This window comes from Hemitrygon akajei, chromosome 13 (assembly GCF_048418815.1).
Source record: "Hemitrygon akajei chromosome 13, sHemAka1.3, whole genome shotgun sequence".
Lineage (NCBI taxonomy): Eukaryota > Metazoa > Chordata > Chondrichthyes > Myliobatiformes > Dasyatidae > Hemitrygon > Hemitrygon akajei.
Window position 1 is genome coordinate 83,156,679 of NC_133136.1, and position 288,358 is coordinate 83,445,036.

Consider the following 288,358-nt stretch of genomic DNA (forward strand, 5'->3'; position numbering starts at 1 on the left):
AGCTGCCGAATTCCAGGATCACTCAATCCTTACTGCCCCTGGGAGATGAAACAAAACATTCCATATGCTTTCTTCACCACCCTATTTAGCTGTGTTGTCACTTTCAGGATACCATGTACTTGCACCCCAGGATGTTCACTTTCAGGATACTATCTACCTAAATGAGAGCAGTACATCTACAGTGAGTGAAGGTCCCCAGGGTTCTCCACTCACTGTGAATGCCCTGCCCTGGTTTAACTTCCCTAAATGCATTGCTTTGCAATTGTCTGAGATAAATACCATCCACCATTCCTTTGCCATTTTTTTTGCTATTGTAAGCTAAGACACAAGAGGTGCTGCAGATGCTGGAAATCTAGAGCGATATATACACAATGTGTTGGAGGAGCTTAGCTAATCAGGCAGCATCTATGGATGGGAATAAGGCCAAGACCCTTCATCAGGAAGCATAGACAACCTTCCTCATGATCTGCTGTACCTCCAACGATGCTTCATCTGTAAGGACTTCTAATGTTGGTGTCATCTGTAAGGACTTTGACAAGTTCCACATGGCAGGCTGATCTGGAAGATTGGGCCGCATTGAATTCAGGGAGAGCTAGCAAGGTAGATTCAGAACTCAACGGTAGGAAGCAGAAGGTAACGGTTGAAGTTGCACCAATCGCTATAACACACCACCTGCCACAGGTCTAAATCTAAAGAACAACCCTCCACTAACATCCTTCCACCTGGTCAATTTCATCTTCAGTTGGGTACCTCATCCTGAATCCCATGTGATCTAACCTTCTGGATTCACATACCATGAAGGATCTTGTCAAAGGCCTTGTTCAATCCAGTTAGACAAGATTAACACCCTGTGTTTATCAATCCCCTTGATCATCTCTTCAAAAAACTCAAATTCCTGAGATTCCTACACATAATGCCATGCTGACCACCCTAGATCAGTCCTTGTGTTTCCAAATTCACATACGGTATATCCTATCCCTCAGGATTCCCTTAGGTGACTTACCCACCACTGATATTGGGCTCACTGGCTTATGCAGCACTTATAAATAAATGCACAATATTAACAAGCCTCTGGTCTTCCGATAATCATGGCTACTGATGACACAATTATCTTTGCTAGGACCATATCAATTTCTTCCCCATATTCCCATAACACCCGAGCATGCACATGGTCTGGCCCTGGGGTTTTACCACTTTTATATGTTTCAAAACCGGCAACACCTTTTCGTTCATAATGTCGATATACTTTGTTCCCTGAATTCACAAGTATACTTGACTTTCTCACAGTAACTGCAGATGAGAAGTATTCATTAAGAACTGATCCTTATTCTCTCCTTAGTAACCCTTTGTTTCTTAATATATTTACAGGATCTTTTAGGATTCTCCTTCACCTTATCTGTCAATGATATCTCATTTCTCCTTTTTGCATTTCTTCTTAAGTGTAAGTTCCTTGAACCCAGCTGCCTATATCTGACATATCTTCCTTCTTTCTTCCTGACCAGAACTTCAATATCCCTACTCCAGCCAGCCTAGCCCTTCACTCTAATATGTTGGCCCTGAACTCTCTGTATCTTAATTTTCAAAACCTCCTACTTACCAGATGCCCCTTCAACCACAAGCAGCCTATCCCATTCAATCTTTACAAGTTCCTGTCTTGTGTTAGCACAGTTAGCCTTACAACAATTTAGCACTTCAACACTAGATTTAACACATCGATTTCAATACAGCTAAGTGAACGGTGATGCATTTTAGAAAGTCGAATATTATTAACTTATATTATTAATGATATCTTCAAGAAGGGAGAGACAGAAGAAAGGAAATTATAGGCCAGTTAGTCTGACCTCAGTTGTTGAGAAAATGTTGGAGTCGATTGTTAAAGATGTGGTTTCAGGGCAATTGGAGGCACGTGATAAAATAGGCCATAGTCAGCATGGATTCCTCAAGGGAAAATCTTGCCTGACAAATCTGTTGGAATTCTTCAAGGAAATAACAAACAGGATAGACAAAGGAGAATCAGTCGATGTTTCGTACTTGGATTTTCAGAAGGCCTTTGATAAGGTGCCACAAACGAGGCTGCTTAACAAGCCATGAGCCCTTGATATTACAGGAAAGATTCTAGCATGGACAAAACAGTAGGTGATTGGCAGGAGGCAAAGAGTGAGAATAAAGGGAGCCTTTTCTGTTTGGCTGCTGGTGACCAGTGGTGTTCCACAAGGTGTCTATATTGGGACTGATTCTTTTTACATTAAATGTCAATGATTTAGATGATGGAATTGTTGGCTGTTTTGCAAAGTTTGCAGACGAAACAAAGATAGGTGGAGTGGCAGTTAGTTTTGAGGAATTAGGGAGGCTCCAGAAAGACAGATTAGAAGAATGGGCAAAGAAGTGGCAGATGGAATACAGTGTCGGGAAGTGAACGCTCATGCATTTTGGTAGGAGAAATAAAAGGGTTAACTATTTTCTAAATGGAGAGAAAATACAAAACACTGAGGCACAAAGGGATTTGGGAGTCCTTGTGCAGGATTCCCTACAGATTAATTTGCAGGTTGCATCAGTGGGGAGGAAGGCAAATGTGATGTTAGCATTCATTTCAAGTTAAAGGCCTCACTTGGAGTATTGAGATCAGTTTAGGGTCCCTTACCATAGAAAGGATGTGCTGAAACTGAAGAGGGTTCAAAGAAGGTTCATGAAAATGATTCCAGGATTAAATGGCTTGTCATATGAAGAATGTTTGATGGCTCTGGGCCTGCATTCACTGGAATTTAGAAAAATAATCAAAACCTATCAAATGGTGAAAAGCCTTGATAGAGTGCATGTGAAGACAATGTTTGCTAAGGTGACAGACAGACAGACATACTTTATTGATCCCGAGGGAAATTGGGTTTTGTTACAGTTGCACCAACCAAGAATAGTGTAGAAAGATAGCATATAGAACCATAAATAATTAAATAATAATAAGTAAATTATGCCAAGTGGAAATAAGTCCAGGACCAGCCTATTGGCTCAGGGTGTCTGACTCTTCGAGGGAGGAGTTGTAAAGTTTGATGGCCACAGGCAGGAATGAGTTCCTATGACGCTCAGTATTGCGTCTTGGTGGAATGATCTCTGGCTGAATGTACTCCTGTGCCTAACCAGTACATTATGGAGTGGATGGGAGACATTGTCCAAGATGGCATGCAACTTGGACAGCATCCTCTTTTCAGACACCACCGTCAGAGAGTCCAGTTCCACCCCCACAACATCACTGGCCTTACGAATGAGTTTGTTGATTCTGTTGGTGTCTGCTACCCTCAGCCTGCTGCCCCAGCACACAACAGCAAACTGGATAGCACTGGCCACCACAGACTCGTAGAACATCCTCAAAATCATCCGGCAGATGTTAAAGGAGCTCAGTCTCCTCAGGAAATAGAGACGGCTCTGACCCTTCTTGTAGACAGCCTCAGTGTTCTTTGACCAGTCCAGTTTATTGTCAATTCGTATCCCCAGGTATTTGTGATCCTCCATCATGTCCACACTGACCCCTTGGATGGAAACAGGGGTCACTGGTGCCTTAGCCCTCCTCAGGTCCACCACCAGCTCCTTACTCTTTTTCACATTAGGCTGCAGATGATTCTGATCACACCATGTGACAAAGGTGGGAGGGTCTAAGACCAAAAGACACAGCTTCAAAATAGAAGGCATCCTTTTAGAAAGGAGATGAAGAGGACTTTCTTTGGAGAGTTGTGAATCTGTGGAATTCTTTACCATAGGCAACTGTGGAGGCCACATTTTTATGTACATTTAAAGCAGAGAATGATAGATTCTTGATTGGTCAGGGCATGAAGGGATATGGGGGGGGGGTTGGGGTGGAGAAGGCAGGAGATTGGAGCTGAGAAGACAAATGGATCAGCCATGATGAAATGGTGTTGCAGGCTCAATGGGCCAAATGGCCTAATTTTGCTCCTATATCTGAGGGTCGTAGGGTAGGACACAAGGTAGTACAATGGAACAGAGGAACACAGAAATACAAGTGTACAGTTCATTGAAAGAATCATAGATAGGCAGTGTGGTGAAACAAATGTTAAACACATTGGCCTTCCCCAGGCAGGGCAATGGTAACATTGAAACATTACATAGCAGTTTTATCAGTTGCTGGTGAGCTGTATTTGGAATGTTGTGTCAGGAAAGGTGCAGTTAAACTGGAAAGAGTATGGAAAAGATTTAGAAGGATGTTGCCAGGACTAGAGAGCCTGAGTTATTGGGAGAAGTTGGACAGGCTACCTCTTTATTCCTTGGAATGTAGGAGAACGATGGAGGGCCATACAGAAATGTTTTTAAGATGATGAGAGGCAGTGATAAGGTGAATGGTAATTCTTTTCCCTAGGATAGGGGAGTCCAAACCTAGGGGCCATAGAGTCAGAAGGGAAAAATTTATAAGGGTCCTGAGAGGCAACCTTTTCACGTGGAGGATCATAAGTGTATAGAATGAGTTGCCAGAGAACGTATTTGAGCCAGGTATTATTTAAGAAGCACTTGGATCGGTAGAGGTTTAAAGAGATATGAGGTGACATCAGGAATTGGAACCAGCTGAGTGAGCACTGTGGTTAGCACGTACTCATTGGACCAAATGACCTGTATCTGTGCTCTATTGCCCTATGACTCTACCGCTTCAATAGGTTTCAATGGGTACACTTAATGTGCAAGAAATTTATACAATATACATCTTGAAATTATTCTTCTTCGCAAACATCCATGAAAGCAGAGGAGTGCCCCAAAGAATGAACGACAGTTAAACATTAGAACCCCAAAGTCCCTCCCCCAGCTTTGACCAACTTTTTTCTGCCCAACTATTTTAATCAATGAGAATTATGGTCACTGGTCCAAAAGTGCTCCCCCCTCCACGTCCCCTATGACAGTGCAGTTTCTTGCACAGCCTCATTCTCTGAGAGGAGTTAATGTAGCTCACTATCTAGTAGGCCATTTACATATTGCTTTAGAAAATCTTCCTGTACATACTAAAGAACCTGCCTCTTTTAGCCCCTTAGCAGTATGTCATCCCCAGTCATTGTTTGAGGAGGTTTGGTATGTCACCAAAAAGCTATGGCAAATTTCTACCGAGGTACCATGGAGAGCATTTTGAATAGTTGCATCACCACCTTCTGTGGAGGCTCCAATATGCAAGATTGAAAGAAACTGCAGAGTTTTGTAGACTCAGCCAGCTCTATCACAGGCAAGAGCCTCCCAAACACCTTCAAAAGGTAGGCCCTCAAGAATATGGCAACCATTATTAAGGACTTTCACCATCCCAGACATGCCCTCTTCATGTTACTACCATCAAGGAGGAGATAAAGAGCCTGAAGGTGCTCACTCCACTGTTTGGAGCTTTTTCTCCTCTGCCATCAGATTTCCGAATGGTTCATGAACTCATGAACATTACTTCACTATTCCTCTTTTTGACTACTTACTTTTTTATTATAACATAATATTTTTACATCTTGCACTGGGTTGCACTACAAAACAACGAAGTTCACAACATATGTCAATGATAATCCTCAAGAAGAAAACAACCTTGTCATAGGGTTTGGGGGCTTTTGTGCCTCAGTGTCCCAGAGAGCTATGTTGGCTGGAGTCAGGGCTTTATGCTTTGGCTCTTGGTAGGGTCACCCATGCCAAACAGGTCAAAGGGTAGAGGCCACACTAAGAGTGGTCCATAAGTCATCCAGGTTTGGGGGTTCAGCTCAGGGCTATCAACCTTGACTGATCATTAAAAAAAATTGTTACAGAAATGGCAATGAAGAATCTTTCTATAATTGTGTGCGAACAAGGACAGACAGAGATGGAGGACCTTCATTGCTGCCCTAAACTCCAGCAGCATATCAGGTAAGTAAGCAAGTCGATGATAATAAACCTGATTCTGATTCTGCCAGTGAGTGAAGTTAAAATCACCAACTATTACAACCCTACAATACCTACACCAATCTGTGATGCAAATTATATTTGCACATAATTCCCACTGACTATTGGAGGACCAATCGTATAATCCCATCAAAGTGATCCTGGCTTCCTGTTTCTACATTCTACCCATAGAGCTTCACTGAACATTCCTCTATGAATATTCTCCTTACATTCCACTGTGATGTTCTTCCTGATCAATAGCCAAATTCCCATTTCCTACACCAGTCCTACAGATGGAGCATCTACACCCTGGAACATTGAGCTCTAAGTCCTGCCTATCAATCAAGCCTGAAGAAAATCTATGAAATGAAATGATGCTGAGGGAAGTAGCAAGTTTTTCCATAGGTCAATTTGTCTTGTGATATTTTGGGTATCAGCACATCTTGATGAGAATGAGTTCCAGACGGCAGAGTTACAAAGCAAAGAGGTTGCAATCTATGTACTTGCAGACAAGAGAACTCCATGAGATGGAGAGAGAGCTGCAGAGTGCGGTTACAAATTGAAGCATTTGTGTCAAGTTAAGAGTTTGCAATATTGATATTGTCATTTGCTTTTTCTGCATTTTCTGGTCTTATCAGCTCTGCGTTGTACTGGGAATCTCATCAAGAATACACCTTTAGCGAGTCCAGTGACAAATGAACGTGGATGCCCAATTTTTTCTTGTAAAATATACATAACACTTAATAATTGCCCTGTATTAATAATTGCCCTGTACAGAATCAAAATTTGTAACCTTTATCCCCATGTCTCAGAAACTTGAATGTGTTGAGTGTGTCAGCACCTCCACAAGATCCCTTTAAATTGTCTACTCTTACTGCATTTATACATCTTCAAGGGCAACCCTGGTTTGCATGAATTGTTCTAAGGTGATCATCAAATCATTCAAAATTAGTGCTGCGGAATTATGAACTATTAGCTGTCTGCTTCAAAAAGCTAGTTTAACAATATAATCCAAGAAATGGTAATATTTGTTAGACCAATTCTACTGTCCTAAATTGGTCAGCAATTCCCTACTGTGTCCACTTCTCATGAAAATACTTTACATTTGAAGGAGCAATCTTGCATCAAAATTTCAATATTTTTCATAACCATCAAGCAGTATGTCCAGGTGAATTGTACAAAGGAAAGTGTTAATACTTAAATATATTTGATTAAATAAAATGAATGGACTAAAGAATGCTTCATTACTGACAAATGTAAGATAACGTATATTGAAACAAGGAACAGCCGATGGATGGGAGGAGTGGACATTACAAAGGATAAAAAATTAACTTCTGTCTGTAACATTGGGAATTGAGGGGTAGATGCAGAGTCTGACCAACAGTTAAAAATTGTTATAATGCCAGTTTATTTGTAACAATCTCAAATGTATTAATTTTAACCGCCTGTGATTTTCTTTGCCTGACAGGTAACTGTTACGGAGTGATGTGTTTCTGCAGTACTAAGTTAACTGCCAAAAATCACATACCTTGTACTTACTAATGAAAATTATTTGCTCAATGGCTATTGAATCAGAGAGCCATACAGCATGCAAACAAGCCCTTTAGACCAACTTATCTGTGAAAATCAAGTTGCCTAACTGAGCTAGTCCCATTTGCCTGCACTTACCTCATATCCCTCTAGACTATCCATGTCTTTCATCTATCCAGATGAAGATTCTTGATCCAAAACATTGACTATCCATTTCCCTGCACAGATGCTGCCAGGCCCACTGAGTTCCCCATAATTCCACTGGTTTTTTTACTTGATACTTTCAGTTACATTTGACTTCTACAAGCAGCTTGTAATATTCATCCAAAAATGTAATTATATTTAGGAGTTGGTAAACTAGCTGTACTCAAATTTACACATAGATATACCAGCATATATAATAGTCATATATATGTATTGCATCAATAATAGCAACATGTACAGTAAACATTTCATGGCAAGTTTCTACAAGTATGTAATATATAATACATAGATTTTAGTACAAATTACAGTAATTGGAATTATAACTGTAAATGCAAAATAATATTATGTTTTTATGAATTTGTAATTATATATTTCAATGAAGAAATACTCCTTTCTACATAACGGAGAAAATATTCTATGGTGCAGTGGTGTGTTTACTTTCAATTTGATCCATAATAGTTTGACATTTGCCTTAATACATAAAAATATGACTGACAAGTTAAAACAGAAAGAATTAGAAAACACACAGCAAATTATGAAGTAACAGAGAAGTGATATCCCTTACTAGTCTTTATGATCTAAAAGAGATCTAATATTCTTGCCTGAGAATTTCCCAGAATATAAATATTTAATTTAATTGAATGTGGTTGAAATATGATTATGAAAAGGAGCATTACATTATTTGTTTTTCTCTGTGAACTGTGTTCTAAAATTACATTCTAGACTCTGCAAGGATTCAAAACAAGTAGTTGTTAAAAACAAACTAGCCACATGATGGCAATATATCCATCAGAACTGAGGAATTTAACCAACATTTTCTTTGCTTGCCTTTAGTTTTAATCCACATTTATATTTATGACATTATGCAAATGTTGCTCATACTTTCTTTTAGAAAAAAGTACCGCATGTGCAATAATGAAGTTAATATGATTAAATACAGTCAAATAAATCAGCAGCTAACCTTACATTATTGATTACCCACTAAAGTTCTTTGGCATGCGTGTGGATATATTGCCGAGAAAAGCAAATTTCTTTTCAAGAAAAGCCACTGAACCTACTGAGGAAAGGTCCTTTGGTTAAATGGGATGTTTATTCTTTATTGCTCTGCATTAATGTGAATGTAAAGATACTATGTTGCCAAGGGCTGAAATATTCTACTATTGGTTTAAATTGTTCAGATTTAGTTCCAACTTAAAATTAAATTACAATATTTCAAAACTACCAATTAAATCCTGCTTGTGTAATGCAAACTTTGTTGCCTTCAAAACTTTTAAGTTTAATCATTTTTAGATTCAATGACAATTTATACACCGTATCTGTTTATGGAGTTCATGAAACTAAATTATTAGGATTTTGTGAAGTCACACACCAATAATATTCCCATTTGTTGGCCTCTGTGCAACAGTATCTGCACTGAACAATTGGAAAAGTCTTATATTACCAGCACAGTGATTGATCAAGTGAGTACAATGATAGCACTTTCAAAGTACTTGATGTCACTGATCTGCTGAAATGATATATTGTAAACTGTACAGGTCCAAATTACAACATGAGGTGATTTATCTTTCAATACTGTACATCCATCAGACACCAAATAGTCTACAGAACATGATAAATTCTACATACTGTATATATTATTCATCAACATTCATGACTTTAAAATAGCATGTGGTTTTCCAGTATAGAAATTGCTTTTATAAATAGAAAAGTGTGTTGATGCACCTCTATTTAATATGACTTCTACAGCATTTGTCTTCCAACTGATGCAAATTATTTGTTGCTATCTCTGCCTATGCACCCACAATAAAATACAATTTAGAAATTTAAGTAGTTTCCTCAATATTCATTTAAGTGTTTGGAGCACATCGAGCTTTCATCCAATCTAAACTTCATTTCAATCCCAACACATTCAAAATAAAAGAAGGGCAGGTTATAAATCATGTTCCTTTTCTCTTAGATTTCCTCCAGCACCACTGATGTTGTATTTCAATTGACCACTGTTCATGTGGGTAAGTGGACATGAAACTGATCCTGTTCGCTGATTTAGCAAGTTAATGGTAAAAATTAGGATAATGATCATGAAGGGAAGCCCCTAGACAATTTTTCTAACATAATTTAAGTATTTTCTCTCAAAATGCAGTGCTGATACTCACCTGATAGAGGACTAATAAATAAAAGCTCCTAAGAGCAGAATGGGAACAGATCTCTGTTTTTTTGCATGTTAGAAGGAGAAGCCTGACTATATCAAATGATAAAACAGAAATCACATAAGTTCTGCATTTATAAGCATAATTTAATTAGCATTTTTAAGTTTAAATGACTAAGTTTCTATGTCTGGATGAGGCTTTTGTATCTCAGTTTTTAATATGAACTAATTCTCTGGGCAAGTACTTAATGCTAGGCTCCAGAATAGATATGGTTAACTTGTACAGAGTAATGGAGGTTAGTATAAATTATGTATACATAATATACATAATAAAAATTCATCAAATTGTCCATTGTCAATATGAAAATATTTGTTTTTGGACTTAATTCTGTGGAGACAACTGCCAATTTTGGTCTTATTTTTCTACAACTGTAGATTAGAATATAACACTCAGTATTTATATCAAAACATAGAACATAGGAAAGATTGTGTAGCACAGGAAAAGACTCATTGGCCCATGGTATCTGAGCCAAAATATATAACAATAAACATAAAGTTTTAAAACAATAATTCTAGTTGAGTGATTCATGCATAAATGAAACTTAGTTTGCAACTAGTTTGGCATTATTTCAAGCAGAATACTGAAGAATGAGATTTTCTTGTAAGAAGTAAGACACCAATAAAGTAGTGTAATGCAATGAATGCAGAGTGTGGGTCAAGTTTTCTTGAACATTCTTATGGGCATCCTGTCCATCAGGGGAAATCTATCATTGTACCTTTACTAGATGTTATCTGTGTAGTTGGTGCTACATTTTGAAGATTATCAAAGACACCCCTGCACATTTGAGTCATGCATAATGATTTTCTAAAGATATTGTATGAGCTTATATATTTTCCTCATATTTTCATCTAATATATTCATTTAAACATTTCTAATGTCTTGAACCTTCATCTCATCTTGGAATTCTTGAAAATGCATATACTAAGTTAACTTTCTATCTAGTTCCAAATTACCTTAATTATCAAGGCAACTTTCTCATAGTTAAGAGATGTTTTACTTAATCTTCTTAAGATTTACTTGCTTGTTTTTGATTTTTTTTCAATTAATATGTATCCGCTCTCTCAGTTTCAATTACCCTATCTATTGCCAAGTTTCAACAACAGACCTAGCCATGGCCTTGGTCTGGCTGCACTTCATGGAATCATACAGCCGTTGAATTGTTACACTGGGGAAGAAGGTCATTTGTCATATCAAATCTAAACCAGCTGTCCCACAAATAAGGGTATGTGTTCTTTGGAATTTCATCCCTTTTCTTCTGAATTAAGAGAAGATTTTTTGTAGCAGTTAATGTGAGCCCCCTCAAGCTTGTGCACATATCATGTTGAGTTAGCCGCAGGGCATCCATCCATATTAATGATAGTTTATAACTGAAGTGATTTCTATATTTCCTTCATTTACTTCGAGCTGGAACTTTCCCTCTTCCATTTTTATATCTTTGATTTCCAAGAATTAGAAGTTCCAGTAGCAGACCTCAACACTTCAGCCTTACAGCATACACCTTACCATCACAGAATAAAATATCTGTATGTCAGCAAAGAATTTAGAAGATTTCAATCAAGTTAACTTTGTTCATCCTTAGAACTCGTATTAATGGCATCTTCTGAACCCCTGAGGACTGACTCCCTTGGATGTATTACTGCCTTGTGCATCATCCTATGCGTCTTTTAGATAAACGGTCTGGAATCCAGCACATTTTCTTATGCAAGTTATCGATTTCACTTGACAAACTAAACAGAATCATTGAAGAGCGCAGCACATTCAGCCCATCCTATTTGTGCTAGATGCTTTGTAAGAGCTCTTCAATTAGATTCATGGTCTTACTCTTCTACATAACTTACAAAACATTTCCTATTAAATTATATACTAGATCTTCTGAAAGTCATATATTGATTTGCACCCATTTTCATGTAATTTATTCCAGATTAAAACAAGTTATTAAAAAGCTAAATCTCCTCAATGACCTTCTGGGGTAGTTTTGTCACAGTCTAGCAATGTCAACCGCGATTATGCCTAGTGACGTAAATAATATTTCCCCACCTATCCAACACAACCCATCATTACTTTGAACATCCCTACTACATTTCCCTTTGATGTCCTCTATATAAGATTGTATAAGAGATACAACCTCAGTTTCATTATCTCTTTGCATAATGGAAGTTCCCCTTTCCCCAATTCTTCACTTTTACGAGGTGTGATTGATAAGTTTGTGGCCTAAGGCAGAAGGAGATGAGTTATTAACTTCAAACTTTCTGCATAATCACTCAAAGAGTTGAACTGTACGTACATGCGATGAGAAGTGTATAACTCATCGCCTTCTATCTTAGGCCACGAACTTATCAATCACCCCTGCTGTTGACCACTTCTGGAGGTCCAAGATGCCGACTTCTACAAAGAAGGATCCGTATGCTCCATGACCGCTGGACTAAGTGTGTAAATGTAGCAGGGGACTATGTTGAAAAATAAATGTGCTAGATATTTTTTAAATTGACTCCCGTAGACCACAAACTTATAAATCACCCTTCATAAAGTAAAATCTGCTCCAAAGATCATGCAATGATTTTGTTAATAAGTAAACATTCCCATTATATTTTCAGTGAATATGGCAATACACAAATTGAGTATTTTTCTAAGTTCAAATTTCAAAGTAAGTTTTATTACCAAAGTACATACCTGCGCATGTCACTGTATACAACCCTGAGATTCATTTTCCTGTGGGCATACTTAAAAAACCTAGAGAATAATAACTATAACAGAATCAATGAAATACCATCCAACTAAGGCATTCAACCAGAGTGCAGAAGGCAAAAACTGTGCAAATGCTAAAGAAGATTCAATAATAATAATAAAAAATAAATAGGCAATAAATATCCAGATGTTACAGGGTTGAATGAAGAGCCAATGAGATGGCACCTGCTGTGGACCTGGTGCTCCAGTAGGGAAATTGGAGCAGATCTCATTCATTTCTCAGGCTAGAATTGACATGAGTGAAAAAGGATCAAGTGCTTTTCCAGTGTACATGACAAATAAACCCTTCTCAGGCTTCATCTGGGTATAGGTATCAATTTGGTATACCTGGAAATGGCTGGAAGCCTGTGAAGAGTGTGCAGTATTCATAAAGTTGATATATTTCATTACCAACCTCTCAAAACACTGTAAGTGCTACTGGAGGATAGTCATTGAGGCAGCTGACGATGCTCTTCTTGGGCATCAGTATAATTGAAACCTGCTTGAAGCAGATGGGTACCTCAGACTGCCGAAGTGAGAGGTTAAAGATCTCAGTGAACTCATCGACCAGATGATCAGCACAGGTCTTTCGTGCATGGCCAGGTACCCCATCTGGGCTGGAGAGTTTTTGTGGGTTCACCCTCCTGAAGGCAGCTTCGGAGACTGTAATCATAGGATCATCGGGGGACGTGGGAGTAGGTGTTGGTTTTTGCATGTTTTGACAGTCAAAGTGAGCTTAGAAGGCATTGAGCCTATCTGGAAATGAAGCCCTGCTATCTCCTAATTTGCTTGATTTAACTTTATAAGGTAGGATAAGAGGTGATACTCTCTACTATCTTTGAAAGAACAACAGAATGGATCTTTCAGAAGGCCAAAGCTTGGTGTTGCAACCTTTGAATTTAAATACCATCACAGATATTATGATAAATTGAGAACACAAGATAGTATCCTTAATATAATGGATATTTAATGTCTGTTCTCTGACCTCAAAGAAAGACAGTAAAATATATGGAAAAGGTATCAGCCCCATCAGCCCTTTTCATTACTAGGTTGTTTGCAGTGAATGCTTTTTAAACAGCATCTGTTTCCTGAATAAACAGTTTGTCTTCTGTGAGGATGCCTATAAGGGTTGCTGTGATTCCTGTCATATCCTAAAACCCACCGTCAACTCACTGAGTGAAACTGCGTTACTATGTGGGTGACTGTGCAACTCTGCTTCTTTTACCTTGCTGCTCATAAGACCAGAGCGATAGGAGACAGAGCAGGTCATTCAGCCTCACATATGCTCACAATGTATTGATGCTGATCATTTACCTCAGCACCACTTTCTGAAATTAACTCCATATTTCCCTGATATCTAGACATTAAGAGGGGCAATAACAGAGTTTCCACCCCAACACCCATCTCAATAGTTCATTATAACAGGGTGAAATACTGGTTACTTCATTCTTTGTTATTTCTCAGCAGTTCCACCAGACATGGTGGACCAATTCTACTCTTGGCATTTATGTAATCCGTTTAACCTCCAGCCACGTTAGAGCACTGTAGCAGTGCTTTGTCGCCTTTTGGTGCTATCTAGTCAAACTGGTGACTGATAAGCCTTTTGTGACATGAAGGTTATGAACAGAGAGATCCAATGGGGTTCAGTAGCACCTCTCCCCACTCCCCCCCCACCCCACAATGCCTTGTTTTCTTGTAATATTTGAATGAATTAGATCTAAATATAGGAACATGAAAAATAAATTTGCAGCAAGTGGCTGTGGGGTTAACAGCGACGAGAAAAGCCTTTGATTGTGGAAGAGATAGATGGTCATCTTAAGAAATGGGTCAATAGAATTAATCCAGAGAAGGAACGCAACTGGGAAGGTGCACAAGGCAAGAAAACATAGGAGAAGTTTTGAGTGGTATTGAGGAACAAAGGGACCTTAGAGTGCATGCCTAAGGACTAATTAATATCATGGTTCAAGGCCATACTGGATGTTTTCTTATGTAACGAAAGACATGGTGGTTGTGTTGGAACTATTTGGCCACAGTCTGAGTGCAGTCTACATTGCTGGTCACCACATTAAAGTGTTCCACAGGTACAGTGGCGATGTACAAAGATGTTACAAGGAATGAAAAACTGTAGGCGTGAGGAGAGCTCAGAAAAAATAAGGAAATTTGTGTTGGAACAGAAGAGGTTGAGTTAAGATTTTAAATGCTACACTAAGAGGGGTCTAGTTAAAGTAATTGGAATGTCATGGTCCGGTCTGTGAATTCCGCGTTCCGGCTCACAGTCCGGTCCGTGGACTCCAGACTCCGGGGCTTCCGGCATTCCCTTGTCTCATTGGGATTTAATCGTAGGTACCTGATTCTCATCTTGGAGCCCAGAATATAAGTGGCCCTGGGTTCAAGGGTGGTTGTGGGTTTGTCTTGTCAGTATCATGTCCTTGTCTCTGTAGGGTAAGTCAGGCTGTCATTGCTGTTACTCTGAGGCTAGACTGTTCCCTTCCTTCCCTCTGGAGCCCTGCCCTGCAATCTGTGCCTGGAGCCCTGCCCTGTTTGGAACTGCCTGTCTGTGTCCATGCCTTTGCTAGGTAGGTCTGGCTGTTTTGCTGCTACCTACCGTTGGAAACAGTCTTGTTGTGTTCAGAGTTCTGTGCAATGAGTCCCGGCCCTATGTCCTGTACCCAAGGAGGGGTCCTGGCTCGGTGTTCCATGTTCCTGTCTCTCCCTCGACCCGGGCTCTGTGTTCTGCGTTCCTGTTCTCCCTCAACCCGGGCTCTGTGTTCTGCGTTCCTGTTCTCCCTCAACCCAGGCTCTGTGTTCTGCGTTCCCCTTCTCCCTCAACCCGGGCTCTGTGTTCTGCGTTCCTGTTCTCCCTCGACACGGGCTCTGTGTTCTGCGTTCCTGTTCTCCCTCAACCCGGGCTCTGTGTTCTGCGTTCCTGTTCTCCCTCAACCCAGGCTCTGTGTTCTGCGTTCCCCTTCTCCCTCAACCCGGGCTCTGTGTTCTGCGTTCCTGTTCTCCCTCGACACGGGCTCTGTGTTCTGCGTTCCTGTTCTCCCTCAACCCGGGCTCTGTGTTCTGCGTTCCTGTTCTCCCTCAACCCAGGCTCTGTGTTCTGCGTTCCCCTTCTCCCTCAACCCGGGCTCTGTGTTCTGCGTTCCTGTTCACCCTCGACACGGGCTCTGTGTTCTGCGTTCCTGTACTCCCTCAACCCGGGCTCTGTGTTCTGCGTTCCTGTTCTCCCTCAACCCAGGCTCTGTGTTCTGCGTTCCCCTTCTCCCTCAACCCGGGCTCTGTGTTCTGTGTTCCCGTTCTCCCTCGACCCAGGCTCTGTGTTCTGCGTTCCTGTTCTCCCTCAACCCGGGCTCTGTGTTCTGCGTTCCTGTTCTCCCTCAACCCGGGCTCTGTGTTCTGCGTTCCTGTTCTCCCTCAACCCGGGCTCTGTGTTCTGCGTTCCTGTTCTACCTCAACCCGGGCTCTGTGTTCTGCGTTCCTGTTCTCCCTCAACCCGGGCTCTGTGTTCTGCGTTCCTGTTCTCCCTCAACCCGGGCTCTGTGTTCTGCGTTCCTGTTCTCCCTCGACCCGGGCTCTGTGTTCTGCGTTCCTGTTCTCCCTCGACCCGGGTTCTGTGTTCTGCGTTCCTGTTCTCCCTCGACCCGGGCTCTGTGTTCTGCGTTCCTGTTCTCCCTCGACCCGGGCTCTGTGTTCTGCGTTCCTGTTCTCCCTCGACCCGGGCTCTGTGTTCTGCGTTCCTGTTCTCCCTCGACCCGGGCTCTGTGTTCTGCGTTCCTGTTCTCCCTCGACCCGGGCTCTGTGTTCTGCGTTCCTGTTCTCCCTCGACCCGGGCTCTGTGTTCTGCGTTCCTGTTCTCCCTCGACCCGGGCTCTGTGTTCTGCGTTCCTGTTCTCCCTCGACCCGGGCTCTGTGTTCTGCGTTCCTGTTCTCCCTCGACCCGGGCTCTGTGTTCTGCGTTCCTGTTCTCCCTCGACCCGGGCTCTGTGTTCTGCGTTCCTGTTCTCCCTCGACCCGGGCTCTGTGTTCTGCGTTCCTGTTCTCCCTCAACCCGGGCTCTGTGTTCTGCGTTCCTGTTCTCCCTCAACCCGGGCTCTGTGTTCTGCGTTCCTGTTCTACCTCTACCCGGGCTCTGTGTTCTGTGTTCCTGTCTCTCCCTTGACCCGGGCTCTGTGTTCTGCGTTCCTGTTCTCCCTCAACCCGGGCTCTGTGTTCTGTGTTCCTGTTCTACCTCTACCCGGGCTCTGTGTTCTGTGTTCCTGTCTCTCCCTCGACCAAAGCTCTGTGTTCTGTGTTCCCCTTCTCCCTCGACCCGGGCTCTGTGTTCTGCGTTCCCCTTCTCCCTCGACCCGGGCTCTGTGTTCTTGTCTTGACGATGTGCCTCGCCCAGCCCAGGAGTACCTTGCCCAGCCCAGGAGTACCTTGCCCAGCCCGGTGCTGGGATTCCCTCGTCCTGTGCTGGGATTCCCTCGTCCTGTGCTGGGATTCCCTCGTCCTGTGCTGGGATTCCCTCGTCCTGTGCTGGGATTCCCTCGTCCTGTGTTGAGGTTCCCTTGTCCTGTCCAGGAGTCTCACGTCCAGGCCTCTCCTCATCCTGTAGCCATGTCTTGTCCTCGCCTGGTTCTGGAGTCCGAGCCCGAGTCAAGACCCAGGTTCTGGGTCCTTGTCCAGTCTCTGGCTCGGAGTCCAAGCCCAGGCTCCTAGTCCCCAGTTCCATGTCCTGGTTCCACTATCCTTGTCAAGTCCTAGCCCAGGCCCGGAGTCCTTATCTCGTCCAGGGCCTGTGTCATGACCAGCATCCTTTCTTCCTCACTTCCCTTGTTTCCTTCTCACACTTAGTCCTGTTCCTAGTAGTTCAGTAGTTCAGTAGTTCAGGTCCGCTCCCAATGCCCCCCCATTATGACAGAACCAACCAGCCATACATGGACCCAGCAACGCAGACATTGTTGTCTAACTCTCATCATCCTGGGTTCCCTCCTGATTGAATACTCGCCCAGGTCATTCTTAATCCTGGAGAGCCCGTTAGGTCACCCAGAGGCTCCAATAGAAGGGGGAGGGGGGGGGTACTGTCATGGTCCGTTCCGTGAAGTCCATGTTCCGGCTCACTGTCCGGTCCGTGGACTCAAGACTCCAAGTCTTCTGGTGTTCCCTTGTCTCATTTGGGGCTTAATCGTTGGCACCTGATTCTCATCTTGGGGCCGGGAATATAAGTGGCCCTGGGTTCAAGGGTGGTTGCGGGTTCGTCTTGTCAGTATCCTGTCCTTGTCTCTGTGGGGTTAGTCTCATCAGTATCATGTCCTTGCCACTGTGTGGGTTTGTCCCATTGGTATCCTGTCCTCACCTCCGTGGGGTAAGTCAGGCCGTCCTTGCCGTTACCCTACGGTGGGATCTGGCCCTCCTGGTCCTTGCCTCCATTGGGTAAGTCAGGCCGTCATTGCCGTTACCCTGAGGCTGGACTGTTCCCTTCCTTCCCTCCGAAGCCCTACTGTGCAACTTATGCCTGGAGCCCTGCCCTGCCTCACCTTGCCTCTGCCTGGAGCCTCGCCCTGTTTGGAACTGTCTGTCTGTGTCCACACCTTCCCTAGGTAGGTCTGGCCGTTTTGCTGCTACCTAGCGTTGGGAACTGTCTCATTGTGTTCAGCGTTCTGTGTAATGAGTCCCGGCCCTACGTCCTGTACCCAAGGAGGGGTCCCGGCTCGGTGTTCCATGTTCCTCTCTCTCCCTCAACCAGGGCTCTGTATTCTGCATTCTTGTTTTCCCTCAACCAGGACTCTGTGTTCTCGTCTGGTCCATGTGCCTCGCCCAGCCCAGGAGTACCTTGCCCAGCCCGGTACTGGGATTCCCTCGTCCTGTGTTGAGGTTCCCTTGTCCTGTCCAGGAGTCTCACATCCAGTCCTGTGCCTCTCCTCATCCTGTAGCCACATCTTGTCCTCACCTGGTTCTGGAGTCTGAGCTCAAGTCAAGACCCAGGTTCTGGGTCCTTGTCCAGTCTCTGGCTCGGAGTCCAAGCCCAGGCTCTTAGCCCCAGTTCCATGTCCTGGTTCCGCTATCCTTGTCAAGTCATAGCCCATTCCTGGAATCCTTGTCTCGTCCGGGGCCTTTGGCATGTCCAGCGTCTTTTCTTCCTCACTTCCCTTGCTTGATACTCCTAGTCCTCTCCCTAGTACTTCAGTGTCTGTGTCTTGCTTTTGTGTCCACTCCCTTTGCCCACCTTATGACATGGAAAGGACCTACTTCTTTTGGTGGAGAGGTCATAGGATGAAAATAAAGTTCAAATTTCAAAGTAAATTTTATTATTAAAGTATGTATATGTCGCCATGTTCAACCCTAAGACTCATTTTCTTGTGGGCATGCTCAACAGATCTATAGAATGGGAACTATAACAGAATCAATGAAAGAGCATCCAACTAGAGTGTTCAACCAGAGTGCAGATGACAAATCTGTGCAAATGCAAAAAGAAGAAACAATAATAATAAATAAATACATGAGATGGAGATTTCTTGAAAGTCAGTCCTTTGGTTGTGGCACCATTTCAATGATTGGGCAGGTGAAGTTGAATGAAGTTATCCCCTTTGTTCAAGACACTGATGGTTGAAGGGTAGTAACTATTCCTGAGCATGGTTGTGTGGGTCCTGATGGCAGCAGCAAGAAGAGAACATGTCCTGCATGGTGGATGTCCCTGCTTTCCTGCAACAAAGATTCATGTAGATGTGCTCAATGGTTCAGAGAGTTTTTCCAATTGGAACAAGGATGAGACTGGAAAGGAAGAATTTTTTTCACCCAGGGATGCTGGGGCTCTGGAACTCACTACTGATAAAGAGTACTGTAGGATTGCAGACCAAACGCTGGTAGGTAGGGTCAAGAATCCAGTTGTGTAGCTCGTTTCCAGCTGGCATGAACACAATAGGCTGAGTGGCCTTTTTTGTCATAGCCCTTATATGTCTATATGAATAGACAGAGATTTGCTTGTTCCATGGGGAATTTCAGACATTTTGATCTAGATGCACTCTTGAGTTTTTATCTGATTATTTTTCAATAGTATTAGCTAGCAGTACTAATTGTTTTCGTTGTTAGTCATGTGTGCCTGCCATTCTGGAGATTATGAGCCAGGAAATCTTTTCAAGTTTTGTTTGAGACTTCTTAATATGCATTCACTAAAGTTCAATGATTAGGCTTTAAATAACTTTATTATACTTACTTCAATTGTGGGTTTAAGTCTTCTGAAGATCTGGTAAGTTGGTCTCTTTTCAAATAGCTATCCTGCAATGAAAGTCAGATGAGACAATAACCACACCCACATAGTCATTGTCCACTTAAAAAATGTTAGCATTTATTTAAAGCGTAGTTCACCACGCTGTAACATTAGCCGAAAATGTTGCATATAATGTAAAACAAGAACCCTTTGTTCTCTTTACATCTGCTGGTTCGAGGCAGCCTGGATGTGGGTATTCTTTACAAAAATTCTCCCTTTTGTAAGCAATATGAAACTTCGCTACACTCTTAGCTCGACTAGTGAGTGCAGTCACTGTCCTTATTTGCTCATCTTCATGATATTTCAGCCGAATAAAGTAGACTGTGAAAGGTCATCAACCCGAATCGTTAACTCTATTTCTCTCTAATGTTACAGATGTTGACTGGCCTGCTAAGTGTATTTAATATTATCCGTTTTGTCTTCGGATTCCCAGCATCTGCAATTACTTTAATGATTTTCGATTGGATATAAAATGCATGTTTCCCAGTTTGGCATTACACAGGATAAGTGAAAGTGAATTGACAGGCTCCCGCAATGAGTATCCACTCAAAAGTTTATTTTATGGAAGTTAGAAATCATGTATTCATGATTCTGTATTCATGTTGTCTTTCAGCCAAGAACCATTCAGCGGTTTCAAAATGCTACGGAGCACTAGATTAGATAATAAGCTTTAAGCACTGGAAAAGCGTTTATCAAAGTAAACTCTATTTTAAAAATGACTTTTGAATGATATGTTAAGATTACATTTAAAAATATTGATGTGCAGCTTTCTCGAGAGCATGCCAATACATGATACTGACTCTAGATGGCGCGCGAAAGCCAACAAAGTCAACCCAAGGGCCTCTCAGGAGGGGGATCAGGAGGGGCTAGGATCTTTTAACTGGCGTGTGCTTACCCGCACTTCAATCGCTTCCCCGAAAATAAATTGTTTATGTGACTGCTGGGGGTTATGCCTTATTGTGTTCAAAATAAGTTAGATGTAGGAGAGCGCATGATTTGGAGGCAGCGGGTGGTGCTGCTTGGAACTTGGAAATCGACCGTGTATTTATCAAGCTCTTGTTGACCTTGCACCTCTCCCCGGGCTGGAAGAGCCTTGTCAATGTCACGCTGAGGTATGCGGGCTGCGCGAGTTAGGAGACGATGAGCAAAAAGCATTGGCTGCATTCGGACAATTTTAAGAGGCGCCGGTCAAAGGAAACTCCGAATTGCGGTTGAAACTCAACCCACTGAAATAACTTCACTGATAATCCCGCAGGCTAGTTACAGTTCGCATTTAACATGTCGAGCAGTGCGCTTAAACGCAATGACCCTGCTTGCACAGAGAAAAAATATTTTTTTCAGTTCTTGTACTTTAGTTCCAGTGTTTCGGCTGTTGCTCAGTACGGGTCGTTTCTGTTTGTCTTCGCAGAGTAAAACGCGGTTTGCTCAGACGTTTCACGTTTTGCAATAATACTGGGTTGGTTATAGTGGTGTGGGACATTCACTACCATCCGCCTATCCTATTACAAGTACCAGCCCCTCACAGAGGGAGAAACTTCTCGCATTGTACCTACCCACCTACAGCCAGTGGGGCTCTTTGATTCGCAACAATGGGAGATTCTGACCGTGGCGGAGACACACAATCCATTCACTCAAGGAGGACTTCTGTCACGGCTTTTGACTTTTGCATGTCGGAAACCGGAGCACGCAGCACTTAAGCAGCCTGTGAGTTTCCGTCTATCGTTTCATCTTCGGACTTGCTTTTTATGCCTAATCAGTCTGGTTGTTTGTAAATTTAACAGGGTGACGAGAGGCCACCCGACAAAGATTGCTCGCCACTCTTTCTTTTCACTCAGTCGTAATTTACATGTGATGTAAATGTTTCGTTTAAACTGAGTCTTTCTCGCTCATCCATTCGTTTTAAGCCTCTGTATATTCTGGCCATATTCCTAATGTTGGAAAATTGTTTTATACTCGGGGAAGAATTTAAAATGCTCGCTGTATCAAATGTTTCTGGATAGGCAGTGCAGGCGCGCGCATGTTTTGGGTAAGAGACAGATTGCTTTGAAATGGTTAAAGGATATCGGGATGGGTTTAGGGTAACACTATGGCGGAGCTGGGGACACCCCGCCATTTGACACTGTGTTGCCTATAAATTAGCGGCATGATTGCTGTGCAAACAAACGAACACGGTATAATTTATATTGTTTCTCAGGCCGCCCACTCCCAATTGGTTAACAGCTATGAGCCGCACCACAGGAAGGCATTTGGTAAGCTGCTGAAATGAACACGGACCACCCAGTTCGACTTCCAAAACGCAGGAAGCAAAAGCTGTGCTCAAAACGGGTTATCTTTAAGTTTTTAATGTGTACGCTGTTCTGTTTTTACCCCCTCTTCTGAAATAACATAAATTATTGGTAACTCCCAATGCTGAAGCCTTCTGTGGATAGTTCGATATGTTTATATAGACATAGAAACGAAGATATATGTACACTTATACACGTTGCTCAGTAAACAGCAACATCATTTATTAGGTGCTTTTAGAACTAAATCTTAAAGCGCCAAAGACTTTGCATCAGCGTATCCTCCAACAAATCCTACCATATTTGTGATTAACCACCTGTTAGTCTGTGTATGCACTGTACAGTATGTGCTTGTCTATATATTGCCCAATTATATGTCTTAGCATACCTGATTACCAGCAGATGTCTATCCGAGTCGTTTACCTAATGAGTGTATCTAATATATATGTCTAATATGTTAATCAATTTAGTACGTGTGTTTTTCTCTGTGTGTGTGTGTGTGTGTGTGTGTGTGTGTGTGTGTGTGTGTGTGTGGTGGGGGGGGGGGGGTGTTGCGTATAAAACATATACCCTATATATTATTGTAGCACAAGAAAATATCAGACAATAATTTTTCATCATTGTCGAATGCGATATAGGTGCTTGTTACTAGGTGCCAAATCTTGCAAGTTCTCCGTTTGTATGTTGTGATATTGGAAGTATTTTTCTTGAAACTGACGATAATTCAATACATGGATAAGGAAGTAACGGAGAGATCTCCCTATTACAGATACTAACACAATCGCTATTTTTTTTATTAGATGCGGTCTCCCAGAGTTTTGTCTAAACTCTAAACGGCAACCCAAGGTGCAGCGGTTCCTTCAAACCTTTCTGTAAACCACGGTGCGCCGCTCTTAGGGATAAAAACAAGCAACCAATGAAGAAACGCCGAAACTATGAGCCTCTTTGTGGTGGTCCAATAGGATTTCAGATGTTGGTGGCACGGCTGTCAATCATCGGGGAAGCAATGACATGAAAGACGAGAGAAAGAGCGGAGTGAGAGCGCGAGTGTTAACCTTCTACGGCACTCACAGGCAACCCTAAGGAGGAGCGATGCCTATCGGGCTCACCTCGCCAGGAAAGGACGGATATCGCCGATAAATAAAAACAAAACTTTTTACAAGTTAAGTATTTATTGAAAATGGCTCTTCGTGGTAATACCTTGAACCCATTCTCCATCCAGGCTATTTTAACGAGAAAGGAAGAGAATCGACACACGAAGAATTTGGGCGTGTCCTGCTTTTCGTCTGCTACCTGTTGGAAGATGTTGGACAATTTGAATTCCTGTCCAAAGATGAATCCCTCCTCCGGGAGAATCGAGACAAACGGCGATCTGCCGAGTGAACAGCTCTGTTGTGACTCGGATTCGGGCGTCAGCGATGAAAATGACAGTAAAAACCTGTCTATTTGCAACTCGGAAAGGGAGTTAGATATTCCTGCAGCCAGTTCGTTACAGGCGAAGCCAACGAAGGAAGTGCGATCTAGTCTCAGTGAAGAGACCGAGAAACGCGACAGTAAGGACCATCTGTGTAACCGGGGGAGAGCAGAAAGTTTATCAGGTAGCATTCAGTTTATATTTTCCATTGAATGATCTATCCATTAACTCGGAGTATACAATACTTGTTTTTCCACCACATGTTTATATTTAAATCTTTCCTAGATCGCAAAGTGCTTCCAGAAAATGTCACAATAAGATGTAATTTAATTCGGCATATTTAAAACTCCATATTTTTCATTTATCCCCAAGCGTATTAAGAAACTTTCCAGAGAAAGGTGCGGAAAAAAATTAAAATCTTTGGGGGGTTATAGCCAGCTAGCCAGCAGCCTGCGAAAAAGATAGATAGATAGAGGGACAGGCAGATAAATAGATAGGCAGCTAGATAAATAGATAAGATTTATTTCTGTATAGAGAGAGAGAGAGAGAGAGAGAGAGAGAGAGAGAGAGAGAGAGAGAGAGAGAGAGAGAGAGAGAGAGAGAGAGAGAGAGAGAGAGAGAGAGAGAGACTAGCCAAGTTAGACAGTCGCTATTTATTTAAGATATTATTCTTCACTCCGTAGCTCCAAGTCCAGTTGACGAAGAGTTGAAATCGGGCCAAACCCCGGACCAACCCAAACAGAGGAAGAAACGCTCCCGAGCCGCCTTCTCCCACGCTCAGGTATTCGAGCTCGAACGCCGCTTCAATCACCAAAGATACCTCTCGGGTCCCGAGCGCGCGGATCTGGCTGCCTCTCTTAAACTCACGGAAACTCAGGTCAAAATCTGGTTTCAGAACCGCAGGTACAAAACCAAACGCCGCCAGCTTGCTGCTGACCTGATGGCCTCGGCCCCAGCAGCAAAGAAAGTGGCGGTGAAAGTGTTAATCCGAGACGATCAAAGACAGTATAACCCGGGAGAATTGCTAAGACCTTCACTGCTTTCTCTTCAGCCATCTTACCAGTACTATCCATTCACCTATTGCCTGCCTGCGTGGACAGTGGCTGCTTGTTCAGGAACTCAATAGCTGTTCATCTTTTACGAACAAAGTTTCAGATCCACGCTCTTAGAACTACAGTATTTATTTGCGTTGTTTTTTTTTAGTATAAGCTGCAGACTGGACTCGGCAGAGAGAGTTTCCATGGTATCCATGTCCTTGATATTTAATTCAAATCTAGCTTCAAATATCTAAAGACTGTCCGCGAGGAGCAAACAGGGAGAAGCTGCTTCTCTGGTTTTCACTGAAAGGATTCTCGATGTTTTGCATTGGCTGGACATTATTTCTTCATTCCCTTCATTCGAAGTAATGTGTGCTGAATGCAAGAAACGTAGAGAAACCGCGAGTTTGTCTCATAAGTGCAAATATCCATACAGATATATATTTTATTATACTTCCTGGTTAAGAACAGCAGAGGGAAGAGCAAAACATTTTAACATTTTCTCGCAGCTTGCTTTGTGTTGATGTTGTGAAGATATTTGCCCCAACTCCAAAACATTTCGATCCGTGATTATATTCGAGCAGTATAGGGGTAAGAACCTAGCACTTTCCATGTAAAAATACTTAGTAGTGCTTAGTGTGGGCGATCATATTGCAGGCTTTTCTTTAATAGTAGCGTGTGAAACTTTACCTGGTTGATGGTTTCTCCTGAATAGATCCAGGATTGAAAGAATATGAATGAATGTTTAAATAATTGCAGCACAGCGACAAAGGATAGCTCGTTTCAGGGTAGTGCATTTGGAGTTGTGTATCTCTTATAAAATCGTGCACTCTGCATAACTTCCGGTCTTAAAATAAAATTATTATGATTGAAAATACGTGCTTTTTGTTCTGTGTAAATATCTAAATTCGATTATTGAATAGCAATTACGACATCTCATTAAAGACAAGGCTTCGGTTCTATACTAAACACGTCATTGACCCTACTATATAAATAGTCGTAGGTTTTGGGCTTGATAGCCATGGAATATCGAGTCAGCTGGATTTTATAATGCTTTACTTGGTTCCGTGGGTCTACATTACAATTAAAAAGAATAAAAACTAGATTTTTAAAGATTATTCGAAGAGTTGAGCTATTTTTAAAGTTGAGTATAGCAGTTCTTAATATTCGATCGGCTCACGGGGGAGTAGGTGCCTAATACCTTCAGCATTATATCTGCTTTGATTTTTTTTTAATGTTTCGGGTTTACGGTTACGCGTGCAGTGAAAATGAAGTACACTTCATTGGTACCATTAATTAATGAGGTTTCCCCGTTAAAATAATTAAAATATATACCGCATAAAGTATTCACTATAACCAATGGAATGAGGTGATCAATGTTTGCTTAATATCTGATAGCATCAATGGCGAATTGCCAACATTTTGTAAACTATTTTTATTGCAGTAAATACATCTCCACAAAACGAAGGTCCCTAAAATTCACTGAATATTGTTTCCCCTACGATAAGCTAATGAAAATGAGGTATTATGTTAGGGAGCTGATTTAAAATTACAGAACACTTTTTTTTCAATTACTGGGTGGGGCGTATGATGTTAGAATATATCTTCAGGGACTTCCCCATAACGGGGAGCATTGCGAATCACAATGATCTTACAGGACTATTTACAGAACTAGCAGCCTATTCTGCAGATGCACAGATACAATTAGAACTATTACTCTGAAGCAGGTTTTCTCTTTTTGAAGTTTAACTTTAACTTGCCGCCCAACAAGTCAATCGTTGCAGAATAAAATAGGCTAGAAATGTCATGATCGATATTCTTACTCGTTAACGCAATAGTTATTGATGTCGGTGACACTATACGACCCAAAGTCCAAGAACTGATTTTTTTAAAAACCTAATACATTGTTTTAAATAAAAATCGCAAACTCTTATCAGAAGTTTTTCAAAATAATGAACATGAAATTGTAATTTCATATTTCACAAATCGAGCAGTCATTCTAATATGTATCATTCAAGTATCGTCGTGCTTCATTTCCGCAAGATTCCTTTATTTGGGATCTCCTTTAAGTTCGCCACTGTAGATGTAATTCAATATTCTGTTAATTCCGTCTTTTCTCAGAAACAGCCCTGTTTCGCGTGCAGCAGTTGTTGTTTTTCTTGGATTTTGGTGTTCACGAAGATTTAAGGATTCTGTGAATTTTGCCGTATACCACCAGCGTGTTAATCCGGCCCGTTTACCGTTCGAGGTTCTTTAGGTATCATGTGGAGGGTGGAGGGTCGCTGAATGCACAGGAAGCTTGGGAAAGAACGCGCCATGAGCGAGCACGTATTCTCCCTGACTCTAGCGATGAATTTGCAAAACAAAAATAAAATCATGCGAATTATTTATTGCCACAAGACAACTGAGTTCCATTTTGATATATAAATAATACCTTTTGTCGGCACGTTTATACAAAATTTCAATTTTCAATTATTAAGAAATTTGGCTCTCCACAAGAAACAATTTACATCTTTCCCCCAAGAAACGAGTAACTAATTTGATACAGTACTGGCGAACTGCAGAAAGTGCGAACATATGATGACAGATATAGATGTTCCTTCGGACAATCGGACGCGGGCCTCTATTCCAGGGCTTGTACCTCCCCCCATCCCCCAGTTATATTTCCGAAATGAATGACGACTTGTTTCCAATGGGCTGTTTTCAGAGATAACATAGCTGTGATCCCTGTTTGATTAATGCCCAGAGAATGGGAAACACACATCTCTTGTGAATAAATAAAATGTCATTGGTGCACTGGGAAGAAAATGGTCAGAGTATATTTCCAGAAGCAAATAAATTGTTGTAAACAGCCGAAGAATAACTATTAATGGCAGGCAATAGTTTGTATGATAGGTTGTTCGTTATAATAAGAGGACTGCGATGCTTGCAAAGTCCTCAATGCCTAATATTATAGTTTATGTAACTATATGCAAGATTTTGTCTTTCAGAAAACACGCATAATAACGTTTTTATAAAAATATATTATTTTACTAAACCAAGAACTTGTACTGCTATCGGTATAGCAGGATGATATCCAGTACTAAATGAATTTGAGGAAACTGGTTGTCGGGAATCAAAATAAAACGCTTGCCCGATTCGACAACATCTGTGGAGAGGAGGGTTCGCGGCAGCCTCTCTTTTCTCCGCATTTAACGCCGGTTCTGTTGAAACATTTCACTTAAGTTTTCTTATAATTCATTTAATCTGATGTGACCTCTGAGCATAGCGCGATATAGCAAGCTTGCTTTTTAAAAAATATTTTTGATTCACGATTGTTTATTTGTATTCTCTAGTCTATATCCATTGAGTTTTACCTTACTGATCTTCTATAAATAGCGATGTTTATATTTTAAACGGTGGCTATTTTTTAATCAGATATATTGCAAGAGCACCGGCGACATCCCCATTCTGTTAATGTCGGGGAGGGGGAGGCGGCGTCCCTAGAAAGAGGGGTATATCGCGATGTTTTCCATAATACGAAGCTCGGTGCTCTGCGCATGCATGACACGAGTTAAACTCGAGTTAAAACGTGTTTGATTTTTTTTTCACGTAAATTCTGTGAGAGAAAATTATATTCTGTATTTCACTTACTTTTGGAGGGGTGTAACTATTTGTGAGTCCTATAAGGGTAATATTTCCTTAATCCGCATGGCCGTAATGCGTATGAGCTGTGCCAACAATAGAATCAGAATCAGGTTGTTATTAGCGGCATGTGGCGTGACATTTGTTAACTCAGTAGCAGCAGTAATTCAATAGTGATTATATTTTGAAGGTTTTCATATACAGTGTATCATGTAAGAGTACAGTATTTCTTTTTATACAAGAACATTTCAAAGATTAATTCTTAATTCGTATACTGTGTAGTATTTAGCAACTCCAATATCATTTTATAATCCCATTTAAACTGTTTAATACCGAGACAGTTTTTAATCTGATGAATACAACACCAACTCAGTTTCTGTAATTGCAGATACTTTAAACCGTTTCTACAATAATCGGTGCTTCTATAACGAAACATTGCATGTTATAAACGGAGTAGCTTCAAAACAGTGAAACACAGAAGTTCGATAACAGCGTTCTGAATTCACTAATACCGATCACAAAGAAGCATCGTTTGAGACGTTCGGTTGTAATATTATAATTAGGATATTCCTCTGATTGATCGGCACCCTGACATCTCAAAACATCCGGCTAATTTCTAATTCGGTTACAGCAGTCTTGTGAACTAGATTGGGAAGATGTAGTTACTGCGCTTCACCAGCGACAGCACGAGGGAGCGTATTAGTGAGCAATGATTTCACATATTGCGTGTAAAACCGGTGGCCCTGCGTCGACAGCACTTAACTTGGTGCTGAGAGATGCTGATTATCAGTATGCCGAGAGGGGTTCCCTTTGCATGAGCAAATAGTAAGAGCTGAACACCTGCGGTTTTCACCCCTTCAGATATTGCTTGGTCTGCTGGTAACTTGCAACATCCCAACATTACTCGCGTATACAAGCAATTTTACTGCGCTAGCCCCATCCCTGAAGAAAGTAGGGCCAAGAACGATGTTATTGTTCACGATAATTGAGTTATTCAGTTTGAAATTTGCAAACTGATTTCATAAAAAGTGAAAACACCAAATGCACCCTTGACAAAGATAAAATTTCAATTTAAAATATATTTTGCACTTTAGTGGAGTTATTAACTACATTGAGAATGGTCAAGTTGATAATTGTGCCATAGTAATCATTTAATGTGCAATGTTATTAAAAACATAGGTGCATACCCCGGGGTAAATGCACGAAATATAATTACTGAAACAATCTTTTTCGCGAGTTATTTTGCTTCTACATTAACTAACAAAATCAACGACGATTTCCAGGTTTGTTTATTTAGCAATTAATCCAGTGCGGATTGAGGCTATCATCAGCAAGTTGCTATAAATACATTTGTTTGGGCAGACACTTCTGTTTCTTAAAGAAAACTTCAGCAATACCACACCTCCCATTACAAAATATCTCGAGAGCTTTCATGAATAATAATCTACAGCAAATTTTAATCATACGCGCAATCGACTCTGGCATTCCAGTGCAGAGATAAGGGAGGTTGGTCTGTTGGGGGTACTCTGTTTTGGACGAGATATAAAATTGAGCCCCCAACTGTTCTCTCAGATCGAAATAAACGATCTTAAAACGACACTTTGAAGAACCGTTGGATTAAGGATATTTATCCCTGCAGATAGAAAACGAGCGATTTTGTTGTTGTTTGGCATCTTGGTACGCGCAGAATTCTTCATAACAACAATAATTTGTTTACGGAAAGACGCAATTGCTGTAAAATGATTTGGAATCCGGCAAAGTCGTAAAAGATATAATATAAATGCAAGTATTTCCTTCACATGGTAGGTTGCTGGATTTAATAGCGAGCAAACAAAATACTATTTAGATAATGATATCTCAAAATGTGGATGTGGACTTTTGTCTGCCAACCTTGGTTCTATTTCTGATATAATCAGACTTGCTTATTTCGTTTTTTTAAAATGATGCATTGATCTAAATTATTTATCCACTCACGTTGCGTTGATTTGTTTTTTTGCATCTTTTATCGAAGCCTTCTCGCTTCAGAGTACAGAATTTTATTGTCATTATCATTGCCAGTTTAGCGCTAATGTGTTTAGGATTCTCCCCTAAAACACAAAACATGACGCACATTGTAATGTACACAAGTAGGAAGTGCTGTCGATAACCAAAGAAGCAACAGTTCTTATTCTTTCTTTTCCGGAAACGTGCCTCTCTTCCACTTTCTGTATCCTTTTTTAAAAGTTGCGGTCAACCAGAACGCACTGATAGGTTCTGAGTTTGCTTTGAGAATCTACACGGACAAGGAGTCGATTGTGAGAAGACTGAGGGTTTATAGTCTGACTGTATCAGCGGATATCTCGAGTTATTCGTTGCTGACTTGTTGTTTTGCTTTGCGGAGTAATACATCAATATTTGATTCCGATCTCCGATCAGGAGCTGGCGAGGAATCCGTTTTCTACCTCACTGACTGTAATTTATGAAGATAATTATGTACTTGGGCGAAACATGTACGTGACCATCTGAAACGTTCCAAACAACGCAAATGCACAAAACGTAGCAGAAATCAACAAAATAATTATTTCACTTCCATAATTCTAACATCATATCAATTTCAGACTTTGAGCCGATATACACGCATGCACAGGATACTAAACAGACGCAGCGTTTGTATTTATCACAGGCTTAGCAATGTAACGCCACGATCCATGTAAAATGGATGAAACTGTTACTAAAGCCGATCAGGTTGCAGATATTTGGATGTAGGTATAAAATATTAAGTAACACAAGGGTTTTGCAATAAACATCGTTCCTATTTCAGGGTCAAAGCATAGGTACCCAGTAATACAAAGGTGCGATTTGAAACACAAGCAAAATTCTGAAAGACATTCAAATGTTCACAGTTATTTAGTTTTTATTATTTTGCTCATTGGCAACATTTAACAGAACGAAACAATATTTATTTATTTAAAGTTTGCACAAATCGCAATCTCAATATAATTCCTGGTATCACCAGTTCCTAGGCAAAATGCATGCACATTTATTAAACTTTATTATACGAATGCATCTCAGTTGAACCAAAACAGGCCGACATAGGGCTAGATTTTAAAATGTTTTACTTTAAAAGACTTATATGGAAGCAATCAGTTAAGTCTTATATCGAATTGCTTGACTCTCTGGTAGAGTATATATAAGTTCGTCGATATAACATCTCATCTCTCCCTCTCTTTCTCATGTTTATGCAGCTTCTCCCTAAACGCATCTATGCTAGTCCCTGCTATAGTGCATTCCACAATCTTTTATCCTCAATTAGCAAATGGATTTATGAGTAACTTCCAAATATTAATTATCCCGATTTCTGGATTCATCCACAAATGGATATATTTCTCTGACCAACTCCACTGTGTTGTAATAAGGACCATCTCAATCGCCCTTTTAAGATAAAAGTAGGCATCCTTTTCGGTACAGACCTACCCAGAAGGTTCCTGTATCACTTTCATCTTTTTGCACCTTCTCCGCTGCCTCGATTTCCTTTGCGTAGTCAGAGCAGATTTTTTTAAATGCGTACGGCTCAACTAAGATGAGATGCGTTTAACTTAACACACACCCAAGAAATAAACCTCAGTGCTCAAAATTTAACTTCTTTATGAAATTCTCATGCAACTTTCGCTAAATAAAACATGAAATACTGGCAGGTCAAGGGGCATCTATGAAGAGAGAGAAAAAACAAAGATTTCATATCGATGACCTTCCGTCATTTCTGAATATTCCCTCCATTTTCTCTTTTATGTAATATTTTCAACATCCGACGTTTTCTTTGCTTTTATTTGATATTATTTTCAGTATTGTGTCGAATCTGGTGTACTGGCCTTCTTACTCACCAACTATTAGATCATATTGTCTAAACTCTATTTGCTCTTATTTTTCTTAGGAAAATCGATTCATCTTGCATTCATTGCTATTTGAAAGTAATTTTTATTTCACTGCCTATTTATAATATTATGCATACAATATAATGAATTGGTCAAGTGAATAGAAATGTTGTTCAGTGATATTCCACGTCATGCGGTGTAGAGACGGCCAAGTGGATGGGAACTATAAGTGCTGCTTGCGAATACAAGGACCATTACTGTTTTGAGTGGCGTTGGGGACGGACAGCGCCCCCTGGAGAAAGCGGCCTCAACTCTTCAGCTAAATTGCCGAGGCTTGTAGATTGTTTCTATTTGCTTGCCATCATGCAAACCTAAAACGGACTTTGAGAATCCATCGATATTCAGAAAAAAAATACTTGCAACTTTTTTTTAATTCCTTATGCTTGTTTATTATAATAAAACATTAGTGTTACAGATGCATTTGCGAAAGATCAGATTTCGACCATCTAAAGACTTGGAGCACGATTGTACATTAATATGTTGCAGGAATATCCGTGTGGGTGAGTTTACCTGCGCATTTTCTGATTCAGTTTACACCAACCACTTGCAATGCAAATGCAAAAATACAACAAACTGTAAATGCTTAGCCATTTTCTTAGATAGATGAAGATAAATACAACTAATATTTCAACGAATCATTGGACCTCATTGAAGAAATCTGCAGTTAATAAAGCATTCTAAATATTTCAACCACAAAGAAAGTGTAAGTTTTGGGCTCTGTTAATCCATTGGCAAACCTATATAATAGTGGAAGGCAGAGTTTCATTGAGTTTATACTGAATTTCATAATATATTGACTTATACTGAGTTTCATTTGGTGAGACCATTACAATATCTGTGCTTTGCCAGTAGCAGATGTAAACAGGTGCGCATAATAGAACAGAAATAAACGTACTTATGTCTAAAAGGCAACTAAAAAGCAACGTGATTCATCAAAGACCAAATTAACCGAATATTACATTCCAAATAATATCACGAGGGTTCATACAGCTTTCTTTTTACGCGTTATTGTTTCTTACATTAAAAACAGAAATGAAATAGGCTTTCTTAGAACCTCTTTTAAGTTTGAAAGAAATTGAGAAGTATCAATTGCTAATTTAACTAAATTTATCTCCGAAGCCCTTAAGTGCAAACTGGAAAGAAAGTAACATCCACTCTTGAGTTTTATAAATTGTTCTATGTATACAGTAGCCCAGATAATTATGATAGCTATCCTCTTTTTCTACGGGTGCAGTCCCAAAAGAGCCACTCAAAACCTACTTCTTTATACGATCCTGGACAGGATCCAATTGAACAAATACTGCAAACGCATGACAGAAAATATACTGAAGAAGAGCACGACCGTCGACATGGACTAGAAATCTGTATTTAACATGCCAATAGAACTAAATGTTATTTACTGTTCCACTTGACTTTATTTTTCAGGACTTTAAGTTTTGTCATTCCGGTCAATGGAAATCTAACGCTTCCTTTCAGGAATAATTGTTTTAATCTCAGAAAATAAAATGGCCGGAGGCGTGGGGCGAACGTTATCTATAACAATGACATAATTGAATCCTTAAAACCAAAACCATAGTATTTGACATAATATCAACATATGACCATTCTCAACTACAGTGTATTTAAGCTAAAATACTGCAATGTTTATGGTGAACCTAGTGAGACCACTGCTCACTAGTGAATGAACAGCCCTGTCTCAACCAGAAACTATCCTCCTGTGTGTGCTACGGGAGGCTACGTTTTGGGGGTTGACTTATTTTTAAAAACGAGCGTACAATATAAGCACCTTCTATTTCATATGTAAGAGCGATAGTAAACAGCGCTGCCACGTTCTCCATTTAAAAGCTGCACTGTAGGATCAATAACGATGTTTGTTTTCCGCGTTCTGCATTCACCCCAAAGATTACACTCTCATTATGTTTTGCTGCAGTTTCAAGCTGCTTTTAAAAGCTCTTACGGTTAAATAAAAATAATTATATTACTAGAATGAAATTAAAAGCAACCCTTCCCCCCGTGCTTAATATTAATATCTAAGGTTTGAAATTAGTGCAACGTAGTAACTTCATGATTTGAATTATTAGGTTGTAATTCTACGATAGTATGTTTGTACAACCGTGTTCTACAATTTGTTTCTTTTTACAATGGCATAAATTACTTGATGTGTTATTTAAATTTTTCGAACACACGATGTTTGACATAACACAGTCCAGCATTGGGCATACAGCGCTAACAAACAGTTGCATTGTAGCACCATTCAGCTCTATCTGCTCACTACATTTAACAAAACACTAAATTCTTTATTCAGTTACCTTTCAAACCCAATTTTCTATTGTTTGAACAATCTTTTAGAGGTAAGTGTTTATCACCATTTGGTTATTGTTTTGAACAGTTACTTTACAAACTGGGCATTATTACGGTAACTTCGCTGTAAATTTGTGGACATCCGTCAATATTTACAGAAAATATCTCTTAGGGGGCACACGGTAGTGTAGTGGTCAGTATTACACTGTTACAGCGCCAGCGACCCGGGTTCGATTCCCGCCGCTGTCTGTCGGGAGCCGGTGCGTTGTCCCCGTGTCTGCGTTGGGTGCTCCGGTTTCCGTACGGGTTAGCAGGCTAATTGATCACATGGGTGTACTTGGGCGGCGCGGACTCGTTGGGCTGTTACTGCGGTGTATCTGTAAATAAGATAAAATCTAAATAAGTAAAATAAACTGTTATTTCCCTTTCAGGACACGAAATGAAACCAAGTTTAAATAATTATCAGTAATTTCAACTAGGATCACCGAAATAATATTGATTCCAATTAATTCACAAATTACAGTGCAATTTCGTATGCATATTCCCATATCTACGCATTTCTATATTCTTCAGGAAATGCCACATGGCAGTTATAAAGTGATTAATAATTGTGTTTAATAAAATGTGCTTAGTTTCCCAATCTACGCGAACACGGTTTCAATTGACAGGCACTTCACAATGTGTCAGAAGCAATACGAAGAATTAGTTGTTTATCACAACATATAGTGGTGGATGTAGTCGCTGTTAAAATGGTCGATGTCAAACGTGCATTCAGAACAGCTCATTTTTCACGTTTTATAATCACGTTGGATAACACTTCTCAACATCATGAGCACAAAGAGGTCTCAGAAATGACAATCTAGAGAAACGTTTGCAATATTATCAGTCTGCAGATATTTTTTCTCTATATATTCAGATGCTGACCGAGCAGTCGCTTACTCTAGCGTATCATCCTTCCACTTCAGATGCTCATTTCATCCGATCCAAATATTTTGCTTAAATCAACTTTATATTTACATATACCGCGGCTTTCAAAAGCAGCTCTAGTTTCCACACAACCGTTAATCGAAATGGAATAGATTTCGAAAACTCTTATTTCTTATTTCTCTTATTCCGGTATCGATGTGTTAATGTACATGATTAATCAAATTTTGCAAGAAGACTAGGAGACAGCCATGAGAAACAAAGACTTTGAGAGTGAATGCACACTCAGCTTAGACGGAATACTCGTTTCCGTTAGAGTGCGTCGCCGAAGGTAATTAATGTTTGTGATTTTTTCCCCCTCGCTCTATTTAGATTAATCTACTAAAGGCGGGATACTTGGCCTAGTTTGAAACTAATGCTGCGTGGAACTAGTCCTGGTTGATGTCTGTTGAAATGAAAGAGTATTGATTGCGGTCAGTGCCCTGTTGGTGTCATTAATCATGGGAAACAATCAAGCAGGCTGCCAGTCTGAAAGCTGCAGACAGTCCATCGACGGAACCGAAGCCAACAGGTGGTACTAAAACCTTCTTTAATGCGAACAATAGCAGGATGTGGATATAATCCATCGCATCTTCGCGAAAAATGCATTGTTTCTTCAACTCCGTAGGAAACGGCTGTGCTTAATTTTATTTGGCGTCACGTTTAAACGCTCACCATCAGCAGTAACCCAAATGACCAGAAAGTTAATTATCTTGTCCCTGTTGCTTATTAATTTCCACCATTCGATAAATGATTCTTATCTGATGGGAGTCTTCGAATGACCAACCTTTCTATTTGGTATAAATGGAGTATATTCATAAAACCAAAGTTACAGTATTTCTTTATTTCACGTCTTTTCAAGGCCTATAAAATATATTTACTGGGAGAAATAAAAGCACTATATACATTTTAAATTTCCTAACTGTTTTGTCTCGGTAACTCTTCTGATTTCGAAGTTAATTAAATCATATGACAGCAATCCGGATGTTGTTAACCGGCGAGTTTCATTGTCCATAATTATTTAAAACATTTGAGATCGACAAGGAAATTGTTGGTTATCCAGATCTTGGGTTCAGCCAGAAACATTCATGTAATTTTCTATAGCTTTGTTTCTGTACTTGTGTATACTTTTAATCTTTTGCACATTCCGCAATGATTCTTAATAATTTTATAGTGTAAGTTTTTGTAAGACTTGGGAAAGCTTCTTAAATGTTTTAAATAGAATACTATACAACTAAACCGAATGTACTTGACAGCCATAATAGCACTTAATCATTAAAATTATTCTCAATTGCGCAGACATGTTCCATTTGCTGTTCCATATCCAGTTTCACACTTAATGAACTCAAATTACCAACATACCAACGCTATCATTTTGACATCTATCGCATATCAATGTTACTTATTTAATCAATCATTATATTTTGACTTAACAGTTTATTGTTTTGTAAACGTGACTCAAAAAGAAACGTATTAGATGGCCTTTCAATTCTTTTGAAATATTATCATGAACAGTGCTCAAGAAAAAAAAACTATTCAAACTTTAAATAACTTGCAGGCTATTTATGCATGGGTATTTCCTCTCCGTTCAGTCACATCACAACCTAAATAATTCTTTTACTTTTTTTTTGCCATTCGAGGAGAGCATTTTGAGACCCCCCCCCCACCCCACCACCCGCCAGCCCCCCAAATAAAATAATCAATCTGCACTTAAACGGACGCATTTCTCTGTATTTGTAGAAAACACTTTGCTGCGGTTGCTTTCTGCAGAACCATCAAGTACTGTTATCCCGGTTTTGGGCCAATTTCGGATTTAAAATGCCTTGCTTGCTCCACAAAATAGTTAGTTTGTTTTTTTTAAAAAAGGGGACAAGACGCCCATTTGAATGATCCCGGTATAATTTGATATTGATAGAACTGCACATAACTAAATAAATGCGGTATGCACTGTATTCGGCGAAAAAATCTGAAATTTGCCCATTTGTCCAGAAGAATATGAGTTGCATATTATCTACAGCCCAGTGGCATCAATGTATATATCTGTCAACAAGTTCAAAAGCAGAGGTCTGATTCATCATCATCAAATGTGTGTGATAATATTCTGCAATTGCGCAGAAATAAATTAGGGCATTTCGGTTCTTTTCCGTTAGCAATTGAAAGTGTCGGTTTTCTTGGATTAAAAAGAATCAGTACAATTGACAGTTTTATTAACTAAATAAACCACGCTTTTACTGAAACATCTGGTATTTTGAACTGATCACTTTTACAATTCCTTCATCAGTCGACCTTTGCCGGTGCATTGCACTTTCATTCCAAGTAGCGTTTAAATATCGGAGTGCTTCGGTGATATTTGACTTTAGAGACATGTATTGGACAAATTTTAAGACATCAAGTCATTGAATAGATTGGATGGAGAGACTTGTTGAACAGGAACCTAGGTATCAACAGTGTTGCATTGAGGTGTCCTTCAAACTACGTACGTTGTGCGTTCGCACACCATCTTAAATTGGTTTAAGTTCCAATCAGTTTAGTACTGCGTAAACACAAGTCTGTTTTCAACATTTTCCTCCGACTTTCTCCAATCAGAGATTTGAAAGAGTTCTTTTGTAATTAGTATTGAACTTTAGAAAACACGGTAATATTTGACATGTACCGTTTCTTTGAAAGGTATCGCCAACTAACGATGAAGGATTGCTTTTCAACATTCGCGACCTCGCTAACATTTCACAAATTTTAATCATTTGGCCCGCATGAGATTATTTACGATTAGAAACCAGCAATGTTAGTCATTTTATCTAGCTCCAGTCACGCCAACAGATGGCAATGTATCGGCTTTTCATAAAACCCATCATGTTAGTCATTTTTCTAAAGCTCTCCAATTCAATAAATTAGGTAACTGAAGTACAAGGTTTCTCAAACGTTAAGGAAACTATAGACAAGCATTTAATTTCTTAATTAATCATGATTGTTAATTAGCAAATCACAACCACTTTGCCTACACAAATGATCTCAATGGGTGAAATTTGATTAATCCATTACTGGTGATAAAAATTAAATTAATTTTGGCAAACATTCAAATTATCCCAAAACACCAAATGGGGAGGAAAATTTTTATTAACAATGATAGGAAAAGCAGCAGTTCAAGTCATTAAGGTAGAACACACAGCTTTCATGGCACATATCCACCAGATTTTTCAATAAATATGAGATATTTATGTGTATACATCCCAAAATAATCCAGATTGTTAAATGACAAGTGTAAAAGCACAGGTGTGCATTCTACCACAATTTCAAACATTGTGATGAGACATTTATCACAGAAGGGGACACGGAATCAAAATAAATGTCTCTACTCCTTTTCACAATTACTTAAAATAATTTATTGATTAAAGCTTCAATTTTAGTCTAAATTATATTAGAACTGGATTATCCTGTAGCTAGGGGTATAAATTTGTGCTTCTCTTTGTTTCTCTGGTGTTCTTTAATACTTTTGCATCAATGTTAAGGTAGCATCAATTATATTAAATGTTTAAACATAACTTAAAACTATATTAATAACATTATCTGTCAAATTTGGTTAAAGATCAAAATGCATAGTCATTAAACAGGGTGCCAGGCAAGAATATATAGATTTACTAAGGCATCTGTGATCACTCATCTATTAATGTGACTACAGAATAATCATCATGAATTCTTTTATTGGACATCTACAAAGATTATGCCTTAATTGCAAGCATTAGTCCATTACTAACATTTAAACAGATTCTTAGATAAGTAAGACACATTCTGAAGGAAGAGAAGTTCATTCAGGTCCTCAATAAAATGGAACTGATCATGCTTGATCAACTAAATTCATAAATATAGCTTTTGACTGTTAACATTTTAATATGTGTAAACATAAATGCACTAAAGAAAGTACAGCTTATCTAAAATGAGTCATTTTTCATTTATGATTACATCCTTAATATGTACAAAACTACTAAGTCACTTACTATAGGCAAGCTTGCATAATAAGTATATATTATGTACACACCCTTACAGTTAACTATTTTGTTTTATCAAATAATTCAACAATTGCATTTAGAAATAATTATCCAACCAAGGTGTCCAGTAAACAGGGACAGTGTATTTTTTCCTTTTAAGTTGCAGACCTCAGTAAAATGGTCCCAACTAAGAGGTATGCGGTTTAGAATCGGAATCAGAATCAGGTTTAACGTAACTGACATATGTTGTGAAATTTCTTGTTTTGTGGCAGCAATACAGTGAAATACACAAAAACTATAAATTACAAATTATGACTTACAGATTACAATAAGAAATGTATAATACAAAGTATAATATTATATATATATATAGTATATTTATATTATACACTGAGTAAAATATACATGTACACAGTGGCTTCTTTATTAGGTACACCTGTACAGCTGCTCATGAATACAACTATCTAATCAACCAATCATGTGGCAGCATCTCAATGCATAAAAACATGCAGACATGGTCAAGAGGTTCATTTGCTCTTCAGACCAAACATCAAAATTGAGAAGAAATGTGATCTAAGTGACAATTACAGTGGAATGATCGCTGATGTCAGAGGAGATGATTGCAGGATCTCCGAACAGCTGATCTCCTGGGATTTTCATCCACAACAGTCTCTAGAGTTTACAGACAATCACGCAAAAAGCAAATGATTTACTCTGTGAGTTTTAACCAGGCAAGGGATTTCTTTGCAACTTGGTGTATATGACAGTAAACTGATCTAACCTAAACTAATCTAATCTGATGTTTTGTATAATGACTTCAAAAAGGAAGTCCCAAAGACATGGTCAATCTTACTATTTCAGGAACTCATTTGTGTGAGACATTTGTTATAATCTATGAATGGGAACATGTGGAACTGAACTTACTTACTTGAAGATATTGCAATATTTGCATTCTCACAATAAAAAAGCACACCAAAGATTCAGGTGAATACAAACAACCACAGTGTGTCACCTAAATGATGCTTGATGCATTACAATATTACATCTCAGGGACTTAAAATATGGCAAAGGAATTGTATGTTCACAGTTGTATGTTAACAGGGTTAATGATAAAATATCTTGTATATTTTCCATAGTTTTCATTAAGCTGCATTAGGGTTAAGATTCTACAGTTCACATATAAGTACAGTCAAAAATAACTTTGAAAAAATTCAGTTTTTGTTCATACATGTTTATATATGGCATACAAAAACATTAAAGACTCTCTGATCAGCAGAGTTTTATCTACACCGCTGAGGAGTGACTTTCTTATCATTTGTACCTGTTCGATTCACTCTCTATGGAGTAGCAAGACAAGGTTACCAATAACTATCATAATGGATTAACAGTTACACTATTAAAACTAAATTGTTACCAGATATGGGAATTTCTTGGTATCATTTGTCTATAGATACATGTTAAGTCAAATGAACATAGTTCATTGTTTTAGTTGTGGAAAATATTTAATATGGGATATTAATTTTTTGTCATAATGATGTACAGAATATGTTATCCTTTCTAATGATTCCTTGTCAAATAGACTGTGAAATATTTTAAAAGGCTTCTATTCTTTTTTTATCGCTATAATTTTGAGTAGAGATGGGTGACTATGCTTTCCTGTGATGCGATTTTGGTAGTTTTGTAAACTTAGTATCGTGTAAGTTCAGTTTTCTGTTAGAAGCTGCAATGTTTTTTAAGAGACTAACTTTGATAAAAGGAAAACAAGGAAAATACAAAAAAGAACGCAAACACATATAAATAAATATTTGCAGGCTATGCATTCTACATTAATAATTTGTTGCAAATAATCATACAGCATGGAAACAGGCCCTTTGGTCAAACTCATTCATGGTGACCTGGGTGTCTTCCTGACCTAGTCCCACTTGCCTGAATTTGGCTGACTTTCCTATGAACTGTTCATTTTCATATAGCTGTCTAAAGGTCTTTATAAAACTGTAATTGTACCTGTCTTTACCACTTATTCTGGCAGTTTCTCATTTGGGAAACCCAGCATCCTCTATGTGAAAAACTTGCTTCCAGTCCCCTTTACATATTTCCCCTCTCGCCCTTAACTGATTCCCTTTGGCTTTGGAGTCTCTTACCTTGGGAAAAAGACTGCGACAATCCATCTTATCCATGCCCCTCGTGATTCTATGAACTGCTACAAGGTCACCCCTCAGCTTCATTCACTCCAGTAAAAACAGCCCTAGCCTATTCACTCTCTCTATAACTCAAGCCCTTCAATCCTGACAATGTATTTGTGAATCTTCCCTGCACTCTCCGTTTTAACACATATTTCTTAACAAGTGACAAATGTGTAAGTATTAGTGGCTAGTGCACAGAATATCAACATTGAAGATATACTGAAAGAAAGTAATTGCAAGGAATAGAATCTCAATTTTCTGCCACTGAGCCATTGATCGTGAGACAAAGATAAATCACAATATCAGAACAAAGCTGAAAATGATGGAATTAACTGAAGAATTCCATTTGAGATCCGTGAACACACAATAACACCCATTAGTTTTAAAAGTGATTATATACCAACTAGGAATGAGCATCAATAACATAAGAAGAAAAAAAATTATAGTGAGAGAAAACAAAAATATGAGGGAGTTACAAGAAAAAGCATGAGGATAAGTGTAGTAAAGTTTAAAAAAGGTAAACAGGATTTAAAATAAAAGAAAAGCAACAGTTGTGGGAAGTGAGTTAGGTCTTACAGTGAATATGGATATATGAATGTCTGTATATGATATATGAATATAGCTATACATTTCATCGTGTGATTTATTTTAACGATTGCCTTATTAGAGCATCACTGTAGAGGAAGGAAATCACGTTTGAGCTGGTTGAGCCCAAAGAGTGTCTAAGCCCAAAAAAGTTGGTGCCTGTCTAGCTTCTGCAGAGAATCCAAGTTAAAATAAGAGACATCAGAGGGAAGTGCAGGTCTCTAGCTATTGCTTTTGTGTTTATATCATTATGAATTATTTACTTTGCTAGATTTGACTCAAGTACCGGTATCAAACAGTTTTACTGCAGTAGAAAAAGCAGTAAAGTATAATGTGCTAGTCTGTTAGCAGAGGATAAAATTTTCTGCTGAGATCCTACATCAAATCAGGAAGTCAGCCTTGTTTTTAGGATTAGTCAAAGCTAAGAAGAGAGAGAAAAACACTTCTATTAACTTATGATTTATGGAGAATATTCTTAAGAGGTTATCATGCATTACAAAATCAGCAGTTGAGGTCAAAACAAATATACCTCCCACCCTGATATAAATTGAACTGAAGCTTAATAGTTAAAAATGTCTTATTAAGGTGTATTAACAAAAAATTATGTTAAAGGAAGAGGTTAAAATGAGACCAGTGTCAAACTGCTTCATTTGAGAACTTTATGTAAAAGAATATAAAGAGCAAAAAAATCAATATGTCACAGGGAATCTTCAGCCCACCATATCTGCGCCAACCATTATTCAATAAGAAAGTAAAAACGAATGACATTGGAGCAGAATTAGACCATTCAGCCCATCAAGTCTGCTCCACCATTTCATCATGGCTCTCTCAGCCTCACTCTCCTGCTTTCTCCCATAACTTTTGATGACTTTACTAATCAAAAGCTTTTCAACCTCTGTTTTGAATATACCCAGTGATTTGGCCTCTACAACCATCTGTGGCAATGCATTCTGCAGATTCACCACCCTCTGGCTAAAGAAATTCCTCCTCATCTCTGTTCAAAAAGGACGTCCCTCTGTTCTGAGGCTATATCCTCTGCTCCTAGACTCCTCCATCATAGGATGTATTGTCTTCACATCCACTCTCTCTAGACATTTCAATATTCGATTAGTTTCAATGAGTTCATCAACATTCAATGAAACCAGTAAGATGTCACCATTAGTGGCAGCTCCTTGTGTGCAGCTCTGATGGGAATCATCAAGTATTCCTGTTTAGGATTACTCCAGCTGTAATCCACAGTCTCAGCCATAGGTACTTCAGTGAGCAAAATCGTTTTAAGACATTAAAAAAAAATCTATCAATACTCAAAATGGACAATTCTCAGATGGCAGACTTAGTCCCCCTTTAAGAAAATGGAAGTGGGGATGCCAAGCCAGTCTACAGGTACAATTGAAATGCAGAGGCTTCAGACCTCCACTCTGACAATCCAGCAGGCAAAGGTTAAGTTTCTGGAAAATAAACTTCAAGAATCAGAGCAAGATTGCTGTACCAGACAGACATGAGGGACTGCTGTGTAACCTGCTTACAGAAACATGGCTCACTGGTGTCATTTTGGATGCAGCGCTGCAGCTCGATGGCTTCACCATTCTCTGCAAAGTCACGGCAGCTCAGTCCTTTAAAAGTAGAGGAAATGAAGTACATTTTATGATTAACTCATCATGGTGCACAAATGTGCCAGTTCTGTCTCAGTTCCACTCACTTGACCTGGAATACCTTGCATTCAAATGTTGCTCATTTTATCTGCCAAGGCAGTTTTCCACCGTCATCCCGGTAGTGTTGTTCATTCCACCTCAGGCCAACATCAGGCAGGCACTGGAGGAGCTGAGCTCCAAAATCAGCAGCAAAATACTCCGCACTCAGGTGCCTTCCCTATCATTATGGAGGTTTCAACCAGGCCAGCTTGAAGAAGTCTCTGAACAACTACCACCAATATAGCACTTGTAGAACCAGAGGAGCCAATGCACTTGGCCACTGTTATACCACCATCAGGAACGCTTACTGTGTCATCCCGTGCTCATACTTTAGATAGTCCAATCTGATGATTGTACTTCTACACCCAGTGTATGCTTGGTTAGCATCTGTCTGTCTCGAAGGACAATATGTGATGTTCACAAGAGGTCCAGGTACAACCTACTGAAGGCTATTTTATGGGTGAAGAAAGAATTCTGATTAAGGTTAGAGTCAGAATCAGATGCATGTCAGCTTTGGCAGGGTTTGCAGGCCATTACTTCTAACAAAGTGAAACTTAACATAATGAATGGCTATGATGCTTCACTCCAAGATGAGCTCAAAGTCTTTTATGCAGGCTATAAAATGGAGAATAATACTCTTGTGCAAATCCCTGCAGCACTTGATGACCCTGTGATCTCTCTCTCAGAGGCCGATGTCAGAGAACCTTTTAGGAAGGTGAACCCTCGCAAGGTATCAAGCTGTGATGGTGTTCATGGTAGGGCTCTGAAAACTGGCCATCCGACTGGCGAGAGTGTTCAAGGACATTGTCAATCTCTCACTGCTCCAGTCAGAGGTTCCCACCTGCTTCAAAAGGGCGAGAATCATACCAGTACCCAAGAAGACCAGGGTGAGCTGCCTCAATGATTATTGCCCAGTGGTGTTCACATCTACTGTGATGAAGTGCTTTGAGAGGTTGGTCAGGTCTAGAAACAACTCCTGCCTAAGAGAGGACCTGGACCCACTACAATTTGCCTATCACAGCAATAGATCTACAGCGGATGCAAACTCATTGATTCTCGTCTTGGCTTGGACAGTAACACCTGGACAGTAGCAATACCTACATCAGGCTGCTGTTTATTGACTATAACTCAGTGCTCAACACAATCATATCCTCAGTTCTACTCAACAAGCTCCAAAACCTGGGTCTCTGAACCTTCCTTTGCAACTGGATCCTCAACTTCCTTGTCGGGAGACCACAGTCAGTCTGCACAGATTGGAAGTAACATAGAAACATAGAAAACAGGTGCAGGAGTGGGCCATTTGGCCCTTCGAGCCTGCACCGCCATTCAGTATGATCATGGCTGATCATCCAACTCAGAACCCTGTACCTGCTTTCTCTCCATACCCCCTGATCCCTTTAGCCACAAGAGATCTCCTCCTCACTGACAGTCAGCACAGGGACACCTCACGGATGCTCAAGTATGATACAGCTAATGTTGGCAGAATTTCAGATGATGATGAGGAGGCATACAGAAGCGAGATAGAGTAGCTGGTTGAGTGGTGCTGCAGCAACAACCTTGTACCTGTCAGTAAGACCATTAATTGTGGACTTCAGGAAGGGGAAGTCAAGGGAGCACACTCATTGAGAGAGCAGAAGTGAAAAGGCTGAATAGTTTCAAGTTCCTGAGTGCCAACATCTCTGAAGATCTATTGTGGGCCTGACATACTGATGCAATTAGAGAAAAGGTAAAACAACAGCTACACTTCATTAGAAGTTTGAGGAGAATTGGTATGTCACCAACGACACTCACAAATTTCTACAGATGTACCGTGCAGAGCATTCTAACTGGTTGCATCACCACCTGGCATGGACGGGCCTCTTCACAGGATTGGGGAAAGCTCAGAAAGTTGTGAACTCAGACAGCTACAACATGGGCAGTAGTCTCCCCAACATCAAGGACACCTTCAAAAGGCAATGTCTCAAAAAGGCAGCATTCATCACCCCATCATTCAGGACATGCCCTCTTCCCATTGCTGCCATCAAGAAGGAGATACAGGAGCCTGAAGACACACCCTCAATATTGCAGGAACAGCTTCACCACCTCTGCCATCAGATTTCTGAATGGACAATGGACCCATAAGCACTACTTCAATTATTTTATCCTCTCTTTTTGCACTACTTCTTTAATTTAATGTTTATACATATATACTTGTTATTGTAATTTATAGTTTTTATTATGCATTGCAATATACAGCAGCAGTAAAACAACATATTTCATGATGTATGCCAGTGATATTAAACCTGATTTTGATTTTGATTCTGATTCACTTCTGAATTCCAGTGAGTACAGGGCCAGAGCCATCAAATGCTCCCCATATGTTAACCTTTTCATTCCCAGAATAATTCTAGAGAAGCTCCCCTAGACCATCTCTAATGCAGCACATATTTTCTTAGATGAGGCGCCCAAAACTGCTCACAATACTCCAAGAGCAGTCTGACCAATGCCTTATAAAATCTTAGCATTACATCCTTGCTTTTGTATTCTAGTTGTCCCAATATCAATGCGAACATGGCATTTGACTTCCTTACTACTGACTCAAACTGCAAGTTAACCTATAGGAAATCCTGCATGAAGATTCCCAAGTCCCTTTGCTCCTCTGATTTCTGCATTTTCTCCACTTTAGTTAACAGACTATGCCTTTATGTCATACCTGCTTCCATCCACCTTCCCTGGAAGTGCAACTATTATGATATGATTTTTTGATCTGACCAGGATCAAAACCTTGGACGACCAGGAGAAGACATTGGAGTATTCAACTTGTGGTTTAAGTTGTGTGCATCTGGGCAAAATGCCTAAGCTGCTGTTAATCTGTTTTTAGCATTCATTCCAAAATCCAAAGGAAAATGCTTTCTCACACAGTGGAAGAAAATAATTTTAATGTTGGAACATTATTCCTCACTCCTAGGAGCTCTGAATGCTTGCCTGGTTTCTTTTGGAATCATCATGCGATTACTGAATTTTTCAAGCTTTTTTAAAAAGCTTTTAGGAAATGCATGGCATCTATGTGGTAGACCCATTACTTCTCCAAAGAGTAAAGAAGCTTTCTTGAGTATATATGTGCTTTACAAAAAGTTTTTGGTTGCAGTGGGAAGGTTGGAGGCATAAACTTGAAATTTACATTAAATAAATTCCAATGATAATATTTGTGAACTAATTATATAAAGAAAAATCATTCTTTTCTTCTTTAATTTTGTTCCAACTATGTGGCAGTTATATTAGCTTTAATTTATTAACTTCTGATTTAGTGGATTTAATGTCTTCCATTTGCAGGGCATCAAGCTATGCAATGAAAAGAATATTTTTGAGTAGCACTTTTATCATGTTTAACTAAATTAAATATGCAATTTATGAAGCTGGGCAAAATCTTTGCACCAAGTGGGTTGAAAAATCTAAGAATTACCCAGGAAATTAAGCAAGCGAATAGAATGATACAAACAGAATGCTGGAGGAACTCAGTAGGTCAGGCAACATCTATGGAGAGGATAAGGAGTCAGCGTTTACTGCAGAGACTCTGCATCAGGACTGGTTTAGAATGGTTTGCTGGATTGATGGATAATCCCTCTCTTTGAGGTTATGAATTAATCCAACACACCAGTGTTTAATACAGAACTGTCTGAATAAAATGTGGCTGAACAGTAAGGGACAGTGTTCTTGACACATTTTAACATTCACACTTAATGCTGTGCTTAGCACATGCATGCTCTTGCTCTCTCTTTAGCAGTACCTAATCTTTCTCAAAGCTGTCCCTATCCACAATCTTTCTTCATTATTCACTGCATTGAGTGATTCAACCCTTAACATCCCCTTCAGGTATTAAAAATTCAGATCTTCAATGATTTCTGAATTTAAATATTTTGGAGATAGATCTTCCTTTTCTTATCCTTTCCTTTCTTCTTCCAATCTCATCCTTGTCATGTCTTCATTATCCCTTCTGACTCTCCCCATTTTTGAATTTGAAGGACTAGTCGACAGCAGAGTCTTCATGTTTTTCTATCTTATCCTTTGTAAATTAATTCTGAACCAGACGTAGTATTGACCTCTTCTTCCAGCTTCTTGCATATCATTGACCACTGATGTCTGACCTCATTTTCTCTGTATATCTTCCCACCACAGTCTTCATCCTTGTCATCTGCTGCCATCATAATAATCCCAGTGGTTAATTTTCCTGTCTATCTCATATCAGGAGAGCTTGATGGTTCTTTGTATAAAGGCACAGTCGGCCCCCTTCCACTACCATCCTCCTTCACATGACTGAACTTGTTCTCATTTAATAACTTCGCTTTTAGCATCTCTCATTTATTCCGAGTAACAGATGCTGTCAGGAAACATGTTCAAGTTGAAGTAATACCTCTTTTTGTGGGATATACAGAATATTCCATTTTAAAGTTATACCTGGGGCTTCCAACCTTACTGCTTTTTTGTCTGGCAGGTGACTCTGTTAGTGTAACTTTCTGCTCATACACACAATTCAAAGGTTTCATCATCTTTATGTTCATATAGTTCATCCACTCTCTCTCTCTCACTTGAAGGGATAAGTTAGCATCCAATACTCATTGAAATATCACGGATTCCCACACTTATTTCCATCCTATTTTCCATAAGATCTTTATTTTCTTGTTCCAATGTCTTCAGTTTCCACACCAAAGCTTCTATAAAGTCCCCCATTTCCTTTAGTCATAGTTTCCCCAGCAGCATTGTTGATAGGGTTCCCAACTGTACTTATTACTGCACCCACTCTCCCTCTCTCCTGAACAAAGTTAATGGTTCCTTCATCCTAACCTTCCACCCCTTCAGTTTTCTCATTCATACGGTAGATTATCCTCCATATTTTCTGCCACCTTCAGTGTAATTTTACCACCAGATATATTTTCCTTTTCACTTTATAAAGGGACCATTGCTCCTGGGTTATCCTGATTTAACCTTCCATCTTCACAATACTACTCCCTTTCTCACATAATTCAGGAATTCCTGCTCTCTTATATCTTTGCCATTGTCCAGAGATCCAAACACTCTTTCATGTTAATTTATTTGCATTTGTTCTAATTAACAGATGGTATTTAGTGCCCACGATGTGATCTGGGGAAAGAGATATGCAGATTGGTGATCACTTTGCAGGATACCTCTTTTCATTCAGTAAGGGTGACTGCTAGCTCCTGGTTTCAAGCTCAGTCAAATTCACTCTAATTTCTCTATCTTTGGCCTCTCACACACTATTATAACCAAGTTTAACATTAGCTGGAAGAATAACATATTACTTCTTAAATCTACTCATATTATGACTTTGATAAGCTTAACTCTGAAACAGATTATTGCTTATTCTAGCCTTGTTTCTAATATTTGCCACATTCTTTTCTTCCCTGGTCATTTGGCATTTTAAGATGTCATTTGTCACCCTCCTAGACATATCTATTATTATTCATTGGGATTTACCATTCCCTTTCAATGGATATCATTCCTATTCACGCCGTTCGATCTATCCTGGTTTCTATCCCGTTACTTGTGTTCCTTTTTGCTCTTCACTTTCCCTGTAACCTTCTTAAACACTTCCTTTTCAGTTCTGATGAAAGATCTGAAATGTTAACTCTTTCTCTCTCAATAGATGCTGTTTGATTTGCTATGAATTTTCCACATTTTTCCATTTTTATTTAATACAAAATTTTATTGCTTGCAATAACTACAAGAAGTCAGTGATTCTGAAAATGATTCAGACATGTCCAACAATTTTGCTTCAGCATTGAGTTTTGAAGAGGGTCAGAAGAGCACTTTGTTTCTCTGTGAGATCCAATTTGTCTGCAGGAGGCAACAAGCAACACTGAAATTGGTATCTTCAAGAACTCTTTTAAACTGGTGTTTGTTCAGTTCATATTTCAGGAAACTGGTGTCTGTGACTCAATTCTCTAAGTGAGTCAGCTCACCATGTTTACCCTGCTAAATCTGACTCTTTCCAGCTGCAGAATCTCCAAGTTGCAAAAACATGGGCCTGTAATACTGTTGCTAGGATAAGCTGTTGGATTTAAAGGAATAACCAGGGTATCCCAAGGTATTAGACCTTCTGTAATGCGGAAAGGGGAAGGGATGGAAAGATACTTCTAGTGGTGACTTCATATTGGGTCTGTCAGAAATTATACATTTTTACAGTCTTTCAAAAGGTTTGGAATTTCCAAAATGTTTTACTGTCAAAGAATTAAATGACTTCTGCCATGGACAGAAACGTCTGTCGATTTTCCACACTGCAACTTTATATAAACTGTGAAAAATGTGAGGCTAATGAACTGCTTTTGCTGTTGTTGGTTGGGAAACGAGTAATGGTGAGGACACTGCAACTCTTCAAAGATAACCTTAGATGCACTTGAAGGGTCAGGGTGGGCCTCAGTGTAATATTTAATCCAAAATACACTAAGTAACCCAGCACTCCCCATGCATCCCAATGAATTGTTTGGCGAGTTTCAGTGCTCAAATCCTACAATGAACTTTTTATCAAGAATATTTTTAGCAATGCAAACCTAACTATTCACCTCAATCATGTCAGTTTTCCAGAATACATAATACCGATTAGCATCCATTTAAACTGATGGTCAGCATTTTAAATCATCTATCAGACAGCATGTATTGCACAAAAAAGTCTTCCTTTTTAAAAGGAGTTTGATTGTTGCCAACAGTCAGAGGCGGCAGAAGTCAGACCTGAGCAAAAACTACCAGTTCTTGATATTACTTTCTCTTATTGGTTGTACGAAAATTCCAGCAAGAAAATGCTAACATGACCTAATGGATTTCATGTCTACTTACTAGATAAAAGATTTAGATATCATATACAATAACCTGCTAAATCATACTTTTTAAGAACATCTTCGTGGGTGTGCATTTCCTTTTCTTTTCTCAGCATTCACATTCTCTGTGTTTAACATTTCTCCTGCAAATACATCTGCTCTTATTCTTTTTGCCACACTAGCTGTTTACTAAATTTTGAAAATAAATGGGCATTGGATTTAAGTCATGATGAATTTTGCACACATTTCATATTTATGAGTACACACACAACGTGCTGGAGGAACTCAGCAGGCCAGGCAGCACCTAAGGAAAAAGTACAGTTGATGTTGATAAAGAAGAGTGGATTTAAAAGGTGGGGGGAGGGGAGAGAGAAACAAAAGGTGATAGCTGAGACCGGAAGGGGGAGGGATGAAGTAAAGAGCTGGGAAGTTGGTGAAAGAGATACAGGCCTGGAGAAGGCTTTTTGCAGAGATCGCTCCCTAAGCGACTCGCTTGTCCATTCGTCCCTCCCCGCTGATCTCCCTCCTGACACCTTTCCTTGCAAGCAGAACAAGTGCTACACCTATCCCTACACCTTCCCCCTCACTACCACTCAAGGCCCTGAACAAATCTTTCCAGGTGAGATGACACTTCTCCTGTGAGTCAATTGGAGTCATATACTGTGTCAGGTGCTCCTGGTGTGGCCGCCTGTATACCGGTGAGACCCGACGTAGATTGGGAGACCACTTTGCCAAGCAACTATGCTCCGTCCACCAGAGGAAGCAGGATCTCCCAGTGGCCATCCACTTTAATTCCACTTCCCATTCCCATTCCGATACGCCAATCCAAGGCCTCCTCCACTGTTGCAATGAGGCCACACTCAGGTTGGAGGAACAACACCTTATAGTCCGTCTGGGTAGCCTCCAACTTGATGGCATGAACATCGATTTTTTGAATTTCTAGTTATTTCCCCCCAAGCACCTTCACCACTCCCCTTCCCCTTTTCCCTCTCTCACCTTTTCTCCTTGCCTGTCCATTACTCCTCCTCCCTTTTCTTTCTTCCATGGCCCTCTGTCCTCTCCTATTAGATTTTTCCTTCTCCAGTCCTGGATCTCTTTCACCAAACAACTTCCCACCTTTTTACTTCAATCCTCCCCTTCCTGGTTTTACCCATCACCTTGTGTTTCTCTCTCCCCTCCCCCCCCCCCCCCCCCCACCTTTTAAATCTACTCCTCATCTTTTTTTCTCTAGTCCTGCCAAAAGGTCTCAGCCTGAAACATCAACTGTACTTTTTTCCATAGATGCTGCCTGGTCTGCTGAGTTCCTTTAGCACTTTGTGTGTGTTGCTTCGATTTCCAACATCTGCAGATTTTGTCTAGTTTCATATTTATGATTTATATTGGTATGTTATATGATTATCAGTCAGCTTTTGTGGAAGCTATTAGGTTGGATTTTTCAGTTTAAGGGCCCACCGGGTTAGTGTTGCCAGTTAATGTGAAGAATATTTGCATCCTAAAATAGATAACGGACCCAGTAAAGTCTGCGTAGTGATTGCAAAAGTGAGACAGTCATGTGAAACAGGTGCAGTTGAGCATACACCATTTATTTCTTCATAAGTATATGAATAACTTTCAGTCCCATTCAATCTGCTTAACCATGAGAGAAATAAGGTTTAGCAATTATATAGTGCCTTTGTTTCTCCTAGGTCTTCCTCATATAATTAAGATTCAAAGTATGTTTGAAATGTGTTCAATATGACATTTTGGAATTCATTTTCATAACTATTACTTGTACTTGAGCTGCAGTTTCATGCCTATGCTCTGTACCTCTTTTTAACTTTACTTTTCTCTCCAGTCTCTTTCCTCTCTTAGGCAGTTCTTCAGGATCAAGGATGACTTACTTCCACTTCAGTACTGTGGGATCTAAGGTGGCTGATGAGGTCAACGAGGGGACCACAAACTCTACCACCGATCAAGTGCATGAGAAATTTTGGAAATGGTACACCCCTGCCATCTACATGAAGCTTCAGTGCAATCAATGCAGGAACTCTGCATTCTCAACACCATCCTTAATGCTCATTCTATATTCTAACTGTGACAAACACTACTAATGTATTGGTAGGAATATAACATTCTTTCAAGGAGCTCTTGAGAACATCAAGCCTTATACCAATTCCTTTAATCATTTGTTAATTTCTGCCCATGACAGAGTATGCAGTGGTATCTGCTTCAAGAGCCTGGTGTTGGTCGTGCAAACAACTAAACTTGGGCATTGGAGTCACCTAGGGAATCAGTGCTGGAGATATAGGCAGTGTCAAGAATGACAGGAATGTTTAGTTAATCCATCTTGTGAATTTGAAGAATCTTACGGGAATAGCATTGGGAATGGTTTGAGGTACCTTCTGTTGGTATTTCATGCTGCAGAAACATATAGGAAGATAATGATCACTGCTAAGAAAGCCTACTATCGGGTGCTTTGACAGCTCCAGTAATTCTAGAATTCACGGCTCTGTAGTGGAGAGTGTTCCAGATCTACCAAAGTACTTAATGATGTCTCTTGAATGGTCCAATTTTAATTTTAAAATTACATTGCCATATTTATTTTTTTTCTCATGTTGGGGGATAAAAGCTTACCTATTGCTACCCTATGAAAACATTGAAAATGTTTAACATTACATTCAAATACAATTTAATCTTCTCAAGGGAGTACCCATTTTTGTTTGCAGAGCAGTTTAATTTATTAATAAATGTAATATGTAATAATCAATAAACTTTTTTAATATGTCCAAACATATGACAAAGCTAAAGCCTAATACCCTGTTAAGGGACTCCTCTGTGCAATGTTACATTGGACTGTCTAATTTTAATGAATTATTGCCCGAGCTAAAATACAGAAGGTTATTTGAATAGTTAAGGGTTTGAAAGGAAAAAGAAAAAGTACCAAGACATTGTGGAGGAATGCTGCAGCAAGGGGTGGTGGACACACTGTATGCCCACAGAAGTGGGCTGCAGAGGATTTGCTGGTCAATCCCTCTGCCGAGCCTACGGCTGAATGGGCATCTCAGGAGCCCAGGAGAGGAAAGCCATCAGGAATACAACAGAGGCAATGGAGCGAGCCTCAAGATGGTTGTGGATCAGGAGGAGTGATCTGTGGCAGAATGCTACTCAGTCACAAGTCGGGACTTGATCTACAATGGCAGGGTTGCCTGGGGGAGAGTGTCTGATGCTGAAAGACCCGAGTTACATCACTGATGATGTGTCTGAGTGCATCTCAAGATGTATCATTCTATATATTTATTAGTACAAAATCAGTAGCTGTGTTTAAAGAAAGGAAGAACATGCTTATGTATAGTATCTTTCAGATCACTTCAAAGAAAATTACTGTCAAGTAAATGGTTCTTAAAATGTAGTTAACATTGAAGGCTTTAAAATGCACATTGGTTGACTGCCACATAAAATGGACACATTCATCTTTAAATTCTGGACCATCATCATAACTGCTAGAAAATTTATTTAAAATAGTTATTTTAATTAGTTAAATACAATGCAAAAAAAATCTATGGCCATTTCTGCTGTGTCATGAAGCATAAACACAATGGGATTAATAGCATAATGAGATAACTTTGTTTTATAAGTGATAGATTAGATTATTGTGGATGTAAAATGGTTCAATTTATTGAGCAATATGATTGTCTGGATTCAAATCACAAAGTAAAAGGAACTGAATCCCGTGAAGTTATACAGAAAGTTCTATAACTAGTTTTATTTTCATATTTAAAATATCCTTCAGAATTATTCTTGGCTTGAGTTACAGTGGGCTTCAAAATGCTCAAAATTAACCAAATATAGTGTCAAAAAATCAATATTTTCAGTGCTGGGGATGACCCAAACCTTGTGAGAAAATAAACCTTGTGCTTTCACATCTCACAACCACTTTCAATCATTTCTAAATACACTGGCGCTTCAAAGTAGCAACTATAGACTTCTGGTTAATTCCCCCCCAACAGTAAAAATGACTGAGGTTTAAACACTCCTGCAACTTAAGTTATGACAAGTCTATACTTGACTGCACTTACAATCTAATTCCTTGTCTTCAGCTGTGAGTAGGAACATATTAGGCGGCTGTTTTTAAGCTGTCTGTTTCTTTGGTGCCTTGCCAATTTTAGCAAAGGATTTCAAAGCAAGGGTCTTATTTTCTCTCATTCTGATTCTGGGTTAAGTGAAAATACTTTTTACTTCATTTATTTTTGTGTGTGGTATAGGGTGGTACAATTGCACTGGAACTATTACACATTTGCTAACTGGAACAAACATAGAGAAATGATGAAGAAGAATTTCCAAACTTGTAAATAAACTAGTAGTCACCATAAATAAAAGTGCATTAATATACATATGAGATGCACAATCTGGAAGGATAAAGAGGGAATAAAGCCAATCTGAAGATGAACTTACCTAATTAATTGGTGAATAGCATGAGATTAATGGAATATATCTGTAATCCAAAAACTGCTACCTTGGCAAAATTAAAGGCCTACAAACATAGGAGACAAATTCATAGGAGTTGATTTTAATTTATTCTGCCTAAATTACATTTGTCTAATTGGAATTATTTTATATGGTTCCTTTGCTGCGAGTGTCATGATAGTCAGTCTTGTCTACTTTATTAAACTGAAGTTCCTATGCAGTCCTATGCCCACAGAGTGAGGAAACAATGCCCTTCCTGGCAGTAGAGTAAAAATTACATAACAAAGTTATTTGTTTATAACCTGTTTATAAGGCCATGATTGAAACATTGTTTGAAGAAAAATCCGGAACAAGGAAAACAGAAACGTTTAGATGCACTGGATATTTGCTTTGCTTTCACTGGAAACAAGATTATTAAATGATTCAGAATGTGGATACACAAAATAATACGCTAAAATGAGTACACAATAATACACTTGATGTAAAGGTGTTTACAAAGTCAGAGTTAGCTTAACTGGAACTGAAACTTTTTTTATTAAACAGGCTAGACGTCTACACTAGAACTCAAGAGAATTTTTGAAGGCTGAAAAAACGTAGCAATGTAGCTATGGAAAATTGAACTCTTTGTAAGTAAGGTTGTCAAATTTAATGAAGGGAGTGATGGTAAATTTAATACAGTAGTTAAGTGTTTTTTTTCATTAAACTATGCACTTCTTATTACTTTACCTCAGAATATACTGAAGCATGCTTTAAACAGACTTGGCTTCCAATGTTAAATTGAGATCAAATGACACCACCAAAAATATCTTTCATGAAGTAGGAACTCTGAAAGCAATAAGACCTAAACACAGGAACACAACATAAGGTTTGGATGGATAGCTATGGAATTTTTACTGGAAAAGTGAGCAACACTTACAAAATTCCCTAGTCAAAAGAGTGTGGATAGAGGTGGTTTTGGAAATCATTCAAATCCATTCCTAATGTAATGGAAAAATAGAATGCAAATATTTAAACATTATTTAAATTTGTAAATAAAGAGTCTTTATTTATGTTGTAAGCTTCAACTACCACAGGGTTTTCCACATTACTGTCTGTGGAATTAATAAAAATAAATACAGTTACTTTAGTGACAGAATTTTATATGCCTATTTTCTGCTGAAGTGAAATATTTAACAATACTGAAAGCTTGATAAAACTTTTCTTTTGTTTTATAAAGAGTATTTGAAGTTTGGAGAGTCCAACGAAAAAAAATCTGATCAAAGTAGGTCAAATGGTATAATTTGTCATATTTCATTAATCACATTTGTTAAACTAATTGAATAAGTTGTTCTTCACAGTTTAAGAACTCAGAAAAGTAAACAAGGTTTCTTACAACATACCATAAGGACAAAAGATATAGGAGCAGAATTAGTCAATTTGGCCCATGGAGTCTGCTCCCCCATTTCATCATGGCTGATCCAATATTTCTCTCAGCCCCAATCTCCTGCTTTCTCCCCGTATTCCTTCATGCCTTGACCAATCAAGAATTTATCAACTTTTGCCTTAAATATACATAGAGACTTGGCCTCCACAGCTCCCTGCACCAAAGAATTCCACAGATCCACCACTCTCTGGCTAAAGAAATGCTTCCTCATGTTTATTCTAAAAAGACAACTCTCTATACTGAAGCTACCACAGGGTAGCTCTGGTCTTACACTGTCCCACCATAGGAAACATCCACTCCATCAAGGCCTTTCACCATTTGATAGGTTTCAATGAAGTAACCTCTCATTCCAGTGAATACAGGCCCAGAGCCATCCAATGCTCTTCATATCACAAGCCATTCAATCCTGGAATGATTTTCGTGAACCTCCTTTGAACCCTCTCCAGTTTCAGCACATCCCTTCTAAGATAAGGCGCCCAAACCTGCTCACAATATTCCAAGTGAGGTCTCACCAGTCATTTATAAACGTTTCGACTTTACATCCTTGCTTTTATATTCTAGTCCTCTTGAAATGAATGCTAATGTTGCATTTGCCTTTCTCACCACAGACTCAACCTGCAAATTAACCTTCAGGGAATCCTGCACAAGGACTCCCAAGTCCCCTTGCATCTCAGTTTTTTTTGTATTTTCTCTCCATTTAGAAGAGTTAACCTTTTCATTTCTTCTATCAAAGTGCATGACCATATATTTTCCAACACTGTATTCCATCTGCCATCTCTTTGCCCATTCTCCTAATCTGTCTAAGTCCTTCTATAGCCTCTCTACTTCCTCAAAACTACCTGCCCCTCCACCAATCTTCATATCATCTGAAAATGTTGCAACAAAGACAGCAATTCCATCATCCAACTCATTGACTTATAACATAAAAAGAATTGATCCCAACACAGACCCCCTGTGGATCACCACTAGTCACCAGCAGCCAGCCAGAAAAGGCTTCCTTTATTCCCATTCAGCCTCTGCTTTATCCATGCTAGAATTTTTCCTGTAATACCATGGGTTCATAGCATGTTAAGAAGCCTCATGTGTGGCGCCTTGTCAAAGGCCTTGGATCCTAAAAAGCCAAAAGGTAAACTTGCTCATAATTGGCACTATACACTTAATGACCACTTTATTAGGTACATTAATGACCTGTCATTAAAAAGACAATTTCACCCACTGATCTGCCACTCACTGGATGTTTTTTTGATTTTTGAACTTTTCTAAAGACTGTTGTGAGTGAAAATCCCAGAAGACTGGCAGTTTTTGAGATACCCAAACCACCTTCTCTGTCAAAAATAATCATTCGATGGTCAAAGTAACTTATATCATATTTGGTTTGAACAACTGAATTGATTGAACATGCCTGCATGCTTTTATCCTTTGAGATAACTGGACAGATATCCCAGCAGAAAAGACAGTGGAACAGCAATGGCAGGTATTCTTGGGAATAATGCACAAGGTGCAAAATCAGTTCATCCCCCAGAGAAGGAAGGATTCAAAGGGGGGAAAGGGGCCACAGTGGTTGACAAAGGAAGTCAGAGATTGCATAGCATTTAAAAAAAAGTATGACAGAGCTAAGGTGAGTGGGAAGACAGATGATTGGGAAATTTTTAAGGAACAACAGAACTTAACTAAAAAGGCAATACGGGGAGAAAAAATGAGGTACGAACACAAGCTAGCCAGGAATATAAAGGAGGATAGCAAAAGCTTTTTTAGGTATGTGAAGAGAAAGAAGATAGTTAAGAACAATGTTGGGCCCTTGAAGAAGGAATTGGGTGAAATTGTTATGGGAAACAGAGAAATGGCAGAAGAATTTAATAAGTACTTTAGATCTGTCTTCACTAGAGAAGACGCAAGCAATCTCCCAGCTGTATGGATGGGCCAAGGACATAGGGTAACAGAGGAAATGAAACAGATTGACATTAGGAAGGAAATGGTGATGAGTAGACTGATGGGACTAAAGGCTGACAAATCCCCAGGTCCAGATGGTCTGCATCCTAGGGTACTAAAGGAGGTGGCCCTGGAAATTGCGGATGGATTGATAATCATTTTCCAATGTTCTTTAGATTCAGGATCAGTTCCTGAGTTAATGGCTAATGTTATCCCACTTTTTAAGAAAGGAGGGAGGGAGAAAACAGAGAACTATCATCCTGTCAGCCTAACATCAGTAGTGGGGAAGATGCTAGAGTCCATTATTAAAGATGAAATAGTGGCATATCTAGATAGCAGTGATAGGATTGGGCCGAGCCAGCATGGATTTACCAAGGGCAAATCATGCTAGACTAATCTATTGGAGTTTTTCGAGGATGTAACCAGGAAGTTAGACAAGGGAGATCCAGTGGATGTAGTGTACCTCGATTTTCAGAAGGCATTTGATAAGGTTCCACATAGGAGATTGGTGGGTAAAATCAGAGCTCATGACATTGGGAGGAAGATATTGACATGGATAGAAAACTGGTTGGCAGATAGAAAGCAAAGGGTAGCAGTGAATGGGTGTTTCTCGGAATGGCAGGTGGTGACTAGTGGGGTGCCACAGGGCTCGGTATTGGGACAACAACTGTTTACGATTTACATCAACGATTTAGATGAAGGCAGTGAGAATAACATCAGCAAGTTTGCTGATGATACTAAGCTGGGAGGCAGTGTGACATGTGATAAGGATGTTAGGAGAATTCAGGGTGGCTTGGATAGGCTGGGTGAGTGGGCAGATACTTGGCAGATGACGTTTATTGTGAATAAGTGTGAGGTTATCCACTTTGGGAGTAAGAACAGGAAGGCAGATTATTAGCTGATCGGTGTAGAGTTAGGTAAGGGAGAAATACAAAGAGATCTAGGAGTCCTTGTTCATCAGTCACTGAAGGTGAATGAGCAAGTGCAGCAGGCAGTGAAGAAGGCTAATGGAATGTTGGCCTTTATTACAAAGGGAATTGAGTACAAGAGCAAGGAAATCCTTTTGCATTTTTACAGGGCCCTGGTGAGACTACACCTGGAATATTGTGTACAGTTTTGGTCTCCAGGGTTAAGGAAGGACATCCTGGCTGTAGAGGAAGTGCAGCATAGATTCACGAGGTTAATTCCTGGGATGTCCGGACTGTCTTACGCAGAGAGGTTAGAGAGACTGGGCTTGTACACGCTGGAATTAAGGAGATTGAGAGGGGATCTAATTGCAACATATAAGATTATTAAGGGATTGGACAAGATAGAGGCAGGAAATATGTTCCAGATGCTGGGAGAGTCCAGTACCAGAGGGCATGGTTTGAGAATAAGGGGTAGGTCATTTAGGACAGAGTTAAGGAAAAACTTCTTCTCCCAGAGAGTTGTTGGGGTCTGGAATGCACTGCCTCGGAAGGCAGTGGAGGCCAATTCTCTGGATGCTTTCAATAAGGAGCTAGATAGGTATCTTATGGATAGGGGAATCAAGGGATATGGGGACAAGGCAGGAACCGGGTATTGATAGTAGATGATCAGCCATGATCTCAGAATGGCGGAGCAGGCTCGAAGGGCCGAATGGTCTACTTCTGCACCTATTGTCTATTGAGATGCTGCCACACAATTGGCTGATTAGACATTTGTGTTAACGAGCATGTGCGTGTTTGCTTCCAAATCCGAACATATATAACAACACGATCCATTTTTGGGAAGAATTCATATGAAACTCTTAGGGCTTGATGCCTAGAAATTATTTATTGCATATGTGATAAAAGGTTCAGATGAGAAAATAACTGTTAAATAAATGATTGGTATATGGATATGCTGTGAGAGATATTGTTCATTTGTCGACTTGGTAAAGGTTCCAGTAAAGAACTCTAGGGTCTGCAAGTAAAGCAGATGCCAGAGTTCTGTACAGGAGCTTAGTCCTTGTTTGAGGATTATTTAGTCCTTGATGGAGGAAATTGAGATATTTAGTGCATAACCAGCATCAAGCTAAATGAACTGAAGATTATTTTGTGAACATGTAATTGTTGAAACATGAACTGCTTGACAGTCCTACTCTATTGGTTCTATTAGTGGTTGCCAACAAACAATTGTTTATTCTTAAACCGTCAGGCAAACTTGAAGTGAGCAACTTCAAGCAAGATATTTTCAGTCTGATGGTAATCTTTAAGTTTATTGCTGACTTCCATTCAGCATTTTTTATCAAATAATCTTTCCTTAACCATCAACTTAATCTTGATCTCCACCTCCTCTCCCAGGACCTGCGTTTGGACTACTGTGTGGAAGCAGACAGACATTAACTTCATCCTTACGATACTGGTTGAGTTACAACAGGATGTCCATCCTGAGCAAAGTGCCAATGAGACAAAAGTTGCAAATACTGAGGCAAACCTTCCATTTCAGTCTGCAGTGTGCTTCTGAAATCAGAGTTTACCACACTTTCTAAGATTTTAAAATGATAATATTTTCCATACTTTTCTGCAGTTTATAAATTGTTCAAAAGTAGCTATGATTGTTCCACACAAACTCTGCTGGACTGAAACTATTCAGCAAATTTAGAGTTGGTATAAAGCATTTTTAGCAATGTACTGATGATGAACTGGCAGTCTGAATGCGAGTTCAGAGTTTGAGCTAAGTGTAAGAGTATCAAGAAGATGTAGCCTTATCCCATTTCAGTTTGATACCGATTTGACATTGAATGAAAAAGATTGAAAAGGTTCATTTATTATCAAAGCATGGACGCAGTATACAATTCTGAGACTTGTCTTTTCCAGATATCCAGGAAACCAAGAAAACCATGGAAGAGAAACAGCAACCCCCCCATACAAAAAAAAAGAACAGCAACCCCCAAACCACCCTCCTCCATACAAAACACAAGAAGAAAACTTAACCCCAAACCCTCCCCACACAAAAAACTAACAAAATGCAACAAGAACATCAACATAAAAGAAGTGAAATAGCAGTTTCGTGGACTATCTGGAAGATGTTGACCAAGGGAGCGTTAACTCTCCAAGTTGTGTATGAAATCTTGAGCATGTCCAACAGCCTCTTTAGACATTGTGTAAGTCTATTCCTCTTCAATACAATTAGTTAGGAAGCAGAGATTCTTCCCTTGTACTCTCGTATTGATAAATTTCCTATCTTTTGGGTGATTGCTCTGTGCTTGCTTTAAGAACGTGTAAATAGCTATTGCCTGAACCATGGTTACAAACCTTAGCATCACTTTAAATACATTCTAGATATGTCAAATTTGAAATTTGAACATAATTTATAACAATTATAAGTGACAATTTAGCAATTAAAGTTGAGCTATATTAATTATTATTCAGAAACGAAGATCAAGCCCCTAGGATTCTGATCAGTAAATACAAAGAAAATACCACAAGATGGTCTTGCTGAGTTCACATTAAGTTAGAAAGAAATTCCAGCATGGTGAATCCAATTGGCAGAAGTGAAAGTCACAGTTGTGAAGAAGATAGGGGTGGGGAACCTGGAGGTTGGAATCAAGAAACTAAAGAGGCTGAATTGGATTACTGTAAAAAAATACACAGTGTTCAAAATTTTGGATGACTCCTAATAATCTGTTGCCAAGAGGTGGAGAAGAGCAAACAAACCTAGAAATGCAAGTTCTCAGAAGCTCATAGGGGCGAGTATAAGCTGTTTATGACAATTCACTTTCCTTTGAACTAAATAGAACAGTGCTTAGATGACAGCAAAAGTATCATGTGGAATTCTAGTCACCACATTACAGCAAAAACTGTGATAATACTGGAAACTGTTCAGAGGAGATTCACAAGAATATAGTTAGGTATAGGGGAGTTTAGTAGAGGACACATTAGCCAAGCTGATTTTATTTCTTTAGAACAAATGAGGCCATGATACATAAAATTACACTGGACAACAAATTTTTTCAAATGTGCTGCTTCCTCAGAATTTTTTTTTGTTTATGATAAGACTGCTTGAAGATGAACACAAATATAATTTCAGACTACTTGTATCATGTAGGAATTTGGAGAAACAACAAATTAACTTTTACTGAATATAATGTGTTTAATTGCATAATGGTGCTGATGCTTTGCAATAGTTCAACTAAGTTAAAAAATTAATGATTAATGTTAATGATTTTCATTTGTACTCAGTGTCAGAGGCTTCTCGCTTAAGTGTCCAACAATAATTCACCAGCATTAATGGATTCCAGTTGCCCTGGTATCTTTTCTCCATGACCATAATGTCCTGGTGAAACCTTTCACCATGCTCGTCACTAACAGCACCAAGATTTTCAGGGAAGAAGTCTAAATGGGAATGCAGAAAATGAATATTTAGTGACATGTTGCATTTCATGGTTTTATATGCTTGAAGCATGCTTTCAAATCAGCTGCATGTAGTTTGGCTATCTGTAGATGCCGAGAAAAATTTCAACAATTTCCTTGAATGCCTTCCATGTGATTTTCTCCGGTCCCACTAGAAATTCTTCAAATTGCCTGTCATTGATGACCTGTTTGATTTGTGGACCAACAAAAATGCTTTCCTTAATCTTGGCATCCGTTATTCTGGGAAGCATCTGTCTCAAGTATCAAAATCCTTCGTAGAAATTTTTTGTGCCTGGTGATAGCAAATTCCATCCTTACAGTCCTGAACCCAATAATTATTACTAATACCTGTCCTGCCATGCAGCAGCCGTGCTGCCTAAGCATGCCGAAGCATGCCTGGACAAGATAGGAAACCTTCCAGCTTATATTGTAGGCAACATTTTAATTGATTTGAATTATGAATTGAAATAATGAGCATAAGTTTATTTAAAAATGGTGTGCGATAGGGAAATTTTATGGTGATTTTCATGATTAGTAGCCCAAAATTCATAAGATACACCTAAAGGTATTCAGGAAGCAAAATCTTTGTTGTCCAGTGAGAGACCTAAGTAGGGTGAAAATAAATATTGTCTACTCTGGAATGGTCAGTATCTTGGGGACATGCATTTAAAATAAAAGGTAGATGAATTAGATAGATAGTGAGGAAACAATTTTCATTCAAAGAGTCATGGGGCTTGTCATTCATAGCCTAACAGGGCAGGAAAGCAAAAGTCCTCATTATTTACATATTAAAAAATCTGCTTGGCTTAATGTGGGGGATCCTACAGATTTACAGGCTGAGAATTGAAGTTTGTGAGTAGTCTGAGTAGCTCTTTCTTATACGACATGATGAAAAGTGAATACATCTGTGAATACGGTAAATAGCTATGATTCTATAACCCATGGAGTCACATCACAGAAATTAGCTTCCCCATGGATTCCTACATTGCCTGACCCCCTCCCACTACAAGCATTTTCTCTTCAGCAGACATAAATATAGATGCCTGAAAGCACATCCCACTGTGCTCAATACCTATTGAATAGACCATTAATATGATAAGGTGGAGTCTTGACCTTACAATCAACTTTGTTATGGCCTTGCACCTTATTGTCTGCCTGCATTGCACTTTCTCTATAACTGTAACACTTAAGTCTGTGTTCTGTTATTGTCTTCCCTTGTACTGCCTCAATGCCACTGTTGTAATGAAGTGATACTTAAGACCGTGAGGCTAAGTACAGCTCCAATGCCATAGTTAAGTTATATCACTGTTGTTGGCTGGATCAAAGGTGGTGATGAATTGGCAATTCAGAAGGAGATTGAAAAGTGCCTCAAGAACAACCTCTTGCTCAATGTCAGCAAAACCAAAGAGCTGATAACTGACTACAGGGGGTAAAAATGGAGTTCCATGAGCTGGCCCTCATCCGGGAGTTGGAGGCAGAGAGGATCAATAACCTTATATTCCTACATGTTATCTTTTCAGAAGATCTGTCCTGGGTCCAGCCATTACAAAGAAGGCACAGAGCGCATCTACTTTCTTTGAGGTTTCTGTAAATTTGGCAAGTCATCTAAACCCTTGACAAACTTCTATAGATGCATGGCAACAAACTGAACTTGCAGGGCAAAAATCTGAACCTCTACTGCAATATTCAGATGCTGGTTACTTTGGCATTCCAGCAGAGTCTTTGATAGCAGAAATCAGGTGAGTTCAAAGTGTTGAAATGGAGTTGATTGTTACATTGTTTTCTGCGCTAAGGTCAAAACACAAAAATACAACTGCAGATGCCGTGGATCAAAGAATACGTACACAACGCTGGAAGAACTCAGCAGGTCAGGCAGCATCCGTGAGAAAAGAGTAGGGTGAAACTGGAACTAATGTCCATCATCTTTAGCCAAAGTCACCAACATCTGAACACTGCAGCAGAGGTTCAAGTTCAGTTTGCTGCCGTACAGGGTTGAACTGTTGCCACCTTGACTATGAATAGCTGCAGGCAATGAGTTTTCAAGGTTTGTAACAGTATAACATTTCAAGCTGCCTTTTCTGCCACCAATCTGGACTGCTGTCAATCATGACAAAAAAGTCTAAGTCTTAAGCTACACTTCTGGGCTAGAGATGCTTAAAGCTGTTGTGCAAAAATGGCAAAAATATACACACAGCAATTAATCACTCAAAACTTTCCCTTGGGATGTATCTCACTGGGAGATACAGAACATGAGCCCTGGCAGCAGCTTGACTCTCAGAATATACCACATTAAGGTGGAAGGGGCTGCTGATAGGCTTGAAAAAGGACCTGTAGGAAAATGACATTTGTCAATTTAAAATTTTTGAACAATCACGATGTTAATTATTCCAATATTACAATCTATTATTTCTGATCAGATCCTAAAATTCTCTCTGTAATATTTGCCACCTTCAAATTTCTCTAGTTCCTTAAAACCTACCTATGTCTTTGATCAGATAAATATCTCTAGTGCAATTGATGTCAAATTTTATTGCTAGTTTGGTGGCATGCCTTGGGACATGACTCTCTGCTAAAACTCTGGAGGAAAAGGGATACCTTAATAGTTTAGTATTGAAGAAAGATTTTTGCATCACCATTGCCTAATCCTCCCACCACCTTTACCTTGAAAGTCACAATTAATGCAAAGATCAGTTGGATCAGGCACAACAATTCATTACGTAAGTACAAAATATCCTTAAGATGACCTCTTGATATATAAAAATCTTTTCAACTCTTGCAATCCATAAATGAGAGTATTATGAAATACTCTCTATTTGGTTGGGTAAGTGCAGCTTCAAATTCACTGAAGAAGCCCAAGACCATTTAAAACAAAGCATCTTGCTTGATTGACACTTCATTTACTGCACTAAATCTTCATTCTTCCCAACACCCACACAGTGTCAATAAAGTATAGCACTGATAAATTGTAAACCTCTTCATTAGAGGTTGTTGGGGAAGTCCAGAACGAGGGGTCACAGTTTAAGGATAAAGGGGAAGCCTTTTAGGACCGAGATGAGGAAATAATTCTTCACACAGAGTGGTGAATCTGTGGAATTCTCTGCCCCAGGAAACAGTTGAGGCCGGTTCATTGGCTATATTTAAGAGGAAGTTAGATATGGCCCTTGTGGCTAAAGGGATCAGGGAGTATGGAGAGAAAGCAGGTACAGGGTTCTGAGTTGGATGATCAGCCATGAACATACTGAATGGCGGTGCAGGCTCGAAGGGCCGAATGGCCTACTCCTGCATCTATTTTCTATGTTTCTATTAGCTAGGCTACTTTGACAGCATTTTCCAAAGTTGCAAACTTTGCCACCTAGGTAAAAGGTTTAAAGGATGACTAACAGTGGCAAGGTCCTCTCCTCTGTAATTCAAATACCATCCTGACTTGGAACAATTTGCTATTTCCTTCACTGTCACTTGGTCCAAATCTTGGAAGTTCTACCCAACACCATTGACGAGTATCTTCATGAAAAGATCTTCAGCAGTTCAAAGGAGCAATAAAGAATGGGCAGCAAATGATGGCCTTGTCATCCTGAACAATGAATTAAAATATGAATAAAATTTAAAGTAACATTGGTGTGTATTTATTGCTAATCTATGGAGTCAGATCTTATGTTTTGCGTTTACTCCAGGCACAGAGCTACTTTTCTCTCCATACATTCCAGGAGACAACTTTAATGATTAGCTCTTCTGTTAAGCTACTGTATTTCCAGGTTTTGTTGATCCTTTGTGATTTGAGTGAGAGCAAACTTAAGGAAAGATTTTTGAGAAATCAGAACTTCCGCAAAGATGCTGAGACCTTGGGCAATGCAAAATGGACCTGGACCTGGGAGGAATTAGGATTTATAATGAGCCTTTCGGTACTTACAACAATCTAGGAGATATTTAAATCCCTGCCAACTTTCTTATTCAAAATCGACACTGGCAATCTTTCTGTAACATTTTCTGAATCCATAAAACTCATAATTAATTTGGCAAATGCACATATCTGAAAAATCCAATTTGATCCCACAGTGTTAGTTGATCTCTACCAAGGTTGGGGGAGCAGGCAGCATTTGCAGGCTTGATACAACTTGCTGCCAAATCACTGGATTCAAGAATTACCCACACTTTTATTCCTGATACTGATCTCTTTTCACCAATCATTGCATGATGTGTGGAATTTATGGATGAGGTAAGGACTCAGTTGCAGTGTCTCTTAAGTCAAATAACCTGCTTATTATCTTTGCCAGCACAGAAACCAAATATGATGGCCAATTGTGTGAGGTTTCGAAGTTAACTGGTGCTTATGGAACTGTATCCTAGGAAAAGCTCAAGTGACTGCAGTAGAGGAAAGGAGGTGAGAAAATTGGCAACATTATGTCTCCTAAATAAACAAAATTTGTTCATGAAGTTCTGGAGAGGAAATTAGACTTATGGGTGACAGCCAAGAGCATGAAGGATACAATAACGCTGTGAAAGTAGTGTGTGAGAAAGTAATCCCTTTGGGGGAAGTTCGGTCTGCAAGCTTTCTTCTGGCTGACAAGAGAAGCATTGAGATACAGTAACAGAAGAGTCCTCTGGCTCAAGCTACTCCAAATTAAATTGAGCAAAGCATTTCTAGTTGACTATTAAGAGTCATAGAATTATAGAACACTACGGAACAGAAGCAAGCCCATCTAGCCCATGCTGAACAATTAATCTGCTTCATCCTCTCAACCCGAATATCCCTCCCACAGCTCTCCATACCCCTCCCATCCAAATTTCTCTTAACTGTTGAAATTGAACATGCATCCACCTTGTCCACTGGCAGCTTGTTCCACATTCTCCCCACTCTCTGAGAGAAGGAGCTCCCCTCATATTCCCCTTAAACATTTCACCTTTCATCCTTAACCCATGACCTCTAGTTCAAGTCTCACCCAAACTCAGTGGAAAAAAGCTTGCCTGTCTACATATATCCCTCATAATTTTCTAATTTTATGGTGGGTTGTCGGAGCTCCACTAACATGCTGCCATCTTGCCCAGCCCCCACATGACCCCTCATTCTATTATGCTCTAGGGAATAAAGTCCTAACCTATTCAACCTTTCCATATAACTCAGGTCCTCAAGTCCTGGTAACATTCTTATAAATTTGCTCTGCACCCTTCCAATCTTATTGACATCCTTCCTGTAGGTAGGTGACCAAAACTGAGCAAAATACTCCAAATTAGGCCTCACCCACATCTTCTAGAATTTCATTACAACATCCCAATTCCAGTACTCAGTACTTTGATTGATGAATGCCAAAGTGCCAAAAGCTTTCTTTATGACCTTATCTACCTGTGGTGGCACTTTCAAGGAACTATGGATCTGTATTCTCACAACCCTCTGTTCTATCATACTCCTCAGTGCTTTACCGCTCACTATTTAAGTCCTATCCTGATTTGTTATACCTCCCACTTGTCTGCTTCAAATTCCTCTACCATTTTTCAGCCCATTTTTCCAGCTGGTCCAGAACTCACTGCAAACTTTGAAAGTCTTCCTCACCATGTACTATGCTTCCTTGATATCATCCACAAATTTGCTGATCCAATTGACTATATTATCACATAGATCATTGATATAGATGACAGACAACAACATATCCAGCACCAATCCCTGCAGTACACTAGTCACAGGCCTCCATTCAGAGAGGCAACCATCTACTGCCACTCTCTGGCTTTTCCCATAAAGCTAGTGTCTAATCCAATTTAGTATTTCTTCTTGAATGCCAAGCAACTGAACCCTGAACCTCTTGACAAACCTCCTATGTGGGACCTTGTCAAAGGCCTTGCTCAAGTCCATGTAGACAATATCCATTGCCTTGGCTTCATCAACTTTCCTGGTAACTTCTTGGAAAAACTCTGTAATATTGTTCAGACATGACCCACCAATCCTCCAATCCTCTGGCACCTCACCTGTGGCTAAGGACATTTTAAATATCTCTGCTCGGGCTCCTGCAATTTCTGCACTAGTCTCTCACAAGGTCTGAAGTAATATCTTGTCAGTCGCTAGGGATTTATTCAGCCTAATTTGCCTCAAGACAGCAAACACCTTCTCTTCTGTAAACTGTACAGGGTCCATGAACTCACTGATGTTTTGCCTCACTTCTATAGACTCCATGTCCATCTCCCATGTTCCATTCAAAAATGATTTCATTTTTACTCAATAATTCCCCTCTTTTCTCTATCTCTAAATCAGTGCAATCTGAATCTCTTTTTAGGTCATTTTGAAGATCTTATACTCTTTGATGGAACTTTTGTGAAAGACTTGATAATGGGGAAGGAGGGAGCTATGGTAGAGTGGGGAGGTGGATACTCCCAAAAATGTTACTGTTATAAAGAAGGTAATCTGATATCAATTTCAGAAGGACAGGAGAGTGCAGTTAGGAACAGAAATCCCAAAGATGTTGTCAACAATGCCCCACTCTCCCAGATTTTTCTGTTTCTATCAATGAAAATAGCACTGAGAATGAAATTACTGCTTGCAGTGAATGCAAGGGGACTTCCCCACTAGAGGATTCTGAAAAAGCTCAATGGGTTTCAGGAATAAATTACATTTTAATGGAATGAAAAGTTATAGTCATTGCCAAACCACCTCTTTGGTCCTGAAAATGTAATAAGCATACAATCTTATTTCTTCGTCAATCAAATCGTGTTAAGGATTATTTATGAGTAATCTTACTTTTTCTGTCTATTGCTTTTTCTTTCCCAGTCTCAAGTATCTGATTCATTATTTCTGTTTCTAAAGTGACTTAAAAATAATATATATTTCCTTGTTCATGGATTAAAACTTGATGATTCTTAGAAGCATAGAAGCATATAACACTACAGCACAGTACAGGCCCTTCAGCCCTCCATGTTGTGCCAACCCATATAATCCTTAAAAAAAGAGTACTATACCCGCACTACCCCTTAACCCTCCATTTTTCTTTCATCCATGTGCCAGTCCAAGAGGCTCTTAAATACCCCTAATGTTTTAGCCTCCACCTCTATCCTTGGCAAGTCATTCCAGGTACTCAAAACCCTCTGTGTAAAAAACTTACCCCTGATGTCTCCTCTAAACTTCCCTCCCTTAATTTTGTACATATGCCCTCTGCTGTTTGCTATTGGTTCCCTAGGAAACAGGTACTGACTATCCATCCTATCTATGCCTCTCATAATCTTGTAGACCTCCATCAAGCCCTCTCTCATTCTTCTACACGCTAAAGAGAAAAGTCCCAGCTCTGCTAACCTTGCTTCATATGACTTGTTCTCCAAACCAGGCAATATCCTGGTAAATCTCCTCTGCACCCTCTCCATAGTTTCCACATCCTTCCTATAATGAGGTGACCAGAATTGAACACAATACTCTAAGTGCAGTCTCACCAGAGATTTGTAGAGTTGCAACATGACCTCTCTACGCTTGAACTCAATCCCCCTGTTAACGAAGCCTAGCATCCCATAGGCTTTCTTAACTACCCTATCAGCCTGTGCAGCGACCTTAAGGGATGTATGCATTTGAACCCCAAGGTCCCTTTGTTCATCCACACTCTTAAGTAACTGACCATTAATCCTGTACTCAGTATTCTGGTTTGTCCTTCCAAAACGCATCACCTCACACATGTCCGGATTGAACTTCATCTGCCATTTTTCTGCCCAACTCTGCAACCTGTCTGTATCCTCTTGTAACCTTTGACAACCTACAGCTCCATCCACAACTCCTCCAATCTTCATGTCATCCGCAAACTTACTCACCCATCCTTCCGCCTCTACATCCAGGTCATTTATAAAAATCACAAATAGCAGGGGTCCCAGGACAGATCCCTGCGGCACATCACTAGTCACCGACATCCAGGCAGAATACTTTCCTTCCACAACTACCCTCTGCTTTCTTCCTTTAAGCCAATTTTTTATCCAAACGGCCAAGGTTCCACTTATCCCATGCCTCATGACTTTCTGGATGAGTCTCTCATGAGGGACCTTGTAAAATGCTTTACTAAAGTCCATGTAGACCACATCCACTGCCCTACCCTCATCAATTTCTTTTGTTACCTCTTCAAAAAACTCAATCAGTCTCATGAGGCATGATCTTCCCTTCACAAAGCCATGTTGACTTTCCATGAGTAGACTCACCGGTCTATAGTTCCCAGGTTTCTCCCTATTACCTTTTTTAAACAAGGGAACTACATTTGCCAATCTCCAGTCCTCTGGCACTTCCCCTGCAGCCAAAGACGATTCAAATATCTTAGCTAATGCTCCTGCGATCTTTTCTCTCAATTCTCACAACAACCTGGGGTGTGTCATATCCGGCCCTGGGGATTTATCAATCTTAATGTTTTTAAGAAGATCCAGCATTTCTTCTTCCTTAATCTCCACATTGTCCAGCACACAGACCGGCTCTACTTCAACCTCATCCTGATCAAGATCCTTTTCACTTGTGAATACTGAAGCAAAGTATTCATTTAGGACCTCCCCAACCTCCTCTGCTTCCAGGCACATGACGTTCTCGTCATCCTCCTATTCTTCACATACACATAGAACGTCTTGGGATTCTCCCTAATTCTACATGCCAAGGCCTTCTCATGTCCCCTTCAAGCTCTCCTAAGTCCTTTCTTTAGCTCCTTCCTGGCTACCCTATATTTCTCATAAGCCCCTCCTACTTCCTGCTTCTTATATCTAACATATGCTTCCTTTTTCCTCTTGACGAGTTGCCTCACATGTTTCGTCAGCCACGGTTCACTTTTCCTACCATTTTTTCCTTGCCTCAGTGTGACAAACCTATACTGAACCCAGCTCAAGTTGTCCCTAAACTTCTCCCACATTACTTCTGTGCTTTCCCCTTTGAACATCTGTTTCCAATTTACTCTTGCTAGTTCCTGCCTCATCCCTTCAAAGTTAGCCCTTCCCCAGTTAAGCACTTTACCATTTCGTCTGATTTTATCCCTTTCCATAGCTATGCTGAAGCCAAGGGAGTTGTGGTCACTCTCACCAAATTGCTCCCCCACCAAGAGGTCTGTCACCTGACCAGGTTCATTACCCAGAACTAGATCCAGTATAGCTTCTCCTCTCGTTGGCCAGTCCACATACTGTGTCAGGAATCCTTCTTGAACACACCTGACAAATTCTGCCCCATCTATCCCCCTTGCACTCAGGAGGTGCCAGTCAATATGAGGGAAGTTGAAATCACCCATAACTACTACCCTGTATTTCCTGCTCCATTCTAAAATCTGCCTGCTTATCTGCTCCTCGGTGTCCCGAGGGCTATTTGGGGGCCTATAGACTATTCCCAGCACAGTGATTGATCCCTTCCTATTTCTGACTTCCACCCAGACTGACTTCGTGGACACTCCTTCTGCAGCGTCCTCCCTTTCTATAGCCGTGATACTATCCCTGACCAGCAATGCCACTCCCCCAACTCTTCTACATCCCATCCTATGCCTTTTAAAACACCTGAACCCTGGGACCTGCATCATCCAATCCTGCCCTTCCTCCAACCAAGTTTCAGTAATGGCCACAACATTGTAGTTCCATGTACTAATCCATGCTCTAAGTTCATCCTCCTTGTTCCTAATACTCCTAGCATTGAAATAGACACACTTCAACCCCTTTAACTGGCTACAATTATCTTTTGTCCGCTGCCTATCCTTCCTCATCAACTCAGAACTCTTAGCATCATGCCCTTGTCCTTCTACCTTAATCCCTGCACTCACATTCTGATTCCTACCCCCCTGCCAAACTAGTTTAAACCCTCCCCAACAGCTCTATCAAATCTGCCCCCCAGGATATTGGTCCCCCTTGGATTCAAGTGCAACCTGTCCTTTTTGTACAGGTCACACCCGCCCCAAAAGAGGTCCCACTGATCCAGAAATCTGAATCCCTGCCCCCTGCTCCAATCCCTCAGCCTGATTGGTTGAAAAGCCTCATAGTACCTTTCCAACATGCAGTGCTGCTTCAAATTTCTGATCAGTTATGCTGAGAAACTCACAAAATCTGTTGATATTTAGGAGTCTTCAACCTAAATATTAACTCTGATCTCTTCCTTCAGATGCAGCCTTCTTGGTGAGTATATCCAGCATTTACTGTTTTTAATTTTCCAGCATCTGGACTTTTTATTTTGAGCTTCATCCTTAAAGAGAAGGTGCTTCATGATACGAACTGGTGGTGCCGTTTGGAGGAAGTCAAATTGAGCAAGTGAAAAGGCAGGAATCCTACTTTTCTGATGCCCGATTGGAAGGAATTGTAAATAAGGAGGCAAAAGACTACAACTCCTCAACTAACAGGGTCAGATTAAAAAAAACTACTAAAGTAGTAACGGGGGAAGACAGCTGTCAGGTCAGAGCCAAGAATGCTGCCCTAAGGGGTTGGATGCAAAATATGTTAACAGTAGGAATTGAAGCAGAATTTCAAATCTAGTGCCTTGCTAGCCTTACATACTGCTCAATGTATCACATCCTGTCACTCGTGTTCTTACAAGTGCAGTCAATTAGAACTGAGACCCAGCAGTCTCATGCACCGCAATACTGCAACTACAAGCCTACACACCAAGCTACTATTCAACCATGACAGGCACATCAACTGAAGAAATAGTGAAAGACACTAATCCATACATTAATTGCTTCCCTTACACAAAATGTGATACACAATAATTATTTTTATTAAAATGGTTTAAGCTTGTATCTGTCTTTCTCCTCTTATTCAACCTTAGCCTCATGTCTTTCTTCCAAGAATACCAATAATTAAGAGGCATTTTGGCAGCAGAAATAATCATTCAATATAATACTTCAAATTCAAAATACAAGTTCAAATACCAGTATATACATTAGAAGTCAGTTTAAGGTGAAACGAGAAGAAAAGTAGGCTAAGTGCCAGTTCCTTGATGGGAAAGGTTTATAAGTTTTCCTGCATTCTACTAATAGTTCCAAATTCTATATAAATTTATCAAAGTAAATTTAATCAAAATACATATATGCCTCCATATACAACCCTGAGATTCATTTTCTTGTGGGCATTCACAGTAAATACAAAGAAGTACAATAGATACGATGAAAAATGTGTTTGTCTTGGGGAAAACAACTTCTGGCCCCACCAAAATGAGAAATCTCGTTTGTGTGGATGCAGCTTGATGTGTTGCCCGGTTACAAATCTGCACCGCAAAATATCAGACAGTATACCATATGTAATTAAATGATTAAGCTTTATAAATCTTAATCTGGATAGAGGGTTAGTAAAGAAATAAAAAGTAAAAGGGCCCATTTTAAGGAAAAAGTCTATTGCATATTGTTGGAGCTCACTGTTCATTTGTTCCCGTCGACCTCCAAGCGTAGCCGGCCCTCGGACCCTTGCTCCTCGGTCCACTTCATCCGGTGGTCTTCTGACTCTCTCCATTGTGCCCTCTCTCTCCATCGCTCCCCAACGAAAGGACCGTAAAAAAAAACGGCTTCCAGACACACAAGAAAGAACAACATTTCTCCTATTGGATATCATACATTCCAACGCCACGTTATCTCTAGCCATAACCCAAACATTGCTGCTACAGACAAACCATTACCTTAACAGTGGAACATTACATAGAAACCATTACATTAACCTTAGCAGTGAAACCTTACAGTGTGTTATACAAAATAATAATAATAAATAAATAATATTGAGAACATGAGTTGTAGAGTCCTTGAAAATAAGTTCATAGGTTGTGGAATCAGTTCATTGTTGGGGTGGTGAAGTTATCCACTCTAGTTAGGAGTCTGATGGTTGAGGGATAATAACTTTCTGAACTTGGTAGTGTGGGTCTTAAGGTTCCAGTACCTCCTTCTTAATGACAGAAGTGAGAAAAGAACCTGGATGGTGGGGGTCATTGATGATGGAAGCTGCTTTCCTGTGACAGCAATCTTTGTAGATGTACTCAGTGGTGGGAAGGGATGTGATGGACTGGGCTGTATCTACTAATTTTACTTGCAACGGCATTGGCATTTCCATACCAGGCTGAGATGCAACAAGTTAGTAAACTCTCCACCATGCATCTATAGAAGTTTGTCAAAGTTTTAGATGACTTGCCAAATCTTCACAAACTTCTAAGAAAATAGAATGCCGCCGTGCCTTTATATTGGCAAATCCTCTGAAATGATAATGTCGAGGAACTTGAAGTGATTCACCCTTGCCACCTCTCATCCCAATGAGGACTGGCTCATGGACCTCTGGTCTCCTTCTCCTGTAGTCAATAATCGGCTCTTAGACTTTGCTGATGTTGAGTGAGAGGTTGTTGTTGTGGCACCATTCTGCCCGATTTTCAATCTCCCTCCTATATGCTGACACGTCACCACCTTTGATTTGGTCTATGACAGTGGTGTTGTCAGCAAACTTAAATATGGCATCGCAGCTATTTTTAGCCTCACAGTCATACGTATAAAAGGAGTAGAGCAGGGATCTAACCACACAGCCTTGTGGGGTACCTGTGCTGATGGTGATTGTGGAGATGTTGCAAATCTGAACTGTTTGGAGTCCGTAAGTGAGAAAATCGTGTACCTTGTTCCACAAGGAGGTATTGAGGCCTAGGTTTTGGAGCTTATTGCTTAGTTTTCAGGGGATGATAGTGCTGAATGCAGTGTTAATAGTCAATGAAGAGCATTCTGATGTATGCATCTTTACTGTTCAGATGTTCCAGAATTGATCAAGGAGGCAATAAAATGACATCTGCTGTGGAACCGTTGCTCCGGTATACAAATTGGAGCAGATCCAAGTCACGCCTCAGGCATGAGTTGATGTATTATCACCAACTTCTCAAAGCATTTCATCACAGTTGATGTAAGTGCAACTGGATGAGTGTCATTGAGGTAGGTTCCCATGTTCTTCTTGGGCATCAGTGTGATTGGAACCTGCCTGAAGCAGATGGGTACCTTAGACTGCCGGTGAGAGGTTAACTATATCAGTAAACCCTCCAGCCAGTTAATTAGCACAGGTCTTCAGTACTCAGCCAGGTACACTGTTTGGGCCGGATGTTTTCAGTGGGTTCACCTTCCTGAAGGATGTTCTCATATCAGTCTGAGAGACTGAAATTGTCAGGTCGTTGGGGACTGTGGTAGTTTGTGAAGGTGCCTCAACGTTCTGTCAGTCAAAAGACAATGAATGACTCATCTGGGAGCGAAACCTTGTTGTTACTATTCCTTGGCTTTACTTTGTAGGAGATAATAGCACTCAAACCCTGCCACAGCTGTTGTGGATTGTGACAGAGTGGTTCTGCCACAAGTAACTTATTTCCAGTAGCCCCGTAGTTCTCATTACCCTGTCTGGCAGTGCTGACATTATGCTTATTGGGTGAACATGTTGGGCTAATGCACAGCATGAACCATTTTGTTTGTATTTGCACACTCCAGGACAGTGGCATTCTTTGGCAAATCTTGTTTGCTGTTTGTTGCTTCCATTTTCAGGGAGAGAACCCAACTGATGGATGGGATGTTTGTGGTGCTCAATGCTGGCTCAGTGGAAGTGTTCATTCTGGGGGATGGGGGTAAGTGCTAGCTCCTGGAAAATGGCTGGTTATTGAATTGTTGTGCAATGTCAGTGTGATCTTATTGTGATGAATGCATTTCTGGACATTTGTGATTGTGAAGAAGGATGTGAATTCCTGTGTTATGTTTTTGTGTAATTGTGCAGGCTCATGGTAACAACTCCCCTGCATTCCTTTTCTCCTACTGTAAGGAGATCCTTACTGAAAGGTTCATTGTGGTGTAAGTGGGGAAGGGAGAAAGGGGTAAGTTGAGGGATATTACTTCAGACTGATGTTTTGGAGCTGTAGTTCTAAAGGTCTGATGGTATAAATCTGCATTTTCTGTTTTGCCATTTTTCTTATTTTGCCATTTTTTCACTGTAAGCATTTTTGTACTTTCTCTGAAAGTTTTCTTTACATCTGGCACACAATAAACACCTTTGCACTGAATATGCTACTGCAGCCTGCCATCTAATTTTAAAGTCCACTCCTTTATAATAGCACACGACACTCACCAGAACCCACAGTGGAACAAACAACCTTCTGTGATTCACGTTTGGTGCTGAACTGCTACTTCACATGTGAGGTGGCTTTCTGGAGGTTGTGCCTGGACCTCATTTACTTTGCTGGGTTACCTGTCCTGAATGCCACCGTTCTAACCCCCAGCAGATTGCGAATTTCTTGGTTTATCCAGAGCTTCTGGTTGGGGAGGATTCTGAATGATTTTGTGGGGAAACATTCATCCCCAAGTGTCTTTATAAAGTCCATGACAACCATAGAGTATTCACACAGGTCCTCTGAGGAGTCCTTGAATATGGCCCAGTCTACTGACTCAAAGTACTCCTGTAGCTGTTCCTCTACCTCCCATCGTCACCTCTTTATTGCCCTCACAGCTGGTGCCTTGCTCAAATGAAAATTGTTGATGCAGACTACACAAGAATAGGTGCAGAGGTAGATAGTGCTGAGGAAGCAATGTGATTGCAGCAGGACTTAGACAAATTGGAAGAATGGGCAAAAAAATGGCAGATGTAATAGTGTTGGGAAATGTATGATAACGCATTTTGGTAAAAGGAACAATAGTGCGGACTATTATCTAAATAGAGAGAAGGTTCAAACATCAGAGGTGCAGAGGAACTTAGGAGTCATTGTGTAAGACCCCCAAAATGTTAATTTACAGGTTGAGTCTATGGTAAAGAAGGCTAATGCAATGTTAGCAGCTGTTTCAAGGGTAATACAATATAAAAGCAAGGAGATAATACTGAGCCTTTATAAGACACTGGTCAGGCTGCACTTGGAGTATTGTCAACAGTTTGGGCCCCATATCTCAGAAATGATGTGTCGTCATTGGAGAGAGTCCAGAGAAGGTTCACAAGGGTGATTCCGGGAATGAAAGGAGGAGTGTTAGACAGCTTTGGGCCTGTACTCAGTGGAATTTAGAAGAATATGGGGGTGGATCTCATTGAAAGCTACCGAATGTTGAAAGGACTATATGGGGTGGATGTGGAGAGGATATTTCCTGTAGTGGGGATATCCAGAGCTAGAGGGCACAGCCTCAAAATTGAGGGGCAACCCTTTAGAACAGACGTAAGGAGGATTTTTATTTAGCCAGAGAGTAGTATATCTGTGGAATGCTCTGCCACAAACTGCAGTGGAGGCTGTGTCTGTCTGTATATTTAAGGCGGAAGTTGATCATTTCCTGATCGGTCAGGGCATCAAAGGATATAGTGAGAAGATAGGTGTATGGAGTTGAGTGGGTTTTGGAATCAGCCATGATGGAATGGTGGAGCAGACTCGATGGGCTGAATGGCCTAATTCTGCTCCAATGTCTTATGGTCTAAAAAAATTGATAGAATTTTACAATAAAACGTTTTGTTCAATTACCATGGTGGAAGACAATATGCAAGTTAATTCTAAGATGGGGTACAGACTTGCCATGCTCTTCAATTTGAAGGTTAAGTTCCAGTTTAACATTTGTGGTACCATCAAGAACTTTTGGATAGGAAGGCTCTTTCAATATAAAATAAAGAGTATGCAGTTTAAGATGATTACTATCTAACTTCGTTTCCTCTCATATGAACTCAGGCCATGGCCACTAAGCTCAAAAAGCTACCACCATTGCTACAGTCAAATTTTCTAATGCATTCCTGATAAACTACCCTGATTTTAACTTCTACAAGTGAGGTGAATTGAAAGCAACACTGTATAAACTTGTAGTTCTATTCATCCATCCATTTATGATGCATATTGGCTTTCAATTATGCAACAGCTTAGTGTTAAAATTTTTAACCCTATTTTCAGATCACTCCATTCTTTACAACTGTAATTTCATCATTTCCTAGTTTTTTCAGATCACCTCCTCCAATTTTAGCATTGAGACCATGTACTGTTCTGCAAACTATGGCCCTAACCTCACACTCTCTCTTCCTTTCAAATAATCTTTAAATCCACCTGGATGATCAAGAGTTCAGTAAATGCTCTTATTATTTCCCATGTTTCATAGCAGAATATGTTTTAAAGTACTCATGGGAAGCATCTTGGAAATTTAAGTAAAATGTTTCATAAATACAATTGCTGTTCTCTTGAAAGATCGTTTCAGTTACAGATGTGTTGATGGTCTTGGGCAACATTACAGAAATGGAAAAGTTTTATTGGTGACATAGATAATTGTTCAAATTCAACAGCAAGATTATGAAGAGCCTGATCATCTGCATGCAATGGTTTGATAGAGGCAGTGTATTTATCAGTGGGGAATGATATGTTTCATGGTTTCTGATGATATCCTTGTGCGTTGACTCAGTGATGTCTGTCACTGTGTGGCAAATTTGTGTAACCCTCTTACCATAGGTTCGTAATGAGTTAGCTATTACTGAGAATACAAGCTAACAGCAACAAAACTTGACTACTCTGCCATCATCCCTGCCAGTGTTCTTTTCCAATCAATTCTGGACAACTCCTCTTTCACACCTCTGTAATTCCCTTTACTCTTTCTCAAATTTCAGGGTGAATTCGATCATATTATGATCACTTACCCCTAAAGGTTCTTTTGTCTTAAGCTCTCTAATCAATTCTGGTTCATTGCACAAAACCCAATCCAGAATAGCTGATCCACTAGTATTAGAGTAACCCCGAGCTGCTCTAAAAAGCCAACTTGTAGGCATTCTAGAAATTCCCCTCTTGGAATCCAGCACCAACCCAATTTTCCCCAATCTACTTGCATGTTGAATTCCCCCATGATTATTGCAACATTGCCCTTTTGGCATGCATTTTCTACCTCCCATTGTAATTTGTAAAGTACATCCTTACTCCTGTTTGGGTGTCTGTATATAAATCCCAACATGGTGCAGTTCCTTAGCTCTATCCACAATAATTCAGCAACTTCTGACCCTATGGTACCTCTTTCTAATAATTTAGTTTAATTTTTTTCACTAACAGAGCAACACAGTCCCCTCTAACTTCCTGCCTGTCATTTCAATACAATGTGTATCCTTGGACATTAAGGTCCCAGCTATAACCTTCTTTCGACCATGATTCAGTGATGCCTACAATTAGGGCATCACTGCTCGTCTGCGTGAGCACTTCCTGACAGCGGTATCTGTCCTAAATGGGTTCTGTGAGTTGTTGTTCTGCTATGTTTGTTGTCTGTATCCGTTTTCCTTCTTTCTCCAACTTTGATTCCTGCTCTCTCTAGGATATGGTAGCCCGTTCTTTTTCCCACACTCTCTAAAATGTTCACAAGACAAATCCTATTGGTTAATTCAACAAGGCTAACTTAACCAATTGAATTTTTATTTTAAACAGCAAAAATGAAATAGTCAATTCAACAATGTAATTAAAGGAACACCTAGTGCATTTTGAGAAAATCTGCAAATAAAAATAAAATACCCAACAACATAACTGTACTAATAAAATAGTGCATGGTCTTAAGCCAGGGTATTACATTCATTAACAAAATTTAAAGCATAATTTTGTCCAAATCTTTCTACATACAAATAGAATACATAGTTTACTTCTACTGAAATTATCAATATGATTGTTCACTGTGCAATCATTATCAAACGTTTCTCACTTTTGGCCCTACAATGGAAGGAAACTCTGAAGCATGAAAATAATTCACCTGGGATACTGCCTGAAGGAACACTTGCAACAATACTTTGAGACTGAGATGATTGACTTCCCTAACCATCTTCCTTTCTGTGAGGTATGTCTCCAGCCAGTGGATTCCTACTCAACCCTTATCCCAAGTTCTGAATGACTTCAGTTTTGCAGAGGTTTCTTAACATCGCATTCAGTTATGCTTTCACTTGATGGCAAGGGCTGGCATACTCTCCTAGCTTCTCTGCTGTATGATTTAGTAACCTGTAGATTGCAAATGCATAACTCATGTCAGATGCTTGAAGTCAGCTCTGAAACTTTGCCTAATTTATTTCAATGGAGTTCCTGGGCTGGAAACAGCTTTTATTTTTCCATTAACACGAGAAAGTCTGCACATGCTGGAAATCCAAAGCAACACACACAAAATGCTGGAAGAACTCAGCAGGTCAGATAGCATCTAGGGAAATGAATGAACAGTTGACGTTTCGGGCCGAGACCCTTGTTCAGAACTGGAAAGGAAGGGGGAAGATGCCTGAATGAAAAGGTGGGGAGGGGAAGGAAGCTAGCTGGAAGGCGATAGGTGAAGCCAGGTGGGTGGAAAGAGTCAAGGGCTGGAGATAAAGGAATCTGATAGGAGAGGAGAGTGGACCATAGGAGAAAGAGAACGAGAAAGGGATCCAGGGGGAAGCGATAGGTAGGTGAGAAGAGGTGAAAGGCTGGAGTGGGGAATAGAAGATGAAGGGAAAGGGACTAAGATTATTTTTACCTGAAGGAGAAATCAATATTCATGCCATCAGGTCACAGGCTACTAAGATGGAATATAAAGTGTTGCTCTTCCACACTGAAATTGGCCTCATCTTGGCACAAGAGAAGGCCATGGACTGATATGTTGGAATGAGAATCGGAGTTGGAATTAAAATTCTTGGCCACTGGGAAGTTTGGCTTTTGGCGGATGGAGTGGAGGTACTTGATGAAGCTGTTCCCCAATTTACGATGGGTCTCACTGATATAGTGAAGACTGTGTCAGGAGGAAGTTTTGCAGGTGAAGTGTTGCCTTACCTGGAAGGACTGTTTGAAGCCCTGAATGGAGGTGAGGGAGGAGCTGAATGGGTAGGTGTAGCATTTAGGCCACTTGCAGGTATAAGATGCTGGAGGGAGATTAGTTGAGAAGGACAAATAGACAAGGGAATCACGGAGTGAGCGATTCCTGTGGAATACTGGGGGGGGGGGGGGGGGAGGGGAAGGTAAAGATATGTTTATTATTTAGCTTCTCTTTAATTTTGTTCAGAATTAATTTTCCTCAATTACTTATGTACATAAGTTCATTTACACCTACTTAAAGTTATGAAATTGAAAATCATTTCAATCTGCTTTAACTGATTCTAAACTGCTAACAGAGACATTAAAAGAAATATTTTAATTATCATAGGACTAACTACTTGAGCCAAAATTAATCACTCTGCTTGTGAATTCTCCATAGTAAGCCCTAAAGCAGGGGTGGCTGATTGATGATACTTGTGTCCAAAACGGAATGTGCAAAAACTTTGGCACATGGCATGCAGTGCCATCCCTTGATTCTTTAAATCCCCATCTATAATAAAAATGTAATAATCATCTTTATTGCTAAATGAAAAGCAAATGATTTTTTACAATCTGAGAGCAGTGAGATGTTTTCACAGGAAACATCTCACGCCTGCGTGGAGGCCAGCTAGATGGTCATGTGAACAAGTGATGTTGGATGATATATTTTGAAATCCTCGCAGAACTGGTGGACAAATCAGTGTTTGGATAGTAAGCGGACATGTTGGCATTGGCTTTGTTTTGTGTACATTTTTTCTTTTGTCATTTGTGAGCATCCATTTATATTAGTACGACTACATTACTTAAGTTTATTGGTGAGATATTTTTAAATTCTGTTTACATTTTTCAGCTTGGTCAGAATGCCAGACACACCAGCTTAGAAACAAAGCAATTCAAATGATGGGAGAAGCAGCAGAGATTTTCGAGAGCTGGAGTGAAAGGTTTAATATGATTAAAATAGTTAGAAACATAGAAAACCTATAGCACAATACAGGCCCTTCGGCCCACAAATCTGTGTCGAACACGTCACTACCTTAGAACTACCTAGGCTTTACCCATAGCCCTCTATTTTTCTAAGCTCCATGTAGCCATCCAGGAGTCTCTTAAAAGACCCTATTGTTTCCGCCTCCACCACCGCCGCTGGCAGCCCATTCCACGCACTCACCACTCTCTGCGTAAGAAACTTATCCCTGACATCTCCTCTGTACCTGCTTCCAAGCACCTTAAAACTATACCCTCTTGTGCTAGCCATTTCAGCCCTGGGGAAAAGCCTCTGACTCCACATGATCAATACCTCTCATTATCTTGTCACCTCTCATCCTCCGTCGCTCCAAGAGGAAAAGGCAGAGTTCACTCAACCTATTCTCATAAGGCATGCTCCCCAATCCAGGCAACATCCTTGTAAATCTCCTCTGCACCCTTTCTATGGCTTCCACGTCCTTCCTATCGTGAGGCGACGAGAACTGAGAACAGTACTCCAAGTGGGGTCTGACCAGGGTCCTATATAGCTGCAACATTACCTCTTGGCTCTTAAACTCAATCCCACAATTGATGAAGACCAATGCACCATATGCCTTCTTAACCACAGAGTCAACCTGCATGGCAGCTTTGAGTGTCCTACGGACTCGGACCCCAAGATCCCTCTGATCCTCCACACTGCCAAGAGTCTTACCGTTAATGCTACATTCTGCCAACATATTTGACCTACCAAAATGAATCAGCTCACACTTATCTGGGTTGAACTCGATCTGCCACTTGTCAGCCCAGTTTTGCATCCTATCAATATCCTGCTATAACCTCTGACAGCCCTCCACACTATCCACAACACCCCCAACCTTTCTGTCATCAGCAAATTTACTAACCCATCCCTCCACTTCCTCATCCAGGTCATTTATAAAAATTAAAAAGAGTAGGGGCCCCAGAACAGATCCCTGAGGCACACCACTGGTCACCAGTCTCCATGCAGAATATGACCAGTCTACAACCACTCTTTGCCTTCTGCGGGCAAGCCAGTTCTGGATCCACAAAGTAATGTCCCCTTGGATCCCATGCCTCCTTACTTTCTTAATAAGTCTTGCATGGGGTACCTTATCAAATGCATTGCTGAAATCCATATACATCTACAGCCCTACCTTCATCAAGTATCTGGGAGTACAGATAGACGAGAAGCTAGACTGGACTGCCAACACAGATGCCTTGTGCAGGAAGGCACAGAGTCGACTGTACTTCCTTAGAAGGTTGGCGTCATTCAATGTCTGTAGTGAGATGCTGAAGATGTTCTATAGGTCAGTTGTGGAGAGCGCCCTCTTCTTTGTGGTGGCGTGTTGGGGAGGAAGCATTAAGAAGAGGGACGCCTCACGTCTTAATAAGCTGGTAAGGAAGGCGGGCTCTGTCGTGGGCAAAGTACTGGAGAGTTTAACATCGGTAACTGAGCGAATGGTGCTGAGTAGGCTACGGTCAATTATGGAAAACTCTGAACATCCTCTACATAGCACCATCCAGAGACAGAGAAGCAGTTTCAGCGACAGGTTACTATCGATGCAATGCTCCTCTGACAGGATGAAGAGGTCAATACTCCCCAATGCCATTAGGCTTTACAATTCAACCGCCAGGACTTAAGAACTTTTTAAAAGCTATTATTAATGCTGTTTGAGATAGTGATTAGATGCATATCATATTTTTTTACTGATTTAAGTATTGTATGTTATTAGTTTTGCTACAACAAGTGTATGGGACATTGGAAAAAAAGTTGAATTTCCCCATGGGGATGAATAAAGTATCTATCTATCTATCTATCAATGTGCTTAGTCACATCCTCAAAAAATTCAATCAGGCTCGTAAGGCACAACCAGCCTTTCACAAAGCTATGCTGACTATTCCTTCATCATATTATGCCTCTCCAAATGTTCATAAACCCTGCCTCTCAGGATCTTCTCCATCAACTTACCAACCACTGAAATAAGACTCACTGGTCTATAATTTCTTGGGCTATCCCTACTCCCTTTCTTGAATAAGGGAACAACATCCACAACCCTCCAATCCTCCGGAACCTCTCCCGTCCTCATTGATGATGCAAAGATCATTGCCAGGGGCTCAGAAATCACTTTCCTCGCTTCCCACAGTAGCCTGGAGTACATCCCGTGCAGTCCTGGTGACTTATCCAACTTGATGCTTTCCAAAAGCTCTTGCACATCCTCTTTCTTAATATCTGTATTCTCAAGCTTTTCAGTCCACTGCAAGTCATCCCTACAATTGCCAAGATCCTTTTCCGTAGTGAATACTGAAGCAAAGTATTCATTAAGTACTTTTGCTATTTTGTCCAGTTCCATACACACTTCTCCATCGTCAAACTTGACAGGTCCTATTCTCTCACATCTTATCCTCTTGCTCGTCACATGCTTGTCGAATGCCTTGGGGTTTTCCTTAATCCTGCCCACCAAGGCCTTCTCGTGGCCCCTTCTGACTCTCCTAATTTCATTCTTAAGCTCCTTCCTGCTAGCCTTATAATCTTCTAGATTCATATCATTACTTATTTTTTTAACCTTTCATAAGCTGTTCTTTCCTTCTTGACTAGATTTACAACAGCCTTTGTACACCACGGATCTTGAATCCTACCATCCTTTCCATGTCTCATTGGAACGTACCTATTCAGAATCCCACGCAAATATCCCCTAAACATTTGACACATTTCTTCCCTACGTTTCCCTGAAAACATGTTTCCAATTTACACTTCCAAGTTCCTGCCTGATAGCCTCATATTTCCCCTTACTCCAATTAAATGTTTCCCTAACTTGACTGTTCCTATCCCTTTCCAATGCTATGGTAAAGGAGATGGAATTGTGATCACTATCTCCAAAACGCTCTCGCACTGAGAGACCTGACACCTGACCAGGTTCATTTCCCAATACCAGATCAAGTACAGCCTCTCCTCTTGTAGGCTTATCTACATATTGTGTCAAGAAACCTTCCTAAACACACCTAACAAACTCTACCCCATCTAAACCCCTCACTCCAGAGAGATGCTAATCAATATTTGGGAAATTAAAATCTCCCACGACAACCCTGTTATTATTACTCCTTTCCAGAATCTGCCTCTATCTGCTCCTCGATGTCCCTGTTACTATTGGGTGGTCTATAAAAAAACACCCAGTAGAGTTATTGACCCCTTCCTATTCCTAACCTCCACCCATAGAGACTCCGTAGACAACTCCCTATGACTTCCTCCTTTTCTGCAGCCGTGACACTATCTCTGATCAACAGTGCCACTCCCCCACCTCTTTTGTCTCCCTCCCTATCCTTTCTGAAACATCTAAAACCCGGCATTTGAAGTAGCCATTCCTGCCCCTGCACCATCCAAGTCTCTGTAATGGCCACAACATCATAGCTCCAAGTGCTGATTCACGCTCTAAGCTCATCCACTTTATTCATGATACTCTTTGCATTAAAACTGACACATCTCAAACAATCGGACTGAGCGCATCCCTTCTATATCACCTGCCTATCCTCCCTTTTGCACTGTCTCCAAACTTTCTCTATTTGTGAGCCAACCTTCCTTTCCTCCGTCACTTCAGTTCGGTTCCCACCCCCCAGCAATTCTAGTTTAAACTCTCCGCAATAGCCTTAGCAAACCTCCCCGCCAGTATATTGGTCCCCCTCAGGTTGATAAAGCATTATGCTTCTTAAGTTCTGAAACAGTGGTGTGCAGGACTTCCTCAATAAAGAAGCATTATGAAACTTTTCATAAATGGGTTTGTGATAAAAGTGAGCAAGAATAAAAAAAAATCATTTCTAAAAAAATGCAGTCAAGTATTTTTATGACATTTATTTCAGGTAGTTCCAACTTGATTGTTGCTAATTTTGAATTTTCAAGGATTATTGCTCAACATGGTAAACTACTATGTGATGGGAAATACATTGAAGAATCATGGCTGCAGTGTGCTCCTTTCCATTCTGAGTTTTCCAGAAAAAGGAAAAAATACCCAGCACTTGTAATGATTTGCCATTGAGCAGAAACACAGTAAAAGATAGCATATTGCGAACAAACATAGCAGAACAACTAACAAAAGATATCAGTTCATGTAAATTTCTTTCCATTAGTCTTGATGAGGGCACTGATATTACATCATCAGCTGGGGAAGCTATTATTGCTTGATTTTGTAGGGGTGATGAAATATACAAAGAACTGGTTAAGTTGATAACATCACTTGAAAAAGTAACAGGTGTTGAAATATGTAAGGGATGTAGCAGAAGTTAACATTTCAAAAATAGTTTCTGTGACATCTGATAGTGCACCCAGCATGATTAACAAAGATAAACACAAGACATTCCGCACATGTTGGAAATCCAGATTAATACATACAAAATGCTGGAGGAACTCAGCAAGTTTTAGGGCAGCATGGTAGCATGGTGGCTAGCACAACACTTTACAGTATAAGCGACCCACATTCAATTCCTGCCACTCCCTGTAAGAAGATTGTATGTTCTCCCCACAACTACCTGAGTTTCCTCTGAGTGCTCCAGTTTTCTCTAATTGATCATTGTAAATTGTCCTGATTGGATGAGGATTTAAGTCAGGGGGCACAGCTCGAAGGACTGCACAATATCTCAATAAATAAATGTAATAAAGGGCCACACAGTATCTCAATAAATAAATAAAAAAACAGGCAGTCTCTAATGTTTCAGGCCCAAAACAGGACTCATAATGAACGGTCTCGGCCCGAAACGTTGACTGTTTATTTTGCTCCATAGATGTTGCCTGACAAGCCGAGTTTCTCCACTAGCACTGGTAGCTCATTCCACACTCTCATGACCCTCTGTGTGAAGAATTCCCCTCATGTTCCCTTAAACTTTTCACCTTTCACCCTTAACCCTTAATCTCCAGCTGCAGTCACACCTAACCTCAGTGTGGAAAAAGCCTGCTCACATTTACCCTGTCAATACCTCTCATCATTTTGTGTACATACCTCTATCAAATCTCCTCTCAATCTTCTACATTCCAAAGGATAACCTAACCTATTGAACCTTTCCTTATAACTCAGGTCTTCCAGTTCTGGCAACATCCTTGTAAGTTTTCTCTGTACCCTTTCAGCCTTATTTAGTTTTCCTGTAGGCAGGTGACTAAAGCTGCACACAATACTCCAAATTAGCCCTCACCAACATCTTCTACAACTTCAACATCCCATCTCTTGCCAATATGCTAGAACCTTTCATTACGGCCCTGTCCACCAATGACACCACTGGCAATGAATTATGAACCTGTATTCCCTGATTCCTTTGTTCCACTGCACTCCCCAGTGCCCTACCATTCACTGTGTAAGACCTACCCTTACTGGTCCCACTGAAGTGCAACACCTCACCCTTGTCTGCATTAAATTCCATCACCATACAATGTTTTTTGGCTGAGTAGTGGTCTCATCTTTAAATGATTTGTTGATTGTTTGGATCATCTGCTTATGACAAATGATTTTGTCAAGGATTATACGATGCCATGTGGATTTGCAGATTGATGTTTTTTTTGCACCTCAATTTGGGAACAAAAATTTGTCTACTTAAAAGAGCTGAATTAGAAAATACTGAAAGATCTGTTAGTGACGGAATCAAAGCATAAAAAACCAATGAGATTGTGAAATTCTGAAATTCCAGTCCTGAAACTTTTAACTGTCTGAAAAATCTTGTAATGGCAGTTAGTAACAGTATTCTCATCGACGTATTCATGTAAGTCATTCTTTTCAGCAATGAACTTGCTCGTCTAATTATAACAATAACCTGAATGATGTAACTAGTGGTATATGCAAAACTCTCAAAACAACCAAATATAAGCCAGATATAAAATATTTGTCATAATTGGTAAATGAACTAAAGACTTACTTTTGTGGAGGCATTAGTAAAGGATTCTTCATCTCATGTTCTCTATTTATTTATTATTATTCTTTTTTTTTGTTTGTGGTTTGTTGTGTTTTTTGCAAGTGTTGTCCATCCTGTTGGGTGCGATCTTTTATTGATTCTATGGTGTTTGTTGTATATAATGTAATTGCCCGTAAGAAAATGAATCTCAGGGTTGTATATGGTGACATATCTGTACTTTGATAACAAATTTACTTTGAACTTTGAAAGTGTGCTCTAACCAGAGTTTTGAAGAGTACCATTACCGAGTGTTATAAGGATTTACCCCATAATAATAATAATCAGAGAGAATATGTATTTACTGACAAGTAACCTTTATTGTATCAACTAAAGGACTGAAGGTGTTATATTTGAATGCACGCAGTATATGGAATAAGGTAGCACAAAGATCGGCAGGTATGATGCTGTGGGCATCACTGAGTCGTGGCTGAACGATCATAGTTGGGAGCCTAACATCCAAGGATACACCTTGTATCAAAAGGATAGCTAGGTAGGCAGAGGGGATAGGGGTTCTTTTGGTTAAAAATGCAAAGAAATCCTCAGAATGAGGAATAAGGAAAGGCTGGGTGTGGTGTAATGCACCAGATTTGATTAGGGAGGTTAAAATAAGGAACCCTAGGAGGCAGTGATCATAATTAACCCTGCAGTTTGAAGGGCAGAGGCTAATGTCAGATGCATTAGTATTACAGTAAAGAAGAATGGGGAAATATTGCAGTGTCCAAATGTGCAAAGCCCAGAGACCTATACACTTACACTCAAGGCTGTAATTGCTGCCAAAGGTGCATCTTTTAAATATGGACTTGAAGGGGGTGAATACTTATGCAATCAATTATCTTGTGTTTTATATTTGTAACTAATTTAGATCACTTTGTAGAGATCCATTTTCACTTTGACACAAAAGAGTCTCTTTTCTGTTGATTGGTGTTAAAAAAAAGCCAGACTGTGACTTAATGTTGTAAAACAATAGAATATGAAAACTTCTGGGGATTGGTGGGGGAGACACATTTTGTATAAAAAGAGAAACGAGAGTGGATATCAGACAGCTGGAGAGGTAGTATTGGGGAAACAAAGACTTCAGTCTTCACTCCAGAAGACACTGGGAATATGCCAAAAACTTGTGAGTACCAGGTAGAAGTGAGTGCAGTTGCTATAACTAAGAAGGTGCTTAGAATACTTAAAGTTCTGAAGGTAAATAAGTCCCATGGACCAGACAGACTACACCCCAGGGTTCTGAAAAAGGTAGCTGAAGGGATTGTGGAGGCATTAGTAATTATCTTTCAAGAATGATTAGCTTCTGGAATGGTTCTGAAGGCCTGGAAAATTGCAAATATCACTCCACTCTTTATTAAGGGAGGATGGCAGAAGAAAGGAAATTATAGGCCAGTTAGTCAGACTTCAGCATTTGGGCAGATATTGGAGTCCGTTATTAACAATGTGGTTTCAGGGTACTTAGAGGCCCACGATGAAGTACAGTAGACCAAAGTCAGAATGGTTTCCTTGAAGCAAACTCTTGCCTGACAAATCTGTTGGAATTCTTCGAGGAAATAGCAGGCAGGATAATCAAAGAAGTCGGTGGATGTTGATTACTTGGAGGTGGCCTTTGACAAGGTGCTACACACGAGACTGCTTTACAAGAGTCCATGGTATTACAGGAAAGATACTGGCATACATAGAAGATTGGCTGACAGGCAGGGGGCAAAGAGTCAGAATAAAGGAGGCCTATTCTGATTAGCTGCCGGTGACTAGTGATGTTCCACTGGGACCAATATATTTCCTATTTTATGTCACCGATTTGGATGATGGAATTGATCGCTTTGTCACCATGTTTAAGAATGATATGAAGACAAGTAGAGGGGCAGGTAGTGCTGATGAAGCAAGGAGTCTGCAAAGGTCTTAGATTGGAAGAATGGGAAAGCAGTTGCAGATTGAATATAATGCAGGGGACTGTATGATCACACACTTTGGTAGAAGGAAAAAAGACTATTTTCTAATTGGGGAGAAAATTTTAAAAATCAGAAGTGCAAAGAGGCTTGGGAGTTCTTGTGCAGGATTCCCTAAAGATTTACTTGCAGATTGAGTTGGTGTTAAAGAATTTAAAGGCAATGTTACTTTTCATTTCAAAAGGACCAGAATATAAGAGCAAGGATGTGATGCTGAGGCTTTATAAGGCATCAGTCACACCACACTCAAGGGTACTTTGAGCAGTTTTGAACCCCTATCTATGAAACGATGTGCTGGCATTGGAAAGGGTCCAGACAAAGTTCACGAGAATAATTTCTGTAATGAAAGCATTAATGCATGAGGAACGTTTGATGGCTTTGGGCTCTACCACTTCGTTTGTAAGAATGAGAAACTCATGGTGGGAATCTCATTTAAATCTATCTGACAGACCTAAATAAAAAGTAAGTTTCCTATCGTGGGTGAGTCTTGGACCAGAGGACACAGCTTCAAAATAGAGGGGTGTCTATTTATAAGAGATAAGGAGGCATTCATTTAGCTAGAGGTAGTGAATCTGTAGAATTCATTGCTACAGATGGCTGTGGAGCCCAAGTCATTAAGTATATTTAATGCACAAGTTGATATGTTCTTAGTACGGGTGGGAAAGGTTACAGTGAGAAGGCAGGAGAATGAGTTTCAGAGAAATAATACACCAGCCCATTCTATGATGGAATGGCGGAGCAGAATCCATGAGCCGTATAGCCTGCTCCTATGTCTTACGGTCTAACTAGCGTATCAGTAAACCAACATCACGAAGATGCCACCAGATTTCTCGTATTCTAACCATAGAAAATGTAACTGACTATCTTTACACGAAAGGGGGTATAGCCATAATTACTATTCTGCCGCACACTTCCAATCTTCATCCACGTGAGATCCGTGTAATTTCAACCCATAAACGGCTGTGATTCCCATCCCCTCGTTTCAATGGAAATAAACGGAAGATTAACTCGGACGGAAGGTCATCGACCTTCAGCCTATGTTCTCGCCCCACAGGCGCTGGCGGGGCAGCAGCAATTTCGGACATTACCAATGGAAACGACCACATTCCGCTCGCACGTAAGCAGCGCCTGCGTGAACTTTCACCCCTTCATCCCTTAGCGACCAATTGCGTCAGACTGGAAGAGCCCATCCTTCACAGAGGGAAGAGTGTAGTATTGCACATCATTGTAGAGCGAAGGCGCTGAAACAATACATGCGACTATATGGTTACCATAGAACAATTCTGAAATACTTCCAATCACTGTTATGCTAGCTGTATTCCCTCCATCGCGCCCGTGACCGAACGATGTGAATTCGGAGTGAGACTCCCCACGTCTTGAAACGTTTCTGAAAATGGACCCTGGCAACGGCGAGCTCCAGCTGTGAACGCGACGGGATCCGGAGCAGAACCCGGAGCAGCAGACCAACAGGATACGGACCAGGACCCGGAGCAGCCCACCACCAGGATCCGGACCAGGACCCGGAGCAGCCCACCACCAGGATCCGGAGCGGAACCCGGACCAGCAGAGCGCCAGTATCCGGAGCAGAACTCGGAGCAGCAGACCACCAGGATCCGGAGCGGAACCCGGACCAGCAGAGCGCCAGTATCCGGAGCAGAACTCGGAGCAGCAGACCAACAGGATCCGGAGCGGAACCCGGACCAGCACTCCAAAAGCATCCAGATCTGAAGGATCTGAAGCAAAACCGGACCATCACTCCAACGGGATCCGGAGCAGCACACCAATAGGATCTGGAGCAGATTCCGGACCAGCTCACCAGTAGGTTACGGAGCAGAACCTGGACCAGCTCACCAACGGGATCTGGAGTGGAACCCGGACTGGACACCACGTGGCTTGCTGACAGTGGCACACAGGTGCCAACGTCATGTCCGACTCTGAGGACGAAATTCAGGACCGTCAGCTGAAGATAGTCATCCTCGGGGATGGCGCGTCAGGAAAGGTGAATGGTGGTGATTGGCAGCCTGGCAAATATGGGGCCCGTCTCCCGATCTGATCGCCTTCACTCTGCCTGTCTCATTCTTGGTCAGCCGCTGGTCTGTAACTACCTACCCCTTTCAGTCACCATAATTATGCCATTGGGCCCCCAAGCACCTTGACCTCTGCTTCACATCTCTACTTCTCCCTGCCCTCTTGCTTCTGCCCTCCCACCCTCCCTCCCCACCTTATTCGTCCTCCCTAACCTTCTTACTTGCCCCCTCACACCTTATTTTCCCCTCTCCGTTTCCCACTCTTCCACCCTCTATTTCCATCTTTCTCTTTCCACTACCTATTTTCTCACCTTCCCCCTTTCCTCTGACTATAACCCCCTCCCCCTCTATACCATCATTCCTCCTCCCACTTCACATAATCATCACCATTCCCCCCACGCACTCCCCCTCCCACCAATCCTCCCAGACTAACCCCCTCCCACCAATCCCCCCAGACTAACCCCCTCCCACCATTCCCCCCAGACTAACCCCACCCTCCATCCCCCACGCACTCCCCTTCCTACCATTCCCTCCACGCTCTCCCCCTCCCGCTATTCCCCTTGTTCCCCTCCCACATTCCCCCTGTCCTCTTCCCACTAAACCCCCTCCCCCTCATCATTCACCTCACGTTGTCCCCCTCCTACCATTCCCCGTCCCCCTCCCACCATTCCCCGTCCCCCTCCCACCATTCCCCCGTCCCCCTCCCACCACTCCCCCACGCTGTCCCCCTCCCACCATTCCCCCAACTAACCCCACCCACCATTCCCCCCTTGTCCCCTTCCCATAATTCCCCCCATGTTGTCCCCCTCCCATCATTCCCCCTGGACTAACCCCCCCACCATTCCCCGACTAACCCCACCCACCATTCCCCCCTTGTCCCCTTCCCATAATTCCCCCCATGTTGTTCCCCCTCCCACCATTTCCCCCGGACTAACCCCCCCACCATTCCCCGACTAACCCCACCCACCGTTCTCCCCTTGTCCTCCTCCCATAATTCCCCCCACGCTGTCGCCCTCCCACCATTTCCCCCACGCTGTCCCCCCACACCATTCACCCCCAGACTAACCCCACCCATGCTATTCCCCTCCCAGACTATCCCCCTCCTACCAGAATTCCACCCATGCTATCTATCCCTCCACCATCCCACTCACTATCACACTCCACTTTTTCACACTCTTTTTGCACTGTTCCGACATGAAATATTACAGCCCCATTACTTCCCCAAAGTATTGCTGCCTTGCACTATTTCCCAACTCCCAATATTCTCCCCACCCCAGATTTTCCAACCACTTGGTTATGATTACTGCCCCTACAATTTCCACCCTCTTTCAGTATTCTCAACTATTATGTTCTCCCACTGTTTTTCCTCTTTCTCACCCACAGTTCCATCCCACTGTGTTACTCCCCACTCGGCTACTCCCCCCGCTCATCACTGTAATCCCCCTTACGCTATTCCCCATGCATTATTGGTATTAGAATTTGCTTATTATTGTCACGTGGACCAAGCTAGAGTGAAAAGCTTGTCTTGCACACTGTTCATGCAGATCAAACCATACCCAGTGCATTGAGGTAGAATAAGGTAAAAATGTAGGATAAAGTGCAAAGTTACTGGAAAAATGCAGTGCAGGTAAATAATAAAGTGCAAGATCACAATGTGGTCGATTGTCTGGTGGTCCATCTTATACAAGGCGTCCATTCAAAAGTCTGAGAACATTGGAATAGAAGATGTTGAGTCTGATGGTATGTGCTTTCAGGCATTTGTACCTTCTGCCTGATTGGAGAATGGAGAAGAGAGAATGTCCTTGGTGGATGGGGTCTTTGATTCAGCTGGCTGCATTACTGAGACAACCAGCAGTGTAGACAGAGCCCCAGAGAGGGGGCTGGATCCCATGATGTGCTGAGGTGTGTCCATTACTCTGCACTCTCCTGCAGTCAGGTGCAGAACAATTGCCATACCAAGCCGTTATGTATCGGAAAGAATGCTGTCTGTGCTGCATCAACAAAAGTTGATAAGGGTCGATGGGGACATGCCGAATATCTTTAGCATTCGAGGAAGCAGAGGCATTTCTTGGCGATGACAACGGTGTTGTTAGACCAGACAGGTTATTGGTGATGTTCACATCGAGCAACTTGAAACTCTCAACCTCAACACTTGATATTTACAGGAGCATGTGCACCGCCACTTTTCTGAAATCATTGATCAGCTTGTGTCGACATTGATGGCAAGGTAATCATGGTGTCATGTTACGAAGGTCTCTAACTCCGTCCTGTACTCAGACTCATTGCTATTTGAGATGTGGACCATTACAATGGTAATACAACTTGTAGATGGAGTTAGGGCAGAATCTGTCCGCAGTTATGAGTGTACTGGAAGTAGCATCTGAGGGTGTAACCTTGTAGAGAGCTTCAGTGTTTCGAATCATCATGGAGGTGCTGCTGCCTTGCCTTACTGGTTGCAGTCTATTGGACAGGAAGTCAAGGGTTCCCCTCCCCCACAATTCCTTCTGCATTAATACCCCTCTCCACTATTCCCTCAGCACTAATCCACTTTCTCTTACTATTTCCCCATCACTATTCCCTCTACACTAATCTATTTCCTCACTGTTGGCCCCCTCCAACACTTCCGGCTCACAATGATACCCCACTGTTCCCTCTTCCTACTATTTCCTGCACCAGTCTCCCTCTGTTCCCCCATCCCCTCTGCTTCCCATCCCACTCTTCCCTTCATTCTGTCTCATTCTACCCTCTCACACTGTTTTCTCCAGCTCCATATTATTCCCATCCCCCATCACATACTCCTTCCCACTATGTCCCCCACTAATCCACTATTAACCTACTCGCACTATTCCCACTTGCAAATAATACCCCACTGTTTCCCTCACTATTTTTTCATTACTATTCTCACTCTCACTTTCACCCTGCAAATCTCTACCTCTATTCCCAAATTCTCAGTATTCCTCATTTACACTGTTCCCTGCATTTTCTCAACATTCCCCCACGCACTAACCCTCCTACCGCTAACCCTACACCTTCTCATTCCTTCTCCCTTCCCCTCCTCTCATTTCTCTCGCTTCCATCCACCACCTTTCAGTTCCCCACTCCCCCTTTCCGCTTCTCATTACACCTGGTTAGGACCATGTTCTTTGAAGCTCAACTTTCTCCTCTCATTTCTCCTGTTTGCCCTGCCCCTTCACTGACCCCTGTCTTCACCACCTTCTCCCACTTCATTTCCTGTCCTGTCCCACTCCATCCGATTTACCCTCCCCTTAGTCCAACACTCTCCTTCCACTTCCAGTCTCAACTTCTCTTTCCCTCCCATTTGCTTCGGTGCTGCTGCTCCTCCCTGTTCCTTCATATTGCTTTCTTTTTCAACTCTACTTTCAATTTTCTGCTCCTGATATCTTTGCACTGAGATCCCGTCGTCTGCCCTCCTCTCATGTTTTATTACTTTGTAACCGTCCTTGGTAATTTTATTAGGAATGCATTTTAAGATGAATGCTTTACTGTTACAGACCTCTTTGGCAATGCGTTTTGCGCAGGAAGCTTTTGGAAAACAATATAAACAAACAATTGGGCTGGATTTTTTCCTGAAACGAATATCTCTACCAGGTATGAATATTCAAAAATGTTGCCTGTCATTTTCAGTGTAATCAGTATTCAATGGAATGTTATTTAGAAGTTTTGGAGAACAGACTGGTGTCTGGGAGAGATTGGTGAAGAATTTGCCAAGATCTCATGTGACCTAAATTGGCAATGTGGTCAGACAGGCCTCCAGTAAACCTTTGACAGAAGTCAAAACCCACTCTCCCTACTGTTCAGAAACACTGAAAATAAAAATAAAATAATGCCAGTAAATTAAGACAAAGTATTTTTAGAACTTTAACAACTTTGAACAGCCCTTTAACTTCTTTAAAATATTCCTTTAGAACAAAAATAATTAAAAATCAATGTAACATACTACTTACTTTACATTTTTATTTGCAGCCGCACAAATGAGTTTATGGATCCTGGCACAGGATTACAATTTTAAATTCCCATTTTAAGTGTTGGGAATTTCTCAAATATGCGGTCTGCCTCTGAACTCCGTGTAATGTAGTTTCTGATTTCTATTAAGTGCCTCTTTTGTGCATTCTCATTCTATGAAAACCTGATTTTATGTTTACCAATCTGCAATATGTAATAAAAATGTACATGATATTTGTTTATATTCTTGTAAACTACCCTATGACAAATAGAAAATATATTGTTATTTTACCTATGAATGATTTTCCTCCCTTTATTGGGGCTGAGATAAGTTTGCTTTTATTGGGCAGAGTTTGCTCTGTCTGGAAATGAAAAAGGTTACCCTCTTGGTTTTGTACTTTGTAGTCATGCCCAGTGGAAGCATGCATTGAACTTAAGGTACAAATCCATGTAGTTTCCCCATATGAATCAATGAGAATGACCTTCTTCATGTCTAATGCTCAGAAACACATTTGCTCATTAGTTCTCTAACATTTTCTCTGTTAAGTCCATTGGAATATTTCTTCTCAGCTTGGTCTTATTACAATCACTTAGCTTCCAGGACATTAATGACACAGTAAACACTCCATTTGAAGATTGTTCATTCCTGTTAGTTTTAGAGTAGGATATGGATAATGAGGAAAATATTCTCCAGCACATTGTATTTTGAATATTATTTGTGAAATTTAAATATTAAATACAGAAATAAGAAACGTAAAAATAACTGACAAAAAAGAGAAAAATTATGCACTGAATGTACTTGTCATTTCCAATGTTGTTTCATTATCAAAGTATGGTCTCAAAAGTTGTTCTTTAACTCTTTCATTTTTTTGGTGATTATTATGTGAATTTATTTAATTTATACTTGGTTTGTCTCATCATCTATTTCAACAGTGGGAAGGTTTGAGTTAGGAAATTGGAATTTTCAATTTCCTTAGTGAAATTTTCAAATGCTGTTGAAGACAATTGAGGCAGAAGCATAGTGCATTTTACATCATTCTCATGCTTCATTTCTCCGAAAGCAGTATTTATTTGTAATCACTTATTAGTTGCCATGGCATCGCAGGAATCTTGCGAGGATACTTTAACTCTAGTTTTCTGGTTATTAATTGTAAATGGGTAAGAATTTAGCCTTGATCTTACTAGAATTTGGAATTTGGTATACAAATTGACAGGTTTGTTTCAGGCAACTTTAAATACCTAATTTTAGTTATTCATTCCTCAATTAATTTTAACTGAATATTCTGTTTGAATAAAAAAAGAGATTAGCAAACTTTCATGTATTTCCATTTTGGCTTAATTAGTTTGTTTATCTCCAATATGGAAGACACTGTTTCCAAAATAATTATTAAGAAAATTAATGGCACAGAGTAGAGAGGTTATTAAGACCAGTTTCTATGGAGTTCAGGTTCCTGTTTGTGCCATGCAGCTAATAGTGGAGATATTAAACATAACTTGCTAAAACAAAAGTATGTTTTCCTAATAATGGGTTTGACAAATATTTTGCATTTATTCAACAGTTTGGTGGGAGGACAGCTACTGGATGAAAATATATGGTGCATTGTAGCTAACTGCCAGAGGTTTTAGAAGCCTAGTGATTTCAAAGGTTTATTAAATGTTTCTTTTCTTTTTCCTTTGATTTTGCTCACTTCTGCTAGCTAAAAAAATCATTGTCAATAGAGTCTTTATGGCCCTATGTTATGTCTTTTTCTCATGGGATATGGTATCCAAGATGGCACTGGCGATATATGGTGATGTCTTGCAGTCGGCTCACAAAGCTACTAGTTGTACATCTTTTTGTTTGTAATTTATTTTTTTATTGAAGTTCATCATCAAACAAACATTTCCATGAGATGTATTTCAGACATTGTACCTATATATTATATAATCATATATATCACAAATCTCCACAAAGTATTTATCTGAGGTACACACTTATAGAAAAGAGTGGAAAGAAAAAAACAAGCAAGAGGAAAGAACTATGTACAAGTAGGGAGTGATTTTTTTTTACAACAGGTTCATTGAATTGTGAGAATAAAATCAGGCCTATGAGGCATTATGTAGTTAAACCATTTTTCCCAGTATAAATCTAATTGTTCCAAATTGGATAAAATTCTCTTACGTTTGATTGGATTTAATAGCCCATTGACATTAAAAGAAATGAATTTTACCTTGTCCTTAGCCATCTGTATTTATCTGTCAATGTATCATTGAAATTAGAATAAAACTTAATCGGTCTACTCCCTGAACAAATAAGAACCAAGAAATGCAAATAATAACAAAAATGGCAACGAACGTGTGATTCCAAGCCTGAGGTCTGTAGTAGATGACCCTGCGTTGAGCTAGAGGAAATGTCTAGCTGTGGGGGATTACCCCTCCTACTTGTGAGTTGAGGGCCCCCATTGCAGTATTCATAAAAGCCAGTGAACAAATCCATTACACAGAAAAGATTTCCCTGTGTACTCCTATATATACATGCACACACACAAATATATATATATATATATAGACACACACACACACACATCACATTTTGGTGGGGAAAAAGGAGTAAGTGAGTGAATAAAGAATAATAACTAAGTAATATAAAATCCACATTATAATAAGTATTTCTCGAGTTAGTTATATCACCATGTACTTTTGCTTCCGTTTAGCTTCTCAACATTTTTAAAGTTCCAAACCTTATGGCTCTTCTGAAGGGGATGAGGACTGTCTTTAGGAAACTCCCGATCTCTTACTGATATATTTCTCTCAGCCTCCTCCCATCTCCTGCTTTCTCGATTCTCGCACTATTTCCCAAGCGGAGCGGGATAACTCCTCAGTCAGGATTTCCTTCGTTTTGGTCACGCTGACGGGCAGCCCTCTGGCCTTCATGTCTGTAGTCGCCTCTTCCACTGTCTGATACAACCGTGTCCTGTTGTCATAAAACACTTGAAGTTTAGCAGGGTACGGAGTTTGAAATTTAATCTTTTTTTGTTTTAGTACTCGCTTTACTTCAGAGTATTCTTTGTGTTTCTGCAGGACCGCGGGCGGGGGGGGGGTAATCTTGGTCGAAATATATTAATTTATCGTCGAAAAACACTCTCTTCTTACCCCAAGCCCTTCGTAGAATCTCCGCCTTGGTGCTGTACCGAAGGAATTTAATTATTATTGAGCGTGGCTTTCTATCCTAGGTAGGTTTTGGGACTAACACGCGGTGGGCTCTATCGACTTCCAGCTCCATAGCCGAGGGAATATCCAGCGCATCCCGCAGTAACTTTCCGACAAACTCCGTCATAGACGAGCCCTCCGCTCCTTCGGGAACGTTGTAGATTCTGATATTTTTCCGCCGTGATCTTCCCTCCAGGTCAAGCAGTTTACCTTCTTGGTGATGTAATATTTTTATTGTCTTACTCAGTATCTGTTCCACGTTTTGAACGCGATCTTCCACCTTCTCAATTTGAGTCTCTGCCACTGCTATTTTTTGATTGACGCTGGCGAGCTCTGACTTAATATCACGGAGCTGCTGCTTTATTTCTTTCTGGACCTCCATTATTTCTTTCAGGATTTCAAAGATATTCGCCCTTCGCCTGAGCGAGGCCCAGCAGCTGCCTCGCTAGCTCACGGTCGGGTAGGAGAGCCGCTTGCTGCACTCCTCTCGGACGCAGGCTCCGCAGTGTTGCTTTTTTTATTTCCATTCCTTTTCCCCATTCTTGCCCCTCTTTTCAGTTCAAATATTTTTGGAAAGATATTATATTTGATGGGATAACGGGGCTTAATATGCTTTTTTCCAGAGGAGCTAGTGACTTAAGCTGCCATTCTCGACGATGATGTCATCGGAACTCCAGTTGTACATCTTTTGAACTGTTATCACTGGTAGCTGCAGTCTGTAATTTTCCTTTAAGAAATACACTTTTGAAACATCTAAATGCAATTGCGATCTTATGATCTGCTGAGGAACCTGAAGAATTTGGGAAACTTGGCTCTCAGGAATGCAGGTATGACACCTAAAGTTGACTGGTTATCCACCGTAGACTGTGAGGGTGGATTTCAGACCAGGCTGAAGTAACGAGGAACAGGTCTACCTCTCCCTAGCATATACAGTCACTGGAGAACACGACAGAGGACCTAAGGGAAAGACTGTTGTATAGGAGGGAAATGAAGCTGTTTCACTGAGACATATCCCCTGCTGCTCCCCCCCCCCACCCCCCGGCACTGTGCTTCGATCTGATGGTTTCCCAGTTCACTGGATAACCAGTCAGCAGCATCAGGGAAGGGCAGAGGATCTGCTTCATGATAAACTTATTGTGGTGTTGGGACGTAGTGGTCTAGTCTCACCCCTCTTCTTCGGACCTGAAACATTTAATGATTAACTGACAACCATTCTACTTACCGAGAGAGCTCTCTGTTGTGATTCTGTGTGCAGTTTACATATCACCAAAGGCAGATGTCAAGTTACTGTGTGATATGTTGAGTGTCATGTTTAACAAACAAGAAATGGCCTACCCTGACGCCTTTCACTTCCTTCCTGGGAACTTCAATCAGGCTGGCTTGAAGAAATCTCTGCCCAGCTACCATAAGCATATCAGACGCAGCACCAGAGGGCCCAACACTCTCGATCACTGCTGTACTACCATGAAACTCCCTCGACTGCATTTTGGCAAATCTGATGAATGCTGTTCCCCTTCTATCTGCATATAGTTGGAGATTAAAGAGCAAGACACCAAAAGCAAGGATAACAAAGAGGTGGCCATCAGAGGTCAAGGAGCAGCTAGGGGACAGCTTTCAGTCAGTGGACTGGCTGTGTTCAAGGACTCATCAGAGGACCTGAGTGAATGGTTGTCATGGACTTTATAAAGACACTTGTGGAGATATGTATCCCTCTGAAATTATTCAGCTTCTTCTCCAACCCGAAATCCTGGATGAACCAAAAGATGAGGGTCAGGTTGGTGGCATTCAGGACTGGTAACCTGGAAAGTACAAGAGGGCCAGTTCTGACCTCCAGAAAGTCATCTTGTATGCAAAGTGTCAATTCTAGACCAAACTTGAATCACAAAAGGATGTGCAACAGCTGTGGCAGGGTTTTAATTTCATTACCTTCTACAAAATAAAACCAAGGAACATAAAAAAATAACAAGGTTTCACTCCCAGATGAGATCAGTGCCTTTTATGCTCACTTTGAACAACTGAACATGGAGGCACCTTCATGACCCCCACAGCCCTTGACCGCTACATGATTTCACTCTCTGAGGCTGATATGAAAGCGTCCTTCAGGAGGGTGAATTCACAGAAAGCATCTGGCCTAGATGGCATACTGAAGTCCTGGGCTAATTAACTGGCAGGTATGTTTATGGACATCTTCAACCTCTCGCTTCACAGTCCAAGTTACCCAACCGTTTCAAACAGGCTTCAGTCATACTGGTGCTCAAGAAGAATGTGGTAACCTGCCTCAGTGACTCTTGTCCAGTAGCATTTACATCCACCGTGATGAAGTGCTTGGTCACCAAGAACAGCAACTTATGCCCGAGGAGTAACTTGGGTCCACTCCAATTTGCCTACTGTCACGAGAAGTCAATAGCATATGCTATTTCATTGGCCCTTCACTCAGCTCTGGAACACCCTGAACACATACATCCGGGTGCTCCCCATTGACATCTGCTCAGCTTTCAACACTATCATGCCCTCGAAACTAATCAATAAGCTCCAAGATCTTGGCCGTGATACCTCCCTATGTAATTGGATCTTCAATCTTATCACTTGGTCTGTACAGACAGGCACAACATTTTCTCCACAATCACCATCAGTACAGGTACACCACAAGGCTGCGTGGTTAGCATCCTGCTCTACTTACTTTGTATCTATGATTGTGTGGCTAAGTACAGCTCCATTACCATATTTAAGTTTGATACCACCGTTGTTATTGGCCAAATCAAAAGTGGTGACGAATAGGTGTATGGGGGTTGATTGAAAATCTGGTTGAATCGTGCCATAACAGCAACCTCTCACTCAATGTCACCCAAACTAAAAAATTGATTATTGAAGCGGAAGGTCCATGAGCCAGTCCTCATTAGGCGATCGGAGGTGGAGAGGGTCAGCAACTGGAAACTCTTTGGTGTTATCCAGGAACAGCACATAAGAGCCATCATAATGAAGGCATGACAGTAACTCTACTTTCTTAGGTTTGACGAACTTTGCTTAGACTTGCATAGATTTGACGAACTTCTATAGATGCACAGTGCAGAGAATCCTGACTGGTTGCATTATGATCTGGTGTGGAAACACCAATGCCCAGGAACTGAAAAGCCTACAGAAATTGGTGGATACAGCCAGTCCATCACAGGCAAAACCAGCCCCACTGTTGAGCACATTGACAAAGAGTGCTAACAAAATCCATCATCAAGGATCCCCACCATCTACGCCGTGCTCTCTTCTTACTATTACCACTGAGCAGGAGGTACAGGAGCGTTAGGTCCTACACCACCAGATTCGGAAAAGCTTATTACCCTGAACTGGTGTGGATAACTTCACTCACCTTAACTCTCAACTGATTCCACAACCTGCAGACTCACTTTCAAGGATGCTGTAACTCATGCTCTCAGTATTAGAGTTAGTTAGTTTATTTATTTATTTTTCATAACTTGTCTTTTGCACATTGGTTCTTTGTCAGTCTTTACTCATGTATAGTTTTTCATAAATTTTATTGTTTCTTTGTTTTCCCATAAATGCCTGTAAGAAAATGAATCTCAATGTAGTATATGGTAACATGTATGTACTTTGAGAAAACAATTGCTTTGACTTTGAATGTTCTTTTCTGCTCAGATCTCTCTCACCTCCTTGTTGGCATATTGATGTTTTATTGATGTCTCATTGTGCACTGGGGAAAAATCATAATTTTTTATTGTTAATGCTGTTCTTCATTATCACTATTTTTGTCTCCAACTTTTCACTTCTCCATACCTCTATATATGTTTTTGAATATTTACTAATATACAGCATATATCCTTAGACACTAACTGACATCCAGTTTAAGTCTCTCCTTTCTTGGTTATTTGGTGCCTTCTGGTATCAATTTTGAACCCTTTAACATTAGACAACTTGCTTTCTCTGTCTGTAGCAGAATGGGCCAGGTCATCTTAACTTTTCTCTCTCCATGAACATAGCCTGATCTGCCAGGTTACAAAAGTTACATGCTTGTGTTCTCACTTTCCAACTACTCTCTTCTCATAGCTGTTGTGAATAAAAGAACATGTTCTGTCTCCTTAAGCCATCAACCCGATTATCTCACTTAACGTTGGCCTGAAGGTAAACTTATCAGAGATAGTCCCATTATTTTAAACATTCCATTCCCACCCTCCTGTGGTTTGATATTAACTGACTTGTTTTCTTCCCAGTTCTGACCAAGTTCTTTGCACCTGAAACATTAACTCTGTTTGTCTTTCAGAAGATGCTACCTAATATACTGCATATTTCCAATATTTTACATTTTTATTTCAAATTTCCAAAACGTGCATTAAAAAGAAAATTCTTTCATGCTCATCTGTTGTGCTGTCGAGAGTGCAGAGGAACTTGACCTGGATTGGAGGATTTAGCTAGTTACGGGGAGAAATTGGACAAGTTGTGTCTGTTTTAGGAGGTAGAGGATTAAAGAGTATATACATAGATAGGGTAGATGGTCAGAGTTTTTACCAGTGGTTAGGTTTATCAAAAACAAGAAGGCATAGGTGTAAGATTAGCGAAAAGAGTTTTGAAGGAGATTTCAGGAGTAAGATTTACTTACACAAAACATTGGATGATACCTGGAAAGTGATGGCAAAGGAGGTGGTGGAATCAGATACAGTCACTGCTTTTTAAGAGGCATTTAGATAGACCATTATAAAGGCAAGGGATTAAAGGATATGAACAATGCAGGCAAATGGGGTTAGTGTAGATGGCCAAAAGGTCATCATGGACATGTTGGGTGGAAGGGCCTGATTCTGTATTGTACAAATCTTTGACTCCATCGCTCTATGATCACTCTACATTATTTCCAACAACTTTATTAATCTCACATTGCAATTTTGTTTTCTTGATAGGATGAAATGAATTTAGCACAATATTTGTCTGAAATTAGTACAACAATTGTATCAGTTTTATTCATCCCAAAGTAGTCATTGCATGATTTGTAATGAGGCCATAGTGGTTTAACACAATAGTTTCTATGTACCTCTCCTATAATTTGCTAACATTAACACCCCTGAACTTACTTTTCATTGATATCTTGCAATGATAATTAGCTGATTGCAACTGAAACACATATTGCGATGAGGTATCAAAGCATGTTATACGCTGTGCTTTCTCTCTGTTCACAGTGAGCCCATTGAAATGTGGATCAAGAATGATGATCAATTTCGGCCTTGATACATGATCAATTAATGTCAATAACAGGGCTACATAGTTAGTTTGGCTTCTGTGCTGTAACTCTGCTATGAGCTCACCAATAATTCAGTTAATTCATTCTGAGATTGATTTCATGTCCCTTTCTCTGAATGGACATAGCAGACTGTACAGGGTCTTGACATGAAATGTTGACTTATCTCTTTTCCTTCCACAGATGCTGCAGACCCACTGAGATCCTCTAGCAATTTTTTTTCACTGCAGACATGATTGTTGCTCCCAACCATATGATTTGTGAGAGTGTTAGTGCTGTTACAGACAATCAAAACTATTAGTCTATTTCAGTTTGATAATTCCCAATACCACGGGGTGAGGGTTATGATGGCTGGATCCCAAATATGGGGGAGAGGCCCTCTAGCCAAAACAGAGTCTTTGTGAAGTGCTCAGCCTTTCCATCACAAAAGCAGCATGAATTCTTGGAAGCTGTAAAGACATGAGACAAACTTCTTGAAAAATAAATCAGTACATAGCCAGTGAGTAACTATATATAAGAATTTGCAAGGATTGCGGTGGAAGTAATTGTTGACTTCATAAATGGAACTAGGTTAGGCAACTCGCTATGCAATTCTTAATTAATCAAAGCTTGCACTTTATTGTCTCTGCACAAACAACAACATTAACTATGTGGACCCCAGGCCAACAGCTTAAAACATGAATTCTACTGTTTCCTAGTACCAGTACTCACTCAGACCTGTTCTCCAATTTATAACACTGGTAGAGAGATCTCTCATTGGCCAGATGATGGATCCTTTTTCTCTCAGCCCCGCCATGGGGACTTTTCCTTATGATAGTTAGTTCTAGAGTTCTTTGCTGCTCTGCATTTGAAGCTCCTTACTTTTAAACACTTATCAGTTCAAATGTTGCATTTCAATCTTGTTGGCATGATGTCATCTGACTGACCTATGTTGGTTTTCCATTGGATGTAGTCTAAGAGCTATACAACGTTGTGCTTTAGGTGACTTCTTTGTTCTGTTTTACTGTGGTTCAAACCAGGTCACGCAGACAATGGGAGATAATGAGAATATTTCTGCAAGCCTGCTATAGTACACAATTCACAGCTTATTTGAGATTGGTCTCAGGTTTATCAAATCAATAGCAGAAACTCCTCGTGTCCACATTCAAATGCTCTGATCAGGTCATCCCAGAACAAGAATCAGTTCATCAGACATTTCCGAGATGGAGGCTACCGAACAGCTTTGCAAAATGGCAGCCTCCATTCCTTAAAGCATGTGGCAAGAACAAAGGCAATTGGTTTTTCTGTTTCCACTGTGCTTGACTTATTCGAGTGTGATGTTTTCTTCCATATTTTAATTCCTTCATGGCCAACATAATTACTGAACAGTAGATCGTAGTTTATTTATTTTAGCAATATACTTATATGTGCTAAATATTGGTATTATTGCTAAAGAAAGAACATTCAATAATTGTTCATACTTTAATGTGCCTTTAATATGTTGAATCCTGTAATGAGCTATCCTGCATTTTTCCCCAATATTCCCAATTACACAGCTATGATTTACTCATATAATTCACATTATTAGCTCTGTGCACAGAAACAATTTACATTATTTAATTAAACTTGTTAGTCAATTAATCCAAATTGGTTGAAACAGAAAACATCATCAGTGTACAAAAAAAGAAAATAGCAGTTGATATGATAATTAACTTTCAGGATTAGCAGCAAATTTTCACACATTTCTACATGCTTTTTGAGAATGAATCAAGCATCTGCTTTTTATGTTTTGTGGAAAATGCTGAAAGCACATATAAACTAACCGTGGGCTGCTTATTTTTTTCCTAATTACTTCATTAGATATCCTTAAGAAACACTTTGAAATTTTGTCTGCCATGTATACCTTGAAATGAAATTTTCTAACATTAAATCTGCACTCTTCTGCAAAATCTTCAAAAACAGTATCAGCCTATTGACAGCAATGGACCTGTCCAATTCCATTAGCATTTTACCTATGTATGGTTGTTTCAAGATCTGCCTCTGAATGAATTTCACTGCCTCTTGGTATTTACTTTGCAGTGGTGAGGATGTAGATTAGATTGGTTTCAAAGATCCTCAGGTTTTTAATTGAGGAATTTCAACCGCATTGTAGTTGATCACAAAGAATGTCTGTTTTTAAAAATACTTAATTCTTATCTTTCTTAATTACACAGATATGTTGAGATATCTGCAAGTATTATTTACTCATGCCTCTCCTGGAGTCCTGCTTCAAATCTCACATGGGCCTTATAAGTCAATTACTTAGCTTTGCAATCCATGTTTACACACTCTGGTGTATCATTCCTATTGTGAGCAAATATCATACCTACAACATGAAGTAGAATGAAATGACTGGTAAGATTTTCCCATTGTCACCAATAGTAAGTATGTGAAATAACTTGCCTTTCGATATACACTATTATGCAAACTATTGCCATTGACTCAGCAGTATAGCAAACATTATTCTTTACTCAAAACAAAAGCATGAAGGAAGTTTTGAAAACTGATCTCAGTGCTAGAAAGAAAATATGTAACCTGGGGAGAGATTGTGAATACAAATGATTTTAAGTTATTACTTATTTAGAATAAAGTCCTTAAAAATAATATGTTTGTGATGCATATCAAAATTCAAGTTGCCTTTCCCTTCCTTCTGACTTTTGAAGAAATAACGATTCCTTGCTGGAGTTGGCATTATCCTTTACATTCTTACTCCACTGGCCATTTTAAAACAAAATGCAACAACAATACCGTAGATGTCGGATTATAAGCCGCTACTTTTTTCCCACATTTTGAACAGCTTTGAACACTGCGGCCTTTACTACGGTGCGGCTAATGCATGATTTTTTTCATGCCGCCAAAAACATTTTGCCTCGTAACAGTAGACCAATAAAATTGATGAGTAGTTCACAGAGGTCCAATGAAATTGTACGATAAATCAAGCGCACTTTCACAATTAAATTATTGTAAATCAGTCATTTGTACTCACCCTCATCAACATGGAAAACACTCGAAGAAAAGCATTGTGCTGCCTTTATGGCAGTTATTTAGTTTATAATATTTTCGCTTAGTAATTCATTTTCTAGTTAAAGTTAGAAGTGTTTTAACTATATTTGTTTTCTGTACTACATCGCGGGATGCTATGACGTCACACCCGGTTTCGCCGCGTCTTGTGGGATACCGGTTTGCGATAAACGGGAAGGCGGGGGCGAGGGGTGGAGCGGCATTAGATCTGAGCGAACGCTGCTTTTAAGTTAAAGGCGATCAAAAACTTTTCCTGGTAGGCTGCAGTATATATATTTTTTACCAGTCGTTAGGAGATATTGGAATGTTGTTCAGTAAAAAAGTATACGCAACGTATATTTAAAAGTAGCCGCGTTACAGGCACGGTTCGAAAAAAAGCATTTGCAATATGTATTTGTTTATGTTACCATATGGATTTAATTAAAAGTTAAAAAATCCTCACGTGTAATATCTTTCTGTGTAAATATCTCATATTACGACGTGGGACACCTGCGGCCGAAAATCCGGTGCGGCCGAAAATCCGGTGCGGCCTAAAATCCGGTGCGGCCTGTACAAGTACAAAATTGATTTTATTTCTAAAATTAGAGCCAGTGGCTTTTAATCAGGTGCGCTCTGTAGTGCGAAATCTACGGTAATTGTTGATGAGCTATAGAATCACAGGACATCAAAGCTGGGCTGAATGTTTCTTTTCCCAAATGCATGCTTTGAATTGATGTTGGTGATGCAACCTAGGCAGAGAAATTTTGACTGCCATCTTTGCACACACGTAGAATAGCAAATAATTTTATTTTGTGAAATTTGAGGCCACTTTCAGTGCAGTAACTGCATAAAATAGGATTAAGTATGAATTTCTTGTAATGCTTTTCTTGATGAGCAGCCTCTACAGAGCCAACCAAAGGTGGTATTGCCTTTTTTAATTGTCTACACAATTACAAGACACTGCTGGATATTAAGAACTTTAACTACTGCAGATCTACCCCTTCAGCAAATTTCAGAGGAGCTGGACTCGATGTGGACCATGTTGCTGCCTAATACCGAGAGGTGCCAGCATCGGTGTGTGAAGGCGGTGCACAGTCTAACAGCAAGTGATTGTCTTAGTCAATTTTTTAAAAAAAAAATTATTTTAATTTTTTTGTGAACAAAAGAAGTAAAAAAATAAACCCCAAAAAAAGAGGGAAAAAAACTAACCAACATGGGCCATTGCATTATGTCAAATATATACAGTAGTGCCAATAACTCCGAACCTCCATCCAAATAATTAAGGATAATAAAAGTGAGGTTTAGGAAAAGACAATTTAACTCATATGAAAATGTTGAATAAATGGTCTCCCAAGTCTCTTCAAATTTAACTGAAGGATCAAAGACAACACTTCTAATTTTTTCTAAGCTCAAACAAGAGATAGTTTGAGAAAACCACTGAAATATAGTTGGAGGATTAATTTCTTTCCAATTCAATAAAATAGATCTTCTAGCCATTAATGTAACAAATGCAATCATCCGTCGAGATGAGGGGGATAAACGACTATTATCCGCCATCGGTAAACCGAAAATTGCAGTAATAGGATGCGGTTGGATATTGATATTCAGAACTGTTGAAATAATACTGAAAATATCTTTCCAGTAATTTTGCAAACAAGGGCAAGACCAAAACATGGGTCAATGAAGCAACATCAGAATGACATCTGTCACAGGTTGGATTAACATAAGAATAAAATCGAGCAAGTTTATCCTTAGACATATGAGCTCTATGTACAACCTTAAATTGTATTAGGGCATGTTTAGCACAAATAGAAGAAGAATTGACTAATTGTAAAATTTTCTCCCACTGCTCGGTGGGTATAAGACAATGAAGTTCTTTTACCCATTCCTTCTTAATTTTTTCTGATACTTCTGGCTGTATTTTCATGATCATATTATAAATGACAGCTACTAAACCCTTCTGACAAGGATTCAGAGCTAAAAATTTTTCCATAATGTCCGATGGACATAGTTTTAGAAAAGACTGTAACTCATTATTCAAAAAATTTCTAACTTGCAAATATCTAAAAAAATGAGTTTTAGGTAAATTATATTTATTAGATAGCTGTTCAAAGGACATAAAGCTATCATCTAAAAATAGATCACGAGAACATGTTATACCTTTTGTTTTCCATAAAACAAAGGCTTGATCCATAAAAGAGGGCCGAAAAAGAAAGTTAGATATTATAGGGCTTGATAAGATGAACTTAATCAAGCCAAAAAATTTATGAAATTGAAACCAAATTTGCAATGTATGTTTAACTATAGGATTAGTTATTTGTTTATTCAATTTAGATAAAGAAAAAGGAAGTGAAAATCCTAAAATTGAAAACAATGAAAAGTCTTGTACAGATTTACATTCCAAATTTACCCATTGTGGGCAAGCTGCTATAGTCGATTCTTGTGTCCAAAATATTAAATATCGTATATTAACTGCCCAATAGTAAAATCTCAAGTTTGGCAAAGCCAAACCACCCTCCTTCTTAGGCTTCTGTAAATATTTTTTGCTTAGTCTAAGATTTTTATTCTGCCACAGATAGGAAGATATTTTGGAGTCAATAATATCAAAAAAAGATTTAGGAATAAAAATTGGTAATGCTTGAAAGAAATATAAGAATTTGGGTAATACCATCATCTTAATAGTATTAATTCGACCAACCAATGACAAAGATAATGGAGACCACCTGGTAACAAGTTGCTTAATTTGGTCAATTAAAGATAAGAAATTAACTTTAAATAAATTTTTGTTTTTTGGTAATTTTAATACCCAAATAAGTAAAATAATCTGTGACAACTTTAAATGGTAAATGTTTATAAATTGGAACTTGCATATTCAATAGAAATAATTCGCTCTTATTAAAATTCAATTTATAACCAGAAAAGTTACTAAACTGAGCAAGCAAGGAAGAAATAGCAGGAATAGATCTCTCAGGGTCGGATATTTATAGTAACAAATCATCAGCATATAATGATAACTTATACGTCACTTCCCCACGAGTAATACCCAAAATATTAGGTGATTCACGAATAGTTATAGCTAAAGGTTCCAAAACAATGTCAAATAGTAAAGGACTTAAAGGATAGCCTTGCCTTGTACCACGGAATAACTAAAAAAAATATCTTTGATTATTGGTAAAGACCGAAGCCAAGGGTTTATAGTATATTAATTTAATCCATGATATAAATTGCGAACTAAAATTAAAATGCTGCAACGTATTAAATAAATATGGCCATTCAACTCTATCAAATGCTTTTTCAGCATCTAAGGAAATGACACATTCTGGTATTTTGGGCGAAGGAGTATAAATAATATTAATTAATTTTCTAATGTTAAAAGATGAGTAGCGGTTTTTAATAAATCCAGTCTGATCTTCAGAAATAATTCGAGGTAATATATTTTCTAATCTAGTGGCCAACATTTTACTAAAAATCTTAAAATCTGTATTCAGCAAGGATAAAGGCCGATAGGATGCACATTCAGTGGGGTCTTTATCTTTTTTAAGAATTAGAGGCTTCATAAAAAGATTGTGGCAAATTACCTATAGTTAACACATCTTTAAAAATTTTACAAAGCCAAGGAGAAAGTATAGAGGAAAAAGATTTTAAAAATTCTACAGTATAACCATCCGGACCAGGAGCTTTACCGGAATTCATTGAAAAAGTAGCCTTTTTTATTTCAGTTTCCGTAATAGGTGCATCTAGGAATACACTATCCTCTGTTGTTAATTTTGGGATATTCAATTTTCTTAAAAATTCATCTATTATAGAAGAATCCTCAACAAGTTCTGATTGATATAAAGAATTATAAAAATCTTGAAAGGCTTTATTTATCTCTTTATGGTCGATCGTCAGAGTGCCATCTTGTTTACGAATCCTAGTAATTTGTTGTTTAACCGAAGCAGTTTTCAATTGATTAGCCAATAATTTGCCAGACTTATCTCCATGTACATAAAACTGGGTTCTGGATTTAATTAACTGATTTTCAATCAAAGAGGAGAATAACAAACTGTGCTCCATTTGAAGTTCCACTCTTTCTTTATAAAGTTCTTTGCTGGGGGGGGGGTCACTGAATAAATCTTATCAATTGCTTTGATTTTATCAACCAATGTTAATATTTTAGAATTAGTTTGTTTCCTAACTCCAGCAGAGTATGAAATAATCTGTCCACGAATAAATGCTTTAAAAGTGTCCCATAAAATTCCACTAGAGATCTCTGCTGTAGAATTTGTTGAGAAAAACAAATCAATTTGTTGTTTAATAAAATTAAGAAAGTCTAAGTCCTGCAATAAAATAGAGTTGAACCTCCAAGATTTAGCATTAGTGGATGAGTCCATTATCTTAATAGGTAGCTTCAAAGGTGCATGGTCAGAAATGATAATGGAGTCATATTTACAATCGATAACATCTGTAAGTAAATGGTGATCAATAAAAAAGTAATCAATTCTTGAATAATTATGATAAACATGAGAAAAGTATGAAAACTCTTTGTCATTGGGGTGTAAAAAATGCCAAATTTCGGAAATTCCAGAATCAATCATAAAGGAAGTAATAAGAGAGGCTGATTTATTCGGAAGAGCTTGGGTGGGCTTAGATCTATCCATCGAAGGGTTTAAACAACAGTTAAAATCCCCACCCATTATCAGCATGCTTCAAATTAGGAAAGGATGTAAATAGACACTTAAAAAATTCAGGACAGTCAGTGTTTGGAGCATAAACATTAACTAAAACAACTTTTTGATTAAAAAGTAGACCAGTAATAAGCAAAAGTCTACCTTGTGGGTCTGAAACTGTTTCATAGTGTATAAAGGAGGTTGAAGAATCTATAAAAATGGAAACGCCTCTTACTTTGGCTTGGGAATTCGAGTGATACTGTTTTTCTTTCCAAAACCTAAAAAAGCATTGACTATCCACCTTCCTCACATGAGTCTCTTGTACAAAGATAATATTAGCATTCATTCTATGGAATACTTTGAATATTTTTTTCCGTTTGATCGGATGATTTAAACCATTAGTATTCCAAGAAACAAAATTAATAATCTTATCCATATTGCCAATATTTATTACAATTAACACACAAGGTAAAAAAAAAAGATGAACTCATGAATCCGGAAGAGGGAAGTAAGTTCAAGGAGGAACCAGAAGTCATGACACTGCAACCATTTTTGTAGTTTCGAATCAGCCCATGAAGTAAAACTAAGCGTGAAGCAAGCAAAAAGAAAAGAAAAAAGAAAAATCCCCCTCCCTCCACCCTCAAAACCCCAGGAAAAAAGCCAAAAAGAGGCAAGCAAGCGATCTAATACTAAATTTATCCCCATGTCTCAAGACGGCAACTCAAACAAAAAAAAGTTAAATAAAAGATGCAAACAACCCATATTATAAGAAAGGGTTAGTATAACAAAAATTAAAATATAAAATTAGTATTATATATATAAAACAAAAGGATTAAAAAAATTAAAATGATAAAACCCATAAATGGGTAATATTTTATTAATGTTTTAAAAGAAAGTCCTTAAACTTATTCAGACACATCAAAACGGATGTGACGTTCCAAGCACTAAGGTCTTTCAGGAAGAAGAAACAACATTTTTTTAAAAGTCTTAATATTTTAACGTTAAAAATATAAAAAGTGTATATGAACTTAAAAGAAAACCCTAATGAATTACTTTCAAAACTAACAGATTAATAATATAAAAAGAACAAATTCAGAATAAACCAAAAACGGACTTTTACCGTGTATAAGAAATACGTGTAAGCCATCACATTAAAAAAATCATCATTTTATAAAAGATCCAAATCTATAAACTAATTATTACATTAGTCAACCCGTAGAAACAATAAAGTGTTATTCTTCAAGGAATCTTTGAGCATCCGCTGGAGATTTGAACAGCCGATAAGTTCCATCATTGAGAGTAACTCTCAAATGTGCTGGAAATAACAGCGCTTGCTTGTAGCCTTCCTGATGAATTTCCGACATAACCGATTTAAAAGCCATTCTTGCCCTTAAAACTTCGGGACTATAGTCTTCCAGAATAGGGAATTTAAAATCTTGAAAGCTGATCATACCCTTTTTCCGGGCAGCCCGAATCAAACGCTCTTTGGTATGAGGATAATAGATCCGGAGCATTACTTGTCGTGGTTTCAAACCTGAATCTGATTGAAAACGAGAAATGCGATGTGCACGGTCGATTATTGGAGGGGTATCCAGTACTTCTGAGCCGAAGACATCCATTAAAAATTTGGAGAAAAATACAGTGAGATCGCCGTACTCAAATTTTTCCGGAATCCCAATTATCCGGAGATTTTGTCTTCGAGAGCGGTTTTCAAGATCAGTGATTTTAGATTTATAACGATCCAGCTGTTGAGAAGTTGAAGCTTGTTGTTGCAGAGTTTCAATTATGTGATCTTTCTGGCGAGCGGCATCTTCAAGAACTAAAATACTTGCTTGTTGTTTTTGTGAATCCAGTGTAAGTGATTGAAGTTTTGCGTCAAGTGTCTTTAAAATTTCATCAAACGTAGAAAGCTTTGAGGATAATTTATTCTCCAGTTTTTCAAGTCTGTTGTCCATAAGCTTCGCAATTGCTTCTAAAGTTAACAGTTCTTTCATCTGTTAAGATTCCTTTGCTTTAGACATTTCAACGAGTTGAAAATGATTCAAACAATTGAAAAAAATTTAATACGTCTGAACCCCTTTAGAATAGGTATAAAAAGATCAATTAGGGGGTGTTTGTAGGTTAAAAAAAGTAAAAGGATTAGAGCGAAGCCTAAAACCGCTTCACTCCATAAATGCCATCTTGAGACTCTTGTCTTAGTCAATTTTCTTGTGATTGCAAGACACTTTTGGATATTGGTAATATGGAATGCTGCAATGTGTGGTTTATTGGTTTATTGACACTATTGACGGTAGTAGAGCTGCATGGCCTCAGTTGGAGCACGGACTAGGCCTCAGGCCATGGTGTCATCTGTTGCAGCCACCCAGGAGAGCTGACAACAGAGGCTGTGTGGCATGGCGTCCATACTGGTGTTGATACTGCCCTCCAGTGTTTGCTCAGTGGAAGACAAGCTTGATTGTGCTCGTTTGCAGACTGCTGTGGCCTTGTTCTTGCCGACAACGTCCATGGACTCGGGGTCTTGGGCTATATTATATATTATTTGTGTGACTGTCTGTTTACTATCATCTCCTCTGCTATATGTGCTTTGTGCTGCGTGTGACTATTGGTACTGTGTTCGCACCTGTTAAGTTTAGCTATTTCTGGGGGTATTTGTGAATGGGTGAATGACAATTAAACTTGAACGTCAACTCGAGTTCAAGATGATGGCACCAGTGAAGAATGTGACCAAGGGAGACATCCTCAAGAAGGTTCATAAAACTACTTATTTTACTTCTTTTTCTTTCCAATGTGGTTCTGCCACTGTTGGACCAACATGTAATCCGCAGTTTGGTGATGTCTTTTTGGGCTGATTGGGCGATCTGGCTTTTTGCTGTCTCAGAGAGGATTCCATGAGGTTTCAAGGAAAATGTGCAGCCTCGAGGCCAGGAAGCCTGGAGATGAGCTCATGACCTATTCCATTTCAGATTCAGATTCAGTTTATTGTCATTTAGAAACCACAAATGCAATGCAGTTAAAAATGAGACAACGTTCCTCCAGAATGATATCACAAAAGCATATGACAAAACAGACTACACTAGAAAATCCACATAACGTTTGGCAATCCCCAATCCAGAGTCTGCTGCATATTAATATCGCGCTACCGTCTGATCCCGCCAATTAAAGCATCGAGGAAGACTGAAATCATCAAGGAGTGAGCAGAAGCTGAGCAGGTGTTCAGTGCTATCTATCAGTCACTGCAGCCAGAGGACGGTGTCTGCGTGTGACAGTCTCTCTCTCCATCTTGTCCGCTGCTCCCAGAGGATGGACCTTGTGTTCAAATGGTCCCTCTCACTCGATGCCGCCAAAGGTTTGTGCTGGAGTCCTGGGTCTTGGGTAAGGTTTAATTGATGCGGTTTGTGGATCGGACTCTATAGCTCACATTATGATGCGTTTCTGGTTCCTGGTCGCTCCTTTTTTTGTTGCTATTTTGAGCGATTTTGATCGGAACAGCTTTCGCTAGATTGAACTGAGCTGAACTGAATATGCCTGGACTCTTATGATTTTGTGTTCTATATTCTGTGCTTTTTGCTCATTTTTTTGCTGCATGCGTGATTTGTTTTTCTTTTGCACATGGGTTGGGGGGGGGCGGAGATTGGGGTAATGTTTTTCTTCTTTAAACCGGATCCAAGGTTTTCTTTGTTTCATGGTTATCTGTGGGAAGGTGAACCTCAGGATTGTACACTACATATATACTTCGATAATAAATGTACTTTGAATCTTTGTACGTGGGCCAGTTACTTTGCAGATGGCAAAGCATGTTTAGCAGAGCCTACAAGATGATACCTTCATATTAACATAACTTTGCAATTCCTTCAATGAATGATCTTGATCACCAAGAAGTTCAAAATTTTGTAGTTTCTTATTGAACACCGTCATACCATTATCCACTTTTGTAGTGGTTTAGAACAAATCTATGCTATTAAGACTGGAAATGCAGGAAGCATTGTAGATGGAGCAGCATCAGATGGAAAAACAGAATTGACAAACCAGGTCAAAGGTCTACTGCAATGTCTTAGAACCGAAATATTAACTCTGCTGACTTGCTGAATGCTTTGAGCTTTTTCCATGTGAAACCCCTTTTTTACCAGTTGTCCCTAGAGATGCGGCTCCTTAGCCCCCCCAGATAACAGCCATTGGACTCAGTGGTGAGAAAACCACCTGTCTCAAACTCTGTACGTCTAGGGTCGGTATAGCTTGGGTCCCACCAAAATCAGGAAGCTGGGATGTCTTGACCACCCAAATCCTGATCTGTGTGAATATTGTGTAAATACTGTCCCCTGCAATTATCCATTAGCAAGAAATAACAGATCATTCACTGCATAGAGATAGTATATTTACAAATGTCAGCTTCATCGAACAGTTAGTAGGAAAAAGAAAAGGAAAAAAAATAAAAAGGGCCCATTACAGTTAATCCAGTCCAAATGTGCACGCAAGTTGGAGCTCATCTTGAAGTTGTCTGTAACTCACACACTGGACCCTTGGTCTGCGTGGAAGCACACACCACATTCCAATCTTCCCTCGAAATCCATCTCAAACGAGCGAGCTCACCCACGGGAACATTGGTCCTTCTTCCTTGAAGCCATTCACCTGCACAAAGCATCTTGTGCAACAGGGACGGCATCCTTAGCCATCTTCCCTCCTGTCCTCTCCCAGCTCCCACTAAAAAGACCTTAACCCACACTGGTATCTGTCACCAAAACCACTCCGCCCTGCGTTCTCTAGGACCTTCTCCCAATTCCACCATCCTGATTGGCTGACATAACATTCCTAAGCTGGACAGCATAGCCCCTTACCTTTAGCTCAAATCCAAACATCCTGAAAGCAGAACAGACTGCTCTTACAGAATAGCTAAAATGAAATACCAACAATGTAGCAGTAAGAATCTTAAATAGGGTGTTATATGTGCTGTTTCTGAGTTCCAGCATCTGCAGTAATTTTGATGTTGTCATCTGTGTAATATTGTCTAAATCTGCCCTATCCTTGCCTAAACTCCCTTGATTGCCATTTCCATAAGCTTGTAACCTTTAGACTTTGCAATTCTGATGCCCCCCCCCTATCTCTCTTTACTTTCCATAAATGTGAGCTTTTCTGAAGCCAGCTGCCCATGTCCTATTTTGTAACACACCCTTCCTCGTACCATTCACATTCACTCATCACCCCAAGTAATGTTGGGCCCCAGAGAAATGACACATTAATTTAAAATTCTCCTCACTTTCACTTGTCTTGTTCTTACTCATCTCTATACCAAAACTTCCCGATAACTTTGTAACCTTACACGATACTTGTGCTCCTTCAATTTTTACCTCTTGAGCATTTCTAAGTTTAGTTGTCAATATCTAAGATCAGAAATTCCTATCTTAAACCTCCTTTTCTCTGTCACTGTTACTCCAATTGACTTCTTAAGATGTCACGGAAAACCTGTATCTTTGTACAGGATTTTCATCATCTGTCCGAAGCTTTTTATCATCTATCCATGGCTTTCTGTTGTTTCATGTAATGTTTTTTTGATCATCCTTGTGTGAAGTACTTTGGGATACTTTACTGCATTAGAAGTGCTGTATAAATGGAAATAATTGGTGTTTTTAAGAAGGCCCTTATTCAAAATGGAAATTAGAAGTGGATTTACTAGATTTGTGAAAATTTTGTTTAAAGCTTAAAGCCACATTGGTGTTACTGTGTACTATCACAGGCAAGTTAATTTTAATTCAAACATGTAACATTGAAAAATCAGATTTTGTACATTTTTTCTGAAGACAAGACCAATATTCCTTTGGCTCCAATATCACTGTGAGATGTGCTTTCACTCTGTGATTGATATTTTATGGAAATATAAAATTCAAGCTAAGATTTTGTATGACATTGTGTAGTTCTATAAGGAATTTGTGGCTATCAGATGCTGGTATGTTTTGGTCTATGGTATGTTTTGGTATCAAAGTCTTGGTCTATGTTTTACTGTGCATGTACAGTCCAAAGTGTCTTGGTTAGATGCTGGAGCATACAACTATCCATTATGGCACCAGTGTTCAGCAATGGAACAATGACTTCCAGAAGAGCAGGTCCAGCCATCAACTTTATGCCACTGGTGTAAAGATTGTGACTCCTTTTCCATGATGTTTTTTTTCTGTGAGGGGCTTAATGAACCAGTGGTACCAGTATTAGAGAAAGAGATCAGCCATTCAGACAGAGATGAGAAAAAAAAAGAAAAAGAGGATATTGATTTCTCTATCCAAGAGGACTGGAAGGCTCTTTAAAATTATTTGGTAGTGTTTTCAAATGGTTTCAATTAAATTTATTTATTAATGGTAAAAGTATTTTAATTAATTATTTAAGTCTATTTGATTACATTTAATATGTTCCTAACTGTCTGATACATTTTAAAAGTTGCTAAAAGCCATCAAAGACTTGGTGTTTCAGAGCCAGGACTTTCATGTACAATGCTCTGGGGCCCACTTGCAATATGTAGTAATGAGTTTGTTCACCCTTTGCTTCTTGAAGAAGTATGTGCAGGAGAGCATGGAACACAGGCAGAGAGCTCGGTAGCAAGCTGCTCAATAACAAAGTATTCCAACCTTTTTAATTCTGAGGATGCGGAATATTTTTATAGTTAACACTTTAAAAAAAAAAACTAACACATTGTAGATTGACTTGCTGCTGTTTATCAAGACATGCATTAAACTGCTTAAATGGTTCATGGTATTGAAGAGTATATTTTTATCGAAACACCAAAATGGTGGTTGAAGAGTGCTCAGTACAAGAGGTAAGCTTGAAAGAAGTGTGTGGTTGTCCATCATTGCATCTCACATTTGATTCATATACAGTAAACCTTTTCTTAAAGGATCTACTGTAAAATATGTTTTAACAGTTATTTGGGTAGCATCCAGTAAATAGGACTGTCCCACTGAATGGATTATTTCAGCGTTTTAATGAAAAATAGCCAAAGTAATGTTTTTAATTCAATCCTTGGCTTTTGACACTTAAAGTAAGGTTAAAAGCTACGCCAAAAATGTTTTACAATGTTAATACTGAATCCCAATGTGGGTTTTAAATTCAGGCCAGTATGGACTGGTCAGTGTGAAGCCTGTATTTTTTTAAAAAATGTAGTGCAAATTTGTTTGGTTCATTTATATCTTCCATTGCTATAAATGCAGTTTTTTCCCCATAGCTTTGGCGATGGAGAGGAGAAGAGGAGCAATTCTTGAAGCTCTTAGAGGAAGACCTCTTTTGTATGATAGATACAGTAAATGCTTGCTTTCTAATCTGTTCACCATATCTGCCAAATGTAAACTGCTGCAAAATATATGGCAATAAACTTCTAAATATTGATTTTGGTTAACTTCAACATTAAAAAAACTAAACTGCTATGAAAAAATATTACCTCTTTGCTCATTATACACTTAATGTTTTTCTAATGATAAACACAAGTGTTTGCTTCGGCCCAAGTTTAATTTGTGACCCATAATTAGGCACTTAGGGACTACTTGCAAAGTCTGAAGATGAAACTCTTCTATGTATGAAGGCAAAGTGAACCTAAATCCAAAGATTACCCACATGTTATTTTGCGTCTTAACTTGTTAGGCCATATTTTGTATGAAGATATAAACTGTACAATAATTAAGCAATCAAGAAAACCACTGATTGATGTCTTTGCCTACAAAGATCATGCCTTTTTCACTACTATTTAGGCCCTTTACATCATAAGGAAACCAAAGAAAATAATTCGCATGGATTTTCTGGAATTTTTATTTCTGCCATTTCATGTCTAATTGGACGTGTTTCTGCTATGCAGGTAATTTAAATGTTACACTACAAGTCTGGGATATTGGAGGACAAACCATAGGAGGAAAGATGTTGGACAAATACATCTATGGAGCTCAGGTGAGAACTTTTTGATTTTTAATCTCCCTGTGAGCTAAAATTTATAATATTTATCTAAATAGATATTTAGATTGTAAAGCGTTAGAGATGTTTTTAATGATTTGACTATGATTATGGATTGGAAGGTTTTAGAGGGATAGCGGACAAAGGTGGGAAAATGGGACTAGTTTGGGACAAGCAAAATATTGCAAAAACATGGCTAATAGTAAAATTGACAATATTTGTGGAAGAATTTTTAAATTGATCGGTTTCAATGGTATATCCTACAGAAAGTAGGATGTGATGTAATACTGAGATCCACACAAAGCCACTGCCTTTTATTCACAAAAGTTGCAATAGGTACCATATTACATCTGAAATTTTGTATGCTTGCAGTCCTAGTTGCAATTGCATTTTAGCTATTTATGGTTCTGGTATTTTCTTTAAAATTCTCATTGGACCAGGATTGACCTGTCTAATGAATTTTATAGTTGAGTTTAGAATAGTTTGTGTTTTGATAGCATCACTCATGCCCACTTTTGAGCTGGAAGATCCATCCCATTTAGAACAATGTTAATACAAGATGGAGTGTCTCATCAGAATAAAAATGTGACTTTGTCTCTAAAATAGATCCCCATCAAAGGTTCACTTATTATCGAAACATACAACTCTGAAATTCTTCTTCTGTGGGCAGCTATGAAACTGAGAAAGAAAAGAAAGACAGTATGATCACCAACCTTCAAATCCCCCCTCCCTGCACAAAAAAACAAACAAAAACAGAGCGGGTACATCAACCCCCCAAATCCCCCCCCACACAAAAAATCAAACAAAGATGGAATGGGCACATTGACCCTGAAATTTCCTTCCTTTCACAAAAAATGAGAAAGTTTGGGTGAAAATCACAGGACATTAAAAAAACTATAAAAGTATAGCACTGACAAAAAGTCTATAATCCAAGTTCAAATGTAGAAAACCTGGGCAACACTCTCCGGGCACATTGGCGGACTCTCCCCTCTGTTACAGAGTGATCAAAAGACAGGCAGCTAGCACTCACCCTGTGCACTCGCCTTAATGTTTCAATCTCCTTCATTGCTTTAATTGGTGAAAAGGAGTCAAACATCAGCTTGTGTCCAAGTCTGCAGCCTACTGGCTACAAGGTTTGCCCATGCTGCCTCTGCCTCCCGGAATCCTCTCAAGAGAATGCAGCGCACTGTAACACCCAAATGATCTCGGGCTCTAACAGTTCCAGAATCACATTCAAGATGAAAAACAAATGTAAAAGACATAACAGAAGTGAATTGTATAGTTTCATGATCTATCCGGAAGATGTAGACCGAAGGAGTGTTGTACGCAGGCGTTATATTGATGAGAAAACAACATCCTGTTGGTACTTTTATTGCAGGTGCATCTGCAACAGGTGGGTTGATGGGGAATAGGTTAAAGTAGTCGCTCATGCCGGAAGAGTACATGCATACAGTCTTGGAATTTGCAGTGGAAATACTAGCTAAACTAACAAATTGAGTCATTTCAACTATCAGTAACTTGCTATCTCAGAAATCTTCAATCGATTGGCTCTTCAGTGAGCTTGATGGTATCAGGTTTTGGATCCAGTAGCACAGGTCACATTCAAAACATCAATATTGTTGACTGTAAAACTGCACAGACTTCTGAAGTTCAAGTTTAATTGTCATTCAACCATACAAGAATACCCATGAATGAATACAGTCAAATGAAAGTGTTACTAAGGTCAAGGTGCAAAACACAGTACCAACAATCACACACAACACAAAACGCATATAAGATAGCAAAGTCATATTAGATTTTGGTAAAATACAGTCACACAAAGTACAGTCCAAGACCCTGAGTCTATGAATGTTGCAGCATTCTGAAGTCGAAGACAGTACAGATTGTTTTCTGCTGAGTGAACACTGAGAGGCACTGGCATATATTGTTCTCTTACTGTTGTAAGGAAAATTCAGATAATTCATTCAAAAAAATAAAAGCTATACTGTGGCGACCCACTTCCTAGTGCACTCAAACCAGCTCACAAATAGCCAGCGCGCAGGCACAAAGGCCAGGTCCGCAACAAAGGGAAAAAGCCTGCGGGTGTTTGTGAGTACGTGTCCCTTACAGCATCCGCGCCCGGGGAGGGCGGGATGAGGGAGGCTTTAAAGAAAGGCTGTGAAGTTCGAACAAAATCATCTTTAATTGCAGTTTAACGACTCCGTGTCGTTATTTTAACGCTGTGTGTAGCACACCGCTACAATTGGTGACCCCGACGGTCCAAACGATTTTTGGACCGGAGATGACTGACGCCGCATCTGTTCATGTGGTTTCGTTGAAACTGCCAAGCTTCTGGACGCTGCGACCTCACCTATGGTTCCAGCAAGCAGAAGCCCAATTCCACGTTTGGCAGATAACCTCAGAGGACACACGTTACTACTGCGTGGTGAACTCCCTCGACCTGGACACAGCGGCCCAGGTTGCGGAGTTCGTACAGTCTCCCCTGGCAGACGGCAAGTACACAGAATTCAAAGCCCTGCTCCTAAGGACTTTCGGACTCTCACAGCGCGAGCGGGCTGCCCGCTTACTGCACCTGGATGGCTTGGGAGACAGACCTCCATCGGCTTTAATGAATGGGATGTTGTCTTTGGCCGGCGGACACACACCCTGCCTCATGTTTGAGCAGGCATTCCTGGAGCAGCTGCCTGAGGACATACGCCTGCTGCTGTCCAACGCGGATTTCAGCGACCCCCGGAAGGTGGCAACCCGGGCGGACTTGCTGTGGAACGCCAAGAAGGTGAGTGGGGCGTCCATCGCACAGATCAACAGGCCACGCTCCCAGCAACAAACCAGTCCAGGCCCGGCCGCAGAGCCCGCTAGCCCAGAGGCAGGGGTGGGGAGCCCAACGAACACCTGTGTTTCTACCACCAGAGGTGGGGCGCAGAAGCCCGCCGTTGTAGCCCGCCCTGCCAGTTCCCGGGAAACGCCAGGGCCAGCTGCCGCTGATGGCTACGGCGGCTGGCCGTTGGGATAGCCTCCTGTATGTGTGGGACAAGAGGTCGGGATGCCGTTTTTTGGTCGACACCGGTGCCAAGATCAGCGTCTTACCTCCGACGAGTTACGACACCCGCAACAGGGCACCGGGTCCCCCCCGAGGGCCGTGAACGGCAACACAGTAAGGACCTACGGCACCCGTACGGTGCAGCTACAGTTCGGCTCCAGCCGGTTCACGTGGGACTTCACACTGGCCGCCGTAGCCCAACCGCTTCTGGGCGCGGATTTTTTGCGGGCTCACAGCCTGCTGGTCGACTTGCCGAGGCAGAGGCTGGTCCACGCCGAGACCTTTCAGACGTTCTCCCTGGGAGAAGCCCAGTTGCCCACACCTCGGCTCCATCACGCTGTCCGACAACGACTTCACCAGAGTCCGGGTGGATTTCCCATCGGTTCTGGCACCGCAGTTCACGGCAGCCATGCCCCAACACGGCGTACAGCACCACATCCCGGCCCAGGGACACCCCTCCATGCCCGCGCTCGGCGGCTTCCCCCGGACAAGCTCCGACTGGCGGAGGAGTTCAAGAGGATGGAGGAATTGGGGATCATCCGGCGGTCCGACAGCCCATGGGCCTCCCCCCTGCACAAGGTGCCCAAAGCGACAGGGGCTGGAGACCGTGCGGCGACTACCGCAGGCTGAACGAGGCTACCACACCGGACCGCTACCCTGTGCCGCACATTCAGGACTTTGCAGCAAACCTGCACAGCGCACGAATCTTCTCCAAGGTAGACCTCGTCCGAGGATACCATCAAATCCCGATGCATCCGGACGACGTCCCCAAAACGGCTCTCATCACCCCGTTCGGCCTTTTCAAGTTCCTCCGCATGCCGTTCGGCCTGAAGAATGCCGCACAGACGTTCCAGTGGTTAATGGACGCGGTGGGACGCGACCTGGACTTCGCATTCATCTATTTGGACGACATCCTCATAGCCAGCAGCAGTCGTCAGGAGCATCTGTCCCACCTCCGTCAACTCTACGCCCGACTGAGTGAATACGGTCTAACAATCAACCCGGCCAAATGCCAGTTCGGGCTCGACACCATTGACTTCCTGGGCCACAGGATTACTAAAGACGGGGCAACCCCTCTGCCCGCTAAGGTAGATGCGGTCCGCCATTTCCCCCGACCCACCACGATCAAAGGCCTTCAGGAGCTCGTAGGTATGGTCAATTTCTACCACCGATTCCTCCCTTCAGCTGCCCGAATCATGCGCCCCCTGTTCGCCCTGCTGTCGGGTCCGGGCAAGGACATTGCCTGGGACGAGGAATCCGCCGCCGCTTTCATTCAAATGAAGGAAGCCTTGGCGAACGCCGCGAAGCTAGTGCACCCCAGAATGGACGTCCCTACCGCCCTCACAGTGGACACATCTAACACGGCAGTCGGTGGAGTGCTGGAACAACTCATCGAGCGGAGCTGGCAACCCCTGGCGTTTTTCAGCAAACACCTGTGGCCACCCGAGCTCAGATACAGTGCTTTCGACCGGGAACTGTTGGCGCTATACCTGGCAATCCGGCATTTCAGGTACTTCTTAGAAGGTAGGCCCTTCACCGCGTTCACGGACCACAAGCCGCTTACCTTTATGTTCACGAAAGTGTCCGATCCCTGGTCGTCCCGCCAGCAACGCCATCTGTCCTACATCTCTGAATACACGACGGATGTCCGGCACGTCTCGGGTAAGGACAATGTCGTGGCGGACGCGCTCTCTCGCCCTAACATTCATGCCCTTTCCCAAGGGGTAGACTTTGAGGCGCTGGCAGAGGCGCAGCAGGCAGACGAGGAGATCCCGAGTTACAGAACCGCAGTCTCCGGCTTGCAGCTCCAGGACCTCCCCGTAGGCCCAGGTGAGAGGACCCTACTCTGTGACGTCGCCACCGGCCAACCCCGCCCCATCGCCCCGGCAGCCTGGCGGTGCCGTGTTTTCGACTCCATTCATAACTTAGCGCACCCCTCCATCAGGACAACTGTCCGGCTGGTAGCCAACCGGTTCGTTTGGCACGGACTCTACAAGCAGGTCAGTGCATGGGCCAGAACGTGCATGCACTGCCAGACGGCCAAGGTGCAGCGGCACACCAAAGCTCTGCCGCAGCAGTTCCACCCCACCCACTGGCGTTTTGACCACATTCATGTGGATATCGTGGGCCCCCTGCCAGTGTCGTGCGGAGCGCGGCACCTCCTGACTATCGTGGACCGGTTCACAAGATGGCCAGAGGCGATCCTGCTCACGGACACCACCTCCGAATCTTGCACCCGGGCACTGATCGCCAGCTGGATGTCCTGCTTTGGTGTACCGGCCCACATTACCTCCGACAGAGGCACCCAGTTCACCTCCAGCCTGTGGTCAGCTATGGCCAGCCTTTTGGGGACACAGCTGCACCACACCACTGCCTACCACCCACAGTCGAACGGACTAGTGGAGCGTTTCCACCGTCACCTAAAGTCGGCTCTCATGGCCCATCTACGAGGAGCTAACTGGGCGGACGAGCTTCCCTGGGTCCTACTCGGCATCCGCACGGCGCCCAAAGAGGATCTGCACGCCTCGTCGGCCGAGTTGGTGTACGGCACACCCCTGGTCGTCCCCGGGGAGTTCATACCAGCCCCAAGGGGGCAAGAGGAAGAACCCGCAGCAGTCCTGGGCAGACTACGCGAGAGGCTCTGTGCCCTGGCCCCCATACCCACTTTGCAGCATGGGCAGAACCCGACCTGCGTACCCAAAGACCTGCAGAACTGTAAGTTTGTGTTTGTACGACGGGGCGGGCATCGGCCACCGCTGCAACGGCCCTACGAGGGGCCGTTCACGGTGCTCAGGAACAACGGGTCCACGTTCGTGCTGGACGTTGGGGGGAAAGAGGAGGTTTTCACGGTGGACCGACTCAAACCGGCCCATGTGGACATGGCACAACCGGTCGAGTTCCCGGCACCGCGGTGCAGAGGCCGACCTCCCAAACAGGGTCCGGCCCAGTCTGTGGACATTGGGGGGTGTATTGCCGGTTCTGGGGGGGGGGTGGTTATGTGGCGACCCACTTCCTAGTGCACTCGAACCGGCTCACAAATAGCCAGCGCGCAGGCACAAAGGCCAGGTCCGCAACAAAGGGAAAAAGCCTGCGGGGGTTTGTGAGTACGTGTCCCTTAGAGTATCCGCGCCCGGGGAGGGCGGGATGAGGGAGGCTTTAAAGAAAGGCTGTGAAGTTCGAACAAAATCATCTTTAATTGCAGTTTACCGACTCCGTGTCGTTATTTTAGCGCTGCGTGTAGCACACCACTACAATACCTACTTATACTGATGGATGTCACTAAAACCACCAAGTGGCTGTATTGTATGTCTTATGCCATTTTCAGTTACAAAATCAGGTTAGTCACAGATTATGAATTCAAAAAGTTGCCTTTCACAGCTACTTAGTGTTTTCATCATTACAATCTGATCCTTCAGGTTTGCCTGAATCTCACAGGTCTAAAAAAAATGGAAATTTACTGTTGCAAATTGTGGGTAAAATTGTTTCCAAAGCCTCCTGGGAGGAAACAATTCTATGATTGAAATATCATTAACCTAATGAAAGGTGTATTTCCATTAATACTCTGTTTTTGTTCTCAGTCCACTTTACAGTATCTGTAATCAGTATTAGATGATTTCTTAGATTAGGTTAAGAAGAAATAATCTCCGATAACAATTAATTAGTATAATTTTCTAAATCTGATAAAATAATTTTGGCATCTAGACCCTAGCTCTAAGGGAATTACAGTTAATATTGCAAAGTTGCAGTTATTCACTGACGGCTTCCCAAACCTGAGGTCCAAGGATCCTTTGCCTAATAGTATTCATCTGTGGCATAAAAATGGTTGGGAACCTTTGCACTACAATAACCCTTTTGATTCTACATCTTTCCATGTTTTGCCAGCTTGTCAGTTATAATATGGTAAGTTTGTATCTGCAATTTGAGAAGGATAAGGGCAGATCGGAGGTGTCAGTGTTGCAGTTGAACAAAGGAGACTATGGAACCATGAGGGAGGAGCTGGCCAAAGTTAAATGGACAGATATCCTAGCAGAAAAGACAGTGGAACAGCAATGGCAGGTATTCTTGGGAATAATACACAAGGTGAAAAATCAGTTCATCCCCCGGAGAAGGAAGGATTCAAAGGGGGGAAAGGGGCCACAGTGGTTGACAAAGGAAGTCAGAGATTGCATAGCATTAAAAAAAAAGTATGACAGAGCTAAGGTGAGTGGGAAGACAGATGATTGGGAAATTTTCAAGGAACAACAGAACTTAACTAAAAAGGCAATACGGGGAGAAAAAATGAGGTACGAACGCAAGCTAGCCAGGAATATAAAGGAGGATAGCAAAAGTTTTTTTAGGTATGTGAAGAGAAAGAAGATAGTTAAGAACAATGTTGGGCCCTTGAAGAAGGAATTGGGTGAAATTGTTATGGGAAACAGAGAAATGGCAGAAGAATTTAATAAGTACTTTAGATCTGTCTTCACTAGGGAAGACACAAGCAATCTCCCAGATGTATGGATGGGCCAAGGACATAGGGTAACAGAGGAAATGAAACAGATTGACATTAGGAAGGAAACGGTGATGAGTAGACTGATGGGACTGAAGGCTAACAAATCCCCAGGTCCAGATGGTCTGCATCCTAGGGTACTAAAGGAGGTGGCTATGGAAATTGCGGATGCATTGGTAATTTTCCAATGTTCCTTAGATTCAGGATCAGTTCCTGAGGATTGGAGAATGGCTAATGTTATCCCACTTTTTAAGAAAGGAGGGAGAGAGAAAACAGAGAACTATTGTCCTGTCAGCCTAACATCAGTAGTGGGGAAGATGCTAGAGTCCATTATTAAAGATGAAATAGTGGCATATCTAGATAGCAGTGATAGGATTGGGCCGAGCCAGCATGGATTTACCAAGGGCAAATCATGCTTGACTAATCTATTGGAGTTTTTCGAGGATGTAACCAGGAAGTTAGACAGGGGAGATCCAGTGGATATAGTGTACCTCAATTTTCAGAAGGCATTTGATAAGGTCCCACATAGGAGATTGGTGGGTTAAATCAGAGCTCATGGCATTGGGGGGAAGATATTGACATGGATAGAAAACTGGTTGGCAAATAGAAAGCAAAGGGTAGCGGTGAATGGGTGTTTCTCGGAATGGCAGGTGGTGACTAGTGGGGTCCCACAGGGCTTGGTATTGGGACCACAGCTGTTTACGATTTACATCAACGATTTAGATGAAGGCATTGAGAATAACATCAGCAAGTTTGCTGATGATACTAAGCTGGGTGGCAGTGTGACATGTGATGAGGATGTTAGGAGAATTCAGGGTGACTTGGATAGGCTGGGTGAGTGGGCAGATACTTGGCAGATGACGTTTATTGTGAGTAAGTGTGAGGATATCCACTTTGGGAGTAAGAACAGGAAGGTAGATTATTATCTGAACGGTGTAGAGTTAGGTAAGGGAGAAATACAAAGAGATCTAGGAGTCCTTGTTCATCAGTCACTGAAGGTGAATGAGCAAGTGCAGCAGGCAGTGAAGAAGGCTAATGGAATGTTGGCCTTTATTACAAAGGGAATTGAGTACAAGAGCAAGGAAATCCTTTTGCATTTGTACAGGGCCCTGGTGAGACCACACCTGGAGTATTGTGTACAGTTTTGGTCTCCAGGGTTAAGGAAGGACATCCTGACTGTAGAGGAAGTGCAGCGTAGATTCACAAGGTTAATTCCTGGGATGTCCGGACTGTCTTACGCAGAGAGGTTAGAGAGACTGGGCTTGTACACGCTGGAATTAAGAAGATTGAGAGGGGATCTGATTGCAACATATAAGATTATTAAGGGATTGGACAAGATAGAGGCAGGAAATATGTTCCAGATGCTGGGAGAGTCCAGTACCAGAGGGCATGGTTTAAGAATAAGGGGTAGGTCATTTAGGACAGAGTTAAGGAAAAACTTCTTCTCCCAGAGAGTTGTGGGGGTGTGGAATGCACTGCCTCGTAAGGCAGTGGAGGCCAATTCTCTGGATGCTTTCAAGAAGGAGCTAGATAGGTATCTTATGGATAGGGGAATCAAGGGATATGGGGACAAGGCAGGAACCGGGTATTGATAGTAGATGATCAGCCATGATCTCAGAATGGCGGTGCAGGCTCGAAGGGCCGAATGGTCTACTTCTGCACCTATTGTCTATTGTCTATTATCTATTGTCTATTGTTCCCCTAGCTCCCATTAGCTATTGGGAGGCCTGTAGTATAGCTCAATCATTAGTGATTGCACCTTTCTTATCTTATGTTCCACCTATGCGGCTTTGCTAGCTGAACCCTCCAAGTTAACCTCTCTTGACAATTTCCTGACTTTCTCCATAATTAGGAATACAACTCTCCCACCTTTTAACATTTTACAATTTACACCATTTTATATATTTTTTCATTCCTTATTGTAAAGTCTGAAGCATCTACACTCTGTTTGAGCTGCCAGTCCTGCATCTCTCTCAAGCAATTCTGTGCAATGAACACAGTATTATTGTTCTGCATACTAATCCGGACATTAAGCTCATCAGCCTTACTTGCAGTACTCCTTGTATTAAAATAAATACACATCAGATCATAGCCAGGGAAGTCAGTCTGTTTGTCTCTGTTAGTCTGTTTGTGGTAACTTATTTTTTATTCTTTCTACTTCTCTCTGTGCACTTGTAATGCTACAGTGACACTGTATCAATAAAGTATCTATCTATCTACCTATCTATCTATCTATCATCATCATCATTTTTAATGCATTTATCCTGGGCCTGCTTGCTTTTCTCATAAGACCTTTAACTTATTCTGCTGACCTACAGCTCTGGTTCCCAACTTCCGAACACACTTATTGAACCCCTACCGAGTAGCATTAACAAACCTCCCTGCAAGAATATTGGTGACCTTCTTTATGGTCCCACCTTTCTTGAAAGAGATATCAGCGATTCAGCTTTCCTATATAACTCATTAGCCTTATGTTCAAACATACTGTTTTCCTATTTCTGAACTCGCTAATATTTGGCATAGGGAGTCATCAAGTGATTACAATGCAGCGGTTCTACTTTTGCTTTATGAATTTATGACCTAACTCCCGAAATTCTCTATGTAAGGTCGCTCATCTCTCTTACTATGTCATTGGTACCAAAATGGACCCCAGCCTCTGACTGCTCACCCAGCCACATCAGGAAGGCAACACACTATCCTGAAGTCTCGCTCACAACTACAGTAATGCCTGTCCATGCTACAGCCACGGAATTCTCAGTACTATCAGTTGCTGTGACTTTGACCTTCCCTGCTGTATGACAGAGCCGATTGTGGTGTCACTGCTCTGGCTACTGCTGTTGCTCTCCCCTGAGAAGCCATCCCCTAAGCGGATCCAAAGTGGTATGCTTGTTGGAAAGGGGAGTAGCCACAGAGTCCTCCTGCACTACCTTCCTGCTGCTCATGGTGTTCACCCATCTACCTGGCTGATCTGACCACTACGTTGAAATTCTGTCTCCTTCCTGCTCTTCAGTGAGTCCACTTTACACTCCATAGAATCGATGACATGTGAAAGGAGTAGATGCGCTTATTGCTAATGTAGTATTTAGGTTCACTTGACATTTCACAGCATGATGAGAAAACCACTCCGGTGACTGCCATTTCTGCCCCTCAGGTTACTCAATGATGTTTTGAAAAGTAAAGACTTTATCTTGACTCACCTTTTCAATCTTAGTCTCCTCGTCAATGTGTCTGCACTTTGACATCAAGCAGAGTATTTTGACTTAAAAACAGTCCTTCTCAAGAGCTAGAGGAACAGATATGTGAGCAGATCATGCTGTGATGTTAAACCAAATCAACCGAGATGTTTTGTTGTTGAAATGAATAATAAACTATTTATTTGTCTTCACTCTCTTGTAGGGTATCTTACTGGTATATGATATCACAAATTACCAGAGTTTCGAAAACCTTGAAGATTGGTATGCCATAGTGAAGAAAGTAAATGATGAGTGTGAGCAACAACCTATGGTTGCACTGGTTGGAAATAAAAGTGAGTAACTTGTCAATTTTGTGGCATATCTTAATTGTATATAAATATATATTTCAAGAAAGAAATTTCAGTTTGGGATCACATGGGTAATTTTTAATGTCTTTATTTAAATAAAATTAACAGTTTGAAAAGGTAAACTCATTTTGCATGCTCATTCAAGAGAGGAAACTATCATCAGCTTTCCTTCCAACGCAAGTTGCCTTATTTCCCATTAAAGCAAAGGAAGCAGGCAGTATTCTTTCTTAATATTGTCACTGTCCTAGATCAATATTGTTCTGTGGCTTACAACTGTAAGCCGAATCTGATACTGTGTTTTGGTGCTTGGTCTACATATTAATGGTCCAGTTAATGAAATAGTCAACAAAGGGATTATTTTGTTTACTTCCACTTTCTAGCTCTTGATCTTAAACCTTTTGCTTATGGCTCTTCAAGTGCTCAATCCATGTACTTTGAAATTAGTGTAGGTTTGTGCTTTGAGTAGTGATTTTTGGGCATCCACTTCTTATTGGTGAAGACATTTTTCATTGACTCACTTGGATACTTCTACCCATTATCTCACATCTGTTTACATTTACTGTCCTCTTGTTATGGCAAATGCATTTTACTTGTTCGCACTGTCATAAATTTTATCACAGTAAGATCGTACCTCAGCCTACTTTAATCCAAGTAGTAACCTTCAATGTAGTTCGTCTCCTTTGAAATACAACTTATCAGCTGTGGCAACATAATTGTAAAGTACTTCTGCATTGTCTCTCGTATATGATGATCAGAATTATTCACAATACTCAGTTGTTATGCACTTCTTCAGCATGACCTGCTTGCATTTGTATCCTTTGCCTCTGTTAATATGTTTGCCACACTACAAGATGCCTTTGTTCTTCTCCAATTCCTACAATTTTTCTCATATTTCCTTGCCTGAATTAACTTACAGTTCTAAGTTTGGATTCCATTTCCCACTTTTTTTATTGCTAGCCATTCCAGCAATCTGGAACATGTTTTTTGCATTATCAGTCTCATTGCTTGTCACTTTTGTTATCCTTGACAAACTAATCAATTCTGACTCCTGTATATAAATTGGAATCACTTATATTTGTCACAAAGGAACAAGAGGCCTCTACTGATCTACTTTAAGCTCTTTACATATAAATCTCCAATGACAAAACTGTCAGTGACCAGTATCCTCTATTTTCTCCGTATGAGCAAAATTTTAACCCAGCTGCTACTTTCCCTTGGATCCACTGGCATTTTTCAGTTTTGATTAATCTGCCATGTGGGATATTGTCAAAGACTTTTCTCAAATCCACATACACTACCAAAGGAAGACTATAATATGCCTCTTCAAATTATTTTGCTTTACCCAAATGTATTTAATCATCTTTAAATGTTTCTAAGTGTTTTATTTTTTAAAAATGTCTTTTACTAATTCATCATTTTCAAAATATTTACATTAACATTTATATGTTTTAAATGATTCTTAATGCCGGAGGCATTTAAAATCTATTAAACCTAGTATGACTTTTGGCATCAGCAGAACCTCCTACCAGATTGTACAGCTTTGGAAGCCTGTCTGGTGTATTTTTGGGGGGGAGGTGTCCTCGCTGTACAGCTCAAAGCTTTGTTACTAATCATTTCATTGTGCTGGACTGCATAGTGCTGGTGAGATAGGCATTCTGCATCTGAATAAGGTTGGAGTGGACAAGGGATGGCCACAGGTGCCAGCAGCAGCAAGGGGGATATGGCCAGCCTAATTGGGTATTTGATGTTGAGACTATCATGAGGAGATCCAACCAATTCAAATCGTATTTTTACTCCACAATGTTTTCTAACAGAGGTCTTAGATTGCTATGAAGAGCAAGAATCCTAGGCATTTTAGCACACCCTGTTCTTTGAATTTGAATTGGTCCCTTAACAACATTATTTTATTTTTTTAAAAATCGTATTTAAACTTCATTTTTGTGGCTATTTGTTTTGACATATCATTGATTCTTATGGTTTGTGTGCAAACTTTAATTCAACATTCCAATAATTTGCATGCACCTCAAGCTCTGGACCTTGCTGCTTTGCTTGAAGGCTTACTTGCCAGCTGGATAACAGCAGAAAAGGCAGGTCTTTACACATCCAAGAATATAGCAAGAATGTATAAATTCAATTGGAACTAAGCTTCCCAAGCAACATTGACTGGATTGCAATAATATATAGAATGGTTATGGCTTTGGCACTCCAGGTAAATGTGCTTGTTTTATGATTCCTGAATTTTTGAAAGGAAGTAAACAAATAGTAATCAGATTTATCTCCTTAGTAAAAAGGAAAGCATTAAGTGGAGAAACGCAATCTTCAAACTGTCTGTTTTTGGTGTATGTTTACAAAGAAAGCAGGAATTGCAATATAACTGCTAAGTAGATCAAATCTGCAGATAAAATTAGTTGGAGTGATGTGACTTGAATAAAGGGAACTTGCACCTTGGAGAGCTTTACAAATCATCTAGGTTGATTGACGTCTTAGATGTGTAGTAGATAAACAAGATGTGGTGTAAGTTAATTGAGCTCAATTTATCAGAGACTGCAAATACTGCACTTTGATTTAGTCAAGCTGCAATTGTAACTTTCAGTCATTATGACATGAAGAAAGCCTTTATGAACAGGCAACAGTACAGACGAAGAACAAATGTTTCACTTTGCTGCACTTAAGCAATATTGTATCAGATGTCGATCCTGTAAAATCTAAGGAAAGTGTCATATAAGCCAGAAAATGAGGGAAACACATTGGTGGAGCTACGACTTGTTTCTCATTAAACTTCCAAATGTGTTTTGGATTGCTCTGTAGGATCTGAGGCAGGCAGAATGCAGGTCATTTTGTTTTGCCATAAACCATATGTGAACTAACTTTAAGCTTAATTTAAAGATTATTTAAAGATTCCCACATCAAACAAATTTCGGATTTAAAATAACAATAATGTTTGGATCCCTTAACTAAAAAACTTGTATTTGAATACATTTTGTCGGAAGGGAAGGAACACTCCTGTTTTCTTGTTCTCTTCAATCACTTAACAAGAGTACCTCCAGTAAATTAATTGAAGGAAATTATTAACACCAGAGAACTTTTTTCCATATTGCAATGGAAGCATTTGCAGGTGTTTAGAACTACTGCCATTGTGCTACTTGTAAAACATTCACACCTTATGTTTGTAATTTAAGTGAAACTGTCATTTTGCATTTCAAAGTTGTGGGATGAAGGTGTGAGTAATAAATCAGTGAATACAAAATAAGGAACCTTTTCACTGGGACCTTATTTTGTCTCAGTTGAGCAGGTCTCATCTTGGGCTGCTTTAAGGATGGAGAGAAATATCCTTATTCCTCCATCCCTAAGCTGAGACATGTAAAAAGGACCTTCTGTTGTGGATATTCCTCTCCAACCCTAAGCTGAGACTACCCCCCAACCCCCCACAATTATATAACAAAAATTAGATTGAATCTACAGCACTGAAGCAAGGCACTTGGTATATGCTAGCTTTATGTTTCACTCAAGCATTCTTCTGTCCTTGTACATCAGAATTAGAATAACTCTCTATTCCTTTCTCCATCACCTTAAAAAAAAATAACCATGGGAAAGATATGAAGGTAAGCCAGACAATCATATCAAAAATCAAAAATGATGCCAAACGTTTTTATAGATATATAGAGAGTAAAAGAGAGCCAAGAGTAGATATTGGACCACTAGAAAGTAATGCTGGAGAGGTAGTAATGGGGGACTTAGGAAATGGCAAATGAACTGAATCAGTAATTTGCATCGGTCTTCACTGTGGAAGACACAAGTAGTATGCCAGAAGTTTGAGAGTAGTCAAGGGGGCAGAGGGGTTAATACAGTTGCTATTACTAAGGAGATGGTGCTTGGGAAACTGCAGGGTCCGAAGGTAGATAAGTCACCTGGACCTGATTGACTATACCCCTGGTTCTAAAAGAGGTAGCTGAAGTGATTGTGAAGGCATTAGTAATGATCTTTCAAGAATCAATAGAGTCATGGTTCTGGAGGAATAAAAAATTGCAACTGTCACTCTACTCTTTAAGAAGGGAGGAAGGCAGAAGAAAGGAAATTATAGGCCAGTTAGCCTGACTTCAGTGGTTGGAACGATGTTGTAGTCCATTATTAAGAATGAGGTTTGGTGATACTTGGAGGCACATGACAAAATAGGCTAAAATCAAACACGAGGAAATCTGCAGATGCTAGAAATTCAAACAACACACACAAAATGCTGGTGGAACAGAGCAGGCCAGGCAGCATCTATAAGGAGAAGCACTGTCGACGTCTCGGCCCGAAACGTCGACAGTGCTTCTCCTTATAGATGCTGCCTGGCCTGCTGTGTTCCAGCAGCATTTTGTGTGCGTAGGCTAAAGTCAGCATGGTTTCCTTAAAGAAAATCTTGCCTGGCAAATCTGTTGGAATTCTTTGAAGAAATAATAAGCAGGATCGACAATGGAGAATGGTGGATGTTGTGTAGTTGGATTTTTTAGAAAGAATTTGACAAGGTGCCACATCTGAGGCTGCTAAACAAGGTAAAAGCCCAAATTATTACAGGAAAAATATTAGCATGGATAAAATATTGGCTAATTGGCAGGAAGCGAAGAGTGGAAATAAAGGTATCCTTTTCGAATTGGCTGCCGGTGATTAGTGTTGTTCCACTGGTGTCTATGTTGGGACCGCTTCTTCTTATGTTGTTTGTTAATGATTTGGATGAAGTAGTGTTGAGGAAGCAGAGAGGCTGCAGAAGGACTTAGACAGATTAGGAGAATGGGAAAGAGGTGGCAGATGGAATACAGTGTTGGGAAGTGTGTGGTCATGCACTTTGGTAGAAGGAATAAAAACGTAGACTATGTTCTCAATGGGGAGAAAATCTGAGGTACAAATAGATTTGGGAGTCGTCATCCAGGATTCTCCAAAAGTTGATTTGCAGGTTGAATCCGTGGTGAGATGGCAATTGCAATGTTAGCATTAATTTCAAGAGGATGTGCTGAAAATGGAGAGGGTTCAGAGGATGATCACAAGAATGGTTCTGGGAACAAAAGGGTTATCATATGAGCAGTGATTGAAGGCTCTGGGCCGGTACTCGCTGGAATTTAGAAGAATGATGGGGGGGGCGCGGGGGGGTGGAATCTCATTGAAACCTATTGAATGTCGAAAGGCCTAGAATTAGTGGATGTGAATTGGAGGTTTCCTTTGGTGGAGTCTAGGACCAGAGGGCACAGCCTCAAAATAGAGGGGTATCTATTTAGAGCAGAAATGAGGAGGCATTTCTTTGAACCTGTGGAATTTGTTGCCACAGGCGATGGTGAAGGTCAGGTCACTGGTTGCATTTAAGGTGGAGGTTGATAGGTTCTTGATTAGTCAGGACATGAAAGGTTATAGGGATAAGGCAAGAGAATAGAATTGAGCGGGAAATGATCAGTCATGATGAAATGGCAGAACAGACTTGATGGGCCAAGTGGCCTAATTCTGCTCCTATGTCTTATGGTCTTATGTAGTTAACTGCGCTTCTCACCCTCCCCCACCCCCCACACCACGAGTATATCTGTACTTAGGTTTAACTAATCCCTGTGGTACTGAGTTCCATGTATTCATCACTGTAAAATTAAAAGCTTTATCTGATTTCTTTGGATGCCTATCATGTATTAATAGTCATTGAATTTATTATTTCATATAAACAGAAACACCTTTTCTATTTGCTCCATTAAAATCTTTCATTATTTTAACAACTGATAATTCATAATAATGAATCAACCCTTGATTAAAGCAAAATGGAGACCCAACCTGTTTATTCTGTTGTGAAGGATATTTTATTAGATTTGTATTATTACCCAAATTTTCTTTCTTTTTGTACTCTCTCCAGTGTCCTTTGTAATGATATGACAAGCACCACTGTATGCTTTACAGCTAAGAATAGTTTTACCAGTACCTAAAACGTTAAGCATAACCCTTCCAGTTTTGAATTGGTTCACTTTAGAAATAAACCCAAATTTGCAGAATGCATTTTCCAAACTTGGGTAAATACAGTTTTACATATTTTCCATTTGTACTCTACATCATTTACTGTCACTTTATTTTCCAGGTTGCACTCTGAATTTGTCAAACTTGGCTCTCCTCTGAGATCAACTTCCCAGCTTTTATTTCACTCCTCCCCTTGTCCTGGTTTCACGTATCACCTACAACCTTGTACTACTTCCTACCCTCACTATACCTTCTTACTCTGACTTTTCAGCTCTTTTTTTCCCAGTCCTGATGAAGGGCCTCAACCTGAAATATTCACTGTTTACTCTTTTCCCTCGATGCTGCCAGGCCTGCTGAGTTTCTCCAGCAATTTATATGTATTATCTTTAATTTTGCATCATTTGAATTCAATAATTTGGGCAGCTGGAGTGTCCAAGGTATAGGGCATCATCAGCTCTAAAAGCAAATCACAAGCAATCAGAAAGGACTTGTACTACGTTGAGCCGTGATGTTCAGCTGGAAGCTGGTTTCCCAATAGAAGAGTGTATCCACGGGCTCACTTCAGCTATGGTTAGTCTTAGAGGACATAGCACTGGTGAGAATTGTGCACATAGTTCATAGTTCACAAAATTGGGGTGGCATGTCAGTATATTGGTTAGCACAATGCTTTTCAGTACTAGCAACCTGTTCTTGCTGCTGTCTGTAAGGAGTTTGTACATTATCCCCGTGACTGTGGTTTTCCTCTCACCGTTCAAGGACGTACCAGTTGGTAGGTTAATTGGTCATTGTAAATTGTTCCAGAAAGGCCTATTCTGTGCAGTATCTCCATAAATAAAAATAAAAACTTACAACATTGGAACAAATTGTTTAGCCCAATCAATCTACACCAGCCATTGCTCTCAGTTTAACCCTCCTCTTGTGTTTCCCCAAGTAAGTCGATTAACATAGTCTTCTCTTCCCTTCATCACATGATTATCCAGCCTCTCCTTGTATCTGTTTATATTATTGGCCTATGAATTCCCCAAATTATTTTGTCACTTTGGATAAAGAAGTTTTATCTGAATCCCCTTTTGAATTTCTTGCTGGTTTTGTTACAGTGACTGTCTCCAGTCTTTCTTTACTAATGGAGATATTTTCTCTATAAATGATCTATCAGAATCTTACTTTAAAGACCTTTATTATTTCATAATTAGCTTTCTTTTCTCATCATAATACAGACTTATTCATTTCCTCTTTCCTAATATGCCCTCACATTTCTGGTAGATCTTTGTTAACCTCTGTCCTCTTTTAATATCTCTATATTCTTATTATGAATAGGTTAACATAACTGAGCTGTTTATCACAAGTATTACCTCTGTGCCTATTTTGGTGATGCTGACAAGTGGGAGCCTTTTAGGATTTCTAAGCACTTAGTCTCAGATCAGGTACAAAAGAAGTAGATACAGAGTAAGACTGATCTTCTGCTCCAGCAATGTATTTTAATTTTAATTGCACCGATTTGTAGACAAAGGAGACTGTACATACTGGATTATGGAATAACTCCTCCCCCTTCCCATTCCAATATTCTATATACCGTGAATTCCAGTGTATAAGCCGAGAATTTGGCCCTAAATTTTGGTCCTAAAATATACAGAGGGTGCCAACTTTGGAAAAACAAATACATGGAAGACAGGTCGCATTTATTGGCTGTTTTTGAGTCAAATTTGTTCCACTGTTGATGCATGAATTCTTTGAATGATTTGTTTAAACTCACATCTAGTGGCTGGAGCATGGAGATTAAACCACCGGGGATGACTGCAATATCCGTATTTTCAGCTTTTAATGCTGCTTGTATCTCACCTGACAAGTGCGCTTTGAACACGTCCCAGACAAATAGTGACTTTTCTTTCCCGAAACCTTCGGGGCATCAACGCTACGCCTCTTTAACCCACTTCAAGCAACCGGCTTCATCCATCCAGCAGTGTTCTTGAATGTAAACAACAACACCCCACAGGAATTTTCTGAGCAATCTTTGGTTTTTGTCTCAATACAAGATCACGTCTATTCATAAATCGGGTGCACCAACTTCGCGTAGCTTTGAAATTTTTGCTGATCTCAGGGTGTTTCTCGGCCCATTTCAACGCTTGAACTCGAATCATTTCTCTGGTAACAATGTATCCGGACGATCACTGGTGATTCACCCAGTTCTGGCCACCGGCATGTTTTCCTGCGGTTTGCACATTTCATCTTTGGCGTTTCCCTCAGCGTGTCCTCCGCCTTTCTCTACTCTCTCACTTGTTTCTTGTTTTCACTAAACTTCTTAGCAGCTGCAGAATTATTCGTTCCTTTAGCAAAATCAACAACCTTCAGCTTGAAGCCAGCATCATGTCACATTCATTTTAATCTTTTGTACGTGGAGGTCGCAAACTCAATACTGAGTACACGTACTGATCTCGCCACCCCGTGTTATGTTTTAATGAGATTACGGTTTCACGGGGGTTACATTTCGGAGGATTCTTTACCATTGGAGACCTAATCCAAAATTTCCCTCCCTGATTTATTTATTAAGAATTTGCTTATAATGCTCTACAATGTGTAGGCCTGTTTTCTTAGCAGGTACTGGTTCACAAAATTTCCCGGTTCCGGATCTGGCAAAGCTGAGTACCGGCATGTGAGATTTTGTGATCTTTTCTGGTTAAATCAAAAACCTCTACAAAAGAAGTCAGCTTATACAAAGATAACATGAAAAAGGCACTTTTTTAACCTTGAAAATGGGGGGGTCAGCTTATACTCCGGAATATACAGTACTGAGAATCTTTCCTCTTCCCTCTCATCCTTGAAATGTCAACTTGCATCTTTTGTCTCCACAGATGCTGTTTGACCTGCTGGATTTTTTCAGCATTCTGTTGCTTGCACCAATTTATATTGTCTATTTCAAACAGCAGTTAATTTTAGAACCTCAAAGTAACCTGTTGAGTTGCACATAAATGCAAAGTGGTGAACTGCAGGTAAACTCATAGAGTCATACAGCATGGGAACTGGCCCTTTGGCCTGTCTTCACCATTAGTCTCATTTGTCTGCATTTGCCCCATAGTCCTCTAAACCAGAGTTCCTAACCTGGGGTCAGTGGATAGATTCCAGCTATCTGTGAACTTGGATGGGAAAAAAAATTACATCTTTATTTTTCCTAACCTCTAACTGAAAATTTTTTTCAAACAAGAATGTAGGCAGCAAATCACAATAGTGTTGTCAGTACCTGTGACTTCATCACCAACAGAAATCACACATATTTTCATATCACTTTGCAGCTATATAATATTCCAAAATATCATTCACAGCATGCTCATCACTGCTTCAAAATTATGGTAATTATTAGACCTGCCACTAGATTGAACATGATTGCAGTCTTTCCTGTCTGCAGATGCTCGTGCAATGTAGAGGCTTGCACCATTTTGGACAGCCCTGCACCTAGTAGTTGTTCAGTTACTGAGCGGTAAAGTCATGTGATCTCACATATTTGACCTAGACATATGGAGTTCTCTCCATTATTCCTTATCTACAGTTGCTTGTTGATCAATGCATAGAAGGAGGTCAGCTATTTTTATTGTTTGTTAAAGTTTTGCAAAACTGGACAGTTCAAATGAGAATTTTTAACTCTCTATAAGGCTGTGTGGCCTTTTGTAATACCATGTGACTCCGTATGCAGCAATAGCCAAATTCCAGGAAGGACACAACACCTGAGCTACTACCGTAATCCTTCTGCCTATCTAGCTATCTAAAAGCCATCAAAAATGTTAAAACTTTGGATAAATTGTAAAACCTACTTTAGTTTACTTACTTGGTATACAAATTTCTTGAATGTTGTGTACTTCATCAAAGAACAGATAACTTATTTTTTTACAGATGTATTAAATTACTGTTAAACCATACAAAAATATTGAGTTTCAAAAACTATCAATAGAATCAAGTGCTTTATTTTAGTTTCATTTATTTTATAGTGTTTACAAAACCAATTTAAGTTGAAATGTCGATGAAAAGTATGGATTACATGGTTACACTTACATTAATAGACGTGCCGGACACAAAAGTCAGTGCTTTTTGTGTGTGAAAATTCTTGTGAACGGAAGTATGAAGCCAGCAAAACTAAAAAAGCACCTTGCATCTGTCTGTCCTGAAACTGCATCTGAAGATGCAGGTTTTTTCCTCATACGAAGAAGGTCCAATTTGAAAAAGTTGGGACACTTCCAAAATTTGGATTTGCCTTTTTTTCAAATACCTTTCCTTGAAGCAAAAGAAGCCCCGCACTATTAGAGAGACCTTAGTAAAGCCCTGTGCACTGAAAATGGTCAAGCCGGTTTGTGGACTAGAACAGAGGGTAACACTGGAAGCAGTTCCGTTATCAAATAATGAGATATGTCCTAGAGAGTTGTTATTTCTTTTAACATTTTGAAGCAGGTCATTGAGGAATTGGCAGCCTCACAATTCCCATTCAGTATGCAACTGCATCCACCTACAGACACCTCTCACTGTAGTCAACTCCTTGTTTTTGTTTGTTATGTGTATGCTGTTGCCATCAAAGAATTCTTATTTTATGAGTCCCTTTTGGAAACCATAGAGACTGTCAACAATTTGGAAATGGTAAAACTTTTTTTTACCAATCAAAAGTTCGACTGGAAAGAAAAACTTCATACTCTTTGCACAGATGGAGCTCCTACGATGCTTGGTAATTCTTCTGGTTTAGCTACTTTAATGAAAAAGGAAGTTCCTCATGTATCACCACTTATCGTTTTTTTGGACAGATGTGCACTGGCAACAAAAACTCTTCCAACAACCCTGAAAGAAGTTTTATGAACAGACATAAAAGTCCTCAATTTTAGTAGAAGCAGATCTCTGAATAATTGCATTTTAAAGGACTTTGTCAAGAAATGGGTGCAGAGTATGAAGTGCTTCTCTACCACACAGAAGTTCATTAGCTTTCAGGAGGACAAATCTTGAAGAACTTGATCGAAGTAAGGACAGAAAAAGAAAACCCACTCTTGGAACAGTTTGTAAAAAAGGATTGTATCTTTGGATTGGTTTACCTGGTAAATATTTTTAACCATATGAATGAAACACATTTTTCAATTCAAGGTCCTGAAGTCACCGCTATGGATGTTGCTGAAAAATTACATGCATTTGTGGCTATGTTGCTGATTTAGAAGAAGAGAGTAGAGGCCAACATCTTTACAAACTTTCAAATGCTGGAGGAAGTGCTTTAGCAAGATGGAGTTGAGATACAAAATCCTCCGTCAATTTCTTTGAAGAGAGACATCTGCAAACACTTGGAAACACTTCAGAACTCTTTCAAAAGTTATTTCCATTTTAATGGTATTAAAGTTGAACCATGGTTCCCCAGTCCTTTCCTTTCAAATACAAACTTTCTCGAAGATATTGAGCCAGCCAAAGATGAACTCATTGATCTTAGGACAAAAAGCTTACTACATTTGTAGTTGAACTCAAAAAGCCTTGGAGAATGCTGGTATTCTTTGTGAGAAACCTGTCTTTGCTTTGTAAAGCGAACTATGGAAGCTTCAATTCGATTTGCAACAACATATCTTTGCAAATCAGTATTTTTAACACTTGTAACCGTTAAAACAAAAAATCAAAATTGATTGGATGTTCAACATGACATGCATGTTGCTTTGTTCAAAGAGAGCCCCACAATTTAATGTGTTTTATTCAAACTAAGCAATGATAGCCTTGACACTCAAATATTTTAAAAAAATAATATTTAATTTTAATGTGCCTATATTTAAAGTCTTGTTATTTAATGCTTTACTAAAGAAGCACATACATTACTATAACACAAATTTGTTTTTAAATATTTTGATAATTGTATTTCAATATGATTGATTTCTTCTGTAATCCTATATATTATATTTTATATATTTAAATACATTATTCCGAGAGAGTTCCGTAGGCTTCGCCGGACTGCTAAAGGCGTCTATGGCATAAAAAGATTAAGAACCCCTACTTTAAACCCTTACCTACTGATCTACTTATTGTCATTACTTTTAAGTTTTGTTATCTTTTAAATGTCTTTCAAATGTTGTTATTCTTTTAGATTTTAAATGTCTTTTAGATGCTTGAAATTTGAAACAGAAACATTTTGAAATTGTCAGCTTCTGATGAAATGCTAACTCTTTTACTCTCTCCACCTCTAGATTACTTCCAGAATTTTCTGTTTTATTTCATAATTTTGTGCGATTATTTTGTTCTCCTTTACTGTACTGGAAATGATATTAAGCAATCTTGAATCTTGTGCTATAAGCCTTTTCCCCCAATAGAAATGTACCAGAAAATTCTCCAACTCATCTAATGCAGTAATCAAAAGTAAAATACTGCAGATTGGGCAGAAACCAAATTAATGTATTAAGTCAATGTCCTTTCATCACATCATCATCTTGAAATATCAAATGCGTTTTTGTACACACAGATGCTGCCTGACTTGACTATTACTAGCATTTTGTATTATGATTTCATTTGATAGAGGACGTTTACATCTCATGGTGAGATCCAATTTTACTTTGTGAATTTAGATTGGGTTTAATCTTGGATCATTATGCTTTCAGGATATGTTAGCCAGTAAACCCCACTTTATCCAGGAAGGTTATTTTTTTTACCTGTGGCTGATAGAGTAGCCATTGCACAAGAGGTTGCAGATGCTTTAATCTAGACTAAGCATAAACTACTAGAGGAGCACAGTAGGTTAGGCAACATCTGTGTTGATGTCGCTTAACCTGCAAATTTCCTCCAGTCGTTCATTTTTAGCTTTTAGTGGTATCTGAATTACCTTAATTAATTCTACTTTTCACAGAAGACTGAAACCAGGAAGAAGTAAGGAAGGGCTGAGGTACTGTACAGTCAAGGATTATTATATAATAATTTGAATAAGTTTTTAAAAATGTCTTTGAAATTTTACTTTGAGGCAGAATATTGATAATTAGTGATAGCTGTTTCAGTAATTCCTGCTTTCCCAATATCACTTTCTTGTCTGCGACAAAAGCATTATCCAGTCAAAAGCATGTATAGTTTACAATGGACAATAGCTTGTAATTTAAGTAACACAGCAATCATACTTCAGAGAAAGATGAGTAATAGTTTGTTCTGGATTCCAATTTTCTGTGTGAAGTATATAACCATCACCAAACTGAGATGCCTTACTTAATTTGTGGCCTTTGACCCTTTAGTAATAGAATAACATATTTTCTGTATAGTGCACCATATTGTACAACAATCCACTCCATGTGTATGAAGTCCATCATTCTATTTACCATGAGCACTGCAACATAAAATCCATCAGCTGTTACATATTGAATATCAGCATCGGAATCAGATTCAATATCACCGGCATATGTCGTGAAATTTGTAAACATTATGGCAGCTGTACAATGAAATACATGATAAATAAATAAAGAGAACAAAAACCTGAGTTACATTAAGTATATATATGTTTCAAATGGTTAGATAAAATAAGTAGTGCAAAATAACAGAAATAAAAAAATTAATGAGGTAGTGTTCAATGTCCATTTAGAAAACAGATGGCAGAGGGGAAGAAGCTGTTCCTGAATCGCTGACTGTGTGCCTTCAGGCTTCTGTATCTTTTTCCCAACAGTAACAGTGTGAAGAGGGCATGTCCTGGGTGATGGGGGTCCTTAATGATGCCTTTCTAAGGCACTGCTCCTTGGATACTACAGAGGCTGGTATCCATGACAGAGCTGATCAATGTTAAAAGTTTCGGCAACTTATTTCTATCTTGTGCAGTAGACCCTCCCCCCCCCCCCCCATCCCCATACCAGATGTTGATCCAGCCAGTCAGAATGCTCTCCATGCTACATTTGTAGAAGCTTTCGAGTGTTTTAATTGACTAACTAAATCTCCTCTAACTCATAATGAAATATAGCTGCTGTTTTGCGTTCTTTATAGCTGCATCAATATGTTGGGTCCAGGTTAGGTCTTCAGAGATATTGACACCCTAAAACTTGAATTTGCTGTCTTTCCACTTCTGATCCCTCTGTGAGGATTGGTTTGTGTTCCCTGGTCTTGCCCTTCCTGAAGTCCACTATCAGCTCTTTGGTCTTGCTGACATTGAGTGCAAGGTTGTTGCTACGACACCACTCTGCTAACTGTTATCTCTCGCTCCTTGTTACCCTTTCGTCACCATCTGAAATTCTGCCAGCAATGGCTGTATCATCAGCAAATTTATAGATGCTGTTTGAACTACACCTAGCCACACAGTCATATCTTACAACTGTTTCAGATGTAAGTTTCTGTGGCCACATTTACGACAGAACTCTGTGAATATACTTTGAGTATTATGGGGATAAAGTGTAAAAAGATGGAAGAGACATATGTGCAAAAAAGACTTAAAATTAAACTAAATAGATCTATTACAGTATTTTACATTTAATACACACACACACACACACACACACACACACACACACACACACACATATACATATATATATATATATATATATATATACATACACACACTATGTTCTCAATATTTCTATGTCACAATGTATTGTTCAAATCTACATTGTAATGGAGACCTGAAAAGCAAATATTTTGTGGCAATTAGTTCAATCAATTGACATCCTGAAAAGGCTATTAGAACAGTTTATTGCATCATTTATTATATGAATAGAAAGAGCTATTTCATATCATGAAAAAGGAATTCTGCACAACTGTTTTACTTCACCAGATGCAAAACATTATTAATGCTTTCCAAAAGACTTTTGGATGAACTTGCATTTAGCTTCCTTATTTAGATTATAAGTATGATCAAGTGCATATTGCTTGTTTCCTTGTTTATATATGTTCACTGGTGCCTCGTGAAATAAGATCACATTGTTTAAATAATAAATGGGCTTACCATGTTTTTATAAAAAAGTAACAAGAAATAGTTTTATGTTAGGAAGAACCTCTTTATTATGTTTGACCAATTTAGCTTCTAAAGTTGAATTGATGGTGTTTTTATATTGTATAATTATGTTTCTGGCCAAGCCTGCTGTGTTCAATTGTTTTCAGATGTGAATTATTATTTGTATTGTAATTCTTTACATTTGTCAAAGGTTATGTGGAATTATATGGTTTGTTTTAGTTATTCATGTTATCTTGAGGATTTGGCAAAGCTGGTAAGGCCAGCATTTATCTTTCATCCCTATTTTACCTTGATTAGGTTGTCGTAGACTCTTCTTCAACCCCTACTCACCTTCTGGGTATGGTATATTCACATTGTTGTTGGTAGGGAGTTCCAGGATTTAGACCCAGCAATGATGTAGTAATGACAGTACTGACCCAAATTAGCATTATGTATGATTTGGAGGTGATCCTTAATGCAGTGGTGTTCCCAAGCACCTGCCGACCTTGGTGCAGAGGTTGTGGGTTTGAGAGGTGTTGTTGGAGTAGCCTGGATGAGTAATTGCAATGTATTTTGTAGCTGGCAACAACTGAAGCCCCTGTGTGCTGGTAGGGAATGAATATCAGAGTGGTGGATGGGATACAAATTAACTGGGCTGCTATAACACTGGACTGTGTTGCTGCACCCACTGAGATAAATGGAAAATATTCCATCATGCTGCTGACTTGTACCTTGATGGTAGAAAGGCTTTAGGGTATTAGGAGCCTCATAAAATCAGTCTCTATCCTATTTTTTATCTGCTTAGTCCTGTTGAATTTCTGGTTAGTGGTTTTGTCAGTTTGTTTCCGGCAAGGCATTCAGTGATGGTGATATTCAATATTAAAGGTATGATTGAGACTCGTGATGGAGATTGTCATTGTCACTTCTGTGTGCAAATATTAGTTGTCATTACTTGCTCATGCCTGAACGTTTTCTCGATCTTGTTGGATGTAGGTATAGGGTGGTTCATTTACTGTTGTTCTGAAAAGAGGATCTGCAACTGTCAGAGAACCTCCCACAGGGTCTGATGAAACAACTGAAAATGCTTGGGTCCAGGCCATTGTCCTGAAAAATTCTTGCAATGAGGGATGGTTGACCTGCAAGTATCTTCAGTTGTCTGAGGTATGGTCCTAAATATTGATACCCATTGACATCAGTCTTACCAGTGCTCAATGATGCCGCACTTGATCAAATTCAGCTCTTTGCTCCAGTTTTGACAAAAGCTCTGGTTAGATCTTGAGCAGAGTAATTCTGGTGGTCCAAACTGGGCTTCAGAGAGCAGGTTATTGGATAAGTCTGGCCATAGTGTTACATTTTGGGCAGAGTACAGTGCTGATGCTGATAGTCCATCATTGCCTAGTTTTGACCTGTCAGATCTGTTCTATACTACACAGCAGCAAAGAGGATGTCTTAGTGTACTGGCAAAACTTCTTCTCCACTAAGACGGTGTAGTGATCACTTCCAGCTTTTGTAAAAAGCTACATCAATCTTGAGGTCAGGTTAGTTTATCTGTTGTGTTGGTTCATTCGTGAAGTATACAGACCTGGACTAACAGTTCTGATCTGCAGGGCAATGCTGGTGATATCAATCAGAATTGATGGTGGACATTGAAATCCATTACCCATAGTGCATTCTGCACCATTTCTATTCTAGAGTTTCTTACAAGTGTTGTTCAACATGGGAAAGCATTGATTCATCACTTGAGGAAGGGGATATAGGAAGTAATCAGGATGAGTTTTCTTTGCTCATGTTTAAACTGATGCCATAATCCTTCATAAAACTGGAGTCGATGTGAAGGACACCTTTCACTTTGCCTCCACCTCTAATAGATTTCTGCTGCTAGTAGGATGGAATGTACCCAGGTATTGTAATGTGGGAGGCTAGATCACTGTGCTATATGGTGCTGTGAATTTAACTATATGAGGGAAAACTCTCCCCTCTGCTATTTGTGAGGTGGAATTTCCAAGATGTTGCTGTGTTTGCTGCCAATAGGTTTATCTAATTTCTCCTTGAATATGATAGAAATGGTGCAACTGAGTGGGTTGTATGACAGTTTTAAAGGGGCCTTAATAACTGACCGAGATGGCTGTATAGTTGCTTATTGGCCAGATCAGGAAAAGATGATTTCTTGAAGAACATTAGTCAATCTGATCAGTTTACAGGCAATTTGACAGTTTTTATGGTCATAATTACTAAAGTTGGTTGTTCAAATCCCAGATTATTAACTGATTTTTAATTGCAAAAGAGTTCAGGTGTCTAGTTTGTTAAACCAAGCCTCTGTATTACTGGTGTGTAACTTCATCTCCGGAAAATTCAAAACAACTTAATAATCTAAAAATAAGAGCTTTGATACAGCAATATGATTTTTGATCTTTGTGATTCTCTTTTCTGAAATAATTATACATAAGTAGCTATAGATGAAGTTCAATTTATCTGTTGCTATAAATATTGGAAAGGGCTGAGAAATTAATATAATGTACTTTTCAGTTTTTAACAATTATAGCCAATGCTTTAAATTTAGTCATGATCTGATTAAAGGGTTGATATTATTTTTGATGCATCCTTTAGGATTGAAGTATGACATTCATTATTACTATGTTTACCTGTGCAGTATATTACTCAGGACATTCTGTTTTCCCATTCAGTTAACCCTCTTTTAAAACTGTGTCAATTTCTGCTAATGTCACCCCAGTATGCACAGATCCCTAAGGCAAAACACTTAGCTTGGTTGGAGTTGTGTCAGATTTCTTTGCTTTTCCCACCATCTGATCTGAAACCAGACTCCTTAAGTGTCAAACCAACTTTCTCAACAGATTTATTGTAAACAGAAATTAACCCAGGTTGCATGGGAGCCATGTACTTTGTGATTTATGACTCTCAAGTGGGTTTTGGCTCTGGTTATCTGCTGCTTCTATGCAGGAGTATGAATTATCAGGCACCAGTGTACTTCAGATGGATGAATGATTTCTGCTGTTGAGACATGGAGATGTTAACCAGATCTACTCCCAAATAAAGACTAATAACACTGATTTTTAAACATTGTTCATGACAGATGGGAGTGAGGAGGAGAGTGGATAGACTCTAATTAAGAATGTTGACTGTATGTTCTCTTTAGCCATGATTGATTAGTACAGGAGTGCTATCTCTACACAGGAAATGATGCAGTGATACATTGCTAGGTGAAAGGTTAAATCTTAAAGTATGTTTTAATTTGTGTGCCCTGCTGTTGGTAGTAATGCATTAGTTTCAGAATTTACAGTGACACTGTTTGGTAAAGCTGTTCCTATAGGGTTCAATTTATAAGCTTAATATAGTTAAATACAGTTAATTTCTGCAATGATAAAATGTGATAACAGTAAGCACATTTATAGTCATGCATTTATGTATTCAGTAACAAACAGTATGCCTTAATATGCCAGGGTAGTAAGTATACCACTTTCAACTTTTGTTCATTATATAAGATTAAAAACAAATTATTTCAGATGTGAACAATGACATGATTTTACTTACTTTAAATTTTGTAACTTTGAAGAATGCTTCTGATATTTTCTGAGTGCTTTTAGCTTAGTTTCCTAACATTTTCTGTGCTAAATTTCCTTGAAACAGATTTCAAAATTTTGCGAATGGGGACAGTAACATTATGTTGCTTTTTCCAGTGGTACTTTATGTGCTTATATCTGATTTTACGAAGCAAAATGTCCATTGGATATTCAGAGTTTAAACTGGCATCCATTGAAATTTTCCAGTTATAGTATCAGCTAAAAGCTGTTCTTCACTATTTCCACGAATCACTAAAACAGACTTTACCATTTTCAGACATCTTTGATACAAGCAACAATTGTTGTTGACCTAACCCCTGGGATTCTTGCTGCTATCAATTGGATAATATTCCTCCTGCAAAGAGAGTCAGAATCAGGTTTAATATCACTGACATACAGTATGTCGTGAAATTTATTGTTTTGCAGTTAGTAAGTAGTGCAAAAAGAGAGGAAAAGAAAAGTGAGGAAGTGTTTATGGGTTCACCGATGGTGGAGGGGAAGAAGTTGTTTCCTCAGTGTTGAGTGTGTGTCTTCCTCCTTGATGGTAGCAATGAAAAAATAGGGCATCTTTTGGGTGTTGGGATTCCTTAATGATGAATGCCGCCTTTTTGAGGCGTCATCTTTTGAAGGTGCCTGGATGCTGGGGAGGCTAATGCCAAGATGGAGCTGACTAAGATTATAACTTACTATAGCTTTTTCTAATCCTGTGTAGTGGCCACTCCATACCAGATGATGATGCAACCAGGTAGAATGCTCTCCACGGTATATCTGTAGAAATTTGCAAGCATCTTTGGTGACATACCAAGTCACCTCAAACTCCAAATAAAATATAGCTGCTGTCGTGCCTTCATTTGGTATCAATATGTTGGAGCCAGGATAGATCTTCAGAGATGTTCGCATCCAGGAAATTGAAACTGCTCAGCCTTTCCACTGCTGATTTCTCAATGAGGACTGGTGTGTTTTACCTTGACTTACCCTTCCACAATCAGCTCCTTGATCTTACTGATGTTGAGTGCTAGGTTGGAGTTGCAACACCACTCAACCAGTGGATTGGTCTTGCTCCTGTATGCCTCCACGTCACTATCTGAAATTCTGCAAACAATAGTTGTGTCATCAGCAAGTTTACAGATGGTGTTTGAGCTGCACCTAGCCATCTCTGTTTGTGCAGAGACAATTGAGCAGTGGGCTAAACATGCATCCTTGAGGTGCGCCAGTGTTGATTGTCAGCAATTTCCAATCCCCACTAACTGACGTCTCCCAAAGAGGATGTCAGGAATCCAGTAGCTCAATTCTGATGGAAGATCAGGATGGTTGAAGTATATTCAAAACTAGCATTATTCATGACATCTAGGTTGAGAAAGCATGGAAGGCAAAGGACAGAAATTGAATCGAAAATACTTATTTCATACTTTGATAATTGCATTGTTAACGTCAAAAAGGTTAAGATCTATGAACTGATATGGTAAACTGTAATGCAATGCTATGCTGAGTATTTCTGAATGCTTTTGCATCATGTTTAAGGATATTTTGTGTTCTGTTTGTCCACCATGATATAAAATGAGAAGCAAGAATGAGACCACCATGTGGCCAGAAATAGCTGGCTTCCTTAACAAACACCATATTATTAGAACATTAACTTGATAAATATACTGTTTTTTTTTTAAAGACATGTTTATGCATTAAGAAGCCAAAAACCTCAGTGTTTGGATTCATGTTGTGTAATTAATGTGGCAAATTAAAAATCTTTCAAAAATGAGGCCTAAATACAGATAGATTTACTTAATCTTTCTGTACAATGGGACTTATCCCTAATCATTGTTATATAGCTTGTTTTGGGAAAGTTAAGATCATCGTTTGAGAAAAGAGCATGATCTGACATGTAAGTCACTTTCTGTCAGTGGTTTGCTGATGGTGGTGTTCTTGGTCCTGTCTTGCATATCCAATGGTTATATTAATAAACTAAGCAGCAATTTAGTACACCATTGAGAATAGTTATGCTAAAATAGACACATGATGAATAAAAAATATGATGTAGTGCATTAAGTTAAGCATAAACAGGTATAGTTCAATGTGCTTTAGTGTTTGGCATAGTGAAGACACGTCAAAGTTCAAAATTCAAAGTACATTTATTATCAAAGTATGTATACTTTATACAACCTTGAGATTTGTCGTCTTGCAGGCAACTACAAAACAAAGAAACCCAAAAGAATCATGAAAACAAAAGATCATCAAACTCCCAACATGCAGAGAAAAAGAAACGTGTAAGCAATAAAAGAGGTTCACAAAAGTGAGTTTGCACTGTGATTGTTGCAGGCCACAGCCATAGTTCGGTGCAGAGATGAGTAAACCTCGCAGAGCAGCAAACTGAAGTTCAGTGCAGAGTTGAGTAAAATGTGTAGTGCAGCAATTGAACTGGCCCATCCCTTGTCTCTGGCCCCGACACCCTGACCTTTTCAATCTGGCCCAGTGCTTAAATCATTCAAACCTCAGGTCATTCCTTGCTCTCGGATTCGGGCCCTGACGCTGTTGAGATGCTCTTGGGTGGGTGCCCCACCACCTCCATTTGGCCTGTATCCAACTTATCCAATTTGGCTTGGCGCTAAAATCGATTAAGCTTCAGGCCTTTATTCGATCTCGGGCCTGGTTGGTCTAATTATTAACTCCAGTTTTTTAAAAACAATGATATAAAGGAAAATATGGTGACAAATCAAACATATCAACAGAGACATACTGTCATGCAGTTAATACTGGTGGCTTTATTTTCCTAGAATATGGAGTTAATTTAATTTTCCTGTAAAAGAAATTGAAGCCAGAGAATTTTCTTCATAAGCACATGTAGCAAGTTCCCCCACTGGATTTAAATATATCCAGAAAGTGTCTAAGTTTCATCCCAAATTTCTGCTGAGTCAGGTCTTAGTATCTCTTGCTCAGAGAAGCAAAACTAGGCAATATTACAGTTCCAGAAATGTATTAAATATAAAATAATTCATTGTGCGTAGTACAGTGGAAGAATAAAAAAGGGCCATTGAAACTATTCATTGGCACTTTTCCTAAGAATTTTGTTTACATTATTAAAAGTATCACAAATACTGTAATCTAAAGTGTAAAAGACATCATTGCATGTATTTTCTGACATGCTTCATTTGAAATTTGCAGCAGCTAATGTCATTTCAAATAGAACTTCCAGAGAGATAAGAATAAGGCATTAATCTTATATTTCAATATTCAGGTAAGGGCATGGACAGAATGATTATAATAGATTTACAAAGTGATCTACTGTTTGCAGATTGTTGCTGATTACTGATATTATTTATCAGGATTTACTCTGTAGTACATGCACTGCTTAAAATTACAATTTTATGTTTGAACTAATTGCTGTGGAAGAATATTGTTAGTGCACTGCATAGAATTTGTACCCACGGTCAAATTCTGCATGCTGTAACATTTGTACCCTCCATTTTATTATTGTAGGTTTCTGCTGTTTACCACTCCAGCGTTCCAAATGCTATTATTTACAATCTGAGAGTCTGTATAATTAACTTGATTTCCAATGTACACCTTTCACATTTTCAATGACTTGTTGTTGTATAAGTTGTGCTCTACTTTCTGAAATAGCAAAACAACATGACCATCTAATCATCTAATGGAGGATACATTTTTAGGTCTGTTTTTGTACACATTTTGACGATATTGATTAAATCCTTTGGTATAGCCTGTTACTGGAATGCAATGTGCACAAAGAGTGCTTGCATTAATAATGCTATATATTGTTTATATCTGCAGCAAACTTGAGTATATTGCCTTTATTTTGCTGATTGTCATTGAGGCAGTAAACGTCAGTCATCCCCTTCCGTATAAACCCTTCCATTGACTTCCTTGCAAAAACACCATCAGAGTTTTTTTTGAAATTCTCTCTAGATAAAATATTTTAATTATGCAAATTTTTGATTTCCTTCTGTGCAAAGCTAAGTAAACAATATTATCATCATATTCTGATCACTTTGTAAATTTCGTACTTTTAACTTACATGAAAATATCCCTATAGCTTCTTACATCGCATAGAAGTATGAAACAACAACTTGGTCAAAACCATGGAACTCATTGGTCATTTAAGGAAATTTTAATACACGGTCCTGATTAATTACTTCAATTTAATTATTACTCTTTCATTAGCTTTTGGTATAAGACATTTAATCTACCTAGAATCATGACATCTGACTTAATGTGGTGCATTTAGGTTTCAGATAATTTTTCAATTTGGCACCATTCTAAACATGTTTCTATTTTTCCATTTAATGTGAAATAACTGTTTTATAAGATTTTACATAGAATTGCATAGAAGTAACACAAATTACAACAATTATGACACATTTTAGATTACAAAAAAGGATACAGTTCATTATTTTATCATTTGATCAGATCTCCAGGAACATTCTGCCAAATTAATTGTGGTGCTCTTTATGGTCACTGTCTTACACAAAAGGTTAAGTATAAATGGAAAATATTGATATTTGATTTACTCAAAGAAAACGTTTGTTGTAAAGTTTCTTTTGATTTCATATTTACAATTGCATTCAATGTCTTCATTTATTTAGTGATCCAGAAAGCAAATATTGTTGCACGTGCTATGCATAAGAAGCCTTTCTGTAAAAACTTGCGTGGTATGTCATAGATCATTAACTTTGAGTAACCACCTGATTTGGGGCTGTCTGGCTGTATCCTTGTAGTTAAATAGGCTTTTCTTTAAACAACATGACATGGTAATTTGAAGTAATGCATCTGTTAACTTCTATGGAATCTCTTCATTTCATGGTATAAGTTCAATTGGGATAGGATGCAATATACTACAATTATCTTAATGAAATTGCAAAAGCAGACAGAACTGGTGCTGATTTCAAGTACAATAGATAAGCTGTATTGAGTAGTAGGTGCTACACTGGGAATTAAAAATTTTAAAAAGAATCTAGATCATGAATCACATTGTTAAGATAAATATTGAAGTTGTGTGTCATTAAATGTAAGTTGTACGTCATTAAATGTATGCTCTATAATCTTGGCCAGGGACCTGCATTCATTTGTGCCTAAGAGTCAAGATGTTTACCTTCACACACTGTAGAAAAATATGCTGTTAGGCCCTGCTAATTGTGCCTTGAGGAGCTATTTTTGGGTTGGAATGTGTCCACCAAGGTTGGAAAACTTATTCAGGGCTTGGCTTGGGGATGGGTATGGATGATCATTGCCTTCAAGTTGTGGTGCGTATAGTGCTGATATTGGCCGTAATTTAAAGCCGGAAGGATGTGGAGTTGGTTGGTTGGCTATTTAGAGCAATCTATGCTCCAAACCTACATCTGCACCACTCTCTGCTACCGTGATTATTGCATTGATGCTGCTTCCTGCATGAATTTCAACAACTTTGTTTTCAAATTCCATTATCATCATCATCAAAATCTCTCACCCCTTTCTTGATTTCTCTTCTGCATCTCAGAACACAGATTATCCACCAATGTCTACTACAAGCCCACTAACTCTCACAGTGACCTCAACTACATTTTCTTGTCACTTGTATGGATGCCATTCCTTTTCCTCTGTCCCTTTGTCTCTGGCACATCTGTTTCTTGGATGATGCATTACACTTCAGGACATCTGAGATGTTCAATGTCCTCCATTTTGAAAAGATGGGGCTCCCTTCCTGCTATTGCTGAAGCCCTCATCTGCACTTTATTTCCTGCACTTCTTCCCTTACTGCATTTTGCCATCCCCAGGCATAATGTGGATAGTTTCCCTAGTCCTTGCCTACAATCCAATCAGTCTACATTATCCAACGTTTTATTAGAGTCATAAAGTCTAGAAGATGGTACATGTAATCCCTCCTGAATTGTTAATCTGCCTAGTTGCACTGAACTGCACCCGGACTATAGTCCTCCATTCCCCTCCCATTCATGTACCTATCCAAATTTCTCCTATGTATTGAAATTGAACCTGCAGCCACCATTTCCACTGGCAGCTCATTTCACACTTCCACCACCCTCTTGAGTGAAGAAGTTCTGCCTCGTGTTCCCCTTCAGCATTTCACCTTTCACTCTTAACCCATGATCTCTAGTTCTTGTCTATCTTTACTCCTCATAATTTTGTATTCCTTTATTAAATCTCCCCTCATTCTTTTATGCTTAGTGACTAAAGTCTTAACCTATTCATAGACTATCAGCTCCAATTCCATAACACAGTCTGTATGAAGCTGCAGCTGGATGCACTTCTTACAGGTGTAGTCAACAGGGTCACTAGAAATCTCGGCCTCTTCCCACCTCCCACAAGTGAAGCACTCCATTGTCCTGACTGCCAGGTAATGGGTGGAATTGACAAAGGGCTGAAGAAGATGGAATCTGATAGGAGAGGAAGGTGAAGTATAGATAAAGGACGGGTGGTGGAAAGATAACCAATGTGTTGTTGGTAGGCAACTCAATAACTCAAGTCCTTAAGTCCTGGCAACATTCTTGTAAATGTTCTCTGCATTTTTCAGTCTTATTTACATCTTTCCTGGTAGGTACGTGACCAAAACTGTACACAATGCTCCAAATTAAGCCTCACAAAGGTCTTCTACAAATCCAACATAAAATCCTAATTCCTGTACTCAATACTTTCATTTATGAAGCCAATATGGTAAAAGCTTTCATTACGACTCCATCTACCTGAGGTGGCACTTTCAAGGAGTTATGGGTCTGTATTCCTAGTTCCTTCTGTTTTATTGCATTCCTCAGTGCCCTACAGTTCACTGTATAAGTCCTACCCTGGTTTGTCCTCCCAAAATGTAACACCTCACACTTGTTTGCATTAAATTTCATCTTTCATTTTTTCACCCCATTTTTCCAGCTAGTCCAGTTCCTGTTGCAAGCTTTGATAGTCTAGCATTAGTTTCTTTGCAGCTTCCATGGTCTCTCATCTCCGCTTTGCACAGCGATTACGTTTTTTGTGACTGACCCTCCCCTTGGCATTTTCCTCTGTAAACACACTAAGTCCTACAGCTCCTCCCACATCATCATCCAGGACCCTAAACAAGCCGTCCAGGTGAGGCAGTCTATCACATGTGAATCCCACAGTGTTAGTTATTGCATTTGGTTCTTCAGTTGCAGCCTCCTCTAGTTCAGTAAGACCAAGTGCAGACTTGCCAGCCAGGATCTTCTGGTGGTCAGCCATTTTATTTCTGTTTCCCATTCCCACACCGACCATATTTCTCCATGGCTTCCTTCACAGCCATATTGAGGCTATATACAAATTAGAGTAAGACCACCTCATTTGGACTGTCTCAAGCCTGGTGGCATAAGCATCAAATTTTCTATCTTCCTGTAAATACTTCCCCTCTGTAACTTCCCTCTTTTTTAACTTTTCTCCTGATTCATCTGGACCCATCGTATCTCTTCCCCCCCCCCCCCCCCAACCCTTTGCTTCTGCCTATCAACAACACACTGGTTCTCTTTCCCACCACCCTTACTTTGTCTATCACCTTCTTCTCCTATCCCATTCCATCTTCTTCAGCCTTTGTCAATTCCACCTATTACCTGGCAGTCAGGACAGTGGAGTGCTTCTCTTGTTTGATGCTGGAAGACAAGGAGACCTTAGTGTCCCTGTTGACTACATCTGTAAGAAGTCCATCCATCTGCAGCTTCTTACAGACTGTGCTAATGAATTGGGGCTGGAGCTGTATGAATTCCAGATCATTTGGGAGGCTGAGGGATTGATTGATAGGAGGTACAAGGAGGTCGTTAAACCTAAGATCAGAGCACAGGTAACTGGGTGACTATCAGGAGTGGGTAAGGGGGAGATAACCTAATGGAGGAACACAACAGCACTTTAGCACTGAGTCTTTCTGTGTGACTCAGAATAGAAGTGGGGGGAGGGTGAAGAATAGGTGAGCAGTAGTGATAGGAGATTACCAACAAGAGAAAATGTGCAGATGCTGGAAATCCTAACAACACACACAAAACGTTGGAGGAACTCAGCAGGTAGGCAGCATCTATGGAAAAGAGTAAACAGACCACATTTTGGGTCAAGACTGTTCATCAGGACTGGAGAAAAAAATGAGAAGTCAGAGTAAGAAGGCGGCGTGAGGGAGGAATAGGTACAAGGTAGTAGGTGATAGGTGAAACCAGGAGAGGGAGAGATGTGTGTAAAGAGCTGGGAAGGTAATTGGTGAAAGAGATAGAGCTGGAGAAGGGGAAATCTGATGAGAGAGGACAGAGGCCATGGAAGAAAGGGAAGGGGGAAGAGCACCAGGGAGGTGATGGGCAGGTAAGGAGATAAGGTGAGAGGGAAATGGGAATGAGGAATAGAGAAGGGGGTGAGGGGCCAATTACTGGAAGTTTGAGAAATCGATGTTCCTACCAACAGGTTGGAGGCTACCCAGAATGAATATAAGGTGTTGTTCCTCCAACTTGAGTGTAGCATTATCGTGGCAGTAAAGGAGGCCGTGGACTGACATGTCGGGATGAGAATAGGGAGTAGAAATAAAATGGGTGACCACTGTGAAATCCCGCTTTTTCTGGCGGATGGAGTGTAAGTGAAGTGTAACTGTAGGCGACACTTCACCTGTGAGTCTGTTGGGGTCATCTACTGTGACTAGAGGCATGTGATTAGTGGGATGCCACAGGGATCAGTGCGGGGTCCATTGATACTTGTCATGTATATTAAAGATTTTGGATGATAATGTGGTAAACTGGATCCGCAAATTTGCGGATAATACCAAGAATGAGGGTGTAGTGCACAGCAAGGTAGGCTATCAAAGCTTGGAGCGGGATCTTGACCAGTTGAAAAATAGTAGAGAAAATTCAATGCAGACAAGTGTGAGGTGTTGAACTTTGATAGGGTAACCAGGGTAGGGCATACATAGTGAATGGTAAGGCACTGAAGCAATATGTTATCACGTCAGTGGAGATGCAAATGAGAAGCTGTATTGGTAAGCTATATTAGCCAAAATATTGAAAAACTTAACTGAAAAATGTTACTGTTTATTGGTGTTTGAAAACATTTAAAGTTGCATACGGAAGGCTGCTATGAAACTGAACACTACTTAAAGGTCTTGCTAAAGTCCATGCAGATGATATCCACTGTCTTTCTTTCATCAACCTTTCTGGTAACCTCCTTGAAAAACTGTACTTAGAATAAATCTGTTTTGTTAATTTTATGTTCAGTTCACCATCAAACAGTTTTACTGTAATTTTCTATTCTTGCAAAATAGTTACAGTAATGTGGTTAAGAAATAGTTTACACAATTTGCTGTATGATTAATTAATGTTTTGGTTTGTGGCTGGTTGAAGGGGAGGGTGGAGACTATAGAAAAGACTCTTGGATAACAATGCAGTAACTGAGAAGGATTCCCAAGTGACAAGGGCTTACCAGATAACTGTGTAGTAAAATATTGTCCAAATGATGGAGCCCTTAGTGCTTTGTTACCTCTTCTGGACAGTAATTTCTTATCAGGTAACTGGTTTGAGAGACAATGTAAAGAAAAGATTTACAAACTTGCTCCCTCAACCATCAGATTCTGAGCTAGAGTGGATAACTTCACTCACCCAACACTGAACTGATTCCACAATCTATGGACTCACTTTCAAGGGCTCTGCAACTCATGTTCTTAATATTATTTATTTATTATGTATTTATTATTTTGTTTTACTTAATTTTGTACTTTGTCTTGAGTAAAGAGTAGTGATTAACGGGTCCCTTTCGGAATGGCAGGCTGTGACCAGTGGGGTACTGCAAGGTTCGGTGCTGGGACTGCAGCTGTTTACAATATACATTAATGATTTAGATGAAGGGATTAAAAGTAACATTAGCAAATTTGCTGATGACACAAAGCTGGGTGGCAGTGTGAAATGTCAGGAGGATGTTATGAGAATGCAGGGTGGCTTGGACAGGTTGGGTGAGTGAGCAAATGTATGGCAGATGCAGCTTAATGTGGATAAATGTGAGGTTATCCACTTTGGTGGCAAGAACAGGAAGGCAGATTACTATCTAAATGGAGTCAAGTTAGGAAAAGGGGAAGTACAACGAGATCTAGGTGTTCTTGTACATCAGTCAATGAAAGCAAGCATGCAGGTACAGCAGGCAGTGAAGAAAGCTAATGGCATGCTGGCTTTTATAACAAGAGGAATTGAGTATAGGAGTAAAGAGGTCCTTCTGCAGCTGTACAGGGCCCTGGTGAGACCCCACCTGGAGTATTGTGTGCAGTTTTGGTCTCCAAATTTGAGGAAGGACATTCTTGCTATTGAGGGAGTGCAGCGTAGGTTCACAAGGTTAATTCCCAGAATGGCGGGACTGTCATATGTTGAAAGATTGGAGCGACTGGGCTTGTATACACTGGAATTTAGAAGGATGAGAGGGGATCTGATTGAAACATATAAGATTATTAAGGGATTGGACACGCTGGAGGCAGGAAGCATGTTCCTGCTGATGGGTGAGTCCAGAACTAGAGGCCACAGTTTAAGAATAAGGGGTAGGCCATTTAGAACAGAGAAGCGGAAAAACTTTTTCACCCAGAGAGTGGTGGATATGTGGAATGCTCTACCCCAGAAGGCAGTGGAGGCCAAGTCTCTGGATGCATTCAAGAGAGAGTTAGATAGAGCTCTTATAGATAACGGGGTCAAGGGATATGGGGAGAGGGCAGGAACAGGGTACTGATTGTGTATGATCAGCCATGATCACAGTGAATGGCGGTGCTGGCTAGAAGGGCCGAAAGGCCTACTCCTGCACCTACTGTCTATTGTCTATTGTAATTCAGCATGATAACAGGCCCTTCTGGCCACGTACTACCCATGTGACCAATGAACCTACTAACCCATACGTCTTTGTAATGTGGGAGGAAACTGAAGCTAGCTCATGGAGAAAGTATAAACATCCGAAACTGAAGCACATGGTCACAGGGAGAAAGTACAAACACCTTTCAGATAGAAGTGGGAATTGAACCTGGGATGCTGGCGCTGTAAAGTGTTATTCCAACCACTACACTACTGCACCACCCCCTCCCCAACTTTCATATTTGCACAGTTTGTCATCTTTTGCACATTGGTTGTCTGTCCATCTTTGTATGTAATGTTTTATTGATTTCCCTGTGTTTCTTTATATCTAGTGTGAATGCCCACAAGAAACTGAGTCTCAGGGTAGTATATAGTGACATATACAGTACTGAGCAAAAGTCTTAGGCACATGTATGTAGCTAGGGTGCCTAAGACTTTTGCTCAGTACTTTACATATTACACTATATTGCTGCCGCAAAAAAAAAATTATGACATATGAGGGGTGATTGATAAGTTTGTGGCCTAAGGTAGAAGGAGTCAATTTTAGAAAACCTAGCACATTTATTTTTCAACATAGTCCTCTCCTACATTTACACACTTAGTCCAGTGGTCGTGGAGCATACCGATCTCGTACCCCCAGAAAGTGTCCCCAGTGGGGTGATTGATAAGTACGTGGCCTAAGGTAGAAGGAGATGAGTTATTAACTTCAAACTTTCTGCATAATCACTCAAAGAGTTGACCTGCATGTGCATGTAACGAGAACTGTATAACTCATCTCCTTCTACTGTAGGCCACAAACTTATCAATCACCCATCTGTGGACACTTTCCAGAGGTCCAAGATCTGTATGCTCCACGACTGCTGGACTAAGTTTGTAAATGTAGAAGGGACTATGTTGAAAAATAAATGTGCTAGGTTTTCTAAAATTGACTCTTTCTACTTTAGGCAATGAACTTATCAATCACCCCTCGTATGTGAGTGATAATAAACCCGATTCTGATATGGGTCTCTATTGTGAACTGAGAGTGGAAAGCTGTCAGGGAGTAGGGAATCATGGTTGGGAAAAGGGGAAGGCAGTGGGGAGGGTGTGGGAAGTGCCAGAGAAACATTCTGTAATGATCAATAAACCATTTGTTTGGAATCAAATGATCTTGCCTGATGTCTCAGGGCTGGGTCTGTCTGTACCTGCACCACTCCCCGCCCCTGGCACTCCATCCTTGCCATTCCCGACATCCTTTGTTCCCACCAGATTAACAAAACAAGTACAGAATTGTGTAGGTACCTAGCTCGAGATAAGTGCCCAAGACTTTTGCACAGTATTGTATGTCCTTTGATAATAAATTTATTTTGAACTTTGAGCTAGTTATATATGATTATTAAGCAGTTTGCTCTTTGCTGACATCACAACAGGCATTATTTATAAAGTGTCATGTTGTAAGACATTTTTTTGAAATCTAGAAATCTTATGTCCACTGCACTTTGTTTTTGTGTACTTTGTGTTTAAAATTGAGACAATGGACTGTATTTTGTGGATAAATTTTGGTGCCAAACTTGTTGACATATTTATTGATCATTTCCTGACTCCATCTTGATTGGGACCAATAATAGTCCATTAATGGTAAGGAATGTGTTGCAATTTTGCTGAAAAGTCTGCCTAAAAGTATGTTGATTTGAATGGAGTAAGGTGGCTGGTGCAAAGAAAGGTTTTAGACAACTTAACTTTTTATTGAGTTAATTGTGTTTAAAGATTTAATTGTTTTAAAGCAATCATCTTTAAATAACTTAATAGGAGCATGAGTAAGTTATTAAACCTCCTGTGCTCCACCATTCAGTAAGATCTTTTATTTCATTGTCACTTTTCTGTACTAACTCCTATCTCTTTCTTCTAATATTCAAAAATCTATTGATATCTATCTTCAATATACCTTGGGACTGAGGCTCAACACCACTTTCAGACAGAGAAAAACTCCATCCCAGGAAATGATCTGTTCAATTTTTTTGTACTTGCTCCATCAAAAGTATAGCCTTTTCACACAGAGAATAAACCTGTACACAGTATTGCGGGTTCAGTCTCACCTCTGCCCTATACAATTTACAAAAGTAATGATGGCTTGCTTTATTACCCATATTATCTTGAAATAAATGCCAACATACTGTTTAGTTTCCTTATTACATGCTGCGTGTGCATATTATCCATCAGTTGATACATTTATATTTGTGGATTATGAGGTCCCTTTGAAAATGAACATCTGTTAATTACTCACCATTTAAAACAATTTTCCATTTATTAATTTTTTTCTACAATGCAAATGGCCTTAACATTTTGTGCATTATATTCCAATCTTCATGATCACACTCATTGACTCTCTCTATTTCCTTGAAATCTTAGGCACATTCTGTTTAATTTCTCCTCATATGACAAACCCCATCAAGCTGGTGAACTTCTGTTGCTCTCTTCCTCTCTCTATCACAAATACATCTTTGGATAAAGACATCAACCCCTTAGCTATATGACAGAAAAGCTATTATTACCAGCTTTTATAGTTAGAATAAGGCATCTTGTACTCTTTCCTTTTTCAATAAAGGCTAACATACAGTTTACCTTTCTAATTGCTTCTTACACCTGATTCTGTGATTCATTGCAAGTACTGCCAGGTCCCTCTGGACACCAGTAGCTGTCAGTCTTCCACAATTTAAAAAAAATACTTTCCTCTTTTATTTTTCTATTAAATTGCAAGACCTCACATTTTTCCTCATTATATTTAATCTGCCATGTTCTGAATCATTTCTTTAGCCTGGCTTTTTCACCTTGAATCCTCCCTGCATTACTTTATAGCTCACAGTTTGTACTAATATCATATTTGAATATATTCCTTCTCCAAGAAATTGTACTTCTCAAATTTCATTTCTTATTTGTAGGACCATGCCTTATGCAAGTCAGCCAACCTGTGAGACACTATAACACAAATTTATGTAAAGCCATTCATTCAAGACAATTTGAAAATATGAATGGCATATTCTTTAAATATGTTTTTTTCCAAATTAGTACTTTCTTAAACTTCTGATGATGTTAATGTGCAAGTGTTATGTGAACCATTGTATTTGTGGTTTCCCTCTTAATTCCACGGAATTTTGGTGCTCATCTTTTCATGCATGTGTTGTTACTTGTGCTAACTTGCATGATGCTGGCGTTTGCTTCAAGCAGGGGTTCCCAACCTGGAGTCCATGGACCCCTTGTTTAATGGTACTGGTCCGTGGCATAAAAGAGTTTGGGAATCTTTTGGTTTCAAGGTTTCATGTTGGGAAGTATCATGTATCAATTTATGCAAATCTGTAATGATTTCTTTTCATATTTTATTGTGTATCTGCAGTAGAGCATATTTATGTTGTTGATGGGATTTAATTACTTGACCCTGTAATACGTTGAGGTCCTCAGTGGACCTCTAATGTTTTATTTCTTTATTTAGTGATATAGCACTGAGTAGGCCCTTTCAGCGATGTTAATTTAACCCTAACCTAATCACAGGACAATTTACAATGACCAGTTAACCTACTGCCATGCCTTTGGGCTGTGGGAAGAAATCAGGGCACCTGCAGAAAACCCATGTACTTTACAGAGAGGATGTACAGAGACTCCTTATGGACAACACTGGAGTGGAATTCTCAACTCTGATGCCTCGAGCTGTAATAGCCTCTTCCCACATAGGCATTTAAAAATGTGTATTTCCCAATGTCTGATGTTTGCAACTATCACTTGAATCTCACTGTAGTGATCATCGAATGTACCACCTGAGAAACAATAATAGACCATAATATTTATAAATTTTCAGAGATACTACTCAGGTATTTAATCTGAGGTTGTCAGAATAATTAAGACATTTGATGATTTTGTGTTGTCACTGACTGCATTGATTGGATTCCACTGTCTGATATGTCACCCATCTGATTCCTGGAAGTTTGTGCCTACAGCAGCAGAACTATAACTGGTAAACAGTCCTCCAGAAGAAGCAATAACTTTTTCCTATATACTGTCAATTCCTTATTTGGAATGGATTAGATAGTTCCATATAGTGAATTGCACAGCAAAATTAGCAGGACATGGAGCTAAAGAAAAGCAGGTGATAATATAAAATTGTCTATTGAAGAGCAGAGAAAGTTACAGTAAAAAGGAAAGGGTTCCTGGAGGATTGTAGTCCCTTTCCACTCTGACAGAGACCTGCTGAAGGGTCTCAGTCTGAAACGTTGGCTGTACTCTTTTCCATAGATGCTGCCTGGCCTGCTGATTTCCTCCAGTATGTTGTGTGTGTTGCTTGCATTTCCAGCATCTGCAGATTTTCTCCTCTTTGTGACAGAGACCTCTGTAGCTTTCAATGGGAAATTTAGTAAATATTTGAAATAGTAGTGTGAAAGAATAGGTGAAGTTGGGTCTAGATATCAGTGTATAAATGGATTACAGGGTTGCATTAAAATGAAATATCCATTAAAATCTTGTTTAGTATCTCTGAAAATTACTACTGCAGTATAAAGAATTGCTATGCCTGCCAGTTACTTATTTGTGATTATGGTTCCTGTACATAGATTACTATTACAAGTGCACTTTTCTTCCAATTTCTTAAATTGATGGTGTAGTTCATAATTACTGAATAAGACATTTTAGTTTTTAATATAGATTTTCCTACATGCTCTCACAGCAGATCCTTTCAATATTTCTGTTTATAAGGAACAGTTATGGTACTGTAACATATGGGGTTCCAACAGTGCAGTTTTTGTCCTTTAAAAAATTTGTTTAGAAATGCATCTAAAACCAGATCCAGTATTCCACTCAGACTGATCTGCTCAGTGTACCTTCAAAGGCAATCAAATAGCTTCCTGTACATGCATACACATATCTGATTTTCAGCTGTTTCATAATCATCTACCACAAATGTTTATTACAGATTTTGATGAGGATTTTGTTGGCAATGCAGAAATGTGAAATAATATTAATCTAGTTAAGACATTCATTCTGATCAGTCACGAATTTTGACATTTATATATATTTTAAACTTTTATCTTATTCAAGTCCAGAGATTCCCCCCCCCCCCCCCCCACCATAGCATGTAGCAAATGTGAAATTTGTACTGGCTAATCATTGTTATAACACTAGTAAATAGTACTTACAATTTATCACATTTTACAAAACAGTATTTGCATTATTTTGCGATTGAGCAAAAGAATCTGGAACAAAATTTGAAGTAATATTTAACTGTTAGCACAATAACTAGAGTGAAGAGATAAGAGATGAATAAAATACCTGTAACATTCTCTTCCTATATTGCTTACCTTTTATCCTAAACACTGAAGCTTACTTCCTCAGGTCGAGCTTCACTAATCCGACTACCTGTAATCCAGTTCCTTCGATAATCCGGCACTGATTTCAAATTTTCTGTGCAACTGTAATTTCAAATTTCCTGGGCCACCGTACCAATCTGCTGCACATTGTTTTGGTTGTGCTAGATCTGTTCACTTGTTGGCACGCTCTTGTAAGCACAGGCAGGCGATTCCTGCTTGTTTTCCTGCATTTATTAATATCATTTGCGCGGCGCGCTGCCGCCCGACACCCACCTTCTCGCACACTGCCCTCCGGCGTTGCCCGGCCAGTGCTCCGTTCTCTTTTGCCTACAACCTCAGGTCAGACGTGGCGACCCGCTGAGTTTAAGCATATTACTAAGCGGAGGAAAAGAAACTAACGAGGATTCTGTCAGTAACTGGGAGTGAAGAGGGAAGAGCCCAGCGCCGAATCCCTGGCCACCTGCCGGTCGCGTGAACTGTGGCGTATAGAAGATCTCCTTTCTCCAACTTCTGCGTCTGCTTACCCAGATGTGCTGCAACCATCATCAACAGTTTTTGAAGAAACTGTTGTGGCAGTTTCAATACCAGTTCTTGATGCTTCACTCATTTTTCAAGATGAAGATGTTGATGATCCTGACAACCCCACACTTGCAGACATGTAACTTTGCCTGAAGGTAGATTAAACGTCTCACTTTAGAAGTGGTAGTGCTCAACTGTTCTGTATAAGTTAATTCCTGGTCATTTACCCGTACCCTTTATTTTATCTGTGTCTGTACAGTATATTACTTTATTAAAATTTCACTTGCCGCTCATTTAATATTTCTGTTTCATTATTATCTAACTTGTACTGATTTACATGATATTTTAAAGATATGATGAGGCGGTTAGCTATTGCTTAATGTGATCCTTCTGTAATTTGGCCTTTTCACTAATCCATCACTCCTCAGGTTCCAGTGGTGTCGGATTATAGAAGGTCAACCTGTAGCGATTTTCATGTTTACCTGTCAAGTTGAATGAAGAAATATTAAGACATATTATGGCATTTGTAGGAAGAAATTGGATTGTACATTAAGATCTTTTATGGTATATGGCATCTTGAATCAATACAATATTTTAAATGACTTGTTAGATAACCAATTTTGTTGCTTCATTAATAATTAAAGCAACAAATAATCATTTATCACCATTAATATGTTAGAAACTAATCTATAAAAAATCAGGCCTCTCACCTTCTAACCTCAATAATCATGGATAGAATGAGTAATACTGTACGTGTTACTGTACTTAATTATATGACAGGGATTTGATTCTTCAATTTATGTGAATAAATTCAGTAGTAATATTAGATTAGATTCTACTAATACATGTCAGATGTTGCATGTCATAAATCCCACAGGCAGAATTGTTCAGAGTGACCTATACTGTATAGTGAGTAAAGAATCAGAGAATGTAATAATTGGGCAACAGATTCTCAAAAACCTTTCCTACATACATAAGTAAGATATTGAGTCTAGAAGCTAGTACGAACCATTTCTGAATCAATTGCTGCTCAAAAATCAATTCAATGCTTGCTGCTGAAGGACAACAGGAAAATAATAGCTCTGCGGTAAAGAACAATACCTAATTTCACTACTGTGAACAGGTACTCTTCCACCGTTTTGTTAATTTTGGTCTCTGCATTCAACACTCCACTCTTCAAAACAGATGTAGATCAGACCAGAACTCATCATCACAACTATGTGTGGCAATGGAAGCAGTAGGAGTTTCTCACAATAATTCCTGCAAAACCAATCAGCATCTGAAATTCCATTAAGATAAACAAGTATTACATTTTTTGTCACAGGTGATGGGTGGAGCACATGTATACCTCTTTTTTTCCTCAGATAGTTTAATGATCAATGTATTTTATCCAGCTATGTAGGAACTAAATAGAAGGGTTGAATCTGCTTGGAACAATGACTCAGATCAAATCCATCCTCTTAGATGATCTAGGCTAAATGTAATGGGCTTATCCTGCTGGCTTTACAAACACTGGCAAGCACATGCAAAGTCTGTGCACAGCATTTGGGCATCAGGTGGAAAGTAAAAAAGCACTCCTCCACCCCCTCCCCAACCCTTCCCACTGCACCAAAATTTCCTACAGCCTTACACTGCACTAAAGCTTCAAAGTGGTGAAACTCTTAAAGCTGGGTGTGATTTTTAAAAGATTATAAATATCTCCAATATTAGGGATGTATAAACTAGTAACATTGTAAATAATTTTTTAAAAAATTAAAACTAAGATGAACACAAAACTGAAAACAGAAATTAATAACTAAAATAAAAGAAGTAAAATGATTTTGAAAATATTAACCCTCCTCTTTATCTCCTTAATATTTACCCTGCAATCCCCCCTGAAATAAGTGGTCTCTTCGATCCTCTTTTGTATGTCATTGAATTCCACATTTGAGTCCAGTTCCAAAGTGAACTGACAGATTTCACCCTCCATGTCTGACAATAAGACCTCACACATCCTTGTTTAATGAGCTAAGTATTCCACCAGAAAGAAAAAGGGAAGAAAATTTAATTACATTTTGTTGAAAAGTTGGAATGCATCATAATTGGATAAAAATTGGACTGTACAGTTCTATTATTACAGTAAATATTTTATATCACCTTTTTCTACTTCTTCCCACTTTTCTCTCTACGGTGTCAGTGTACTGTAATGTTAGTATATGGCTTACTGAAATGGACTACTTGCATTTTATTGTAATGAAGTTGGAAACTGCAATTGAAGCAGGATATCCAAGGAGAGCTTTACAAAACTCTGAGATACAAACAGAAAACATGGAAAATGCATGTCAAATTAGACAGCATTCGTGGAGAAGAAAAAATGTTAACAGTTTATGTTAATACTATTTAATTAGAATTGAAAACATTTAGAGATAAAGATGGGTTTAAGATGCAGAGAAATGATGAATTGGAGGAGGGGATAAAGGGAAAGCTGTATTTACTATTATAACATTTGTTATTTAATCAGTACTACCTTCCTCCTATCATATCCCGTACCTTATTAGTTCTCTTCTTCTCTGCACAAAAGCTATGCTTATCTTTAACTTTTCTTAGTTTTTTCTTTCTTTCTCTAACTCTTTCTCTCCCTCTCTCTCATGCACTGTCACTCACACACAAACTGTCTCTCACTCTCTCACTTGTATATACAAAGACACACATCTAGCAAAAAAAGGATATTTCCCCTACTTCATTTCTGCATTCTCTCTTCCTTTCTCAGTTGCTCTTCTCTCCCTTTCCTTCTTTCAGTCTTTACACTTTTCTCTCTCCTCTCTGATTGCTATCTCTTCCTGTCTTCACTTTCATTTGTATTTGATAAAGAAACAGATACAAGAAATATGTAGTAAAGAATAATTTAATAGTGATAAAGTGAGGTAAGCTAAATGCTTTCAGTTATAACCGCTGAGCCCAGTCTCCAAGCACTGGGCTTCCCCGCAGTGTGTGTATATATAATAGTGTATTCAGTCACTTAACTGTTCCTGGCATTGCCTTCATTCTATTTCTGGTGCAACTGCTTCTCTTGCTGCTATTGACAGCATTAATTTTGAAAGCTAACTGGAATGCAGAGGTGGATTCAATAAAAACATTAAAAAGGAAACTTAATTAACATCTGAAGTTTAAATATTTACAGGGCTATAGGGAAATAGATTAGATCAATTTTGATAGCTCTCTTTTAGAGATAGTCAAAAGACCTCTTTTTGTGCTATTATCACCAAACAGACCACAGAATCCTATAACTAATTATGCAGGACGTAACAGTAGTAATATATAGAATAGAAACAAGGTTGCACCTTTATGATTGAAATTTGCTGAATTGACTTCTAATCTGATTTTGGTCTATCTAAATTGAGCAACCTTTACCAAGTAACTTTAACTCTGCAGTAAAATATTGATATTTGTGAATAAGTCTCTTTTGCCTTTAATGTATCTATGAATAAGTTTTTACCAGCACAATTTAAAAATCAATATGAATGAATACTAAATACTATAGTGGTTCTTTTATAAACAGTTTGCACTACCTCGAGTCGAGGTTTAGGGTCACATTCACTGCACAATATTGTATGTAAATACAAGATAAACAAATACTAGGAATTAAATGAACCTACTTTAACTGTTTGTAGCTAATAACAATCTGTCATAGGCATCTGAACAAAGGTATAAACAGTTTATTTTGTGTTTGGAATTACTTCCTGAGGGAGGTTAATGTAACACATAGTTTGTCAGAAATGAGCAAAACCAGATCAGTGAACAAGATTTTTGCCTGATAAAGCATAATGCAAAGGGTTGTATCAATGCATTAACTAATTGTATTTTGTATTTAAAAGGACTGAGCGTAGTCAACTCAACTTGTGATTCATTAAGAATTAATGTTTGTAATTTCATTGCAGATCTTGCATTTTTTCTGGAAGCAAAGTTTATGAGCAATGTGATCAGCAGAAATATATACAGATGTAAACACTTTGTAGAGAATGTCCAGCATTTTAAAGTCAGTTGTAGCACCACATATTGGTATGGTTTTCATCATATTAATATCCATCAATCTTGCTGAACTGTTGTTTGTAAGCAATGACAGAACTCCTAATAATGACTACCAAGTGTCCTCCATAAAACATTACATTAATTCTTTATTTTCTCCTTTCTTATTAGTTCATTGAGTTCAATACTGTTGGTTCATTGAGACACATCATAGCTAACAGCAGACTTTAAGTCATGCATGATCAGAAATTACTCTCTATCTAGAATATGGATGTATTTTTTTTACAAAAGATAACCAATGAAATGTAACTCATTTCTTCTGCTACTTGTTCTCCGCTAGAACCTTCCACCTGAAGGATTACTATCCTGTTATGATAAAAGTGAAACATATATGAAGAATGTAACAGTATTTGTTGCAAGATGATTGTATGATAACGAAGAACAAGATGTTGTTAGTGTTCATGAGGTGTTAGTAAGTAATACTCTGACCTATGAGGTGGTAGGTTGAGAATTTAAGTCCTACCTTAGGAACTTGAGCAGAAAATCCAAGCTGGCACTGTAGTTCAGCACAGAGGGACCACCTCAGGTTTTGAGGTGAGATACTAAACTGAAGTATGTCTGATCACTCAGTTGAATATTAAAGATGATAGAATCAAAGACTCCTAGAGGTATAACAGGAACTAGGATCTTTGGTTCATCAAATCCACACTTGGCCATCAACCATCCATTATACACTAATGCTACATTCATCTGATTTTTGAAGGTGTTTGCTGTTGTATCTTTACAAATTATTTTCCCTCAGTGACGGGAACATTATCTGGTTATGGTCACTTTATTAATTTTGTCTTCTTTGATATCATATACCAAAAGTACTTAAATGGTTGTAAAATTACTTTGAGGCCATGTAAGACATTACTTACTTATGTTTTGAGATTCAAAGACTTATTGTTTAACATGATTATTTTGACTGAGCTGTTGTTGTATTCCTTCTGCATTATGCATGTTTGGTTAGCTTATTATTAAAAGCTTGGTGGCAGTCGTAAATCCTGAGATTTGATGGAATTGACAGTTTTTTGAAATCTTAATTTGCTTTGAGGTTGATTGGTTCTTGGTTTTATTCAGTGCCATGTCTGAGTTCTTGTTCTGTCCTCTTCCTATTGAAATTTTCTCAGGACATTTAAAAGATGTACTTCAGGTAGTTATGGAGAATGTTGGTCACCAGGGATAAGAATCTTTTTTTCCTCCACCCTGGGAGGAGCAGGTGTATAATTTGCTTCTATTTGTATTTAGTTGGTCACTGACAAACAAAAGAATATCTGCAGATGCTGGAAATCCAAACAAAAGTGGTGGTCACTGATGTGTTTTACATGTGGTTTTGAAAAGCTGGATGTGTTGTTGGGGAGTTAGAGGGAACTGGTTATTGGGAGGGGGTGGCATTTCCATGGCAGAAGGAATTGTAACAGCAGAGAAAGCTGTCGGACGTGTGATGCTAACATGGCAACTGTGAAATTCTGGATTGTCAAATAGAATGCTTAGATTCAGAACCACAGTCAATAAGCATATCTATTCATAGGGTAAAGTTCCATCTGCAAAAAAGCATGGTCTGGTTTGTGTGGATTGTAGGGAAGTAGTTAGTTTTGCATTTCACACCAGTTCTTCTCCTTCATTTGGAAGCCTACTTTTATATTTGCCAGCCTGCATAGATTATTAACACAGTGATAAAAGTGCTTTCACTTGTCAGCATCAGCATGGTAGTAATTGAAATGCACAGCCTTAACAGAGGGGAGTTTAGGAAAGATGTCAAAAGATGTTGGAATGTCAAATTCTCTACCACTGAATTTTGCTGAAGCAGAGTGCATAAATAGTTTTGATAGGAAATTGGGCGGCTGCTTTTCCCAAAGGCAGAATATTAAAGGACCTACGGCAAGTAAATTGGAGGATGGATTCAGACTAGATGTTCAAGGAGAAAAACATCAACACAACCTTGAAAGACTGGAGGCTGATTTATATGCTGAAACAATAAATGAGATACAAATTTTATAGAAGCTATTGTTAAGGTTTTGTAATCATGCATTGTTGGAATTGTGCTGATTATGGATGGATGCTTTATCGTTTAGTAGGAGATTACCAACAAAGATCAATTCTCAGCATAGTCTAGATAAGAGCAAATCATTTTTCACTCAACTAAGTAGGCTGCATAAACAAACTGCTAATGAATCCAAGGCCATTTTGAGTTTTCTGTAAACATGAACCCTTTGATACTCATTGCATCTGGCACTGACCGGCTTCAGAATGAAACAATACTGAAAGCAGTAACCAAGCTTTATTGTTATTTGTACATCTGGAATCATACATAATTTCTTTTCTTTTGTCATAGTGCCCCAGTTCATAAAAGGTTGCCTAAAACAGTAGATATTTAAGGAAATTTGTGCTGGCCATTTAAGATAGATTAATGAAGAAGTAAACAGTCCTTCTGACTGAGGTGATGTTACAAATACATGATTTATATGTATATTTCTTACAAAATATAACTATTTTTAAATGTGCTTTAAACTTGGCTACCTGATCTGAGCTAGATGATGTATGTCATGTTTGGGTCAGGTGTATATTCTTTAAAAAATTTTGAATGTTAATTGAATTGGGCTTTGTCATACAGGCCTGGCATAATTCTTTGTTCACATTGGGATGTTTTCTTTATTAATGCCATGTGTGCTCTGTTCTTGATTTGATCAATATTTAGCACTTCAGCCTTAAACAAATCAGTAGCACTTTTGAAATTGTTGTATATATATGGCAATGTTTCATTTGGCTTATGGAAGATTAAGTACTCGGCTTGGGATCAGAATGACCATAGTCAGAGCAGGTCAGATTTGTGTTAGGTTTTGTTTTTTATTTTCTAAGAGACATCTATCACCAGTCAGTACCAGAGAGCAAAAAGTATTTGTGTCTCTGAAATTAAACCACCATAAAAACAAAACTTTATAAAACATTGTGAAAGAATTTAGACCGTAAGACCAGAAGACATAGGAGAAGAATTAGGCCATTCGGCCCATTGGTTCTTCTCTGCCATTCCATAACATATTTATTAATCCTCTCATCTCCATTTTCCCTGTAATCTTTGACACCCTGACTAACCAAGAAACTATCAACCTCAGCTTTAAATATACTTAATGACATGGCCTCCACAGCTGTCAGTGGCAATGGATTTTGCAGATTCACCACCTGCTGGCTAAAGAAATTCCTTCTCTGTTCTAAATGGATGTCCTTCTATTCTGAGGCGGTGCCCTCTGGTTCTAGACTTGCCCACTACAAGGAACATCCTCTCCACACCCACTCTATGTAGGCCTTTCATATTTAGTAGATTTCAATGAAATCTCCTCTCATTCTTATAAAAATCCAGTGAGTACAGGCCTGGGGCCAACAAACACTCCTCATACATTAACACTTTGACTGATTTGTTCTCATGAACCTCTTTTGGGCCCTCTCCGATGCTAGTACATCTTTTCTTTGGTAATGGGGCCAAGGCTGGTCAGAATACTGCAAGAGCCATTTGACCAATGCTTTATAAAGCCTCAGCATCACGTAATTGCTCTTATATTCAAATACTGTCGAAATGAATGTTAACATTATATTGGCCTTCCTTGCCACAGACTCAACCTGCAAGTTAACTTTTAGGTGATCTTGTACAAGCACTCCCAAGCCCCTTTGCACCTCTGATTTTTGAATTTTCTCCCTGTTTAGAAAATAGTATTTATTCCCTCAACAAAAGTGCATGACCATACATTTCCCTACACTACTGCTACTTCTTTGCCCATTCTCTCAGTTTAAGTGCTTATACAGACTCCCTGCTTCCTATGCATTACTGTCCCTCTGCCTATCTGTGTATCATCTGCAAACTTGGCCAAAAAGCCATCAATTCTGTTATCCAAATAATTGACATATAACATAAAAAGCAGTCCCAACACCGATTCCTGCAGAACACTATTAGTCATCGGCAGCCAACCAGAATAAGCTTCCTTTATTCTGACTCTTTGCCTCCTGCCAGTTCAACCAATCTATCCATGCTGGTATCTTTCTTGTAATGCCATGGGCTCTTGTTTGATTAAGCAGTCTCATGTACGGCACATTGTCAAAGGCCTTCTGAAAATCCGAGTAAACAACATCCACTAACTTCTTTGTCTATCCTGTCTGTCATTTCTTCACAGAATTCCAACGTATTTGTTAGGGAAGATTTCCTCTTAAGGAAACAATGCTGTCTTTAGCCTGCTTTATCATGTGCCTCCAAGTACTCCGAAACCTCATCCTTAATAATGAAGCTGGGCTAACTTACCTATAGTATCCTTTCTTTTGGCATACTGCTAATATCTTTCACAGTGAAGACTGAGACAAAGTACGTACTTATTAAGTTCATCTGTCATTCCTTTATCCCCCTTTACTACCTCTCCAGCACAATTTTCCAGCGGTCCAATATCTACTCTCGCTTCTCTTATACTCTATGTATCTAAAAAAACTTTTGGTATCCTCTTTGATATTATTAGCTAGTTTACCTTTATATTTCATCTTTTCTCTCCTTATGTTTCTTCTGTAGTTGCCTTCTGTGGATTTAAAAGCTTCCCAATTCTCTAACTTTCCCTTAGGTTTTGGTATATTATGTGCCTTTTCTTTGACTTGTCTGCCACAGTTGCCACATCCTCCTTTTGGAATACTATTACTCCTTTAGGATGTATTTATCCTGTGCCTTCTGATTTGCCCCCAGGAACTCCAGCCATTGCTATTCTGCTTCATCCCTGATAGTGTCCCCTTCCAATCAACTTTGGCCAACTCCTCTCTCATGCCTCTGTATTTCCCTTTACTCCACTGAAATACTGATATGTCTGACGTTACATTCTCCCTTTCAAACTGCAGGGTGAATTCTATCATTATTCTGATCATTGGCTGCTTTACCTTAAGCTCCCTAATCACATTTGCTCCAATTCACAATGGCCAATCCAGAATTGCCTTTCCCCTAGTGGGCCCAGCCAAAGGCTGTTCTAAAAAAACCATCTCATAGACATTCTACAAACTCCCTCTCTTGGGATCCAGCACCAACCTGATTTTCCCAACCTACCTGCATATTAAAATTCCCCTATGACTATTGTAACATTGCCCTTGTTATATGCCTTTTCTATCTCCTGGTGAAATTTACATCCCACATCCTAGCTACTGTTAAGGGACATGTATATAACTCCCATCAGTGTCTTTTTACCCTTGCAGTTCCTCAACTCTATTCACAAGTATTTTATATCTTCTGATCCTGTCATCCCTTTCTAAGGATTTGATTTCATTTTTGACCAACAGAGCTACGACTGTCCACCTCCCTCCCTGCCTATCCTTTCATACAAAGTGTATCCTTGGGTATTAAGTTCCCAATTATGATCTTTCAGCGACGACTCAGTGATGCCCACAATGCCATACTATAGTGGTGCTACAAGGTCATCTACCTTATTCCTTATACTGTCTGCAATCAAATATAACATCTTCATTTTTGTATTCATCACTTTTTTCAATTTTGCCCTCATGTTATACTTGAAATTTGCCAATGTTGATGTAGAAGTCCATATTTATATATAGGTCTTACTATTTACTGGTTATCTAACAGTCTTATTTATTGCAGCCCAATTAGCAATGATAAAAATAGATGACACCGTCTTATTGCAAGTTCTTTTCATCTTAAAAATTTGATTATTTCCATTTTGTTTGAAATATTATGTAAATACTGCAGTTGTTTTGATGAGTATGGCATGCTGCAATGGATTCTAATACAAGTTGCTCCTTTTAGGCTCTAAAAGGATCTTTTTAGGGTCAAATTAAATGAACAGATTTTTGAATGTTGCAAGGAATGTGCAGAATATACTTGTGGAAGCTACTGAGTCTCTACTTTTCAAAATCCTGCGAATGACACACAGATTTATTATCATATACATCAGCATATGATGTATACAGACTTAATATTTTTCAAGTATTGTGCAATAATTTTTTTGTATGTTCTGTGAGAGCCGAATTCTACCTCCACAGTTCAGTCTTTTCCATGCTATCTGCTTGTATGTCTGATATCAAGCACTGATGAGCCTTGATTTCATCCAACTGCACCTTGAGTCAACCAAAGTTTTCAATCCCTGGCATAACTCTGCCTCTTTAAAAGATACTCTTAAGGTAAATACACAGTTTGAATGAAAACATGTGCAGTTAAAGAAGTATTTTTTTGCAGCACTGAGCTGCAGAGCCCATATCTTCCATCAAGATTGCCTATTTACTCCTTTTAATAATTTTTATTTTGTCTATAAGTTTCTGATTTTTTTATCTTCTAATTCACTGATGTTAATGATCCCATTGCCAAGTTACAAGTCTAACCACCTAAAAATCATAATACTCCTAGCATTAAAATATACACACTCCGAACTATCCAGCCCATCATACTTGTTATTTTGATTTTGCCTTTCAGTACTTCCCCTGACATCTACCTTCTGTCCAATCCTTCCATTACTGACCTGGGGCTTTGGCTTCTAGCCCCCAGCAAAGCAAGTGTAAATTCTCTTGAGTAGCATCAGCAAACTTCCTGGCCAGGATATTGGTTCCCCTCCAGTTCAGGTACAACCTGTCCCTTTTGTACAGGTTATTCCTTCCCCAGAAAAGATTCCAATAAACCAAGAATTTGAAACCCTGTCCCCTATACCTTCTTCGTAGCCACTCATTCATTCATGCTATTACCTCATTCCTATCTGCACTAGCCCGTGGCACAGGGAGTAATCTGGAGATTACAACCTTGGATGCCCTTTTCTTCAGCATCTGTCCTAACTCTATATCCTCACTGTGGAGGACCTCTTTCCCTTTTCTACCAATGTCATTGGTGCCAATACGACATCTGGCTGCCTCCCCTCCGCCTTGAGAATTCTGCAGCCACTCCGATACATCATGGATGCTAACACCAGGGAGGCAGTACACCTTCCTGGTGTCTCTTTGCGGCCACAGAATTCCTTTCTGTCCCCTTGACTATTGAGTCCCCTAAGCTACTTCACTGCTTGACCACAGTCCCACTAACCTGGCTGGTACTGCCGTATTCTGATGAGTTATCCTCCCAGCACTATCCAAAGGGGTATACTTGTTGCTGAGGGGAATGACCATAGGGGAAACCTGCAATGACTTCTTCATCCCCTTACCTCTCCTGGAGATCACCCATCTACCATCTGAAGTCTGTACTCTGGGTATGACCACCTCCTCAGAAGTCTTTTCATAGCCCCCCGAATGATCCTGAGTACAATCAAATCCAGCTCTAACTCCTTGACCCAGTCAGTCAGTTACCGAAGTTGGATGTAGTTCCTGCAGATGTAGTCGCACTTCTCATCTATTTTCAGTTTTCATCTTTACACATTTATACCGAATTTCTTGGCACACTCAACATGAGGGTACTGGATTAGTTACAGATTGAGAAATGAAGTAATCCCAAGCAAACAACATAATTCCAAAGACTATTCCTGTATTTCTAGATTTAGTTAGTCTTCCCCAAAAATTACTGGAAGTGCATGTTGATAATAGTGCTGCAAAGTCAATGTGTCACCGCTGAGACAAACAGAATCTCCTTAATGAGATTAAAGGATTCAGAAGGTCTGAGATGGGAACGGGCGGGGGGGGGTGGGGGGGGGATTGGGTGGTGAAATAGGATTGATTGAGAAATCTGTTTCAAAAATGGAATAAAAAGGGAATGTAAGGTTCAATTTAAAATATAGAAAGGAAAAGTAAAAAGAAAAAGTAAGAAACTTCAGATTTATTGTTTGAAAACTTACCTGAATCAATCTACCACCCATAGGAATAGGATTTTGTGCACATTTTTTTTATTTTCTGAGCAATAAAAGTGGGTTGGTATTCTTTAACAAATATTATATAATTCCCTATTTAATTACAAAACTTGTTTTGCAGAGATGTGTTTAATGGACAATATTTGCATTTGCAGAAATGACACGAAAATTGGGATTGATCAGGATGTTGACTTTTTGGGGATAGTGGTGAAATAATGTAAATCAGCCAGCAGTGTTTAGCATTTTGGAACTTGTGAGATTTATTTTCTTGCTGTAAGTTTCTGGTCACTCAAACACAGTTGTTTTCACTTCCAGCAAGATCTTTTTAAGAATGACAAGCATCAAGGAAGATCACATTTTTAAATAAAAATGAGTAATTGCCATTCCTAATGAATGACATTTAGAAAGTTGCTTCTGCTTCAGAGGGGAAGGAGAGGGAAGAAAAGTAATATATTTTAAAGAGAAACAGATGCCCTTGTTTTTCAACATAGTCTTTATTCAAAGAACTTCTGCAATATTTCCCTTAATCTTTCCACTTACATTCGGGAATAAATGGATAGGCTAATTTGATGTCAGTTAGAGGATGGGTAGAGTTTAGCCTTTGGATGAAAACGGTAACCCAGAGACAAATTGTTTCAGTGTCACACTGGTCTTGAGAAGTATTTTTTTCTCTTGTACTTATATATGAGAGACTATAAAATCTTCCAAGAATAATTTGGTGGTGACTAAGAATGTTATTTTTCTTTTAAACAATGACGTTTTAAAATGAATCCTTCATATATTGTTTATGACAACAGTAACTAGTTGTTTCTTTAAAATCAACTCAAAATAGTGTTGTCACGAATGAAAATTTTCTTTGTGGCTATTCAAAATCAATCTCATTTAAAATAACTAAAATTCATTTTTGCAAAAATTTAAAGTGTTTTACTTGTCATATATGTGTACTGTACTGAGTTTTTTTAGAAAAGTAAAATACATAAAGATCTTAATAATATACTATTGCCATTGCTGTGTCGTGCTGTGTCCATGCAAAAACTTAGTTTCAAACGCCACTTCAAAGTTCCATCAATAAGATGCAATACACAGAAATTGATAGAGATAATTCAAATTTTGGGGTACAGATTTTCTTTACATCTCAGCAAAAGAATGATTTGGACTGGATGTATGTAGCATTTGAAATATTATTACCTTTTTTTTAAAACTAGTTTGATGCTGAATGAATTGCTCTGGAATCAAAAAATCCATAACTAATGAAAAGTCCAGGCTAGAATAGCCTGTCTGTGGGCTGAATGGTCTGTACCTATGGTGTACTTTTCTAGTATTTAATATCTAACCTCTCATATTTGGAAATGAGAGCTTTTAAAATGGATATACATTATTTTAATTGTCATTAGGTGATGTACTTTGATGAAGTGATATTTTGATGCTGATAATTAGCTTTGTGGGAATTATGCTTTCACATTATCCTGATTATCAAGCAAGTAAAATTATTTCTTTTATAGTCTTGCACATTCATACAGTAAGCTATACTACTTGAATGAAATAGACATCTGTTTAATTCAAAAAAAATGTTGTTAGTTGAAGGATAATCAGACTGTCTTATTACTCCCATAGTTGACCTGGAGCACATTCGAACTGTGAAGACAGACAAACATCAACGATTTTGCCAGGAAAATAACATCAGTGGTCATTTTGTCTCTGCCAAAACTGGAGATTCTGTGAGTTTGAATCATTTCCAACATACAAATCTGTTGTAACATCTAACTTTGACTGGAAAAATTAAAGTGGTTAAAAGCTATTTAAAGGAGATTGAGATTAAATCCAGATATGTACTGAGTATGAAAGACAGTGCTAACTAATTAATGTACAGATTATTTATTTGCAAAGTAATGCGACAAGATAGTATATTTGTGATTACCCAGATCTTATTAGGCCTTAACTTGCAGGCAGATGTTATACATAAATTCACAGTTTCGCAACTTATGCTTTTTTTTTCTCTGCTAATTTGCTGGTTGCACATCAGCATTTGAATCCATATATCCAGTGGTGGAGTACGTATCTGTGGGAATTCCTTACATTAGGGAATCTGCTATCATTAAACTTGGTAAAGAAACTCTTCATTTGCTTCCATGAAGATAGATCTAAGCATTTATTGGAATGAGAGAAATTTATGTAGGAGTAGGCCATATGGGGCCTCATTCCTCCTCCACTCTTCAATAAGATCATGGCAGATTATTTTATTCAGTGCCACTTTCTTGTGTGGACATCATATCCATTCATTCTCCAAATCTTCAAAAAAGATATTCTTTTCTTTTTTGGATTTATTCAGTGACTCAGCCTCCTTAGTGCAAAGTTCCAGATGTTCACTGTCTTCTGGTAAAGAAGTTCCTTCTTGTCTTTGAGACTGCAGATTCTTGGTTCTGGACACCTTGGTCAGGCAAAACACCTGTTCTTAAAGTCTGATATGTTTCAGTGATAGAACTTTTTGTCAGAATCAGGTTTAATATCACCGGCATATGTCATGAAATTTGTCAGTTTAGTGGCAGCAGTACAATACAATATATGATAAATATATAAACAATTAAGTATATATGTATATTAAATAGTTAAATTAAAAACTGTAGTGCATAAACAGAAATAATGAAAAGTGAGGTGGTGTTCATGGGTTCAATATCCACTTGGAAATCGGATGGCAGAGGGGAAGGAGCTGTTCCCGAATCGCTGAGCGGGTGCGTTCAGGCTTCCTTCCTGACAGTAACAATGAGAAGAAGGCATGTCCTCCAGACTCTTCTAACCTCAAGATCCAAAGACCTGGTCATTTAAATACTTCTCAAAGCATAATGTCCCCAAACCAAGGATTTAATTTGATGAATTCTTATTGAAAAACAAAACTTTTTTTCAGAAACCCTTTTGACTTTGGTCATAGAATTCAGGGTGGAGCACCAGCAGCAACAGTTCCAGATCAACTGAACTTATTTCAATGGAGAGGTCTTTGAGTTTCAGTTCATTCAGTTATACCTGTGAGAACTATTTGAATTAGTTGCAATCTATTTACAGTAATTGTAGATTTTAATTATTTTAATCATTATAATCTCCAATTTCATTCATTTTTATGTTTTCATGGTAGGATTAATTTTTCATATTATTAATATTTTTGACTGCTCATGCATGGCCACAGACATTCAAAGACTCCTGACAGTTCTATTTGGAGATGAGACCTGTGGTTTAGCATGCTGTCAAAATATCTCTAGGGCAGGAGTTGCTGCTTTCAGCAGAAAGGCCTCACTAATCACAGGGTCCTCACTAGGACCCTGGTCAGACCCCACTTGGAGTACTGTGCTCAGTTGTGGTCGCCTCAATACAGGAACGATGTGAAAGCCATAGAAAGGGTGCAGAGGAGATTGACAAGAATATTGCCTGGATTGGGGAGCTTGCCTTATGAGAGTAGGTTGAGTGAACTCGACCTTTTCTCCTTGAAGTGAAGGAGGATGAGAGGTGCCCTGATAGATGTGTACAAAATGATGAGAGGCATTGATCATGTGGATAGTCAGAGGCTTTTTTCCAGGGCTGAAATGGTTGCTACAAGAGGACGCAGGTTTAAAATGCTGGGGAGTAGGTACAGAGGAGATGTCAGGGGTAAGTTTATTACTCAGAGAGTGGTAAGAGCGTGGAATGGGCTGCCGGCAACGGTGGTGGAGGTGGATAAGATAGGGTCTTTTAAGAGGCTTTTAGGTAGGTACATGGAGCTTAGAAAAATAGAGGGCTATGGGTAAGCCTAGTAATTTCTGAGGTAGGGACATGTTCGGCACAACTTTGTGGGCCGAAGGGCCTGTATTGTGCTGTAGGTTTTCTATGTTAATCAGGAGAGAGATTTAGGGAAACATTACTAAATATCAGTAAGTCTTCTTAGTTGTTCCTCCGGATCAAAGATTTATATCCTGGTGTTGTGACTTTTGAGATGGATGATGATGCCCGGCAACCTCAGACTCTCCCACAGATAGAGTACAAAGTGGCCCAAAGAGCAGGCAGGTATATTGTTTCTGAGTAGGTGCATTCACCTGACACTTACACAGGACTTCTATACACCCTTATGTGTGCTTGAGATTCTCAATACCATCTCAAGAGCATCTTTTGAGAAATGGGGCAAATTGTAAAGAATAATTATCTCCTGAGAAACCTTTCATGCCTGCTTATCTGCTCCAATACTTACACTCAGAATTGAGTGTTTCTTTCTAGACTCTGTTGTCTTCCCAGTACAATTGAGTAAGAGGAACAAGGGCTTTGATGCAGGGTATTTTGGCCTGTAAGGATGGATTGGTTTGCTGAGCCTTCTGGTGAAGTTTGTGAATTGGCCTTAGTGGTGGTATTCTTGTGCATATGCATATCCAGAAGCTGAGGTCAAAGACACGGTTAACTTGTTCAGTGAAGGTTTTAAGAGGATGGGCCTTATAGCTAGCATCTGTAAGTCGAATATTATATGCTTGGATTTTCAGAAGGCCTTTGACATGTGCCGCACATGAGGCTGCTTGACAAGGTAAGAAGTCATGAAAGATACTAGCATTGATGGCAGATTGGCTGACTGGCAGGAGGCAAATAGTGTGAGTTAAAGGAGCATTTTCTAGTTGGCTGCCAGTGACTAGTGGTGTTCTGCGTGAGTCAGTGTTGGGATTGCTTCTTTTCATGTTATATGTCAATGATTTTGATGACAGAATTGATAGGTTTGTGGCCATGTTTGTGTATGCTACGAAGATAGGTGGAGGGGCAAGTAGTGTTGAGGAAGCAAGGAGTCTGCAGAAGGACTTAGACAGATTGGGAGAATGGGCAAAGAAGTGGCATATGGAATATAGTGTAGGGAAGTGTGTGAACATCTCCACCTGCATCTCAGTGAGATCCCCACTTGCCACAACACCGAGTTCTTCTTCTGTCACTTCCGTCTCCGCGCCCTCTCTTGAACACCTTTCTCTGGTTCTCTGCTTGCTCTGGATCTTTTTTTTCTCTAACTGTCAACCAGACAGCAACTGGCTCATCTCCTTGAACCTTAACCCCTTTGAAAGCACTGCCATCCACTCTCTCTCTGCATCAATCTCAACCTCACCATAAAAAACCCACAGACAAAGGGGGTGCTGTTGCAGTGTGGTGGACTGACCTCTGTCTTGTGAGGCCAGGTGGCAACTTGCAGACACCTCCTCCTACTTACCCGATGAAAAGGACCCTACTCTGGACCATCAGGCCACTGTCTCCCACACCATCATTAACCTCATCAACTCTGGAGACCTCTCAACTGCCACCAAGCTCATAGTTCCCTTAGCCCACATTACTTATTTCTATCTCCTACCAAGATTCACAAACCTGAATGTCCAGGTGGGTCCATTGTCTCTGCCTGCTTCTACCCCACTGAACTCGTGTTTGTATACCTCAATTTCATTCTATCTCCCTTGATTCATTCCCTTCAACCTACATCTGTGAGGCTTCATATGCTCTTGACCTCCACAACAACTTTCAATTTCCTGGCTCTTACTGCCTCGTTTTCATATAGATTTCCAGTACCTATACACTTCTATCCCCCATTAAGAAGGCCTTAAAGCTCTCTGCTTCTTTCTCGATAAAAGACATGACCAGTTCCCCTCCACCACCCATCTTCTCTGTCTGGCAGAACTGGTCCTCACCCTCAACAACTTCTCCTTCAGTTCCTCCCACATTCTCCAAACTCAAGGGGTAGCCATGGGCACCTGCATGGGCCCCAGCTGTGCCTGCTTTTTTGCTGGCTAAGTGCAACAGTCCATATTCCAAGCCTTCCCTGGTAATGTTCAACTCTTCCTGCACTACATTGATGATTGCATTGGTATTGCTTCATGCACCCATGTTGAGCTTGTCAATTTCATCATCGTTGCATCCGATTTCCATCCTGCCCTTAAGTTCACTTGGACCATTTCTGACACTTCTCTCCCCTTTCTCGATCTCGCTCTCCATCTCTGGAGACAAACTGACTACTGATATCTTTTATAAACCTACAGATTCCCATGGTCAGCCTGTCTCCTGTAAAATTTCTGTTCCCTTTTTGAAGTTGATTTGTCTTTGCTGTATCCCTTCCCAGGATGAAGCTTTCCGTTCCAGGATATCAGAGATGTCCTCTTTCTTTAAAGATTGGTGTTTCCGTTCCTTCACCATTAATGCTGCCATCACCTGCATTTCCTCCATTTTTCAGACATCTGTGCTCACACCATCTTCCCATCCCCTTAACTGATAGAAGTCCTCTTGTCGTCCAACCACCCCAGGAGCCAATGTATCCAACACATAATTTTCCACAACTTTTGCCTTCATCATTACCTCCTCCACACTCTCTATTTTCTGCAGTGATTCCTGCCTCTATTATTCCTTTGTCTATTCATCCCTCCACACTAATCTCCTTACTGGCACATATCCTGCAAGAGAAAGAAATGCTACAACTGTCCATTCACCTCCACTCTCACCTCCATTCAGGGCACCAAACAGTTCTTTCAGGTGAGGTAACACATCAGGTGAGGTATCCATTGGGGTCGTCTACTGTATTCAGTGCTCCTAATGTTGCCTGCTCTACATTGGTGTGATCAAACATAAATTGGGGGACCATTTCGTCGAGCATCTCTGCTCCATTCACGACAAGTGGAATTTCCTGGTGGCTAACCATTTTATTTCCTATCCCCTTTCCCATTTTGACATTTTGGTCCATGGCTGCCTATTTTGCCATGGTGAGGCTACTCTCAGGGTGGAGGTGCAACACCTCATATTCTGATAAATATAGACTCCAACCTGATGGCATGAACATTGATTTTTCCTTCCAGTGATCTCTTTTCCCTCCCCCCCTTCCCTCTTCTTACCTCTTCTCTCACCTTCACCTGGTGTTTCTCCTTCTTCCCTTTCTCCCATGGTCCATTTTTCTGTCCTATCAGATTGGTTCTTCTTCGACCCTTTACCTTTCCCACTTGTCGCCTCCCAGCTTCTTTCTTCACCCTCCTTGCACCTAGCTGGTTTCACCTATCACTTCTAGCATGGCTGCCTTCCCCTTCCCCACCCCCACTTTTTTATTCTGGTATCTTTCCCCTTCCTCTAAAGTCCTGATGAAAGGACTCAGGCCAAAACATCGACTGTTAATTTCATTTTCATTGATGCTGTCTGACCTACTGATAATCTGCAATATTTTCTGTGTGTTGCTCTGGATTTCCAGCATCTACAGAACCTCTTATTTGTGTGGTCATTCAACTTGGTACAGGGAATATATGCATAGGCTATTTTCTAAAGGGGAAGAAAATTCAAAATCAGAGGTGCAAGGGGACTTGGAAGTCCTCATGCAGAATTCCTAAAAGGTTAACTTACAGGTTGAGTTGTTGGTAAGGAAAGCAAATGCAATGTAGTCATTCCTTTCAAGAGGACAAGAATGTAAAAGCAAATTATGTAATGTTGATGCTTTATAAGGCATGGGTCAGGCCGCACGGAGTATTGTGAGTAGTTTTGGGCCCCTTATCTAAGAAAAGATGTGCTGGCATTGGAGCGGGTCCAGAGGATGTTCACGAGAATGATTTTGGAATGAAGCGGTTAATATATAAGGAGCGTTTGATGGCTCTGGACCTGTATTCACTGGAGTTTAGAAGAATGCGGGGGAGGTGGAGCTCATTGAAACCTATTGAATATTGGAAGGCCTCTATCAGATGGATGTGGAGAGAATATTTACTATAGTGGGGGAGTTTAGGACCACTAGGCACAGCCTCAGAATGGAGCAACGTACATTTAGAACACTTTAGGGGAGGAATTGCTTTAGCCAAAGGGTAGTGGATCTGTGGAATTCATTGCTGTAAAGAGTTCTAAATGTACGTCGCTCTATTCTGAGGCTATGGAGACCAAGTTATTTGGTATATTTAAAGCAGAGGTTGATGGGTTCTTGAATAGTCAGGACATCAAAGGTCGGCAAAGGCGGAAGGCAGGAGAATGTGGTTGAAAGGGATAAGAACTAACCTATGATGAAATGACGGAGCATACTTAAATGGCAGAATTGCCTAATTCTGCTCCTATGTCTTGTAGTTTAATAGTTCGATAAAAATGTGGAGAAAAGCCGCAGTAGAATAGGAAAGTTTCGTGGTGATAGTGGCATTTTCCTCAGTGCCATCCTTCTTCATTGGACTTGGTTCAATAAACCTAACTTGGCACAAGCCCAAGAGTCAGAGGCAGTTGCTGCTTCACTCTAGAGTTCCTGAGCAAGTGACTATCAAAAGAGATGGCTTTGTTGCTGGCACTATGGCATGTATTGTACTATGGGTATGGCAACATTTGTAACAAAACAAATGTAACTGTAGTCCTCAAACCCTAGACATTTATATTTCTGAGCTGCATTAAAGAACATAAGAAAAAGGAGAAGAAGAAGAATTTCCAACCTAAATGGCCTTCTCCTTGTGTGCCACTCAAATGATGCATAAAAATGTCAAAATACTGTTGAACCTAGGACCCAGAAAAAAAATTTAGGGATTTAAGCACATATTATTTTACCTTTTTTCCAGATTGAAACTGGAGTGTTTGCTTCATTTTCTTTGTGAGGAGATGGCCAATAAGATGGTAGCAATATTCTATCAGCAATGGACATTAGTTAACGTGTAATAAAAGTGAAATAGTATTGGTAAAATAAATCCAATTATTTTATTTAATAAAATTTTATCAGATTGAATGTTTCAGAATAGGAAATTCCAATTATGTAGACCAGCTATTCATAGTTCATAGGTTCATTTGTTATTATCAAAGCATGTATCCATATAAACTGAGATTTGTATTTCTCCAGATAGCCATGAAACAAAGAAAGGACATGAAAGTCACTCAGAGAAAAATATCAAACAAAAAACTAACAACATCAACCCCCAAACACTCTCCCCTCGCACAACAAAACCAAAAAGGAACAGTGGATAAAAAACAGAATATAAAAGCATAAGAATGAAAAAGTCCACAGGCCCAGAAATGCAATAATCAATCCATAAACACAGAACTATGATATTGCAAGGTTCTGCACTAAGAAGCCATAAGGAATGGTGGATTGATGGTCAATCAAATCTGCCACCTCTTGGATGATGCTATATTCAAAAAGAACTGGCAAGATGCACTTTTAGCTCCTTTAATGAGCAAGCAGAGACCAGCAGAACACCTCCATTTTTGATCCAGGTGATACGGAAATTTACTCACCAAGCCTATTGGATTTTTACCATATTGTGAATAAGTCTTATTGCATTTGTATCTGAAAGAGTATTTTCTTTGCACTTTTTGAATTGTTGGGACTACAAAATCTACATGTGTGGGATTGTTCCAATACTCTTATCTATCTATTCAATTATATCCAGAGCATTTCTAGCTCTGCCCTTTTATCCATTTACTGTTAAATTGAACAATGATGTGTTTTGGCCTCCTTCCTTTCGTTATCTATCTGTTACCACTTGCTGCCGTCTTCCTTAACTGTGTCCAATAATCTTTTGCCAAGCTCCAGAATGTAGCTATATATTAAGGAATGTGTTTCATTACTATTAGGTAGGAATTCATTGTGCTCTTTTGCAATGAATGTCATCTTCAACAGAAGGCCCAAAGAATGATTATATAGCCTGGAGCCTTATGACCATTGTTTGAGTGAACTCTTATTAACTGTCTCACCAATAACAGACTCAGGGTAAGTTCTGAATGTGAAGGAACAGAATCAAAAAAGTTAGTGTAGAATTAGGAGAGCACTCCTACATGTTATTCTGACTTTGTGGGAATAATATAAAAATTTCTAAACTTCACCTCTGTAGCCTTTAGGTTCTGACTCATCACAAAGGAGTTTCTGATGGAAGTCCTAAAATAGACATAAGGACACTTATTTACATTTATGAGGTCTTACTCCTGTTTTGCCAAATGCCCTGACCCATTTGACTATTTCTTTTGACAATAGAGCATTCTTTGAATGTGAACCACATTATGCCTGGTTTACAGCTGTTAGATGTTCAATTTTCACTCCTATCTCTCATGTTCTAACAGTGGAATTTAAGGATTATTCCCTAATGTGGATTGATAGTTCTGCATCAGAATTACAAGAGTTTGAAGTCAGATTAAGTGGGATTTTTTTTTGGCTAATTTCCAATTTTGCAAATTGACTTTTGGGTAATTTATTTTTATACTGCAGTCTTAATATTACAATGAATCTTTGCATAGTTCATTATTTTAATTTGCAGATTAACAAGTCATTATTCTCAGTATAACAAGATCGATACTGTAATCATTGTCCACCAGCCATTATTTTGCATGAATTTACCATTTAAAGCATACATTGTCCAAGACGTAGGAGAAGAATTTTAAATAAAATTATGTTGCAGATCTTATGCTTTTCATCATATAGTTCATGTTTTCTTTGTTAATAACATGGACCCTCCCATGTTTTTCATGAATTTGTTAGAATTGGTAAAACATGAGAGATAAAGATGGTTTTAAGATGCAGGGAAATGATGAATTGGAGGATGGGATAAAGGGAAAGCTCTATTTACTATTATAACATTTGTCATTTAATCTCTACTACCTTCCACCTATCACGGACCTATATCTCTCACCCCTAGCAACCTACAAAGAAAATTCAGCTTCCTTTTGTTGATTTGGAATAAATAGAGCAGTTTAACAAGAATCAACCATGCATGCACCAACTACTTCTACATGGAATAAAACCAATGCATTATGCTAAACACAAAGCTTACTGTTTCTGTGGAATCTAGTGATGATATATTTGTTTAAAAAGTCACCGTTCTTTTTCCAACACTGAATCTTTCATCACTTCTAAGAAGGATTGGTACAGGTCAGCAATGTGAACGTTACATGTTGGGCTAATGTCATCACATCAAAGTTCATTCTTTCAGCAACACTTTTTTGAATGTCAGCACACTGGCCATTCCTTCACCGATAGTGGGAGACAAAATCACATGATTTTCCATGTCACTAGTCATGGAAGACCTACATCATTAGATAACCAGTGGTTGAGAGCCTGTAGTATAGTCGAGGCAAACATTTGCTCTTGATCAGAGAAATGTGGAACTTTTTGTCAACATTCTGAAAGTTTTGTTTATGGTGCCCAGTAGCACAGGCAGTTGGAGTTGTCATAGCTCACTTTCAATATATAAATGTTATTACAATTTGTGAGCAAAGGATACAGATTTCCTACTTTGAATTCGCAGAAATTTAATTGCAATAATCAATATGCTTTATTTTAAGGTTAATTTGGATTGCTTTCCTGTACTGATAAATTTGGGTTCTTTTTATTACAAAACTTTTCTGAAACCTTATGCTTCTACAAGCAATTTTGTATTCTCTAACCAGTTACAGTAATTCATGCCACGTTGTGGAAACCAAATTATAATTATTTTTTCCTAGTAGAAGTGCACTTGCATAAAGTTGTATCAAAAAGCATTAAACATTTTTTGCTGGCCTTAAGAGTTTTGGAAGGCAGGAGATATACTTTGAATTATGTTTTTGAATTCAGTCTCAGAAAATACAATTACTAATTCTACAATACTTTCATATTTGTGACATTTTTCTCTGGTGATTTTTATTAAGACATAGAAAAAAATAATTGATATATAAAATACAATACCAGGATGTGGGTAGATTAGATTAAATATTTACTCATGTGCAATGGAAAAGAATCTGATGATTTTTGACATATTTATATTAAACTTGCTTCTGATGATTTAACCTGTTCTATTTTGCAGGTATTCCTCTGTTTTCAAAGGTTTGCTGCAGACATTATTGGCATTAAACTAAATAAAGCAGAGATTGAACAATCACAGGTATTAAAGATTATAACTTAATCCTCTTGCTTTTGTTAAGCTATTACAAATCTGATAAAGATTTAATAATTTTAATTGAAATAACAAATATTTTGGTGAATCTTTAAATGCTATTTCAGATTTGGTTGAGTGTGTATGAGAACATGCTCTTTTCCCTGTATAACTAATATAATTTAAATTCATGCACAGACTTTTGACGTTGCTGGTAAGTCCACCATTAATTGCCCATTCATAATTATCTTTAAGAAGTTGGTGATAAGCTGCCACTTTAAACCACTACATTTATGTGGTCAAGATGCTGTTAAGATAAAGCCACAATGAAGATTAAGGAGTATAGATTACATTTCAGTCAGGTCAGTATTTGACCTGAAGACGGTAATGTTGGTATGTGCTTTTGACCTTAATCTGTACAGTAGAAGACTAGGGATAAAACATTTTAATTAATTTCTGCAATGCATCTTGCTAAGATGTGAGTTTGTTAAAATATTCTACTTATCTCTACAGAGCTTAAGTATTGCATTCATTTCTGTACGGAACAGAGTAAACGAACAGGAGCTGGACATTCTCATTGCTGACTGTTGGTTCAAGTCCAAAAACTGCAAAACGGTTGAATTAAAAACTATAAAAATCTTTATACTTTATTAATATTCAATGCCATTTAATAATCTTGTCTGTTAAATCGTATTTCAAAGTTTACAGCTGGTTTAAAAAAAAACTAGCCCCTCAAATAATTTTAGCCCTGCAAATTACAACCTGCAAACTGCACTCTTTGGCAAAAAAAAATGGAAATCCATTACAAAGGGAAATCAATCCAGACCGTTCCATATTAATGGATTTTTAATAAAAGATGTGGTTCTAATAGATGGGAGGAAACCTCTAGTCTCATACTTTGACGAGATGTTGATTTTAGCTATGTACTACAGTGACAAGCATTTACTTCCAAATAGATATATGATCCGGAAAGTTGGAGTCCATAATGATAAGATTCCCTGCCTTTCTAAAAGCCCATTAGCTTTCCTGGGATTCTGATGGTCCAGACAAGCTGACTCTGGAAGGTATGGGGGTGGTCACTCATTTTAACTCGGCTTGACCTCATTATAGAAGAAAGAGGAGTGTGAGAATGAATTGGCACAATCAGCACCTTAGTTTTGGATGACAAAGTATATAGCTGTTTAATTTTAATCAAGTAATTTCTTATCACTAGTAATGCATTTTTAAGCTAATAAATTTCATTGAATGACAGTTTTTTCCCTCTTTCATCATATTTAACTTATCTCCTCTCCTTCTATCCTCACTACCTCCTCCTATCGTGCAGTATTTTTCAGAAAAGTGGGTGGGTGGCCAACTGGTTAAGAAGTATATTTGAATCTTCTAGGATACATCTCTCTTTGTTGTTGTCCAACATTTAAAGAAGTATTTGTCTTCCACTCAAATTAAGTTGATTTTATTTATTAATCTTTCAAATACACGAGGAGTAAAAATATTTACATTACGTCTCCATCTAAATGTGCAATGTGCAATTTATAGTAATTTGTAATAAATAGTATGTATAACAGGACAGTCAATATAACATAGAAATACAATTGTATCAGCGTGAATTTATCAGTCTGATGGCCTGGTGGAAGAAGCTGTCCCGGAGCCTGCTGGTTTGGGCTTTAATGCTATGGTACCATTTCCCAGAGGGTAGCAGCTGGAACAGTGTGTGGTTGGAGTGACTCGGGTCCCCAATGATCCATTGGGCCCTTTTTATGCACCTGTCTCTGTTAATGTCCTGAATAGTGGGAAGTTCACATCTACAGATGCGCTGGGCTGTCTACACCATGCTCTGCAGAGTCCTGCAATTGAGGGAAGTACTGTTCCCATACCAGGCAGTGATGCAGCCAGTCAGGATGTTCTCAATTGTGCCCCTGTAGAAAGTTTTTAGGATCTGGGGGCCCATACCAAACTTCTTCAACTGTCTGAGGTGTTAAGAGGTGCTGTTGTGCCTTTTTCACCACACAGCTGGTGCTCACAGACCAAGGAGGTCCTTGGTGATGTGGATGCCGAGGAACTTGAAGCAGTTCACCCTCTCAACCCCAAATCCATTGATGTCAATAGGGTCTAGACTGTCTCCATTCCTCCTGTAGTCCACAACCAACTCCTTTGTTTTTGCGACATTGAGGGAGTGGTTGTTTTTTTTTGACACCACTGTGTCAGGGTGATGACTTCTTCTCTGTAGGCTGCCTCATTACTATTTGAGATAAGGCCAATCAATGTGGTATCATTAGCAAATTTAATTAGCAGATTGGAGCTATGGGTGGTGACATAGTCATGGCTGTACGGAGACTAAAGGAAGGGACTTAGGACACAGCCCTGAGGAGCAGAGGTGAGGGAGCTCCTTCTCATGACTTGCCGGCAATCTGACATGAAGTCCAGGATCCAGCTGTACAAGGCAGAGTGAAGGCCGAGGTCTCTGAGCTTCTTGTCAAGCCTGGAGGGAATTATGGTGTTGAATGCTGAATTGTAGTCCAAGAACAGCATTCTCACATATGCATCCTTCTTTTCCAGATGTGTAAAGACGGTGTGTAGAGTTGTGACTATTGTATCATCTGTCAATCGGTTGTGGCCATAGGTGAATTGTAGGGGTCCAGTGTGGGTGGTAGCAAGCTGCAGATGTAGTCTTGGACCAGCCTCTCAAAGCATTTGCTTATTATTGTGGTGATTGTGACAGTACGCCAGTCATTCAGACATATTACCTTGGTCTTTTTAGGTACAGGAACATGTTCCTTCCCTAATTGCTTGAGTTACTGGCATGTAGCAGCATCCTCTTGCAGATAAGAATTAACACTTCCTTCAAATTTGGCAATCCTTGATTCATCTTACTGAATATTAAGTTTTTATATATTAGAATTCTTTCAAGCTTTTACATTGTATTTTATAATTTCAATTGTTGTATACTTTCTACTTGCATTAGACATACGAGCAGAGATAGGCCATTTGACCTATCAAGTCTGCTCTGCCATTCCATCATTATTTTTCCCATAACCTTTTATACCCTGACTAACCTCCATTTTAAATATATCCACAGCCATATGTGGCAATGAATTCCACAGTTTCACCACTCTCTGACTAAAGAAATTCCTCCTCATTTCTATTTTAAATGGACATCCTTCTATTCTGAGGCTGTGCCCCCTGTTCCTAGACTCCCCAGGTACAGGAAACATCCTCTCCACATCTCCTCTATCTAGGCCTTTTAATATTCGATAAGTTTCAATGAGATCCCCCTTCATTTTTCTAAACACCATTGAGTACAGGCCCAGAGTCATCAAATGCTCCTCATACATTAACACTTTCATTCCTGCAATAATTTTTGTGAACCACCTATGTATCCTCTCCATTGACAGCACATCTTTTCTTAAATAACAGGCCCGAAATTGCTCACAACTCCTCAAGTGCAGAATGATTAATTCCTTATAAGGCCTCAGCATTACATCACAAACATGAGAAAATCTGCAGATGCTGGAAATCCAAGCAACACTCAAAATGCTGGAGGTGTTCAGCAGGTTGCATAGTGTTTATGGATATGGATAAATATATGACATTTCAGGCCAAGACACCTTGGCAGGACTGCTGAAGGTTCTCGGCCTGAAACATCAACTGTACTCTTTTTCCATAGATGCTGCCTAGCCTGGTGAGCTCCTCCAGCATTTTGTGTGTGGTGTTCAGCATTACATTCTTGCTTTTATATTCTAGTCTTCTCAAAATGAATATTAACTTTTCATTGGCCTTCCTGACCACTGACCCAACCTGCAAATTAATATTTAGGGACCGCTGCAAGAGGACTCCTAGCTTCTTTTGAACTTATGGTTTTTGAAATTTCTCCCTGTTTAGAAAATGCTCTTTGTCCTTATTCCTCCTACCAAAGTACATGACCATGCAATTGCAACACTATGTTCCATCTGTTACTTTGCTGTTTTTCCCTAATCTCTCTAAGTCTTTCTGCAGACTCCCTGCTTCCACAACACTATCTGTCCCCCCACCTATCCTCATGTTATCTACAATTTTGACCATAAAGACATTCATTTCGCCATCCAAATCATTCACTGACTCTCCTTTGTCTATCCTGCCATTATTTCCTCAAAGAATTCCAACAGATTTGTCAGACAAAAATTCCCCTTAAGGAAACAATGCTGAATTTGGCCTATTTTATCATGTGCCTCCATCCCCTGGTATTTCAGCCTTTCTAACCACTGATATCAGGCTAAATGGTCTATAATCTTTTTCTCTATCTCTCTCCCTTCTTAAAGAGTTGAATGACATTTACAATCTAGTGATTCTTGAAAGATCATTACTAATGGCTCCACAATTTTTTCAAAATACTGGTATGTAGGCCATCTGATCCAGGTGTCTTATTTACCTTCAGAACTTTCAGCTTCCAGGCACCTTTTTCTTATTAATAGCAACTCTACTCCTACCCCTGAGACTCTTGAATTTTTGACATACTGCGACTGTCATTCTTTGTCCCCCATTACTATCTCTCCGCATTATTTTCCATGGCCTGATATCTATTCTTACCTCTCTTTTACTTTTTATATTTCTGAAAAAACTTTTTCAATCGTCTTTAATATTATTGGCTACTTTACCTTCATATGTCATCTTTTCTCTCCTTGTGGCTTTTTAGTTGCCTTCTGTTCGCTTTTAAAAGCTTCCCAATCCTTTAACTTTCCACTAATTTTTGCTGTATTACTTGTGCACTCTTTTGCTTTTATGCTGTTTGAATTCCCTGGTCAACCATGGTAGTGTCATCTTCCCTTTAGAATACTACTTCTTCTTTGGAATGTATCTATCCTGCGCCTTCTGAATTGCTCCCAGAAACTGCAGCCATCCTTGCTAATGTCCCCTTCCAATTAACTTTAGCCAGCCCCTCTCTCATGCCTCTGTAATTTCCTTTGCTCCTCTGTAATACTGATTCATCTGACTTTAGCTTTTCCCTCCCAAATTGCAGGGTGAATTCACACAAAATTCTGGAGGAACTGAGCAGGTCAGGGAGCGTCTATGGAAATGGATATATATACGACATTTCGGGCTGTGACCCTTCTTCAGGACTAGAAAGGAAGAAGGAATACATCAGATAAAAAGGTGGGGTAGGGGAAGGAGGACTAGACAATGGGTGAAGTTAGGTGGGTGGGAAAGGTAAAGGGCTGGAGAAGGAGGAGGAGGAGAGTGGACCATGGTAGAAAGGGCTGAAGGAGGTGTTCCAAGGGGTAAGGAGAGGTAAGAGGCCAGAGTGGGGAATACAAGAAGGGGGAAGTGGGGGAAGTTCCTGGAAGATGAAATTGATGTTCATCCTATCAGTTTGGAGGCTACTTAGGCAGATTACGAGGAGCTGTTCCTCCACCCTGACAGTGGTTGCATCATGGCAAAGAAAAGGCCATAGGCCGACATGTTGGAATAGGAATGGGGATGGGAATTTAAATGGTTGGCCACTAGGAAATTCCACTTGTGATCTCTGACCCCTAAGGTTTCCTTTACCAAGTACCCTTATCAAACCTGGTTCATTATACATTTTTCCTAGTGGGCTCAACACAAGCTGCTCTAAAAAGCCTTCTTGTAGGCATTCTTCAAATTCCCTTCTTGGGATCCAGCCAACCTAATTTTCCCAATCCACCTGCATATGGAAATCTGTAACTATTGTAACATTGCCCTTATTACATGCCTTTTCTGTCTCCCGTTGTAACTTGTACCCAACATCGTGGCTTGTATGTATATAACTCCCACCGGAATCTTTTTACCTTTGCAGTTCCTAAACTCTACGTGATCCTATGTCACCCTTTTCTGAGGATTTGATTTGATTTCATTTATTACCAACAAAGCCATATCACCTCCTTTGCCTACCTGCCTGTCCTTTTGGTACAATGTGTTTCCTCGAATGTTAAGCTCCCAACTGTGATCTTTATCCAGCCATGACTCAAGCAGTGCCACACCATCATACTTGTCAATCTCTAACAATGCTGTAAGATATCTATCTTATTCCGTATACTGTGTGCATTCAAATATAACACCTTTTCATTACTCTTTTTGATATTGCCCCTATGTAACACTTCCACTTACTTCATTGACTGTGTTTTGCCCTATCACCTGCCTGTCTTCCTCATAGTCTCTATATGCTGTATTTACTTGTATACCAACTGCTCCATCCTCAGCATTATTACTCAGGTTCCTATCCACTACAAAATTAATTTACACCCTGCCCAAGAGCTCTAGCAAACCTGCCTGCAAGGATGTTGGTGCCCCTTGTGTTCAGGTGTTACTCATCCTTTTTGTACAGGTCACTCCTTCCTCAGAAGTGATGCCAATGATTTAGAAATCTGAAACCCTGCCCCCTGCACCTATTCCTCAGCCACGCATTCATCTGCCAAATCATCCTATTCTTACCTTTACTGGTGTCTGGCTACCTATCTAACTCCCTCTCTCTTCTGTTTCCAGACCTTGTCCCTTTTCCTACCTAAGTAGTTGGTACTAGTTTGTACTATAACCACCAGCTGTTTACCCTCCCCATTTAGAATGCTGTGGACTCAAACCAAGACATCCTTCACCATGGACCCTGAGAGGAGCATACCTTTTAGATGTCTCATTCATGTCCACACAATCTCCTGTCTGTACCAGTAACTAAGAAATTGCCTATCACCACTGCACTCCTGTTGTTTCCCGCTTCTGTTCAGAGCCATAGAGCCAGCCTCAGTGTCAGAGACCCCAGTCACCCGGTCACTGCCGCTTCACCCTGGTAGGTCGTTCCCCCACCCCACCCCCCTTCAGTAATATCCTTAGTGGTAATCTTGTTATTGAGGGAACAGCCTTAGGACTACTCTGCATTCAGCAACTTGGGAGTGACTACCTCCCTGTAGCTCCTATCTATCATCTCCTCCTTCTCCCATATGAGCTGAGGATCATCCAGCTGCAGTTCTAGTTCCTTAACCCTGTCTCTAAGGAGCTGATGTTCAGGTAATTATCTGGGAGACTGGAGGTCTTCCAGAGTTTCCACACATCACACAAAAAACACCACGAACCCTGCATCTATTCTCAATGTTATCTGGGCAGTATTATTATGCTCAGATTATGTGTGAAATTATGACAGCTTGCTTAAAATAATTACACATATTTCCTTTAATGACAAGATCTATACATATAATCTGAGGGCAAATCTTTGGCTGAGGTGAACAATTTTTAAGCCATTTATTTTGTGAGTTTTGAAAACTTTAATTTGGCTGAATTGGAATGACACTGAAACAGTGATTTTTTTTTTCTTTATTGTCCTACCAAAGGAAAATTCACAGGCATTATCAGGCTCTTCACATTTTCATGCTTGAAAATGCACTACTCGTTCATCCTCTCCAGAAGGCTGGCATGAAAGGTTGGTCATTAGCCCAAGTGGGCTTGTGGCCAATGTCCTGTGGAACCTGGAACCTGAAACTTATTGATGTTAGTAGCAATCTGCCAAAATGTTGTTTTGGGATCTGGGAAGTGATGTGACACATGTAGAGGATGCTATGAGGATTTGGCTTACCACTCAACATTCGAGATCAGAGTTTGATCTGACACATGTTGGGCCCTGGGGTTGGAAGTGATCTGGCACATTTTGTGGTTGATGGGATGGGGTGGAATTAAAGGTCATTATTTTTGGTGGAGAGGTTGTTGGAATCATGAGTTTAACATGGTTTGTTTGACATGTCCTGTTGGAGAGATTGGTGGGGTAAGGCTAGTGTGGTCTGATGGAGAGAATGGATAAACTGACATTGTAAAACAGTAAGATTGGATAAACTGGCATTGTCTGACATGGTACCTGGGGACACCAATCTGACGTGGAGATTAGGGTTGGGAGGGCTGATATTAATCTACAGAAACTTAGATAGGTTGGCAAGGCCTGATGACGAACATGATCTGACAAGGAATTAAGAAGACCTACTTGTTCTTTCAAGCAGATAAAGAACAAGGCCAACTTGTATATTTGAGGGAGAAATTTAGGGTGGGGAGACCAAGGCCAGATATCTGTGTGAAAAAGTGGCACTAGGCATAGGACAGTCAAGTTGGGAGTGAACACAAAGTTGGGAATAAAGGAGAATGGCAGTTTCAGAAATGGACTGGAGACCAGTTGACATGAAGAGGTTGGTTTAGTGCAAAAGGGAAAGTGTGTTTGCACAGAGCTATGTATTTTACTTACATTAAAAGCTTCTTGGTTCAGTGTGCATTTGTAACGCCATGTTGTTTTGTAAGTATCCAATGTTGGATTCTGGTGTTTAAATTCAAAGTTCTTTTAGGAGTCAGGAAAGAGCCACAATACTTGTTGCTTTACGATTGTTTTCTTAAGCATTGATAGAACAAAAGAAACAAGAATAGAAGCTAGAAGTAGAAGACTTAAGGACTTGAGACTAAGATGCTAAGAACAAGTTGGTGCTACTTTGTGTTTAGCTATTTTATATTCATAGATGAGGAAAAGTTCCATTCTAATTTATAGATTTGAGTCAACTAAAAAGAAAGCACTTATTCAAATAATGGAAAACAAAGAGGCTACCAGAACTTTCCAGAATTGTAATTTGTATAGCCACTAGAGGCGTATTAAACTGTTTTTTGCATTTAAAAGCTACTTAAAATACAAGCAGGTAATTAATTGTTAAACTGCAAAGAAAATAATAATTAAACAGTCTCATCTAAAAATTAAACAGTTGTATCCTACGCTGATGATGGTTGCTCCCTGGACAATATGGTCCAAGTTGGGAAATTATATCATTGCTAGCTTCCCTGATGTAGAAAATTTGTTGGGCTTGCAAAGTGACCAGAGGTGCCAGTAGGAATTTCCAGAATTCTTAGAGGTACAGGAGCCTTGGGTCCCACACCACCAGGCTCAAAAACTGTTATTACCCTTCAGTCATCAGGTTCCTGAACTGCATGGATAACCTCACTCACCTCTTTCTTTTTCTTTCCTATCTTTGTTGTTTTATATTTGCATAGTTTGTCTTCTTTTGTACATTGGTTGTCAGTCCTTGTTTGTGTGTAGCTTTTTTATTGATGCATTTGTATTTCTTTGTTCTACTGTGACTGGCTGTAAGAAAATGAATCTCATAGTAGTATATGTGATATATACGTCCCTTGATAATAAAATTTAAGTTTAACTTTGAACAAAACAGTCACTTTTAACCCAGATATAGTTGCAGCTGGGATTTGCTCTGGGTTAAATCAATTTTCAGTTTCAAAGAGATGGACAAAAATGGGTATAGGAATTACTAGAATCTGGTGTCTCAACCAAGAAATAGTTGTATATAGAATTTGCTCTGTGTTAAATTACATTTACTTCGAAGATGGTGCCAAGATGTAACCTTTGATTTGAGTTGCAGCTCAGATTTAGATGTTTTTAATTGGTTTAATTTGTAATTTTTTTAGGTTTGTAAGGATGGTTTGGGGACAGAGAGAGGAGTTAGGGCTCAGGTTAGGGTTTAGCAACAGGGATGTGGGAGAATAGGAGGTCAGGCTAGAGTCTCTGCTCCACGTTCAAAGACCAGCAATGCCGACATCCAACATCCGTGGTTAGATGGTGGACTGGCAGAGAGTGGACGAGGTCCCCCCCCCCGCCCCCAAGGTCAACAAGTTGTCAATGGGTTCTGGAGTCCAAGTTCCATGCGGAAAGGAGGAATGAGTTTTGATGATCCCTTGGGTTTACGAATATGTGAGACTGGAGTTCAAGGTCTAGTGTTCTAATGTTCATTGGCAAGTTCTGACTTCAATTCTTAGTGTTCAGTGAATTGGCATGTCCTGAGATCAATGCCGATGATCAAGGACCAATATTTGAATCTGAAGTCTGAAAGTCGAGGTCTATTGGCCAGAGCCGAGTCTGTAAATCTCTGCAAGTTTGCTGGGGTGGTTGAAGCCCCGGTGTCTATGGGCTCAAGACCATGTCCACTGCAGGATGGAGGCCTGCTCTGGGAGTTAAAGGACTGTGTATGTGTGTGGGTGTGTGAGAGGAATGGAGCTTGTTTTTGCTATTGTTGTTTTGTTGCTTGTTGTTTTCTGTGTTGTCCCGCTGAGCATTGTGGGCATGTAATGTTGGCACCAAAATGTGGGGTGACACTTGTGGGCTTCCCTCAGATGCCCTCAACACAAATGAGGCATTTCACTGTATGTTTTGAAACACATGTGACAAACAAGCTTAACTCTTGAATTTAAACCATAAAGAACCACAAAATAAGACAATGCTGCTAACTTTGTTTCTAGGTAGAGCTATACCAGGTAAACAAAATAATTTTATGATGCTCTGGCACTTTGTGCGAGGTAAGCCATCCTGTGATTAATGTGTTTCCGTTTATGTAACCTATGAAATAATAAGCATTTCAATCCAAGTAAAATACTTTTCCTATCGCATTGAATGTTCCATGAGGCTAGGACACTTTTCTCTCTAGGTGCATTCGTGTACAGGATTAGAATGCTTTTTATAATCCAGCTAAACTTTAACATAGAGATGATTCTGGACTGAGTGAAAGAAGAGCAATGTATTCTAATGAAATTTGTCAGAGCAATGAGTTGAATCAGATTTGCAAAGACATATTTTAAAGTGTACAATTCCTTTCCAAGTTGAAGAATAGTGGCAATTCCTGCCTAGATGAATGACATGTTTCAGCAGCATCTTGGGTTAAGCATGATCATTGACTGGACTTAGTCCTGACAAAAGAGTGGGAAATCTTGGCACATCTATTCATTGAGCCTCCATGAAGAGGTTTAATTTCTTTGGGATCAGTAGACGATCTAAATATTTGTTAACTCTATGACCATTTTCATTTTCCCTTGAGGTACTTTCAGTGTTTGAGGGAGAGCCAGTAAGCCATGTTTCAGTGAAACTTTCTGCATTAATGCTACCATACTGAAAGTAATCGAGATGACTAAAAAATTACATGGTATCCCGTTAACTTTGCTAAAACGTGTCTGTGCAGGTATTGGTGTAACTCTCATGCCTCAGGGAATCCTTGAAAATCCAAAGAAAATGTAACATTGACACTGAATCACACAAATGCAGTTAAACCATTGCTCCAAGGAAATGGAATACGTTTTAGAAAATCTACCCTGTGGAATTTTTAAATATATGAAGCAAAACCAAAAATGCAAAATGGAACACATCTTAATTAATATTTTTAATTGATCTTGGATTAGAAAAATGCCACCCACTGAAATTACCAGCAAATTATATATTAATGTGATTTGTTCCTGCTTCTTTGCATTTTGCTTTAATTGTATCATTAATATATTATCAAGAAAAACAACAAAAAAGTAAGTTGGGCCTACCTTGTTATCTGATATGTGGTGTGTGATTAGATCTAGGAACTAAACAAATATTTTGGGAGTTAATTGAACCTGTAGTAAGGATTGCAAACTGGAAAGGCTGGGAGGTTGGAGGTTAGATGTAGATGTTGAAAACTCCCTTTAGTTTATAAACTCCTATATTGTAGAGCATTTCTGAAATAACATCTGGTATGTAGTATTAATTTAGACAATGTTGTCAGATAAAATGAAGTGAAACTGATCAATCAGTTAATTATGTACAATATGTGGGTTATAAAGCACAGTACTCTCCCGCATCCACCCTAGAATTATCTTCTTTTGACCACTATTAACTAATGTTTATATGAAGGAAAACATAAATTGGCACAAACCTAACAAATGCATTGCTGTACCTGTGATCAGCAAGTATTTAGAGACAGTTCGTTGGAAAACAAAATTATGGAACTGCTGGAGATTAACTAGGTTCCTTTTGCATTATGATGGTTTGCATAAAAACTATTTATTTTATACCAGACCTAAAGAAGTGTGGATATGCATGTGCTACATCATAAAGGAGCACAGTCTTCTTCATGTATTCTCAGTGAGGTTTGGTTTACCATAGTAAATTTGGATTTCCTTTCCAATTGCATTTGTACACATAGAAATTTGTGCAGTTGTGCAGCAGGTTCCAAAGTTTTGATAAAACTGGAGTGTAAACTATGTGACCAAACTGAAACATAATTGCTGTTTGTGCATCTGGTTGAGGGGTTTTCAAGACTATCAATAAGTTAAACTTGTACCCAAATCATTGCAACACACAAAATGCTCAAGGAACTCAGAAGGACAGTCAGCATCTATGGAAAAGAGTAAGCAGTCGAGTTTCGGGCCGAGACCCTTCAGCAGCACTGGGGAAAAAGCTGAGAAGTCCGAGTAAGAAAATGGGGGGAGGGGAGGAGGAGGAAGTAGGTGATAGGTGAAACCAGGAGACGAGGAGTGGTGAAGTTAAGGGATGGGAAGTTGTAAACAGCTGGAGATGGGGGAATCTGATGAGAGATGTTAGAAGACCATGGAAGAAAAGGAAGGGGGTGGAACTCCAGAGGGAAGTGATGGGCAGGTAAGGAGATGAGGTGAGAGAGAGAAATAGGAATGGTTGGGGAGTGGGGGGGAGGCAAATACTGGAAGTTTGAGAAATTGATGTTCATGCCATCATGTTGGTTGTACCTAATCCATTGATCTTTTTGTGGCATTGCTTGAACTGTACCTCATGTACTTGATCTGCACTTCACAGTACAGCCAGAAATAGTGTTGACATAATGTGGTACAGTTAATTTGATTCTGAATTTATGGACAGTTATTTTAATCTGACCAGATTCGAAGTAGGATAGTAGCAAAAAAGCATTATTTTTTGTTAAGCATTAAAATTTGTGCAGTTAAAAGTCCTTTGCTTATTTTCATTACAGCCTCATTTAAATGTCACTAAATTTCTTGGCATATATATTGTTTGGTCTCCTTTATTTGTAAAGCCATATGCATCTTAGTACATACATGTGTATTAATGTATAGAAGCATCACGATCATTAGTGATCCTAACTGCGCCCAGTATAGCCTACACACCACTCCAGTCCACTTTATATGGTTGCCTCTTACTGACCTCATATGTGACCTAATAATTCATTCAGTTACACAGACCATGACGTATGCACTCACTGTGGTGTTGCCTGTATCTTAGGGCTGTATATCATTCCATAGCAACTGAGACAGTATTTGATTGCAAATTAAGGAACGTGGAGTAGAGAAATGTGTGGACTATTATAAGATGCACTATTTGAGATTAGTTGCTGTGATGGTCATATCTCAATGGGGAAAGCAGCAGTATTGGATGGGACAGAAAGTGGAAAGTGGCCAAAAATGGTTGAGTTGCTCACTTGGTAACCACTACCAGTAGTGTGACCATGCTCAGAGAATTAGTGGAATATAAGGGCATATTTTTATTCTATTGGGTGTATAGCTGATCATGGAAAGAGTAAAAATGATGAATGAATGTAAAATGTTTTCATGTGGAAGGTGATAAGTGACCTCCTGTCCACATTGGCTCATGGTGTTACATTGTTAACTAAATATGTTCACATAAAGTTCAGAAAGCTTAGATTTTTGTCCAGCTCAGGATAAATTAATTGTAAGTAATATGACCAATTGTAAACTCAATTCAATTCAATTACCGCTCACTGATCTCATATCTCTTTATTTCCTTAAATGATAAAGAATGTTCTCTGTGTCTAAGGACTTATTTGTTCCATTGTGAAACAGTCAAGCTCACTTCATTTTTTTTCATAAAATTTATAAAAGCTTGAATTTTTGTCCACATTTTCTGTATAGCTCAGGATAAATTGATTGTAAATAATATGACCAATTGTAAATAGTAATAAGGGAGGTAGTCACTCCTATGTTGCAGGAGGCAGGTATCTGGGTGACTGTCAGAGGGAAAGGGGATAGGCAGACAGTGCTTGTGGCCATTCCCATTAATAATAGAAACTGCTCTGGATACATCGGGGGAGGGTGATGGCGAAATGTCCTACCGGAAAAGCTGCAGAAACCAGGTCTCTGGCAAAGTCCTACTGAAGGGTCTCGGCCCGAAACGTTGACTATACTTATTTCCATAGATGCTGCCTGGCCTGCTGAGTTCCTCCAACATTGTGTGTGTGTTGCTCTGGCACTGACTTTGGCTCTGTGGCTCAGAAGGGAAGGGGCAAGTGGTGATAGCATCTTTATTGGTTTGGGGAACACACAGAAGGTTTGGAGGATGAGAACAGGATTCCCAGATGCCCTGTTGCCTCTCAGGTGCCAGGGTCAGAAACATTTTGGATTGAATCCATAACATTCTAAAAGGGGAGGGGATGCAGTCAGAGGTCTTGGTCACCTTTGGTACCAATGACATAGGCAGAGGGTATGAAGAAGTCTTGCAAAGTGAGTTCAGGGAGTTAGGTGCTAAGTTAAAGAACAGGACCGTGGTCTCAGGATTGCTATCTGCACCACATGCTAGTCAGTCTAGAATTAGGAAAGTTCAGAAGGGAGGGCTTCAGGTTCTTGGACTATCAAGCTTTCTTCCAGCAATGGTGGACCTGTCCAAATGGGGTGGTTTGCACCTGAACTGGAGGGGACCGATATCCTTACGGGGAGGTTTGCTAGTACTCTGAAAGATTTAAACTTCTGTTGCAAAGGTCGGGAACCAGAATTCCAAGGCAGCTACTGGAGTTGTTGTGGAGGTGGTGGGGGATGTAGATCTAAACCCGGCTACAAACAGGAACCGGTTTTAATTCCAGAAGATTCAGGCACATAAAATCTACAGTGACTTGATAGATTGGATTCAAAATTGTCCTAGCGCTAGAAGACAGAAGGAATTGGTGAGGGGTATTATTGTGATTGGAGGTTAGTGAGCAATGGTATTGCACAGGGGTCATATCTGGACCTCTGTTGCTTCAGTTATATATAAATAATTTGAACAAAAATGTAGCTACACTAATAAATAAATTTGTAGATGACACAAAAATTAGTGGAGTTGTGGGTAGTGAGAAAAGTTGTCAAAGAATGCAGCATATCATTCATGATATATCAGTATATCACATGGAAACTATAGACAGATAAATGGCACATGGTGTTTAATCTGGACAGTATGAGGTGTTGCACTTTGGGAGCAAAATATATAGTAAATGGCAGAAAGCTTTGGGGCATTGATGTAAATTGGGATACTGGGGTGCAAGTCTATTGCTCCCTGAAAGTAGCAGTGCAAGTACATAGGATGATAGTGAAGGTAAATGGCATACTTTATTAGTCAGGACATTGAATATAGAAGTTGGGAAGTCATGTTGGTATTGTACAAGGCTTTAGTTAGGCTACATTTTGGAGTATTACTTGCATTTCTGGTTGCTATATTGTCGGAAAGATGTGGAGGTTTTCGAGGGAGTGCAAAAGTGATTTACCAAAGTATTGGCTCTGGTAAAAAGTGAGGACAAATATAAATTACTTTCTCTAGAGACTAAAGGAGTGATCTGACTTAATTATAATAAATTATTAGGGGCATACAGTGGTAGACAGTTACTGTTTTTCATTTAGCAGAAATGTCATGAGCTAGCGGGCTTAAGGTGAGAAGGAGAAAGTTTAAAGAAAATTTGCGAGTGAAGTTCTTTTTATAAAAAAGCTGGCAGCTGCTGGGAAAACACTGCCATGTGAGAGAGTGGAACTAGATATGACAGTAATACTTAAGAGGCATTTAGACTGGAAAATGATCAGGCAGGAAATAGAGAAGGGGTTCCCAACCTATATTTATGCCATGGACCAATACCATTAAGCAAGGTATCAATGGACCCCAGGTTGAGAAACCCTGGAATAAAGTGATGGAAATATGTACAGGAAGGTTCAAAAAGTTCAAAGTAAATTTTACTATCAAAGTACATTTATGTCACCATATCCAACTGAGATTCATTTTCTGCCAAACATTCATAATAAATACAAAGAAACACAATAGAATCAATGAAACCCACAGGCAAGATGAACAACTAATGTGCAAAAGACAGCAAATAGTGCAAATACAAAAAGATTTAAAAAAAAGTAATAAGTAAATAATTTATAAATATCAAGAACATGAGATGAAGAGTTCTTAAAAGTGACTCCATAGGTAGGAGAACAGTTCAGTGCTGTTGTGAGTGAAGTTATCCCCTCTGGTTCAAGAGCCTGATGGTCGAGGAGTAATAACCTTCCCTGAACCTGACGGTGTGGATCCTGAGACTCCATTGTCTCCTTCCTGATGGTAGCAGTAAGAACTGAGCATGGCCTGGATGGTGGGGGTCCTTGATAATGGATGGTGCTTTCCTGTGACAGTGCTCGTTGTTGATGTTCTCAGTGGTCGGTGGGGGGGCTTTACCCATAATGGATTTTTTGTAGGCTTTTCCACTTGGTGTTTCCATACCAGGCTCTGGTGGAGAGTGTACTGACTGGTTTCTATACCAGTCAGTATACTGTCCACTGCACATCTATAGAAGTTTGTCCAAGTTTCAGATAATACACAAAATCTTTGCAAACTTCTAAGAAAGTAGAGATGCAGCCATGCATTAGGATTTATCCTAATGATCTTAGTAGTAAGCCAAAAGAATCACACTGCCTGCTTGTCAAGCCTATTTATTTTTGAATGGGATCAAAATAATATTAGGGAGATACAGAGAACTAATAGGTTGTTGGAAGTCTTGGTATCAGCCAATAGGTATTACATCCTGTCTATGAATTTGGAGAAATGACCACACCATTGACGTTGATGCAGCTTGGTCAGAAGTAGGGCCAAAATAATATGGCCCTCAAGTGGGACCAAGCACCAAACAACTCATGTCTTTATCTAGCCACCCAAATACAACTCTAAAATGATCATTAACAGGAAACAAATCATCAAAATCATCACAGATTTAAGATGCTTCTATTAATTTAACGATTGTCACATCTCTACTTAAAATGGCGCCAAGCTGCGGCCTCCATTGAGGTAACAGCTCAGTTTTAGATGCTTTGTAGTGTTAGGGATAAAGAAAGAGAGTTAGGGGCCAAGTTAGAGCATAGGAACAGGGATGCGGGTGTAATTGAGAACAGGCTGGAAACTCAAGTCTCCACTCTGCGTTCAGAGGTCTGCGACGTGAATGTGGGACATCTCCACCAGGCAGGGATGTCAGATATAAGACCAGCAGGCAAGCATCGACGAGGGCTGGTAAATTCCCACTCCCATAGCAAGCTGTTGGTAGGTTCCAGAGTTGGAGTCCTGTGCGGGCAAAAAGAACAAGGTCCGATTGCCCCTTGAGTTTGTGAATTGGCGAGACTGGATGTGAGGCCTAGTCTTCGAGGTCCTGCCATTGTCCTGTTCCAATGGTGATTGGCAGGTCTGTTGATGCTGAGGATCAAGGCCCAAGGGTCAAATCTGAAATCCAGAAGTTGAGGCCCATTGACCAGAGCTCTGCTTCTATGAATCTCTTTGAGTCTGCTGTGGCAGTCAAATGGGTGGGAAGAAAGAGTGGGGACTTGTTTTGCTGTTATTGTTTTGTTGCTTGCTTTGTTCTGTTATGTTGTATTCTGTGTTGCTCTGCCAAGAATTGTGAGCATGCTGTGTTGGCGCCAGAACGTGTGACAACACTTGTGGGCTGCCTCTAGCACATCCTTGGGTGTGTTGGTTGTGAACAAAAAACACATTTCACTGTCTGTTTGGATGTACACAAGATAAATGAGCTTTAATCTTGAGTAACAGGGTATTTTAAAATACAGAGAGGTAGCCTAATAGTGTAGTAGTTGGCACAATGCTTTACAGTACCAGTGACATAGGTTTAATTCCTGCTGCTGTCTGTAAGAAGTCTGTACATTCTTCCCTCTGACCACAGGGGTATTCTCCGGGCGCTCAGATTTCCTCCCACAGTCCAAAGATGTAACGATTGGTAGGTTAATTTATCATTGTAAGTGGTCCCGTGATTAGGCTAGGGTTAAATCAGGGGTTGCTGGATGGCACAGCATGAAGGGCCCAAAGAGCCCGTTCCGTGCTGTATCTCAATAAATAAATATTTAAATAAATAAAGATATGTAATTAATTTTAAAAATAAATTCTATTCCTATATAGGTCTACAATTGCTCTGCTGATTTTTTTTTTGGAAAAGAAAAAAAATATATCACCTAGGAAGCCAGATTGAAAACACCACACATGCAGAACTTCAATCGAGAAGACTGTTCCATTCTGTTCTTAAGTCTGGAGGCTGAGGAACTTACATTTCATAGATTTTTCTTGTTACCTTCCTCTTTTTCCATCCTGAAGATATTATTCATTATTAAACTGTTTTATTGGTGCCAAGGAGATCTCTGCAGTAAATACAATCATTATAAAGGAAAGGGAAATTGAGGTGTGTACTATAGGCAACCATGATGTGATCAAACCTCCAGTAATGCCAGCCTTAGTGGTTTCATTTTCCAGCCTGATCTACAGTACACTTACGGTATCAGCCTTTTTAAATGAGCCCATTTGAAGGCAGAGAGCAAAAGAGCATAAGTAACTTGTGTAGCATTGCTACAAAATTTACTTGAGAATTTTCTGTTCATCACAAACTAAACCTCTGTTTGATGCCTATTGCAAGAACATCTATAGATAAACATAACATGTCTGTTTGAAATTTAGTTTTATAAATGTGATAAATAATTGCCAGTTTTTTGAAGTATGGATATTATAAGATTAGCTTAAGGTATAGTGCACGTTTTTTTTTGGAAAAAATCAATTTTATTTTGAGTACAGATGCCCCTCAAGAAGTAGTACTATTTTAGGTATTTTAAAGTGCCTTCCATTTGTAAAGTATATTTTCCAGTTTAACTGTGCTGTCTATTTATTAATGGGTTTTCACTTTAAATTCCTAATCAAAAGCTTTTCAAGCAGTGAAGGATTTTAAACAGAGCCTTTTCTACTTTATTAAACTGACTAATCAGAAAAATGATTCCTGTTAATCATGTCAATGAATGAGTAATGATTTGATTTAATTCTGTAGGAAATCTTGCAACTTGTCTGCTAACTTGTGGAGTATCTGCTTTCTTCCAAGTAGAGTGGCCAATTATAGCATTACATATTAGAACTAATATTCTTCTATTAAAGAGTGATCATGTGCAATGGTTTGTCTCTGCTGTTTTCATCCCTGGAGTTAGTATAGTAATTTATTGAAGAATTACATGTAATCATAGTACATTTTTTAATATTTTATGTTATCAGTAAATATTTTTAATGTTCTTTTCATGTCACAGCTGTATTTAAAATTACCTTTAACGTTTAAAATTTTGCAAAGTATTGCAATTCAAATTTATTTTCATAGATCGCATCTAAATTGGCTATAAATTATCTGAAAGAACCTGTGTTCTCTAATTTAACTTGTCTCCTGTCTTGTATGTTGTGTTCATTTTTGCCATAAAGTTCAGCCTGAATATATTGTTTGATTATGGACATTGGCACTAATCAATTTAAAATACTACGTTTATTGTTGGTGTTAAAATATTATCAAACACAATCTCAGTGCTTTAGTACTTTATTGTGCTACTTGAAACTCTTTCTTTATTGTTGCTTATACAAATTGTGAAACATTTCAACTTCATCTTTATTATTTCCTCTCATTCTTTTCTTTTTGTCAACTTCATTACTCTTTTGCTTTCCTGGCATGATCTTATTGGCAGCATATTGTCAGGGCCGAGTTGGTAAATTACCTACATGATGCGAATCTATCCCAGGGTTCTGCACCCTGCCGAAGTAGAGTGTGTGTCTTACAATAATTTCAGGTACTGTGGCAGTAGTTTAGAAAATATATTAAATACAATGGAATATAACATAGTACTGTCAACTATCAGTTAATTCATTTATTTTAAGTATTAGATATAAATGTTGATTTTACCTTGTATTTATTTCCATCCTGTTAACAGCCTGAGTGGTAGTATAGTATCTTCAGTGAAATTAAAAAAATATTCTACCATGTGGTTCCCATATTGTGATTTCTTCCAGTTCTTTGTTCATTGAATCTTACTTAAAAGTAGTAAGAGTCAATTTATTAAAACAGTTACAGCTATTTTATGAAACACTATGTTATTGCCTTTTAGTGATACAATGATAAATTATACGTTTTACTGACCTTCTTTAATAATCCCTTATCTAATAAACTAGCATTTTGTGCTGAATTTGTTGAATGATCTATAATATGGCTGCTTTCTCTTTTATGACAGCGCGTAGTGAAGGCAGATATTGTGAATTACAGCCAGGAGCCTGTGGTGAGAACTGTGAACCCTCCCAGAAGTTCAATGTGTGCAGTTCAGTGATCCTGTCACATACCCATATTAGTACATTTGGCAATCCTGCTTCGTTCACACAGGCCCATTCTTTCTCAGGAACTTCATTTTGACAGCAACCATCTCTGCAACACAGTTACTGTATGCTAAGAAACACAAGGCAGCCACTGTCGACTGCAGAGATCCACGAAGTTGGACCATGCATTTGAGTATGATTTTCTAAATCGAGTCACGAAAAGATATTTGTCACTTAGTTTAAAATGATGATGTAACTGCATCAAATGTGTATTTTGCAACTTAAAAAATCAACTTTGTACAACAGGGCATTAAATGTATTTCATCATTTACAGAAATCTGTATTTTAAATGAAATCTCATTTAAAAGAACAGGGTAGAGTTTTGTAGCCCTGAGGAAAAGTATTTTTTATTGCAACTTGATTTTATTTTAGCAAATGTGGACAGGGTCGTATACTGGTAGGAAGATCAGAGTCTTACAAGATAAGAAAGTGGGAAGCCTGTAAAAACTAATTTGGCGCTCTGAAGTGTGGCCCTTTTGTACCTTTACTTTGTGCAGCATCCAGCTTGAATTCTTTTTGTTTCTGATACTTTGCTTGACATATTATTAAATGCATTTATGATTTTGAGTATGATAGTTTCTTGATTATGTTACATCAAACAAAATATGTGTTCTCAAAGCTTGAAATATGGTATTTGTATCACATGATATTTTTCAAACCTTGGTAAGGGTCTCCGTACCATTTTGTTTCCAGGCTTTCTGCTTATTAGTTTTTCCCTCTGATTCTTGGAAAACGGTGATGTTGCTCTTTGCATCTTCGTGAAATTTGTAAATCCTCTCCATATTAAATGTTAAAATCTTCACCTCTATTTTTCTGAATGAGGCACCTTTTGCCTAGTAATGCATGCTACAGTTATTTGTCATATTTATTTGTCAATTACACATTTTATTTTTGCCAGTAATAAATGTTATTTATTTTAAAATGTAAAACTTGAAATTATTTACCCAAATTCTCTATATTTTAGGTAACCTTGCTGGCAAATTTGACCACCTTTGTTTGTTTGATGTGAATTATTTATAGGATCCCAGGCTGTTAGTTTATTCTGTGAAATCAAGTGGGAGAAATTAGAACCCCAATCTGACTTACTTCATGCAGGATATCCCATTCTAAATTCTTCAACCATGTTAAGACAGGACATTCTATAAACATTCTTACCAAGGTGCTACGAGGAGCATGAAAATATTTTTTAAATTTTGAATTGATTAGCATAGCCTCTTTAAGTTTAGCCCTTCAAAAATTTGATTAGAATCTTCCTTCATGCTTACTCTTCACCAATTTTTTAATTTAAAGAGTAGAATGCCCCTGCATGATCTGAGAATTCCACATTTCTTTGTATCCTCTCACCAACTTATCTACTCAATTTCATCATATCTCATTATTTGTACATGTACAACCCTCGGCCATGCACGTGTTCTACTAGCGTACTACAGAAATAAAATACTACAAATAGATGATTGGGAAAATGAGGTGCAATTCTCACAAAAACAGATTCTGCACCAATTCCAGCAAAACAGAATGCTGGTTTTCATCCAATGAAATTTTGAACTTTCAGGCTTTTGTGAGTAATATGTTTCTTTAATAACATTTCACCAGTAGTACTGAACATTTTCTGTAATCCAATGGATAAACATTGTTTGCATTCATCAAATGCTCCATTTTCTATTTATATGTCGAAATCTAATTGAATCTTCCTAACCTTATTTTATCTTCACTCTAGTTTGTATAGTTTTTATTTCATTTTATTATTAATAACAAACCATTGACTTGTAGCTGCTTTAAATCTGTGTGTGTGTGTGTATATGTCTGTATATATAATATAATACACACACACATATATAAATAATATATATATTACATACACACACATATAGTTCCCTTCCTACATCTCTTCTTTATTTAAATCATACTCAGTGCACTGCCTATGGGACTTAGGCTCATGCATGTTGATAATGACGTGTTTGTTTAAGACACCCCTGCACTTTGACATTTTCCATATATCTTTGTACCAATGATCAAATTCAATGCAGTGCAGCAGCACTAATTTAACCAAACCTTTGTCCATATTTCTCAAAAACAAATACATATTTGGATACCAAATATCTCACTCTTGCTGAATACACAGACCCCCTTTCTTAAGTATATTTTGTTTTAGCTCTTTAATTTTTAGAACACTCTGAAGTACATTCCATTTGATACTTGAATGAGTGCAGCAAAGAAAAGAGTACTGACATTTGCATTTGGTCCTAACTTGTAGCCTTGAATTTTGTGGAAGCAGTCAAATCTTTGTGGATTGTTGGTAACAGTTTGAATAATTTCCATTTGAAGTTCAGCAAAACACTAACGTCATACACAGCCAAACAATGTTGGCAAATTTTGTAAATACCATGTATATTTTAGTTTTGTGACAGTAATGAAAAATATTTCTATGAATTTTAAAATAATCTTCACTAACACTTCATGATAGTAATTGTTAAGCAAATTAAGGTACAATAATCAGTATAAAATAGATTAAATGCATTCAATAAAATATTTGCAGTTTTCATAATTAATGGTTCATGTTGCTATCTGGATGCATTATGTTTGCATTATGAATAAAAGTTTATTTGTTTCAAAATATTTTAAATATTTGAACATGAATTTTGTCATAAGGATATTTAGTTACATTGCAGATTTATTTTACTGCTTTATTTCTTGCAGAAAAACATGCACTACCCCATTAAAAGGATATAGAATATGAACTGTATTGCTGGGCACAGTACTGTAACTGGAATATAATTGCTGTAAATTATATGTAGGGCTTATTTGTATGTGAATATATTGAAAAATGCTTTCTGCTGTTAAAATGTATATCTGCATATAAAATCATTGAGATTTGTGTAAGTTAGCTGGGGCTGATTTATTGAATATACATCACTAGTCTAGTTATCAAAAATACTTTAATTATTTTACTTAATTTTATGTTGGTACTTCTAAGTGTTCATGTACATAATGTGCAATTGAACAAATTGTATTTTTAAAAGTAAACTTAACCAATGTAGTAATTTAATGCAAAGTTGCTGAAATAATTGTATAAGTCAAAATTCTGTTTTGTTCTTCCAAATTTCAATTTTGGCTTTACATTTACAATATCGCTTGTATTGTCTAAGACAGAAATCTGTGTTTAAAGGGCCTTTATCACTTATAAAAAACTTAGTGTAAAAATAATACTAAAATAGAGACTTGTGTTTCATGTTTCCAGACATTCCTCTATATCCTCAAGCAGGCATTCTGTAGCGGGATATATTCCACATTTTCCTACAGTTCATTATTGAGGTGAGAGGACTCAGAAGAATAAGACAAACAAAAATGTCCCTGTTGTTGCTGTTGCTATGGGCCTTTGTCTTCTCTAGGTGAAGGAGTACCTTTCTTTCTGACCTTTCTCTCACTTTCTTGGGAAAAGATGCTCAAAATCCTTGGAAAACATAAAAGGGAATAAAGTCCTGAAATGTTGGCTCTCCATATATTTTTTTTATTTCTTTGAGCCTGAAGATTGAATATATCTTTAGGGTCCCGAAAGTCCAACTTGTGAGTCTGATGGTGGAATTGTAGAGGTTTTACTGCATGTTTTATCTTATGTATTTTCTTGCAGAATGCAGTGTTAGTTCTCACTCAAAATTTCACTGTATAAAGATACAAAACCAGGGAAGCCCCAGGTTTGGCTACTGGCCATTGTTGGATTACAGATGTTAAACTTGGATTTCAATGGTATCAAGTTGGATTTACAGGAACCCCTTTAGTCAAAAATTTACCTGTTATCCTATTGTACTCGCCACAGAACAGCACAACAAAATGCCAACCAAAATTTCTAAAGACAGATGAACCTGTCATCCCTCCGTGGGAGTGAAATTACCCTTTACTCAGAAAATGAATATCCAGCATCTCTGTTGGTGTATTCTGGAGCAGAAACTTAAATTCTTAAATCATGGAAGACTGTTTTAAATTTATGACTACAGTTTGCACCAATGGCAAGAGAAGAGAAATTTGGAGATAAATATTTAGACAATTTCATTTTGGAAAAACATCGCATGAACCATTTTGTAAAATATTTGCTCTCAAATGTAATAAATTTGTTCAATAAATAATTTACACCAAACATTGCAAATGCTAGACTATTATTCATTGTAGGGATATTTTAATAAATTTATCTGAGTTTGTTATACTTATCAACATCAAAGTAAGTAAACCTACTCTGTTCCACTGTGTAATTCTCAAATATTCAATATCAATAGGTATGTAAAGCAGTTCACAATTATGTAGAAATTTTCAGTAGTGAATTCTAAGCACATTTTAGTTGGAAGTCACTTTGTCTTTCTAGTAGATGTCACTTGATTTATGAAATAAACAGTTCACGTAACAATTTTTAAAAAATAACATACTGTACATGTCTGAATGTAGCTTCAGCCATTTCAACATTTTTCAGAACTATTTCTGAATATTTTGCACTGGAATAAATTCATTACATATTTCTGGTATATTGGACTTGTCACTTGAGGCAAGTGAGGGTTTGGATAACTTTGACTTGGTACTTTTCTTTTTAACAAATGGAGAAACCAAACCAACTTAAAGATCCCTTGGTGGTGTTAATGGAAAGATGTGTACTTTAGTCACACATGCAATGCACCCAAAAGCAACAGGGCTGTAGTATATGATTTCTCCATTGGCTCTGGTAAGGCATTGCATAAATCTGAGCACTAACAGAATTAAAGTATTTTAAGCCATCACCTTTTCTTCAGCAAAGGTAAGCACACCAAACACTAATTAACTGTTTGCAAAGGAGTTTCCATTCCATGGAATAATGTAGTTCAGCCCATTATTGGAGTCGATCATCACAGTAGCTTTTACTTTGGTTAGTTATTTAGCTCATTAGTGATGTGGTAGTTATTAAAATTAAAGGGTGGCACATGGCATAGTGGTTAGTGTAACACTTTACAGAACCTCGCTCTCTATAAAGAGTTTGTACGTTCTCCCTGTGACCATGTGGGTTTCTGCTGGGTACTTCAGTTTCTTCCCACACACCAGATGTATGAGTTAGGTTAATTGGTCACATGGCTGTCTCATTGGGCTAGAAGGGTCTGTTACTGTGTTATGTATCTAATAAAGAAAAACAATGTACTTTTGCGTGCCACGTTAGCAGTTAGTGCAAGCGCTATTACAGCTCAGCGTTCAATTCTACCACCATTCTGTAAGGAGTCTCTGTACATCGTCCCCGTGGAATGCATAGGTTTTCCCAGATGCTTCGGTTTCCTCCCACAGTCCAAAGACATTTTAGGTGGATTAGTTATTCACTGTAAATTGTCCTTTCATTTGGTTAGGGTTAATCTTGGTTGTGGGGTTGAAATTATGAATTTAATTATGAGTCAGCTTTCTGGGTGGATCCTATCTGAAATGAGCCTAGATTGGTCTCACTCCAGCACCTTATTAGACTTTACAGTCCCATCTGCCAGATGAACATGGAAGTCTGACGCTGGTGTTTGAATATTGAAGCTTGAAAATCTGCACCACTGAGGCAAAATCTGGCACCTGAATCAAGAATATATGATCTGCTGAAATTTCCAAAAGTGGCAGAACGTGCTGGTGGTTATTAAAGTAACACTGGTTCTCATTCAAGCATGTACATGTTTACATCCATTATCTGCCATGAATTAATTTGTTTGACTTAATTAATTGAAATAAGCATTTGTAAAGTGTATTTTAAAATATATTCATTGCCAAAAAAAAGTTAAAAATAAACTGATCTGCTAATCTTGAATCCAAAAGTATTGAAAACAATTTTTGGAAACTTCAGTTTTAAAGAGTATGTGTGTGCCCACGTAGTGTCTGTGTCAGTGTACAAGAATTATACTTTTTTTATATAATTGAAGCCATGTTTTAAGTCTCTTTTTTTGCCTAATTATTGGGTTTATAACATTTCAGAAGGGAAAGGTTCAAACAGGTTCTAAGCCACACTGATGTGGCTGGAGGTTCTCGAATATAACCAGCAGTCATTATTGAGCTGGATAACTCAAATACAACATGGCAATCTCCAATGCTTTACTGCATGAACTCCTTGAGTTTACTGCCAAGAAACTGAAGAACCATCTGACTGATCGTTTAGTTAAAAATGGGATAAATTGTCTTTGCAACCATTACTAGTTTGAATCATATCAAACATGAAGTTGAAAAGGCATTTCCTATCATGAATCCACCAGAGGCGCAAACCCATCGTCCCCTGGGATCGACGGTTGCCTACTATTTATCATAAATCATGCTTGTGATTGGATGGGTATGCACAACAGGATATAATTGAACCTTGGGACCCTGACCCTCCAAACTTTTATTCTCCTTCCTGATATTAGCCAATTTTCTGACCCTTCCAGAACTCCTCCACCCTCTCTTCTAATGTTCTCCCATTTCCCCACATTGCACCAAATGCTCTGGTCCAAACCCCTCCTCCCTATCAAATGCTATGCAGCTTGATTCCTCACCCCAGTGGGTGTCATCCTCTTAGCCTCAGCTCCCAACAACTGTCATACTGTTCCCATCACAAAAGAAGATGGGTGAGTCCTTGGGTGTTGCTGATTTATTAAGGTAAGTTTCTAGTCCAAGCACCATTAAACTCCCACATACCACAGCCAACCTCCCAAACCTAGATTCAGTAGAGGAAGACCAAATGCCACATGATTGTACACAAAAAAATGTGATGCCCAGTAATTTCCTAAAAACTCCAATCATATGCAGGTATTAGTATCTTTATTTCTGTGAATGTGCTCTCTGAGATACAGGATATCTCAAACTTAGGCAGTCACAAAGATAAGCTGATGAGTTTGAAAAGGAATGGACTGTAAATAGGTAAAATAAATAGACTTTAAAACTGCTTATTTCAATTAATCAGATCAAACAAATTCATTCACAGCAAGTAGTGGTTGTAAACATGTACATGCTTGAATGAGAACCAGTGTTACTTTAATAACCACCAGCACGTTCTGCCACTTTTGGTAATTTCAGCAGGTCATATATTCTTGATTCAGGTGCCAGATTTTGCCTCAGTGGTGCAGATTTCCAAGCTTCAATATTCAAACACCAGCGTCAGACTTCCATGTTCACCTGGCACATGGAACTGTAAAGTCTAATAAGGTGCTGGAGTGAGACCAATCCGGGCTCATTTCAGATAAGGTATACCCAGAAAGCTGACTCATAATTAAATTCATAATTTCAAATTACAACCTGAAGCAAAAGAGAAGCTAAGTGTATCAAAAAACCTGTTACTGTAAAAAGCAGAGCTAAGTTAATAAATAGAATATCTTGGAAGTAGCCATGCCTGTCACATTTGTAACATGTAGTGCTGTCACTAACAATTCTGAACAAGAAATACTAAAGATGAAAACCTAGTACTACGGATTTATGAATGATCTATTGAATGAAACTTTTAATGACAGCAGCCTTTGCCATCAACAGTCTGAACAAGAAAAGGGCGAGAATGCTATTTAAATCATGAACAATTTGAAACAGTGGACATGACCACATGTGATTTAACTGGCACGGGTAGTAAGCAGGGAAATTACATGCTCTTGAAACGTAGATTAGTAAATTACAGATGTAATTGAGGCAGGTTGCATCAGATTTCAACAGACAATTGTTTTTAGTAATAGCAGGCTCAGGTATCCCAGGTCTTAGGAAGGGAAATATCTGGCTGGATATGGCAATCATACAGCTTAATAACAGGCCCTTCGGCCCATCATATGCGCGCAACCATCAAGCATCTGTACCAATTCTATTTTTCAGTACCTGATCTGTAACCTTCAATGCCTTGGTAATTAAAGTGTTTGTCTAGCTTTTTCTTAAATGTTATGACAGTGTGTAAAAGATCTCTTTTAAGGTTATCACTCTACCTTAAACCTAGATTTGGACACCCCTGATGTGGGGAAAAGTTTTGTAATACCTGCCCTTTTTACACCCCATCATAGTTTTGTATATCCTCTTATGTTCCCTCTCCAAACTCATACTTTTCCATGCTAAAGGAAATAGACACACCAAATTCAGTCTCTCGTCATAACTGAAATGTTCCATTGCAGGCAGTATCCTGGTGAATCTTCTCTGCTCTCATGTTGTTCCTATAGTGTGATGGCCTGAATGGCACACAGGATTTCTCCTATGGTCTCACCAGTGTTTGATAAAGTTGTACCATAACCTCCCATATCACATATTCTATGCTCTGCTTCATTAAGTCAAGTTTGATAAGGAGGTGGCCTTCTTCACCACCTTATTCATCTGTGCTGTCCCAATCAGAGATCCTCACAGTTGTACCCAGGGGACCCGTTGTTCCTCGTACTTAGACCATAAGATGTAGGAGCAGAGTTAGGCCATTCAACCCATTGAGTTTCTTCCTTCATTCGATCATGGCTGATTCATTCTCCCTCTCAACTCCATTCTCCTGCCTTCTCCCCATAAGGGCCTTTACACTTCTTAGTGCCCTTCCATTTATTTTGCACATTTTATCCTTATTAGTCCTCCCAAAAGACAAACTCCTCATATTTATCAGGATTAAATTAAAACAGCAGGTGTTTTGTTGCAGCCAGATTGAGCGCGTCCCCTGAAATAAACTAATGTGTTACTTTCCTCAGAGCGCCCCTCCCCGTATCCACCTCCTATTATCTTACACTATATTGTATAATCATTGCTGTATGTTTTGTCTATTTGCAATTATGCATGGTGTGTTGCTGAATGCATGCAAGTTCATGAAGGGGTAAAGAACCTTCAAACAAATATGAATTCTTTGTGAAATTTTGTTTCAAGCTGAAACACTTGCTTTTGTTTATTTTTAAATTAATGTTATTGAATTGAGATAGAAGCTGCATTATTTCTTTGAGCAATTTATTGAACAAAAGTCCAGTGCTGTCCAAGAGAAACAGCAGTAGAAAAGCAAGGTTTACGTGGGATTTGTGTGAAACCTAAGCATTGCAGGTGTGGTCAGTCCTTTGGACAGTTCCCAGAGATTATGAAACCTCCCAAGGGAACATTAAATGAACCATTCATGATCAAAGAACTTGGTATTGTTTAGGTTTACATTTATCTCAAGGTCAGTGTACAGACGAAACTGAAGTCTCTCATACATACTCTTGGAATTATTATTTAATTAACTAACTTCTTTCTCATGCTTATTGCAAGATATTCATCCTATTATAAAACAATGTAAACAATTACAGTATTGTGTGTTGATAAATGGTAACGACAAAAATCATTGTCATCATTGAGTGGCAGAATATTAGTGAACATTTTACTTTTAGGTATTTATCCTGTAAAATGTCTAAAACATTTTATGACTTTGTGATTTGAAGTTTTAATGATTTCCCATGCATTTACAAAGTTTCTCATGCATCAAAATTTGATTTTGATGATCATTACAGAATACATTTCAGCATCAATGTTTTTATTGCTTAGACAAACATTGCAATATTTCAAACCATGTCTAAAATATTAAACTGTGTTATAATTTAATGAAACCTTTATGAAAAACATTTCTGTTGTTAATGTTAACTTTATTTATTTTATTTAATTGTTCAATATATCTAGAGTTAGATATTTTTTCATGTGCTGTATGAAGGAAAATATTTTAACAGATTATATCCTCCAAAAGAAAGACATCTTGACTGCTGAAGGCAATGGGAATAATTCAGTGAAGTCCTGGCTGTAACTAAAGCCTCTTTATTCTCTGTGCATCGCTTTGGCTGTAGGTCATCATGCTGCAGATCGGCAATTGTGTTGTGAGAGTGCTGACTCCATCGATAGACTAGAGGTAATGGGGTTACATAAACTGCATGTCTGTCTGACTAGTCACAAGAACCCAGTAAGCTGATCAGTTAGTCCAAGGAATTAACAAACTGCCCTCACTACATGGGTTTCATTGAATGCTTGGCACTCGATCCCAGCACAGCAGAGTTCCTCACACTGAAGGATTATTATATTTCGCTTCTTTATCCAAGTAAATGGCAATTTTCACTCTATTTTTCACAGTATGCATACATTTGTCAGCATTTTTTGCTAAAGAAGTTAATATAAAGGATATTCTAGTCCAAACTCTTGCTTTGGAGAAAAAAAATACTGTTTTATATTTAAAATACATGCTGCAGAATTAAAACTTCAGAGGTGAACAAAAGTTCACCTGAATTAGCAGACAAGATTTTGCTGACACAGTAGGTACTGACCTCAATCAAACCCTCAGCATGTTGCTAACAATTTCATCCTGAAGCTTTATTCTTTCCTACCATGTATCTCACACTAAAGAGCAAGCAAAAATGGATTACCTACCATTTTCAACAGAGAGATGGCTTGACACTGTACAAACTCAGAAAGCAGGGAAACAAATCAGAAATGCAATCCTCAAATATTATGCATACTGTATTAATTCTGAGGTGAAAGATTCTTCAACTATTCTCAGACCTCCTTTTCTTATCTGAATGCACCATTTCTGCTATTTCGATGGATAATATCCCAAATGCTTCAGAACATTTTTATTTGAAAACTTAAGTTGTAATGGTGCTGAGGATAATGAACAGTTTGACAATCTGGTATTTTAGTAGAAGTATCGCTAACAAATCTGCCTTTCATAACAATGTGTTTCATGAGACTGGTGTTTGAAAGGTGCAATATTTCTAATTTTGCACATTAATTTAAAAAGTACATTTTGAAATGTTTATCAACTTTAAAGTCACACTGATAGATTTTTGGAGTTCCTTTCTCAGAAGTGTCTTGAAACTTTAACTCTTTTCTCATAGATATGGCCTGACCCATTGAGTATATCCAGCATTTTCAGTCTTTGTATTTTATATTTCCATCATCTGTAGCTTTTAGATGTTTGCAATGCTGAGCACCTAGCAGGTTAGGCAGCATCAGTAGAAAAGGGAATAGACCTAGAATATGGAGTCTTTCTCCACTCCCACAGATGCTGCTAAATCTCTGTAGTTTTCTGGCATTTCCTGGTCTAACCTCGGATCTTCAGTATGTGAAGTTGTTTGCGTCAATCATGTCCCTTGTTTGTTCTCTCCAAACATAGTGCCGCACACTTTTCCATATTTAATTCCATTTGCCACGTTTTTAGCCACTTACCCACTTCAGTGATAACTTCCTAAACCCTAAAACATTCTTCAACACTATACTGCCAATTCCAGTATCATTAACATATAAATAAATTGATGTGCAAGAATTAAAACCAATTAATAAATATAGAAGAGATAGGAAAACCCAAGAAAATAGAGAACATGGAGAAGAGAGGAGAGTAGGATGATGTATAAGTATTTACTCCTGACCTGAAATGTTAATCTTCACAACCTGCTAATCATCATAAACATTTCTGAAATATGCTACCAATGGTAAAAAGAAATCCCAGGATAAAAAATTACATTTGTCCATTTTTTTAAATTACTTATGGAGTTGAAGTTTATGAATTTGAAAAGAGAAGTGAAATAACAGAAGGTGGTAAGATCCAAAAAGGTCATAATTTACAGTTACCAAGATGTCCTGACTATGCTTATTTGCAACTAAATTCTTATTCGGTTGTGGGGACAGCAAAAGTGTCTTCAGAAATGTTTTCCCGTTCCTCATGACATGGACGATTCCCAGATTATTTCAGAAGTTGTAGTTATGCTACATTTTAAGGCCACCTGGATTGCTGTCACCTAAATGTGGTTGGGAATTTGATTCAGTCTCTTGTGAATACCCCACATTCTGCCAAATTGGCAGAACTTGATCCAGTTGACTAACAAAAGGGTATTTTCACTTCATCAGAGCAGCAACATTAAGTCCATCATTAAGGAGAGATTCATGATATTGTCATATCCAATGGAAGAAAAGTGGGGGAAGCACTGGAATGATTTTTCTACTATTATTTTTGGATTCTTCTCATTCTACTTGTTGCTTCATTTTTGTGTCATAGAAAGAAACTATGTATGTTCAACATGTTTCACGTCTCAAGACAACTTGGAGTGCTTTGCAGCTAAACAAGTGCTTTGGAAGAGTAGTCATTATTAAAATGCAGTTATTGCGATTATAAACCATTTGTTTACTTTTCCTCATGATTGTGGCTATTTTATCCTCCAAAATTAAATTGATTAATAAGAAATTGACTTCCTTTTAGAAAAATGCTGATTGAATATTGGTTGGATATGGAATGATAGGTTGTTGAGTTATGGTCAGTCCTTTGGACAGTTCCCAGAGATTATGAAACCTCCCAGGGGAACAGTAAATGAACCATTCATGATCAAAGAACTTGGTATTGTTTAGGTTTACATTTATCTCAAGGTCAGTGTACAGACAAAACAGTGAGGTCTCTCATACATGCTCTTGAAATTATTATTTAATTAACTAACTCCTTTCTCATGCTTATTGCAAGATATTCCACTTGCTAATAAAATAATGTAATCAGTTACAGTATTGTGTATTAATAAATGGTAATGGAAAAAATCTCATTGTCGTCATTGAATGGTAGAATATTAATAAACATTCTACTTTTAGGTATTCATCCTTTAAAATGTACTTTTATGACATTGTGATTTGAAGTTTTAATGATTTCCCATGCATTTATGATGTTTCTCATGCGGCAAAAATTCAATTTTGATAACATTACAGAATGCATTGCAACATTCAATGTGGTTGGGTTGAGTTGTTCTCCAATCTTGGCAATTTACTTGCAAACGTTTTGTCACCATGTGAGGAGACATCATCACAATTACCAGTGCACTGATGTTGTCTCCTCACATGGTGATAAAACGTTTAAAAGTAAATTGCCAAGATTGGAGAACTCAATGCAACTATCAACCACATGTGCTACACATCTTCCAAATTATTTCCAACATTCAATGTTTTTATTGCATAGGCAAACATTCCAATATTTCAAAGCCATGTTTGATATATTACAACACTCTGCTATAATTTTGTGAAATGCTTATGAAATTCATTTCAATTGTTAATGTTAACTTTATTTAGGAAATTTAATTGTTAAGTATGTCTATAATTAGACATTTTTTCATGTGCTGAATGAAACAAATTATTTTATAACATAATATCCTCCAAAAAATAAAAACACCCTTATAGAATGTTGTGTTGTGGAATTTTTGGATTTTATTGTCTCAGTGGATTTTTATTGTGGCATGCTTATGGTTTCATGAAAAGCTTGTACAAATCAGGGTTCATGAATAGTTCCGTTCTAAGAGCACTGCAATATCAGATAACAGATGCTTTCTCATCTCATTAACTGGTAGAGTTATTTCTATTGGCACTGTAAGGTTTTTATTCCGAGCAACTCCCGGTCATAGATAGATAGATAGATAGATAGATAGATACTTTATTCATCCCCATGGGGAAATTCAACATTTTTTCCAATGTCCCATACACTTGTTGTAGCAAAAACTCATTACATACAATACTTAACTCAGTAATAATATGATATGCATCTAAATCACTAACTCAAAAAGCATTAATAATAGCTTTAAAAAAAAAGTTCTTAAGTCCTGGCAGTTGAATTGTAAAGCCTAATGGCATTGGGGAGTATTGACCTCTTCATCCTGTCTGAGGAGCATTGCATCGACAGTAACCTGTCGCTGAAACTGCTTCTCTGTCTCTGGATGGTGCTATGTAGAGGATGTTCAGGGTTTTCCATAATTGACCGTAGCCTACTCAGCGCCCTTCGCTCAGCTACCGATGTTAAACTCTCCAGTACTTTGCCCACGACAGAGCCCGCCTTCCTTATCAGCTTATTAAGACGTGAGGCGTCCATCTTCTTAATGCTTCCTCCCCAACACGCCACCCCAAAGAAGAGGGCGCTCTCAACAACTGACCTATAGAACATCTTCAGCATCTCACTGCAGACATTGAATGACGCCAACCTTCTAAGGAAGTACAGTCGACTCTGTGCCTTCCTGCACAAGGCATCTGTGTTGGCAGTCCAGTCTAGCTTCTCGTCCAACTGTACTCCCAGATACTTGTAGGTCTTAACCTGCTCCACACATTCTCCATTAATGATCACTGGCTCCATATGAGGCCTAGATCTCCTAAAGTCCATCTAGGTATTGGAAGGAATTATGATTGTCAGCTGTCATTACAGTGGCCAATAACATTTGAACTCTCAGTAAGTACAATATATGATTCAAATATCATGGCATGATGTTAAAGGTGTTAAATATTTGGGTCTTTTCATTGTGGAATCAAAAATATTCAGGCAAATGAGGTTCAAGATTTTCTGTTTGGAAAATAATTAACATACAGAAACTACTTTCTACAAATGAAGATTCATAAAGGAATATCATTTATGGGATCGACATTCCAAACTCAGACTAAAGTACTTAAAATAAAGTCTGCATATTTAAACTCTGGCTCTACTTACGCCACAGAAACCGGCATAAGCACCAGCCTGATGAGCCTATAAGGCTCGGGACAGACTTTAACTTTAACTCTATTCATTTGGTATTTATGCAAGTTGCAGTTTAATGTAAAACTTAAGTCTAAATTGGATAAGTTTTGACTATTATATTTGTTTTAATTTTCATGTGTAGGTAAAATAACTCAGCAAGTAACATAATTGAATTAGTGCAAGTGGTATCAATAACCTTGCCTACTGCTGTAGGTAACATTAGGGGCATTTTATCTTCTGTAAGTGATTTCATGTCTTGTAGCCATAATAATAATAATAATATTAATAATCAAAAATGCAGGTCCAACTTGTTAAGCTTACTTATTCAGACAATTCTATAGCTCACTCTGTCTAAACACAAGGTAAAAACAGCAATTGCTGGAAGTATTCTGCAGGTCAGGCAGCATCTGTGGAGCTTAATAAAAGAGTTATTGTCTCAGATAAATGAAATTTCATGAGAACATTGATCTGAAAAGTTAACTGTCTTTTAACTAAGTATTTATCTGACCAATCTTAGATGAAACTAAGAAAACAATGACAATTGCCTTGATAAAAATGTAACATCATAGGCTGATGCAACCCTCAGGGTAGAGTCCAGTTATCAGCTGACAGATGGAAGAAACACAACAGAAGGGAGAAAAGCCTCTGTATTGAGGACTAATTCATATTATTAGCTCTGAAGTTATCCAGTGATCAGATAACCAACAACAGGCTGGTTTTATTTCCTGTGAGCTCTTCAGCATCTGTTGATAGATTGCTGCCATTTCTTTGTTTCAGATGTGGCAATATGTTCTTAAACAACTATAAAGCAAATAAGTTATTTGTGGAAGTACAAAGCATTTAATTCATGATGGTACCATGAGTAACTTGATGGCAGATTTTAAGCAATTACTAGCCAAAAAGTGTTCTTAATGCTTATGAACTGTTAATAATATATCACAATTAGAATAGGTATGGAGAGAGAGCTTAACATGACCTTGATAACAGAAGATTGGTTGTGGATTTTGAAGTTGGTTAACTCTTCTTCGATCTGTGCCAGTCACTCTTTAATTCAATTTAAAATTGTACATCGTTACTATTTGCCAAAGGCGAGACTATCTAAAATGTTTCCTAATGTTGATAGTCAGTGTGACAGATGTAAAACCGAGACAGCCACTTTGACACATATGTTTTGGTCGTGTTCTGTATTGAAACATTTTTGGAAGTCTACTTTCTCTACAATTTCTAAAGTTTAAAAGATGAATTTACAACCTAATAAATTGACAGTTTTACTTGGTATAATCCGTCAATATATTTATGGTATTTCTCCATCAGACCAACATGTAATTGCATTTGTTACATTATTGGCCAGAAGGGCTATTTTGTTGAAATGGAAAGATGCTTCTGCTCCTACTTTGATACAATGGTTCTCTCAGGTGATGCTATGTCTTAGTTTGGAGAAAATCAGAAGTCGAATTTTTGATCATCAATTTGATTTTGAGAAAAGGTGGGGTTCATTTGCCCGTTACTATCATCTGATTTGAGTTAATATGGTTTCCTTCCGATTTTTCTTTAAATGGATTTGAGTTGGCAGATTGATGTTTTTCCTTTTATGGAAGCTTGTATGATGTATAGCTCCGGGGTTGTGCTCCCAATGTTTTTTTTTCTTTTCTCTGTTTTTTTTTCCAATTAGTAGGGGTTTTTTTCTTAGTAGGGGTTATTTTTTCCTTCTTTTTTTAAAAAAAATATTCTTAACACTTTTTTCTTCTTATTACTGATAGCTTTGTTAATCAGTTATTTGCTAATTTAATTCTTCATTGTACATAATGACATATTGACTTAATGTATCTTTTTTGTTGATCTTCAATAATAATTAATAAAAAAGATTTTTAAATGAAAACAATTTTAGGTAATGATTGGTTAATTTGATGACACTTACCTGCAATGCCCTTCTGCAATTTTTTTTAACTTTGATGTAAAGGGGCAGCTGTGCACTACTGCCACAGATAACTAAAGTGTATGGATTCACGACACTGCCAGGAGATGCAACGAGTTAGAGGAATGTGCACAGAAAGTGAAATTCCAGCCCGGAATGACGGGACATCCAACAGATGCAGAGAGTGCGCTCAGCGATTATTGACAGCAGCTTTGGACTTCAGAGCTACAGCAGAAGGAACAAAGGCAGGAGGTAAAGTTAGCACAGAACCAGAAAATTCACACATTATAGACATCCAGACATCAGTATACATAAGAAACACCACATCCAACTTCTTTGAGCTTTATACATATTGACTCTTGAAGCTAATCATGGGGAGAGGACCAGGGAAAGAAATAAGCAATTAGACAGAATCACAGCAGATCTATCATAGAATGAGAAGAAGCACAATTTTTTTTGAAGGAATAACCTCCTCCTTGACTGCAGACTCAAACTGATACATAATGAGAAATGAGAAAGAGAGGTGATCTGACACAGACACAGCAGTTCATACGTGAAAAGCAAATTTTACATATTTTTCCTAAGATAGATGAGAGGTTCCTACAGTTGCCCCTCAGAAACAAAACCAGGTTGAAATACATTTTACCCGGTGTAATGGATACCTGGCCTTGCAAAGGAAAATAGACTAATTTTTGGAAAAGTAAAGGTCAAATGGCTAGTCTTCCTTCCTGATCCAGAGGACATAGGTGTAAGGTGAGAGAGGGAAGATTTAATAGGAATTTGAGCGGAATTTTTTTTACGCAGAGGTTGGTACATATATGACAGTAGAAAAGGTTTAGAAGGATATGGACCAAATGGGACTAGCTTGGGTGGGCAATTGGTTGGCATGGATTGAAGGTACCTAGTGAAGTGGCTACTGACTGTAAATTCCAGTGATATGCCTCCTCCAGTATTGACATCTATTGCAACAGTCCTGCACCATTAAATGTCTTATTACTTTTTTCCATGGAAACAGCAAATCTGACCTTCACAGTAATTGCAAAGACCATGAAGCCACTGTTAAAAGACAAGGAATGGCTCTTTATGTATTCTTTTACACAGGCTATAATAAAACGTACTTGCCAGAAGAGTTCTTCATAATTCCCTTGTGACATATAAATTATTTCTGTTCTGTCCATCACATTTGAAAATAAATGACAGAAGGCTGATGAGGTAAGAATGAAGATTCCATGGTGTAACTGAGAAGTGTCTATTTTGCTTTTGCTATTCTATGCCACATATACTAATCTGACAGTCTGACAAAAAGTGATTGTTTCAACGTGCTTTGTGCCACTGCTTCAGAAAGAGCTAAGGTGATCTCAGTTTAACATTTGAGCACTTCTGGCAATAACCTCCGTCTTTTACCAGCACCATTGAAATTAGTTTGGTATTGTGTGTGCAGGGATAACTCCATCTCTGAGACAGATTAAGACCTATATAGTTAAATATCCATCCACTTGAACAGCAGATGATGAGCACACGTCAATAGTTCCCATACTGGAAAACGACCTTTGTAACAGCTAAGGTTAGCTCATAACAAGATCCTGACCAATATAAATTAAATTCTTTCTCTCTCTTGAGGTTTTAGCAGTTGTTGACAGCACAGCCAGTTGCAGATTATGTTGGATAAAGGAAACTGTATCACTTTCTCATAGCTAGAGGGAAAATCCACCATTGTTTGTAACGGAGATGGACTTCTTTGAAAAACAGATTAACAACTAAACATTCAATCAGTAATTTTGATTTATTAACTCTACATTACTGTACCTATAAGAACTATTGTTTCAAAAACTTCCTGAAATTCCAAACTTGCCAAGTCTAAAGCAAACTTTAATGGTAATCTTTTAATCTTATACGTTTAAGCGGAACTTTTAAATGTATAGGTTCATGTGGACAGCCACATTAATGGGGAGTATTTTCCACCAAGGGTCAAGGAAATATTCCTTCCCCACCTGTGCAGTAAGGCCTCTCACCAACATATCTCTGTCCTGAGAAAGTCACCTATGGAAGGAAGGGTGACAGTAAAGGCCTAGGGAAAATCGGAGGGGCTTAATCACTGGAAATCCCACATGTGGATTCTATTTCACCGGGTAGGTTTTGGAATGTATTCAGTAATGGGTCAGATCAATAGCTGAACAAAGGACATGGAAACCGAATCACAGGCTGATTCAGCTCATATGTGGGGGTGTCTGCTCATGATTACATAATCCATTTGCATGAAAACAAAGCTGTGCTTGCTTGCAGGCACCAGGACTGTTGAGTGGCAAAGAAAGTTTATGCTGTTTCAGTACCAGGTAACAACTGATAAAAGAAAGTCTAACTTCCTATCCTTCACCATTACTGAGGTTCACATCTTCAACATTCTGGGTGCCACCAATGGTTAAAAACTCAAACAGTGACCATCCTTATAAATACTAAGGCCTAAAGAGCAGTTTGAAAATGGAGTATCATGGAATGAGTGGCTCACTTCCTGATACCATGAAGTGTTTTCACCCGCTACAGGATGCAAATCAGGAATGGAATACTTTCCACTTGTATGGATAAGTGCAGCTTGGACAACAGTCATGAAGACCAATATCACTTGGGACAAAGTAGCCACGTGTTTAGCATCTAAATCAGGCATGGACAAACTATGGCCGGCCCGCAGAACTTGATGAAATTATATTAATAAACCTTGTTAATGTTTTTTCCCCGCAATTCTGGCGTTTTCCCAATAGATGACGCACTCTATATACATTGACCTTTGTTGAGGTGCAGCGTATTATTCCACATTTGCGCTTTACTCTTTGACCTCTCACCCCTTCTGTAAAGATGAGTGGAGCTAAGAAAAGAAAAGTGGATAGAGAATGTCGGGTATTTAATAAGGAGTGGACAACTAAATATCTTTTTACCGAACACCGATCAACTGCTGTATGCCTGATATACCAAGAGACTGTGGCGGTTTTTAAAGAATATAATATCAGCCGTCACTTTGCCACAAAACATGCCAACTATGCTAGCAACCAGTCAACGAAAGAACGGGAAGCTAATGCTCAGAGGTTGGCAGCTAATTTACAGGCTCAACAAAATTTTTTTCACCGTCAAACTGCCATTCATGAGTCAAGTACCAAGGCGAGTTTTATGCTGTCATTCAAATTAGCAAAGGCCAGCAAGCCTCTGTCTGAAGGCGAGTTTTTAAAAGAATGTATGGTGGAGACAGCAGGTGTATTGTGTCCGGAGAGCAAAGACAAATTTGAAAAAATCAGTTTATCACGCAGGACAGTGACTCGCCGTGTGGAACTGATAGATGAAGATATAACCAGCGACTTAAATAAAAAGGCAGAGTCGTTCACGTTATATTCATTAGCACTGGATGAAAGCAATGATGTAAAAGACACTGCTCAGCTCCTCATTTTTATCCGAGGAATTAACAATACTTTTGAAATAACGGAGGAGTTTTTGACAATGGAGTCGCTGAAAGGATAAACACGGGGAGAGGACTTGTATGATCGGGTGTCTGCTGTCATCGAAAATATGAAGCTCCCTTGGAGTAAACTTATCAACGTCACCACAGATGGATCTCCTAATTTGACAGGGAAAAATGTCGGCCTGCTGAGGAGAATACAGAATAAAGTGAAAGATGAAAATCCTGACCAGGATGTTATTTTCCTTCACTGCATCATCCACCAGGAATCTCTATGTAAATCGGTATTACAGCTGAATCATGTTGTGAATCCTGTCATAAAACTTGTCAACTTTATACGTGCAAGGGGACTTCAGCACCGTCAGTTCATCACGCTCCTGGAGGAAACTGATGCGGATCACCAGGACCTACTTTATCACTCCCGTGTCCGCTGGTTAAGTTTGGGCAAAGTGTTTCAACGAGTATGGGAGCTCAAAGAGGAGATCGGTGCATTTTTGGAGTTACTGAGGAAGGCCGGCGAATTTCCTGAGCTGAGCAACAAGAGCTGGCTTTGTGACTTTGCGTTTGCTGTGGATATATTTTCACACATGAATGAACTGAACGTGAAGCTACAGGGGAAGGATCAGTTTGTGCATGACATATACACAAACGTGAAAGCCTTTAAATCCAAGCTGGCTTTTTTCTCCAGACAAATTTTGAATAAGTTATTCACTCATTTTCCCACACTAGCCACGCTGGAAGAGGCCGGCGCAAATGTGAAAAAATACAGCGAGTCACTGGATGCGCTGCACAGAGAATTCTGCCGTCGCTTTTCTGATTTTGAAAAAATTGACAAGTCACTTCAGTTGGTGGCCTGTCCCCTGTCACAAGATCCTGAAACAGCACCAGAGGAGCTACAGCTGGAACTGATCGACCTTCAGTCTGACCCCGTCTTAAAAGAGAATTTCAACTCTCTTAAACTGAATGACTTTTATGCTTCACTTGGTAAAGAGGTGTTTCCAAACCTCCAGAGGACAGCACAGAAGATGCTGGCGTTGTTCGGCTCAACCTATTTGTGTGAACAGGCGTTCAGCGTCATGAACATCAACAAAGCCAGCCACAGATCCAAGTTAACTGACCAACACCTCAGATCCATCCTGAGATTCGCCACAACAAAACTAAATCCAGACTTTGATGCGCTGGCTAAAAAGGGAGACCAACAACACTATTCCCACTGAAATTAAAAATAAGTTTCTTCATTGTGTTATGTAAAAAATGGATTTGAAAATATTTTTTTCAATAAGCCTTACATGTTACATGTCATTTCTGTTAAGTGATGGACATGAGTAGTGCGCAGGTGCACGTACGTTCTCAAAATAAAAAATGCGCTCCAGATCAAATAACGCGCTCTGCATACTGGCACGCTGTCACTGTTCTGTCCTTGTGCTGGTCGTTGTTGAGTTTTGGCACAGGGGACAATTGAATAAGAAGGAGCAGGACAAGTAGACTTGCATCTCCTACTGTTTTTGAAATAAAGACAGTCAGGAGGAGAGTGATGATGATAATATCTTGAAGGATAACAGAATTTTCAGTGCTTTAAAATAATAACTGTTACTATTAAAAAAAGCTGTATTTTATTCATTTAATTTTCAGTGTTTTAAAAGTCATTTCAATAAATAGCTAAATACCATGGGACTTCAAAGACAGATATTTTGTTGTAATGCATTTGTTCATTTTCAATTGAAATTAAAGCACATGTTTTCTACATATCCCATGATATTTTATTTTCTCTTATGAGGTGTATTACCAAAACACTCCGTCCATCTGCTCCTGGTCCGGCCCCCCTGTCAAATTTTAGAACCCTTTGTGGCCCACAAGTTAAAAAGTTTGCCCACCCCTGATCTAAATATTTAGCACCTTAATATTCACTCCTTCCCCTACTATTGAACCTGGACATTTCGCACTTACTTGGCTGGACTTTGCAGTAACACCATTTGCACAGCAAACTCTATTTTCAACAGTGGCAGTACAGATACGAAGATACCACTTGTAGATCCCTGCCTGTCCCATCTTTTAGATGAGAAATATATCAAAGTTTGAAGTAAATTTATTATCAAAATACATATACATATATTACCATATACAACCCTGAGATTCATTTCCTTGTGGCCACACTCAATAAATTTATAGAATAATAACCATAACAGACTCAATGAAAGACCGCACCAACTTGGGAGTTCAACAACCGTGCAAAAAGAAATAAACTGTGCAAATATAAAAAGGAAGAAATAATAATAATAAATAAATAAACATGAAATATTGAGAACCTGGGATGAAGAGTCCTTGAAAGTGAATCCATAGATTGTAGGACCATTTCAATTATAGACCAAATGAAGTAGAGTGAAGTTATATTCTTTGGTTCAAGAGCCTGATGGTTGAGGGATAGTAACTGTTCATGAACCTGATGGTGCAAGTCCTGAAGCACTTGTACCTTCTTCCCGATGGGAGTAGCAGGAAGAGATCCCTGGTGATGGATGCTGCTTTCCTGCAACAGTGCTCCACGTCGATGTGCTCAATGGTTTGCCAGGCTTTACCCGTAATGGACTGTACCATATCCACTACTTTTTGTAGGATTTTCCATTCAAGGACATTGGTGTTTGCAAACCAGGCTGTGATGCAGCCAGACAATATACTCCCCTCTATATAAACACAAAAGTTTGTCAGGGTTTTAGATGTTATGCCGAATCTTCGCAAACTCCTAAGGAAGTAGATGCACCATTGTACTTCCTTTGTAATTGTATTTGTATGCTGGACCCAAGGCAGAACCTCCTCCAAAGTTATAACACCAAGGAATTTTGCTGACTCTCTACATCTCTGATCCTCTGATGAGGATTGGCTCATGGACCTCTGGTTTCCTCCTCATGAAATCAATAACCAGCTCCTTGGTCTTGTTGACATTGAGTAAGAGGTTTTTGTTGTGGCACCACTCAGCCAGATTTTCAACCTGTCTCCTTTATGCTGATCCGTCACCACCTTTGATTCAGCTAACGATAATAGTGTCACCAGCAAACATGAATATAGCATTGGAGATGTGCTTAGCTACACAGTCATATATGTAAAGCAAATAGCGCAGGGGGCAAAGCACACAGCCTTGTGGTGGCCTGTACTAATGGAGATTGTGGAGGAGATGTTGTTGCCAATCTGAACTATGAGGAAATCGAGGATCCAGTTGCACAAGGAGGTATTGAGGCCAAGGTCTAGGAGCTTATTGATTAGTTTTGAGGAGATGGTAATATTGAATGCTGAACTGTAGTTGATAAAGAACATGCTAATGTATGCATCTTTGCTGTCCAGATGTTCCAGGGTTAAGTAGAGAGCCAATGAGATGGATTTGCTTTGGACCTGTTGTTCTAGTTAGGCAAATTGAAGTAGATCTAGGTTGCTTCTCAGGTAGGAGTTGATATATTTCATCATCAGCCTCTCAAAACACTTCATCTCTGTGGATGTAAATGCTACTGGATGATAGTCATTGAGGCAGTTCATTGTGTTCTTCTCAATTTGTGATGGTTCCTACATGTTTTGACAGTCAAAGTGAGCAGAGAAGGCATTGAGTTCATCTGGAAGTGAATTCCTTCTGCCTCCTATGTTGCATGATTTATCATTATAAGAGGTATTTAAGCCCTGCTACAACTCTCGAGCATCCTTTGTTGATTTAAGTTTAGTTCTGAATTGCTACTTTACCCATGAGATAGCTTGCCAGTGCTCATACCTGCACCTGTTGGTCACCAAACCTGAATGCCTCTGATCTGGCTCTCAGCGGATTGTGAATCTCATGGTTCATCTAGGGCTTCTGATTGGGAATGATGTTGTGGGACACACTGTCTATAACGGTTGTAATAAAGTCCATGACAACCATTGTGTATTCATTCAGATCCACAGATGATCTCCTTGAACACGGCCCAGTCCACCAACTCAAAGCGATCCAGTAGCCGCTCCTCTGCCTCCTAAAGACCACCTCTTTGTTGTCCTAATTTCTGGAGCTTTGCTCTTTAGCCTCTGCATATATTTAGGTCGAAGAAGGACAGCCAAGTGATCTGATTTACCGAAATGTGGTCTGAGCATGAAACGGTGGGTATTCCTTATCTTAGTATAACTGGCTTCTGGTGCTACAGGTTGCATGCTGATGGCAACAGTAAGCACCATTCCTTCATTGGTTATGAAATACAAATCTTAGAATAGTGTTCCCAACAGTGGGAGTATCTAGAAAATCAAAGAGAAAACTGCAGATGCTGGAAATAAAAAAGCATCAGAAATCACTGCGAATGTATAGCAGGACAGGCTATATCTGAAAAAGAGTTACTGCTTCAGGTCAAAGACCCTTCATTAGAACAAGACAGTTCAGACAAAGGTCTTCAACCTGAAATGGTAATTCTGTCTATTTTCCCCCCAAGGACACAGTTTGACTTGCTGAATATTTTCAGCGTTTTTCTGCAGTGGCAGATATCGTGAGTAGATCTGAGAGCACATGTGCTGGAGAGGCTAGAGGAAAATAACAGGAGAACTGGAGATAGGACTGCTCTGAGTGCGGGCATTAGTAATGGAGCAGAGCACTGGATTAATTTTCACTTAAACACCAAGTACACTGCAGATGCTGAGGTCAAATCAAGAGGTACAAAAAAGCTGGATGAACTCAGCAGGTCGGGCAGCATCCGTTGAAAGAAGCAGTCAACATTTCGGGTCGAGACCCTTCATCAGGACTAAAGAAGGAGGGGGCAGGGGCCCTATTAAGAAGGTGGGGGAAGGGTGGAAAACCAATCAGAGGAAAGATCAAGGGGTGGGGAAGGGGAAGCAGGGAGGGGATAGGCAGGAGAGGTGAAGAAGGAATCTAAGGGGAAAGCACTATGGGTAGTAGTAGAAGGCAGAGTCATGAGAGGTGATAGTAGTTAGAGGAGGAGACAGAGTGAAGGTGGGATGGGGGAAGGGAGAGGGAGGGAATTACTGGAAGTTGGAGAATTCGATGTTCATACCAAGGGGCTGGAGACTACCCAGACGGTATATGAGATGTTGTTCCTCCATCCAAAGTTGGGCCTCATCATGGCAGTAGAGGAGGCCATGTATGGACATATCCGAATGGGAATGTGAAGGAGAGTTGGAGTGAGTGGCAACCGGGAGATCCTGTCTGTTGTGACGAACGGAGTGTAGGTACTCGACGAAGCGGTCCCCCAATCTGCGTCGGGTCTCGTCGATGTAGAGGAGGCCGCACTGGGAGCACCAGATGCAATAGATTACCCCAACAGACTCACAAATGAAGTGTTGCCTCACTTGGAAGGACTGTTTGGGGCCCTGAATGGTGGTAAGTGATGAGGTGTAGGAACAGGTGTAGCACTTACGCTTGCCAGGGATAATTGCCAGTTGGGAGATCTGTGGGGAGGGACGTGTGGACCAGGCAGTCGCGGAGGGAACGATCCCTGCAAAAAGCAGAGAGGGGAAGAGAGGGAAAGATGTCCTTAGTGGTGGGGTCCTGTTGAAGGTGGCAGAAGTTGCGGAGGATAATATGCTGGATCCGGAGGCTGGTGGGGTGATAGGTAAGGACATGGGGGACACGGTCCCTGTTGTGGTGACGGGAGGATGGGGTGAGGGCTGAAGTGTGGGAAATGGAGGAGATGCGGGTGTGGGCATCATTGATGACAGCAGAAGGGAAACCACGATTCTTAAAGAAAGAGGACATTTGGGATGTCCTGGAACGGAAAGCCTCATCCTTGGAGCAGATGCGGCAGAGACGGAGGAACTGGGAATAGGGAATAGAATTTTTGTGTTTGGCAGGGTGGGAACAGGTATAATCAAGGTAGTTAAGGGAGGTCGTGGGTTCATAGAAGATGTCAGTGGACAGTCTATCTCCAGACATGGAGACCGAGAGATCGAGAAAGGGAAGAGAAGTGTCCAAGATGGACCAAGTGAATTTGAGGGCTGGGTGAAAGTTAGAGGCAAAGTCAATGAAATTGACAAGCTCAGCATGGGTACAGGAAGCAGCACCAATGTAGTCGTCAATGTATCGAAGGAAAAGTTGGGGAGCAGTACCAGTATAGATTTGGAGCATAAACTGTTCCACATAACCCACAAAGAGGCAGGCATAGCTAGGGCCCATGCTATACCCTTGATCTGGAGAAAGTGGGAAGAGCTGAAAGAGAAGTTATTAAGTGTGAGTACCAGTTCCGCCAACCGGTGGAGTGTGGTGGTGGTGGGGAACTGGTGAGGTCTATTGTCCAGAAAGTAGCGGAGGGCTTTGAGGCCTTCTGGATGGGGAATTGAAGTGTATAAGGATTGGACATCCATTGTGAAAATGAAGCGGTCGGGACCAGGGAACTGCCTACCTCAACTCCATTTTGTCACCCATAGTTCAGTCCCTCCCTACCTACATCTGGGATACATCCCATCCCCTCCACCTCTTCAATAACTTCCAGTTCACCGATCCCGACCGCTTCATTTTCACAATGGATGTCCAATCCTTATACACTTCAATTCCCCATCCAGAAGGCCTCAAAGCCCTCTGCTACTTTCTGGACAATAGACCTCACCAGTTCCCCACCACCACCACACTCCTCAGGTTGGTGGAACTGGTACTCACACTTAATAACTTCTCTTTCGACTCTTTTAACTACCTTGATTATACCTCTTTCCACCCTGCCAAATGCAAAAATTCTATTCCCTATTCCCAGTTCCTCCGTCTCCGTTGCATCTGCTCCAAGGATGAGGCTTTCCATTCCAGGACATCCCAAATGTCCTCTTTCTTTAAGAATCGTAGTTTCCCTTCTGCCATCATCAATGATGCCCTCACCCACATCTCCTCCATTTCCCGTACTTCAGCCCTCACCCCATCCTCCTGTCACCACAACAGGGACCATGTCCCCCTTGTCCTCACCTTTCACCCCACCAGCCTCCGGATACAGCATATTATCCTCCGCAACTTCTGCCACCTTCAACAGGACCCCACCACTAAGGACATCTTTCCCTCTCTACCCCTCTTCACTTTTCGCAGGGATCATTCCCTCCGCGACTGCCTGGTCCACACGTCCCTCCCCACAGATCTCCCATCTGGCACTTATCCCTGCAAGCGTAAGTGCTACACCTGTCCCTACACCTCCTCTCTTACCACCATTCAGGGCCCCAAACAGTCCTTCCAGGTGAGGCAACACTTCACTTGTGAGTCTGTTGGGGTCATCTATTGCATCCGGTGCTCCCGGTGCGGTCTCCTCTACATCGGCGAGACCCGACGCAGATTGGCGGACCGCTTCGTCGAGCACCTACGCTCCGTCCGCCACAACGGACAGGATCTCCCGGTTGCCACCCACTTCAACTCTCCTTCACATTCCCATTCGGATATGTCCATACATGGCCTCCTCTACTGCCATGATGAGGCCCAACTTTGGATGGAGGAACAACATCTCATATACCGTCTGGGTAGTCTCCAGCCCCTTGGTATGAACATCGAATTCTCCAACTTCCAGTAATTCCCTCCCTCTCCCTTCCCCCATCCCACCTTCACTCTGTCTCCTCCTCTAACTACCTATCACCTCTCATGCCTCTGCCTTCTACTACTACCCATAGTGCTTTCCCCTTAGATTCCTTCTTCACCTCTCCTACCTATCCCCTCCCTGCTTCCCCTCCCCCACCCCTTGATCTTTCCTCTGATTGGTTTTCCACCCTCCCCCCATCTTCTTAATAGGGCCCCTGCCCCCTCCTTCTTTAGTCCTGACGAAGGGTCTCGACCCGAACCGTTGACTGCTCCTTTCAATGGATGCTGCCCGACCTGCTGAGTTCATCCAGCTTTTTTGTACGTCTTAATTTTCACGTGTTAGTTTCGAACAAGTATACACATGATAAGGCAAATGCTCTTTCTGTCTTTTTCAAATGTACATCGATCTGGAGCTCTTAAAAGATATGCAGAATTTAATCTTATTTTGATATTACTAAATTTTATTGATACAGAATATAAAGGGAATGATGATAAATAAATATTGTATGCCTGTGCACGCGTGTGAGATGAGAGAGAGAGAGAAAGAGGTGTGTGTGTGTACGCGCGCAAGCACATTTGCATGTATCTTGGCTTTCTTATGAAAATTCACACTGCTAACATTTGCTTTCTCCATCTGAATTGCAAGATTTATTTAGTTAACTGTGGTATGTGTGAGGACACACTTATTTATTTATCCATCTCTGGTGTCAAAGGCAAACATGTTTTATTTATTTTCCAGGAACCAACTATAAAACACCTAATTTCCTTCTTTCTGGGGAAACACCTTCTCTAATTGTTTCAGTGGACAGTGCACGTTTTGGACCCAGCCAGGAGCAGAAGCCAGCTGAGCTGCTTCTTCTTTTCACTTTGTTCTGCAACACAGGAGGAACGCCTTTTAATTGCATTCACCAAAGTGCTCTTGACTCCCATAACTAAAAGACATTTTCTAATGTGGTCTGTCTTTACCAGGAGATTCGTCTGCTTAAAAATGATGTGACGATAACCAGTGAAATAAAGTTCCTGGCAGAATATAGCTAAGCAAGCACCCTGCAGGTTGTTCATTCAGTTTACTGAGGTTGAGAGTGAAACAGCTATTGATTATATTACTACTGATTACTGGTACATTCAATGAAAGGTGGCATCTCAATTTTGCCAATACATCTAAATCAGTCCTGAGTATATTTCGACGCACCTACCAATAAATGAAAGTTATGTTCAATGCACAGTATTTGCTATCTGTCCCAAAAGCACCTTATGCCACATCACCTTCAGAAGTTCTGAAAAACTGGTGTAGTTGAAGAAATGGTTAACATTTGTAAACAGGACAAAAAACTTTCTGATCCCAATGTATCAAATTTTCAAATCCAGCAGAAATTTCTGTCAGTCTCTGTAGCTTGTATGTGTAAGTTTAACACAAATAAAGATAGTCATTACAAGTAGTAATTAGGTTTCTCAGTATTCTTCCTGTCAGTCACATTGTTGAGAACTTTGCTTAAAAAAATAGTATTTGCACCAGGCCACATTTAGTCTGTTATAGAAAATTGCAAACATGATTGGTACCACATGCTGAGAATGCTGGAAGATGTTATGCCCGTTTCAGAATGAGAGGTTAAAGGCAGAAAACCTAGACGTGGAAATAAATAAAAGGTTATATTTCTGAATTGTAGATATTAGACAAATACAGATTCTGGGAGGTCAAGTTTCTCTGTCAACCAGCGTAAGGAACAAAACCTTAATTGTTGAATAGATCCTTATCCAGTTCAATGTCAAACTCCAATCATGTTTTCAAGGCACATTTAAGTTTTGCAATAAATGAGTGTCTGTTGTGAATTCCACAATCTAGGTGAATTGGACCTACTAACAAGACAGGGATCTCCAGGTAGACCTACTCACAGGGTTGGATTTGAGTTACAATTATCCACTAATATAAAATAAAATTTATATCTTAGCTCAGATTTATTCTAAAGACCTCTTGCTGAACTTTATCTAAGTTCATTAACTAGATGTTAAGGAAAGTATTGCAACTTTTTATCTCTGTAAATTTCTTGACTTACTTCCATATATTTCAAATGTGCTAATAAGTAGAAAATTAAACTATATGGGTTTTTAATAAAAACAGAATTCAAATCAGATATTAGTGCAGTTAACATGGGTCACCCTGCCTCATTTTGGCAGCCGATCATTAGGGGAAAGCAAAGAACAAAAGAACCAAAAATCCTGGGTGTCAATTGCAAGTAAAGGCTGGAGGAATTAGGCCACAATGCTCAGCTTTGATCAGCTCTTATCTGGGTGCTATTTGTGTTAAATAGGCTTCAGTACAGGGAATGTTGTGCGTGTGGATCATTGTAGCATTGGTGCCATGAGCACAAGGCTTGGCATAAGTGCGGCTGGCACCGGGCTGAAGAGTTCCAAACAGACGGAAAATGTTGTAATACAGAGTGCATCAGTAACTTGTCAATTAATCTACCAACCCACATGTTTTTGCCATGTGGGTGGAAACCAGAGAACTTGAAGAAAACCCATATGGTCATAGAGTTATGACTCACAGACACAGATTTGGGCGGGGGCAATTAGATACAATGTGGTTGCTTTATAAAATAACTTCTGTGGCATTGTGACTTAGATGCATTTTTGGACTATGCTGTAGGAGATAATGGGTGAACGTATATAACCCAAGTTACTAAACGTGTATAATTTAGCCTCCATGCACACAAGCAGGGTAGCCACAGGCGTGGAAAAGGCAAAAGTGCAGAAGAGTTTTGTCCAGAGCAACATGTCAATGTTAATGGGGTATGCAAGTTGTTAGCAGGAACTATGGAATCTGGGTCGTGTAAACAGGTGCAATAAATGGTTATGGGGACGTTACGTCTTACCATTGCCATGGGAATGGTTTACAGCTGCAAAATGCTTTCATTGCCTCAAGCAGCAGTGTGTAGGCTCTGTATGCACAGAGGCAGTTAATGGAAGGGAAGCAACTGTAGTAGGAAGCCACAGGTAGATACGTAATGAAGGAACTCAGTTCAAATACTGTACTCACCACTAATGCTAATAAAAAGATCAATTTTGATTTCAGCATTTACTTCAGTACCATTAAATGAGCAATTGAGATAAATATTGGCAGAGTTGCAGATGGTCCTAGAACCATAGAACCATAGAATATTACAGCACAGAAACAGGCCTCTTGGCCCTTCTTGGCTGTGCCAAAACCATTTTTCTGCCTAGTCCCACTGACCTGCACCTGGGCCATATCCTTCCAAACCCCTCTCATCCATGTACCTGTCCAAGTTTTTCTTAAATGTCAAAAGTGAGCCCGCATTCACTACTTCATTTGGCAGCTCATTCCACACTCCCATCACTCTCTGCGTGAAGAAGCCCCCCCCCCCATGTTCCCTTTAAACTTTTCCCCCTTCACCCTTAACCCATGACCTCTGGTTTTTTTCTCCCCTAGCCTCAGTGGAAAAAGCCTGCTTGCATTCACTCTCTCTATACCCATCATAATTTTATACACCTCTATCAAATCACCCCTCATTCTCCTACGCTCCAGAGAATAAAGTCCTAACCTATTCAACCTTTCTCTGTAACTCAGTTTCTCAAGTCCTGGCAACATCCTTGTAAACCTTCTCTGCACTCTTCCAACCTTATTAATCTCCTTCCTGTAATTCAGTGACCAAAACTGCACACAATACTCCAAATTCAGTCTCACCGATGTCTTATACAACCTCACCATTACATTCCAACTCTTATACTCAATACTTTGATTTATAAATGCCAATGTACCAAAAGCTCTTTTTATGACCCTATCTACTTGTGACGTCACTCTTGGGGAATTATGTATCTGTACTCCCAGATCCCTCTGTTCTACTGCACTCCTCAGTGTCCTACCATTTACCTTGTATGTTTTACCTTGGTTTGACCTTCTGAAGTGCAATACCTCACACTTGTCTGCATTAAACTCCATCTGCCATTTTTCAGCCCATTCCTCTAACTGGTCCAAATCCGTCTGCAAACTTTGAAAACCTTCCTCACTGTCCACTACACCTCCAATCTTTGTATAATCAGCAAATTTGCTGATCCAATTTGCCACATTATCATCCAGATCATTGATATAGATGTCAAATAACAATGGACCCAGCACTGATCCCTGTGGCACACCACTAGTCACAGGCCTCCATTCAGAGTAGCAATCTTCCACTACCACCCACTGACTTCTCCCATTGAGCCAATGTCTAATCCAATTTACTACCTCTCCATGTATACCTAGCGACTGAATCTTCCTAACTAACCTCCCATGCGGGACCTTGTCAAAGGCCTTACTGAAGTCCATGTATACAACATCCACTACCTTCCCTTCATCCACTTTCCTGGTAACTTCCTCGAAAAATTCTAATAGATTGGTTAAACATGATCTACCACACACAAAGCCATGCTGACTTTTTCTAATAAGTCCCTGTCTATCCAAATACTTGTAGATCCTATCTCTTAGTATTCGTTCCAATAAGTTACCTACTACCGATGTCAAACTTACCAGCCTATAACTTTCCAGCTTACTTTTTGAGCCTTTTTTAAACAACAGAACTACATGAGTATCCTCCAATCCTCCAGCACTTGATCAGTGGATATAGACATTTTAAATATTTCTGCCAGGGTCCAGGGTCCCAGCAATTTCAACACTAGTCTCCTTCAAGGTCCAAGAGAATACTCTGTCAGGTCCTGGGGATTTATCTATTCTGATTTGCCTCAAGACAGCAAGCACCTCCTCCTCTTTAATCTGTATAAGTTCCATGACCTCCCTACTTGTTTGCCTTGTTTCCATAGACTCCATTCCCGTTTCCTTAGTAAATACAGATGCAAAAAACCCATTTAATATCTCTCCCATTTCTTTTGGTTCCATACATAGCCGACCACTCTGATCTTCAAGAGGACCAATTTTATCCCTTACTATCCTTTTGCTCTTAACATACCTGTAGAAGCTCTTAGGATTATCCTTCACCCTGACTGCCAAAGCAACCTCCTGTCTTCTTTTAGCCCTCCTGATTTCTTTCTTAAATATTTTCTTACTCTTTTTATACACCTCAAGCATCTTATTTCCTCCCTGTTGCCTATACATGTTATACATCTCTCTCTTCTTCTTTATCAGAGTTGCAATATCCCTCGAGAACCAAGGTTCCTTATTCTTATTCATTTTGTCTTTAACCCTGACAGCAACATACAAACTCTGCACTCTCAAAATTTCTCCTTTGAAGGCCTCCCACTTACCAATCACATCCTTGCCAGAGAACAACCTGTCCCAATCTATGCTTTTTAGATCCTTTCTCGTTCAGTATTTTTATTAATGTATACAAGAATATATAACAAATACAGAGTATATATATTAAAAAAATTACTAACAGAATACAGACAATAGAAAAATTGAACTGTATAGGACTGAGTAACATACGTGTATATAGTACTCTGGAAATGATAACAAATACTGCAAATTTATAAAGAGTATTCATAAGGAATGTGATATATATTTAAAAAATCTACCCCCTACCAAGAAAGCCAATGGGTAAGAACAAGGAAAAAAATATTTTTTAAAAAGTGTCGCTAAGTTGTTAACAAAGAATAACATAACTAATAACATCTACATAGAAAAGAAACCTCACAAGTTAGAGTAGTAGGTCATAGAAGGACCCCATGTCGTATAAAAGTACTGTACTGAATTAGAAATAGAACACTGAATCTTCTCCCAGATCCTTTCTCATTTCTTCAAATTTGGCCTTTTTCCAGTTTAGAGCTTCAACCCGAGGACCAGATCTATCTTTATCCATGATCAAGTTGAAACTAATGATGTTATGATCACTGGAACTAAAGTGTTCCTTTACACACACTTCTGTCACCTGTCCTAACTCATTTCCTAATAGGAGATCTAATATTGCATCCTCCCTAGTTGGTACATCTATATATTGATTTAGAAAACTTTTCTGAACACATTTTACAAACTCTAACCCATTTAGACCTTTAACAGTATGGGAGTCCCAATCAATGTGTGGAAAATTAAAATCCCCTACAATCACAATTTTCTGTCTCCTGTAGTTGTCTGTTATCTCTCTGCAGATTTGCTCCCCCAATTCTCGCTGACTATTGGGTGGTCTATGATACAACCATATTAATGTGGTTTAACCTTTCCTGTTTCTCAACTCCACCCATATGGCCTCAGTAGACAAGCCCTCTAATGTGTCCAGCCGAAGCACTGCTGTAATATTTTCCCTGACTAGCAAAGCCACCCCCCCCCCACCCTTCACCCCTCTGCCTCTATCACATCTGAAACATCGGAATCCTGAAACATTGAGCTGCCAGTCCTGCCCTTCCTGTAGCCAAGTTTCAGTAATGGCTATGATGTCATAATTCCATGTGTCAATCCAGGCCCTCAGTTTGTCTGCCTTTCCCACACTACTCCTCGCATTGAAATATACACGCCTCAGAAGATTATTACCACCACACACAACCTTACTATTTGTGACTTTGCATGAACTACTAACATCATTTATTTTTACCCCCGTTCCACTATCTACTCTGGCACTCTGGTTCCCATCCCCCTGCAAATCTAGTTTAAACCCTCCCCAATAACACTAGCAAGGTCCTGTCAAAGTTTAGTTGAGCTTTTGATGTATGCTGGCGGGACCTTCAAATCATCAAGAAAAATAAAGTGTATTGTCTTTTTGTAGCAGAAAGTTAGCCATAGTACATAATTGGCTGAGTCATTGGGTCCAATTCCTCAATTTTATGCATCGCTACTCTTACTGCTCCTCTTGCACCCCCACCTCACCCCCCAACAGAGAGGACAAGGTTTCCTGAAGAAGTCATGTCAGATGCTGTTCCATAGTTCAAATTCTTTCAGATTCATAAGTGGCAATGGAGTGAAGCATCCTCATACTTCCTTTTACCAGCCAGTTTCTACTAGGAGGCAGAGAAGTCAGCTTACATGGTGGAGGAGGCATTGAACAATTTGGTTTTGGTTTTGAGCAAATATGCCCATAAAATTCCAAGCTTCGAAGCTTTGAAGCATACTTCATTCCACAGCAGGCTACACGCCAGTTGAATAGCTATCGAACAAGAAATCTAGAATGAGTTAGAAACATGTACACCCTGACTTGAAGGGAAAAGTGGAAGGAAGGAAATGCAAACAGTGTAAGCATCATGACTCAAACTCCAGAGAGTTTCTGTGAGCACATTAGAGTCTTGCATTCTGAGCTCTCTCAGCAAGTCAGCAATATTAAGCCGCAATATTAGGAGATAAGGTGGGTGTACTAGATGAAGAATTACAAACATGAGAAAATCTGCAGATCCAAGCAACCCACACAAAATTCTGGAGGAGCTCAGCATGCCAGGAGGTGCTATGGAAAAGAGGAAACAGTTAATGTCTTGGGCTGAAACCTTTCATCAGGACTGGGGGAAAAAGATGAGGTCAGAGCGAGAAGGTGGAGGGAGGGGAGGATGAAGTGCAAGGTGGTAGGTGATAGGTGAAACCTGGAGGGGAGGCTGAAGTAAAGACCTGCGAAGTTGATTGGTGAAAGAGTTAGAGGGCAGGAGGAGGGAGAATTTGATAGGATAGCATAGAAGAGCATGGAAGAAATATAAAGGATATAGCACCAGAGGCGAGTGATGGGCAGGTAAGGAGATAAGGTGAGAAAGGGAAATGGGAATGTGAGAATGGTAAAGGGGGTGCATTACCAGAAATTCAAGAAATTGATGTTCATACCATCAGGTTGGAGGCTACCCAAAAAGAATATTAGGTGTTGTTCCTCCATCCCGAGTGTGGCCTCTTTGTGGCAGTAGAGGAGGCTATGGATTGACATGTCAGAATGGGGAAGTAGAATTGAAATGGGTGGCCACTGGGAGATCCTGTAGCGGTGTGCTACACGCAGCACTGAAATAACGACACGTAGTCGGTGAGCTGCAGTTACAAAAGAGGTTTATTCAAACTTCGCGGCCTCGCTTTAAAGTCTTCCTGTTCCCGCCCTCCCCAGGTGGGAATACTGTAGGGGGCGCATATTCACAGTCCCGTCCCGCGTGCGGGCTTTTCCCCTTGCTGGTGAAGCAGGCTTGGTGCCCTCTTTGGGACCGGCCTCAATGCCGGCACGCGCCACTTCATGAGCCGGTCTGAGTGCGCTGGGAAGTGGGTCGCCACAGTCCCATTTTTTCTGGCAGAGGGATCATAGGTGCTCAATGAAGCAGTGTCCCAGTCTGCACCAGGTCTCTCAGATATACAGCAGGCCATGCTGGGAGCACTGGACACAGTATATGACCTCAGCAGACTCACAGGTGATGTGTCCCCTCACCTAAGAAGAACTGTTTGGGGCCCGAAATGGTAGAGGGAGGGGGTGTAGGGGAGGAAACCTATGCCTGGTGGAGTGGCAGGAGGAGGCGGTGAGGGCAGTTGTACGTGAAATGGAAGTGGAAGTGAGTGCAGCATTGATAGTGGAGGAAGGGAAGCCCCTTTCTTTGAAGAAAGAGGGCATCAGCAATGAAAAGACTCATTCTGTGAGCCGATGCTGCAGAGATGGAGAAACTGAGAGAAGGGGGTGGCATTTTTACAAGTGACAGGGTGGAAAGAGGTATAGTCCAGGTAACTGTGAGAATCAGTGGGTTTATAAAAGTTATCAGTAGATAGACTGCCTCCAGAGATGGAGACAGGGAGATCAAGAAAGGGGAGGGATGTGTGGGAAATGGGCCAGGTAAATTTGAGGGCTGGGTGGAAGTTGGAGGCAAAGTTTATGAAATTGTTGAGCTCAGGAAGCAGCACTAACCCAGTCACTGAGGTAGTGTAGGAGAAGTAGAGGACCGATACCGGTGTAGACTTGGAACATAGACTGTTTAATGTAGCCGACAAAGAGCCAGGTAGAGCCGGGACCCATGGTTTGAAGGAAGTGGGAGGAGCTGAAGGAGAAATTATTGACAGCAAGGTCTCTCCGATGGAGGAGAGTGGTGGTAAAGGGGAACGGATTGGGTCTGTTGTCTAGAAAGAAGTGGAGAGCTTTAAGGCCCTCCTGATGGGGGATGGAGGTGTATAGGGACCGGACGTCCATGGTGAAAATGAGACGACCGGGACCAGGGAACTTGAAGTCATTGAAAAGTGGAATGAACTGATTAATATTGATAATGGATTCTGCAAAGTCTACAATGATCCTAGTGAGCAATAGCCATGAGCATAGCAAGGAGGACTGTGAGATTAAAGCAAGACACATGAACTGCTGGAGGAACTCAGCAGGCCAGGCAGCATCTATGGAACAGTATAGTTGACGTATTGGGCCCCTACTGAAGAAATTTAAAACTACTCTTAGAAGAGAGTTCACTGAGACCCTTTTTCACTGCTCCCTCCTGTTCCTTCCAACTCTTCCACAATGTGCTCAACCACATCTGTGAATCTGGGAACTTGTTTTCGTTGTCATCATGTTCCATGTGGCTTCCAGCTCTGTTTTCAGGTCCCCCAGTTTGGAACAACTGAGGAACCCAGGTACTTGTATTCAATGACTTCTTCTCTCTCTGACTTCTACACGGTACCCTCTCTGCTATGCAGCGATACTGCAGGCTCTGTCCCAGTCTCTGCCACCCCTTTGGGTCTCACTCCCCTCTGCTCTGCCATGGACATCTCCAATGTCACAACCTCCGCTGGACTTTCAACAGTCAGCTTTTTGCTTTCCTTGTGTCCAGGGTGGATTGGAAGATCATCCATCTCCTGACATTTCCCACTTGGACAGCTACTCAATCTCATGACCACCATTTCCAACTCCAGCTCCAAGACCCTGGGCAGCTCCAGTGTGCAGATCTCAATCTCACCAACTCCTATTCCAATGACCTCAGTGCCTTTGGACCACAAATTTTGTGACCTTTAGCTTCGTCTTCAGCCCTGACTTTGGCCACCTCTACCTTCAGGCCAAGACCTTCCTTGCTGCCACTGGGCCCCAGGGTTCACCTCCCCCACCAACCCATGTAACTCAAGCTTGCCCATCACCTCTTGGTTCCTTAGAGCCTCCATCTTAGGATGAGGATGAACTTAGAGCATGGATTAGTACGTGGAACTACGATTTTGTGGCCGTTACTGAAACTTGGTTGGAGGAAGGGCAGGATTGGATGATGCAGGTCCCAGGGTTCAGGTGTTTTAAAAGGAATAGGATGGGAGGTGGAAAAGGGGGGGGGGGAGTGGCATTGCTGGTCAGGGATAGTGTCACGGCCATAGAAAGGAGGACGCCGCAGAAGGAGTGTCCACCGAGTCAGAACACAGCAGCTGTTGTGTTCTACCAGCATTTTGTGTGTGTTGTTTGAATTTCCAGCATCTGCAGATTTCCTTGTGTTTGCTCTTTAAGTCCATGGAGTCAGTCTGGGTGAAAGTCAGAAATAGGAAGGGATCAATCACTGTGCTGGGAGTAGTCTATAGGCCCCCAAATAGCCCTCGGGACACCGAGGAGCAGATAAGCAGGCAGATTTTAGAATGGCGCAGGAAATACAGGGTAGTAGTTATGAGTGATTTCAACTTCCCTCATATTGACTGGCACCTCCTGAGTGCAAGGGGGATTATTGGGGCAGAATTTGTCAGGTGTGTTCAAGAAGGATTCCTGACACAGTATGTGGACTGGCCAACGAGAGGAGAAGCTATACTGGATCTAGTTCTGGGTAATGAACCTGGTCAGGTGACAGACCTCTTGGTGGGGGAGCAATTTGGTGAGAGTGACCACAACTCCCTTGGCTTCAGCATAGCTATGGAAAGGGATAAAATCAGACAAAATGGTAAAGTGCTTAACTGGGGAAGGGCTAACTTTGAAGGGATGAGGCAGGAACTAGCAAGAGTAAATTGGAAACAGATGTTCAAAGGGGAAAGCACAGAAGTAATGTGGGAGAAGTTTAGGGACAACTTGAGCTGGGTTCAGTATAGGTTTGTCACACTGAGGCAAGGAAAAAATGGTAGGAAAAGTGAACCGTGGCTGACGAAACATGTGAGGCAACTCGTCAAGAGGAAAAAGGAAGCATATGTTAGATATAAGAAGCAGGAAGTAGGAGGGGCTTATGAGAAATATAGGGTAGCCAGGAAGGAGCTAAAGAAAGGACTTAGGAGAGCTTGAAGGGGACATGAGAAGGCCTTGGCATGTAGAATTAGGGAGAACCCCAAGGCGTTCTATGCATATGTGAAGAATAGGAGGATGACGAGAACGAAGGTGGGACCGCTAAAGGATAAAAAGCACAACATGTGCCTGGAAGCAGAGGAGGTTGGGGAGGTCCTAAATGAATACTTTGCTTCAGTATTCACAAGTGAAAAGGATCTTGATCAGGATGAGGTTGAAGTAGAGCCGGTCTGTGTGCTGGACAATGTGGAGATTAAGGAAGAATAAATGCTGGATCTTCTTAAAAACATTGAGATTGATAAATCCCCAGGGCCGGATATGATACACCCCAGGTTGTTGTGAGAATTGAGAGAAAAGATCGCAGGAGCATTAGCTAAGATATTTGAATCGTCTTTGGCTGCAGGGGAAGTGCCAGAGGACTGGAGATTGGCAAATGTAGTTCCCTTGTTTAAAAAAGGTAATAGGGAGAAACCTGGGAACTATAGACCGGTGAGTCTACTCATGGAAAGTCAACGTGGCTTTGTGAAGGGAAGATCATGCCTCATGAGACTGATTGAGTTTCTTGAAGAGGTAACAAAAGAAATTGATGAGGGTAGGGCAGTGGATGTGGTCTACATGGACTTTAGTAAAGCATTTTACAAGGTCCCTCATGAGAGACTCATCCAGAAAGTCATGAGGCATGGGATAAGTGGAACCTTGGCCGTTTGGATAAAAAATTGGCTTAAAGGAAGAAAGCAGAGGGTAGTTGTGGAAGGAAAGTATTCTGCCTGGATGTCGGTGACTAGTGGTGTGCCGCAGGGATCTGTCCTGGGACCCCTGCTATTTGTGATTTTTATAAATGACCTGGATGTAGAGGCGGAAGGATGGGTGAGTAAGTTTGCTGATGACACGAAGATTGGAGGAGTTGTGGATGGAGCTGTAGGTTGTCAAAGGTTACAAGAGGATACAGACAGGTTGCAGAGCTGGGCAGAAAAATGGCAGATGAAGTTCAATCCGGACATGTGTGAGGTGATGCGTTTTGGAAGGACAAACCAGAAGACTGAGTACAGGATTAATGGTCAGTTACTTAAGAGTGTGGATGAACAAAGGGACCTTGGGGTTCAAATCCATACATCCCTCAAGGTCACTGCACAGGCTGATAGGGTAGTTAAGAAAGCCTATGGGATGCTAGGCTTCGTTAACGGGGGATTGAGTTCAAGAGTAGAGAGGTCATGTTGCAACTCTACAAATCTCTTGTGAGACCACACTTAGAGTATTGTGTTCAATTCTGGTCACCTCATTATAGTAAGGATGTGGAAGCTATGGAGAGGGTGCAGAGGAGATTTACTAGGATGTTGCCTGGTTTGGAGAACAAGTCATATGAAGCAAGGTTAGCAGAGCTGGGACTTTTCTCTTTGGAGCATAGAAGAATGAGAGGGGACTTGATAGAGGTCTACAAGATTATGAGAGAGATAGATAGGTTGGATAGTCAGTACCTGTTTCCCAGGGCACCAATAGCAAACACCAGAGGGCATATGTACAAAATTAAGGGAGGTAAGTTTAGGGGAGACATCAGGGGGGTAAGTTTTTTACACAGAGGGTTGTGAGTGCCTGGAATGATTTGCTAGGAATGGTGGTGGAGGCTAAAACATTAGAGGTATTTAAGAGCCTCTTGGACAAGCACATGGATGAAAGAAAAATGGAGGGTTATGGGGTAGGGTGGGTTTAGTACTTTTTTTCAAGGATTATATGGGTCGGCACAACATGGAGGGCTGAAGGGCCTGTACTGTGCTGAAGTGTTCTATGGATCCTCCTCTCACCCTATCTTCCCAGATCACCTTAATCCTCCCCACTTATCTAACGACCTTAACTCTCCTCACCCCACCTCCGATCCCAGCTCTAATCCCTGCATTGTTTTCACCATTCCCTCGACCTTTTCCTCTCTGTGGTGGAATGTTCTGTCCTCAGCAAGGGCTTTAATTTTGTTCCCCTTCAGTCACATCTCAATGGCCACGTCCCGCCATGATGCCAAGCTCTTCTTCTATCGCTTCCATCTCTGAGCCCATTTCGTTGGCTAAGGTTCCCCACCCTGCACTGATATACACTTCTCTCACCTCTATCCCTCCTTCTCTTCTTGGACTTCCCACTCTGAATCTCTGCCTGGTCTGGATCTTTACATCTGTAATTGCTGATCAACTGACTCGACTTCAGCACTCCTCCCTTCTACTTGAACTTTAGCCACTGTCAAAGAAATGGCGTACAAATATTAAGTATTTTGTGTCAGTCTTCACTGTGGAAGATACTAGCAGAAAGACAGAAATGCAAGAGTGTCAGGGGCAGAAGCGAGTGTCATTACTATTTCTGAGGAGAAGGTGCTTGGGAAGCTGAAAAGTCTGAAGGTAGATAAGTCACCTGGACCAGATGCACTGCATTCCACGGTTCTGAGGTCGCTGAACAAAGAATGGAAAATTGCAAAGGTCACTCCATTCTTTAAGAAGGAAAGGAGGCAGAAAAAAAAGAAATTGTAGGCCAGTTAGCCAGATTTTAGCTCTTGGAAACATGCTGGAGCCTATTATTAAGGATGAGGTTTCAGAGTACTTGGAGACACATGACAAAAAGGGCAAAGTCAGCATGCTTTTCTCAAGCTGAAATTTTGCCTGACAAACCTGGTGGAATTCTTAGAGGAAATAACCGGCAAGAGTGAGTGGATGTTGTTTACTTGGACTTTCAGAAGGCCTCCGATAAGGTGCCACACATGAGGGTGCTTAACAAGAGCCCATGGTATTACAGGAAAGGTACTAGGAGGGATAGAAGATTGGCTGACTGGCAGAAGGCAAAGAATGGGAATAAAGGGGACCTTTTCTTGTTGGCCACTGGTGACTAGTGGAGTGCTGCAAGGGCTGGTGTTGGGATTGCTTTTTCTCCATTATATATCAATGATTTTTATGAAGGAATTGATGGCTTTGTGGCCAATTTTGTAGATGATACAAAGATAGTTAGAGGGGCAGGGTGTCTGCAGAAGGACTTAGATAGATTGGGGAATGGGCAAAGAAGTGGCAAGTAGAATATAGTATAGGAAAGTTCATGGTCATGAAGGCAAAAAGGCATAGACTATTTTCGAAATGGGGAGAAAATTTTAAAAAATCAGAGGTGCAAAAGGACTTGAGAGTTCTTGTACCAGATTCCTTGAAGATGAACTTGCAGGTTGAATTGGTGGTAAGGAAGACGAATGCAATGTAGCACTCATTTTGAGATGTCTAGTAATGCTGAGGCTTTATAAGGCATTGGTCAGACAACACTTAGAGTATTGTGAGCAGTTTTAGGCCTTTACCTAATAAAGGATGTGCTGGCATTGGAGAGGGTCCAGAGAAGATTCGTGAGAAAGATTCTTGGAATGAAAAGGTTGATGTATGAGGGGCATTTGATTTCCTGGGCCTGTACTTGCTGGATTTTAGAAGAATGAGAGGGGATTTCATAGAAACCTATTCAATGTTGAAAGGCCTAAACGGAGTGGATCTGGGCAGGATGTTTCATACGGTGGTTGAGTTTAGAACTAAAGGACACAACTTCAGAATTAAGGGATGTTCATTTAGAACAGAGATGAGGAATAATTTATTTAGCTAGAGGGTGATGAATCTATGTATTTCTTTGCCACTGACAGCTGTGTAGGCCAGTTCATTGGGTAGACTTAAGGTGAAGATTGATAGATTCTTGATTAATCAGGGAGTCAAAGGATTATGAGAAGAAGGCAGGAGAACGTGGTTGAGGGGGATAATAAATCAGATATGACTGAATAGCGGAGAAGACTCAATAGGCAAATAGCTTAATTCTGCTCCTGTTTCTTGTGGTCTTATGAAAGCACTGCCCTCCAATCTGCACCAATCCCATCCTCACCATCAAACCCATGGGCAAAGGGGGTACTGTTGCAGTGTGGTGGACTAATCTCTTCCTATAGAGGCCAAGCAGCAACTCTCAAATCTCCTCCTCCTTATCCCTTCAAAAGGGCTCCTCCCTGGACCATCGGGCCACTGTCTTCCACAACATCACTAACCTCATCAACTCTGGCAGTCTCCAGTCTACTGCCACCAACCTCATAGTTGTCCTACTCCACGCTGCTCACTTCTACCTTCCACCCAAGATCCACAGACCTGACTGTTTGGGTAGGCCTATTGTCTCTGTGTGCTCCTGCCCCACTGAATTCATGTCCATACACATTGACTCTATTCTATCCCTCCGGATTCAGTCTCTTCCCACCTACATCTGCGATACTTCACATGCTCTCGATCTTCTCAACAACTTTCAATTTCCTGTGCCTGACCACTTCATTTTCACCATGAAAATTCAGTCCTTATACAATTCTATCCCCCATCAAGATGACCTTAAAGTTTCTACTTCTTTCTCAACAACAGACCCATTGGCTCCCCCTTCACCACCATCCCCCTCTGTCTGGCGGAACTTAACAATTTTTCCTGTAGCTTCTGAAACTTTCTCCAAACTTAAGGGGTCACCATGGGCCCCTGCATGAGCCCTAGCTAGGGCTGTCTTTTTGTTGGCTACGTGCAACAGTCCAAGTCCCAAGCACCCCCACCCACCGGTTATGCTCCCCAACTCCTACGCTACGTTAGTGCTGCTTCATGCACCCATGCTGAGCTCATCATTGTCATCAAGTTTGCCTCTAACTTCCGCCCTGTATTAAATTCACTTGGTCTCTTTCTGACGACTCTCTCCCCTTTCTTGATCTCTCTGTCTCCATCTCTGGAGGCAAACTGACTACCAGTATCTTTTATAAACCTACTGATTCCCATGGCTATCTTGACCATACCTCTTCCCACACTGTCTCCTGTAAAAATGCTATTCACTTTCCTCTGTTGCTTTGTCTCTGCTACCTCTGTTCCCAGGATGAAGTTTTCCTTTCCAGACATCAGAGATGCCCTCTTTCTTCAAAGAACAGGGTGTCACTTCCTTCACCATTGATGCTGCCCTCACCCTCATCTCACCTACTGTCCAGGCATCTGTATTCACTCATGTACTACCTATGAGCCTCCACATTATTCTTCACAACTTCTGTCATCTTCATCAGGGCCCTACCACCAAACACATCTTTACCTTCCTCCCTCCCCACACTCTGCTTTCCACAGAGACTGCTCCCTCTGTGATTCCCTTTTCCATTCATCCCTCCTGCCAGTTTCACTCCTGACATTTATTGCAGCCAGCGACAAAAATGTTACACCTGCCCATTCACCTCCTCCCTCACCTCCACTCAGGGTCCCAACCAGTTCTTCCCGGTGAGGAAAAACTTCACTGGGGTCATATATTGTGTCCGATGCTAGCAATATGGCCTCCTCTATATCAGTGAGACCCAACATAAATTATGGGACTGCTTTGTCAAGCACCACTGCTCCATCTGCAAAAAGTGGAATTTTCCTCTCTCAGTTCCCATTCCAACATGTCAATCCATGGCCTCCTCTTCTGCCACGAAGAGGCCAGTCTTAGAGTGGAAGAGCAACACCTTATATTCCATCTCAGTCGCCTCCAACCTGATGAGATGAACAATTTCTCTTTCCTGTAATTTTTTTCCCATTCCTTTTCCTTATCTTCTATTCCCTACTTTGACTTCTCACCTCTTCTCCTCATCTGCCAATCAACTCCCTGTGGTGCCCCTCCTCCTTCCCTTTCTCCTATCAGAGAGCATTTTCCTCTCCCATCAGATTCCTTCTTCCCCAGTCCTTTGCCTTTTCTGCCAGCTTCTTACTTCATCCCTCCCTGTCCCTCACCCACCTGGCTTCACCTAACATCTTCTAACTCTTCACCTTTTTATTCTGGCAACTTCTCCCTTTTATCCAGTCTTGCTGAAGGTTCTCAGTCTGAAAAGCTGACTGTTTATTCATTTCCACAGATGCTGCCTGACCTGCTGAGTTCCTCCAGCGTTTTGTCTGTCAAAATCCATAGAGGATCAACAATTGGGAGGATTAAAAAACATTTATAAAAATCACTACTCCCCATTCTGCCAATCACTTGCAACTAGTCCTGTTTAATATCTGCATGTTCTATCAACAGCAGATTTATTGGCCTTCAAAAGATGAACAAATGGTCTCAGTGCATCAGCAAACTTTCCTTGTATTTTCTGAAGGATGATAAGTTGTCAGAATATAAGCAATTTTTTTGTCCAAGCTATTATAGTGGTTTGGCCTTTTAAGTGCCTTCCCACAAGAACCAGCTTGCATAGAAAATATACCACTGTACTTCAATTTATGGAAGAAATCTCAGTGTATCTATTTATGTATCCATTTATGGAGGGGTTGCATTCCTAGAAAACTATCTGTATCATGATTTTCCATTATAGAGAACCGCTTTCACGTTGAATCCCGTATTTTGTGAAGATGCACTTCTACGGAAAGTTTATTTCCCAACATGGTGGTTATATGGGCAAGGGAATACTGATTGTATTGCAAGCAAAAGAGAAAAAGAAGTTGTTGTACTTAACTAGAAATTAATGGTACATTGTTTGATACAGCATTGTTGTGCAAGTATCAATAGATTCCAAAGCAAATCTCATACGAGCCCTCCCACTGTAAACCTGCAGTCTCCAGTGATTGTTCTTGGTAACCAGGATAATTATAACTATAAGACACATTTGTAAGGATTTATTCCTTGTGGTACATAAACAAGTACTAAATGATATAGAGCTACAACATATTTAATCTGAAATTAAACTGTAATTATAGGACTATATTATGCTAAATTATCAAACTATACAAGAATCTTTAGACTCTGGCATGGTTCTGGAGGACTGGAAAATTGCAAACGTCATGCTACTTTTTAAGAAAGGAGGGATGCAGCAGAAAGGAAGTTAGAGACCAGTTAGCCTGACCTCAGCAGTTGTGAAGATGTTGGAGTCAATTGTTAAGGATGTGGTTATGGAGTACTTCATCACACAGGACAAGATAGGACAAAGTCAGCATGGTTTTCTAACCACTTTCGAATTTATTTAACCAATTTCAGCTTTATTTCTTAAGGGAAGTTCTTGCCTGATGAACCTGTTGGAATTCTTTGAGGAGATTACAAGTAGGATAAATAAAGTGGATGTTGTATATTTGGACTTTCAGAGGGCCTTTGATAAGGTGCCACACGTGAGGCTGCTCACCACATTCAGAGCCCATGGTATTACAGGAAAGTAGAGCACTGGCCGATTGGTAGGAGGCAGCATGTGGGAATCAAAGGATCCTTTTCTGATTGACTGAAATGATTAGTGGTGTTCTGCAGGGTTCTGTGTTCGGATCTTTTCTTTTAATGCTGTATATCAATGATTTAGATGATGACTTTGTAGCCATGTTTGTAGATGATATGAAGTCTGGTGGAGTGACAGTGTTGAGGAAACAGGAAGGTTGAAGAAGGACTTAGACAGATTAGGAGAATGGACAAGAAAGTGACAGATGAAATACAATATTAGAAAATGCGCGTTCATGCATTTTGGTAGAACAAATAAATGTGCAGACTATTTTCTAAAGGGGAAGAAAATCCAAAAATCTGAGATGCTAAAGGACTTGAGAGTCCTTGTGGAGAACACCTTACAGGTTAACTTGCAGGCTGAGTCAGTGGTGAGGAAGGCAAATATAATGTTAGCATTCATTTCAAGAGGTCTAGAGTACAAGAGCAGGGATATGATACTGAGGCTCTATAAGGCACTAGTGAGGCCTCACCTTGAGTATTGTGAACAGAAAAGATATGCTAGTATTGGAGAGGGTTCAGAGAAGATTCACAAGGATGATTTCTAAATTCCAGCTAGTACAGAGCAGAAGCCATCAAACGTTCCTTGTATGAAAGGTTTATCATACAAGGAATGTTTGATAGCTCCTGCTCTGTACTTGCTGGAATTTAGAAAGATGAGAGGAGATCTCATTGAAACTTTCTGAATGTTGAAAGGCCTAGAAAGAGTATATATGGAAAGGATGCTTCCCTTGGTGGGGGGCTCTAGGACAAGAGGGCACAGCGTCAGGATAGATGAATGCCCATTTAAAACAGAGATGTGGAGAAATGCCTTTTTCCAGAGGGTGATGAATTTGTGGAACTTGTTAAAACAGGCAGCTGTGGAGGCCAGGTCTTTGAGTGTATTTAAAGTGGGGATTGATAGGTTCTTGATTCACCATGCCATCAGAGGTTATGGGGAGAAGGCTGGGCAGTGGGACTGAGGACGGGATAAAAGGATCAGCCACGATTGAATGGCAGATCAGAATTGTGGGCCAAATCGCCTAATTCTGCTCCAATGTCTTATGGTCTTATGGCCTTACGAATTATGGCCAATTAGTTCTCTGTCAAAAAGGGCTCTGATTCTTTTTGGTAATCTCCACGAGGTTAACATGTTTCCTTTTTCTGAAAGAAAAATACTATTTCATCGTGATTACTTACATGCTGATGGAGAATGATTGTAAGCCAGGCTTTTTATTACTGGTCAATATTTTAAGGTGATTCATGGAACCTTACACAAATGTAAGATCACTTTCGTCAGTAATATGAAGAATAATAAAAACTATAAAACATCTTAAATTTTACATGGAAGCAGAGAATACTGTTCATACAGCAAAACAGACTGCAAATGCCGAAAGAAAAACAGAAATGCTTCAAGTAATGATCCATTATATGCCAATTTAACTGGAAGCAGTGGAAGAGAAATGGCTGGGAAATACTGCAGAGCTACATGAAGCCTAATTTATATATTACATCTGTCAAACAACTTAAATGTAACTTTATATAGTATTTTAGGCGGGGAAGTGTATGATGTATAGAGGATAGGCATGAAAGGGGTAACATGTGAAATAGTCCCTCGGATTGCTAGTGGATAAATGCTTATCCCAATGGAAAGAGCAAATCTTATATGTACCTTTTCCCTGAGCTAACATAACAATTTGCTATGAGCTCAAAAAGCATTTAAACATGGAAGTGTCATAATGAGAGTTCGGAATTTGTTCCTTTAGGCAGGGTGGAGAGTTTTCGAGCAGTCCTCATTCATTCTCAGCCACGGGTGAAATCCTAACTGAGTGAACGTGGTTTTTCCTCCTTGTTGACCCCCTCCACACACACCCCACCCCCAGGTAATGATGCCACTTCTGTTAATTTCTGTCCGCTGGAACCACGCTACATCAAACCTAAGAAAACACATTTTCAATACAAACTGACAAAGTGTGCAAGTGTCACCCTTGTATGTGAAGTGAAGAAAAAGCAACTAAAAAAGGAATGAGAAAATGCAGGGCAGCCATCATCAAGAAAGATAAAATTCTACAGACTCCTAGAGAACGACAAATCTGGACAGGGTTTGGACAACCAAGATATATACGCAGTTTCTTAAAATACTGTTTACCCTTCACTTAATTTACTAATAAAGCATTTTCAGATGTTCTGAAGTGGTAACTGAACTGTTAAGTTCCTTCATAGACTTAACAGCAATGAGATTTTATGACAGGAAGAGGACTGTTAATTTTAAAGTAATTAATAAAAGAGAGGCTGAAATCTGGTTTGATATATCTATACAAATTAAAATACATTAGGAAGGGGGTGCTAAACACAATGAGCAGTACTTTAGGAAAGGAAATTGTGCCATTAAACTAGCAATAGGCCATAGAGTCAGAAACAGGCCCTTTGGCCCATCTAGTCCATGATGAACTATTTAAAATGCCTACTCCCATCGACCTACACCATCATACCCTACCCCACCACCCACTTACCTATCCAAATTTCTCTCAAACATTGAAATCAAGCGTGCGTGCATCACCTGCACTGGCAGCTTGTTCCACACACTCTTGACGCTAAGAGTGAAGAAGTTTCCCCTCTTGTTCCCCTTAAACTTTTCAGATTTCACCCTTATTCCATGACTTCTATTTGTAGTCCCATGTCACCTCAGTGGAAAACGTCTGCTTGGATTTACCCTATCTGTACTCCTCATAATGATGTATACCTCTATCAAATCTCCCCTCAGTCTTCTACATTCCAAGGAATAAAGACGTAATCTATTCAGTCTTTCCTTATAACTCAGGTCCTTCAGACCCAACAACATCTTTGTACATTTTCTCTATACTTGTTCAACCTTATTTACATATTTCCTGTAGATATGATTTTAAAAAACTGCATACAACACTCCACAATAGGCCTCACCAACATTTTATGCAACTTCAACATAACATTCCATCTCCTGTACTCAATGCATTGATCTATGAAGGCCAATGAGCCGAAAGCTTTCTTTGTGACCCTATCTAACTGTGATGCCATTTTCAATGAATTATGGATCTCTATTCCCAGATCCTTTTGTTCTACAGCAAGTATAACTTCCATCCATGAAAGAGGAGGCAGAACAAGTCCAGGAAGCTGTAGACCAATAGTAGGAAGCTGAGCAGAATACTTGCTCCAAACCTTAACAGGAAAACATCTATAAAATGAAAATATAATACTGAATAGTCAGGATAAATCCCAGAAGGGAAAGCCAGACTGGGCTAACTACAATGAATGATCTGTAGTATAATGATCAAGCACATAGCACAGGTATTAGTTTCTGCGGGAAGTAACAGAATGGATAGCAAAACAGAAAAAGAACCGAAAGCTAAGGCAAACAACAATGGAAGATGGTATATATTCAACAAACATCACGTTGAGCACCACTGGGTTCAGTATTTGCAAAAATGATTTTGAATGATTTGGATTTGGCATTCAAAAATTTTATATCAAAACTTCTGGAAGACATTAAATATGTAGGTGTGGGGGTGTAGAGTAGATCGGGTGTAGCCTATACAAAGCAAATCTGCAGCAAAATACAGCAAGATTTTAATAAACATGTAAAACAGGAATACTATTGGGAAGTGATTTCAATATTGATATGAGCTGCATTTTGACAATTATTCTTTGTTAAGAAGGAAAAAGACCAATGCCTGCATGATCCTTGAAAATCTGTTGAACTGAAAGAGGAGAACAAAAGAATCAGAGGTTCTAAAAAAGAAATAGGAAAATCGCTAATAGGTCAATAAGATATTGGGAATCTTCTGCAGAGGGATAAAAGTCAAGGTCTTATACTAAACCTGTACAGATCCATTTTACGTAAGAATGATAAAAGGTATCTCTGCAAAATGATTTAAAATTAATTATTTTTATTTTATTTTATTTAAAGATACAGCAGGGTGACAGAGCCTTCCAGTCCAATAAAACCGCACCACCCAATTATACCTCTACGATCAATTAACATACTAACCCGTATATCTTTGGAATGTGGGAGGAAACCTGAGCACCTGGAGGAAACACACATGGTTATGGGGGAACGTACAGACTTCCTATAGACAGAGGCAGAATTGTATCTGGGTGGCTGATGCTGTACAGCATTATGCTAACTGCAGTTCTACTGTACTGCTCCATAATTAATTACACTGTTAAGAGATATCAGTCATAGAATAATTTAGACTCTTTTTAGGATACATATTTGGAAACTGAACTTTTCATATTTTGGAACGATATCTTACCAATGCAGAAGATTTGGTTTTAGTACTATCTATTATTACTACAGAAATGGTTTTCGATTGTTTGTCTGCTATGAATATGTAGTCTATAATTAACAGTAATTTCTTGCCACTATAAGTTACAAAGCACCCCTTTTCAATAGTTATCTAATCCACAACCAGTCTTTGGTTATTCAAACTGACAGCACAAAGATTTTGCAGAGAAGATGAAGTTGTGGGTTGGGTTTTGCACAGCACCTGTCAAACCCAATCCCATGTCTGGTATATTCTATGTCTAAGATATTTTAGAACAAGTAGAAATAGCAAGAGGACAATGAATGTATCTTGGTGAATGTTGGATATGGAAATGTGGAAACGTGAGGAAGTATCACAGCGGTGATTAGATGAGCTGGTCAAATGATGCCATTCAGTTACCCTGTGAGAGGAGAACACATTGGTGTAATTGAGGCAAGAGCTTGATGCAGAATCAGAATGACAATCAACTTTAATATCACTGGCATATATCATGAAATTTGTTGTTATATGGCAGCAGTACATTGCAACACATCATAATAAAAACTGTGAATTACAGTAAGACGTACACAAGTAGTGAGGTAGTGTTCATGGGTTCAGTGTCTACTCAGCAGTCTGCTGGCAGAGGGGCATAAGCTGTTCCTGAATCACTGAGTATGTGCCTTCAGGTTCCCGAACATCCTCCCTGATGGTAGCAATGAGAAGTCGGCATATCCTGGGCAGTGGAGGTCCTTAACGATGGCTGCCGACTTTGTGGGGCATTGCTCCTTGGATGCTGGGGAAGCAAGTGTCTATGATGGACCTGACTGAGCTTATAACTTTCTACAGCTTATTTTGATCCTATGCAGTGTCTCCAACACCCATTCCCACCCCATACCAGAAGGTGATACAGCCAGTTAGAATACTCTCCACAGTACATCTGTAGAAATTGTCAGTGTCTTTGGTGACATACTAAATGTCCTCAAACTCCTGCTGAAATAGAATTGATTTAACTGCATCGATATATTTGGCCCAGGTTAGATCCTCAGAGATATTGACACCCAGGAACTTGAAATTGCTCACTCTCTCCACTTCTGATCCCTCTATGAGGACTGGCGTATGGTCTCTTGTCTTACCCTTCCTGAAGTCCACAATCAATTCTTTGGTCTTACTGACATTGACTGCAAGGTTGTTGCTGCGAGACCAGTTCCATTTTCCCAAAATTGCTGGCTACGTGGCCTGGGCCATGCTGTTTGTTGCAATGTGGCCCCCAGTGCATTGTTTGGTGTGGGGTCCTGCCCCATGATACAAGTTATCAGTATTGCTCATTGTTTAAGCATGACTTACTCATTCGTAAACTTTCAGTAATATTGAGAACCCATTAAAAATAGTTAGAAAATAACTCTTTTTGCATTTATTACACTGACAAGCACACACACTCAAAATATCAATTAAAACTTAGAAATTCACATACCGGTAAATAAAGAACATTTAAAACTTCTTTCCCCCTATATATTTGGATGGGTGTTACTACGTCTGCACCCATACAGGCTCAGTGGTCAAGATCACTGCATCTCTGGCTATTATGAGGTCACTGTTGCAGCTGCCGCTGAGTTTGGCCAATGTAAGCAGCGAAAACTGAAACTATCATGGGGAAATATGGGTAATTTTCAGCAACAGTCCTGGCAAGAAGTTGGAAGTGCTGGGCCAAAGCACTTGGATCATGGAATATGACTATCACTTTGGCTGTTTCAATGCCCTAGCAAGCAGCTGGAAACAGATATCAGCAGTGACCAACACTTAAGCATTCTGCTTGTTTATGCCTTGATAAAAATAGCAAAGATTGGGGCTGTTCCAAGGGGATGAGCTCGACTGGTTACATCATTTTGTATTTGTTGTAATAATATTTACAAATGATCTGCTGTCACCAGAACATTTTCATCCAAACTCATCAGTAAGAAAGTAAAGTAATGGCTGCTTAGTCTCTCCATGGGAAATAGAATGTTTACATGACCACGACTGCAAGCAATGATGAATCACATAAAACACAGATAGAGGCTAGTAATTATGATGGATTTCAGTCATCTAGAATTTAAAAAAAATATTTCTTGTGTTAATGAGTTGAGCCATTTTAAAACTACAGTTTTCCTTAATCCAATGTAGGATACAACTTGTCTTCCTGTGACACTGTATCCATGTTGGTTTATGACTGGAAGCACACTGTATAGCACAATGTGGCTTTTCAGATGATTCAGGTGCCTCACTCTTAGACCTTCTGAGCCCATATTAATTTCTGACCTGCAGGTATGGTTATTTAATATGGATGGAATTTTATTCTTCTGTAAGAACTTTTTTAGTACTCCAGCTTTCAGATGAATAAGGCTTTGCAAATATCACCACTGTGAATTCAAATTAAACATCGGCTTTTAAAGATGCCCAAAACGATGTTACATCAATACTGCTACTTTTTACTTTCAGAATATCATATTCATTTATACAAAGTCCCTAAACGGTGACAATTACTAATGAAGATAATCACCTTATAAGACATACAATTGGTCATGGAAACAGGTTAATGGCAGCAGTAACAGGATCTTGCTATTATGAGGCTAACCTATAATGACAAACAGAGCCCTTGAGATTAAGACTAATGACCTATCTGGTTTTCAGAGATGAAATGTGCACTCCCTTTTCACAGCATGCTTCGTTTGAGAAACCAGCAGTTCACTTCCGCTCTTCACACTGTCACAGGAGAGATAAAAAACGGCTGAAAATACAGAGCGCACTCCAGGCCGATTTCTCTGTTGCACAATAGGAGCTCTGTTTCACTGCTGTAGTCTGGCAAATTGTCAGGACTTGGCTCTGTTCCTGAGCCCCCCTGCCTTCCAGCCTTTTGACTGGATGCCAGAAACAATTAATCAGATACACTTTACAGCTGAACAATAATCAAACAAAACTGTTGAGATATAGATCGTCCAGATCGAAATTTTTCACAAGTAGAAAACAAAGTCATCGGCAGATGCCTGTGTGATTAATGATCTTTGATAACATAACCCAGACTCATTATTATCCTTTAAAAGTGACCCCCTTACTGCATAACTAGTGCACTTACAGTGAACTTAGAGCTTCCCTTATAGCAAAAGGTACCAAATACTTCTAACAATCATTTTTCATAACCAGCCTATTGAAACTATTTGGCACAGTACCTTAGTACTTATATAAGCATTTTATTCTATTAACTTAACGATTATTGATTGATTGTAACTGATAGCATAAGTGGCAAAAGTGCACTTGTGTTTCAACCAAACAGAATAGTATTTTGCAGTTGGGGTTTTAGCTTTTCAATATTTGTGTACAATCTGAACTTAAAGATGATCTAAAGCTTTTCCTGTAGCTATAATGTTATAAAATTATACTCTTAGAAATAAGAATTATATCCCAACCTCATCATTTTTGAACTTCCTCTGAAGATTAAATTTATGTTTAACTGACAGGCAAGAGAAATAAGATTGACAGCACATCTTCTACAAGAAAGGAATAATATCTTTCAGTTGAATTTAAAAAGTGTGTTTGCTTCATGGTCCCATGATGTTCTGATGCACTTTATAGCTAATGAAATGATTTCAAGTGTTATCATGTTCCAATATTGGAAACAGATAAATGAATAATCCTCTACCTTGCAGCCAAACCCACCCATGGGAACGGCTTTGGGAGTAAACCCCGAGGAAGAAATCCGGACCCCGGGTCCCTAAGGCAGTTTGATGTTGTTTACAACTTCACTCTGGCAACCTCTGTGATGACACTGGTGCCAAGCTGTATCGGCGTTTGCCCTTCCCTTGGACTACATCAGTGACGTGGAGAGGGGGAACTCGCTGCATGGGCAACAGCTGGTTCTTCAAATCTTCCCGCCCAGGCTTGCACCCTGGAGAGGACACGGTCCACCAGAGGCACAAACCCATGATCCCCTGGGATCGAAAGCAACCTACTAAATGAATAACAACATAAATAGTCAAAGGCCTAAATTTCTGTGATCTTAAGGGAAGAAGGTAACCCGAATTTTTAGGAAGAGATAAGGTTAGCCATATAAAGAAAATAGCAGGGAAAATGATACATGTGTGTTGGCAAAGATGACATTGATTTTAACTCAGCTCCGGACCTGAATGGGTGGGGCTCCAGGACAAAACTCCCAGCTCTCATTTTTTATTTTCTCCTCTGGTTCCTTTTCAGTGGACAACAAGCTGTAATGGAGGACATGTGGGAACATTCTCAGATGGTAAGATATATGTGGAGTTTTTCTCTGCATTCCCCTTGCTTTGTTGTGTCAACTAAATCTGATACCTTTTCCTCCAAATCACTTAAACTGCTCCTTTCATGGCATTCCAATTTTCTGTCGACTTGTATAGGACACATGCTGGCAATATAGTCTGGAGCAGTTCAGGTTGCCATTCTATGATTCAGAAGATTCCATCAGTTTTCACTCCCAGACCATCACTCAGAATTCTGTATACAACCGGAATGCCAACCTTTTCTATTTTATGCTTTCACTACAATTCATTTTGCACCTTTGTCATTGCAAAATAAAGCAAGGAAAGGTTTAGAGGATTATGGGCCAAGCGCAGGCAGATGAGACTAGCTCAGGAAAACACCTTGGTTGGCATGGATGGGTAGGGCCGAAGAATTTGCTTCTGTGCGCAAACATTTCCACACTCAGAACTCTCACGGTCAATGCATCTATTAAGCTTTCACTACCACTGTTACTTTGTGGTTACAGATTCCCTCTGCAATTGCTACTCATTGAAAACTGCCCTCCAATGTTGCACCAATAACTCACTGTATTGAACTTCTGTTTTCATTGACATCCACTGAGCACGCACATTACCATTCATTGAATTCTCGTTATCAATGACCAACTAAATGGCCTTACCATTTTACTAAGTTACTCTCCCTCTAATTGTATCCAATTGTTTCCTCTATCATTACCTTCCACTCAACTCTCTTTATGTTACCACTTACTGAATACTCTCCAGTATTCCATCCTTAGAGTCATGGAAAGGTACAGCACAGAAACAGGCCCTTTGGTCCATCTGGTCTGTGCTGGCCATTGAAACTGCCTACTCCCATTGACCTGCACTGAGACCCTAGCCCTCCCCTCCACACCCTTACAATTCAAATATCTATACAAATTTCTCTTAAATGTTGAGATCAGGCTCTCATGTACCACTTGCACTGGCAGCATGTTCCACACTTCCACGAACCTCTGAGTGAAGAAGATTCCCCTCATGTTCCCTTAAACTTTTCACCTTTCATCCTTAAACCATGACCTTTAGTTGTAGTCCCACTCAACCTCGGTGGAAAAAGCCTGCTTGCATTTACTAGTTAACACTCCCTATCTTTTGTCGATGCCATTGATCAAATATACTCTTACTTGACTCCTAGAACTCTCTGTCCCATAGAGAGTCACTGAACTTCCCCTAACACTGGACTACCATTGAGCCCCTAGTTTTCTCTGCCACTCCATTTTTATCTTTAATGTTGAGTTCCCTCTATTATTCCATACCTTAACCAATTGCATCATTGCTGCAAATTGAACTCACTCTATGATTGGACCTTCCATTTCATTACACTATTAGATGTTCAATATTATTACACATATTGAATCACAACTATCATTTCACCACCTGAACTCTTTCCAGGATTGCACCCAATAACTACACTAAACTAGGTAATGGGGGGGGGGGTGTTTGAATTGTTCAACAGTTTGGGAAAATGAGGATAAAGTAAAAGGGAAGGCTTGCACAGGAGAGGTTACAAAAGTCTCCAGAATAAGTAAAAAGACAGAACATTTCGAAAGGAAATAGTATTTAACTTCTGGTAACATGGAGGCAAAATTGACAAGTGTGATGAATACAGGGTTGAAGTTGTTATATTTGAATGTGCATATTATATGGAATAAGTTCGGTGATCTTGTAGCGTAGTTTGAAATTGGGAGGTAAGATCACTCAGTCATGGCTGAAAGATTATCACAGTTGGGAGCTTAACATCCAAAGATACACATTTTATTGAAAGGCAGGCAGGTGGGCAGAGGGAATGGCATGGCTCCATTGAGAAAACATGAAATCAAATCCTTAGAAAGAGGTGACATAGGATTAGAATACTTATAATCCTTGTGGTTAGATTAAGAAACTCCAGCAATAAAAAGACAAAAGACTTAAAAACCAATAGAATGCAATTACAAAAGCAATACAGAGAGAAAAGATCAAATATGAAGGTAAGCTGAATAATATAAATAAAGTACCATTTTTATTCAGATGTATGAAGAGTAACAGAGAGGCATAAGGAGATATTGGGCCTCTGGAAAATGACACCGGAGAGATAGTAATGGAGAACAAAGAAGTGGTGGATGAACTCAGTAAGAATCTTGTGTCAGTCTTCACTGTGGAAGACATAAGTAATATGCCAGTAATTCAAGAGTGTTAGGGAACAGAAGTGAGTGAAGATGCTAATACAAAGGAGAAGGTGATTTGGAAGCTGAAAGGTCCAAAGTTAGACAAATCATCTGGACTAGATGAACTACACCCCAGAGTTCTGAAAGAGGTGGCTGAAGAGATTGTGGAGATCGTAATAATCTTCAAGAATCACTAGATTCTGGAATGGCTCCAGAGGACTGGAAAATTGCAAATGTTACTCCAGTCTACGAGAAGGGAGGAAGGCAACGGACAGGGAATTATAAGCCACTTAGCCAGACTTCAGTGGTCGGTAAGATGTTGGAGTCCAATATTAGGAATGAGGTTTCGGTTATCACTTGGAGGCAAATGATAAAATGGACCAAAGTCAGCATTGTTTCCTCAAGGGGGATTCTTGCCTGACAAATCTGTTGGAATTATTTGGAAAGACAGCAGACAGGATAGATAAATGAGAGTCAGTGGTTTTCAGATGGCCTTTGACAAGGTGCCAGACATGAGCCTGTTAAACAAGTTAAGTGACTATGATATTACAGGAAGGATACTAGCATTAATAGAAGGGAGTCCACATCCAGGATTAACATATAGGTTGTTCTGGTGGTAAGGAGAATAACTGCAATGTTAGCATGCATTTCAAGAAGACTAGAACATAAAAGCAAAGATACAATGCTGAGGTTTTATAAGGTATTGGTCATCTGAACTTGGAGTATTGTTTGCAGTTTTTAGCCCCTTATCTAAGAGAGGATGTCCAGGCATTGGAGAATGTCCAGAGGAAGTTCACGAGAGTGATCCTGGGAATGAAAGAGTTAAAGTTTGAGTATCATTTTATTCTGTGGGCCTGTAGTTGCTGGGGTTTGGAAGAATAGGTGTGAGGTGGGTGGGGTGGTGGAAATTCTCATTGAAACCTATCAAATATTGAAAGGCCTAGATAGAGTGGATGTGGAGAAGATATTTCCTCCAGTGGGGGAGTCTAGAACCAGAGAGCACAGCACAGAAGAATAGAAGGATGACCTTTAGAACAGAGATGAGGAGGAATTTCTTTAACCAGAAGGTGTTGAATCTGTGAAATTCATTGCCACAGACTGGTATATTTTGTAACTCCAAAATATGAAAACTAATTGAAAGGAAAACAAGAGAGCTGGGAGATAATTCATGTAACTCATGTACATTCTTTGTTTAACTTTCAGCAAGATGTGTTCGTATCCCATGGCAGCATCATGACGTATGCAACTCATGGATTTTTACATAGAACCTATAATGAATTACTCAAATGAACAATAATGCTTAATCAAACAATATATTTACAATATTATTCAAATATTACTAAAATATTGAACACAAAACACAGATGACTGTGGAGGCCAAGTCACGGGGTATATTTAAAATGGAACTTGATAGGTTCCTGATTAGTCAGGGCATCAAAGGTCACAGGGAAAAGGCAGGGGAATGGGAATAACAGGGATACTAAATTAGCCATGATTGCATGGTGGAGCAGACTTGATGGGCCAAATGGCCTAATTCTGCTCCTTTGTCTTTTTGTCTCATGGTTTATGGTCTTATAGAATTTATTTCTATTGCCCTATGGAACACCATCCTTTGTTGGAGTTATTGAGCTCTCCATTGTTGCCTCTCACTAAACACTATCCAACATTGCCACCTACCATTACCCCCTCTTTAGCACCAGCTGCCCCAGAACCCTCCAAATGATCTCACAGAATGCTTTCAATCTCCACACACTAATTATATGTTTGTTATCACTGCACTGCAATTGTCATTGACCTGATACCTTTGGACTTACTGAACTGCATTCCTTATCTAACCATTGCACCCACTTAAATCTCTCCATTTTAGCACTCTTTGATATTGCATCCACTGACCATCACTACTGTTGTCACCTACTGACCCTCCCTATTATTGTATTAGCATAGTCATTTAGTCCAGAACTAGCTCCTTTAGCCAACTATCTTCATGCTGACTATTGAACAAACAAGAAATTAATCTGATTTTCCAGCACTTGTGTTGAAACCTTTTATGCCCTGGTGATTGAAGTATTCGTCTATATACTCATTAAATGTTGGGAGTCAAAATCTCTTTCCTCAGATTCTCCCACCTCTTACATTAAATTTATCTCTACTGTTTTACACACTTCTGTAATGGAAAAATGTTTCAACTATCGATATTCCTCATAATTTTGTGTGCCTCAACCAGGCCACCCTTCAGCCTCTTGCACTCGAAGAAAACTTGTATTAGTTTATCTCAGGTAACATTTCGATGAATCTTTACTGCACTCTCATAACTTTCCTTTTATTCATTGGTCTGCAATTACCTAGCTTATTCTTGCTGCCTTTCCTGAATAAAGACACTATGTTTGTTGTCCTCCAACCATCTAGGACCTTGCCTGTGACTAACAAAGTTTTAAAAGCCAATCCAGAACACCATCTATCCTTCAATTCACTACTCCCACCATGGCATCCAATAACCCCCCTCTACAAATGCAGACTGAACTCTCTATACCATTGCAATCAAGATGTCAAAAAGACCCGTTGCCAGAGGGGTGGAAGCATATTAGAATTCAGCAACGTGGACCATTAAATTGATAACAAAAGGGAAGATAGGACAAAAGAGTAAACTGACAAGAAATATGAAAATAGACTGGAACATCTTCAGGACCCATTTAAAATGAAAATCTCAGTAGATATTGGTCCCTTGAAGGTAGATAGTTAGAATTTAGAATAAAGAAGAAGGACATGGCAATTACTTTGTGTATAACCCAACAAAGACAACTCAAAAGCCCACCAGAAATACTGGAGAACTGAAGAAGCAAAGAGAACAATGAACTGAAGCAAATTAGTTGCGTCCAGAAGTCAAATCAGTCGGTCAGTAGGTGGAATGATTGAGGGGAAGATAAATGTTAGCTTAAGTAAGGCTGATAGAAAGAACAGATATGCTCATGTTAATGTACGTGATGGGGCTAATGGTTTAACGAATATTTATTTCAGTGCAAGGAGCATAAAAGCTAAAGCAGGTAAGCTGAGGGCCTAGATTAGTCCCTGAGCAATGATATTGTAACCTTTACAGAAAATTGATTGGAAGAGGAGCCAGACGGGCACCTCATAGGCAGGGATTTAGAAGAGATGGGAGAGTTGTATTACTAATCAGGGAGAAAGTCACAGCTGCACTCCGAGTGGACATCTTGGAGGGCTCATCCAGTGAAGCCATATGGGTAAAACACAGGGTTAAGGAAGGTGCAATCACAATGATGGGGTTATATTATTGGCTTCTGAATAGTCAAGAGAGGATCTAGAGGACTAAATATGCAGGCACATGGTGAAGGCACATAATGGAAAGATGATAGTTAGAGTAGGTAATTTTAACTTCCCCAGTATTGACTGGAACTTGTTTAGTACTGTGGGCTTAGATGGGAGAGAATTTGTTAAGAGCATCCAGGAGGGATTCTTGAAACAATATACGAAGGGTAATTGATAAGTTTGTGGCCTAAGGTAGAAGGAGTAAATTTTAGAAAACCGAGCACATTTACTTTTCAACATAGTCCCTTCCTACATTTACACAATTAGTCCAGCAATTGTGGATCAAACAGATCTTGGACCTCCAAAAAGTGTTCTCAGCAGGGGTGATTGATAAGTTCGTCACCTAAGGTGGAAGGAATTGAGTTATTAACTTCAAATTTCCTACATAATCACTCAAAGAGTTGATCTGCATGTGCATGTAACGAGAACTATATAACTAATCTCCTTCTACCTTAGCTCACATCATACACGTGGGAATCTTTAAATGCTAGCTGGTTAGAATTCAGGACTAGCATGCTTCTGGAAGGGTCAAAGATAAGGATGGCAGAGTGCAGGAGCTTTGGGTAACAACAGATATTGTAAGTTTAGTCAAAAAGGAAAAGGAAATATTTGTAAGGATCAGGAAGCAGAAATTGGATTTGGCCCATGAGCAACATAAAGGAAGTGAGAGAGAACTGTAGGGTATTGTAACGTTCAGCAAAACACTTTACAGTACCAGTGACCTGGGTTCATTTCCCACTGCTGTATGTTAGGTTTCCTCCCACATTCCAAAGTCTAACTGGTAGGTAGGTTACTTGCTCATTGTAAATTGTCCTGTGATTAGGTAGGCTGGGGTAAAATTGGGGGGGGGGGGGTTGCTCTAAGTGCCAAAAGGGTCCATTCTGCGCTAAATCTCAATAAATAAACAAACAAATAAATAAATAAATAAATCAATTAATAAGTTTCAACAGGAAATCAGAACTACTAAAAAAGGCAATGAAATGTCCTCAGCAAGAGGATTAAGGAGAATCCCCAAAACTGTTCCTTCTAAACTGTGTGAATGCACGGCCGCGCAAATTCTGAAATGCTCCCCCTCACATTGGCTTTGTAGCTGCACAGCTGGAATTTTCTATTATATAATGTTAGTATAATTTTGAAATTAGGTTAATAGCATCTGGAAATCTATGTTAATATAGTTGTGAAATGATTGTGAAAGCATGGAGGTTGATAGCTTAGGCCGCTGAATGACGATGCTGTCTACAAAAGAAAACTTTTAAAGGGAGCGTTGAGGGAATATTGGTCCTCAGGCACTATATGTACCTAAGAGAAAGAAGGTAATAGGCCGATAAGACCACAAAACTATAAGACATAGCAACAGAATTAGGTCATACATTTCATTGCGTTTGTTCCACCGTTCTATAAGATCATAAGAACATAAGATGATATCCAGCAAGTCTGCTCTGCCATTTCATCATGGCTGATCCATTTTCCCTCTCAGCCTCAGTCTCCTGCCTTCTCCCCATATCCCTTCATGCCCCGACTAATCATGAAGCTATCAGAAATAAACTCAATGATGTGGCCTCCACTGCTGCCTGCAGCAAAAAATTCCACAGATTCACCACTCTCTGGCTGAAGAAATTCCTCCTCATCTCCATTCTAAAAGGATTCTGCTGCTGTGTCCTTTGTTCTTAGTCTTCTCCACCATAGGAAACATCTTCTCCATATCCACTCTATCGGAGCCCTTCAACTTCTGATAAGTTTCAATTAGGCCACTCCTCATTCTCCCCAATTCCAGTGACTAGAGGTGCAGAGCCACCAAACGCTCCTCATATGACAAGCCTTTCAATCCTGGAATCATCTTCATGAACCTCCTTTGAACCCGCTACAATGTCTGCCCATCCTGTCTTAAGGGGCCCAAAACTGCTTACAATACTTTGTGAGGAATCCTGCACGAGGGCTCACCATAATGCTTTAACATTACATTCTTGCTTTTATATTCTAGTCCTCTCACAATGAATTCTAAACATTGCATTTACCTTCCTCACCACTGACTCAACCTGCAAATTAACTTTAAGGAATCCTGCATGAGGGCTCCTAATTAGCTTTGCACCTCAAGTTTTTGAATTTTCAATTAAATCTGATTTATCATCCCTCTCAACCCCATTCTCCTCCATTCTTCCCATAGTCTTTGATACCCTTATTAATCAAGAAACTATCAACCTCTGCTTTAACTATACCCAATGACTTCGCCTCTACAGCCATCTGTGGCTATGAATGCCTCAGATTCACCACCCTCTGGCTAAAAAACTTCCTCTTCAATTGGCGTCCCTCTTTACTGAGGCTGTACCCTCTGGTCCTAGACTTCCCAATATGGGAAACAGCCTCTCCATGTCCACACCACCTAGGCCTTTTAATATTTCACAGGTTTCAATGAGAATTCCCCCCTCATTTTTCTAAACTCTAATGAATACAGACCCAGAGACATCAAACACATACATTAAATATTCCAATCCTCAGATTATTCTCATTAAACTTCTCTGGACCCTCTCCAATGTCATCCCATCCTTTCTTAGATAAAGGGCCAAAAATTATCCATAATACTCCAAGTGCAGTCTGACCACTGGCTTATAAAGCCTCATCACTGCATCCTTGCTTTTATATTCTAGTCCACTCAAAACAAATGCTAACATTCCTTACCACTGACTTAACCTGGAAGTTAACCTTTAGGAAATACTGCACAAGGACTCCCAAGTCCCTTTGCACCTGTGATTTCTGAACTTTTTCTTTGTTCAGAACATAGTCTATGCCTTTATTCCTTCTACCAACGTGCATGATCATACACATCCCTCCACTATATTTCATCTGCCACTTCTTTGTCCATTCTCCTAACCTTTCTAAATCCTTCTGCAGACTCCTTACTTCATTGACGCTACCTGCCACCCCACCTATCATCTGAAAACTTGACCACAAAGCCATCAATTCCATCATCTAAATCACTGCCATCTAACATGAAATACCGACCCCCGTGGAACACCACTAACAGCAGCCAACCAGAAAAGGCCACCTTTTTACTCACTTTGCTCCTTCTGCTAGCTAACCAATCTTCTATCTATACCAGTATTTTTCCTGCAATACCATGGGGTCTGATCTAGTTTATCAGCCTCATGGGCTACACCTTATCAAAGGCCTTCTGTAAATACCAAGTACACAACGCAAGACCTTAAGACCGTAAGACCATAAGTTACAGGAGCAGTTTGTGGTCTTAGACTCCCGTACCACTGGAAGCATACTCTCACATTCAATAGATTCAATGAGATTACCCATCATTCTCCTAAATTCCAGAAAGTAGAGGCCTAGAGCCATTTATCCCAGGGTACCGAAAAAGTAAAGGGATGAGATTTCTCCCTTGACGGAGACCTTTGTATCTTCTTTAACCACAGGTGATGTTTCAGAGGACTTGAGAATAGACAATTGTGTCCTATTCTTTAAGAAATGCAACAGGGAAAAATTAAGAAATTATAAATTGATGAACTTACATCAGTGTTAGGGAAGTTACTGGAGAAAATTTGCATGCACATAATTTATTCATATTTGGAATGGCATGAACTTATTGGAGATAATCAGCTCGACTTTGTGTGGGGTAAGGTTTTTCTCACAGACTTTCATTGAATATGTTAAGGAGGTGATGAAGATAATTGATGAGAATGGGAAAGTGGATATTGTCCACAAGGATGTTCGTAAAGCATTTGACAAGATTACTCATGGAAAACTGATCAAGAAGATTAAGTCACATGAGGTCTACATTGAGTTAATTAGCTGGATACAAAATTGGCTGGTACATAGAAGATGGTAGTAGTAAAGAGATATTTCTCTGACTAGGAGACTCTGACCAGTGGTGTTCCTCGAGGAGTAATGCTAGGACCTCTGTTTTTTGTCATACATATAGGTGATTTGGATGATATAGTGGGTGGTGCAGTTTTCAATTTGCAAATGACACAAAAATTGTTGGAGATGTATAGGCCATATGGAAGATTGTCAAAAGGTTACAGCAATATATGGATCAGTATCGATCTGGAAAATTTATAACGAAAAATAAGAACTGAAATGACAAATTTCAGAAAACATTATGCACACTCAAATACACTGAGATTAACACTGCCTAGGACAGAAGGGGGAAGAGGAATAACAGACACTAAAAATCTACATAACAGTCAGATAAAACTTCTGAGATTGTACTTTCATCAACAAAAATAGTATTCAGCGCTCCATGGAGCAATGCAATTCTGCAATTCTAATTAGAAGTATACACCACTAAACATAATTGAGAGCACAGCACAGTAAAAAAATGAAGAAATTAGTGAAGAAAACATTAACCAATGGAAGAGCATGACACTCCATGGAAGACATTCCCACAATCTGAGCAGACTAGATGTTGACAAAGAAGTGTTGAGCGTCTGGCTCAGAACTGGAGATTCTTCCCAGAAAGAGAAGGATTCCTTGTGGCAATATAGGAGCAGGAGGTTAACACAAAAAATGATCAAAAGTACACAATGAATGACCAACAAATTCAAGATGATACGAGGGATGATTGATAAGTTCATGGCCTAAAGTAGAAGGAGTCAATTTTAGAAAACCTAGTACATTTATTTTTCAACATAGTCCCCTCCTACATTTACACACTTAGTCCAGCGGTCGTGGAGCATACGGATCTTGGACCTCCAGAAAGTGTCTGCAGCAGAGGTGATTGACAAGTTTGTGGCCTAAGGTAGAAGGAGATGAGTTATTAACTTACAACTTTCTGCATAATCACTCAAAGAGTTGAACTGCATGTGCATGTAATGAGAGCTGTATAACTCAACTCCTTCTACATTAGGCCACAAACTTATCAATCGCCCAAGCTGTGGACACTTTCCAGAGGTCCAAGATCCGTATGCTCCACGACCGCTGGACTAAGTGTGTAAATGTACGAGGGGACTATGTTGAAAAATAAATGTGCTAGGTTTTCTAAAATTGACTCCTTCCACCTTAGGCCACGAACTTATCAATCACCCTTCATAAATGTAGAAAATGCCAAGGAAAACCAGAAACAATCCAACAGATTACAGGATCCTGTAGCAGTTTAACTCAATCTGATTACTTTTACAGGCTAAACCAAGTGGCAAATATCATTCAACAAAATCCTGCATTAAAATACAAACTCATAAAAGAAATTACTCCTTATTGTAAATACAAGCTTGACCAGTTTTAGAGTCAGGGTCCTACAAATTATATTATGACTAATCAGTTATTACAGATAGGACAATACATAATATCTGTCTGGATTTAGTATTTCAGGATAAACAAGCAAGAACAACTTAATTAATAGATACAGCCATTCCAAACACACTTAAATTACAGAAATATGATGAATTAAAAGAGGAAATTGAAAGACCTACAACTTTTACCTATCCAAAGTCACTGTACAATAATATTAAACAATTAGTGCTACACAGCAATATCTATGTAAATCTTAAGAAAGCCACAATACTAAACACCACTCGAATAGTCAGAAAGTTCCTAGCAATTGAGAAATAAGTGTGCTTGGCTGAGCAAAAATAAATTATAATAATAAATATAGATGGCTGGCAGTGTAGTGGCATCAGCATCGGATATTGAGGTGAGTAGTCCTCGGTTCGAATCCGGCTGACTCCTTTTACGCCTTCCATCCGTGCTGGGTTGAGTATCGAGCTAGCAAATGGGCCTTGTAAAAGACAGACAAATGCTAAAGCAACAGCAAGGTTGCTACCCAATGCACCATAAGGCACGAAGAGGAACAACAAAAGTATAATTAAATAATAAATAAATATCAAAGACATGAAATGAAGAATCCTTGAAAGCGAGTCCATAGATTGTGCGAACAGCTCAGTGAAGGAGCCAGTGACATCGAATAAACATATCCCCTCCAGTTTAGGAGCCTGATGGTTGAGGGGTAATAACTGTTGCGGGACCTGGTGATGTGAGTCCTGAAGCTCCTGTATCTTCTTTCTGATGGCAGCAGCAAGAAGAGAGCATGGCTTGGATGGTGGGGATCCCTGATGGTGGATGCTGCTTTCCTGCAACAACATTTCATGTAGGTATGCTCAATGGTGGTGAAGGAGGGCTTTATCCATGATGGGCTGGGCTGTATCCATTACTTTTTGTAGGATTTTCTGTTCAATAGCATTGGTGTTTCCAGGCTGTGATTCAGCCAGTCAATATATCTCCATTACACATCTGTAGAAGTAAGTCAAAGTTATAGATGTCATGCCAAATCTTCACAAACGCCATTGGAAATAAAGGTGCTGCCATGCTTTCTTTGTAATAGCACTTACTTGCAGGACCAGGACGGGTCCTCTGAAATGAAAACACTGAGGAATTTAAAGTTGCTGACACATCATGAAATTCGTTGTTTTCTGGGAGTAGTACAACGCAAGACATAAAAAATACTACAAGTTACTATAAAAATAATTAAGTTGAAGTTCAAGTTTAATTGTCATTCAACCATACACATTATATAGCTAAACGAAACAGCGTTCCTCTGATGGCAAGGTATAAATGATAGAACATACAGTCAGACACAGCACACTGCACATTTGCACCGTTTGTTGGACCTGGAGAGTCTGCTGTGACCAAGCACACTGTCATCATACCGGAAGCCGGTAATAAATAAATAGTTCAAAAGAAGAATAGTGAGATAGTGTCCATGAGTTCATGGCCCATTCAGGTACCCGATGCCGAGGGAAAGAAGCTGTTCCTGGAAATGACTCTTCAGGCTCCTGTACCTCCTCCCTTATGGTAGTAATAAGAAGAGGCATGTCCTGGATGGTGTGGGTCCTTAATGATAGATGCCGGCCTCTTGAGGCACCGTCTTTTGAAGATGTCTTTGATGGTGGGGAGGCATCTGTACATGATAGATCTTGCTGAGTAAACAACCCTCTGCAGCCCCTTTCAATCCTGTATATAGCCGCCTCCACACTAGGCAATGATTCAACCAGTCAGAACACTCCCCATGGTTCCTCTGTAGCAATTTGCTAGAGTCTTTGATGATATACCACATCTCCTCAAACTCCTAAAGAAATGACAGCCACTGGCATGCCTCCTTCAGGATTGCATCAATATCTTGGGCCCAGGATAAATCCACAGCGACACTGATGCCCAGAAACTTAAAGCTCCTCACCCTTTCCACTGCTCACTCTGAACTGAGGGTTGGTGCGTGTTCTCCTGACTTCCTCTTCCCTTTCCCACTGGCTCAACATACGCAGAAGTAGACAATTTTTAACAATGTTGTTAAGCTGCTGAGAGGCTCTGGCTACTTACCATGGACTTAGGATATGAAGATAGGCTGTGAAACAGCTTAGTGAAGTTCTTTTTCTCTCGGAACCACTGGCAAGCAGTTAGTAGGTTAATGCCCAGCATGTATACATTTGTTAAGGAGCACAACTTCATTTCTTGGCTAGTGAGCCCTTATTTTGTTTTGTGGAATGCTGCATTGATAGAAATTTGATGGTTTAACCAAATAAACCTTGGTGCATTTGCAAAATGATCATCCTTTTGGAGAAATAGAAAAAGCAAGCACTGTGAATATGTAGAGGTTTGATAGTATCTGAAAGTGCAACAAATAAGTGAATATTTTGTCTGTGGCAGGTACTGTTCACTTGAGGCAGTTGTTGAAACTATAAGTGATCTATTGTAACTTACTTTTAACAGGGAGGTCTTTCTTCTACTTAATGTTAGGATAACCTTGCTCTCAGCCAAGTTCACTGCACTTAATAGGTTGATCTGCCTACAGGAAGGGTGATGGAAAGGCAAACTGTGTAGCCTAGAAATTGGAACATGTATTGCCTGTTTTAAGGTGTTACATGATCTAATTTTGAATTTGCTCAGATTATCTTTTTAGATTGCAACAGAGATAATTTCAGCATGAAGTTGTGCCAGGCATGAAATTGGACCAGGCATTTTTGTGCTTGAAACATGTCATCATGCCTGAACTTTACTTGGTATCAGGCACAAGCCAAATTACATCACATATCCATTTCTGCTTCTGCAGACACACATTAGAGTAGAAAGCTTGACACAACAATGCTTGCTGAGCAGTTTCAGTTAAAGTAAGAGTGTTTTGTGCTGGCTCATTGCTTTACTTGTTTCTCCGGGGTCCACTGCTGGCTTTAGGGAATTCACATTGCAAAGTCCATCAAATGAACAAAAGCAGAGTGAGTGTTTTTCCTGCTGCTGAGATGCTCATCCAGTGAGATACTCAACAGAGAGATTCATTTTTCTGGTAACATTCATTTTGGGAGCAGTCATTAAGGCTACACCTGGCTACTTAAAATTAATTGGAGACCTCGTGGGGTGGGGGTCATGAGGGCAGGAAACACAATAGCCTATAGCCAGAGTATTTTCAGAGAGACATCTCACCTAGACAACACTAATAATCAATGTATTCACAGACTCTGTTTTGACTGAGGTATGTTCTGTTTTGTAGCCAGAACCTCGGGTAAGGTCTTGTAGATGGGCTACTCTTTCCATGAAGGCCAAGGTCACATTTGCTCTTCATTTCCTCACTGCAGGCTCCTTCCAAGCAGACACAGTCAATCTCTGCTGTGCTTCACAATTTACTGCTCATTGATGCATCAGGGAGGCCACCTGGACTCTGTACCCCTCGGGGAGCGATTTCATCCACGGTGATTTAAGTGAGGAGCAGGTGGTATGTCAGGCACTGAGGATGGCCAACATTACCAGATTCCCAATGGAGCAGGCAAACATTGACCGTTCTCACGTGAGTCGAAGGACTCATATTTATAACCTGGATCTTTATTTGTGGAGGAAAGGTTTTCTTCAGCCAGTGAGCAGGAAATCGTGGATCATAAAGAGAATTTCCTCATGGTGAATGGCACGTACAATGGAAGCACACATAATCTGTCCCTCCTGAGAGAGTCTATACTGCTGGACATTGTTAGTGAACAACTCTGCCTAAATGTTGATCATTGAGTGCAAGAGCTTGCTTGGCTACTCGTACCAGATCACACTGCTACCACAGCAGCAAACAAGAGAAATAAGAGCCACGCACATACTTGAGCATCATGAAAACACTGTAGGTCCACTGAGGAGAAGTTGGTCTTAAGTTCATTTGTGCATGGATGACCTGTAACACTGGGTGCAACAAATTCTTCTTGGTGGGCTGCAAGTTGCACATCCTTGCCTATTGAAGACAGTGGCTGGTGCTGATAAAAGCAGCAAAAAGATGAGAGCCTGGGTGGAGACCAGACAGAAGCAGTAGCAAGAGGAATGGGTGAGGTTAATTTGCAATACCCTTGGTCAACTCTAGCTAAGATGATGAAGCAGGTAGTGATTATAAAGGAGTCTCATATGATACATATAATATTGAAAGAGGTTGCAAGCTCATAGCGCACCAAATCTTCTCCCCTCCCTCCACTGCTGGCTGAACAATAGAAGTAGGAACATTAGCTGGAGAGGCAAGATGTGCATAATAGTCTTTCATCCTGTGTGTGTTGATTATAATGGAATCTTGGACAAATGCTAGTTGTTGTCATGTGCACTGAGGTTCAGTGAAAACATTTGGTTTGTATGTCATTCATGCAGATAATTTCCATCTGGCCCTTCAATAATATTGGATGCAAATTACAATTTGGCCAATTTTATGACTTTTTGCAGGAGATACGAAAAGACGTTAGCAGGCATGTTTTAAGGCCCCAAACATAGATGCAATCCAGTTTCAAGGCATAGGCACTTCCCTGAATCTGGGAAAACATCCGACATCATGAAAGTAACACAAATTCGCTGTATGTTCTAATAAGAGGCACCTTGCTTTGACAATCTTGCACAAAATATCCTTTCCTCAGATCAGATTCACTTAGCAATACGAAACATCAGTTGAATTCTTGAACCTATGTACTACTGATCAGATTGGTGTTCAGTTGGTTGTGGGATGTCTTAAGAGGCTAATATTTCATGCAAATGAAGTCCACAATCACTAAAAATAAGAAATCCCTCAAGGAACTCCAATTGTAATAAATTTTCCATTTGTCCATTTCATGGTACACAAGACATCAGTGGTAAGAGCAACGTATTTCATATAGATTACAACAATTGAGCCTGACCAATGTAATGTGATGCTTCACTGCACAAAACGTCACTTCTCACTGACAGTCCTTCATCAATTACCTGCATATAAGGGGTCCCAGGGATAATGTAGAGCAGATGTTTCATTTCAGCATACAACCTCCCTCATACTTTTTATTATGTATTATTGTTGTTTGGCTGCCATGAGAAATTTGCTCGTAACGACTGATGCCCTTTAGTGATTCCTTCTGTGTTTGGTAAGGTCATGGCAGCTGCTTTTAATTTACCCTGTACCCATTGGGATTTCTACAAGTCCCATTCCATCCTTTAATTCTGGGTGTACATCAGCCTAATAGCACTGCACATTCCAATTTGGCCAATTCAATGGCCTTTTGTCAAGGATCTGGAAGGATGTTAGTGGCCATGTTTTATCCTGAAAATAGTTGCAATTCAATTTCAATACATAGGTGCCTCGTTGATGCTGGGAAAGCATCGTCTGCTCACGTGAATAGTGCATGGAAATGGCCAGTGAAATTTTTGGGTCTGATGTGATTTCAAACAGAAGTGATTGTCATTGCATTTCTTCTTGGTGTAAAGTTGAAGTTGGGTCACACACTACCTGAAACAGCTTCCACTGGTCAACATTCCTTTATCTTCTTCTTCATGATATATATTCTTTCTCAGTCCAGTCTGCCACAGAGAGTAATGGGCAAAAGACATGGGGGGGGGGGGGAATGAGGAAGAAACATACTGCTCAAGGACTGGTTATAACCTGGAGCTCCCTGTAACAGGAGGTGCGGAAACAATAAATCCAGGCTTGGAAAAGGATTTAGATAAGGACTTGATATCATAGAGGGCTAAGGGAAAAGCGGGGAAAAGTCAATAGCTGGTATAGATCTGTTGGGATGAATGGCTTCCTTCTGTGGCTTAATAATTCTATAATAATTTGAATAATCCTCATCAACTCCAGAGATTTGTTTCATTGACAAGTTACTGCAGTTGTTCTGAATGTCCTTCTATGGGTTTATTCTTCCACTGAGATTGACTCAGATTAGCCATCAGGTTTATTTTGATTTTTAAAATTTTATTTAGTGATACATCATGGAATTGGCCCTTTCAGCCCTTCAATCCTTACTGCCCAGCTACCCCCGATTTAACCCTAAACTAGCCATAGGACATCTTACAATGACTAATTGACCTAATATCTGGTATGTCTTTGGACCATGGGAGGAAACCGGAGGACCCTCCCACAAAACAGGGCTTTGCGTGTGGTAGGTCGTGCCTAACAATCTTATTGAGTCTTTTGAGGATTTTGCAAGGAAAGTTAACGAAGGCAAGACAGTGGATGCTGTCTACATGGACTTTAGCAAGGCCTTTGACAAGGTCCTGCTGGGAGATCGGTCAAGAAGGTTCAGTCACTTGACATTCAAGATGAGGTAGTAAATTGGTTTAGACATTGGCTTTGCGGGAAAAGACAAAGTGGTAGTAATTGGTTGTTTCTCTGACTAGAGGTCATGTCACTAGTGGAGTGCCACAAGATAGGTGCAGGGTCCATCATTGTTTGACATCTATATCAATGATTTGGATGACAATGTGGTTAATGGGATCAACAAATTTGTGGATGACGTCAAGATTGGGGGTGTAGTGGACAGTGCGGAAGACTATCAAAGCTTAGATCTGGATCAACTGGAAAAATGGGTTCAAAAGTGGAAGATGGAATTTAATGCATACAATTCCAATCAGGGTAAGTCTTACACAGTGAGCATTAGAGCATACAGCAGTGTGTTGAATAAAAAGATCTGGAAATACAGGTCTATAATTCATTAAAATTGGTGTTAGAGGTGGATAGGGTTGTAAAGAAAACTTCATAGATCAAAGTATTAAGTACAGGAGTTGGGAAGATATGCTGAAGTTGTCTAAGATGTTGGTGAGGCCTAATATGGACTATTGTGTAGAGTTTTGGTCAGCTACCTACAGAAAAGATGTAAATATGATTGAAAGAGTACAGTGAAGACTTACAAGGATGTTGCCTGAACTAGAGGACCTGAGTTATAAGGAAAGATTAAATAGCTTAGAACTTTATTCCTTAGGATGTATAAAATTGAAGGGAGATTTGGCAGATGCATACAAAATTATGAGGGGTATAGATAGGTTTATTTCACTGAGTTGGTGTGAGACCACAACCAGAGGATTAAGGGTGAAGATGAAATGTTTAAGGGATTTGAAGGGGAAACTTCTTCACTCAGACGATGGTAAGAATGTGGAACAAGCTGCTAATGCAAATGGTTGATGTGATTTTGATGTCAACGTTGAAGAGAAGTTTGGACGGGTGCATGGATGGGGGAGATATGGTCTGTCTGCAGGTCGATGGGATGGGGCTGTTAAGTGGTTCGGCATGGACTAGATGGGCTGAAGGCCCTGTTTCTGTGCTGTAGTTTCTATGACTCCATGTCTCTCTGACTCAGAGAAAACCCATGCAGTCCGTAGGGAGAACATACAAACTCCTTACAGATGACGTTGGAATTGTGCTTTGAATTTCGATGCCCTGAAATGTAATAGCTTTGCATTAACCACTAGGTGTGTAGGTGAATTGGTTCCTCATTGATGCTGGGAAAGCATCCACTGATTCTACAAGTGGCGCATGAAAATGCCCAGTCCAATTTTTGTGTCTGACGTGATTTCACCCAGATTGCATTGTCGGTGAGTTCTTCTTATGTACCTGATACTGGGTTCTTTCTCCACAGAAACTGCTGGCTTTAGGTGACTTATGCAATGTTCCTCCAGCACTTTTTGAGTTCATCTAGATTTCAGCATCTGCAGTCTCTTGTAACTCTATTGTTCTTCTGATTTATCTTTGGAGACATGGCCAAAGTTATTTATACTGTATAAGAACTCCGTACTGTTTTTGTAGATTACTTAAATGTAGTGCTTTAATTATCGAAGTTTTATTCTGGTCACTAGCCTGCTCAGTGATCACCACTTTTGTCAAAGGCACTTTAGCCCTACATTGTTGAATTTCTTTCCTAAACCCATTTGTTCCCTACCTCTTTCTTATCCTTGAAGAGCCTCTTTAAAATCTAGCATTTTCACTGAGCTTTGGATCATCCCTCCTGTGCTCATTTGGCATTTGTTTTTGCCTTATTCCAATTCAATGAAGCATGTTGGGACATATTTCTGTGTTAAATGTACCATTTCAAATCAAGTGTGTGTGTGTGTGTGTGTGTGTGTGTGTGTGTGTGTGTGTGTGTGTGTGTGTGTGTGTGTGTGTGTGTGTGTGTGTGTGTGTGTGTGTGTGTGTGTGTGTGTGTGTGTGTGTGTGTGTGTGTGTGTGTGTGTGTGTTTATTATATTAAGGAGCTATTACTCATTTGGCCCTCAGTTTCACTAATGCACTAAGTGTGGTGTTAACAAAGCAATTATTGTATACATGTTTACAGCAGTACATGCAAAATCTCCCACTTATAATAAATTATCTTAAAGTAAAATATTGCACACCATCTTGAAATGTTTAATAGAATCAGAATCAGATTTATTATCCCTGAAATATGTCATGAAATTTGTTGTCTTGCAGCAACAGTACAGTGCAAAATATAAAAATATTATGAATTACATTAAGAAATATATGTATAAATTAAATAAGCAATGCAAAATGAAAGGGAATATGGTGAGATAGCATTCACGGGATCACAAACCAATCAGAAATCTGATGGTGGAGGGGAAGAAAACGTTGGGTGTGTAGTTTCAGGCCCCTGTACCTCCTCACGGATGGTAGTAATGAGAAGAGGGCATGGTTGGTGAGGGTTCTTAATGATGGATGCTGTATTTTTGGGGCATCACATTCTAAAGATGTCCTTGATGCTGAGGATGCTAGTGTCCACGATGGAGCTGGCTGAATTTTCTACCCTCTGCAGCTTTTTCCAGTCCTGTGCAATGGCCCCTCCGTACCAAACAGAGATGCAACCAGACTGAATATACCTGCACATCTGTAGAAATTTTGCAAGTGTCTTTGGTGATTTCCTAATAGGACTCAGTTATGTGCTTTTTAATTATTTTCCACTATTAGAATCTATTCATGTAGAAGGAGTGAAAGTATGTATGTGTGTCACAACTAAGGTACTTTGTGTAAAGGAATATGAGCCGACATATGAACTGGTTGTTTGCCCTGCAAGTATTCATTATTTTTTTCTGGTGGTCCTGCAAATTCCTTATATAGAAATTGTTTTTCTATTAAATAAACCAACAATAAAATCCTTCTTTGAAGGGTTACTTTGCAGAGAACAGAAATGTCTGCATATTTTGACTATGGGGTGCTTGTTAATTTAATGGAGTGTTTACCATTATACCTCATATGAAAGGCTATTTGAATAGCATAAACTAAGAAAGATTACCAAAGTCAGAGAATGTTAATATTTGCTCCTTTGCTGAAATTTAACATCTTCATCACTTAAATCAAGGTTATAAAGACCTTATAAGTGTTTAGACTAATTTTTATGTTTAAGTACTCTTCTCTGACATTCTTTACACATGTTGTAATCAGATTTATTACATTGTGTGAAAATGCAAGTGTGCAGATTCTTTTCAGTAAGCTAAATAAAAGTTTGTGGAAACTGGTTTAACTCAAGGCATTTTGGCAATTGTCATCAAAGGGTCAAGACTGTTCCATGGTTTAACGCATGGAATAACTAAACTAGTGTGGGCAGTATCAACAATAATAAAGAATTGATGGTTAGTGCCGACATGTAGAAATGCTTAATGAAAACTTCTAAAAATAATTGAACATAGTTCCAGCAAAAGTTAGTATAATTTATTGGAGAATTTCTGTAAGCACCCATATTATTTAAAAGCTGTCAAAATATGGCTTGGTAGTTTATTAATTGGGCGCCACGGTAGTGTAGCGATTGGCGCGACACTATCACAACTCTGGACGTTCCAGAGTTCTGAGTTCAGTTTTGGTGCTGTTCATTGATGTACCAGGTAGGTTAATTGAGGCTACGGGGTTGTTGGGCAGCATGGTTCAAAGGGCTGGGAAGAGCCTACTCTGTGCTGGATTGCTAAATAAAATAAAATAAATTCAAAACCAAAGCTACAGGCATTAATATTACATCTTGGCAACAAAGTCAGAATACAATTTTGAATAAAGATTTCAGAAAAAGGGAATAAGTTAATTAATAATACAAATGAGTATATTCTAAAGAACTGTGACTGTTGGAACAAACTTAGGCATTTAACTTTTTGTATTTAAAACAAAGTAATCAGCTATCTCGATTTCACTCTTGATGCCTTTATGGTGAAGTATCCATGTTATAGTATCTTGGTGTTCATTGCAAAGGCAATGAATTGTTTGGACTGCATATTAATACAAATTCACAGAGCAGGTTTTCCTAAATCCCAGCTGGAAAGCATATAGTTAATGACTACCTGATATTTTCATTTTTCATTCTGGATGTTGTTAAATACATGTGTTATGACTAAAGGAAAATTGGCCAGAGTTGCCTAGCACTTTAGTGCAAGGGTACTTATTAGCTGCAGCAAAAATCAAACCTATAAAATTAGCAAATATAGTGCAAAGAAAACTGCCAATATTTACAAAATGGTATCTACCAGAACATACCAGACCGTGATGCAGTCTGTCAGAATGCTCTCCACAGTACATCTATAAAAGTTTTTGAGTGTTTTTGTTGACGTACAAAATCTCATCAAACTCCTAATGAAGTATAGTCACTGTCTTGTCTCCTTCATAACTGCATCGATATGTTGGGATCAGGTTAGGTCCTCAGAGATCTTAACACACAGGAACTTGAAACTGCTCACTCTCTCCACTTCTGATCCCTTTATGAGGATTGGTATGTGCTCCTTCGTCTTACCCTTCCTGAAGTCCACAATCAACTCTTTTTTCTTACTGACGTTGAGTGCAAGGTTGTTGCTGTGACACCACTCCACTAACTGGCATCTCCCACTCCTGTATGCCCTCTCATCTCCATCTGAGATTCTACCAACAATGGTTGTATCATCAGCAAATTCATAGATGGTGTTTGAGCTATGCCTAGCCACACAATCATGGGTATAAAGAGAGTAGAGCAGTGGACTAAGCACACACCCCTGAGGTGCACCAGTGTTGATAGTCAACGAGGAGGAGATATTATCACCAATCTGCACAGATTGTGGTCTTCTGGTTAGGAAGTTGAGGATCCAGTTGCAGAGGGAGGTACAGAGGCCCAGGTTCTGTAACTTCTCAATCAGGATTGCGGGAATGATGATGCTAAATACTGAGCTATAGTCGATGAACAGCATCCTGTCATAGGTGTTTGTATTGTCCAGGTGGTTTAAGGCTGTGTGAAGAGCCATTGAGATTGCATATTCCACCTTTTTACGATGGAACAGTACCATAAAGCCAACCAGAGTGCACCTGCTTGGTTTAAGACCCATTATGAAAATATACCATGGAGACATTGAAGTGCCTGTTCTCAGTGCAACGACAGCAGAATGACAAGGCAGTGTGTGTGTGAATACGTGTGTGTAAGGAGTGTGTTTACTGAGTGCTATTCATCACAAAGTTTCCACCTATTGCATCTCCTGAAAGTCACATCTCACAAATCATCCTGGCGACAGAACCTCCACTGTTGGCTCCTCTGCAGGGAACAACGGGGGTTGGTTGCCATGAAGCACTTCATAGGGTGACATACCCATGGCAGAGGAAGTGTCCAGAGCAGATACTCCTTCCATGTGGAAGGGTTAGAGGCAGAGAAGCATCACAGAAACTTCTCCTCCTGCTGATCGGCTTTATCCTGACTGACCGTTGGTCTGCAGGAGGGCAAATTCACTGATGTGCAGAGGAGTGGGTCGAAGGGTCACCAGACGTGGGAGATGAATTGTGGGCCCCGCTCCAAGCACAGTGTCCTGAGCAAAGTCCTGGAGAGCCAGGTTCACCATCTCAGCAGTTGACAGAAGGGGAGTGAAGTGGCCACGTTGGAGAACCAGTTCACCAACATCATGATTACTGCACCCGTCGGAAGGTGGCAAACCTATGATGTGAGAGATAGGGTATTGGGGCCGCTCGAACCCAGGGGACTACTGCTTAGTGGAAATGGACTGGGCGCATTGAGAGCAAGCAGCGATGACCTGATGCATATCGGCAATCATGGTGGGGAGCCAGATCCAGTGCTACAGAAAATCCAGAGTGCACTTGGATGGCCAGAGAGGAGTGGGCCCACTGGAGTGTCGCAGAGCACATGGCTGAGTGCACATACATGCAGTTGTCAGGTGTGTCGGCTGGAGCACGCTCATGCTGTGTGGCCTGGCGGATCTGGATTTCTAGGCTGCAGACAATTGGGATAAGGATTTGAGAGGCTGGAATGATGGATTGAGAGTCGATTTCCATTTCAGCTAGGTCAGACTGCCGTGACAGAGTGTCTGCCTTTGTGTTCTTGGAGCTTGGAGTAGGAGATGGTGAAGCTGAATTGCACGAAGATGATGACCCAGCAAACCTGGCATGGGTTGAGTTGGCAGGTATGGTGAATGGTTATGAGGCTCTGGTGGTGAGTCAAGATCAGGAGGAACTTGATATTTCCCATAAGCCAATGTCTCCATTCCTCCAGGGCCCATTCAATGGAAAGTAGCTCCCTGCCTCTTTCCCCATAATGGCACTCTGTAGAGTTGAGTCTCAGCGAGAAAAAGGCAGAAGGGTATGTCTTCACTCGGACCGGATGGCCCCAGTGCCACTGCCAGATACGTTCAACTCTACTGCAAAAGGTCCACAGGGGTTCAGATGGTGGAGAATGGGAATGGTGGTGAAAGATCGCGAGGTCCTTGGAAGTATAGATTGCAGCAGCAGACCAGGTTATCTGTGAGGTAGGTGATTTGGTGAGGGAGATAAGAAGAGTGGCAATTTGGCTGTAGTTCCTGATGAGCTAGCTGTAGAAGTTGGAAGAGCCCAAGAAATGCTGTAGCTGTTTTTTGGGAGTGCAGCTGCAGCCATTCAACGATGGTGCGTACTCTCTCTGGGTCCATCATTATGCCTTGGAGTGAAAGAACTGGCGTGCGGAACTGGCAGGTTGACTCTGTGGTTAAGAAGGCATACGGTGCATTGGCCTTCATCAACCGTGGGATTGAGTTTAAGAGCCGAGAGGTAATGTTGCAGCTATATAGGACCCTGGTCAGACCCCACTTGGAGTACTGTGCTCAGTTCTCGTCGCCTCACTACAGGAAGGATGTGGAAACCATAGAAAGGGTGCAGAGGAGATTTACAAAGATGTTGCCTGGATTGGGGAGCATGCCTTATGAGAATAGGTTGAGTGAACTTGGCCTTTTCTCCTTGCAGCAACAAAGGATAGGCTGTGACCTGATAGAGGTGTACAAGATAATGAGAGGCATTGATCGCGTGGATAGTCAGAGGCTTTTTCCCAAGGTTGAAATAGCTAGCACAAGAGGGCACAGTTTTAAGGTGCTTGGAAGTAGGTACAGAGGAGATGTCGGGTTAAGTTTTTTACG

General features: G+C 39.8%; 2 protein-coding genes across 3 annotated transcripts; both read left to right on the forward strand.

The window, feature by feature from the left end:
• The first annotated feature begins 20,927 nt into the window (after positions 1-20,927).
• Positions 20,928-25,399, forward strand: LOC140738022 (homeobox protein Nkx-3.2-like). Its single transcript, XM_073064995.1, has 3 exons — positions 20,928-21,495; positions 22,874-23,671; positions 24,171-25,399. Exons 2-3 carry the CDS (start codon positions 23,254-23,256, stop codon positions 24,611-24,613), a joined length of 861 nt encoding a protein of 286 aa, XP_072921096.1. The 5' UTR covers positions 20,928-21,495; positions 22,874-23,253; the 3' UTR covers positions 24,614-25,399.
• A 66,021-nt stretch (positions 25,400-91,420) lies between these two features.
• rab28 (RAB28, member RAS oncogene family) lies at positions 91,421-214,329 on the forward strand. Of its 2 annotated transcripts, XM_073064996.1 has the most exons (8): positions 91,421-92,236; positions 95,777-95,873; positions 120,145-120,233; positions 131,159-131,288; positions 179,820-179,923; positions 189,941-190,018; positions 209,519-209,620; positions 210,059-214,329. In XM_073064996.1, the coding sequence occupies exons 1-7, from the start codon at positions 92,162-92,164 to the stop codon at positions 209,612-209,614; spliced, it is 669 nt and encodes a 222-aa protein (XP_072921097.1). In that variant the 5' UTR covers positions 91,421-92,161; the 3' UTR covers positions 209,615-209,620; positions 210,059-214,329. The 2 variants fall into 2 exon arrangements, with proteins under 2 accessions (XP_072921097.1, XP_072921098.1); XM_073064997.1 differs by lacking the exon at positions 209,519-209,620 and having other exon boundaries at positions 91,429-92,236.
• The last annotated feature ends 74,029 nt before the right edge of the window (positions 214,330-288,358 follow it).

What these genes read in the sequence shown, in the direction of transcription:
- LOC140738022 (XM_073064995.1), top strand. Translation starts at nt 23,254, where the DNA reads ATGGCTCTTCGTGGTAATACCTTGAACCCATTCTCCATCCAGGCTATT. An exon ending in GAGAGCAGAAAGTTTATCAG is followed by an intron (nt 23,672 to 24,170) that starts GTAGCATTCAGT and finishes TTCACTCCGTAG; the next exon opens with CTCCAAGTCCAGTTGACGAA.
- rab28 (XM_073064996.1), top strand. Translation starts at nt 92,162, where the DNA reads ATGTCCGACTCTGAGGACGAAATTCAGGACCGTCAGCTGAAGATAGTC. An exon ending in TGCACTGGTTGGAAATAAAA is followed by an intron (nt 131,289 to 179,819) that starts GTGAGTAACTTG and finishes TTACTCCCATAG; the next exon opens with TTGACCTGGAGCACATTCGA. An exon ending in CTGCCAAAACTGGAGATTCT is followed by an intron (nt 179,924 to 189,940) that starts GTGAGTTTGAAT and finishes TCTATTTTGCAG; the next exon opens with GTATTCCTCTGTTTTCAAAG.